Consider the following 286,604-nt stretch of genomic DNA (forward strand, 5'->3'; position numbering starts at 1 on the left):
AAGAATACTGACACAATTTTCTTGGCAGGGAGACACATGTTGTGATCAAGCTCTTTCTTCCATTGATTATGTCTATTTTAAAATGTCAAGTACCCCTAGGGGTCCTCATGACCCTATTTGAGAGCCACTCTCCAATCCAATACTTGCCATGGCGACACCCCCGACTTGAAGTGAAACTGCAGGACATTTTCAAAACAATGTGTGTGGCTTGCAGAGGAGTATTAAGGATAACTGCAGTGACATCCGTGCGGTCAGTTCTCATCCGAGTATAAAGATGCCTTAAGGCCCCAGCTGAAGAGAAACAGCCCCCAGGCATGATGCTGCCACCACCATGTTTCACTTTAGGCATGGTGTTCTTTAGGTGATGAATATATCTTTTAGAATTAGGGATACAAAATTAAACCACATTTTCATCGCACTATAAAAGATAAAATCGCACATTTGGAAGATTTCATGTGTTCCTTTGCAAAATTGGTTTGGATGTTTTTCCTTTTTAAAATGATGCGTACATCCTGCCACTAAAACAGCTAGTACTTGTGAGAAATTCCTGCAGTTCCTATTGACCCTTTGGCCAGCCGATGTGACCAGTTTTCTTCTCATCTTTTCATACATTTCTGGGATATTTAATGCCTTGAAAATGCCTTTGAACAGTGACTTCCCTTTGATTCTGATATTGTGGAGGGATGGACAATAGCTTGTGCTGTATCATTCATTCATTCATTCATTCATTCATTCATTCATTTTCCTAACCGCTTGATCCTCACTAGGGTCGCGGGGGGTGCTGGAGCCTATCCCAGCTGTCACCGGGCAGTAGGCGGGGGACACCGTGAATCGGTTGCCAGCCAATCGCAGGGCACACAGAGACGAACAACCATTCGCACTCACACTCACACCTAGGGACAATTTAGAGTGTTCAATCAGCCTGCCATGCAAATTTTTGGAATGTGGGAGGAAACCGGAGCTCTGCACTGTGAAGCCGACGTGCTAACCACTGGACTACCGTGCTGTATCATGTAACAACAAAAATGCCACAAAAAGCAAACAGAGCAGCGTAACTTTATTTGGAGTTAATCAGCCACTTTAAATGGGAGCAGGTATGCACTGAATCCCATTTAACATGAGATTGAATGTGATTGGTTTATTATGAAAACCCTTCCCCAATTATGAGGATTAGCACCTGTTTGCAGCCTAAATATGTCTCACTTATTTTTAAAAAATAATTATAATAATTACCCCAATTTAATTGTAGTTTGTGGGCTTCTTTGGTGGTTTAAATGATTTACATTGGGTCCATTTCTTATGTCACAAAAATCTGTAATTTGAGCATTTGAACAATTTCTATAAAGCTGTATTTTGTACATTTTAATTGCTCAAGTTGCTTTAATCCTCTCTTGATTTGCTGTATTGTTAGTTGAAAACAGAAAACATGTTGTGTAGTACAGGAATCTCAGTCAAATAATTCAAATTTTCTTTGTAAAGCTCTGAATTATATTCATTTTTATTGACAGCAACTATCATATTGGCACGGAAAAATTCCGCCATCAAGGCTTCCTTCTTGACCACTTTGGAAACTGTGCACAGGAATAAATCATAAGGCAACCGTTTAGCCCCATCTAGTGACTTTTAACCGCCATTGCAATTAATTACAATCTTTTTCTCTCTCGCTCGCTTTTTTTTTAACCAATCCATCTACCCATCCGGCGGCCTGGTAGTCCAGTCTTCGCGCAGTAGGCAGGGGACACCCCGAATTGGCTGCCAGCACGTCGACTTCACAATGCAGAGATACACCGGGTTCAATTCCAGCTCCGGCCTCCCTGTGTGGAGTTTGCATGTTCTCCCCGGGGCTGCCTGGGTTTTCTCCGGGTGCTCTGGTTTCCTCCCACGTTCCAAAAACGTGCATGGCAGGCTGATTGAAAACACTGAATTGTCCCTAGGTGTGAGTGTGAGGGCACATGGTTGTTCGTCTCTGTGTGCCCTGCGATTGGCTGGCAACCGGTTCAGGGTGTCCCACGCCTACTGCCTAAAGACGGCTGGGATAGGCTCCAGCACCCCCGCAACCTTCGTGAGGATTAGGCGGTTCGGAAAATGGATGGAAAAAAAAATCTAACCATGCATCCATTTTCTGATCCGTTTATCTTCACAAGGGTCGTGGTGTGTACTGTAACCTATCCCACCCGTCTTCGGGCAGCGGCGGGGGACACCCTAAACTGGTTGCCAGCCAATCGCAGGGCACACATAGACAAACAACCACATGCTCACACTCACATCAATAGGGGCAATTTAGACTTTAGAGCAGGCGTGCCCAAACTTTTTTGACCTAAGATCTACTTTTCGATCAACCAACCTCCCGCGATCGACCCGTTACTGCGCACACGCACATACGCACGCTCTTACACACGCATGCCATGATAACGGCCCTTAAGATGAACGAAACAGAAAAATAAAGTAGACACAAGTGTTTATGAGTACGTTACAAGAAAATCACTGCCTACCTTAGTGGGAGACCGGATGCAGAGGCACGCAACGCACTTTTGCAGTCTGTTAAGTATCGTAGCTCACGCGTACAGTTTTAAAATGCTTCTCTCGACCCTGCAGATTGCCATTGTTGAACCTATTGCCCGAAGATAGGTCGATAGGCTCCATCACTACTGCGACATTCGCGAGGATAAGCGGCTTGACATCTATTTGCGCAGAACTATAAGTTTGGAAATGCCTGTCGTAAAATTCATTGAAAAACAAAACAAACAAATAAGCAGTAGATTAAAATGCACAACATAGTGGGACAGCAGGAAATATGATCTGCAATAAAGCTGCGGTTCGCTGCACTTTTCACTTTCTTGTTTAGCTTTCACAAAAAAAAAAATGCTAATGTTGACTTTCATTCATGCATTCATCTTCCAAACCGCATTATTCTCACGGGGGGTGGGGCTGGAGCCTATACCAGCTGGCTTCGTGCAGTAGGCAGGGGACACCCCAAATTGGTTGCCAGCCAATCGCAGGGTACACAGAGACGAACAACCATGCACACCCACACCCACATCTAGGGACAATTTAGAGTGACCAATCAGCCTACCATGTATGTTTTTGGAATGTGGGAGGAAACCGGAGTCCCCGAAGGAAACACACGCAGACCCAGGGAGAACCTGCAAACTCCACACATGGAGGCCGGAGCTGGAATTGAACCCGGTACCTCTTCACTGTGAAGTCGACGTGCTAACCGCTGGACTAGCAGGCCGCCCCAACTGTTGACTTACAAATAAATAAACTGAAATTTACAGTGAATCATGTTGCATGGCACCAAACTACAGTATTGTCAGTAGGAAATGTGTGACTTATAGTGTCTTTGAATTAATATACAGTAACATGAAAACAACCCCCAATCGCAGGTGGGCAACAACAACAATATCAGGCCGGCGTCTGAGTTTTAAATGGAGATGCATGCATGTGGCCCGGAGACGCGCCGCTGATGTGCCAAGGTCACCATCAGTTCAATAAGGAATCCAGAGGAGGTCACTGTTGCGTGACAGATTTCCAGGCGCCAAGGATCAGTTTTGTGTGTTCATGTGTCGCGCAACCAGGCGACTCGAAGGGTGTGGGGGCGTAGAAGGGGCGGTGCTTGGTTGTGAAAGACACGCCCCTTCATGATGATTTCATATTCAATGAAGTCGGAACAGAGGAGGGCAGACATCAGCTAAGTAACAACACGGACATCGTTCACGTAAACACACCGGCCGTCATGCTTTATGGATGCGTCGGTACGTCCTCTGTCACCCGGACAAGAGAGTTGGCCCACTTTCTGCCGCCCTCATGTGAACTTTCCAAGGCAACGTCAGCACGCAGCCGCTATGGACGGATACCGGTGCCCCGGTGCGGCATGCAAATACGTACTCTGACGTCGGCGATCATGTGGCTTTTGGCGTAGATCCTCCTAGTGATCGCCAATTTTTCTCTCTTGTCGCCTCTTGTCTGCCTAGCTACAGGCGCTTCGGTGTTTTCAACAGCTTTCGCGCATTCTGTTGCTTTGGGATTGTAACGCACGCCCTGCGAGCATCGCGACAGAACTGTGGACAGGTAAGAAATAATTACAGTTTTCATTTAGCTCCAAAGTACCGCAAGTCAAACGTGAACGGAAGCGCATTTGTCTGTGGAACCAATCTCTCCGTTCATCTTTTGCTGTTCAACATCTGTGTCTAAATATTTAACTTGTCTCACTGCGTGAACTTTGCTTGCCTGCTGGCATATCACCACCTGCGCGCTAAATGTCTCCATTAAGTTTTGGGCCATTTTTGGTGCCCCTCCTATGTCGAGTTCTACTCTGAAACGCTGTCGCCGTGTCGACAGCGGGAAGGAAGCCAGTCAGAGAGCCGGGGAACGTGAAACGTCGGGTCGACTTTTCCTCCTCCTCCTCCGTGTGTCGACATAACCAGCTAAACATGGCCGTCCTCTGCCGACATGTTGTTACGTCGCTGGCGAGAAGGAGGGGAACGTTTGGGGAGCGGAGAGCGGTTTCCCCGCGCCGCTAGGTCACGCCTCCGACGGGAGGAGAGCGTTCGGCATGGCTCCTCCGCCGCTGCATCCGAACAGAGGTCTGAGTGCAACTTTAGGAGTCCCGTGTTGTTTATCTACTTGGATTTGTGATGCAGGCGGCGGAACGCGGCCAGTCGGTGACGCCTCCTCCCTCCCGGGCGCAGGCTGAGACTGAGGCTGCGTACAGTCTCGCTGACTGGGGTTCACTTTCACTGCAGTGGTGTGTGGGCCCCTGCAAGATGCCAGGCGCGGTTCTTTCTGTTCCCAATGTCAACTTTGGAACAGGACGATTACGTCCCGCTTTAGACGACACATTGTAGCACACTGTGATTCTTTGGTGGTGGCTTGGTGGCTCTTTGCATCCCAACTCTGAGTAAAATCACTGACAGAAACGGGGCAAGCACGTTGCACAACAACAACCGTAATTCGTTTTTTTTTTCGTTTGATAAAAGTCTTGTTCAGTCTGTCATCATGGGAACAAAACATCTTCATCAAGCAGCTTCATCAAGTCCCTGAAATAAATGAAATAAAGTGAACCGAATTTAAAAAAATCTGCTTTACAAGGTTATTAGACTTAGAGTAGTTTCATCAGAGATAGTGTCGTTTCACAGAATGTTTGGAGAGTATTTTGTTTCTTGTGTAGATGTGAGAAAAGGCAGAATATCAAAACTCCCTTTAGTATGGGGCACGGCACCACTGCAAAACCACAACCACAATAATGAACATTTCATTGTTACATTTTCACTAAAGTTACGTTTATTTATGTATATAGCTATTAATCACAAAAGAGTCTCAGAGGACTTCACAAGCCCACAGTTCACCAAGACGGATACAATCTCTGGGTTTCAACCTTGTCTGGGAAAGGGAAACTATCAGAAAACCCATAAAGTGTAAATTAACCCTTGAGAAAGGGTCACAGATGGCGGGGTCCCCCTCCAGGATGATGACTGTGTTGTAATTATGACGAATTTAAGTAATTCATACATCAAGTGGTGTTTTTGTTTTTTCCTCCTTTAGTCTTGTATTGTATTGTCTCACTGGGGTTTGCGCCACATGATCACTAGTGTGATTTAACAATTTATTTTCATGTTGCTGTTCTTGGAAAAAAATAGTGGCATTTACCAGTAAGTGCCATTCAAAAGCACACTTGCAGAGATGTGAATCTGGAAATGACAAAAAAAAAAGCAATCAAGCTAGTGCAGACAATAACGATGATATTGATTTACCTACTCTTTGTTGGTCAATGTATATTCAATGCATGCTTAATTCAAATCTTTTTGATGTATATTTTCCTTTTTTATTACCGCATAGGTGTATTCACTGGGTATTTGTAGGTTTGTTTTTTTTAGATTATTCAGTTCTATACACTGCGGTAATTATCATCATGTAATTATGCAGAATGCCGTGTGCAATACATTTCACTAAATGTACACACTCTTCAGGAGGTTTGTGCAGTTGCATGGATTGATATCTGAAACGAAATACTTCCCTTTTGAAGAAGTATGGTGTTCATGTGACAATACCCCGCTAACACTGGGATGACCGAACATTCCCCTTTTTCGAGCACACACTATTCTGCTGCAGCACCCAGTCAGCCCGAGATCTAAGTGCGTTTGATCACAGCGCAGTTAACCCCCCTGTCATACTTTCTTGTACCTGCAATTCCTCAGGGTATAAACTTGTCGCCTCACACTCTTGCTCTTTACATGTGAGGATCTATCTATTTGGCTTATGTTTGTTGGCATGTTCCCTGCGTGTGATGTGCCTAATCCGAGATAAAGTGTAATTTAGAGCGACAGCGGGCTCAATTCTCTTGTTGCGATAACAAATCAAAGGTTTCATGCTGATCAAAGTAAATCACAATTTTTCTGTCCATTCTTTGGATGCATTCAGCCTGAATAGAGACCAATTTAGCACCTTTTAATGTAGCTGCATCAGTTGTAAGTACAATAAATAATTCATTTGAAGATGATGATGGTGATGACAGATGTGTGTTGGGGGGGTGGAATGATGACAAAAATATTTCATGGATTACTCACAAGCGTACAGATGTCGCCTCGTCATTGCTACTTGGTTGATGGTAGCGGATCACACAGCTGGTTTTGTGTATCTGGGAGTTAACAAATTGTCATTGAAATGCATCGTTCTCGATCAAGTGCTGTGTACCTCGCCTCTCAGCCCAAGTCAACCAGGATAGGTTGCTCATATGAAACGGGATGAAGTCATATATAAATGGATGGGTGGACACAGACATGAGTCGTTGCTAATTTTGTTTATGAAGTTTGAGCAGTGAACTAAGAAAACCGTGGTTTCTCTGTGTGCTGCAACCTATAAGGATGTCATGGCCACACATCCAGCTGCGAGGTGATCCACTCCGTTGCCTTTTGGAGGAGTTTCTCTCTCTACTCTAGTCAGACAAGGGAAAAGTGAACAACACTCAGTCTTTCGGATTTTGTGGGATAGAAAATCTCTATGCATGAAGAGCCAATGTCAAGTTTTAACGCAGAAACAGAATCAAAACGCAAAGATCCTTTAGCTCAATTACATTCGAATTTTACAACTTCAGTGTCAAATCTACAGTTTTGGGTTAACGTACATTCAGTCGAATGAGGTCAACACATTTTGTTTGTTGGTTATCTTCTGCAGCAGCATCAAAATGATTTGTTCGAATAAATCTCTTTGTTTTTAGAAGCGTAATCGTAAGTACATGTACCGTATCTATGATGTTGTATATGACTACAACTAGGCTGTAATCCAACCCACATTGCACTGGATCAGGGCAAATCTTGATTTTTATTCAGTTTTTTTTTTCAATGTGTTTATTTGTTTTACTGTGTGCTTGGAGAATTTTGGTGTGGAAAAACTCATTCCTCATAGAGAGCCATTGGCCCTAGCTCCATCATACACCACTGAAGTGCACTTATACAAAAATAGTGAGCCAACATAAGCGAGCGCCGTCCATGTTCAAATGTTCATAAAGTGTTTGGACAAAAACTCACAGACTTACGCCTGCATCCTGTTGAAAGTATTCCCCAAAGCGATTGTACCTGCAAGGGGGGGAGAGCAACTCCATGTCGTCTTCCATTTTGAGTTCCCGGAAATGTTATTACCAAGTGTCCCAATATTTATGTACCGGTACATTTCATAAATATAATATGGAAGAGCATAATTAAATGAGCCTGAAGACATCAGTAGCTCGTTTTGTATGTGTGATGATATAACTGATAATTTAAAAGCTTTTTGACTTTTTACATTTGTCGTCCAGCGCACCAGTCACTTGACACTGAATCATTCCTGGTGTTGCCTTTGTTCTCTGTGTGGTAATGCTTATTTATTCCATGGCATAAAGCCCATTACATCTATTTTAGTCTTTTTGGCTGACTTGCAGCATTTTTTTCACCGACATCAATAGCTTCCGGCATCTGCCGTCTCCATCCCCATCAAGCATTCAAATCAAGTTTCAAGCCACTCTTTGTCTTTTAGAAACACAATATAAGTCAGAGCACAATTGAAGGATGAATGTTCTCATCTCGGCACTGTGATGACATCACCAACAGTAATGCGATGTTTTTGTTTCAGGTTTTCAGACGTGTGGTTTTGTGACTAATGCTACCGGAGGAGTTAGGTCATCATCTGTTTTAAGAGGAGTGTGAACAGTTGGAGGCAGAAGAAGTTGCTAAGAACCAGATGGAGAGTTTCTCGTAGGGCTGAAGGATTGATTGCATTTACAATGTCATCGGGATATGATAAAATATGATTTGATAATTCCAAAGGCTGTGATTTGACAGGGTTCAAAGAACACAGAGAAATCAATAATAATAAGAATAAGAAAACCTTTAATCGTTTCACAATGGAGAAATTCCCAATTTACAGCAGCAAAGTTATGAAAGTAAAAGAGTAGAAGAAGAACAAAAAGTAGAGGAGCTGCTGTAAAGGCAGCCACTCTTGCGGCGCCATCTTGAAGTCAGAATAACATATCATCAAAATCATACAACACAACACATAAGACGCAGACACTCATTCAATCTTAACCACTCTTCTGCATACTCGTTGTTGTTTGAAGCAGATATAGATGAAAAAGGAGAGGATCAAAGTGCCCTTTCACCAGTGGATCAGGGACGCCATGCTGAAAATGTGCACAAAATCTGCTACAAGCTAAGTTTTGAAAGTAAACAAGAAGCTAGCGTCCATTGATGAAAAAACAGATTGGCTATCATCTCCTGTCCCATGTAAATCCCCTTCCAAGCCGCGACTCCCAGTTCCACATACGCATCGGTGCTCTGCGCTGACGCGCCTTTCTTCTCATCGTTGGCTCCCCAAGCCATCCATCCAGCTGCAGACTGTCCAACAGCACCGACATTTCCGCTGAAAAAGCGGGGCTATGAAAAATGCCCATTTCAGGCACAAAAAAACCACAAGTGCCCCGGGGCTGTCCAGCAACGACAGTCAAATGGCACCGACATTCCTCCCAATGAAAATCAGTGCTGGTATACGTGTGCTGCCAAGAAAGCGCAACCACCAAGCACATATTCTTCTCCTCTGATGAACTTCGTGGCCAAAAAATCATTGAAATTTGTCGTTCTACGCATGCATGATTTTAAGTGAGTTTTCCATCTCATGAGACTTTGAGGCAAATGAGCATGTAGTTTTAAGTTGTAATATCACCATTCACCACAAGATGGGAGACATGGCGTATGAGTAGTTACACCTACCCCTGGGGCCTCTTGGGAAAGTCCAACCTCCTAAACTTTAAGCCATCTTTCTTTCACCTTTGTTGGATTGCGTTGTAGGGTCAAGGAGAGAGAAAATGCTTGTTCCTTTTGAACACAGCAAAGGACAGCACTGGTTTCAATGAATTTGACTCCACTTTTCCTATCTCATCGTGGAACAGCGAGTCATGCCGCCTCTCGTTTGTGGACTTAACATGCAAAATATTAGCCGAATAATGAAATGAAAAAGATACGGATACAAACTTGTTTTTGTGAAGGATCACTGATGATGTTTTTCATTAGTAGAACCAATATATTTTGGCCTCATTGACAATCCTTTTGTGGGCCAATAAAATTCCCATATTTTTTTCATCAGTGTTTAAAAAAAAATTTAAGTCTTGAGTGTGACACTCCAGCATCTACGTGCAGTCTTTCAACTCTGTTAGTCCGCTCTTCCTTTAAACATTTCTGTCGTAAAGAATTGTGGGTAACCTTTGGCTCAATTTGCATCCAGGCCCCCTTTCTTAAGCATTGGTAGAATTCAAACGATCCTGTCCTCAAATTACTTTTGGGTCATCTCATTCAGATAGGATAGTACAGAAAATATCCTAGCCCAATATTTATCGAGGTGATAATTATCGTGTATCCCTGATGATAAGTTGTGTTTAAGAGATGTTTCATGAAGCATCAAATGTTGGCTATGTTGATGTGGTAAAGACACAAAATTTTTATTTTTTTTTAATTTTTTTTTGCATTACTGATCTAATCTACACTTAAGTTTGTGTGATTTCTGACTGATTGTACAGTAATGTTGTGTCTTATCTAGCTGTCACATCTATGGTGGATTTATGTTGCACGTTTTAAAACAAATATATTTTGTTTTGTTGTTTTAAAAACAAACAAACAGTGACTTTAGGTTGTGTCTAAATTAGTGACATCCCGGCCATTTCCTCCACGAGAATTTCAGTGCTCACGAGCGCTGCTTTTAAAAGGCAAAACTCAGGAGTTAAAATATATTTTGACGCACCCATTGAATGACTGTATAAAACTGATACGCTGTCATACATAATGAAGGGAAGTTATGAGTTTTCAGTGCAGTGAATTATGAGATCAGCATATTCTGAGTACAGCATTGTAAATGGTTTAGTGTACAGTGAAACTCCTCTAAAACGAAATCATGTTTGCAACAAGACATTTTTCACAACAGGTGACTTTTGACTATAGGAAATTTTGTCTCAGATGTAAACACACACACCGTATATGTGTACTCTTAGTTTTTATTCCAATAGTGCATAAGTATGAGCATACACTTATTTAACACTTCATATAGCCAGTGTAATAAGAAAGAACAGGAAAATTTTTCGAAATTTGCGATAAGCATTCACTTTCACTGACATGAATTTCTTACATAATGTCTTTTACTTTGCTTCCTCCATCTTTCATTTTTATTGCTTTTATCCTGTCTTGAAGTGTGTTTTGAAACACTTCTGATACTCAATTTGAATGAATATCAAGTTTTATAAAGGATCGTCGGAGATAGGCACTCAGAAATAACGACAAGACACTTCTGGCCACCAACAATAGGCACTTTATTGGTCCCACACAGAAATGATAACACAGTTCAAACAAGTTGTATGAAGCTAAAGAACTCTTACCATGTGCCAGTAGGGTGGAGAGCCAACACCCTCAGCAGAGTGAGCTTCAATACGAGCTTGGCGTTTGTACGGCAACCCAGAGCGGACTCTGCTGAGGAGCATCGCTCCCCTCCTTTTATAATCAAGTGGCATTGATCTCAATCAAGTTTTGACAATTCAAACAAAGCAGACTATGAAGTCGTCAAGGCAGGCTAAATAGTTTATCTCTGAAGTCGTCAAAGCAGGCTCCAGAGTCCATCTCTGAAATTGCTTAGGCAAGCAAGTCACCAAGTCATGCAATCATCTCAAAGCAGTTTTTCACTGAGAAGATATACATTGATTAAAGAAAACATCACAAAATATCTTAATATACCAAAGTGTTAAAGCTTTTCTTAACTCCTTGTCATGCAAAGGTCCGTTTGGTAGCCATTTTAGCAATGCAACGTTCATTCCGCATCTGAAACAAATACTTTGTGTACTACTGTACATGTGTAAACCAGTGTGGTGATTGCTGTTGCCATTTCGGAGCAAAGCAGTAGGAGTCGCTGTGGCAGGCTGAGGTCAGATTAGACTTTTGCGGAAGGCTTGGTTTCATTGTAGTGAACCTCGTTGCGAGGCAAGGGCAGAGAATAATGTTTCCTATTACGCAACAGGGGGACTTTTCGTTGTATGGGGAGCAGAAAAGTGGGAATGGCTTTCACGCATGAACATTTCTTTCACTTTAGGGGGTGTTTTTTGCCCATGTAGGTTGTAGAGGAGTTTCACTGTACATGAAGGGGAAAACGGTCAGCCAACATCGGCCATTTTGCCAATGATTTTTACCGATGTTTGAAGGTATATCGTTGGTCTGGCCCCATTTCAAAGCGGTGTTGTTTCAAAATACAGTCATGTAAAAGAAATATTAGAGCACCCTATTCAATTTCAGGTTAATTTTAATATCTATTGTCACCAAGGGACTGTCATGTAACTGACAGACAGACAATAGAAAACATGGAATGCATATAATGACTATTTTGGCATGACACTTGCACAGCTATTAATGAAAGAACTTGTGATGTTGGTTATCATCAAGAAAACCATGAGAAAGGGCTAACTCCTGAATTCAACTTTGATGAGCTATTTTGACTGTCATCCTTATATTTGTGCAAACAAATCTATGTTTTGTCAGATTTAAAATAAACAATAACCTGAAGAAACAGCTGTTGTTTTTTTTTTCCCGTGACTGTATGCATAGCAAGCCATATTTTCAGCTACAGATGGCATTAATTTATGGCCACCGCAGTCTTTCTCAACACTGAAGATTGCCTCCCATCCTCCAGATTTCAAATTTGGAAGAAGGCAAGGAGAGGCAGTGAGTGTTCACTGACAAGTTCACTGCACTGCCTCACGTCAGCCACGGGCAGTGCAATGCCACCCCAACCCCCACCTCTATTGGTAGCGTGCGTGTGGAGGAGACAATTCACGTAAGGAAGGCACAGAGTGACAGGTGCAGAGATTTGACCACACAGTAATGAATACTCATACTTTCACAGTTTTCCTCATTGAGCAGTGGTATATGAGATTTTTCTCTTGGTATATCCATAAACATTAGAGATCATTTTAACTGATGAAGAAAGACGACAATGTTGTCATGATGACCTAATTTGAAAGCTGCGAGATTTAAAATGAGCAACCCCCTTCCACCTTCCTATTTAATTAAAAAAAATCTGTATTATTCACGAAAGGTACAAAAAAAGTTCATCTCTTGTGGTAGTTTTGTTTCATCTGACTGAGTCAAAAATACACAAAAGCTGTCTTGTATGGTACGGAGAAGAGTACAAGTTTCTGCTAGGGTTGACATGATCAGGATATTAGGGGTCAAGCAGAAATCAGCGATTTTGGAGATATATACTGTACACCAGGGGTGCCCATTACGTCGATCCTGATCTACCGGTAGATCTAAGACGGGTCCCAAGTAGATCCGAAGAGTGTCGAGGAGAAAAAAAACAAACAACCATTTGTGTGTCTTTGTATGTTAATAACATATTTTTTGTGGTCATGTACGCTGCACCCTAATAATCTTATCAGTCTCATTTTCACCAAAAAAATATTTAAAAAATAAAATGAAGCAGGTAAATCTGAATTTACGTTGGCTTTTGATTGTCACCGGAAGTTGTTGGCGCTCAGCAGTCTGCAATTGCAGCTTGTGTGTTGCGCTCTATCTTTTATCGTCATTATTCTCATTCTGAGTTTGCTTTGTGTACAATTCACCGAGGGCACGGGCAAAGAATTGGAATATAGGAGGGTCCAGGGAAGCACTTTAAAATGGTACGTGTCTACCATGGTACGCGTGCGCGCTGGTAAGGGTAGATCCTGGGAGGTTAGTTGATCGAAAAGTAGATCTTCGATACAAAAAGTTTGGGCACCCCTGCTGTATACAGTATATATATATATACGGTATATATAAAATTCAATCACCGATTCGATCAGAGGATGGAGCAATATATCCATTTAAACAAGTTGTGTATTTATTCTTCAGTCGACCCCTGCCATAATTCGGAAAATAATAATTTAAATCCCCCAATTCGTCATAAACGGATGATAAACATTAAATAGAACACGTCATCTTTACATCATCTCGTTCTTTGATGTTAATGGGGGAAAAAGAAAGTATGAACATCGTCATTCATTCAGGTGGCGGGTGTTTTTTGGTAAAACTGTTGCTATCTTGTTTTAACAGCTGTAAACACTTATCCAGCGACGAAGTAAGCACATTTTCCAATGGGGCTGAAACAGGTCCTCAAATTTGCCTTTTAACGTGTATACTGTCAGAAAGAAGCAGCAAAGTTAACCGCAGAAACAATTGTTCATGCTAAGCATGAGGGTTACACACCACCAACGCGGTAATAAGGCGAACTTAAAATAAACCTTGCTTTATAAAATAATATATGGACGTCAGTGCCATCAAACCATTCATCCATTTTCCACTGCTTATCTGGGGTCAGGAATGGGTCAGGCCTGTACCTGTCAGCTGCCTCCAGAGTCCTACAGGCTAAAAAGGCCTCATAGGACTCGCTCTTCGGCATTACGGCATCCCTTACCCACCGGAGTCCACTAGCTAGTTCGGGGATTGCCACCACGACAGGCACTGTCCTCCTGAAGGTCACAGGTCTGATCGACCACCTCAACAATGGAAGCATGAAACATGGTCCAATTGGATTTAATGGCCCCTGCCTCCCCCGGCGAGCTGGGCAAAGTTCTGCTGGAAATGGAAGTTTAAACTCTTTGACCAGACGTTCCCACCTAACCCTCATAATACCTTTGGGTCTGCCAGATCGGACCGGCATCTTCTTCCACCATCAAAACCAACACACCACCAAGATCGATCACCTGACAGCTTCGCCCCTCTCTTCACCCGAGTATCCAGATCATGCGGCTGCAAATCTGAAGACGTGATTACAAAGACTATTATCGAACTGTGTCCTATGGCGGCATGAATCTTCCACAGAAGAAACGGTGCATTATCATAATTTATCCATCTGACAGTGTTTTCAACCTCACCACGTCAATGTGGAGACTTGATAAGACTCTTATGCACCATAAATGTGTGACTTCATTGGGGTTGCTGCCTCCTGCTTTTATTTTTGCCATTAATGTAAAATGTGGTGTGACTTCCAGTAGGTTCATATCTTTATGCCTTCCGGCTCTATGTCCACGTTCATAGTTTGTTCGTTTAACATGTTAGTCCTAGTGAAAGCCTGCTCTGTTGCTGTGCAGAACATAGCATGTCGCTTGAGAACTCAGTGCAGCACTTTGCTTTGCCCTAGAGGAGCCACGTGATGAGGTTTGAATTAATTCTGTGGCGGTCCAAAATGCTGCCTCATACTCTCCTGCTAGAACGCAGCTTGGAAGTGGTAGCCTTTCCTCACTCACACACATGCATCCCCCCTTGCTCTGCATTGTTCAAGAAGTTGACCAAGTAGCATGGAGTGGAAAATTGCAAACGCACAAGTAGCAATTATTGATGGGGATTTAAGTTGCTTTAAAGTCATTTGGTCTTGTCATTTTATTGTTGATTTTGGAGCCCCGGTTTAAATGGCAGATGTTTTATATTGAGTGTGGTTTCAAGTTCATAAAATGTAGCCACTCCAGTAACAACTGCATGCTGAAAAACTCACTGTGATTGGCTGACTCTACCATCTTTTTTATCTGGAGCAAACAACCTTGGGGAAATTCTGCAAGTTGCTCAGCTCACTCTGTGGTCGGTATTTCTCCCTTGCACATCTGATTAATCTGGCTATCTCTTCCCATTTGACATCAATCGTATTTGAAGGGCGTTCATGTCCTTCCGTAACAAGTCTTCAACATGACTGTAACTTCTTGCGCCTTCTCACTGAACGTAGAGTTGTTATCTTGTAACCTTCAAACATGAAGATGCTGCATCAGGGTTTGTCAGCTGCCATACTCTGGGTTTGGCATTCACATATTTAAAAAAATGCGGGGAAACTTTATTTTCTGAAAATCTTGCCAATTTGGTGTTTTGGGCCCCAGCCAAAGCAAAAAATGTATTACTTTGGCACCGTCTTGTGGAAACTTGGTATTGTGGTTTGATTAATTGACATTTCCTGGCTCTTGAATCTACCCTGTGCACAGTCAGTAGTGCCACTGAAAGGAAAATTTTGTTCTCATGTACAGCACTTTACTTAGTTTTGGTTTGTGAATTGCTCTGTAAATAAAGTGGGGTTGAGTTCTCCCCTGCGCAGCTGTTTCAGTGTTGTTGTGTGTAAATGTCAAAAAGTGAGTTTATTTACTTGAAGAGGGCTTTGGAAGTTTTCAAACTACTAGCAAGATTTGAATGTAGCCTCTTCCCCGTATCTCTGACCAAAGCCACATCCGTTATTAATGCCTACATGCATGAGACGTGCATTGTATGAAAATGAGCCATAGCTGCTACGTTGCTAGCATGACTTATTCATGATGGAGTCTTGCAAAACACTTAAATGTTCATGTATTTTTGGGACTGTACAATCCATTACAAATCTAAAAGGTGATAATTCTACCTGTCAAGGAGAAACATTGCTTATTCCGCCTCGGTCCTGAATCCTCTTTGTGGCTTCTCTACTTCTGAAAAGAAGCTTTTATGTCTAACCGAGGCGTGCTAAAAGTGCTGGGTGAATTGTGATTCTCACTCCTTGCACTGCACTAGCAGCTGGCTGTTAGTGCACTTGACTGTCAACTAGTGGGGACAGTGTAGGTTTATGTTGTAAGCCCAGTGGAGGCTGCGACTGGGCTGCGTAGGACACCACCGATGCATACAGGATGTCTACCCTTGTTTAGTCTTGAGCTGTCCATTTCCGTCTTTTTAATGTATGTTGCTAACCCGAGATAATGTGACCTTTAATCGTCATACAATTTCCATAAGACAGGCATCTGTGTCAATACCATTTGCTTAGAGGATATGTAGGGCTGTCCCGGCCAAAGAGTTTTAATATTGATTATTGTATTGATTATTCTACCAATAAATCAAATAACCAGATACATTCTTATTTTGCATGAACACTTTCATGGACCAATAATTCTAGCCTGTATCCTGATAACTTGATAGGCTGTCCACTGTAGTAACCGCTGTCCCCAAAAGGGTTAAAGTGTATTATAAAAGCATTTCTTCTGCCTGCTGACTGTTTATTAACCAATTATTGTTGTTTAGTGATTGAAAAACTAGACAACTTGGCAATAACACACGAGAGGTGTTGTTGCACTGGCCAACCTTTTTGAAACTGATTTAGTTACTGGTTCGGTCATTGTTTTTCACTAAAGCAGATAGATATTTGCAACTGTCTTTGATTCAACGCAAAAGATACTCAGTTTGCTTTCCCGAAGTACAACAGAATTCAGAGAATAATTATGCTTGAGAGCCTGAAAACAGAAGGTTAACAATGGCCCTAAAAGATTAAAATAGATGTTGATTAATATGATAATTAATTCATTGTTGATTTAACTGATTAATTTTGCCAACAAAGTATCTGTGTTGCTAGGGATGCTCTGATTTTGGGCATCCTTTGGGTAATTCAATGAACACCTTTAAATGTATATGACATGAATGCGTTTATCGTGTCTTGTATTTTTTTCAGCAGTGATAGCAATTGTTACTCATTACACAGGTTTGATATGCACTACACCGGCAAAGTTATGCAAAACACTCCAGACAAGAGGTCACCAACATGGTGCCCATGGCTACCACATAGCCCCTAGCGCCACTTGAGTAGCCTACTGGTCTGTTCTTAAAATAGCTCACCAGTGATGGAACAATTTTATTGTAATGTTGTAGAAGTCATCTTTTGAAAATGGGAACGCTGGCAGATATATATATATATATATATATATATATATATATATATATATATATATATATATATAATATAACTAGTGCGGCATTGCATGTGGCTATTTATCTGTTTCGGAATTATTGTGAGAATTCACTAATGTACTCGATGTCTTCGCATAAATGAGCATCATTAGTGACTGATAGAAATGCATGGCAATATCATTATTAAAGGTAATTTGAGCGAATCTGTTATCGGACGCATGTCTAAAACTGGTACATTGATCAGTACCCAAGATGTAGCTCTCGTTTTCAAAAAGGTTGGTGATCTTTTCTCCAGAGACACACCATGTCTTTGGTTTTACATGTCATGACCCTGGCTTACACTAGTCACGTTTTTCTGAGGCATCTGTGATTGTTTTTCCTTTTTTTTTACCCTTCCACGAATCTCTTCACTGAGTGGGACGTGTTGCTGTGACTCACCCACACAGTGCATTTATCATCTTGATGCTCCTCTACCAGTTATACTCCAAATCGAGTCGTTTTCTGTGGAGTCATTATTTAGGATTTCAAACATGAGACAATATCTCTGGCGATTTCCCCTGTAATTTTTTCTCTCCGTACATGCTGTGATGCTAGCCAGTGTACGTCAGTGCATTGCTGCCATCTTCTGACTCCCTCAAAAGGACAGCTCCACTCGTATAAGGCCCCATTCTCACATACAGCTGCATTAAAGGCAAAGAAGAAAAAGTCCGGCAAGGGACTGCCAGGCTGAGTAGTCATACAAATTTTATTGAGCATCCAGACTGTCGGGAGTTGGGTGTACAGCACAGAGCTCCCTCTGCACACATAAACCAACTGGAGGACCAAGGTTAGACACACCAAACAGTTGGTGGCCATGCTTTTCTTAAAATCTGCAAAATGTTTACACTTAAGTTCCTTTGTTACATTTTTTTAATATCATGAATAACAAATAGAAATCTTGGACAACTGACATATCATTGCTTGTAAGAAACCAACAAGGCAGCGGATCAGCTCCTCCCTCTGCAGCTAAAAATGGTAGAGCGGAGTGGAAGAGGATGTTTGTGCGTCCAGAGGCTTTTCTGTTTTTGTTTGAGACGGCTAGTGTTTCCTTCTTTTTGTTTTAGAAAGCTAGTGTTTTTTACTTTTTCTTTGAGATGGCCAGTTTTTTTTATGCCTCTATATGATAGGTACGTTATATTCTGTCTCTGTCAAAAAACGACCACGACACACAGTCCTCAAAAAGAATGAGTGGGTTCTTGGATAATATGCTGTATCTGACATTAACCAGCGATTCATTAGTCAGCTAACACTGAATATCAAAATCTGTAGCAGTTGTGATCACAGCTTACTAATATGGATATGGCATAAATTCAATTTCCTCATCTGATCTCTAAATGTGTGGGCTCAGCACACAGGCGGGAGGAGTGCTGTATGTTCAGCTCCAGCCTAATGCAGCTTTTTCTTTTCTTCCAACACATGATTCATTCATAATTGATTGGTTAAAAAGTTTAAAAAGACTTGCCCCTGGCATCAGGCGGGGAAACCTTCCATCTCCAAAACCATCACTTGTCAGGAAAACAAAAACATGTTTGCTGAGCCAATAACTGTGCGTCATCAAAGAGAGCAAGTCATTTTCAACAATTTAGATAAGTCAATCCTTTGTTAAAAAAAATAGATAACATACCCACGTGGGGATTGAATAATATGGAATTGACCAAATTTGGACACGAGGTTTTGGCCCTACGGCAGCAAAATATTGAATGTGATTTGAGATTTTGTAGGTTTGTTTTAATATGACAGTAATGTTTTTTCCGTCTCCCTACCCAGCGTTTTTCCTTTCTGAATTCTGATTATAAATTCCCCATTGCGGGACAAATAAAGGATATCTTAATGTAAGAATACATTATTTCAGAATGAGGTGACACCCTGCAATTAATTATGGTTTAACTAGTTTGTGGCCCTAACATAGATAGTTTTGAAATCTATCCAAGTATGAAGGAAGCAATTCAGGGTGGACCCCGCCTACTGCCCGAAGACAGCTGGGATAGGCTCCAGCAAGTCCGCAATCCTTGCTCAGATAAGCAGATCAGATAATGGATAGATGTTTATATTTTTGAGAGATGATGAATGATTCTCCAATTCCTTAGCTGTCTTTTACATCTTGCTTCAAAAACCGTAAGGAACGGAACATCCTGAAATTCTGGAAGAAACATACTTTCTGCTCAAAGCAGATGGCAAAGCTGACCTTTTCTTGAGATTTTTCATCTTGTTTTGTCTACGTCACTTTTAATATACAATGCGGTCAGGTTATCACTGTGACTATACAGTCATTGCAGCTTCGAGACTACTTACCGTGCTATGCCCTCTGTTGCTATAGCAACATCATTGTAATGAGTCTGCATTTTAATGACTTCTCGGTCGGTCGTTCGAGGAGTTACTTTATTTGGGGAACTTCTATTCATGAGGTTCTGTCACAGAAGTTACATCAACTTTATGACCCGTCTTAATTTCCTCACTCGTAAAGAATTGCAGAGACCCAAGTAAGGTGGTTGGCACATTTTCAGAGGGTGTTCCGGTATCTCCTGTTTGCTTTGTACTTGTTAATATGAGAATGACGCGTCAGTGTGGCGACCCTAGAATATCAATTGATGTTTTCGTGTCTGACTAGCTTTTTTTTATACTGTAATGTTACCCTGGGAAACTTTGCTGCTCACTTTTCTCATTCTTGCTTTCGAATGTTGTCCCAAAATAAGAAAACGAAGCTGACCACTGCTTCTGCTTTGTTTCTTTCTCTCTTTACTTGAAGCATTGTCCATTGCATACAGTCATTATTCTCTTCACGAGTCGGGTACAATTAGCATGTTGTGCAGTGCAGCGATGTCATTCATGACAATGATCAGACAGAAGTTGCTCGAGTTACTGCCAAATTTAAAATATATTTCGTGACAATGAGGCACCAAATTTCACATGATCTAATGAATCTTTATCACATACAGTATTGGGGATGGGCAATTACCAATACCAGGTATCAATATTTATTTCAAGGTATTGGTACTCACGAGGTCAGCCAATATCAGTATGTCCCACACATTGGTGGACGTTATGCAATCAGAAACTGTATTCTATATTTTGATTGGGACTTTCCGGTCACTGGATTTATTTTTCACATGATTTTGTGATTTATGATTTTTTAAAAAATGTTATTATGTGTTTTATACAAAATATGTATTTTATGAAGTGTAAGTGCGGATGATTGTTCGTCTACATGTGCCCTGCGATTGGCTGGCAACCAGTTCAGGGTGTCCCCCTCATACTGTCCAAAGACAGCTGGGATAGGCTCCAGCACACCCTGCGACCCTCGTGTGGATAAGCGAATCAGATAATGGATGGATGGAAAGTAAGTAGTGTCAGTACAGTATTGTATCGGTGACGACTGAAGAGTTGAGTCCTCGTACTGATATTGGTCTAAAAAAAAGTTGTCTCTATGCAGTATCTTGCTGAAACTACACATTTCAAGTTTTGGCAACAGTAGTCAACATGGGACTCCCATCTGGTGCGTGTTAATAGACGTGTGTGTGTGTGTGTGTGTGTGTGTGTGTGTGTGTGTGTACAAGGTTTTTTTAATCCCGTCTGTCTTCATTTTTAATTAAAATTTTAGTTGCTCTGCTTTCTATGCAGTGCTGGTTATTCTATGGCTCTGTGTTCACATTGAGCATGGTACTGTACTATAATGATGTTCATGAAAAAAGTAATAGGAGAAGGATCTAGAAATGTCTGAATAAAAGTGTTTGATCCATTTTTGATCATTATGAAAACCAGTGGATGAGCCTTAATCCCCGATTTTATTGAGCAATAAAGGTTTTCAGCAACCTAAAATTTGCCACTTTTTCTTTCCAGTACAAGCCACAGTGATATGTTACTTAATTTGTCAATGGCTGACAAGTCCTTTTCTCAAACGAGTCGCATGCCAAGATAAAATGATGCCAAATGCTTCATTGCTCACCTTTGTAAACTGAGTCCTGTTCTTTCATTAATTAATGTCATGCACTAAGCTTGTAGATGTCACATCTTTTGTGACACGAATTCAGCCATCGTCACACCGTCCATGCGCACTGAAAGAAATGCTAGTCAGGTCAGGGATTTTCATTCCAAAACCGTAACATTGTGAGATGAACAGAACTGTCTGGCTTGATTATAACGTGGCTTTCTATTGATGGGAACTTTGCTTTGTGCTATGTCAAACCAAACTGAATAAAGCTATCAGGCACATTTATAAATACATCAGTCTCTCTTGACTTGTGTCAGGGAGCAGTTAATTTGGTGATATGATTTCCTTGTGAAGGTAAAAGCTGATATTTATTTTATTTGTCCAGGTGCTGTCCTGTCATGCATTTTCACGAGGTCATACTGCTGCGGAGCTGACACTGGCAGTGGTACAAGCCCGGAACTTCACCCTCGATTGCTCCGTTCTCTGCTACGCATTGTGCCCCAGAAGGCGGCGGCAGCACTCCTGTTCTCAAAAACGGACCTGTCCCAGTACAAGTCAGGGAACATCCTCTGGGCTGTCGTCCAGCATCTCTGATTTCCCAGTCGTAGTTTATTTTACAGCATATCCAGCCAAGCAAAAGTGTAGTGAGCCATCCCTCATTATTCATCATTATGTCGAGCCGGCGGAAGGCTTCCACTCCCTGTATGATCCGACCACAGGAGACCATGGTGGCACTGGATGAGGAGGAGGAGGTACCCTATTATTGTCTGGGCTCTATAATTCCTTGCTACGAGAAACTTTGACACCTTTTTTGTGATGTTTTGTAGACATTATTTCTTTCAATCTCAATATTCTACCTGTACAAGTAGAGAGAATTTTTTTTTTTGTCTTTGCTTTAGACAAAAAAAATATATATACTGTGTGTGTGTATGTATATGTATATATATATATAATAATATAATATAAACATATAAATTAATTGGTTCTGGAAGAAATTTCTTAACTGAAAAATTATGTAAGTAAAGTTGCGTTTTTCATGTAAATACTGCCCTTATTCATTCCGTGTGTGTGTGTGTGTGTGTGTGTGTGTGTGTGTGTGTGTGTGTGTGTGTGTGTGTGTGTGTCCACGCGCGCGTGTGAGAGAGAATACATTTTGCATTAACTAATCGCAGGGGTGCCAATTACGTCGATCCTGATCTACCGATAGATCTAAGACAGGTCCCAAGTAGATCCGAAGCGTGTCGAGGAGAAAAAAAAAAACCTACCATTTGTGTGTCTTTGTACATGTTAGTAACATATTTTTTTGTGTTCATGTACGCGGCACCCTAATCATCTTATCAGTCTTATTTTGACCCCAAAATATTAAAAAAATAAAATAAAGCAAGTAAATATTGAATTTACGGTGGCTTGCGATTACGTCACCGGAAGTTGTTAGCGTTCAGCAGTCTGCAATTGCAGCATGTGATCAGAGCTGTTGCGCTCTGTCTTCTATCGTCATTATTCTCATTCAGAGTTTGCTTCGTGTACAATTCACCGAGGGCACGGGCAAAGAATAGGAATCTAGGGGTCCAGGGAAGCACTTTAAAACGGTACGTGTGAGCTACGATAGTTAACGGGCTGCAAAAGTGCATCGCATGTCTCAGTTTCAGGCTGTTTCTCATCATGGCGTGTGTGTGTGCGCGCGCGCGCGTACGTGCCGCTAAGGGTAGATCCCGGGAGGTTAGTTTGGGCACCCCTGAACGAATGCATTTATTTTCCACGATACACTAATTTCGCAATATTTTGCCATGTTATTTGTAATTGGGAAACGGGTTTTTGTCTTCCAGACAACAGAGAACCACACTGAGGAAGATGCTATGGAGACAGATCCATCAGGTGACCAAGACTTGATCGGGAAGACCTCTGACTCCCCAGCAGCACCTGACATCCCAGTGTCTGAGTCGTCAGACAGTTCCAAGTCTACACGGAAACAGCAAAGGGGCTATGAGTGCAAGTACTGCACCTTCTCCACTCAGAACCTGAACACATTCAAGGAACACGTGGATGCCAACCACCCCAATGTCATCCTCAACCCACTGTACGTGTGCGCTGTATGTAACTTCAACACGAAAAAGTTTGACTCTCTGACAGAACACAACGATAGGAATCATCCCGGGGAGAACAACTTCAAGTTCAAACGCATCAAAATGAACAATCAGACAGTTTTGGAACAGACAATAGAGGGCTGCAGCAGCAATGCAGTCATTTACAATAGTTCCAGTGTCATATCTGGTAAAGCAGAGGGGCAGAGCACTGTTTCCCTCAGCAAAACCACTGCAGCCAAGTTGGGGAAACAAAAAGTCCCGTCCTCAGATAATAAACGGACGGAGCCTCAGTTATGTAAACTGAACCCCGACTTGAAGAAAGCAATCACGGCACTCAATGTCAACGGGACAGTCATCATCCCAGACTCAACTCTTCTCAAAGCAGACGGCCTTTCGCACATCATGCCTTCCCTGCAGCGGCCTGTAAACTACACCCAGGTAGGATGCACCAGAACCAGGGTCGAAAATTCAAATTTTAGGGCTGTGGCAACCTTTAATACTCAAAGAGCCATTTGGTGTTTATGAAGTATAAAACATTGATTTCAAAAGTCGATATTTGACTGTACTGCAATTAGCAGGATGACTTGTGTTGTTATGATTCCAGGTGCCGAAGATTGCGATTCCCCTCAACACAAGCAAATACAATCCATCGCTGGACGACAACCTGACCCTCATCTCTTCTTTCAACAAGTTCCCGTACCCAACACAAGCTGAGCTCTCTTGGCTTACCGCGGTCTCCAAACATCCGGAGGAGCAAATTAAAGTCTGGTTTACAACTCAGCGGCTCAAACAGGGCATTAGCTGGTCACCGGAAGAGGTACAAACGGTCAAATTATTCTTGATATGTACTTTTTCCTCCCCACACACATTTCTTTTTCAGCCACCCGAGACAGTCGGAGTCAAAGACGCTCTGATGGGAGGTAAATGTAATGGATGTATTTATGAATGCAACATTTTTCCCGTACCAGGTAGAGGAAGCAAGAAAGAAGATGTTCAATGGAACAATCTCATCTGTACCTCAGACTTTCACCGTTGTAACCCCTCATCTTACCACTCAGTCATCCGCCAACACACCACCAGTAACGAGCGCAGTTTCGAAATGCGTGCAGCCTGCGGCTTCAGTCCTCCAATCCGTCCCTTGTCAGCTGCTTGGACAGACCAGTCTGGTGCTGACTCCCGTTGCCAACGGCTCGACTGTTACCTGTGCACCACTGGCACTCACGTTGGCAAACCAGGTGCGCAGAAAAGATCTATATTGGACAATTCAAAATAAATAATCCAAAAAATGTATAGCATCTGAGGTCTTGGCCTCCATTTCTTTTCCCTCCCACAGGTTGCTCAGTCGCTCAAACGACCCTTGCCCTCACCCTCAACTGCCTCCGAGAGTAAACGGCCCTCCATCATTCAAGCCATATCGACGCCTATTGCCACATCCAAGCTCGCCTTGCCCAAAGTGTTAAATTTCACTGCAGACCCCAACAAAACAGCTGAGCAGCTATCAGTGCTGCGGTCCAGTTACATGCAGTGTCCTTTCCCAGAGGAAGAAGAGGTTGGAATAATGGAATAACCACTGTGAACTGCTATGAATATAGACTGTGATAATCACGTGCATCTTGTCATGTGACAGATCTACAGGCTGATAGAGACCACCGGGCTGTCCAGAGGCGAGATTAAGAAGTGGTTCAGTGAACAAAGGCTCCTTAATCTCAAAGGTATTTGGTTTCCCTCGTCTGAAGTTATGAATTACCGAGGCCAGCAGGTTTTCATCTAACCCAAAAGCAGGGGTCATCAACCTTTTTGAAAAAGAGAGCTATTTCTTGGGTACTGATGAATGCAAAAGGCTACAGGTTTGATCTACACATCTGAAATATTCTCAAATGATCTTGAATCATATGTTTTGATAGTAATTATTCAGAATTCTGAGATTTATTTGAAGATACTGATCATGTTCTGCCACTAATTATAGAAAACAGATAAATATCAATTTGCAAAATTATATTTCTATCGATCCTGCCAGTGTTTACACTCTCAAAGGATCACTTCAACACCATTCCTTGGAAATCACAATGCCCCATTGCTGGTTACTTGTTTTTTTTTTTTTTTTTAGAAAGGCATGTGATCAGGGGGTGGGGGGGGTGCGTGACCAACTGCTCAAACGCTAGTTTGAAACAACAATGTGCAGTCCTGAAAGAACAGCTTCATAATAATTTTGATCCACTCGTTTGGGACAAGGAGAATATTGTCTCTGTTGTTGCCGTGGAAACACCAACGACTTTAAAGGACTATAATATTGGTGGGCCAGCCTGGACACGGAGTTCAGGGAAGGATTTGCTGATGCAATCTAAACAGTATGAGATCCTGGATAAGTGGAAGAAGATGGATGGATGGATATAATATATCGACAATCTCAAAACTGTGTGATGTAAATTTCACAGACCATACATGAATTTCTCTTCAAGGTCCCGTGTCATCAAAATTCATTTATTTTCTTCTGTTTTATGCATAACATAGGTTAAAAATGAATCTGTGACATAGTTTAAGTCTCTTCAGTTTGTCGTTGCCGTGCAGTAACATTTGAAAGATAAAGGCCTGCAAAATGAGCGCATCTCTGTTAGGCGGTGGCGTGACGTAGATTTGACTATTAGTATTTAAGTACTCAACCACTAGATTTAAAGTCATGTGACACTGCCTCGTGACAATCCATCATTGGCGAGAAAAAATATGCTGCGCCTCTCACAACACTCAACAACAGTAACGGAGAAATGATCGTTGCTGTTTATGGTTCAGAAACGTTTTGTAAAGGTCTGCTACCGATACCGGGAGAGCACCCAAAAACGAGCCAGCTTGGAGAATGATGAGCGAGGATATTGGCGTACCTGGTAAATACTACTTGTTAACAGCGGTTGGTTGGAGCCAATTTTAATTTGAACCACGCAAGCAATATCATTAGTCCCACATTTATACACATTCACTCAGTCTCGCGTTCAATCACTCACGAGGTCTTTATTAAGAAATTATAGTATCTATCTGTGGTCCCACTTGCTCTCCGGTACATGTGGCACAACACAAGCTAATGCGTTTTTAGTGCGTACATAACTTGTGCAGCCATTAAGCATTGAAAATTCTGGCTGCGGAGAAGGCGGGCACGGGTGTGTGCTCACGGAGCCACTACCTCCATCTCCAGGCGACTCTTGCCAATGAGGCAGCGGGGGCTCTGTGGGAGGAAGGCTTGGGAGGACAGCTTATTTATAGTTTGAATATTCATGATAAATTGTTTTTTGACCCTATTCTTGAAAAAGGGCAGCCTGGTCATTTCCAGCCGAAATTGTCTTGCAAACCTGATGAAAGGACATCAAACAATTAAAAAAACAAAAAGTGCCATGTGAACTCCAAGATGTCTCATATATGCTACATGGCTGTTAAACTGTTATGAGCAGTAAATGCATCGCACAATAATTTCTCTTGCCTCAAAATTCACAAATGTTCCAATGTGGATTTGGCATTTTGAAAAACTGCAGTTTGTGAGCACTCCTTTGAATTTAACAGTCAAAAAACATGTTATTTAAGAACTTGATGTCAATTTAAATATGCATTTTTCCTTTCTTAACTGAATGTTACTCAAAACTAATTGCATTTGTAATCAAATCTGCATACATGCGAACATGTTTGGCGAACGCAGGTCATGATTTATACAAAAAAAAAAAGGAAACCTTGATGAACCTTTTACAACTTCAGCGCGACTTCTACTTGTGTTTGCGCTTCATGTGGAATTTCAGCATGATAAAGAGTGGGATACATTGAGGTCATCTCTGATCTATATTTCTACTGTTGTTCTCCATTTCAATTTCTGGGTAACATAAATACATTTTTCTCTCTGTCTCATTGAAGGTGTTCATCCACCCCCAGTGTTGGTGAAAGCTGAGGTGACTCCAGTACCTAAAGATGGACCCGTTAGGAGAGCGGTCCCGAGCCACTTCCCCCTGCTGGAGCGAGTGAAAGGGAAGTCCTCAGAGCAACTGAAGGCACTTGAGGAGAGTTTCCAGAGAAGCGTCGCTCCAACGGACGCTGAGATTGGTACAAATTTGCTGTCAGACTTTTCGCGTGGGGCTGGGGAAGAGAGTAAATGATTGAATAAACATGATGACTTAGCTAAGGAATAAAAACTCTGGTGAGGGGTTGAAAATAAAAATGCAAAGTTTAGATTTTAAAATGCCAAGACTTTTGCCAAACAAACATGACTTTAGAGCAGGGGTGGCCAACCAGTCAGAAACTAAGGGCCACAGGCCAGTCATTTTCAACAATGAATATTGTGTGCACTGTCTCACTTACACAAACTCAGTTCAACCAAGTCCACAAACGAAGATATAATAAAAATTTTCTCTTACTCAGCATGTCGTTTAGCGGCTTCGTGGAGGGACTTCTGGCATTTCTGTTCTTGAACAATCCTCTTCAAATCTGGCTTCTATTCCGTTGTTACCACTCAAAACAGGCACTGTCTGCATGCGAGCTGCAGTGGTTACTTATTACTTGGATCAGCTTGCTACATATTTCACCGAAGATCGACTTTCAAAGCGACGAACCTCCCGTGATTGTCGTGATCGCGCATGTGCAAGCATATACACACGCACGCACGCGGACGCCCAACCACGCACACGTGCGCAGATGCACGCACGCACGCCAAAACAGCCGGAACGTCACCAAACATGAATGAAATTGAAACACACAGAGTCTTTCTCCCCCCTCCCCCATTTCTTCCTCCCAACCCTCGCGGGTCGACTTGGGATCAGTCCGCTGGCTCCCGGTGGATCGCAATTGACGTATTGGGCACTTCTGTCTTAAAATCAGACGTAATTAGCTGACTAGCCTAGCGCTTAGTACCGTTGTTTGCGCATGAGCGGTGATTCAATTGTCATCTGACTGGTTGGCTTGTATGTCAATCAAGTAACGGGATTGATGATAGGCTGACATTGTAAATTCTGCTGTTCACAGCGCCGTTTTTTGAATAGCAGCGCCACCGCGGAGGCGTTTTCAACGCTTGTGATGTGAAAGCCCGGGCGCCGCATTGAACCAGCCAAAGAGCTGCATGCGGCTCGCGAACCGCGGGTTGGTCACCCTGCTTTAGAGGATAAATCAGATTTTTTTCCCCAGGGAATCGGGGGCGGGCCGACCATCGTGAATTTGGGGAACATAGTTTCGTACTTTTCCCGAACGACCGGTGTATTTCCAGGCGGGCTCTGGCTAATGTAGCTGAACCCCCGATCCACCCCCTCCCCTCCTCCCAAGGCATTCCAAGTTTGTAAGAAACTTGTATTTACACACCTCAGACAGCAAAATTATCTTATACGAAAATCTTATTAGACATAAGATAGTATGACGTTTGACATCATTGATTGTAAAAGGACAAAATCAGGACAAAAATAGCCAGATTTTCTTTGTGTGTACTGGGCCTTAGTTACCTGTTCTTTCAGATTCACAGTTCAGATTTTCACGACTCTGGCTCGCCGACGATCCAGAACAAACTGCACCCACCACAAATCTGGGTTGTATTCCGTTGTTACCACTCAAAACAGGCACTGTCTACATGCGAGCTGCAGTGGTTACCTATTACTTGGATCGGCTTGGATCACCCAATTCTTGATCTCGTGGGGGCGACCTGGCGCTTTGCCATGAGTGCCCCTAACTGGCGGGCCTGTTTGCGCTGGTGTCGGCAACACGTGTGTTGGAACCTGAATATATGGAGGAATGCTGTGTTTAGAGCAGGAGTATGGAACTCCGGTTTCTGGAGAGCCAGATCCTGCCTGTTTTAGATCCCTCCCTATTCCAGCACATCTGATTCATGAACACACATGAACAGCTCATCAGCAAGCTCTATCGAGGCCTGAAACCATCATGAGCAATTGAATCAGGTGTGCTGGAGTAGAGAGGGTTCGAAAATAGGCAGGATATGGCTCTCCAGAAACCGGAATTCCATACCCCTGAGTTATGTTCAGATTCTGCCTATGGCAGTTGGATCGCCGGGCCTAATTGTGCGCTGAGAATGCTATGTTAATTGTTGCACCGACATAGTAACGTCTTTCGGTGGATGGAATGGCCTGACCTCTATTGAAAACTTGAAGGATCAGCTTGGGTGTGCTGTTCACAACACAACTCTTTGGGTGACTTAAGACAAAAGCTGGCTGAAGAATGAACTGTGTGTGACCAGTATTAGGAGCAGGTGCTAAGATGCTGTGGATATGTATGATTACTGAGGCTTCTGGTCTTAAACAAAATCAATTCTCAAATGTATAATCCTCAAACATCCAGTCCACTGAATGCCAAACATAGACAACAGCAAAATAAGCTGTTTGGCATTGGCAGACAAGATAAAACATTTTTGGATACAACCCAAATTCTCTGCTCTGCGTTTCCCACAAATAGATGTTCCTTCCAAATATGGTCCCTTTTAAAAAGGACATAAACAGGCTTTCCAATGGGAAAAGATAGATTGCTAAAACATTGTTCGAACAACGAAATAAGCTGCCAAACAGAGTATTTCCTTATTTTTTGTGCTGTTTATTTGACTTACCAATTTAAGATGAAATTCTATCCAGGATTGTTGTGGATTTCTGCAAACTGCTGTCACAGAGATGAAATGCCAAAGAGAGACTTTCATGAAAGACTTATGCACCGGTTATAGTACTGGATCACATTACAGCGATCATCAGATCGCATAGGAATGACGTCACTGGCACGTCATTACTGTGTCTATGAATGTTCATTCGATATAATGGCATTTTGTGGATATTTAAGAACAGACGGGTGTGAGCATTCATGCTTTTTCCTCACAGTGACTCTCTTGACTCCCAACACACGGAAGAGGTCGTTGAGACAATAGTGCTGGTTTTTAGTGGTAGCAGCTCACCTGACTCTTCGAACTCCGTTCTGCTCTAGACCAACTGGCCCAGGAGACCAGGCTGTCCAAGACTGAAGTGGACTGCTGGTTTTCTGAGCGCAGGGCGCTGAGGGACAACATGGAGAAGGCCTTGCTCAGCGTGACGTCCAAGACAACAGATGACAAAGGCGACAGGCCAGGAGTGTTGCTCAATGGTTCCTCACATTGCGAGCAGGATGGAAAACTGCTCCAATCATCAGCACTCCCACCATTCCTCTCTTCTTCATCCTCTTCAAGCTCCCCTCCTGTGCTCGCAGCCTCCTCCCCTCATCCCCCAACCTTGTCTGCCTCTGCATCACCTCCCATCCTAAATTCATCCTCCTCTTCTTCTCCACATCCTCCCATCCTCTCTCTGTCGACAAGCCCCGCTCCCATTCCAAGTGGCTCACTCACCCTTCTGCGAGAGGTAATAATTGATACGCTGACTTTGTCGAAACGTCACGCCTTGAGCTGTCACAAAGTGATAACATTTCCTTTTTAGATTAACTGCTAATCATAACTGAGTTTTGTCAAGAAATACTTACTAACAAATACTAATAAGAATCATCTTTATTGGCCAAGTATGTAGACCACACAAGGAATTTGTCTCCGGTATAACACGCTGCATTAGTATTATCATAAACAAGGACATGACAAATAAGTATGGAAAAATTAAGTATGGAAGGACATTTCGTAATGTAAGTGAACCGTAGTGCGGTGGTACCACCCAGTGACAACTGCATACAGGTAGATTATTTGTCAGGTTTTCTTTTTGTTTTGTTTTTTTACAGGTTATGGTGTGACTAATTAGATTTAATTGTAATAATTGTTGGCATTATGTGATGGCATTTGGGCAACAGATTCCAATAATATAACAACAACTGCATTATCAAGAGTGACAAAGTTGTGTTGTGAAAATCTTTGTGTCCCGCATAATTATATGCAATAACGCATAACACATGCTCAGGTCAGCAATTAAACAATGGTTGCGGTAGATACACTCACACATTCACTAAGAGGAGGTTCTTGTTCTTGTCTCACTTGAAGTAATGGGTAGAGTGTCTCATGCGGGTTCTTTCTAGAGCCTGTCTGATATTAACATTTAAAGGGGAAGCCAACCCAAAAATGTTCTTTACGAAATGTTCCATGCACCCCCACGAATCTAAACAAGGCATTCTGACTAAAATCGCGAACTATAGAATATGAGTTAAGCAGCAAAATCCACCTGTTTTTACACATCTCACGGGCGGCCATTTTGCCACTTGCTGTCGACTGAAAATGACATCATAGTTGCTCAGGTAATGACCAATCACCAGCCACCTGTTTTCTGAGGCGTAGCCAGGATTGTTGATTGCCTGAGGCCTGCGCAACTGTGATGTCATTTTCAGTCAACGGCATAATGGCCGCCCCCTGATACGGATAAAAACGGGTCCATTGGTGTCGCACCTTCACTATGTCACAGTGTAACATTCCTCTTGTCCCAGAGCTTGGGACACTGAGACACTGCATTATTAACCTTGTCCTTCTTGTTCTCTCTGCTGTTTTCGTTATGCAGTACATCTTTGGCAATATCGGCCAAAATCGCTCCCCAAACATCTCTCCTATTGGATGTGCCAAGTTGTTGTCACAGTGTCCTGTGGCCCAAATTGAACATTTTTTCAATTAAAGTATCAACACCAGCAGGCACTGACCCCTAAGTGCAATGTGAAAAACTGGTTGCTATAATTTCACTTTTAAGTCACATTGTCCTGGTGGTAGATTTAATTCTGCCACCTACTGGTTATTTGCATGTACAAGAGTGCAGTTTTGTGAGAGCGCAGCATAGATTTATTCTGGATATCGTTGAGGAGTAAATCAAATTAAATAGCTGTCTTATATGTAATATTTTGCTTTTGCTCCTCTGACCTGTCTTGGCAGATGTTCTGTCGGACCCAGTGGCCAACACCTGAGGAGTACAGTCAGCTGGAAGCGCAAACAAGCATGGGCCGCACTGACATTGTCCGCTGGTTTAAGGAACATCGCTCGGCATTGAAGAATGGTGAGATCCTGGCCTGGTTGGAAGCTTACCAGAGCCAAAAAGATCAGCAGAAATCTGGACAAGAGCTGAACGGAGAAAGTTTTGACAAACAACACCATGGTGTATCACTGGAAGCAAAAGGTATGTTACTGTGATAATTCTGTCCCGCTTTGTTGAGTTTTCACGTTTAATCCCACACATTTTGGTGTAGTTGAGGACGTTGGCGAGAAGAAAACAGCGGCAGCATCTTTGGAGAACTCCAAGCTGCCTAATTCAGACACAGTACAGTGGTTGACTGAAAAACTAACTCACAATGTGTCGGACCTGAGCCAGGCTAGGCTGGACCAGACCAGCTCTAGCATTGCTGAAAAGGGGAGGTGGGTGTCTTATGTTTGAAAAAAAAAATCCTGAATGCCTGAAGAAGTCTCTAAATTCACACGATTCAAATGATCTCCACTTGCAAATATCAATACAGTATTTCTTCCTGTTTAAATAATACTACTGTTAGTTGGCACTGTTTGTATCTAAAGTTCTGTCTATGGATGTACGAGTCATACAGTATTTATGATTGAATAACTTAGTTTCATGCATACTAAATATTCCAGAATTTAAAAAGCATCATGCGTCTGGCTGTGTTAAAAATGGTGTCTTATGTTTTTGGTAGGTGGATTCAAGTGACTGTTGCTGTGGACAAAGAGAGTGAGGGAGGATTACAAAGACAGCGACTGGCAGCAGATACTGATGTTTTGACCATGGAGCAACCAGGGAGGGTCACTGGCTGAAGGTCAGTAAATTGGCATTATTACGTTTCTAAATTGACTTGAAATACCAAATGAAGTTTGGGAAATTTGTGTTAGGTTGATTATTTTTTTGTTTTCCACAATATTTTTTCCAATAAATGCCAAGTTTGGTTCCTTTTCATGGGCAAAAAACATACATTTTTTTGTTGAACACCATTACAGAGTATTAGCGTTGTTTCCTAACAGCTTCTTTTGCTCCACTGATGGGACATTAAGATTAAGATATCCTTTATTTGTCCCGCAATGGGGAAATTACAATCAGAATTCAGAAAGGAAAAACGCTGGGTAGCGAGAGGGGAAAAAAAAACACGCTCAAACTATCCTCTTCGGAGGAAAATTTAAGTCCAGGATAAAAAAAGATCTTAGCACATGAATAAGCATATGGCAGTTACAACAAGTCACAAGACATAATATGTATAAGGGGGAGGATGAATGGGAAGGGGGGGTTTAACCGCGACGCGGCCGAACAATGACCAGCTGCTCGGTCCGCCGTTGCGCTCCGCATTATCGAACCATGTCACGGGGGGAAAAAGAATTGGTGCGATGAAGACGATGATAAGGATGTGTATGCGCGTGTGCTTGTCCAGTCGTGTATGTGTATGCGTGTACAGGTCATAGCTGCTTCGTCGAGGTCTGCTCGTCATGAAGACAGTCCCGGCTTATCAGTCCATGGCCGAGAAGGAGAGGGGGGGTGGTGGTGGGGGCCCTAGAGTCCATGCGTATTTCCATCCAGGGGAAAGGCCAAATAGCGTTGTTTGTTTTGGAAAGACGGCCGCCAACAATTCCAGACATCCTTGAGTCCTTGGTCTGTATCTCTCACTGGCGCCAATCATTCAGATCCGAAAAAATCTTTCGCAGCGTGAATTCCAACGTCTCGATGGTATTTCCAATCACGCGGAGTCGCTCCAAAAACCGCAAAGTCGCAACAATATTGCGGTTGAGCTCAGTCACCGCTTGAATCTGAGTGTTGGACGTTCGCGACAAGCCATCCAGAGAATGGCTTGAGGAAATAAAGTAATCCCTCGCTATAACGCGGTTCACCTTTGCTGTCTCACGGATTTTTTTAAATGCTTTTCTTAAACAGTGAATTGTGTTCTGCATCCTGATTGGCTAAGGGACTGACCAACGTGAACAGTCTCCGGACCTCGTCTCTGTACAGCTTGCCAAATTTGCCTTTGCAAATTTTTGGTCTTTGTTTTCATTGTATCCTTGTCAGATGCTGGTCTGTCAAGGAGGGGAAGCTCAATTTCGGCCTACATCATAAAATGTGTCTGTTTATTTAGGCGTGGATTCTACTCTCCGTTCCTTTTCAAAAAAATGAAAAGGATGCCTTAACCATAAGATCGGTGATTGGCTCATTTCGCTGTCTATCAAAAAGAGATTCAGCCTCAGACAGATCATCCAATCATCATGCAGAAAGCCGAGTTTCCGGGCCAGCCTATAAACCCCCGCTGTCCAATAGACTCTCAGAGACGCTGAGCGTCCAATGGGCGGGACAAAACCAGCATTTATTCAATGACTCGTCTCGTTTCAATGAATTGGGACAACCTATATTGAACTCTCTCAACGTACAGCGCGGTCGACGCTCAGCGTCCACACAGTTTAAAGCACAGTGAAGCTGCGGGAATTAATGAGAAGAGAGTCGCATCGTAACCAGTAATAAGAAGCTGATTCAAAACAAAAGTTGAGCGCGTTGTAGCGCATATTTTGTCAATGACATGTCCACACAATTGTACGTACAGTACACCCATATACTGTATTTGATCACTTACTTTTTGATATTTTAGGGGAAGCTGAGCTTCCCTTGCAGTCTTAGAGCAATCACCTCTGCATTGGAGACATAGTTCAGTATTGTATAATAACTGTAAAAAATAAAGCTGACTATCAAGTACCAAGTACAACTTTGTCAAATGTGCTGTATGTGCAACATACAGCACATCGAAATTTCTTCCCTCTCACATTTTTTTGCTTTTTTAAAAATAAATCGCACTTCACGGATTTCACTTATCACATGTTCTTTTTGGAACGTAACGCCCGCGATAAACAAGGGATTACTGTATGACATATTGGCATTTTTTACAAAATGAAAATAAACAGCCGTTCCAATATCATACACATACATGTACTTAATTGTTAGTACCCCTCTGTTAATGAAAGCAAAAAAAACCCTCAAAAAAACCTCAGTGGTCACAGAAATAAAGTAATTAATAAAGATGCAATGAAAATTAACAAGTGAAAAATCAGACAGTGATTTTGAATTGCAGTTGAAAAGTATATTTTAAAAAAACTCATAAAATGGGAATTCAAAAGCAATGCCTGCATTGTGGGTTTATCTTTCACTGATAGAGGAGTACCCACAATTATGCCCCTGTGTATAACGTAACGAAGAAGCATTTATTGCAGTACTATTACCTCCCCTACAAAAATGTGTTTTCCGTTTATGCACATGCATTTGTTGTAGTAAATACAATGGAGAGAAGAACCACAGATACTCTCCAACAATTTCCCAAAAGATCTTGGCCAGATTCTGCATGGTTAGAATTGCCTTATTCCGATAATATTCATTTTGGGCCAAGTTCCCAAAGAAGCTAAAACAAAGCAGTTTTGAGTCTACTGATTTAATATGTAACCTCATGTATCCTATTTTATGACTGCTGATCTTGGAATTTGTTAGCACCAATAGCATATCTGGAGACATACAGCACAGTACCTTACTAACTATAATCGCCATAAATGCACTGTAATTATGATGCAATCATGATGATGTATGATGTCAACTACCCCCCCCCCCCAAAAAAAACACAAAACAAAAAAAAAAACACTTTCTTCCCAGTTACAAGTTTAGCCGTCTTTATTGTGTATGTGGTTTGTGACGAGAGGATAACGCTTGAATTACATTTGCGGTGCGTACCTAGCAGTCCTCGCGACAGATCACCTTTTATTTGTAAATGTTATTTCAGATGAATCGGCCCTTTAGTGAGTATGTTCCAAACAGTGCACACCTGTTCCTGATTTCTTCCATGTTGCCTGCTTTCGAACTGGCCGCGTTTGGAAGACGCATCACACATCACATAATTTTCCCCCGCCTTCGGTTTGCTGGCAATGGCTAAATGAGTGGAGTCAGGCAACCTATGTGAGCTAAACCAATTGTGGTAATTTAGCCATTTGTTGGGCTCGGGCCTCAAATAAATGACCGGGCCAATGGCATAACTTTGCAGTAGAGAAATAATCACCAATTTTAATGCATGTATGTGTAATCTGATTGTGTCTTTTTTTTCTGTTACTGTAACGGAATACAGTTACCGTATTGTCTGCAACATAAAGCGCACCTAAAAGCATTCAAATTTCTCAAAAACTGACAGTGTGCCTTCATAATCTGATGCGCCTTATATATGGATCAATATCCTGATTTATTGGACGTAGTATTTTAAATGTTCTATAAAGTGCTTTGTTACAGTTGAAGCAATTGTGAAAGCTCTAAATCAGGGGTGTCCAAACTTTTTGCCAAGGGGGCCAGATTTTATGTGGTAAAATGTCGGGGGGCCGACCTTGGCTGACATTCTTTACATTGAACAACAATATTGTTCAGCAAATTTTAGTAAGCCAGTCCGTTTCACATTTCCATTTTTATTTTAATTTCAACAATCTTAAGAATTTCTTTTGGTTCATTTCAAACAGGTATATCACATGCAACTGCTTATTCACTTGACTTTTTCTTAAACAGAAGTCTCCTGAGTGCAAATTGATTGATTTGAAACATAAGATGTATCACCATGACTTTTCAATAGTCACAAAACCTTTGACTCGAACAACAGGGAAATGAACAAGCAATACACATATCCACAACTGCAAGGATCATTTGAAATATGACGTATCAGTCAATATAAACACGGAGTGATGTCTTGTTAACTCGTGAGTGATGCCCTCTAGTGTCTAAATGCTATTACTCATTTAGTGAATGCTATTACTCATTTAGCCACTAGAGGGAAGCAGTACTCTATGAAACATCACTCACCAGTCTACGAGACCTCAGTCAATGCAACACGTGTTCCATTGCGCCCAACCTGCGGGCCAGACGGCACTGATTTTATGACAGGGGCCGAGGGCCGGATGAAATTCGACCGCGGGCCGGATTTGGCCCCCGGGCCGGACTTTGGACATGCCTGCTCTAAATAAAGCTGTATTGTATTCCCTTTAGCTAGCTCCATCTAGTGGATGCATAACACAACCGCAGCCACTAGTGTAGCTTCTGTTTCATGTACCTTATAATGCGGTGTGCGCCCTACATATGAAAAGACTCAAAATGTTTGAGTAACCGTGGGGGGGGGGGGGGGGGGGTCAAGTTCCTAAACGTCACCTAATTCTTGTTGAAGAAGTACACAACTGCATGCACTATGTTATGCTGCTTCACGTGTTTTTAAACAAGAAGTGACTGCTGCCATCTTGGCTGCAGCGTTTTCCTACTTTTCACCAGATTTCACACAGAGAGGACTTCATCCTTGGACGGCCAGCAACAGAAATAACTGTTTGTGATTGGCTGTGGCCCTGAATGGTGGACTGGGTCTTTAAAATGCCGCAGCTGCACCCTCATCCACCGAGGAACTTATTTGTGTAAAATTAACTGCAATTGGTCCTTTGAATGGACAGTTTGATGCCATAGCGTGATGTGAGTAGCATGATGCCATCATTAGCACGTGCGTGCACATAACACACACAGCAAACACACACACACACACACACACCATACAATTATTGGAGCGAGGCAGCACTGCCATTTCAGTTAATGATGAGATGTTGCCTATGGTGTCAGTGTTTCAGTGACAATCACCGTCGAAGAGGATATTTGTTCTACTGCTACATGTTTTTCTGGCAATTCACTGTTCAACCTGCTACATTTGGTTCTTTGACTTCATGCCTCAAATGTTATTTGTGGGAAAATCTCAACGTGGCCGATTGTTGACTGTAGATCATGATATCAAGAAAACAGTAGCTGTAATTGCTATTAGTGGGACCTGGGAAGTGACTTGATTAATTGTGAATTTATGATGAATAATGGATCCAAATTACTGTACAGCGATTCTTTTGAGGGTGATTAAATACACACATTTCCTTGTTGGCATACAGGCTCACTTCCTTTTTTGTCTCATTTCTGTTCTAGATTATGTGAATCCACACTCAAGTGTCACAAAGAAGGTCACGTACAAGATGCCAAAAGTGGAAGCAAGGTTGTATCGCCGTGCCGATGGTGGTCACGAAGCAGATTGGATGTCCGCATGCATGTCACCCGACATGTGGTGCAGATGCTCATGTTGATGAGTGCCAAAGCTGGACTATTTTTTTTTTTTAGATGTATCCTTGTAAATATTTTTCTGTATTGCTTAAAAAAAGTTTGTACAGTTTTCTTGGAAGGGCATGTTTTACTTTTTTTTTTAGATTTCTGCCCAGGACATAGAATGTTTGTGTTCTCTAAAGCTCAACATGTAAAATAGGTGTTTATTTGCTGAAAATCAATCCTATTTTGGAGGGAAAATGAACCTGCTTTCTGCTCAGTATGATTTTTTTTTTTAATGGAACTTGCATTACTATAAAGCTTTCTTGTGCTCGGACACTTCATCTCCAGCTCATAATTTTCTTTTGCTGCGTCTGCATCCTGCATCTAAAAGGAGTCACAGACAATGTTCTTGAAGAGAAGTGAGAGGGAAGGGATTGCAGGAGTGCAATTTTGGCCTCGCTGCTGGTGACGAAGCTACACGCTTGCCACAAAGAGCCACATGTGCAGACCAAGACAAAACTGCATTAGGCCAATGAATGATAGAATGCACTAACTTGTATCTTTTTGAATCAGCTGGTGTGCTCCTGCATCAGTACCCGAGGCAATAACAGTGCAGAATGTTCTTTCTGTCCTATTAATGTTGAAACATATAGTCTGTCTGATCACACCATACTGCCTTTTCAGGTCATTCCACATCAACCGATGGTTCATTATGACGGAAATACAAAACTTGGGATTATTTTTGACTGAACGTACGTTGGGGAGATACATGAATAGCGATTAAACGACTAAAGCCGTTTCAAGTGTGAATCTTGTTCAGCTGTGAATTATGAACATGTTTCGCCCGCTTTCGCCTTTCCCCATTTTGTCTTCTCAACTTACACTGTGTGGGGGAGGGAGGGCTTAGTTAATTCCGGTTGTTCGTGTAAAATCGGTTCCAACAAGTTCAAATGGCAATTTATTTTAAATGTAAGATCAAATCTGCATTGACTGCCTTAGAATCAATTTTTTTTACTTGTACTCAAGTTTTAAAGGGATGATTATTTTGTCTTATTGCATCCTCACGCTTCAATTCTGCAAGCATTGCTAGAGATTCAACTGTCACTTCTGTATGATAACGCTGGTTTGAAAAGCAGAATGAACATGTTTTCCGCTGCTTAAGTTTCATGTTCAAGCGTCTGAGCGTATTCTGGCTTGTTGTTGGCTTCAAAGAAATACTGCCTGCATTTTCATTTTCTACTTTAAATCTGCTCTAACTGAATCAATACGCAATAGTGGTCTTGATCTTAATGCATTAAAACTTGAGAGATTGATTTCCATGTCTGGTTACGCAACAACAATTTTATGAGACATGACTGTGAGATTGCTTGTACGGTACTGGTCCTGGTTATGAATCTGAGCTTGGGCCCTGTGTACGATTTCTCCAGGTATTCCGGCTTCCACCCCCCACATTCAAATTTTTGCTTGTTTGGTTCATTGAAGACTATAGTTGTGAGTGGTTATTTATCTCGATAACTCACAATGCATTGGGAATATTTGGCTTCCGGGTGATATTCTAGTATGAACTCAAAATATGCCATGTACTTTACACGTAAACTGAATTTCACCTGGCCCTGCGATTGGCTGGCAACTGATTCAGGGTATCCCCAGCCTACTGCCCGAAGACGGCTGGAATAGGCTCCAGCACCACCCCCCCCCCCCCCCCCCCCCCCCCCCCCCCCCCCCCCGCGGCCCTAGTGAGGATCATGCGGTTCGGAAAATGGATGGATGGATGAATTTCAGCTGCCCTATTATTTTGATCTTCACTACTGTTACAACTTCCAATTCTGAAAGATAATTCTTAAACCCTTTTAGAGGTACCAAAACCTTCATGAGTGAAAAGTTTTTTTTTTTTTTTACAAATTCAAGATATAAAAAAAACCCACATTTATTAAAAACAGAAAAAAGTAATTGGAATTTCAAGAGATAAGTGTTTTGTTTTTTTATTGTTCGATGTACTATCACAACAGTCACAGGAGACTACAAAGCGAACTAAATTTTCCACTGCACTGATTGGACAAGCAATGTCATGTGATCATCTGCAGCCAGTGATGGCCAAGCGGCTGTGTCATAACTAATTAAAATGTTGAGTTGCGTGTGTCTTACACTCCATGACAGAGGCTCCGTCGAACCCTTGAGACTGATTCACCGAACCCCTGGGGTTCGAACGAACCCAGATTAAGAGCCACTACTCTCGAACAGTGGCGCCCTTTACGTCGATCGTGATTGACCGGTAGCTCGGGAACTGGTCCCAAGTCGATCGCAAAGGGTGCAGAGAAAAAAAAAGAATAACCATTTGTGTGTCTGTGCATGTTAGTAATATACTGTATGTTTTTTTTTGTTAATGTACATTGCACCCTAACCATCTTCTCAGTCTAATTTTCACAAAAAGCATTTAAAAAATAAAGCAGGTAAATCTTTAACCTACGGTGGTGCGTGACCTGCGCCACCGAAGTTGTTAGGGAGCTGTTGCGCTGGATCTTTTATCGTTATTATTCTCATTAAGAGATTGTTTCGTGTACAATTCACCGAGGGCACGGGCAAAGAATAGGAATCTGGAGGGCAGAGGGGAGCATTTTGAAACGGTACACGTGAGCTATGATAGTTAACAGGCTGCCAAAGTCAAGTCAAGTCAACAGTATTTATAGAGCACTTTCAAACAGCCATCGCTGCATACAAAGTGCTGTACATGGAGCGATTTAACATACACAATAAACAGTAAGACGAATCGGTAATAAAGGCGGTAGAAAGTGCCTCGCATGCCTCTGCGTCAGGCTGTTCCTCATCATGGCGTGTGCGGTAACGGGTCAATCGCGTGAGGTTGGTTGATTGAAAAGTAGATATTCAGTCAAAAAAAAGTCTGGGCACCCCTGCTCTAGAACTACACTAGGAGCTTTAATGCCGCAATTCTTGGAGACCTTTATTCCATGAGTCGACCGATATTTGATGGTTTCATTAGAATTTGTACACAGTTGTCTTTATCAGGCCATTCACATTTTGACATACTGTAATGACCAAGACACCCCAACATTTGATGGACAGCATCTAGCTATTGTAAGTCTATAAATGGGATTTTCTCAGAGGGCAGTAGCCCCTCTGTTTAAAGCATGGGTTTCGAACTCCATTTGTGTGGAGGTCATTGGAGATAGTCTGCATGTGTCTGGGCTGTATCAACTATTCAACAAAAGAGGTTAATGCATTCCAAAAAAAATCAGTCTTTGCAATCTTCATTTATAATGGCTCTTCAGGCCCTGAACAAGATTGGGTATCTAATCTCCCTAATATTTCACATACTTCTCAGGATCAGTAGTTGAGAAATATCTGATTTCTTCAGCAAGCAACTTTCTCTGTGCATTCAAGACATGTTGGGGTTCCCGTGTTCAACAACAACAAAAAAAAATCAGTCTCCAGTTCTTCTTGCAATTGTCAGTTCTCATTGCCAACCATTCACTTTACAGCATATGTTTTTAAAAGACGCAAGTTGGAATTAGAATTACATTTTGCGAAAGCTGTCATGCGCCTGAGGTATGGTAGCCCGCCCATAAGTGATAAATAGTAATGAATGGCAAATAACACACTCAGACTAGATTCTTTTTTCGGGAAACTGTTGTATTTACAAAAACAAAAATGAGTTGTGATAAGAAGTATGTACTACCGATTTCCACAACAATACTTGTGGTTGGCCACAAGCCTTCACCCACCAGTTTTTGACAATTTCAAAGTCCGATGATATGCTCACTGAGAGGCTGGAGAAGATCATTAAAAACCTAAATCAGATAACTATGAGATGTTTCGCATCTCTCAACCCGACCATCTGCTGTCAAAGGGTGAAATAAGGCAGTAAAAAACACAGTAAAAGAGGGGACTTCGATAATCACATACAAAGATTTTTTTTCCATCTTTAAAAGTCATCAAAACAGCAACCGCACTTACGGCTTTAAAATACTTGCCAATTTTACTTTTCACTCATCAGACTTAATTTAACTAATTTGGAGTTCCTCAAACAGAAGAAAGTGAAGAAGCAAATATTTAGACCCAAGTGCAGAAGCTGAAAGTGGACAATGGGTTGCGCTTGTCATCACCCATTAATCCCCCAAACGGAAGCCTTGGCCCCAGTTGTGACGTCCGCCGCCACCACCACCGCCTCCTCCTGCCTGCTCCTGAGGCGCTGGTCTCCTCGCGGGAGGGGCGCCGAAGCCTGACACGCCTCCTCTCCTGGTCGGGAGGAGCTGATACCTGTTTAGCACGATTACAATTATTAAAAACCATAAGATTTGGGCTACTTGCAAAATATAAACAAGTCCAATACAGGAGCAGAATCAAATCTTTCTTTCCAAGGATAATCTTCTGTTAAGAGTGACATTGTCAGAAGCAAATGAATCTCATTTGTAAATGATTTTGGTTGCAGTTGTGTTGAACTGTAAATGTTAATCTGAGAGCTGACTCTGAGATTAATATATATATATATATATATATATATATATATATACATATATATATTAGAGCTGTCAAACGAACAATATTTAATCAAATTAAAAATGCAACTGTCATAATTAACTCAAATGAACTAAAAAATTAATCGTGATTACTCACACATTTTTTATCGTTTCTGAATTTCCTTTTACATTTTTTGTCCTATTTTTCCCCCATTTTAATGCTCTCATCAACTTGGAATCATGAATCAGTTTTCTATGTGCTAAATGCAAACATTTACTGAAATAACAATTTCAATTTTCAATTTTACATGAACATTTTTCACTTGGAGTAGTTGTTCACACATAATCTCTAACACAATATTACTGTCCATCAACAACGGTGAAAAAAAAACATTTTGTCACACAACAGCTGCTTTAACAGCTTTTTTAATGAAATCAAAACAGAGCAATATAACATAAATTGATCATCTAAGGTAAACTAGTACTCATCCTATAGTGGATTTAAACCATGGTTGCATACTTCGTTTTTCTCAAGTTTGCTGTGAACACAGCAGTCTGTTTCTGTATTTTGTTGGAGAATAACGAGACCCCAGACACCAGTGTTCGTTATGTGCCGCTGTATTCAAAACTGCCGGCCGTACAAACAAACGAAAGCACTTCCCCCGTGCTGCTGGGGCAAACCATTCTGAAAGAGGGGGTTTCACTCCCCCTAACACAGTCAGGCTATGTTGATTATGTTGGTCCTTCTTGCACGGAAGTCTCTCTACGGTTTTTGTATCTACCTCATTTCGGATGACTACACTTGGTTTGATCACAACACTGGAGACGTTTAATTTTCGCTAGGTCGCCACAACAGCAGCGCACTGTCACTGTCAGACGAACACAGACAAGCTCCATCCGCTTTATTTATATGGACACGGAACGCTGTAACCTTCCACACAAAATAGTTCCAAACACGTAACAATCGCGTCAGTGGCATACATCGTATACGTGTATGGTATATTAAGATATTTTGTGATGTTTTCTTTAACCAATGTACATCTTCTCAGAGGTAAACTCTTGAACCTGCTTTGGAATGATTGCAAGTGAGATAAACCCTTTGGAATGCTTTTAAATGATTACAAGTGAGATAAACTCTTGAACCTGCTTTGGAATAATTGCAAGTAAATGATTACAAGTCCGTGCCACTTGGTTACACAACAAACAGTGTGGCGTAGGGAGGGATGAGAATGGCCACTCACCCCTTCCGATGCACACACTTAGAGGATAAAAGGAGGGGAGCGATGCTACTTCAGCAGTCTGCTATGGGTTACCGTACGAACGCCTAGCTCGTATTGAAGCTCACTCTGCTGAGGGTGTTGGCTCTCCACCCTACTGGCACACGGTAAGAGTTCTTTAGCTTCATACAACTTGTTTGAACTGTGTTATCATTTCTGTGTGGGACCAATAAAGTGCCTATTGTTGGTATCCAGAAGTGTCTTGTCGTTATTTCTGAGTGCCTATCTCCGACGATCCTTTATAAAACTTGATATTCATTCAAATTGAGTATCAGAAGTGTTTCAAAACAGTGTATGATACACAGAGAGAGAAGAACAGGTAACTTTGGTCTTTTCAGTGGAGCAATCTGGCAACTTTTTAAAAGTAAACTTTCCATTCATAAACTCTTTAAGTATCCGTTTTCGGTGTCTCGCGCTGCCCTTGCTGGCAAAACAGACATGGGCGTGGACTCCTGCAGCTCGCTTGTTGTTTTGTTTCTGGTGTATTTGTAGAACACCGTAACATCCGCTTGTGACGTGTGCCGCGTTAATCTTGCGAGAAAAAATTTAATCCCATTAAAATTAATTTAAATTAAGGCCAATAAAAACGCGCTAAACTGACAGCTCTAATATATATATACACACACACATGCATACACACACACACACACGCATATAATGTGGCTCTCATTGAAACACATTTCCAAATATTTTGCTTTTGTGGCTCTCTTAGTCAAAAAGGTTCCCAATCCCTGCATTATGCAATGCATATTGACTTGTGCATACTCCGTGGCATTAGATTATTTTTGTTTTAGCTTGTGGAAGTCAATTCAGAGTGGCAATATGGGGAACCACACTTGTAAATGCATTCAAAGATATTTGCCGTTAATTTTTTTTTTATTCCAACACTGGCAGTGCCGCGCTTCCAATGTTGTTCTACTAATAACAGCACTCACAAGAACTGTGGCGTAGAAAGGAAGGAGCGTCCTCCGAGGTCCATGGGATATTTGAACATGAGAAAGAAGTAGAGGTGACCCACCAGGTTCCCAATGAGCTCATTCACAAACCTGCGCCCAAATGAGCAGAGGCATGTCAGTGTGTGTTGCAGAAAGAACGAATAACGGGAAGGACAGAAATAAAGATGCGGTGAACAAAGAAATTACTCACGAGCCTCCAATGATGAAGTTGAAGATCAAGATGACCCAAGGCAGATAATGTGCCTAGACAGAGCATACACTGACAATGAATACCTTGGATATAAAAATGCTGAATGCCATGAACAAGGCTGTTCATAAATAAATACACTGATGTGGTGTTGGTGTTACATGTTACCTTGAATCTTGTTCCAAACCAGAAAGACACAATCATGTCTTTATTGAACTGAGCCCAGATGTACAGTACAGACATGATCAACGGGATCATCAGTAGCTGTAAACAAAAACACTCTGTAAGCATCCGGGCAAACAACATTGACATTATTTTCTGCAAACACTGAGCACCATGAGTTTATTCCACGCGTTGCCTGGCAACTACATAGCTAGCTGTCGTGTCAAACTAAATTGGGTGTTAAACAATAAGAATACAAAATTAAAGTCAATGCACGCTTGCTTAAATCTCACGCTTTTGTGATTTAAAAAAAAAAAAAAAAAGACCAACCACAAATCGTTTCATAGCGTCACACACAGGCGCCGCACAAGCCGACACGAAGCCGAATAAAGAAAACAGCAGACACATGCGTACAGCGTGGCGATTGGTGAAATAAAAACAATATGGGACACATCACTCAGGTATGTGGGAATGAAAGGTTTCCAACACTGCTGTATTTTTTTTCTGTATTTGGCTGTGTGTCACGTGTGCAGCACCTGTGTGTGACACAATATGAGTCAAACAGTTCGACACTATTTGGCTATCGCCGACGACTCAAACGGACTGGGCCGGCCTGAAACACTGATAGCAGCTCATTGACTATGTTCACTCTCTGGTAAGTCATAAGTGGTACTAGTGTACTAGGGGAATTACGGTCGCGATAACAGACACGCCCAGTTATGACTTACCTGAGGGTGAACATAGTCAGTGAGCATCAGTGTTTCAGGCCGGCCCAGTCCGTTTGCGTTTATATGCATTGTGTGGCATGAATGCGTTTTCCTCCAAATATTTGATTAATTTATAACATTTCAAGGTTATGAACAGCACACTATAGTGAAACTCCTGTACAACAATGAAACCTACATGGGCGAAAATACACCCTAGTGTGAAAAAAATCTTCATGCATTAACACCATTCCCACTCTCCTGCCCCCCCATACAATTAAAAAAAACCCTGTTGCGTCGTAATTGCATTGAGGGATAAGAAATCATGACCCTTACCTCCCCCTACAAATATTTTTAATGGCTTAAGTACAACACTCGCGTAGGATCGTGACGCGCCGCTTTCTGACATAAGTACAAATTTAGGTTAAATAGTCAGACTTTTAAAATGCTTACCTGCATGTCCATAAGCAGCCCAGTTATCTACAACCAGAGTCAAGGACAACAACCACAAGGCTCGCTTTGGTCACAGCTGGAGACGTGTGGGAAGGGTGGCGAAGTTACTTGCAAACCCATCATAACAGCTCACTTTCACATGCGTCTATTCCCCTACTTCTCATTTGGCAGAGTAGCTGAATCCTACATTATCTCTTGGAAACGGTCAACACACATGGAATGCTTTTAGAGTTAAAAAAAAACACTAGTGTGACTGCATCGAGTTTTGAAGAATTTTCACTACACGTGAAGTTAACAAAAGACTTAAAGAGTGAAGGAAAGGATACAACAATGCAGATCCAGTTGAAAAGGAGCATAAAAACGTAGTCAGCCGGTCGCCCATCGAACGCTCCTTAAAAACCCAACAAAACAAGATGCATGAGACACAAAAACTGTATCTGTGTGCGAGTGGAGGTAAGCCATCTCACCTGTCTCTAACCGAGTCGAGTAATTGTAGAGGAAATATAAGTTGACGAGGAACAGGAAGCCGGTGTTGGGGTACACTGGGAAATACAGGGTGGCTGTGACTGGTCTCCACAGCTAAAAACAGAGCAGGTGAATCTAATAGAAACATAGTCCGTCTACAAATAAACTGCTTCGTACACAATCTCAAACAAACAAACAAAGTACTCCCCACATTATCATATCCTCTGGATAAGTGCTACTGCAAAAACGGCCAGCTATAGCCAGCAGTAATAAAGACTATACACTTGAAAGATTATTTAGTCTAAAATTAGCCACAAAGGTTGCATTCATTGCAAAATAACACTGCATATTAAGACCTTAAGGCCAGTTAAAAGAAACAACACAATATGGTTAACATTTGTTGAACTAAACACGTTTAAAATTCATCTGCTGGGATAATACAGCATGGCATGGTACATTGGTGGGCCTCACATCATCATATGCGCTGCAGGAAATTGTCCATCTTGACTTAATTGGTTCAAACTAGTTATGTGCTTCATGAAATGTGTTGTTCAGCTGTCAATATTAGCAAGGTAGGGTAACATGAGCAATAAAATCGCAATTGGCCTGTGAATCCACTTTCATTGACGTTTTTGATTAATGGTCTAACTGTTATTTATCCGCTTGGAGACTATTACTGAGCTCCAATCGGTCTGAGAAATACTATACTTCATTTTGATCCGTTTTTGTTGTTCTTATCTGTTGAAATAAATCAAGCATGATTTTCAGTACAAGGCTGTTTTGACTCTAAACGAAATACCCGTTTTGTGTTTTTGTACACACAATGCATCTGTAGAAATAACTTGCATTTTCAAATTTTATATTAAGTTTCTATGCCTTTTTCTTTCTTTCAGTGAACACGGAAGTCTTAAATTAGCTCCACGTTTCAAGCGACGATTGGCTGGCTTTCGGTTCGGCCTGTTGAGTCAGCCAAGAGCCACCTGCTAATAACGCCCCAACAATTTTCGTAAACACAAACATTCGCATGGATCGCTCGATACAACCCAAACAAGCACTTACGTGAAATCTCTTTAAGAACAAATCTGGCCTCAGTACAAGGTTCCTGGGATCAATCAATCCTAGTTTCCCTATGAGGGGAACAGCAACCGAGGCAGCAAACCAGCCCCTGGTAATGAGGGGAATGCTTTTGAACCAGTCCCCGATGTCTGACATCTTTCATATAATTATTTCAGCGTGCTAAGCATGAAATTCAAAGCCCGATTAGAAGTTTAATAAATTATCAAGACTGCGCCAGCACCCACAAGTCTTTGGTGAGTATCACTTCAAAAGTTTACATGACGTGGCTAATCACAAGCGGCTAGCTCTGCTTGTCGGTAACTGTGTGATCAGTCATGGCATCCTTATCCGGTCAGGTTTTTCAAAATACATTGAGAATAGTTTGACGTCAACCAATTTAATGTAAAAACAAGACCAACTTATTTAAATCGTCCATCGACTATATATATATATATATATATATATATATATAGAGAGAGAGAGAGAGAGAGAGAGAGAGAGAGAGAGAGAGAGAGAGAGAGAGAGAGAGAGAGAGAGAGAGAGAGAGAGAGAGAGAGAGAGAGAGAGAGAGAGAGAGAGAGAGAGAGAGAGAGAGAGAGAGAGAGAGAGAGAGAGAGAAAATCCTCATCTCACCCCTCGGGTCGTGGTTCAGCTCGGGTCCTCTACCAGAGGCCAGGAAGCTTGAGGGTTCTGCACAGTATCCTTGCTGTTCCCAGCACTGCACATTTCTGGACTGAGATGTCCGATGTTGTTCCCGCGATCTGTTGCAACCACTCATCTAGTTTGGGGGTCACTGCCCGAGTGCTCCGACCACCACAGGCACGACTGTCACCTTTACCTTCCAGGCTCTCTCCAGCTCCTCTCTGAGCCCTTGGTATTTCTTGAGTTTCTCATGTTCCTTCTTCCTGATGTTTCCATCACTTGGGACCGCTACATCCACTACAACGGCTTTCCTCTGCCCTTTATCTATGATCACGATATCTGGTTGGTTCGCCATTACCATCTTGTCAGTCTGGATCTGGAAGTCCCACAGGATCTTCGCTCTGTCATTCTCCACCACCTTCGGAGGTGTTTCCCATTTTGACCTTGGGGTTCCCAGTCCATACTCCGCACAGATGTTTCGGTAGACTATGCCAGCCACCTGGTTATGGCGTTCCATGTCGGCTTTCCCTGCCAGCATCTTACACCCTGCAGTTATGTGTTGGATCGTCTCAGGTGCCTCTTTGCACAACCTACACCTTGGGTCTTGTCTGGTGTGGTATATCTGGGCCTCGATGGCTCTGGTGCTCAAGGCCTGCTCCTGAGCAGCCAGGATGAGTGCCTCTGTGCTGTCCTTCAGGCCAGCCCTCTCTAGCCACTGATAGGACTTCTTGAGATCAGCCACTTCAGTTATGGTCCGGTGGTACATCCCGTGTAGGGGCTTGCCCTCCAATGATGGTCCCTCTTCCAGCGCCTCATCTTCTGTTCCCCATTGTCTGAGACATTCTCTGAGTATGTCATCCGTTGGAGCCTTCTCCTTGATGTATTCATGGAGCTTGGATGTTTCATCCTGCACAGTGGCTCTCACACTCACTAGTCCCCGGCCTCCTTCCTTTCGGCTTGCGTACAGTCTCAGGGTGCTGGATTTGGGATTTGGATATATATATATATATATATCCCCCGCCTACTGCCCGAAGACAGCTGGGATAGGCTCCAGCACCCCCGCGACCCTAGTGAGGATGAAGCGGTTAGGAAGATGAATGAATGAATAAATACAAAAATTAACAACAACACACAACAACAGCAGCAGTAGTGGTAGTATGAAACTGAGGCTTATATTGCACTATGCACTATATTGCAATATAACAGCAATACACAAATTAAAATAAAATGACAATGGAATTTATGCATGCCCATGTGTTTTAGATGTACTGTATACACTGTATTTGTTATGGAATATGAAATGAACCACCTGCACCGTCCGCTTGCTTGTAAATGCTTTTATTTTGAAGATATGCTAAAGAGCAAAAGCTAGTGCATTTGGTTTTTAATAATAGTTTTTCAGCCAACAATATATTCACATGTCCGATTTGGATTGTAAAGAAACAAAAAACATTGTGCTCAAATAATTATTTTGAAATATTTAATAAAATAATTGTCATGTCTGTCATGACGATCACGGAAATGCTGGGTGATGGGTTGGCCTATAAAACGACTTCTCCCATGGTGCATCTCTCTGTTTATGTATTACGTTGTCTCTCAGCGACACCGATTAATTCCCAATCACTACGGAAACAGAAATTAGGGGTAAATTAGTTTATTTACGATTTAAAACGCGGGAGAAGGCCTTTTAAAATTGGCTAAATATCAGAGCTTTTACTGAAATTTGTTGGGACTTGTTTGTTTATTCATAATCAAAAGAGTTGGTTTTCTGTCCAAACATTTCCCGCTGCCCGCCCCGCTCGCAGAGATTAGATCAACTGTTGGACGTTGCAGTTTGTCATGTTGCTCCAAATAGAACTTCCTTTATAATTCAACTTTTCACAGACCATATTCATTAAAATGGATGTGACAGACATCGGAAACAGAGAAGAGGGGAAGCTCAAGCATCGAAAAACGGCTTCTGGAAAAGGGTAATTGGCTCTGGCTCTTTGCACGTTCATTGTAGGTGTCTAAGATGGAAACAGTTCCAATGGTGAATTATATTAAGATTAGGATTTTGTAAACGTTTACTGTATTTTCCATAAAGCCTACTGTGCAATGTGGTTAACGGAAGTCAGCAATGACTAACCAGTCATCAATTATCGTTCAAATTAAGTCAGTAATGAACGGTACGACAAATTGTTTATTGCTTGAGCTCAAGCTGCTAACTACTAAAAGAGTATCAATTTTTTTAGAATGCTGTTTACTGATTAGACATAGCATGATTATTTATTTTAGATGCATAAATGAATAAATTTTTTTGGTTCGTGTTTCTAATTCAAGTTTATGATGTAACTTACGAATATTCTTTCATATAGCATGACCATTATAGAAGATTTAGATTTGAAGCCAATTTAAACCTTATTATACTGTATTCGGTATACACATGGATCTGCTAGGAGAAAATATTAATGTTTTTTTTTTTGGTTGACAAGCCACAAAGTTTTTGAGAAAACTTCCGATGGGCAGGCCAGCCAAAACGGGAACTTTTTGGCAAGGCACATCAACTTTATATTGACAGATACAAAAATTAAGCATGCCAAGAAGAGAACACTTTCTCTACTCCAATACCTGAGTCTCTGTTGTATTCTTGGGATGCTTAGCTTCATCTGGCACAGGGTGTCTTAAATCTGTGCAGGGTACAATGAAATGTCAAGTCTATCAAGTTGTTCTAGAGCAGAGGTGCTCATTAGGTAGATCGTGATCCACCGGTAGATCTAAGACAGGTCCCAAGTAGATCCGAGGAGTGTCGAGGAGAAAAAAAACAAACAACCATTTGTGTGTCTTTGTACATGTTAATAATATATATTGTGTTAATGTACACTGCACCCCTATCAGTCTCATTTTTACCCAAAAAATATTAAAAAATAAAATAAAGCAGGTCAATCTTGAATTTATAGTGGCGCGTGATTACGTCACCGGAAGTTGTTAGCTCTCAGCAGTCTGCAATTGCAGCCTGTGATCAGAACTGTTGCGCTTTATCTTTTATCGTCATTATTCTCATTCAGAGTTTGCTTCGTGTACAATTCACCAAGGGCACGAGCAAAGAATAGGAATCTAGGAGGGCCCAGGGGAAGCACTTTAAAGCGGTACGTGTGAGCTACGATAGTTAACAGGCTGCAAAAGTGTGTCGCATGCCTCAGTTTCAGGCTTCGATCCAAAAAGTTTGAGCACCCCTGTTCTATAGGATCAGATCCGGCCCGCTCCATCATTTTATGTGGCCCATGAAAGCAAATCATGCCTGTCAACTTCCATGACCTTGCTAAAATCTGTATTGAAATGTCAAATTGTCATGTGTAATGCATAACGTTGAAATCTTTTCACATATTTGAACAAACTATATAGTTGACTTCAGCGATTTCAAAACTAGTAAGCCATCAATTTTTATTGTATAGAAGTAATGATACGATGAGACAATGAAACATTTATTTGGTTTCATTGTTGTAACGGCCCTCCGAGGGAAGACTTCACTTCAAAGTGGCATGAGACAAAATGAGTTTGACACCCTTGTTCTTGAGAGAAAAGTCCTGCCCAGTGTCATAAAGTGTGGTCTCAGTCACAAGTCATTCAGCATTCCCACGGGGTCTTAAAAGGACTGAATGTATGAATTTAGAAATAACATATGAAAAAGCTACGTGGCAATTTTTTCAATGCAGGAGGGCTTTGGAAGGTAATCACTGAAGTACAGATTTACCTTAAATATTTACAGAGATTTGCACTGTCAAGAGTCCTGCCGTGTCCTGCTCGTGTTGGATGAGATGAAGGAGAGGTTATTTGGGTGTGAAGCTATTGCTGCAAATGTTGCATTCATGAGCTTAATTTGTCCTCTTTTTCAATTTCACGTCATTACAACAATAACTTGGGTATCGAGCAAGCAAATCTAAATAAAGTTTCGATTGATCGATCGATTTTTGTTATTTGTTGGCCGGCCCGATCCGTGCCAACACAGAATAGCAGAGGTCTGCTGCGACTGTCTAAATTGGATTAATTGAATATCATGGCAATTGTAGTATGTTACAAACAACAACTCTGTGTTCAAAAAGGCCGAAAACAGCATGTCAGATTTTGACAGTTTACATCAGGGGTGCCCATTAGGTAGATCCTGATCTACCGGTAGATCTAAGACATGTCCCAAGTAGATCCGAGGAGTGTCTAGAAGAAAAAAAACAAACAACCATTTGTGTGTCTTTGTACATGTTAGTAATATATTTTTTGTGTTAATATACACTGCACACTAATCAGTCTCATTTTCACTAAAAAAATATTTTTTATTGTTTTCTTTATGAGTTTGATGTTTGTCTTTCCACAGTGTGTTGTTGACGGTGGTACGTACTGCTCAGCACGTAAAAGTGCGTTTCCTCCATGCAGCATTTAACACCACAGGAGAATCCTTCCTGGCTGGTGATCACCATGGCAACATCTATGCCTTTGATATAAGTAGAAACAGGTGAGTCAATTCTTTGTTCAGAATCCCAGTGTATTCCAAAACGCATTATTACACTTGCCCCATGTCTGATACATACTTGATGTATGTACATGACATGTATGCTGCATACTCTGGCAACACAGTTTTTCTTTGAGAATCTTCCTTGAAGGAAGTGACGTTTTTCACTAAATTTGTTTTTTTCCTCATCTTTGGACAGATTTCGTCTCGTGCAGAAGACGGGACAGGCCTGCACTGCTCTGGCGTTAAGCTTACATCGGAGCACAGAGTTCTTGGTGGCTCTTGTTGACTATACCATTAAGTGTTTTGACCAAGGTTTGACAGAAACATACACAAATAGCAACATCATTGAGTCCATTTGTATCTTTGATGCCTGCTTTCTGCTTTATCAAGAAGCTACTTCATCTGTCATTCATTGATGTCGTTTTGTGAATCTCTCTGCTCTCCAGAAATGTATACTTTTTTCTTTAAAAAAATGATTTTTTTTTGCACAGACACAAAGCAGATGATCAGCTGGATGCGGGGTCATGAAGGTACCGTTTCGTCCATCTCCATCCACAGCTCAGGCCGTTACGCCCTCACCACATCCTCAGACACCGCTCAGCTGTGGGACCTGGACACATTCCAGAGGAAGAGGAAGCTTAACGTCCATCAGTCAGTTGGCATACGGAAGGTAAAGAACATTTTCCCACACAATGGATTCAACTACTCACTCAGTACGTTTACATTTGCGGATGTACGAAAATAAAGTGTCTGTATCAAAGGGCAAGCAACCATATTTGCTTTCTTAGACTTCAATCTAATTGATGTCACTTGCCCGTGTTATTCATCTTGAGTTTCATAATAAATGTAATGGTTGTTCTCGTTCCAGGTTTTCTTCCTCCCTTTCAGCAACACCATTCTCAGCTGTTTCAGTGACAACTCCATCTTTGCTTGGGAGAGCAACACGCTGGTGTGCAAATACCAGCTTCCGGTACCAGACCGTGGACTCCATTTCTTCTACAAGACCTTTGCCGTAACGCAGTGAGTTTCTTTCCTCTCAGCCAGGCCGGCCAATGAGTGTGCGCCACTGTAGCATGTTTTGTAAGGCTTCACCAAAACCCAACATACAATACCGTGGATATAGAAAAAGAAGAATAAGAGAAAGACGAGAGACTGTGGTAAGGCTGGAAAAATGTTTTGGAAAAATAAAGAAAATATTTGCCGCAAAGTACAAGTATAATTTAGCACCCTATGATATTTGGAACAAATAAAGGCTGCCATTGTAAGGGAAGAGTGGGCCACATCCAGATGGACTCTGAACTCATGAGTTATACCCTCAAAAAATGAAATGTGTTATTCAAGCAAAATAACATATTAGTTTCCAAAGAAACTTGTATAATTATTTTTTTCCGTAATAGTTGTTACAGCTCATGTTTTTGTTGTTTTGTAGTTTAAAAATGATTTGTCATCACTGTCTACATCCACGGCGATGCAAATGTCTGGTGTTGACGGTGATGCAAATGTCTGGTGTTGACAGAGATGGTAAGAGCCTGGCAGCTGGGGGCCGGTCCAATCTGTTGCACCTGTGGTGTTTGGACAGCAAAAAGCTGGTCAAGGTGATGCAGATGCCCACTCAGGTTCGAACTGTCAGACAGCTGGAATTCCTTCCTGACAGCTTCGATGGAGGATCCAGTCAGGTACGCTTGCCGTGCTGGATTGCTGTGGTCCTTTGGCAATTATTTCCCTTTCACTGACCAAAACTGGTGATTGGGAGTCTCGGGATGCATCTGGGCATAAATTGTGTTTTCACACTTCTCTCTTCCTGCTCTCTTCACAGACATTGGGTGTGTTGGGCCAAGATGGAATTATGCATTTTATCAACATTCACACCTCCAGGGTGCTCTTCCATCTCGGATCCCACAGTAATGCCATCAACACAGTCACCTTCAGCCCCACTGGTCGTCATGTGGTAGCCATCTTGGATGACGGAAGCATCAGCGTCTATAGTGTTCCGAGTCTCACGGACGATTTAAACAAAGTAACATGCATCTGAGAAACATCTGGCTTGAAATGAGCATGCTCTGTGGGATTGTAGTTTATAACCTACTGTTCTCCACAGCCTCCTCTTCCACAAGTTGCAATAGTCTCTGATGATGCATCAAATCAGGCACCATCAAACTCAAAGATCAAATCTGATACAATACAGAGACCAGCCGATCACGCAGTTGGACCCAAACGGGTGAAGAGCCCTGCCCCTGCAATAGAGGATAAAGAGGTAGGAATACAGACAATGACAATCTTTTTAAGTTGTGGGCTATACTGTATGGGGGGGTTCAGTTAAAGCAGGGGTGTCAAACTCATTTTTGTCGTGGGCCACATTGTAGTTGCCATTTCCCTTTGGAGGGCCATTACAACTGTGAACCGTTATAAAGAAGTCAAGAATAATCACTTCTATTACTATTCAAGTGACTGTAATGAGGGCTTTGGTAACAAGAAAATGCTGACAACAGCTTTCATTTATTACCGGTACATCCGATCATTTTAAAATTTGGTACAGATTTTAGGAAGCATTATGCAAGTTGACATGCTTGATTGACTTTCGCGGGGCACATACAATGATATGGCCGGCCATATTTGGCCCCCGGGCCGTGCGTTTGACACCAGGTGAGTTAAATTATTGGTAAATCGGCTCCTAACTGATTTAGAATTTTCGTTGAGTTTTTTTTGGGGGGGGGGGTTAATTTAATGCCATGCACAACATGCTGACATACTATATACAATATGACAGTTGAACAAAATAAATGAATCAACCCATCCCATGCTCTCCTTATGCCTCCACTTCTCCAACACAAAAGACAACAGTCAGACAAAGTATAGATGGTGTTGAAGAAAGAACAGTAAATGAACCAAATCAAATAGATTAAAAAGTGACTTTGTTGTCTATACAATCATAAGCTCAGTTTGCTATAGATGTAAATTGCGAGCCGTTACATGATAATATTTTTGTTGTAATAAAGGTCATTCTTAATATCTTAACAGAATCAACTCCCCGGTGGTCTGAACAAGACAAGACTGGTGGGACTTCTGAAAACATTTGGCGAATACCCTGCAAAATACAGGTACGCCGATTCTCCCTTCAGTTTGGAGCTCGTGAATGTAGCAGAATATTGTGCGATGTTTTAGGACATTTGTGTGGCGGTCCTTGCTATGCTTGCCTGAGAACTACACAGCATTCAGCAGTCTGACTGAAAAAGGCCTCCACTCAGCCTATCTCACGCTCCAGGAGAAGTATCCCATCAAAAGTCAAAAGCTTGAGAGAGGGCTGCAAAGGTACACATCATTTGATTTGACATTTTCAATTGTCAAACCTTCAGAAGGTTCTTCCAACATTTTGTGTCCGAAACCACTTTCTCCACTCACAGGGTTTTATCTGCACTGTCTCATTGGGCTTCTATCTTTGGAGAGGCAGAGTATCTTCCGCTGTTAGCCTTTCCATTTGTCAAACTCTTTCAGAACAATTCTCTGCTGTGTTTTGAAATGGTGGCCACTGTCTTGGGTAAGCTTCTTGCGCATGACACAAATTTTGTGGCTCGCTGGCTATGATTTGAGTTGATTTGGTTGTGCTGTGTCACAGTGAACTGGTGTCAACACTGGTTTGAGTACTTCCCTAACCCGCCTTTGAACATCCTGAACATGGCAGAGAACATTGTGGCACATCATGACAAAGAGCTGCTGCAACACCTGGTGGACTGTGGGATCACCTCCCAGGTAATTCCACATGACTACACACAACATGGAAAAGGCGTATGCCCGAGTCCGCCAATTAATATACAGGTGACCCCATGTTTTCTTTTTTATTAATGAACTGCGTGTGTTTATGGTAGCTCTACGTGTGGCCCCTTTTGGAGTCTTTATTCTCTGAGGTTTTGACTCGTGACGAATGGCTCAGACTCTTCGACAATGTCTTCTCCAACCACCCGTCCTTCCTGCTGATGGCCTGCGTGGCCTACCTGACACGCTGCCGGGAGCCCCTTTTGCTCTGCTCTCAGAAACAGGACTTTGAGGTATTGTCTCTCTCACTCTCGCTTTTCCTCTACTGCTCACTCTCTCATATTGTATAAAGTATGTCTACTCTTAAATACAACAACAACACACATTGAACCTGAAAAATGAATTGACACAAATACTGAATGAACCGGAGAAAGTGCACACCTGTACAGGTTCATTGCAATCTTTTATCATGGCTGTAGTAGAAATATTTTGCACTTGTGAATGACTGGCGGCGGTGCTATGAATAAATAAAAATAGATATCTATCTTACCCTGTTTTTATCTATTTTAACAACAAAACAAAGAAAAAAATTAAGGGTGTCTTCACACCTAGGTGGTTTGGTCCGCTTAAATTGACCAGATTTCGTTTACCGCACAGCCACGCTGGTCCGGACCTTTTCTGCAGGTATGAATACACACTAACAAGTCCTGTTGTAATCAACAACAGGTCTCATTCCAAACCACTGCCGATCTGCACCGACTGCAGCAGAGATCCCCAACCTTTTTTGCCCCATGGACCGGTTTTATGTCAGACAATATTTTTGGGGACCGGCCTTTAAGGCCGGAATAGATACAACAATACAGTATGATATGACCTGCATGAACAGTGTGGTATTTTCGAAACATAATAATAAACACGAATCATGACACGAGGAACATCCTATCTGGCCGTAACATTCTCTGGTCGCTATGGCAATGGTTAAACTTGCCTTCAAAATAAGTGCATGAAAAATATTATGCAGAGGAGGCTTGGTGGTGCGTGAGAATCTCCCATTGAGATAAAGCTGGATTTGAAATAGGACTCCTGATACTGTCTATTACAGGGGTGCCCAAATGTTTTTGACCGAAGATCTACTTTTTGATCAACCAACCTCCCGCATTCGACCCGTTGCCGCGCACGCGTACACACGCATGCACGTACACACACACGCATGCCATGATGAGCAACAGCCTTGACGCTGAGGCACACGATGCACTTTTGCAGCCTGTTGGCGATCGTAGCTCACGTGTACCATTGGTTCCTGCGTGAAATAAAATGAACGTGCCCTGTTTTCCCACCTGCTAGTATTTTTTCCACCATCGGAACAACTTGGACATGGAAGCCTTGATCAAAGATTCCTACCGGCTGATGACTACCACGCCGGCTGACATTCATCCGAGGAGGATGCTCTCTGACTTCACGCCGCTGACTAAAGGCCAGTACCCTGTGTTTAACCACTACCCTGAGTTCATCGTGGAATATCAGAACCGGGAGAGGGAAAAGATACGACAGCAAGAGATGGTGTACCTCCAGGAGAGGTGATATTGCACTTGACAAAGATCATTTTTCATTGAGAAAGAAAAGCTGTAAAAGGTTTACATACTTGGTCTCATAAGGCAGGAGATAATGTCGCGGCGTAAAGATTTGGTGCGGCGCCAAGCGGAAGAGGATGCCTATTATGTACAGCAGGTAGAGCTTCAAAGAGCAATCACATGTCGGGAAGAAACAAAATGCACTTTTGAAAAGGTTCTGACTCAACTCCTTTGACTTTGACAGGAGCTGTTGCGGAAGGCTGAAGAGCAGCGCAGAAATATCTTAGCACAAGAGGAAGAGAAACTCACACAGCAAAGGAAAACGTAAACGTTGGGCGTTTACTGGATGTGCATGTTTGCATTGACAAGTTGGGAAAACGGTTTTCAATTGTCGCGGCCTTTTCACAGTTTGGCAGCCATGAAGAGAGAGATGAAAGTGAAGGAGTTACAGCTGCTAGATGCAAATCAAAGCCGTCTTCTCAAACACCAGCAGGACCTCCATGTCTCGCAAATACACAGACTGGACAGGGAGATCATGAAGAAGGTGAGGAGGACGTTGCCAATTTTATTCCATTCAGGTCCTCAATTGGACTTGATGATGGAAGCCCAATTATAGAAGCATTTGAAAGTTTCCTTGCAACTTCTGGCATTATTTCAGCATTCTAATGAATAATTCATTGACCAGAAAAATAGATGAATGTCAAAAGGGGATGAATAATTTTGCATGTGGAACGTCCCCCGCCCCAAAAATAAAAATGTATTGTATCAAAACTAAACTGTTATCTGTCGTAAAACTAACTACAGAGTCCGGGGGGTCGACAACACAAGGCTCCAGAGCCGCATGCGGCTCTTTAGCGCCATCTAGTGGATTCCTGGAGCTTTATAAAAATGTTTGAAAATGGAAAAAGATGTGGGAGGCAATTTTTTTTTGTTTGTTTTAAATATGGTTTCTATAGGAGTAAAAACATGACACAAACATTCCTAACATTTCCCAATGCTGTAAAAAATGTGTAGAATAAATATTACATTTCAATGTTTCTGTCAACGAAGATTTGCATTATAGCCTGCGACACGTTTCTATTAGCAGGGCAAGATGGAAGGCTGTTGCAAAAAAAAAAGGCATTTCATGAACAATTACGGAGGGTGCTTGCAAAGAGAACCTGTAGGGCCGTGAAAAGCATTTTTAAAACGGTACACGTGAGCTACGAGAGTCAAAAACTAACTATCGTTGTCAAAGATGACTAGCATTAGAGCTCGTTAGTGTGTCGGTGTAGCTAAAGTTGCATCCAGTCACTTAATATTTCCCATGTTGGTGGTGTTCATCACCCTTTGGCCAATGAGAACCGACTGTAACTGTTTGGCTGCAGATGGAACTCCGTGAGCAGGAAACAACTGAGGCCTTCCAAGATCTGGACCTCAGGCAGATGGAACTGGAGGTGCAGCGGAAGCAGCTTGAACAGGTGACACCTTTCTGTCATCTTCCATCCTCTTTTACGCTCATTTGTGTCCTCTCCTGCTCCCCTCTCTTCAATGTGAGAGCGGTATAGCATAGCATCTGTATTTGTGTCCATATTTACTCTCAATTTAGTGAGTCCTTCCTCAGCATTAATGGGAATCGGTGATACAGTTTTGTGGAATATTGCCAAATGACAATGATGAACTAATTTCTTTTCATTTTTTTGAAACATAAAAGCTGTTGGTTTTAAATGCCGCTGGCAGGCATTTCACCACCCTCTTCTTTGACGCCTTCTTTTTTTTTTCAGCAACTATGCAAGGAGCAGCTTCGCGTCGAACGACAGGTTGCCGACATGAGGATGAAAAACGCAGAAAGAGAGAAAACAAACATGCAGGTGAGGTCTGAAATGAACAACACCTGTTGTGTCTGAAGTGATTGGAATGATGTGCTGTTCCATAAGCCAACTAAGCACCTAGTTAGCAACCACTCGGGAGAGCAATTGAGTCAACACAGCCGTGAGTTTTATTTTTTGGGCGAGGTTTTGAGGAAAAACAGACATGAAAAAATACATTTGGGTATTAATTTTGAATTCTTTTGCACATTTTCACAGAGCTTTAAGCCAATTTACACTTTACATTAGCTCTTATATATTTTTATGACTATTTTTCAGGTGAAAAAGGCCCGGTAGTCCAGTGGTTAGCACGTTGGCTTCACAGTGCAGAGGTACCGGGTTCGATTCCAGCTCCGGCCTCCCTGTGTGGAGTTTGCATGTTCTCCCCGGGCCTGCGTGGGTTTTCTCCTGGTGCTCCGGTTTCCTCCCACATTCCAAAAACATGCATGGCAGGCTGATTAGACGCTCTAAATTTTCCCTAGGTGTGAGTGTGGGCGTGGATGGTTGTTCGTCTCTGTGTACCCTGCGATTGGCTGGCAACTGATTCAGGGTGTCCCCCGCCTACTGGCCGAAGATGGCTGGGATAGGCTCCAGCACCCCCCGCGACCCTAGTGAGGATCAAGCGGTTCTGAAAATGGATGGATGATGGATATTTTCCAGGTTACAACCACACACTTTTTTTTGTATACTTGAAGGTATCTGGGTTTCTGATCAAAAGATGTATTGGATACAAAGGTTCAGAAGTCCAGCTTTTATTTCAGGATATTTACATCTCCATGTGTTAAGCAACTCAGGACGTTGCATCTTTTGTTTGAAGCCAGCCACTTTTCACATGAGCAAAATTCACGCCAGTTTGGTCCTCTATTTAGTCACAATGAAAGCAATCTGGTTCAATGTGCAAAATCCATGCATCCGTTATCTGAAGCGCTTATCCTCACGTGGGTGTTGGGCATGCTGGCGCCTCTCCCAGTCGTCTTTGAGCAGTAGGCGGGGGACACTCCGAACCGGTTGCCAGCCAATCGCAGGGCACACATGGACAAAAAAAAAAACATTTATACTCACAATCACACCAAATTAGAATATTGGGTACAATTGTAGAAAGGAATACGTTTTAAAATTTTGGGGGAGGAATTCATTCGTAAAAGTTGTGATAACTTGCTCATGCTGGTTTTGCCATGTGTAAAGTCAAACTTCTTGTAAAATGAATGAGTGTTTATCTGTTTTTCTACGATGGTAGCAATATGGTTCTGTAGTTTGTCAATTGAATGTTGTCCAACTCAAATATTGATGAGGCCGCGGGATGACATATGTTACCAACATAATATTTCTCAACAAGAAAGCTATCGAAGTCGCATTCCTGCTCCGCTTTCGCTTCAGCGTCTCCTTTGGCATTTGGCGCTCACTTTCACATCATTTCGGCGCACTCACACAGGAGGGCTTCCCGGCGGAGGCGCGCCAGCCGGGCTCCAATCGCAACGGGCAATGGGAAGTCGCTGCCGAGCGCCACCAGCAGATGGAGGGTGAGCTGGAGAAGAGAAGGCGAACGCTGGCGGAAGGCGACCGGCTTACGTACAGCCCGAAAGATGTGGCGGGAAAGGAGGTGAGAACAAGGAAAAAATAGCTCAGATTTTTTTGGTTAAATTCAAAATGATCTCCTGAAAAATGGGTGGGTGCTCTGTGTGCCTTGCAGTGGGATGAACTGATGAGTCAGAGAGGGCACTACATGGAGCGACAGCAGTCCAAGCCTGCAGCGGACACAAGTAATACACACATGCAGTCACACTCTCATTATGCCTTACCTTGGTGGCTTCAAACTCCTTGACCACTGATGAAATTGGCAAGGGAAATTTCAAGGTCTTACTACACAAGTTGACTCCACTGAAGGTTGGAGTGGCTTCCAACCATCTCCGTAAAAACTTGCTAAACAGCCTTTACATTCCTTCCACTCGAGACACGAGAAAGTCATCGAGCAGGAAGGGCCATCGCAGCCCATTGTCGAAACTGCTGACAACAGATTTGAGTACACCCATACACGATAATGTCCAAATTGTGCCCAAATTGCCATTATTTTGTGGAGCCATTATTTTCCAGCACTAGTTGAACCCCCTTTGGCACGGAGTTCACCAGAGCATCACAGCTGGCCTTTGGAATCCCTCCATAATGACATAATTGAGGTGGTAGATGGGGAAAAAAACATTTAGGTGGAATATGTAAAATAAAAAGCATAGTTATCAATATTGCTGGTTGTGAAATACCGTATTGGCCCGAATATAAGACGGCCCTGATTATAAGACGACCCCCTCTTTTTCAAGACTCAAGTTTGAAAAAAGACTTTTTGAACACCAAATTAATTTGATACAGAAAATAATTACAGTATATCTGAAACAAACGATTGCAACAATATATTTGAGAGAAAAGGCATGTTATTTTGCCTCATTCAAATCTAAAGTGCAATCACATTCGTAAATGAATGGCTTCTGGTTTTTGAAATGTAAATTACATCATAATTTCTCTTCAGCTGCCGGTTTTTTTTGTTGTTCTACTTCTTCCTTTCATAACTTTGCTGCTGTGAATCTGGAATTTCTCCATTGCGAGACTAATAAAGGTTTTCTTAATCTTAATCTTAACCTGGCCTATCTTCTACCCACTTTTCTCCAGATTATCACTATATTCTGTTGTCTCTTCTATTATTTTCTTCTCTTTTCTTTCTTACCACTATTTGTTTATTTTTCTTCGTGCTACCGCTATTTTTCTTTTTATTCTTTGTGACGGGTTCACTTTGGCCTAGGGAGTCATGTTCAGCATTCGCATCAAGGATATCTGGCGCCATCTAGCGTCGTGAATGGGTATAATGTCTAGGCCCCGAATATAAGACGACCCCCACTTTTTCAGTCTTATTTCAATGCAAAAAAACACCGTCTTATATTCGAGCCAATATGGTAAATTGATCCGTAATAAGTAACAAGTCACAGTTACATATCGTACTTTGCATTTGGAGATTTTTAGCTACAGTCGACGCACTTCTATGATTACCTCAATTTCACCTGTGAGGCCAAAAACTAAAGCTATATTCACACCGCAGGGCATGTATAATGAAGAGCGTGCATACAAAACACAATGTCGAGTTCATGTTCCTTGTTGTGAGCAGTGGAAATTGAAGCCCTCCAGTTCAGTTAGAATAGGTCAGTCCAGCCTCAATTTAAAGTCAACAATTGCTTCCGAGAGAGCCAGCTTCGAAAATAAAATGTATGCCCAGAGTGTTATAGACGTTGTACTGCATGGAATAAATTGACATATATTCATATAAATACGGTATATCTACGGTATTGGCCCGAATATAAGACGGCCCTGATTATAAGACGACCCCCTCTTTTCCTATAAATCTAAATTGCAATCACATTCATAAATGAATGGATTCTGGTTCTTGAAATGTAAATGACATCATAACTTCTCCTCAGCTGTGCTGGTTAACCTGGCCGATGTTCGACTCACTTTAATGTCTAGACCCCGAATATAAGACGACCCACACTTTTTCAGTCTTATTTCAATGCAAAAAACACAGTCTTATATTCGGGCCAATACGGTACTTAAAATGTGATCTGCTCGATTGCTCAGCCCAATTTTATGACCACATAGTGTCATGCTGAACAAGTCAACATCTTAACCTGACTTATTTTGTTCTTGAATTTATTTTGAACGAAGACAAACTCATTCAAGGCAGCACAGTGGTCGACTGGTTAGCCTGTTGGCCTCGCAGTGCAGAGGTGCAAGGTTCAATTCTGGCCTTCCTTTGTGGAATTTGCTTTTTTCCCCTGTGGGTTTTCTCCAGGTACTCGTTTCGTCCCACATTCCAAAAACATGCATGGCAGGTTAATGGAACACTCAAAATTGTCCCTGGGAGTGAGTATGAGCGCGGATGGTTGTTCATCTTCTGTGATTGACTGGCAACCAGTTCAGGGTGTACCCCGTTTCCTGCCTGAAGACAGCTGGGATAGGCACCAGCATGTCCGCGACCCTCGTGAGGATAAGCAAATTCAAAAATGATGGAAACATTCATTGTGTCTGGGGATTAGATGAAACCTTGTCTTGGTACATAAAAAGGAAAAGGCACTTTTTACATGTAGAGGGCCAATTTGGACCCGAACACAAGACAAAGTTTAATTGAAATTTTCTGTAACAAAATACTCGTATTGGCCGTGAGGTTGGGGACCACTGCACAATAGCCTCACATTTGACTTCAAACTTGTAATCAGTAAGCCTGTTACAGAATGACAAGCGATCACTCTCCTGTTTGGTGACATTGTGTACCACACTAAACATGGATCAGAGAAAGCAAAGGAGACTTTTCTCAGAAAGGGCTATCATATCATCTCCAAGCAGCCTGATCCTCCTGTGACAATTGCACACATTCAGAAATTTAAGGTCCATGGAGTCTCCCTTTAACTATCCCTGAGCATAGCTGCAGGAGAGGGGTATTAGCAATTTGTCCTCGTGTGCATACCGAGTCATCCGTGATATGTTCCATTGTCACGTGTGACTCTGAGGGCGAAGGAATAAATAAATTAATGGATTGATTTTTTTTTGCTCACAGCCAGGTGCACATACCTGTAACACATTCTCAATCACATGTTCCCAGGATATTCGGGATTTGACACCACAAATGTCAACATGGCCTCCACCAAACCAGCCACACTTAAGGAGGCGGAAAGCAACACCATGGCGTGCTTGAACAGCTGCTCCCCTGCAGAGAGCACTGCCACCAACTGTGAGTCAACACAGTTAACATCGTGAGCAGTTAACAGAGCATTCAAATGGGTAATTTCATGGATAAACACGCACTCCCACTCTTCTTCTACTTGCCAGTCTCACTGGACAGAGGCCGGGCACATTTGGACAGCAAGGAGAGGCAACTCATGAAGCAAATTCGATGTCTGAGAGAGAGGCTTGTCGCAAGAGCCAAAGAGGACAGCATTGCCTCCTCACAGTCTCTCTACACACCCTATACTGCCTCCCACTGACCACCAGCTATGACGAAACTATTAAACCTGTAATTGTACTGTATTTTTTTAGCTCATTGTCATTCATGTACTGCTCATAATTTATGTAAACTTGTTTCAATTGAATCATGTTGATTGGACATATTTTAAAGGCTGTTTTACAGTTTTATTTGCATATCTTCACTCATGAACTTTGCAAATGTTCAATACCTGGCCACTTTCAATAAAGAATCTTTGTAATATCTCTTCTTCGTTAATTGAAAAATTGCTGTGGAAGTCATCTCTGAATATTACTTGAACTTTTTTTGCTCTGCCATGCACGTGAAACAGAAGGGAAGACACATTGGCCATTTTATTTATTGCTGCTGATGACCAGGAGTCAAATAAATACATTTTTAATATACCGCTACATTTAAGTACAGACAGCACGTTTATGTTATAAAAAAAGCACAAGAAAAATCTGTTTATTGATGACATTTCAAATAAAGGCACACATTTTGGCAATGGCCTATACAATTACAAAAAAATAAAACTGCAGCTTTTCCACTCCTGTCTTCCTTTGGTAACGGGCTGGCAAAAAGTTTGACAAAAGTCTCTGTCAAGTTATATTTTTTTGTCCACCACTCTTTTTGGTGCACATCACAACTTGGTGTCACTCAGGTGAGGTGGTGACATCCATCGGCTTCCAGAACTCCACTCAGTAGGACCTTTTTCCACCAGCGCTCCTCGAAGCTCTGCACACAAACACTAGACAGACTTTTGCCATTCTGGTTTTCGTCCCTCATCTTCTCTGGGTTCAGGTCTTCTGAAATTAACTGGCAATAAAAAGACGCGTGTTAATAAGTCACAGACGTTAAACTTGGGGCCGCATGAAAACTTGGCTTTTTTTTTTCTAGACCTCTGCTCATAAATACTCAGCTATCATAAAAAATGATGGCAATCAAAGCAGTGTCACTGTAACATGATACACAAGTTGACCATTTAACTCCGTGATTAGTTCCCATCCTGCACTATGTTGAGAATCACTGACCTATCCCAACTTCCAACGTGTCATTACTGACCTCAGTGAGGGTGAGAAGAGTCGTTTCTTTGGGATCAAGATGCGCTAGTGCTTCCTCCGCTGATTGGACGGCAGATTGGTTGTGTCGCAGCACAAACGATGACTGCTGTTGCTGCAGAATTCTTAAGAGGAGTCTGAAAGCAGAGGCCTGGTGAAAACCGCCGCCGATGACCAGCAGGCGAGCGTTTTGGGCGTGACTTTACCTCGTCCTGAGGAAGCACACGCAGGCCTTCAGCCAGAGCCTCTCTTCAGAGAGTTCTTTATGTTGCTCTTCAGCTTCTTTGCCTTCCTCCTCTGCAGAGTCAGAAAGCAAATTGCCGCGCAAGATTACAGGATGAAAGGGCAAGTCAAGTCAAACACTTTCTTTACAATAATATGAGCATAGTATTTTGATTATTTCATGTTGTTGTGGAATATGAAGACCGTAATTTGTAAAGCCAAGAATTTTAAAAGAGCCACGTCAACATAAAAGTCAACTCCAGAAGGTCCTGGATTTATGACGTTACCAGTATATGATGTTTCGAGGTTACAAAATGAACATCCAAAGTAGAACCGAGAGATGAAGAGGCAGAGAAGATCCTACAACTAAACTAATAACAATAATAATAATTTCATTACATATCATACATCTCATTTTCTTTTGACCGTTGCTTTTTAAATTCAGGTCATTTTAATTCATTTTTAGAACAAGTTCAATTGTATTCCTGTTTTTATTTGAGCTTTTACTTGTTTAATTAAGTATTAATTTTTTTCCCATAGAGTAATTGTCAAGTGAAAGATTTTTTTTTCCTCAACAAGTATTGTGTAACTATCTAATGTTGGAACTTGTTCTGGACAGCTGTACTGTGATACCACCAAACTACAAAAATAAAAATAAGAAACCATTTCAAATAAACTGCAAAAGGTCACGCATGAAATTGACAAAGATGAAAATAATGAGTTTTCACAACATTAAAATGGAGATTCAGTTGTTATTTCATTAATTTTTAAACACTCATGAATGTTTTTTCACTTTTAGCTTCAGGTCATTTTTGTTAACTAAACAAAACCTTGCTTGGTGTCGGTCATTTATATAAATACATTTGCATGACATCGCCATTGTCGGAGCAGAACTCCGCTATAAACAAACCCAGGACCCCCCTCCAAAATGAACAGAATTTTACTCAAGTTTGCGGAGTCTTCCAATAGCTGCAGACACATTTTCCCCAGGTTGTACCAATTCCACGGGTTAAAAGGCAGCAGGCTACACAGTTCTTGCAAAGATGACATCTTGGGTCCGACATCTCCAAAATGTTGGTAGACGGTGATCTGCAGAGCAAAGCAGATGACGTGACCTTCAATGCAGCCACGGATGAGGCTTGTTGAGCCACTGGCGCTGTGGATGGACAGAGCGTTGAGGTTTACCTTGAGTAGCAGCAGGCTGGTTAGGTGACATGTGTTTGAGGCTTCTTTGCTCTGGACAAAAAGACACACGTCGAATGCAAATGGTCAGGATGCAGCGAGCACTCCGGATGAATTGGTTGGTGAAAATCCACAGTATCTACTGGCCATATAAAATATTTTTCATAGGTTTACCCATCCCACACATGAAAAATTTATTTCAACTATTTCTGCACTATAGGGTGCTTCAGCTTAAAGACGCACCGTCAATGAATGGCCTATTTTATAACTTTTTTCATGCGTTTGCGCTATGCCCCCACTAGAGGGTGCTAGGCGATAGGAAGACAATACAATACAATACAACCAGCTGAAGACCTAAACCTTCACAACCGCTGCAGCTGTAACAAACCCATTGGAGCCGCTCACAAACAATAATACAAATGGAATTACAAAACAATAGATGAAAGACAAACGTTATGAAGACACTTGATTCAACAAAAAGGCACACAAACGTTGTAAGCTCACATCCACAAGGGGCTAAACATCCTTGGAAGACTTGCTTGTGTCCTTCTTCCTTTGTTTGGTCAGTACAGTAGTTAACTACGCTTGTGATATTATCTTCATTTCATAATGGCTGCACAGAGCTCACAAAGTAGTTGTCCGTTTGTTTGAGTGTATGTTGGCCAATGCACATGTCAATTAGTGTCGGCCAGGAGCCTTTTAGGTTACAAATGGTCCCAAACATGACTATAGTTTTAAGTAGTAACATCACTAATCACCATTAGATGGCAGATATGTCTTTGTTGCACTTACACTGGGTGTTATCCTGCCCTATTTTACATCAGTAGCCCTCATCTTTTGTTATGGATTTTCAAAGATATGCAGAACAAACATAGTACCTCAACAATATCACACTTTTGAAATAGTTTATTCAATAAATAAATAATGTGCAAAATTCATTTAATGTGAGTTTCTCATTCAGGAGTTTGGTGCCATCCCTGAATTATTATGCATAAATCTAGGAGAATTTACTTGTGAAGTAAATACAGTATTCACATTTCCACTACCACAGAAGCTAGTCAGCAAAAACAAAATTCAAGAAAAATAAATGAATAAATTAACAAATGTATTTGGCACACGTGCGAGAATATGAAACATTTTGTTACATTGACTAAAATTTCAAGGGCAAAAATGCAGTGATTAAAGGACTGTCTGGAGCCCTGAATATAGCTCCGCGGTGGCTCCTGCCTACCACACAAAGACCGCTGCAAAAGGCACCTGCACACTTGCGACCCTCGTGAGGAAAAGCGGTTCAGTAAATGTATGGACACCGAGATGTCAAGAGAAAATACATACTTTTATATCTCACGGGGTTTTAGCCTGAGCATAAAAATAGGGAATAGGCTACGAATACTGGAAGACAGGTTCTCCAACAACAACAAAAAGTGGCTTTGAAGATGTCGGCGAACATTGTACTGTACAATAACGTATTCATGGTTTGGAAAGAGCTGCGAAGAAAACATGAGCAGTGTGTATTATTCCAAAGACATACCAGAAGATCCAGAAGGTCAATTGCTTTTTTTCTCTGGCCCAGCCTGGTGTAACATCGAGCCATTCCCTCTAAAACATCCCTTTTGATTGACATGTTGTTGTCAGAGATCCACTCCAGGCAACTGCTGTAAGCATTCAGGGCTGCCTATCACACATTACACATGGAGAGGAACATTTTGTTACACATGACAAGAAACTCAAATCGAGTGACGTGACATGACCGCTGTAAGCCTGATTACGCTTATTATTATTGTTGCTATTTGAGAAAAGTGCTGATTGTTATTAGATGGACTGAATAAATACCTGGTAATCGCCCCGCCTCGTTGCCAGGTCCCCTCGAAACTTGTAAACTTTCTGCTTCTCCAAAGAATCTTCTGTGTCCAGAGCAGCACTTTCACAAAACCACTACAAGATAACACCGCACAGGAAAATCGTTTACGCCAATGCATCCTTCTACTATAAATAACAAACGCAGCAGGGAGGTAAGGCTCCGTTGTGTCATTCATTGAGAGCATTTCTTGAATATGAATGTAGTGACTTACAAGTAAGTATATATTTTTGAATTTTAATCACAGCAGGTCTTGGGTTCTTTTGGTAGACTATTTCCAAGTCGGTACACCTGCCGAAGGAGTACACACATTCAAATCAACATCAAATCGCTCACCTCCGGCTCGCAGCTTTTCGCGTTATAAGAAAGCAAACACACGGAGCCACGGTCTTTCGCCTCTGAAAATACTGAGTCATCGAAGTTGCTTCCAAATAACTCCATCTTGAGAAATTGAAACATTAATACCGTACTATCGCTGAACTAGTTCCAAGATACTGTACATATTTTAGAGGGAATCAGGCACATATCCGCTTTTCAACTAAGTCCGCACGAACACACTAGCCAGCGATATAGGTTCCGGGCAGTAACGTTCCGATGAAATTCCTCATTTACAAAAAAAAAAAAAAACCCGAAAGATGCAAAGACCGCTGTTTCTAAAATACATTGCAGGCATAGAGCTGATCTTATTCTGGCCAGTGTACCCATGAATCCATAATTCCATGTTTGTTCTAAACATTTCGATGAAGTTTTAACACTTCGAAATAAAAACAACAAAAAAACACGCGACGTACTATTTATTTACAGACATCTTCATTTTCACTTTTTGCATTTTAGTTTGGTTCTATTCAAGCAACAGATAGAAAACATGTACTCAGTATCACCCGATTGATCCTATGGTATTATATTACACCCTAGTTTAAAGTCAATGTCTCAGTCAGTGCTGTTTTAGTTAAAGTAAATCGAGCTGTCAACAACTTGGGGTCATTAAGTTAGTGGGACTTGGTTTTATTTATGCTTGTCTTTGCACAGTCAGGTGGTGAAATGTTTGAATTGTGTAGGGATTGTAGTTGGTTAATGATGGCCACTTTGTCATGATGTTGTTTTATTTGCCTGGACTTATTCTACCACATCTAGAACATACAGTAAAATTATCTATTGCATTCCGGAATTGACAGGCACTCGGTATAGTTACTTTGAGTCCAATTTTACCGAGAAGCCAGTCCATCATTCTGTCCCTGGAAAAAAAAAAATCGCAGTTCAACAGATGAAATTTGTAATTTGATTGAAATGATAAATGGAGTGGGCCCGGTGGTCCAGTGGTTAGCGTGTCGATCTCACAGTGCAGAGGTCGCGGGTTCGATCCTGGCCGCAACCTTCCTGTGTTCTCCCCGGGCCTGTGTGAGTTTTCTCCGGGTACTCCGTTTTCCTCCCACATTCCAAAAACATGCATGGCAGGCTGATTGAACACTCTAAATTGTCCCTATCTGGGAGTGTGAGCCCAGATGGTTGTTTGTCTATGTGTGCCCTGCGATTGGCTGGCAACCGGTTCAGGGTGTCCCCCACCTTGTGCCCAAAGATGGTTGGGAAAGGCTCAAGCACATCCTATGACCATTGTGAGGATTGCTCAAATCTAGCATCCCACATCAATGCAAAGCACACAGTCGCGAGTGCAGCCACAGCTAATGTTAGCACTGAAAAAATTAGCAATATAGCAAGCGAGCCATATATAGCAAAGCTCTTCGGCAAACTAAACTCGAGGACACCCCACATACGGGGCATAGTTGATGTGTCCTCTGTAGACTGCTAGAAGGGATTGATATTTATTTCAGCACTTTTAGTTTGCCACGATCAACAGTGTTATTTCTGAAGTGCTAACTTACAGCACTGTGATTTAAGGGGCTGTTTTATTTATTGTTTATTATCTGAAGCAAGTTCAGTGTTGAGTATTTGTATTGCTCAAAAAAATGTTCTTACTGATTTTGATATGTTAACCTCAGCACTTTTTAAGGACCTGATGCTCTAGTTTATTTGTATTTTGTAATTCTTTGGAGATTTACAAAAACAAACAAAACAGTGATATTCCCCCTTGTGGTCGAAACTAAAGTTTGCAGGTAGGGCTTTGACTAATCTCAAATACAGCAGAAAGTAAATAGCTAGGACTGCATCTGTCCAAGTCTGCCTCAATAATGTAAGGAATTTAAAATTAAAATAGGGGTTTTTATGCGGTAACCTGTCACGTGACTGAGAAGCGCGGATTCACCTGCTTCAAGAGTGACATACCGTACACTGATAAACGGGAGAATTCGGTAATATTTCAAATTAAAATTATCTTTCAAATTCCGAAATAAATAAAACGAAAGGAATTTAAGTTATTTATTCTTTCTGCGTGGCTCGGCACCAAATGACCCGTGGACTGGTACCGGTTGGGCACCCCTTGGGTACACCCAGCCAAATGGACACAAAAAAAGTACAAGGACAAAAGGAAAAGGTGGTGGCAGAATACCATTCACACTCAAATTAACACCAACAGAGTCGTCAATGAATCTAACCTAACATGCTGTTTTTGTCATGGAGAGAACGAACTCCACATAGAACAGCCTGGGCAGAGATTTTGAATTTGTACATACCCATTTAAACAGCATAGGTACAAATATCCCTGTACTCCAAGTTTCCTCACCTTGTTTCTTAAATCATGTACAAGATCGACAATTTCCTTTTCATGGTGCAAAAAGTCAAATTCATATCCAGCTTATTTTCAAGAGCTTTTTTTTTCGTTTTAAATAACTGACTGTTGAGTCAATACTCGGGAAGTCATCGCTGAAAGCCAGCGATGTCAATACAAATAATGAAGCAAATATTTCTACTTCCTTTGCTAACCCCACTTTCTAATGAAACATCTATTACGAGTTGATCCATCGCTGCAAAGTGAAACATCAGATTACGTGACTGAACCGAAACACGCAAGTGTTCAATTTTTCAAGATGAAATGAGCTTGGAATATAGAACAAAACAGATTATTGTGACAAATTGTATTTCATTGAAAAAGCTGCGGTGAAATTATTTGCAAAACATTCAAAGAGCACAGGTATAAACAAAGAGGATGATAGAGTGCAGTGATGGATTTTCATAATACGACAGCAGCTAAACTACTCACAATACTAGCGCTACTGCAAGTCGGATATATGATACATGATATGAAATCAAAACCCACTGACAAGAGACAGCACTTTATCACCATACCCACAGAGCAGGTCCAAAAAGAGATACATGATGCAAACACGGTTCTTTGTGCATATCATTTACTCAGGCCTTATTGTAACAGGAGAGCAGGTGTAAATGACATTGTCTCACTCCTATTGTTTTCAGTATTACTTTCAATAAAGTGCTCATCTTTTCAAGTGAGTTGTGATTTTATATTCCTTGTAACCAAAGTACCCAAAAGAAACTCCAGCAAAACCCTCAAAATGAATTCGACTTCATTTTGATTTTCGAACACATTTTCGTGTGCGTAGTAAACAAACCTATTTGGTTGTAAAGACACTTGTCATTGATAAAAACATAGAAAAGATGTCCAAGCAGGCCAGTAAAATACTTTGGGGAAGGCTTAAATCTCGTCTGTGGACTAAAATAAGCAGCGGAACGCGCAACAGAAAGACACCCCCCCCCCCCCCTCGCACACACCCCAAAACAAATGCTTGTAGTGTAATGACAACGTGGTGAGAAAAGGACTCAGGGTCCCTAATGAAAGGTTTCTTCGCGGACAGACACGACTCTTTATACTGTTAATGATTTGGGAAATACAGTTAGACTTTGAAATCATACCACTTGCTGAGCTTGAGATTAGCAAACCACTGTGCCAACAATACCAATCTAAACAAACCAACACACGTATGTACAAAATGAGCAGTTGTTCCAACATACTTATTGCATGCAGTAATTGAGAAAACGGTATAAACGCTCGGTATACATGGGAATAAGGTACAGCATCTTGCTCTTTTTCATGCCCAGGCACTTACTATTCACATTACGACAAATAATGTGTCAAAGATTTCTGCTCATTCAGTTGCAATCAGCGAGCTAGCTTCGTGAGTTTCATACCCGGCAGGCTGAAAATGCTTTTGAGATAGCTAAAAGGTGCTAGCATGTAACATAGATTACGAGTACAAGGTGACAAAATACCAGAAAGTAAATCAAAAGCCCAAAGGTGAACCAAGGTCACGGACAGAAGTGTACAATGTTTAACCTCAGACAGGCATTTGTCGTATCGGTTGAAAACACATCTTGCTCATGCATCCCCATTTGTTTTGAGAAAGGCTACCGTTAAGTGCTTAGTGACGACATAGAGAGATCCTCTTGCAACAAGTCCACAGTAGGCACATGTAGGTATGGTATGTCTGTATAAGTTAACAACAGTCAACATGGTGCGGGGGGGATTGTCCTTGCTGTGGCTGTGGCAATGGCAGCTGGTAGTCGTTCATTTCGACAGTTCTTTCTGTGAAGCAAGGGGCTACGAACACACATTATTGAACATGTATAGTGTCATCTGGTATCTGTTCGTTTGCTGTGAGAAGACAACCCTAAAGACGCTGCTAACATGTCCTCCAAAAATCCATGAAAAAGTGAAGTGACACGTGATTTGAAACAATACACAATGGTATCCCAAGCATTGTTTTCCCCCAAAAGTATTCAAAATGTGGCTCAAGGTGTGCAATAAAGCAAAAGAAAGTGGCAGCTGATTCTATGAAGCCATATCAACATCCAACACCATTTACATATTATTAGAAAAGTGGATAAACGGGTAAGATTCCGCCTCAGGGAAAATGAACAATACGACTAATTAGAAAAAAACAAAAAGGGCAAAATACTGTTTTAGTCATAAAACAAATACGGACTCTCAGAGCTTTTGCATGATACAATAAGGTGCCAAATTCTAATTTCATCCACCATGTGTCAAAAAAGTGCATTTGAAACAAGTTTAGTTCAGGTGCTTTCACAATTTAAAATGTCTGAAATACTGTTTCGAGAACAATATGTCAGGCCAGTAGTTCCGTTTAAGTCATGACTGTTTACGTGAATTAGGTTTGACTAATGATTCAGGCGCAGTGGGTGCATTTTATTTCCGCCACCAACTGCGGTTAAACACTGGCTGGTTGGTTGGTTGGTTTTGGAGGTTGAAAAACAACCCATTCCAATTTGGCAAAGTTTCAGAACGAATATATAATAGCTCACAACAGCACAGTGCTTGTTGTGTCAAAAGGTGCACACAAAGAAAAAAAAAATCAATCGAAGTGCATATTAAACATACAGTTCTTTCACCATGAATCATTTTCCTTGTTAAAAAGTCAACTAGTAACCACAATCAAAGGAAGACTTGAAAAAACATCCTTCAACAAATATGCTGGCATTCACTCACTGCTCATGTACTTTGGCTCATGTTGCTTGAGGCCTTTATCCGCCACGAACGTTCATGATCAATTAACATTATCTTATCTTATCTTATCATCAAGTCATTCATTCTCGACTATCGCTTTAAACGCTGTAATACAGACAATATAAAAGAAAACATACACCGTGTGTGCCCAAAGTGTTCTGATTAGGGGCTATCTTGTAAACACATTAGGAAAGTCACATTTTACTGTAGGGAAGGGGAGTGAACATTCGATTCAAATTGAAGTTTGGCCTTGTGCAAGGGAAAATGCAGCAATGCATTTCAAGAGGGACTTAACAGTCGACGTAAAATATCAATCCCTCCTCAATCCCACTTTTCACGTATGGCATATGCATATCTCAGTTTTTATCAATTCCAATTGATGATTTTTTTGGGGGGGGGGTTGTTTTAATAATTTCATTCAGGTGAGGGTTGAGAAAGGGGAAACAGCTAATAATAATAATAATAATAATAATAATAATGTCGACACATTTGCAAATACTTGGAACTTATTCAATGTTTCCATTGAGCTTTGTGCACAGATTTAGTCTTCAGATACAGACAAGGATTTCCTCACGCTGCGTGATGGCTCCCAAACCTCACTGTCATCTGTATCCTCTTCATCATGCTCTTCATCGTCCTCATTCTCCTCTTCGTCTCCCATTCCGTCGCCTCTTGTTGTCTTGCTGGCGTGTGATGTTGATCCCCTTATTTCATTGGCTTCCTCTCCTCCGTCCGCTATGCCCAAACCCGGCTCCTGGAAGGGGTCTGCACCCACGTCCAGGCGTCTTTGGACCTCAGCAAACCATTGTCGCACCTTAATGGAACGAAAGAGAGAGAGGAATACTTACATGGATGTTGTCATCGGAACTGTCACACTACCTCGAAAGTCATGTGGCCTATCTTAGGCCAACATGTACCCACCTTTACCGTTTTACATTTAGTGAACACAAGAGACATCCTGCATGCCTACAGGTAAGTAAGCAAATATTTAACAATATTTAGCTTTTTACAGGGTCCAAACTTATTCTTCTCTGTTTCATCAATCAGTGCATTTTCATGGCATTCATCTTGCAATGACATGGAATTTAAGATTATATAGTTGCATTGGCAGTTATCTGGTATCTATCCATTTCAGATCATATTTACACAGCCTGTCCCAAGCCAAATCCCAATTTTAACCATCATCCCTAAAATTGTATTTTATGAGGTCCATCGATCGATCCTAACATGGATTCATCCATCCAGCCAGCCATTTCCTTCAGCTTACTCGGGGTCTGGTCGCAGGGACACCAGCTTTAGCAGGGAAGCCCAGACTTCAATCTCCTCAGCCACTTCGCCCAGATCTTCCAGGTGAATCCCAAGAAGTACCCAGGCCACCCGGGAGACAAAGTCTCCCTAGCGTGTCCAGGTTCATCCCTGGGGCCTCCTCCTAGTGGGACGTGCCTGGAACACCTCACCAGGGAGATGTCCAGCAGGCATCCTAATCAGATGCCCAAGCCCAACCATTGTGGCTCATCTCAAATGGAGGAGCAGTGGCTTTACTCTGAGCCCCACTCGGATGACCAAGCCCTATCTCGACACCCTGAGGAGGAAAATCATTTCAGCCAGTTGTGTCCGAAAGCTTGTTCTTTCAGTCACGACCCACAGCTCGTGACCATAGGTGAGGGAAGGAACATAGATCGACCGGTAAATCAAGAGCTTCGCCTTTCATCTCAGCTCCTTCATCACAACAGATCAATATAATCGTCTGCATCACAGCAGAAGCTGCACTGATCGACCTGCTCTCCATTCTGCATTCCCCCTTGAACAAAACCCTAAGCTACGTGAACTCCTCCACTTGGGGCAGGATCTGATCTCATCCCCAATCTGGACAGGGTTGGGGGATGAGAAGCTTTCTAACAACCGCAATGATGCCCCAAAGATAGAAGACCCCCACCTCAAAAGTGTCCCGACTATGCTTCTTCAAAGGAAGGTGTGTCAGTGGGATTGAGATCTTCAAAGTATTCTCTCCACCTACTCAAAAACATCCTGAGCAGAGGTCAGCAGCAACGCATCTCCACTACACAATTTGTTCATGCTGCACTGCTTCCGCTTCTTGAGATGCCAAATTGAGGACCAGAATTTCTTAGTTGAGGCCATGGAAAGCAACTTCCAGACAGCTTGGAACTCTTCCTATGCCCATGTTTTTGCCTCAGTGGTTGCTGAAGATGCGTTCCGCTTGGCTAGCTGTTCAGCTGCCTCCGGAGTGCGGCAGACCAAAAAGGCCCGAAAAGACTTATTCAGTCCACTTGGATTCAATGTCTCCTGCCTCACCCGAGCTGTGGGTAAAGTTCTGTCATAGGTGTGAGTGGAAACTCCAAACAGAAGACTGTTCGTCGTTCTCAGCAGACCCCCACAATACATTTGGGGTCGGACCGGCATCTTCCCCCAGCATTCGAGCCAAGTGATGATCGGTGGACAGCTCTGCCTCCGGCTGCAAGTCCAATGACGCAACCACAAAGTTGATCATTGAAATGCCTGCCAGGGTGTCCTGGTGCCAGGGGCATATATGGACACCCTTACGTTTGAACATGGTGTTTGGTTTGGACAACCCGTGACATGACGTGCAAAGAAATCTGCCTCACACACCAGCTCGGGCTCCTTTGCTGCTACAGAGGTGACATTCTATGTCCCTTAGAGACACCTTCTGGGGATCGGACAAGTACCCTGCCTTTGGCTGTCAGCCAGCTCTCAGTGTATCCAACCTTTTTGGTCCCTCCCACAGCTAGTGAGCCCATGAGAAGGGAGACCCACGTTCCCTTTTCGGGTTGTGCCCAGCTGGATCCCATGGGTATGGGCCCTGCCACCAGGCACTCGCCATCGAGCCTCATCTCCAGGCCTGGCTCCAAAGAGGGCCCCGTGTCTGAACAAATGAATGCCAATACAGTATTAGCACTTATTATAAGGGGTCTGTGAGTCATGCTTTGTGTGGTCCTTTACCTAGGACATATTTTCCATGGGTGACTCTCCTAAGGGCAGACAACTTATGCCCTAGGACATAGGTCTCAAACTCAGGTCCTGGAGGGCCGCTATCCTGCATGTTATCCAAGTCTCCCTGTTGGAGCACACCTGATTCAAATGAACAGGTTCAATGTCAGAGATTCTGCAGAGCTTGCTGATGCTTGCTTGCTGGCCTTAGCCAGCTGCCAAAGATGAAAAAAGCTGGATTTAACAACAGCAACAATTTGCTGGTCCAGTTTTTAAAAAATTAAAATCCAGACCATACACCATAACGTCTGTTTTCTTTTCACTGAAATTCAAGAAATTCAGTGCCATCCATTTCTTCCAGACAGGACAAAAGTGGCCTCAATGGGAAAGTGTCTTTTTTGCTCAGCGGGCTATAGATCTGACAGTCATCAGCATAGCAATGGAAGCTATGTTTCCTTAAGATCGAACCCTGAAGGGGGCAATAACAGTGAAAATAGCAGAGGATCCAGAATTGAATCCTGTGGAACAGCATACGACAGTGGGGCATTGCTGGACTCAGAGCAACCAAGGTGAACACAAAAAGTTCACGGTCGCTGCCATTAATGCCTACCTGGTGCTGCAAAAGAGCCAACAGATTACTGTGATCAAGCATATCAAATGCAGTTAAATCCAACAAAACAAGACACACATAGTCTCGAGTGTGGTTTGACATGAGGATGTCATTAAAATCTCGTAACATGGCTGGTTCTGTGCTAGGCATCATATTAAATTCTGACTGGAGGGCCTGCATCTTGATCAAGGAAGGCCATGTTTCTTAAGCAATGGTTGCATCAGAGCAAGCTAAAATTTTGGGGGAACTACACCAGAAGACAGACTACTGTTGATCATGGGTTAGTCTGGCAATCCAAATACTCAAAAAACACCAAGGAAACAGCTTCAAAATAATTTAACACCACTGAACACGTGATGAATGGGTGGTCAAACGTGGTGTTTGAAACAAGAAGCCCAGCTCTCGAAAATGTATCAATAAAAATCTGCAGGAATCTATTGCACATGTTGTGAAAGTGCAATATAAATAAAAATAGATTGAATTGTATTGCATTCCAGAGGAAGAATCTGAGTAAATCGGCTGAAGGGATTTTAGAATAAAATCAATCGTTTTCAACAGAATAATTCTCTTTTGGCCTCATTAACTGTGATCTGGTATTTACGCTCGCAGTCTTTCCAGATTGAAGAGACCCAGCTTTTTCCCACTTCAGTTTGGCTTTGTGGCACTTCTGTTTGGTTGTGCAATTTCTGTCATTTAACCAAGGCTCAGGTCTCGCTTTTGACTGCAGTTTTTAAGAGAGACACCCAATCCAGTATCCTACAGCAGGAAAACTGGAAATAAGAGGTGAGTTCCTCCGTGTTTGAAACCCTCCCTCGAACTTCACTAAGGCTCTCCTAGAGACCATGATGCATGCAAGAAGCATGATGCTGCCAGCACTGAGCTTCATTGTGCATAAGGCGGTTTTTTTTTTATGATGAGCAGCCAAACAGACCTGCTGCGCCTTTTGCAATTATGGTAATAAGGTTCCATGTTGTTTCAGCGGACGATAATACATTTTTCCACATGTTGAGGACATTTTGTCATATTATTAATATTGTACAGCATATGCCATGATGATGATTATTATTATGAGTAATAGTTTGTTAGTTACCTGTAAGAACACATCTTTATAACACAAATAATAATATTTGTAATATGAGAATGGTAATCATCATCAATCATCAATCAATGAATCATCAATTTCATGCGTTTATTCCAGGAAATAATTTCACATTTTGGCATATAATTATCTGGCTGTAGTGGACTTTTACATGCAAGTCATTTTGGTAGTACGCAGAAATTCCTATTTCAACTGAGCAGTGTATTTTGAGTTGGTTCAGTGTAATGTGCAACTTTCAATTGTCAAAGGTGTACCAAAATAACTTGATTATGATTATCACTTTTTCAGAACCTTGCGATGGGGTACCACTGGTGGTGTAATACTTAAAGGTGCGAGTGACCCCTGTCGATTAATCACAAAAAGAAAAAACACAAAATGCTGGGTCCTCTCTCCATTGTTATTCTTCGCTGTGCTGATTTTCCCTCTTTGTTGACTTCATTAACATGCCAGATTGTTTCACACTAGCATGATGACACATACCATGCATGTTAAATTGCTCCATGTACAGCACTTTGTATGCAGCGATGGCTGTTTGAAAGTGCTCTATAAATACTGTTGACTTGACTTGACTATTTACAAAGATGACTCACACAACTTGCAGTGGAAACTCAAGCTGGATAAGAATTTATGGTTCCAAACCATACCTTGTTCAGCTTAAATAAACATTTGTTTGGTGGAAACGTGGCACAATCTTTGATAAATACTTCGAACCATCCATCCATTTTACCACCCACTTAACCTCACTAGGGTTGTGGGTGTCTTCGGGCGGGAAGCTGGTCGCCACCCAATCGCAGGGCACACCAACAACCATTCACACCCAGTCACGACGGACAATTTAGTGTTCAAATACTTATTTGTTACAATAGGCCAGAGGTCAGCAACCCATGGCTCAAGAGCCTCATGCGGCTCTTTAGCACCGCCCTAGTGGCTCCCTGGAGCTTTTTTCAAAAATGTATGAAAAAAATGGGGGAGAGAAATACATTTTTTGTTTGAATATCGTTTCTGTCGGAGGACAAACATGACACCGACATTCTTAATGTTTTCCAATGCTGTAAAAATGTGTAGAATAAAAAAATTACATTTCAACATTTCTGTCAAAGAGGATTTACGTCATAGCCTGCTGTTGCTATTAGGAGGGCGGGATGTCAGTCACGTGCCTGTTGTAAAGAATGGGAAGCATTTTTGAATAGTAAACGTGAGCTACGATAGTTAACAAGCTGCAAAAGTGCGTCCCATGCCTCATTCATCTTAGCGGCCATTATGGCTTTTGCTCATTGTTGCTTCCATGTGTAAGTGTATGCGTATGCGCGTCTGTGTGGGAACAGGTCGATTGCCGGAGGTTGGTTGATCGACAAGGATCTTTGGTCAAAAAAGGTTGGGCACCCCTGCTCTCCAGATGCACCGCAGGGAATAAAAAATTTAATCATGAGGTCTCATTGTATATTTGTAGCCAACGTATTCATTTTGACAGTTGGCTAATATAGCTAATACAGATACACAAGGTATATGTTACCTTCATTATAAGGCTTATGTAAGGCTTTTATTTTTTTGCGGCTCCAGACATATTAGGTTTTTATTTTTTTTGGTTCGATGTGGCTCTTTCACCATTTCAGGTTGCCGACCCCAGCGATAGGCCAACGGGCTTTCAAGAGAGGCCTTAAAAACTACATGCAAGTAAAAAGCATTTGCGTTACCCGTTCATAGCTCATGTTGGTCTTGGTGACAAGCTCATCCAGGTCTTGCTCATTGAGGAAGCGGTGTTTCAGGTAATACTCCTTCAAGATGTCCCTCCCACTCTTGAATTTCTTTGGTGGGGGGCATCTCTCCGAGTCTGAACCAAAGGATGCTAACCGCCTTGAATGCTTTCGAGTTCGGGATCTTCCCCAACCGCGATTTCGGACACGTCTTTTTCGACTGCCACCACCTCCCATTTTGTGACTTCCACCACCATTCGGGCCTTCCACGTTGCCACTTTGATACTGAAAGAACCATTTCAGGTTACCGTTCTTCCAGGAGTACCGTGAGTCCCCGAACCAGCTGACAATGTAGGGTCGGGGTAGGCCGCTCTCCTCGACTAGCTGGTCATATTCTTCAGTTGTGGGCCACTGGGTTCGCACAAAGGCACTTTTCAAAATGTGGAGTTGCTCTGGAGTCTTTTTGGTCTTATCTTTGATGTCTCTGCTGCTGCTGCTGCTGCTGCTACTGCTGTTGTTGTTGCAGCTGCTGGTTGGCATCTGCTTAATCCGTCCTCCAGGACGAGAGGAGGAAGCGGCGCGAGAAGCAGCAGTGATTTCTCCAGCTTTCCCTCCACCAGCATCTATACGTCCTGCCTCAGAAGACTCTGGAGAGGCAGTGCAAATTATCGGCATTTTCCGTCTTTCTGTGAACCAGGCATCAATCTCCCTCCGTGTCAATTTAGTCTCTGTTCTCAGGCGACTCAGCTCTTCATCAGACGGTGTGCTGCTCTTCTCAAAGCTCTCCTCCAACACCACCAACTGCTCAGGTGTCTTCTCTTTAAATTTCTGCAGAGTGAAGTCTGGGAAAGGATTCCATGTCTTGGGCCGTGTCTCCTTCTCCTTCACAGGGAGCGTGCATGGAGGATGGGGGGATGCAGGGGTTTCATCGCTTGAGTCAATGACAATGGTGGTGTTCCCGCCGCTGCTACAGCCACCGCCTCCTCTGCCGCCTCCGTCATGGAAAACAATTACATTGCTGTTCTTGGAGTTGCGCTGGTTGTATCTCGTGTCACTAAACCATTTTTTAATCTCTCCCTTGGTTAGATTGGTGATCTTCATCAAACGGGCAATTTCTGCATCACTGACAAAGTGGTTTTTAAGATAGCTGGCTTTCAACTCTGCCAGCTGCTCTTTGGACTTCTTTGGCCGCAGACTGAACGTGTCCGCACTCAGGGCAGAGTTCTCCTTCCAAAGAGAAAGGTGCAGTTACATGTTAAACAATTTTATGGTTTGATAGTGCAAAGTGCATGAATATATCAGCAATTGCGCTGACAGCACAGTATCACTGACTTTGAGGTAAGAGTCAGAAAGACAGCTATACCTGTGGGGAAAGTGAGGGGGGCTGGACAGTGGTAGCCCGTTTAAGCTCACTATTTGTTGGGGTCGACTGGCAGGAAACTCTGCTGGAGCTCTGGGACTGGCTTGGTAGTCCTGCCACTGTCAGGGTGATAGGATTGGTCACTGGAAGATTCCCTCCCGGTGCAACCTAGGAAACACATAATTGGAGACCAAATACTCCTTTACTGCGACTACTCACAGAGAAGTGTTGAAAGAAAATCTAGACTAAAATAAGTGTCATGGTTTTTTTTTTGTTAGTTAATTTAAATTTTTTATGTTCAGTTTTCATTGACATTGTCAGAGATGAACTGTCAAAAGTTGGAACTTTTCCTCATGAGAATTAATGAGAAGATTCTACCGGGTTACCCACAAAGAAGCTACTCTGTGATATGTACGAATTAAATAAGTAGCTGCTTTATTAGTGGTGGAAAAAAATGCTTTTTATGCTGTTGTTTCTGTGTAATAATCCATGGCATGGCACATTAGAAGGCAATGTTTTTTTTTTGTTTGTTTGTTTGGGGGGGGGGGTGTCAAGTCATCAGTATTCAAAAATGAACTACTAAATGTCCACGTCTTCACCATTATACATATCTCACTAATTTATACGGAACACAATTGAGTAGAAAGCATAGTAGAAAATGATATCCGCGAGGATAGACAACATGTCTACTACATTTTTATGTACCGGTACCAGAAAACTTCAGCGCAGGTGTCATAAAAGGAATTATTAATCCAAACTACCTAAATTTTTCACTTTTGGAGTAATCCCCTTGTGCTCTGGCGCAATTTCGTTGCCATGTTTTCAAACACAATGTTGTTTGAGCCTTCCAAACAAGAATGTCCAATGAATGAACAAAGGAGGCATGCTACACGTGTTGTATTTTTGATACAGGGGTTATGTTATGTTTTTGTTTAGATTACATTTGGTTATGTTCCCTCTTGGCCTTTTTGTCTTCACCTGTTCTCGTCATCCAGGTCCCTTGTGTTAACCAGTCAGCTCCCTCAACCCTTGGTGTCCTGTCCAGGTGTTTCTCGCGGTCTCATCACCGTGCTTGTATTTAGTTCAGTCTTTGTTGGATCATTGTGTGTGTCTGTATGCTCCTGACATGTTTTGTTTCTGTCATAGTTTTTTTTGTTACTTTCCTGTGGTTTTCGGGACTTTGTTAACATACTTCAGTTAGGTTTTTTTTTTTTTGCAGTGGACTCCTGTTTGTATTTTTGTTACATACATTTTGCTCAGTCCACCCTATTCCTCCTGCCACCCTGCCTTTTGGGGTCCTCCACCCACCATCATGAACAATTTGACAGGTTATCACAAACACAATCACAACTACATTGTCACAACATTACAGAAGATTCAATAAGACCTAAATCAGGAAGAAATAGGTAAACCATTTGTAACTTATTTACCGGTATGTATGCTTTTTTTAATCAAGCAATGTGCTGAAGTGACACACTGGATCCATGGCTTGATGACATAGAAGGGAAATACAGTAATCCCTCGTTTATCGCGGTTAATGGGGACCAAAACCACCCGCAATAAATGAAAAACCAATTAACATATATATATTAGAGCTGTCAGTTTAGCGCGTTTTTATTGGCCTTAATTTAAAAGAATTTTAACGGGATTAATTTTTTTCGCGAGATTAACGCAGCACACGTCACAAGCGGATGTTACGGTGCTCTGTAAATACACCAGAAACAAAACAACAAGCGCACTGCAGAAGTCCACGCCCATGTCTGTTTTGCCAGCTTGGCAGCGCGAGACACCGAAAACGGATACTGAAAGAGTTTATGAATGGAAAGTTTACTTTTAAAACGTTGCCAGATTGCTCCACTGACAAGACCAAAGTTACCCATTCTTCTCTCTCTGTGTATCATACAGGTATACGATGTATGCCACTGACGCGATTGTTACTTGTTTGGAACTATTTTGTGTGGAAGGTTACAGCGTTCCGTGTCCATATAAATAGAGCGGGTGGAGCTTCTCTGTGTTCGTCTGACAGTGACGGTGCGCAGAGGCGGTGACATGACAACGAAAGTTCAGCGGTGCAGTGGTAGCGACCTAGCGAAAATAAAACGTCTCCAGTGTTGTCATCGAACCAAGTGTAGTCATCCGAAATGAGGTAGACACAAAAACGGTAGAAAGACTTCCGCGCAAGAAGGACCAACATAATCAACATAGCCTGACTTTGTTAGGGTGAGTGAAACCCCCCTCTTTCAGAATGGTTTGCCCCAGCAGCACGGGGGAAGTGCTTGCGCTTGTTTGTACGGCCGGCAGTTTTGAATACAATGGCACATAACGAACACTGGTGTCCGGGTTCTCGTTATTCTCCGACAAACATACAGAAACAGACTGCTGTGTTAAAGAAAACTTGAGAAAAACGAAGTATGCAACCATGGTTTAAATCCACTATAGGCTGAGTACTAGTTTACCTTAAATGTGCACTTTATAATGTTGTATTGCTCTGTTTTGATTTCATTTAAAAAGCTGATAAAGCAGCTGTTGTGTGACAAAATATTTTTTTTCACTGTTGTTGATGGACAGTAATATTGTGTGAGAGATTATGTGTGAACAACTGCTCCAAGTGAAAAATGTTCATGTAAAATTGAAATTGTTATTTCAGTAAATATTTGCATTTGGTACATAGAAAACTGATTCATTATTCCAAGTTGATGAGAGCATTAAAATGGGGAAAAATAGGACAAAAATGTAAAAGGAAATTCAGAAAAGATAAAAAATGTGAGTAATCACCATTAATTTTTTAGGTCATTTGAGTTATTTATGACAGTTGCATTTTTAATTAGATTAAATATTTTAATCGTTTGACAGCTCTAATTACTATATTTTCAAGTTTTGTGCCTTTGTACAAACAATGGGATCAGTTGCAATGCATATAAGTGAATGACAAAAGTAAATTATACATTTGTCTAAGGAAATCGACGGTGCTTCATGAAATGTTTTGAAAAAGATATGTTCATTAAATTTCAACGTTTTCCGAATGTTCTTGTGCTTCTTTAGACCAAAACAAAGGAAAGACATATTATTTTGGTTATTTATAGCAGACATCTATCGAGGCCGTATGTAACCCACAATGTGAAATGAGTTTGGCACCCCTGATTTAGAGTGTTCCATCCCCCTGCCATGCATGTATTTGGAATGTGGGAGGAAACCGGAGTACCCGGAGAAAACCCACACACGCAGAGGGAGAACATGCAAACTCCACACAGGTGGGCCGTAGCCAAACTCGAACCCTGCACTGAGATGGATGGGCTCGCGAGTCGATCACCTAAGACAAATGTTTTTAAATTTGGAAGGAAGCATGGTATGCCCAAAAAGGCAAGAGCCGATATTTGAGCACCAAACCTCAGGACTGTGAGGCAGATATGAACCACTATTTCACTGTATTACCTCTGTTTGAATGCACCCACCAAGAATAAACACATAATTACACCACATCTTGCAGGATGTCATGTCGTGTCAAAGATAGTTTGCTTTTATACATATTATCAACCGTGACACTAATTTACTTATGTAAGCCTGATTATTAAGAATGCTCATTCATATTTGTTCTCTAGAGTTGACTTTATTAGCCCAATCACGCAACACCGAGGGTAGGTCAGGTCACTGCCGACTGCACATACAAGTATTCTTCATCCACATACCTGGGTTAACACCAAGCCAGGCTGGCCCACAATCTGGCAGGTCTGCAGAATGGACTGTAGGCCATTGGCAGCAGAGAGCTGGTGAGCAGGTATGACAGTAATGGTTTGAGGAACCGTGTGCACAGTGCCATTAAACTGTTTCCTCCTGGCCTCCTCGACTTCTTCTGGGGTCCAGCTGACACCGTGCTTCAGCCGCTGGGCTGAGAACCACACCTGGACATAGAAGGGAATCCAGTCATTTTGTGGATTAACCTTGACCTTTTTAAGGGTAATCTTTCCCAGCAAAGAATTCACCAATAGCCTTTTAATAGGGATGTCCCAACCACGCTTTTTTTTAATCACCCGAGAAAGAGTCTTTGGTTTTAAATATCTGCCGATACCGAGTCCCGATCAAATACTTAGGCAAAGCATTAAGGAAAACAGAGCGAGCATCAGATTTTTCTCAAATTAATATTGCAACATATGTAAGGGTATCAGTGATCAGATACCCTGCAGGAATAATAAGGTGGCCAAAGGAAGAGATTCAGACCACGGACGTTAAGACCCGAAAGCTCCTAACCATGCATGGAGGGCTCCATCCCAAATCCAGCACCCCGAGACTGTACGCAAGCCGAAAGGAAGGAGGCCGGGGACTGGTGAGTGTGAGAGCCACTGTCCAGGATGAAACATCCAAGCTCCATGTATACATCAAGGAGAAGGCTCCAACGGATGACATACTCAGAGAATGTCTCAGACAATGGGGAACAGAAGATGAGGCGCTGGAAGAGGGACCATCATGGGAGGACAAGCCCCTACACGGGATGTACCACCGGACCATAAATGAAGTGGCCGATCTCAAGAAGTCCTATCAGTGGCTAGAGAGGGCTGGCCTGAAGGACAGCACAGAGGCACTCATCCTTGCTGCTCAGGAGCAGGGCCTGAGCAAAAGAGCCATTGAGGCCCAGATATACCACACCAGACAAGACCCAAGGTGTAGGTTGTGCAAAGAGGATCCAACGATCCAACACATAACTGCAGGGTGTAAGATGCTGGCAGGGAAAGCCTACGTGGAACGCCATAACCAGGTGGCTGGCATAGTCTACCGAAACATCTGTGCGGAGTATGGACTGGAAACCCCATGGTCAAAATGGGAAACACCTCCGAAGGTGGAGGAGAATGACAGAGCGAAGATCCTGTGGGACTTCCAGATCCAGACTGACAAGATGGTAATGGCGAACCAACGGGATATTGTAAGCATAGATAAAGGGCAGAGGAAAGCCGTTGTAGTGGATGTAGCGGTCCCAAGTGATGGAAACATCAGGAAGGAGGAACACGAGAAACTCGAGAAATACCAAGGGCTCAGAGAGGAGCTGGAGAGAGCCTGGAAGGTAAAGGTGACAGTCGTGCTTGTGGTGGTCGGCGCACTCGGGGCAGTGACCCCCAAACTGGATGAGGGGTTGCAACAGATCCCAGGAACAACATCGGACATCTCAGTCCAGAAATGTGCAGTGCTGGGAACAGCAAGGATACTGCACAGAACCCTCAAGCTTCCTGGCCTCTGGTAGAGGACCCAAGCTGAATGAGGGACGGACACCACCCGTGGGGGGTGAGACGAGGATTTTTTTTTTATATATACAATAGCAATTTGTATGCTGTACTATATGTCATTATATGTTTCTATTATATGGACCAATCGACCAAATCAGTACCAATTACTTTTTTGAAACACTCTCAAAACAAACTTAAACTTCTATATATGCTTTATTTTATCTTTTTAAGCACTCAATTTGATGATACACATTTTGAACAACTCAAAATGTATATTGGTCCATCTACAACTTTTTTTTCTATGTCATTGTTTTTGTACTGAAACGCTTTGTGGTTTAAAATGATCAAATCCAGGAAATATAGCCATGATGGATACGCTAACTGAATGTCAACTTTAAACCTAATACTGTATATAAATACATATCAATATGGAGGACGCTTTACGAAAATGTATTTTCTTGTAACTCTCCCCCCCCCCCCCCCCCCAATACCGGATCTGTTGAAAATCTCGTGATTGGCCCCGATTTCTGATTACGTGATGGGATTGGGACATCCCTACCTTTTAACTACCTTAATTTGCTCTTCTGTGAACTGGGTCTGCCCTGCCAGACTGCTGATCTCAGCCATGGAGGGATAGGGAAACCTCTTGTAGGTGCTACCCAGCAGAGGGTTGATGTCCATAGCTGCACTATAAGAAGGAATGCTGCTGAGAGGAATCAGCAATTGGGGTTGAACTGATGTAGTCTGTTGGGCCTGGAAAGCAGAAAGTACCTGAACAGAATAAGGAGGGGGAGTTTCAGTGGCACAAAAAAGGAATATCAATTCCTTTTTTTTAGGCAATGCAAGAATATTTAAGTGTTACGACGACGTAGTAAAAAACTCTTGTGTTTTGACGTTTTTCTTACTGCGGACTATAAAACATTTAGTATCTATAAATAAAACATTCTTAGACTCTACCTGCGCCAGACCAGGAGGAATAACAGTGGGATTTAATATTGATGACTTCCTTGGCTGCTCCAAGGATTGGCTGACGAATAGGTTTCCTGCTCCAAGCTTCATGGAGTCATACAGGAGCATCTCTACAGACGCTGTTGGTCCCAGAGGAGCTTCAATTGGATGCTGCACACCTTCCAACTCGCCCTCGCCGCCTCCTTCAAAATACTCCGTGGCTTCATCTGAAGTTTTAAGGGACACGGCGATCCTCTTGGGTTCAGATTTGGTCTTCATCCTCATGATTGGCGTCTTGCTTAGTGAGATAGCGCCAGCACTTGTGGCATCGACTCCAACTTCCTCGAGTGCGTCACAATGCTGATCCTTGTTCAGCTGGTCATCACCCTGACTCTCAGGTGGGGTAGCAGAGCTACAGTTTATTGATGGACCAAGCACCTCTTTGTCCTCCAGGCTATTGGACTCGCCTACAAAGACAACAAAACATGAGTTAAAACAATGAAGTCACGGTTTTGGGATGACGAAACAGGGCAGAATGGGCCGAAACACATTTACCGGTATCTGGTGGTGTGGGGACAACCACTACAGTTTGATCCATCTCCACTGCTGTTTGAACCTCATCTACCGTCCCCTCCACCACCTCCGCCTCTACTTCTGTTGTCCTTCCAGCTGTCGCTTCCAACTCGTCAGAGGGTAGCACCATGCAAGGTGTGGTCGACTTCCGGCGGCTCGACATTGTAAAAATGGGCAACCTTCTACTCAGGAAAAAGACAGTCTGAGACAGAATTGTCTGGGCTCACATGTCTCAAGTTGATGTGCTCACATAGCAAGACGCCTTCAATTTCTGGTGGAAGAAATGTGTCAGAAAAGGTTTGTTAGTCCTACTTGGACAATTTAATTTTACTCTTCATATAGTTTTACATCCATCCATCCATTTTCTAATCCGCCGATTTTAACAAGGGTGGCGGGTGAGCTGGAGCCTCTCCCATGTGTCTTCAGGCAGGAGAAGGGGAACACCCTGAACCAGTTGCCAGCCAATAGCAGGGCACACAGACATACATTCATACTCACAATCACACCTGGGGACAATTTTGAGTATAGATGTCAAACTCCGGTCCTGGAGGGCCGCCATTGTGCATTCTTTCCATCTCTCCCTGTTGCAACACACCTGATTCAAATGATCAGCTCATCAACAAGCTCTGCAAAAGCCTTGATATTGATCCTGTTCATTTGAATCAGGAGTGATGCAACAGGGAGGGATAGAAAACATGAAGGACAAGCAGCCATCCAGGACTGGAGTTGGACACCTATGATTCTGAGTGGAGTGTTCAATTTACCGAATGTGCATGTTTTTGGAATGTGGGAGGAAACCGGTGTACCCAAAGAAAACCCACGCAGGGATGGGAAGAACATGCAAACACCACACAGGGATCGAACCCTGCACCTCTGCACTGTGAGGCTGACATGCTAACCAGTCGACTACCGTGGAGTTTTACATTGCTTTAGAATTTTACCTGACTCAGATTTTAGAAGGTTATATCAATACTATATACTGAATATATTTTAGTATATGCAGTATTTAGTACCGTAATCTAAAAAAAATCAAGGGAACACTTCAACAACACAATGTAACTCCAAGTGTTCCACTTAAGCAGCGCATATCCCTGTTTGAGTTTCTTTTCGTCCTTTTACTTTATTTATTTCTTCTTAAGTGTTTGTTTGTTTTTTCTTCTTTCTACCCACATTCTTGCTGCTGGAGGCTGTAAATTTCCCCAGTGTGGGACAAATAAAGGATATCTTAACTTATTTTATTGAGCTGCTATATATGTAAGAAAGAGATAGATTTAACACACACACACACACACACACATTTCAGCATGGCAACCTAGTGGTTGGCAAATTTGTTTCCTACAGTTCAGAGGTTCAGGCTCAATTCTGTGGCTTCCTCCGACATTTCAAAAAATGCACATTAGGTTAACTGAAGAATCTAAATTATCCACAGATGTGAATTTGAGTGAATGGTTGTCTATATATGTGGTTGGTGATTGGCAAGTGACCAATCCAGGGTGTAGACAGACTCAAGCTCCAACTCACCTACTACCCACATGAAAATTGGTTCATCTACTCCCGAAACCCTGAGAGCAGGAATAAGTGATTTAGAACCAAGCTTTTGAAATTCAAACAGCAAATATCTGGTTGCTTGTTACAGTCTGTCAAATACATTTTGGGTACCTCAATTAGTTAAATGAGTGCATGACAGAACAGCTTGGAAGGATTAATGTGTGAAACATACACAACTGCAAACTACAATAAATACGTAATGTGATTAAGATGTAGCAACATGTAATTGCTCCTTAACTTGATGAAATGTTCACATCTGAACTCATGGTAACCATGACCCAATGAGATAAACGTTAGTGGTGTCCAAATAATTGTGTGCTTCAACTCCAGTACAGTGTGAGATGTATAAATCACCTGAATACTGTTTAGTAAATATCTAATTACTTGATGCTTTATGTGTCAATTACCTGAGAATTTGAATTTTCTCATCATCAGCTATTTCTAACAGCACTCGTGTTTGATGCGGTACAGTTCTACAGAATTGGAACTATAACAATAAACGAATGTTAACTCACAATAGCAAGCAAAACTGAGGTACACGTTTGTATAGCTCATTACTGGCATTACATATTCCGCAAGTGGAAATGATCTGCCTGTTGTGTAAGTGTACTAACGTGATGGCTACAGTAGTGCATTTAGTGTAAAACAGGTGTGCACGTTGTGCTAACTTTTCGTCGAACCAAGTGGAGTATGTTAACAATAACCCTGGCGGAGACTATTTGTATTTAAATTGTGCATCTCGGACAATCGGAATCGCGCTAACGATGTTAACACATTGTTTTGAAAAGGTACTAACGGGATTATTTAGTGTCTATTTTCGCAATGTGATATGTAGCATGTGTATGAGGGCCAACTAGCCAGCGCTAGCCGTCATGAAATGCTCTACATGTCTGCCGGCTAACTTACAACTACACGAGCGTGTGCGAGCGCCGTGTTACTGCCAGGCTGTCAAGGCGAGGATGAATTTCCTGGAACTCCCCAGAGAAGCTTTCGGCCTCTGTCTGTCTCTCTCTTGTCGAGTGCCCACCCAGTGGCTAACCATTCGACCCAAGTCGGGCCGAGAGGGCGCGGACGTCCACCGGGCTCCTCTGTCGGTTATCCCGAAGCCGACGGGCTGGAGGTATCAGCACAAACGGACCGGTAGAGCGGCTACGACGCCCGTCTACAGATGCTGGGAACACCGGCCATCTCACCCTCTTCCGAGCAGGTTGTGTCCTGGCAAGCGTCGTGTAACGCTTCATTAATTAAAACCAAGGTTACAAACAGGGTCTTCACTGGTGCTTTTTGGTTCGCTGACCTAATTCTGAAATTTTGACGTTTTTTTAAACAATGATCAGCGTCATTATTCAATGTGATGTGACGTCATTCCTCGGCGACTTTCGGCGTTCTTAAAATGTAATAAATATATCACTACTCGAGGTAGATATATCAGTGGATGATATTTTGGAGAATATTGACATATGGTTCGTTTTTTTAAGTTAATGAATAAACGTGTTCATTTTTTTTCAAGTGCAAATGAGGCTGCATTACGTCTCGGTTGCAGTGCCAGTGTCCTTACGTGACCTATCAGGGCAGTACGAAAAGCAACTTGAGGCCAGATCTGACGCTGCCCTTTTTTTAAAATAAGCCCAGCCTTAACATTTCTTAACATTTTCAGCTGTTCGTTGGGCATAGTTACCACTCATACTGGGCTGGCTACCGAATAAATGAAGTTATATATACGACTTTTTGAAATTGTATGATTACCGTGAGTAAACCATGTATTCACTTGTAGTGAGTAAATGGAATCTTAACATCTAAATTTGTATCTACATGTTTCTCAACCACTAAAATAAAATAACTACATGTTTCCACAGACACAATCAATTGGAATAGTTCAATTGTGCCAAGTTGTATGTGAAAAAAGATACATTTTATTAATAAAGAGGAAGCAATTTATTTAAATATAATCGAGATAATACAAAGATTCATTTTACGACACAAAAGTATAAGGACAAAACCACTGATTGTAATTTTCGCAGCTGAGGGTGCTAACCATGCTCCTTTAAGCATTATTTGCATTATGTTAAAACCTAAAAATGTCAAATCATTCCTTTAGCGCTGTCAACAGAAATCATTGACCTCTTGCTCCAACTCCTATTGAAAGAAAATATCAAAAGAGGAATTAGTAATAATCACAACACAATTACTGAACACTGAAAACATTCATGGTTCTAGATGTAATTACTTTTATCCTTGACTATTGTCATCAATCATATGCATTACTAAATGCGATACCAACCCTGATTAATGCATCTTTATGATGGGCTCTTCTGTGTCTGTAGACGCTTTGGCAGAGGAGAGCGTAGAGTTTCTCCAACTTGTGCACCTCATAGCCATCAGTCTTTGTCACAATTTTGTCCAATAGCTCCTTGATAAAAAATAAAATCAACACGATAGCGGCAGCATTGCAAGTTTACCAACTGTGGGACTAATAAAGGTTATACTCGTTCATCTCTTAACTCATGGCATAGCACACAAGTGTCATGAGCAGTAATCAGCACCCCACCTTTAATTTGTTCCTGTCCACTACCAGTGAAGGTTGTTCCTTGTCACTAATTTCGAGAGGTTTTTCCATATCAAACTCCTGCTGGTGAACAGTGTTCGTTGAGGGCCGGGTCATGCGCCTTACGCTTTTCTCTATGACACAAAACACAGAACCACATGGAAAAACATGAATTTAGCTTGGAGTGAAGGGACACAATGAGGCAATGAAGTCACCCTATTTTCTGAGAACCACAGCGCCAAACCCAAACCTGAGTCCTTATCTCCTCGGAGGTTTCCTGAGTGTGCTGTGCTGGCATTGTCTATGATAACCACTTCCATTGGTTCTGGCTCCTGTGCTGCCGTCTTGTTGTTTTCCTGTGTTACATTTTGGTTGCGTGTTTGACCACAACCTGTGTCCCGCTCTCCCTGGTTATGTTCTCCAATGCTCGTTGAGATGTGCCCCGCTGGGTTCTGTGCTGTAACTTCTAAAGCTGACTGATCTTTGTTTGCGATTTTGTTTTGTGTCTGGTCCTCAGCACTCCTTTTTTCTCTTTCACACTCAATACCATCCTTCAAAGTAGCTTTAACCACCACTTGAACCTCTTTGACATCTTCATCATCGAGCTCCGTGAAGATTCCTTTCTCTATATCAGTTTCTTCGTCTGCATCGTCATTGTCATTATCCGTGGCTAAGTGCATATCCTCTTTGGAGATGTGAGAAGACGATGACACCTTCTTTGAAAATATGCCAGAGGACCATCGACTCTTCCGACGTTTCTTCCTCTGCACTGGAGGATGAAAACAGGTATTTGTTAGGGACTAATTGTTGCAATTTAATGTTCTTAATTTTCTAAAATACCTACCTGTGCTTTTAGGTGTAAGATATGTAGAGGAAGATGTACTCGGAGTGAGTACAGTTGGGGCTTTGACCAGCTCTCTTTGTGGAGTCTTCTCAGCCATCTTATTAGGCTCAGTCAGAATTTTGGCCTGTTTGGGGACGACATGGTAAAAGGAGGGCGCGTATTGTGCAGTGCAGCAACCTGTGGACAAACACAAGTTTAAGGTGAAAACAAATTAGAAAACACCTTCATTTGCTAATGAATATCCTACATCACTAAATAATGTCACTCCTTAAACTGGGATAAACAAATTTGGGTCAATCTAGTTGCTTGGAACAAGGTATCTCTCACTCACACATGCGCGCACACACCTCTGTTGATGCGTGAATCTTTGATTTCATCACACAGCTTCTCAAAATTTTCATCCAATTCATGTCGAATGATGGCATGCACAGTGTCTTTAAGTGCACAGGCCCTATGACGAATCTGGCGGTCTGGAAGATTAAAAGTTAGTAAACAAAAGGAATTTGTGCCATCTAATCAGAGTACCATCTAATTAGTCTAACTCCACAATGTGTACCTGAGGGGTCCCTGTCTGGGTTGTATTCAAGTGCATTCTGCCAAATGAGATCTACATCTTGAAGAAAGTCTTTGACCGTTACATACTGATGAAGGTCAATATTTGAAAGCACGGTTGACAGATCCATAGGCTTCTGGATTACAGCAGCATAATCTGGAACCTAGGTACAGTGAGGGGGGAGTACAAACAGAGCAAACCCTAATAATTCGATACCGTTAAACGCTTGCTTCGGCGCCCCCCAGTGGGGAAACCAAAGGAACACTGAAATTGAAACCTTTCAACATGTTAATGTCAAATAATTTGGGTGTTTGGCATTCACGCAGGTTAACACTTGATGAATAACAGAGGAATTACCACCTCTTCCAAATCCACAGGCTTTGTAAAAGCCTTGAAGCGTTTATCCTGGGACAGACGGTTTGTGACATCCCGCAAGAAGAGGCGGAGCTCTCTGAGGGTGTCTTCCTCTTGTACCGCCAGTTTCCGGGCCTCCTGCTCGGCCAGCTGACGTGGCGGTGGAGGAGGAGCAATAGGAAGCACCTCCAAGGAGTGGGATGCTTTTAGGGAAAGTCAAGAGTTTGCTTTCAATGTAAAATTCAACAATGTTCTCCACAAAAAAAAATGCACCAAGTTTGCCTCACTGGATTTCTTTTTAGAGGCAGGAGCTTTGGCAGCCTGATTTAGTATGAGGTCCTCAAAGAAATTTCTCCTCTCTCGGCTGCTGGGAGCTTGGACATGGTAAACCTCCCCGTAGCCCATCTTAAACAACTCCTGAACCTGCAGAAAAAACAGTGTGAGGTGAAGAAACTTTCTTCAAGACAAAACAGTTATTTTCTCTTCATTTTTGGAAATAGACCACTTGAAGATCTCCGAGTCATGCGGGTACATTTTGTGTGAGGGACCTCTCCCTGGCTACCAACTTCTTCTTTAGAAATATTGTGAAGCAATGTACAAAGCTGTATTTGTTTTATATTATTCGATTCTCCTAACACAGACCACCACCTACTGGGAAATGACAGTAATTTTATTGATATTTTGGTACATGTGTACAACGCTTGTACATAAGGATGATGCCGTTCGGACATTTGTGGTTATTTGCTCAGCACAACACTGCCAGCAAAACACAAATATGCTGAACAAATTTTTTGTTTTCCTCACATGTGAAGTGATCTGAGGGTGCGTTAACACTCAGCGAATCATCAGCAATGTGCCAATGCCACAATCTTGAAACGTGAATCGTTTCTCAATTTCAAATGTGACAGTGACAAGAAAGTTTATTTCCATCAGGCTGATCGCATAGTTTGCGTACCGCCTGTGTGGTCCCTGTTGGTTTCAAGATATTGACAAAATGAATGCAGCTTTTTTTTTAATTAACAATTTTAGTCCATCTTTTTTGCCCATCTGGGTCTTTTTCCTGTGCTGAAATTGTGACGACTTGATACTTTGCAATAGTGTTTTTACACCGATGCCTCTAAATTCCATGAGAACAGTTAAACATAGCACATGGTACACCTGTCGTTTAGTGACAGGAGGCTGTTTGGTAGCCTTTTTTGTCAATTCTCACGCATGCGCAGAGGAGCTCTCCAAGTGGCTTATTTTTGGTGACCTGCCTAAACAAGGTTTCACTTTCTTCATACCTCAAAACTGAGTTCAGAGTACTGTACACTGCAGGTAGCCAGTAGCAGGATAGGGGCGAAGGCAGGGAGGGAGCCAAGTAGGCTCAGAAAAGTGGCTTTTAATGCAGTACCTACTGTCTCCCACCACTGTCCAATGTGGGGGATGTATAGGACACTGGGAGAGGTGCGCTTGGCCTCAACAAAAATCTGCAGAGCATAAGATACTGTGGCATGAACATGTGTGTAACAAATATTTCAATCAATACATCACAAATATAAAACCAGTCACAAAATTGTTCTGAAGATTGGCTATCCCTATTCTATTTACCGCTAATATTGTGACAGAAACCTAATGTGACTCAGATTTCCAGAGAACATTTTCAAATAGGGGATGGTAATTCAATGATTAATCCAAAAGTTCTTTTAACACACCTATACCTACTTACAAGCAATGTTCACAAAAAAATGGTGAAGCTGCATAGGGTCTTGCTTTTAACAGAGGATTTCAAAGTACGCTGGCACATCAAGTTACATATGTAACCGTGTGCCTGTTTGTAACATGAAACATTCATAAATTGAGGTAATATTGTCCATCAAAATGAATGGAAATGTAATGTCTGTTCCAGCCCCTAAATTTATAATCACTGTTTTCAACCAGTGTTTAAAATAAACATAATGCAATACAGAAACATGTGAAAACACACTATTGTGAAAGAATAAACTAAATGCTTATTAACTTTTAAGACTACTTCCAAAATAACATTGGGATTTTTTTTAATATGTCTTTTGTAATTTGTTACCGGCCACTTGATGTGCATGCGTGGAAAGCCCAGTGACACCAAAACTGCAGAGTACCGTATTTTCCACATTACAGGGCACACCAAAAAGTCTTACATTTTCTTAAAAGCTCACTGAGCGCATTAAAATCTGGTGCGTCTTTTGTATGGTCATTACGATAATACATCGACTCGAAGACGGCTCCTTCCTCGAGACATGCTTCCAATGTTATAACTTGTTGTTGGTTCAGTGAACTGTGTTGCTGCTTTATTAAATAAATTTGTGCTGCAGCTCCAAAAAAAGGAGAGCTGTGATGTTAATTTTTTTAAAACCGTCTCAACAAATACAGGTATCTTTGTCTGTCTACTGCCTTCTTCCGTAAAACTCGAGAGGCGTTCAAGACCGCCTCCGAAAAACTAAACTAACGATTACTTCAATGAAACTACAAAAATTTAACATAATACATTAAAACTGAAAAGCAAGCGAGGATATCACAAAATAAATTCTATGGCCACCCCTACAGAATTTATATTGTGATTTCATCATTTGTGAATACACAACAGAGGAATAACTACTACTGACATCTGATCGTAGGAGTCGTGGCGCTATGATCAAGGAAATGCCATCGCGTTTTTTGGAGGCGGTCATGAACGCCTCTCGAGTAGAACGGAATAAGAGAAGGCACGGAGACGAACAAAGACTCACCTGTATTTGTTGACAAAAGGAGAGCTGTGGTTTTATTTTTTTTTAAAGACAGACTTTATTAACGGTTTTCACAGTCTCAACACATACAGGTACTGTACGTCTTTGTCCGTCTCCGTGCCTTCTCTTCCGTTCCACTTTTTGGTATATTCCAATTTATTCAGGTGGAATTTTTTTCTACTACGTTTTTCAGAGGCGGTCTTGAACGCCTCTCAAGTTGAACGGAAGCCTCTCGAGTTGAATGGAAGGAGCGTAGCACCATCTAGTGGAGGCATTGTAGATTGCGCCTTATAATGCAAAAACTTACAAATCTGAACAAAGTATTTTGTTTGTCTCCGTTTAATTGTAGTTGTAAATTATATCCATCCATCTATCCATTTTCCAATCCACTGTATCATAACAAGGGTCACGGGGGTTGCTGGAGCCTATCCCAGCTGTCTCTGGGCAGTACGCGAGGGACACCCTGATCCAGTTGCCAGCCAATCGCAGGACGAACAACCATCCACGCTCACACTCTCACCTAGGGACAATTTGGAGCGTTCCATTAACCTGCCAGGCATGTTTTTGGAATGTGGGAGGAAACCGAAGTCCCCGGAGAAAACCCACGCAGTCACTGGGAAAACAAGCAGACTCCACACAGGAAGGCCGGAGCCAGAATCAGACCCTGGTCCTCTGCACTTATTAGCAGGAACAAATTGTCATGTAAACGCCCGACACTGATTGACATGTGCATTCGCAACAACTTACTCAACTACTTTGTGAGCTGTGCGCAGCCATTATGAAACAAAGATAATACCCAAAAGAATAGTAAACTACAGTGGTACTACTTATGAAATTAATGTTCTTAAAGAAATTTCTTAACTAGAAAATGTTAGAAGTAGAGACGCGTTTTCCATGTAAATGCCCTAATCAGTTCCAAGCCCACCAAAATTCTGACATGTTTTATAAAGCATATAAATAAATCAAAATCTAACAAATACCGGTACGTATTACAATTAGATTATTGCACAATAAATGAGAGTTGTGCATAAAGAATAGACTGAAGAATAAATATGGTCATTTAATTTTTAACTGCATCCCCATCGCTTTTTGCCCTCTTTAGTTCATGTTCTCTCAGAAGTGGTTTTTGCCTGCGTTTTATCAAGAACTCCAGTCCGACTGGTGAACACTTTTCTGGATTATTCACATGTACATAAAACTACTGGAACACCTCATGGCCCGAGGGGTGGTGAGGACGTTGCTTGGACAGATCTCTCCATCTACACACGGTAGAGGTCTCTTTTAGCGCTCTCTCTCTAGCTCATTATATATATATATATATATATATATATATATATATATATATATATATATATATATATATATATATATATATATATATATATATATAAAAGATAAGAAAAACCTTTATTAGTCTCACAATGGAGAAATTCCCAATATATATATATATATATATATATATATTGTGTGCGTTCAGGAAACTCGGAGCACGAGTTTACTGTATTTTTTAAAATACAGTTTACTGTAAAATACAGTCCATACTGTATTTTTACCTTTTGTATCTTGAAATTTCTTTTTTAACAAGAGGCATTATTTTCCTGTTGAGAGACATTTCGTAACTTGAAACTTTCATATGAAGAGACACCACTGTACTGCTAAATGATGGAAGGGCACAAGCAAGACCCCCTAAGGATATTTAGCCTCTTGTGGAAGTGAGCCCACAAGGTTTGTGTGCCGTATTGTTGAATCAATTGTCTTCATAACATTTGTCTTTCATTTATTGTTTCGTAATGCCATTTGTATTTGTATGGCTCATGTCCGTGACCAGTTCTCATGGCTTGCCAATGATTAAACTCTGTATTTTTATGGACTTCGTGTCGTGCTTCATGCTACATCCTGAGGGACCTACATATGGATCAATATTCAGATTTCTTGGACACAGTATTTTAAAAGCTCTTGAAGCACTTTGTTACAGCTGCAGTGGTTGTGAAGGCGCTCTATAAAGCTGTATAGCACAAGATACGGTACATATAAAAAACGGCATAGGTTGGCAGTCCACACCAAACATCAACAGAACAAAAGCATTAAAGTGTGAACATACTTTTTAAAAAAAATAAAAACAGTGAAACAACTATTGTATATGTCCTACATGACCGTCCAAGTATGTTAACAACATACATGTGTGACAACACAAGCAACAAGTGCAACAATATATTGCCCAAAAACTGTAACAGACAGTACAGGTATACAAAAAAAATCTACAAAATATTACAAAGTTATGACTATTTGCTACAAAATGAGACTAGTAAGAGACCTGGTGGCTTTTCTTTCCTCTCACTCACTGTCTCTAACTTTACCTCGTCTCGATCACCACACATGACAGCATTGCTCAGCTGATGTCGCACAACGAACTTTTGAAGCCAGACTCGGGACGCTTCGAAGTCTTCGATGCTCATAGTTAGCGCTATGGAACTCACCTCCTCTCTTATTAGCGGTCCAGTTTGCAGAAAGTTTTTAACATGATAACAATCAAACCATTCTAAGAAATGTTCATTTACTCGAGCCACAAGCAATTAACTCTGAACATGGAAATTGCCAGAATCGGACTGAGTAAGAATTGCTTCCTTGTTTTTCCAAAGTCTCGTAGATTTGAGTCTTTACGACTCCAGGCGTCTCCTGAATGTTTCGTACTTTGTTAAATCAGATACATATCACTTTCCCTTCCGCGGTCATTACTCTCTCCCTCTTTCTTCGTCTTCCCCTCCCTCCCTGTGCTCTGCAACTTGAAGTAACTGCGCCACCTGGTATTGAAATGCCTGTCATTACAAGTCCAAACGAAGTGAATGCAATCAACCATAATTGTGCACCAATTTTGGGTGGGCCGGATTAAAAAGACCAATTGGCCATAGTTTGCCCACCTCTGAACGAGTGCATGCATAGCGTAACCTCAGCCAGGGCTCGATAGAAAGCTGTATTGTGTTCCCTTAGGGTAGCTCCATCTAGTCGATGCATAGCACACCACAGCTACTATTTCAGAGGAAAACCCTTCCCTCTTTTGAAATCACCAGAAAGCTGCTGTTTTGGAAACTGACCGTAATGACTCTTACGTCCTCTCTGATGACCATTGCCATGTTTTTAATACACATGACTCCAGGTAGAGCCACTTACAGTACTATACTGGCCATGTGACACAGTGCCTATTGTCTGCACTCCACACACAAAATTTACAAATACCCTGTATCAGGGGCGTCAAACTCATTTTTGTCGCAAGCCACATTGTAGTTACGGTTGCCCTTAGAGGCTCGTTATGAATTTTGAAAAACCATATAAATGTTTAATCCCCTCCACATTTTATATACACAGCACACAATAAATTGATGAATAACTAGTTTTAAAATCAGAAGTCAAGAATTTATGACTGTTGTTGCAAATTATATATGACAATTTCAAATTTTGGTTCAGACTTTAGCAGCATGGAACTTGACATGTTTGATTTGCTTTCGCGGGCCACATAAAATGATGTGGTGGGCCAGATCTGGCCCCCGGGCCTTGACTTTGACACCTGTGCCCTGTATTATGCTAGTGGGACTATAGTGTACTTGTCACAATGGTAACAAGCCAAAAATTACTTGTTAGAATTCACATAAACCTAGTAATGTTATTTTGGTACAGTACATTAACGTTAATCTCACTGATTTGTTGTTAATTTTACCCTGTCTTGGATCCTACCTCGGTCTTCAGCGAAGAGCAAGGTCCGTGTTACAACAATTGCATGTCACGGGGGTGTTAACCTTGTGTTTTCAGTCGGAAATGCTCCCACACTTTCTCCATATTCTGCCTTTATCCCCCACCGCTCCCCACCCCCACACCCATATTCTTTTTCGTTCTTCACTTTGGCCTCTTCTATCCCACGCATTGTGCCACAAAAATGCCTATTCCATTTTGCTTTTTAATGTGTTCGTTTGAGGTGCAAAATGTGCATTTTAGCTAGCCAACTTGCAATTCAAATTCACTTATTTCGATCTTTGCACCATGATGTGGTTGAAGGAATGCAAGAAATTAACCAAATCATAATTATTGACATCTGTATTTTATATTATTATCATGTATTAATCATTCATGAACTCACAATGAGTGAGTGACTATTAACAGTGATATCGGACCTACCTGTGCACAAGTCTCCTCTGGTGCAGTTGCACTGGCTCCAAACAGTACTGCCATGTCTAGTGTGTACACTGTGAATTTCTCAAGAGAGTGGAGAACAGCAGGAGCAAGATGGGAACTTTGACCTGAGCCGGGTCGACCCTCCAAAAGGAGCCTGGGACGGTAAGAGGTTGGCTGGCTCAACGCACTTCTGTGCAAAGATTGACAAAGGAAAACATGGGATCAGCCCTTTAAGAGTTGATCAAATCACATTTAGATGTGTTTATTAAACCTTTCAATGCTGAGAATTTCCCTTGAGACAGTCTTCTTTTGAGGGGTCTGTCCAATGGATCGCTCCTCATCGTCACTCAACAAGAGTTCATCCTCAGACACGCAAGACTGATCTGGAAACACAGACACACAGTTCTGAAGACTGACAGAGTAAAGAGATTTGTCTTTTTAAAATGTACCATACCTTGTGTCCTCTTCCTTTTCAAGCCCTGCTCAGCATGTGGGAACACTTTGCTGACAGTGTGGAGGATCTCCTGCAGGGCGGTGCTCAGTAATGGACAAATTGCAGGCATCAGAGCCCTGGCTGGTGATACTACAGCCCTAATGATTACATTCAGCATCGGAATTACATTCATACATACTGTGTCTCTTTCTTCTTTCTATAAATGTGCTTAATAATTCTAGTTTTATGCTCATATTTACTCGATGTTCTATACACAAACATTTATCAATCGGCTTCACACAATCAGCATTTTTGGTGTCGATCGTTGATCAGTGAGTTAACGATCACCAATCTGATCAAAAGATGTCAATTTAAGTAACTTATTTATGTTTTTAGTCGCAAATATTTCTTTATTTAAAGATGTTAAGTGTCTATAGGGGTGTTCACACGGCACACATTTGCTCCGGTGCTGCACCAACGTATTTTGTTCCGATATATTTTGCACCGCATCAAATTGTGTGGAGCGTTCACACGTACAAAGCCGCTGAGCGTGCCAGCACCGGCACAACGTCGGTGCAGCCCCACTTGTGTGCACACGGCAGTTTCTACAGCGGAGCAAAACAACAGAAAACAAACGAGCTGTCGTGTTGGTTCTTTTTAAAACGTCTGCACAACTCAAGCAACTACTGGACAGGCACGTCCTCCTTCTCAGTCTCCGTGCCTTCTGCTCGAGAGTGACCGACCCGAAAATGTAAATCAACGATAACTTCAATGACACTCAGAAAAGCAAACACGTAATGCGGCAAACAGAAAATCAAGAGAGGAAATCCTAAAATAAATTATATGGGGCGCGGGGGTTGTGAACACACAACAAAGGAACAAACTACACAAACAACTGAGACAGTCCAGTCTCCTACAAAAGGAAAGATCTTACCAGCCAGGTCTTGTGGCGTTATTAAACAAATACATGACGGAAGTCCGACAGACCGCGAAAGCAACACATTCTCGCCGTACGTACTCTTCACAAGCATTTACTCTGGAGCAAATTTAACCCAGTTGCGTTCATACGTGCAAATTTACATCGGTGCTGCTTCGCAAACGAGCAAATTTTTAAACCACCTCCCTGAGGTGGATCACATTTGGTCCGGTGTAAGCCGTTTTCCTGGGCTGCGCCGGAGCTAATTTGCACGTGTGAACGCTCTACTGGGGCAGCCCCAGTGCAGCACCGGACCAAATCTTGCCGTGTGAACACCCCTTATGTTTGTAAAATGTTGTACATTTGAGCATTGTGTAATCTGTGTCAAAATTTTACATACAAACCAAGAAACAAAACTGGTTTCATTAGTGGCCATACCTTTGTGCAGCAGGCACCATCTTGGACATGGCGGACATGAAGTCTTTTGCTGTGATTGCGATAGAATCAACATCAAGCAACAGTTTCTGTGATGAGGAGTAAATCTGTGGATAGCGGCGCCGTAGTGCACACAGTGTCGCCTCCGAACACACCGCCTTAATGTCCGCTCCGCAATAACCTAAAAGTGAAAGACAATTGTTTTACATTGACCACAAGAGACAATTATCAAACAAAACATTCAATATTTGCTCTCAAACAAATGCTACTCCTACAGCAGGGATTTACGAAGTACAGCAAACGGGCCAATTCCAGGAATGTGACTTATTGTTTTAGCAGGCCGTGGCATATACTGCCTAGAGGTAAGATTGGGCCGCCCGAGCCCGAGCACAACCCGACCCGAAATTCGGGTCGGGTCCTAAAATGTCAATCATTGCTTCGGGTTCGGGTCAGGCTTCTCTCTCGCTGACTTTTTTTAAAAAAATATATGTTTTTAAAAATGTATGCTAAAACGATGTGCGGATCCTAAACTAAGGAATACTTGTTTTAAAACAATTTGGATAAAACAGAGAAGGCGCTGTTATTTAATTGCTACTTAACTACTAAACAGGAGCGCAGACGGCCAGACGCTGAGCACGCACTGTGCACGTGTCACACCAAATTACAGATGTTAAATTTAGTTTAAACAAAACTATAGACATAATTTCATATATCTTTACAAATTTATTTGATTTGAATTATTCTCTTTAAAGCCTAGTGGGCTGCAGGATTTCTCTGCATAATTACGAAAATGCGCATCAAGATCTCCCTTTGTCTGGCCTCTTATTCTGTGCTTCAGCGTTATGTCATTGTGAAAATGCATTTCTCATGTCCATAAAAATATGTAGATTATTTTAATCTTAATAAATCTTGCGGGGTTTTTTTCTGCCCAAAATGCTCACAAATAAAATATGACATTTCGGGTTTGCTTTGGACTCGGGCCTGCAAATCAAGTTCATTGGTCAGGCTCGGGCCGGGTCGGGCTAGATTTTCTTTAGGACAGATCTTACCTCTAATACTGCCCCAAAAGTAACATCTAACGTAGAGTATGTGTGGTACTTCTTAGTTTCTACACTACCTGCTGCAATTTAATGGGCATGGTATAATGTCACTGTGAAATGTATTGTACGTTTGAAAGTGCTCTATAAATACTGTTGACTTGACTTGACGTTCCAACCCTCATCTATGGTCACGAGCTATGGGTCGTGACCTAAAGAACGAGATCCCGGATACTAGCGGCCGAAATGAGTTTTCCGCAGGGTGTCCGGGCTCTCCCTTAGAGATAAGGTGAGAAGCTCGGTCATCCGGGAGGGGCTCAGAGTCGAGACGATTCTCCTCCACATCGAGAGGAGCCAGATGAGGTGGCTTGGGCATCTGATTCGGATCTGAACGGTGTTCCGGGCATGTCCCACCGGGAGGAGATCCCGAGGAAGACCCAGGACACGCTGGAGAGACTATGTCACCGAGCTGGCCTGGGAACGCCTCGGGATCCCCCGGGGAGAGCTAGAAGAAGTAGCTAGGGAGAGGGAAGTCTGGGCTTCCCTGCTAAAGCTGTTGCCCCCATGACCCGGCCCCGGATAAGCGGTAGAAGATGGATGGATGGATGGATGGACAGCACACAGCAAATGAGACTTCCACAGACACATTGGTTTTAGCGAGTATAGTAAACTAAAGTTCAGTGATATTTTTCAACAACGTCAGCACTTGCAAACATACCAACACACTTATCAGCCAACTCCTCGACGAAACTGTTCGAGAGAGGAGGTGTCCAGAGTCTGGTGTGGATCTTCAAAATGTCCCTTCTAGCCTGCCAGACAAAATGATACAATAGCATTGGTACTTGAGTATATTTTCCAGGACTTTGGACTTTACTCAGTATTTAGCGGACTATTATGCGTTCCATTTAAACACCAAGATCTCTACTTTTCACTTTGATGCATGACAATGATTTAAGTATAGTATTAGGCCTGGAAGAAAACACTGACATAAAACGCGCAAGTGACAAATAAAACCCAGAAGTAGGATTGGGTGATATCTCGTAAAATGGTATGGTCTGTTAAGTTTGGACATTTTAATATGTTGAGCAAAAAGAGGCATGGCAGCCTCCTTTGAACACTTTCTCCCTTCCATCTCAGAAATGACTAGGTCAATCTTCACAAAACAGATACTATTGAAAAGGGAATTAAAAAATTATTCAAAATCCACAGTAAATTCTATATAACCACCGTGTCGGCACAACGTCAGACAGTCAAGTGGACACACACAAGGCCACTCCGCATTATTAGATGCCCCATCCATTTTGGAGTAAATGTAAGACTTTTATGTGCTTCTTATGGCCGTTAAAATACAGTAAGTACAGAATGACAGTACTTTTCCCATCTTTGTACAAGACCAAAAAATGTTGTCTGGCAAGTGCCCAAAAGAATGAGCATGGTTCAATTACCATATTGGCCTGGATATAAGACAACGTTTTTTGCATTGAAATAAGACTGAAAAAGTGGGGGTCGTCTTATGTTCGGGGTCTAAACATTATACCCATTCACGAAGCTAAATGGCGCCAGATATCATTGAAGCGAATGTTGAACTTGACTCCGCAGGCCAAAGCAAACCCCTGTCACGAAGAAGAAAAATCAAAATAGAAGTAGCACGAAGAAAAACAAAAATATAGAATAGTGGTAAGAAAGAAAAGAAAATCATATAAAAGATAACAGAAAATGGAGAAACGTAGCGACAATCTGGAGAAAAGTGGGTCGAAGATCAGCCAGGTTAACCAGCGGCTGAGGAGAAGTTATGGCGTAAACTTCAAAATGCTTTTTCTCTCAAATGTATTGTTGTAATCATTTGTTTCAGATGTACTGTAATTATTTTCTGGATAAAAATTAATTTGGTGTTCAAAAAGTCTTTTTTCAAACTTGAGTCTTGAAAAAGACGGGTTGCTTTATAATCAAGGTCGTCTTCTATTCGGGCCAATACGGTATATTTACTAAATTCTTTGGGCGACGAATGTTTTCAATGGCAAGTTGATATCTCTTAAGAATGTCAGTACCTCTCTGTCGGGAAGGCCAAAGAGGAACTCTCTGTCGAAGCGGCCCGGGCGTCTGAGAGCTGGATCAATGGAGTCCAGTCTGTTGGTGGCACCTATCACCACAATCTCTCCTCTGCCATCTAATCCATCCATGAGAGCCAGAAGAGTCGACACAATGGAACTATAGACACAAAAGTGAGAAGATTTTATAGTAATTTGATAGTAATTTTTTTCCCCACGATTGTGCCCTAGTAGGCAGCCGTTGGCAAGTGCTTTTTAGTTGTTATTTTTGTTTTTGTCTTTTGTTTTGTCACATGGTGTTGTTACTACATGTGGATTCTATGTGGATTGTTTTCAGGCCACGATATTCGTCAAAGGAGAAGAATCTGTGCTAGGTAGTTGCGCCTTCTCGGCAGCACGCGTGTACCAGCACCTAATTTTGATTGGGAGGAATGTGGAGGAATGTCATCGACATTTGACTGTCGGTGCTGGACAGCCCCGAGGCGCTTATGTTTTTTGCGCCTTTAATGGGCATTTTTCACAGCACCGGTTTGTTCAGCGGACATGACGGCGCTGTTGGACAGTCTGCGTTGGTGCAGCTGGATGGGTGTCTTGCGTAGCCGAGGATGAGAGAGGAGCATCTGTGCAGAGCGCGGATGCATATTTGGAACTGAGTCGCCGCTTGGAATTGAAATGGATTTACATGGGACAGGAGAAGTGATTCAATCTCTTCTTTTCATCACAGGACGTTTTTATGGTATGTGTTGTGTTTGCTTTATGTTGACTGTTTTGTAAAGTGCTTTGTTCCAGATGCAGCTGTTGTGAAATCGCTATACAAATCAGGATGTATTGTATTGTCTTGAAGTAATCTACTGTTAGGTAAATACAGCTTAGCTTGTAGCAGACGTGTGCGCATTGCAGCATGACGTCTGATCGACTGGTGAAAAGAACACTTTGATTCGCTCCTCTTTCATCTATAACTGCTTCAGACAACTAAGTGTATGCAGGAAAGTGGTTAAGATTTAATTACTGTCTGTGTCTCGTGTTGTTTTGTATTATTTTGTCATCTTTTCTTTTGCTAGCGGCGCGGACACCCGCAGCGGCTCGCAGTTTTATGTTGAGAGGGAAGAAATTTCATCTGTGCTGTATGTTACACATACAGTACATTTGACAATAACGTTTATCCAGTCCAATCCAACATCAGCTAATTCAAAGAAATAGTTGACTGCTTGTTGTATCCCCAAATCAAGAACTATGGTAAGCGTGTCTTGAAGCATAGTGTGATGAAGATAATGTATACTGTTCCATGAGATATTGTGGACATGCAACAGCCTAAATGACAAATACATGGTCAACACAGAGTGAGATACACCCTGTTGACAAAAGTCTTGAGAAACCTCATTTGACCAATTAAGGTGCTTTGGCTCTGAGCCTGACTTTTTTTCCATTAACACTTTACAACCTGAGTCTTTACATCTGAACACGTCGGCGGCGACACTTTTCGCGCCGACACGTGTCGCCGCTATGTGTCGCCGCCGACGTGTCATTGCAAAAAGTGTCGGCGCCGACACGTTCTGAATAAATTGTTAACATAGATAATTTGGAATATTTTACACTTCCAACTTAGTGGGGACAATTTGGAAGGTCCTTTTCGTACCCGACTGTGGCCCAGCACAAAAGGTAAGTTCAGTAAATTTATGTTCTAATGATTTTGAGGTGGAGAAAACCTGACCTGAACCCATCAAACCCCTCAGATGAACTAGAACAATGATGTTCGGCATCACCAAATTAAATTCTCAGATGCACTCGTCATATCAAGGAGAAATACTCACCTGTGAATCTGGTCCTGTCGACTGGACCTGACCGGAGCCAAACCATCAATTTCATCAATGAAAATGATCGATGGCCGCATTTGGTATGCCTAGATGATGTAGAAAAAAATGTACAGCTGTATGTGAGAATGAAAGCTTATTTAAGTGGAAAATGGTGAATGAAAATCAATCTGATGTGAAACAAAATAAAACAGGAGTGAGATTTTAATTGTAATGAGCAAAGCTTAAGAAAACATGAAATGTCTGAAAGAAAATGTGTTGATGCTCTTTATTCACCTGGTCAAACAGAAGGCGCAGCTGTCTCTCAGACTCTCCAACCCACTTACTGAGGCAATCAGCACCTTTCCTCATGAAGAACGACACCTTTCTTTCTCCCATACTGCATTCGTTGGCCAATGCTCTAGCTACCAGCGTTTTCCCAGTGCCCGGGGGACCGTAAAATAGGCAACCCCTGCGGGCCAACAAAAAAACATGATGAGCAGAGGTTTATGAATGATCAAGCTCATGGTTTGAGGGCTCGCGGACTGGTCCCATCTTCGATCGTGAGGGGTGTAGAGGGAAAATAACCCAAAACTAAAACATTTGTGTGTCTGTGCATGTTATGAATATGATATATTTTTGTGTTAGTGAATGTTGCCCCCTTAGCATACGTTCAGTCTCACTTTCACACAAAGTATTGAAAAAATTTAATACAATAAAAAAACTGGTCGCCTTTAACCCACGGTGGTGCGTGACCTGCATCAGCGGAAGTTGTTAGCGGTCAGAAGTCTGCGATCAGAGCTGTTGCGCAATATCTTTTGCTGCTGAGCAGCGATGGCTGTTTGAAAGTGCTCTATAAATACTGTTGACTTGACTTGACTTGCTGTTATTACTCTCATTTAGAGTTTGTTTCATGGCACTGGCAATGAATGGGAATCCGGAGAGCCGAGAGAAGCGTGTTAAAACGGTACACGTGAGCTACGATAGTTAACACGCTGCAAAATTGCATTCTATCCTCCCGCGTCAGGTCTCGATGAAGCTAGAGAGTGATTTTCACAAACTCTTGCGTCTATTTTATTTATCTGTTCCGTTCAACTTAGGGGCCATTATGGCTGTCGCTCATCATGGCATGCGTGCATAAGTGCATGCGTATATAAGTGCATGCATATTGCGTACGCGCGCGCCTGCGGTTGATTACAGGTTGGTTGATCGAAAAGTAGATCTTCGCTCAAAAAGGTTGGGCACTGGTGCAGTCAATTTAGGGCATGTTAAAAATCTATTTCAGGGTATAGTTATATCCTCAGTGCTCTGAGATATAAGCGTTAAGATGTGAATACTGCTTACCTGGGTGGCTGTATGTGGAACCTCTCAAAGACTTCTGGGTAAAGTAGAGGAAACACCACCATCTCCTTCAGGGATGCGATGTGTTTGCTCAGACCACCAATACTGTCAAAGCGCACCTGCGTAACAGAAAGCAGAATGCCTGTCATGATTAGCACAATTTTCAAGACGATACACAATAAACAACATTATTGTTTTGTTTTCCGCTGATATGGTGATGATCTTAGAGCAAAAATTATTCAAGTGCCTGCTTTTAAACGATGTAAAAAAAATAAATAAAAAGGCAATAAAATGACTCAGTAGACTTTGCACTGATCTGATCACCTGGATCGGATTGGACGATATTTTGCATTGGGATCTCCTGCCATTCATAATTTACTGATTGATCAATGACATCATTGCTCGCGTCAACAAAATAACAAACACAATCTTCCACTGCAGGGATGCTCAAAGTTGAAATTGTGTGAGCGAATTTATTTTTACCCTTGCCACGTGTCGTGTGAGCAGAAAGCCTTTGCGCAGGCAGGCGGAAGTTCCACTAATGCATCCTCAACCATCCAATCACAAAGTACGAGTGGTAAGTCAAAAAAATTATCCGCACTTTATGCTACAATGCACGCTTGTGTTTAAGTTTGACGCAGTTTTAACGGCACACAGGAATTTGTGTCATGTGATCGTGATCAGTTGACGTATTTGTTTGATCGATTGTTACCCGTGTTTCAGTCGGTAAAAATGGCCGCTCCACTAGCAGAATGTACCAGTGAAGAACTGCACAGTGATCCAATTTTTATGGTCAGAAGGTGTGTCTGCGGCTGAAATTCACCAAAGGTTCTTAACACAATATGGAAACAGCGCACTCAAAAAGAAGTGTGTACAACTGGATTGAAAAGTTTAAAAGTGGCCGGACAAGTGTGGACCGCACAGAAGGAGCAGGATGTACATCAATCTCGACCATTAGCGAAAACAACAAACAAACTCAGTCCACTTTATAGTGATTTAAACATTTACCGGTACATTGCTGCTCTATTTGCTCACCGTTTTGTCTATGTGCATGGGGTCAACATCGGCGAGACTCGCTCCAGTTTTCATGCGATCTTTGTGAATTCCCAGCAAGTCCTCTTTCACAATGTTCATAGGCAGACATCTGTGGAGAAAAAAAGGCAGATTAAATTTTTTCAAACATTAACAAACATTACTCTCAAATAAGGGATATTTGGCTTTGAGGTGAAATTTCAGGACGAGTCTAAAATGCATTCAAATCTTTACAAGAGAACTTCACATGGCCTTCTCTTAGCTTTTGAATGCACATGTCCAACTGTTAAATGTTTCAGTACTTTTTGCATGGTGCAAGTTTCTATTCTCTAAAAAGGAGCTTAACGGCAAAATTCATAATGAGAGTTTGATCCTTGAATTTACCAATTATTGTCTTGCAGGGCACGGGTGTACCTCAAATGGAATGGCCTGCACTTTCTCCAAACCTGAATCTGATTGGGAACATTTGGGTTAAACTGAGTCGCCGTGTAGAGGCTCGAAACTCCGCAACCTAGAACAGCGGAACTGGTCTGTGGGTCATTTGGTACCTGGCCGCAAGGAAAGAATAATCTTCCGTTTTATTCATTTCAGAATCTGAATTATGTTTTATTTTGAAAAATTCTGTTCCATCCGTCTACAGCAGTGGTGTACGAACTACGGCCCGCGGGCCAAATCCGGCCCATTGGTCTTTTTAATCCGGCCCGCCGAAGGTTGGTACACAATTAAGGTTTGATGTCAATGACTGCATTCATTTCATTTGGACTTGTAATGACAGGCATTTCAACGCCAGGTGGCACAGTTACTTGAAGTTGCAGAGCATAAGTATAAATAAAAAATACTGCTTTTTAAATAAAGACATCCAATTAATATTATGTCGAATTTAGTTCACCCTTTTGATCCGGCCCTCCATAATATTTTCTGGTTCTCATGTAGCCCTTTGCAAAAAAAGAATTGCCCACCCTTGGTCTACAGCAATTACATCGATCGTGATCGACCGGTAGCTCATGGACTGGTCCCAAGTCGATCGCAATGGTTCTAAGAGTAATAAAAAACAAACAAACAAACATTTGTATGTCTCTGTGCAGGTTAGTCACACATTTTTTTGTGATAAAGCACACTGCACCCTAATCATCCCATTAGACTCACTTTCAAAAAAAGTTTCCTCACCAAGGTAGGCATTGATTTCCTCTTAACAAATTCATAAACTCTTGTGTCTACTTTATTTTTCTATTTCATCCAACTTAGAGGCCGTTATGGCTTTTGCTCATCATGGCATGAGTGTGTTAAGTGTATGCAAGCACGGTAAGTCAATCGCGGGAGTGTGGTAGATCGAAAAGTAGACCTTTGGTCCAAAACATTTGGGCACCCCTGGTCTACAGTATGTCACTCTTGACACAGGTCAAAGCGCGCTTCTCGGTCACGTGATAGGTTCCCGCTAAAATTAAACTCAGGAGCTATCAAAATGAGTAAAAAACAAATGTCTTTGGAAAGTTTCTTTGGGAAGGGAAAAAGGCCAAGCCAGGAGACAGAAGAGGAGCCTACGACTTTCAAGAAAAAGGCTACTTTTAATACAGTATCAGGAGTACGACTTAAAATAAGGATTACTCAAGGGGAGAATCCCACGCACCGAGCCCACTCTGTATAATATGCGTTGATGTTGAGTCAAATTTTTCATGCACTTTGTATTTGTGGTGTATCTTATTTTGAAGGCACATTTAAATGTTACCATAGCGACCAGAGAGTGTTGCGGCCAGATAAAACGTTCCTTGTCATGATTCGCATTATTATGTTTAGAAAATACCACAATTTTCATGCAGGTCACATCATATTATTTTGTTGTATTTATCCATCACACCTTAAAGGCCGGTCCGTGGGGCAAAAAAGTTTGTGGACCGCTGCCCTAGAACCTCAATGACTTGAGGCCTGCCCTTTGAGAAGAGTGGGATGCCATGCCTCAGCAGATAAGTCAACTTGTGAACAGCATGCGATGTCATTGTCAAGCTGTAATCGATGCTCAAGGGCACATGACGCGTTATTGATACGTTGACATGTACCCACCATTGTTAAATTTTGTTTCAATAAATTGGTTGAGATGAGGTAATCACCAGTGCATCCTTTTATTTTCTACACCCTGTCCTACTTCCATGATATAATACCAATGTAGTGTGATATTTTTTCATTTTCAATTAATTGCACCTCAAAGCCAAACAACCCTTACTTTTTGTTCCTAGTGCAACAGATTCTGATTGCAATCACAACATGCTTTGCTAATCAAAGAACAGGAAGAGCAAACACTTAAAGCTGAGTAAAACAATATGACTCTTGTGGGGGTAAAAAATGTCCATTGAGCATTTGCGTTTGTGCTGAGCCCCAGCTCTCACCTGGTGACTGACCTGCTCCTGCTCTTACTTTTGCTTTTACGCCTCCTCGTTTGAAAAGTCTCATCTTCCGAAGTGGATGTGGAGTCACTACTGTGGAGGGCATGTCTCCTCCTGTCAGTAGACATGAGGAAAAACAGGACGTCAAATCAACCCTACAGTGATTACCATTATGATGAACTACTTAAGTGATACAATATTTTATGCAGTACATGGATTTTTGAAAGTCATAAAATCAGTCAGATTAAAAGGATGCAGGCATACAGCTTTCGTGATTTTGAAATATAAATGATCATTAAAGTTTTCAACATATACTAGCATGTTTTACTGTGGCAGTGTATTTTGTTAACCAACAGACAAGCGGGAGTAATCTTACCTCTCAGTATTATTGCTGACGGTGGAAGAGAATTGGAGAAGAAAAAGAATTGTGGGAATTTAACATGCATTGCTGAGACTAGTAGAGAGAGCAGTATTAGAAATTTGGTGAAGCAAAAGATTGACATGTTGACAGGACAAGAGGACAGTAGCAGTCAAACACCTAGTGTTGACACAATAGTTCTTAACAGAATGAACATTAATGAGAATTAAGACCTTGTCTGGCATCCTTATTTGTGTGAGCTCTTGTCCTACTGACCTGGTGGTTCTGTTGTAGGGATTCTGAGGGGTTGTGGAGTCAAAGGTGAATCTGCGTCTGGTGGAGGATGAATGGTCCTTGAAGTACATGCTGCGTTTCCTGGACACTCTGGTCTCTCTTGTTTCTCTGGGCTCTGGCATATTGACAAAATAAAGAAAACATTTTGAACCTTTAACATGTTGGTTCACAAAGCTTAATTATATCAAACGGTCATGTAAAAAAGAAGTTACCATCTTGTGGTGCCTGGTAGAGAACTACACTTTTTCGCTGTCTAAATTCGTAACGCTTCTGGGTGTCTTCATCAACAGCATCCTCATCATCTTCAATGTCATCCTCAATGTCCTCCTCATCATCATCTTCATCGTCGTCATCCTCATCGTCATCTTCATCCTCTTCATCGTGATCATCTTCATCCCCGATGTGAAAATAACCAAACAAGGTTTAGGGATGGTTATTTCAGATGTTCTTAGAAATAAAATGAACACTGTTGTGTTTCCCAATCATAAATTTACCAGTAGCGGGCCTTCAAAATTAATTTTAGCCCCAACCATTTTTGTGCGGCCTGTCAATAAGTTACTGTTGTATTAAGTTTGACTGCTGCACGGAAAGCCGCTGTTTCTTGTGTGGGTCTTGTGTGAATCTGTGAATCGATGCCAGTATAGAGTTCCTGAATTGGTGAAGTAACCAGCGTATTCGTGTTAAGTCTGGGAATCGATATTGGTATCAGCTCAAATATCATTTATTAACACCAATATTGAATAAAATAGTTTTAAGTACGGTATGTTTTACCATGTACCACTCAGACTTGGACACCCTGTAGTATCGCTGGTGTTGGGCGGAATCCTTGTACCGCTAAAACTTGCGTGACTCTTTAACCCAGGGGTGTCAAACCCATTTTTGTCGTGGGCCTGATTTTAGTTACAATTTCCATTGGATTCTCCATTATGACTGCAACCATGTAAAGAAGTCAAGAATAATGGTTTATTCACTTACTGTTTAAGTTAGTGTAATGAGGGCTTTGGACACAAGAAAAAGCTTTCGGTATCACTCGTATTTATTACAAATGAGAATTTGAAATGTTGGTAGAGATTTTACCAAGCAAAAGTCGACATCTTTCATTTGCTTTAGCGGGTCACATAAAATGATGTGGTGGGCCAGATATGGCCCCGGGCCTTGGGTTTGACACCTGTGCTTTAACCATTAACATTTAATTTTCAAAGAGACCAAACTATTTTCCAACACTTAAGATTGTTAAATATTAATAAATAAATGAATAACACCGACGCATCTTCACCAATAGTATAGACTTGTGAAAATACATTAAATTGACCAAATTGTGATATAGGAGGACCAAGTCCACCAGTACAGTGTAAGACTACAATACAAGGCCAGCAACACACTTCATTCTGCCAGGAAGGAGTTGCAACTCATAAATCCAGAATAATTGTATTTTTTTCCACTGCATGTTTTGAGAGTAGCTACAATGTTCCTAAAAATCAAGGAGCCATTCATTTGTTGACAAATAAATGTTTTATATTCAAATTACATTCCTTGTTTTCCTCCCCTCATCAATAAGATGCATTGCACACACAATCCTACTATCAACACTTTTCATTGGTTCTCCCACAGCCAGTCCTCTCCCTGTGACTCCCAGGTATGCTGCAGATCCGCTCGCCTTGGAAAAGCAGATAGCTGCTCGTTAGTGTGTTTGGCTCGCAGCTTCCCAACTCCCTGCCCCTCATCCCCCTTCTCTTCCTCATGTGTTTCCTTTTTGTCATCTAATAAACACAGGCACTAATTAGTGACCCACTAGGTTTCCTGCTCTTGTCTCCCCGTCGGTTACTGTAATTTTGCATGTTTCTTGGAAAGGTTGTTATGGTGAAGACAAATTCCTTGTATTTTCCCTTACTTGATCAAGAAAGAATTCTGAATAGCATGACATCAGAAACAACACCTCCATTCTGCAAATGAAACAATATTTCCTGGTCCAATGGGGGGAAAAAAACAAACCACCTCCCAGACAATTTGGCCTATGACTTGGCAAACTTGACATAATGTGGTCCTCAGTGAAAACTAATTGGGTGGAAACAATCCTGTTCTTGACATTGGGTTTGAGGAATTGTCCTGAACTAAAACGCCTTATTTCGATTGAGGAGGCCTGATGTAAGGTCACATTGTCCAAATCTATTTCAGTACATTAAATGTCCCAAATCAAAATTGTTTTAATAGTAAACGGGCAAATTTTCCATACAATTTGTTGATTTTGGGCCCAGCAAATATATAATCCCATTAACACTTCAAAACAATTGCAGCCCAAATGCCTAAATACATAATTTATCAAAAGGAAATATAAGCAATACAATAGGCACTCACCTGGGTTTTCCTTGGTGTCCTTCATGTCCACATTGGTCTTCAGAGATCGCCTTACTCTGCCTCTGGTATAAACACCCAGCTGCTCATGGAAAACGGTTTTGCATCAACTGACTGGAACATTTACACAAATTAAAGCATCAATTCATTGGAATGAGTACACTAATTGTGGCAAACTATAGCTCAGCCCTCCCACTTTGACCTCGTTCAGGAAATATAAACACTGGGGGTAGCACAGTACAAGGTTAAAGCCATGTCATTAGGTATCATTACCTGTTGTTCATTGTTCAATCTGCGTCGTAGCTTCTTCATGTCGTCCATCTTTTGCAGAACAGCCTCAGCCGTACTAATGTGAGCACACGGAAGAAATTTGGTGAGCCACTGTTTGATGACAGAGCAGCTTCAAATCAAATCACCTGATTTCAGTCAGTTGTGAATTGAGCGTACCGTATTATATTTGTTAAGTTTTTAATATCATCACACGTCACAAAAAAATAGGAAACTCACTTGGTGATGAGGCGGTCATAGAGGACAGACTGATTCCGGGAATTAAATTTGTGCTGGATGATTCTGGAACTACGTCGTAAAGAGTGTTCCTCCTCGTCTTCGGGGCTCCTTAAGTTAACGCGGCTTCTTTTCGGAGTGGAAGTCCCTTCTACCTCATCTGGAATATCTTGAACATTAACAGAAACCAGGTTGTTGGCCTGGGAGAACATACCGTCCAAAAAAACACATGCTTGATAAACATGATGTGGAAAATTGAGAATTACAGTGACATGTCAAGACTGCTTGCCAAAACGTACCCCCTTGTAGTTTATCGCAGGATGATTTGCCTTCCTTCTGTAGCCTGGAGGATTTCCTAAATGCACAAAATAGATATATGGATGCATAGGTAATTGATCATCCCTTCAATTAATGTGGAGGGTTACACTTTTTGCTTTGATAGTATATTTGATAGCCACCTAAAAACACAGGTCTTCATCCACTAAAACAATAGTAATTAAAATTACTACACAGGGAGTGTGGACAGTTCGCCCTGTTGCTCAACTTCACTGTGGTCACGGCTAGTGGCGGTCTACCTGTTAGCTGGGAGATTCTTGAGTCGTCTTCAACCCCAATCCCAAGCATGCTGTGAAACTATCAGCCCATACGGACAGACGCTTAGTCTCTCACCTTGTGGCGTAGCCTCCAGCTTTTGGTTGCATGTCACGGAAGGAGACCTCTAGTTTTACTCGGCCTCTGGTCCTTGGAAAGTCGTGGAGACACCTTCCCGACTGCTGCTCACCATCTCCCTACCGGTCACAAAATGAATTTAGCAATGGTACTGTAGCAATGGTGAAGCTGCACAATTCCCAACACCCTTTGACATACTCTTGCAGTTATTGTAAACAAAGCTAAACCTGGGTTTTTTTTTGCATGTGTCTATTACATTGATATGAGTGTGGTTGGAATGAAGGAGTTGTAGCCGATTGCAGCTCTTGAATCGGTGTGCGTTCTTACACCGCTCATGGTAATAAAGCAGCTGAAGAGCATCAGCAAATTTGTTATCCTTTAATCTCTAATTCCACAAAACACATGAAGACTGTTTGGGCAAACTCCCATGCACCCTCGAGGTCTCTGCCAAGAGCTGGTCCACTGAGCACCAGAAAGGAACCCTTCTTCAGCTTGATGGCATCCCTTACCGCCGTTGTCCACCATGAGTTCGGGGGTTGCCGCCACGAAAGGCACCGACCACCTTACAGTCACAACTCAGATCGGCCACCTCAACAAAAAAGGCGCTGAACATGGTTCACTCGGACTCAATGGCCCTGGCCTCCAAGTCTGTGTACCCAGCTCACAAAGCACCCGACCGACCCATTTGGCTCCTCCCACAGGTGGTGATCCTACGGGAAGTGGGACCCACATTCCTCTTTAGGCTGAACCCGGCTGGGCCCCATGTGGGGGGGTGAACGGCATCTGGGCAAGGAAAACGCAATCCAAATATTTTGTGAATCATAAGGATCTTTTGAGCTTTACTTTTTCTGGTGCCTCACCTAGGGCCATGGGTGACCCTACCAGGGCCATAAAGCCCCAGACAACTTCCTCGGATCTTTGGGACAGACATGCCCCTCCACGGTGGTACGGTGACAGCTTACGGAGGGGCCAAAGGTTTTGTTTTATTTTTTTTTTTTAATTTTGAATTACAGATGAATGACTATTCTTGTTTGTTTAAGATGTCCGTCCATTATCCAAAAAGCTTTTCCTCAAGAGGGTCACAGGGGTTTTGGAGCCTATCCCAGCTATCTTAAGGTGAGGGTTTTTTATCTTTACATGTTATTTAGAATTTAAATCTTTTAGATTGAAAGTTAAACATCTTGGACACAAAAAACTGTCTGGTTGCCTTGACTCAAATTTGGCGGAATACATCTCAAAATGTTCTCCACAAGGATGCATGACCGAGCATCTGGTGCTGAGACACATACAAAAAAAATAAATACTTGATGCAGCTCAAGAATAGATTTTTCTCAAATTCAGTATTCAACAATTTGTATGCAATGTTAAATCGTTTGCAGGACATGCATGTACTAAATGGACGGCATGTGGTCCACTGATTACAGAGACTGTTACACCCGCGCTGTAAGAAGGAGAGATACCGACGCTCGTTCCTACCGACTGCTGTCAGGCTGCTGAATAAAAATAACAACAATAATAATAATAATTATTATTATTAAATGATGAGATGTGTGTGATGTGAAAAACAATTGTAAATAGCACTGCAATTTATCCATTTTGTATTTATATTGCACTTAATTGAACGGTGTTTGGGGTTTTTTCATCTTTCTTCTTTCTACCCAAATTCTTGTTGCTGGAGGCTGTAGATTTCCCCAGTATGGGACAAAGAAAGGATATCTTAATCTTAATTATAAAGTACCAAGTACCAGGTTATTGTCAAATGTGCTCAATGTGGAACATACAGCACACATGACATTTCTTCCCTCTCAACCAGACAACAAGACAAGAGGAGCCGCTGCGGGTGCCCGCGCCGCCATCAAAAGTACAGTTAACATAAAATAACAAAATAATACAACATAATACATAAGACACAGTTGTGCAATCTTAACCACTTTTCCTGCATACACTTTGTTGTTTGACAGTTACAGATGAAAGAGGAGCGAATCAAAGTATCCTTTTCACCAGTGGATCAAAGACGTCATGATGAAAATGTTCACACCTCTGCTACAAGCTAAAATTGAAAGCAACAAGAAGCTGTAGCGTCCATCAACGAAAAAGAGATTTGTCTCTCATCTCCTGTCCCATGTAAATCCGCCGTAATTCCAAGCCGCGACTCCCAGTTCCATATACGCATCGGCGCATGTCTGCCTCACAGTGCAGAGGTCATGGGTTCAATTCTGGCCCTGGCTTGCCTGTTTGGAGTTTGCATGTTCTCACTGTGCCTGTGTGGGTTTTCTATGGTTACTTCAGTTTCCCCCCTCCAGAGAGTTGTCACCTTACCGTGGCGGAGGGGTTTGTGTGTCCCAATGATCCTAGAAGCTAAGTTGTCTGGGGCTTTATGCCCCTGGCAGGGTCACCCATGGCAAACAGGTTCTAGGTGAGGGGCCAGACAAAGCACGGCTCAAAAACCCCTATGATGAATGAAATAAATGGATCATGGTTTCCCTTGCCCGGACGCGGGACACCGGGGCCCCCCTCTCGAGCCAGGCCTGGAGGTGGGGCTCGTTGGCAAGCGCCTGGTGGCCGGGCCTACACCCATGGGGCCCGGTCGGGCACAGCCCGAAGAGGCAACGTGGGTCCCCCTTCCCATGGGCTCACCACCCATGAGAGGGGCCAAAGGGGTCGGGTGCTATGTGAGCTGGGCGGCAGCCAAAGGCGGGGACCCTGGCGGTCCGATCCTCGGCTGCAGAAGCTAGCTCTTGGGACATGGAATGTCACCTCTCTGGCAGGGAAGGAGCCCGAGCTGGTGTGTGAGGCAGAGAATTTCCGACTGGATATAGTCGGACTTGCCTCCACACACAGCCTGGGTTCTGGTACCAGTTCTCTCGAGAGGGGTTGGACTCTCTTCCACTCTGGAGTTGCTCACGGTGAGAGGCGCAGAGCAGGTGTGGGCGTGATTGGGAGGAACGGCCCCCCCGATCTGAACCCGAGTGGTGTTTTGTTATTGGACTTCTGTGCTCGTCACGGATTGTCCATAACGAACACCTTGTTCAAACATAAGGGTGTCCATATGTGCACTTGGCACCAGGACACCCTAGGTCGCAGTTCGATGATCGACTTTGTTGTTGTATCATCGGATTTGCGGCCGCATGTTCTGGACACTCGGGTGAAGAGAGGGGCGGAGCTGTCAACTGATCACCATCTGGTGGTGAGTAGGCTCCGATGGTGGGGGAAGATGCCGGTCCGTCCTGGCAGACCCAAACGTATAGTGAGGGTTTGTTGGGAGCGTCTGGCGGAATCTCCTGTCAGAAGGAGTTTCAACTCCCACCTCCGACAGAGCTTTTCCCATGTTCCGGGGGAGGCGAGGGACATTGAGCCCGAGTGGACCATGTTCCGTGCCTCTATTGTTGAGGCGGCCAATCTGAGTTGTGGCCGTAAGGTGGTTGGTGCCTGTCGTGGCGGCAACCCCCGTACTCGCTGGTGGACACCAGCAGTAAGGGATGCCGTCAAGCTGAAGAAGGAGTCCTATCGAGCCTTTATGGCCTGTGGGACCCCAGAGGCAGCTGACGGGTATCGACTGGCCAAGCGGACCGCGGCTTCGGTGGTCGCCGAGGCAAAAACCCGAGCGTGGGAAGAGTTCGGTGAGGCCATGGAAGCCGACTTCCGGACGGCTTCGAGGAAATTCTGGTCCACCATCCGACGTCTCAGGAGGGGGAAGCAGTGCACCACTAACACTGTGTACAGTGGGGATGGGGCGCTGCTGACTTCGACTCGGGACGTTGTGAACCGGTGGGAAGAGTACTTCGAAGACCTCCTCAACTCCACCAACACGCCTTCCTTGGAGGAAGCAGAGCCTGGGGACTCTGAGGTGGGCTCTCCTATCTCTGTGGTTGAAGTCACCGATGTGGTTAAAAAGCTCCTCGGTGGCAAGGCCGCAGGGGTGGATGAGATCCGCCCGGAGTTCCTCAAGGCTCTGGATGTTGTGGGGCTGTCCTGGTTGACACGCCTCTGCAACATCGCGTGGTCAACAGGGAGAGTGCCTCTGGATTGGCAGACCGGGGTGGTAGTCCCTCTTTTTAAAAAGGGGGACCGGAGGGTGTGTTCCAACTACAGAGGGATCACACTCCTCAGCCTCCCTGGTAAGGTCTATTCAGGGGTGCTGGAGAGGAGGGTCCGTCGGGAAGTCGAGCCTCAGATTGAGGAGGAGCAGTGTGGTTTTCGTCCCGGCCGTGGAACAGTGGACCAGCTCTACACCCTTAGCAGGGTTCTCGAGGGTATGTGGGAATTCGCCCAACCAGTCTACATGTGTTTTGTGGACTTGGAGAAGGCGTTTGACCGTGTCCCTCGGGGAGTTCTGTGGGTGCTTCGTGGGTATGGGGTACCGAACCCCCTGATACGGGCTGTTCGGTCACTATACCACCGATGTCAGAGTTTGGTTCGCATTGCCGGCAGTAAGTCGGAATCGTTTCCAGTGGGGGTAGGACTCCGCCAAGGCTGCCCTTTGTCGCCGATTCTGTTCATAACCTTTATGGACAGAATTTCTAGGCGCAGCCGAAGCGTTGAGGGGGTCAGTTTTGGGGGCCGCAGTATTGCATCCCTGCTTTTTGCAGATGATGTGGTGCTGTTGGCTCCTTCAAACGGGGCTCTCCAACTGTCACTGGAGCGTTTCACAGCCGAGTGTGAAGCGGTCGGGATGAAAATCAGCACCTCCAAATCTGAAACCATGGTCCTCAGTCGGAAAAGGGTGGAGTGCCCCCTCCGGGTCGGGGAGGAGATCTTGCCCCAAGTGGAGGAGTTCAAGTATCTTGGGGTCTTGTTCACGAGTGGGGGTAGGAGGGAGCGGGAGATCGACAGGCGGATCGGTGCAGCGTCTGCTGTGATGCGGACGTTGTATCGGTCTGTCGTGGTGAAGAAGGAGCTGAGCCAAAGGGCGAAGCTCTCAATTTACCGGTCGATCTACGTCCCAACCCTCATCTATCGTCACGAGCTATGGGTCGTGACCGAAAGAACGAGATTGCGGATACAAGCGGCTGAAATGAGTTTTCTCCGCAGGGTGTCCGGGCTCTCCCTTAGAGATAAGGTGAGAAGCTCAGTCATCCGGGAGGGGCTCAGAGTCGAGCCGCTTCTCCTCCACATCGAGAGGAGCCAGATGAGGTGGCTTGGGCATCTGATTCGGATGCCTCCTGAGCGCCTCCCTGGTGAGGTGTTCCGGTCATGTCCCACTGGGAGGAGACCCCGAGGAAGACCCAGGACACGCTGGAGAGACTATGTCACCCAGCTTGCCTGGGAACGACTCGGGATCCCCCGGGGAGAACTGGAAGAAGTAGCTAGGGAGAGGGAAGTCTGGGCTTCCCTGCTAAAGCTGTTGCCCCCGCGACCCGGCCCCGGATAAGCGGTAGATGATGGATGGATGGATGGACTTCAGTTTCCTCCCGCCATCCAAGAATGTGCATCGTAGATTAACTGATGGCTCTCAATTATTCGTTAGTGTGGTTGTGAGTGCAAATGTTGGTTTGTCTATGTGTATGCCAGTTCAAGGTGTACCCTGCCTATTGCCCAGTTAGGTGATATAGGCTCCAGCACTGCCGGGACATTTATGAGGATTAAGCAGTTGCAGATCTTTTTTTTTTCGTCAATGGACGCTACAGCTTCTTGTTTGCTTTCAAACTTAGCTTGTATCAGACGTGCACATTTTCGGCAGGACATCTTTGATCCACTGGTGAAAAGGACACTTTCTCTCCTCTTTCACCTATAACTGCTTCAAACAACAAAGTGTATGCAGAAAGTGATTAAGATTGCGTGACTGTCTGTGTCTTATGTGTTGTGTTGTATTAGTTTGACATTTTGTTAACTGTTCTGTTGATGGCGGCAGTACCCGCAGTGGCTCCTTTCTCTCCTGTGGCTGAGAGGAAAGAAATTTAAATCTGTGCTGTATGTTGCACATCGAGCACATTTGACAATAAAGTTGACTTGAGTTGATAATGGATGGATGGATGGATGGATGGATGGATGGATGGATGGATGGATGGATGGATGGATGGCTGTGGATAATCAAACCTGTGTTTGCTCTGGGTCCATAAACTAAATACCCCCTGTATATAAACAGTTTCAAACGTTATTTTGATGTTTTGCTTAACGCTCACCACGTGAACAAAATATAATAACTAAGCCGTTTTTGACAACTTGCTATTGGAAAGCGTGCGTCTTCTTGGTTGCGCCACTATGGAGAAGTTCGTATTTGTGATTGGTTGACGCTCGCTCTTTCCGCCTGTGTAATCCAATCAGCTACGGCGTCAAGGGACGTCTTATCATTGCGCTCTTCATTTCGTTCAGTACTCTTAAACTTTTACAGTTCTAATATGTGGTTGTGCTTCTACATGCATTTATTGCTACTGACCACGTGTACGGAATTTGAAAACTAAGCCATTTTTGAGCCCTCCACATCCATGTCTGGAAGGGGGCATCACGTTCTTAGAACGGGGCGTTCCATCACCAAGCTTCGGATGAATACTTCTGGAGCGGAGAGGATTTCTGTTGAGGGCAGTAGACACATGTCCTTTGCATTCAAAACGTCAAAGAAATGACCTATTCAGGAACCGTTGACCGGTGAAAATCCTCACAATTCAACCCAATCTACTGTGATCTCATGTTGAGTTCAGCTGTGTTGAAATCAGCCCTCGCATGAATTGAATTCAAAATGACTGCCACGGAAGACAAGATGAATGACTCCATATTTACATAAAAAATCATTGACGCGCTCGCGAATACACTGAAGTGATGTTGATCTGGTTTAAAAACTTGTTCAAGGGGTCGACTGCCACTTTTTTTTTTACCAGTATCCAAAGTTGACAAGACTCACGATTTCAATACAACAAACTGGGATGCGAGTTTGGATTAGACCGCGAGGCGTTATTTGACTGTCAGTTTGACAGTATAGCACAGTACAGCAAGAGACAGCACAGCAGCAATTGCCGTGAACAAATCATACAGTCCAGCCGACATGCAAGAGCTCACACTCACTCGGTTGTGTTCGGGGCTGCCCAGGCTATCATCCAGAGCGCGACAGGTTCGTGTTGAACGTGGTGATTTTCTCTGCAAAACGGGGACAAGAGACAGAAACTCCGAGCTTGTGTCCAACTCCATCGACCTCCTGTTTGGAGTTGCTGTCAGCGGTTGAACAACACCACCACTGCCGTTGCTGCGTAGCATTACCATGTCGACTCCAGCCCCAAGTTATAAACGCACTAATGACGGGCGCTCGGTCACTACAGCACTCCAATGCATCTAAAGTTTGACGTCACCTGCATTGAAAAGATACACGCAAATTCGCGCCCGTGACCCACGTCGTAACGCTCATCTCAACCCTTGATTTCTGGCGCCATAAACGTCATCATAGCGGCAGTAGGGTAAGAAAGGAGCTGCCGCGAGGAAATATAGACCCGAGGTCTAAATTGGTAATGGATTTGGAAACTAAAACCACCAATTCGACAACATTTCCTTACGTAATCAATACTTACACTTTTGATGACCACCAGCGTTGATGTAATATACAAAAAATAGCCGCTAATATTACAACTAGGCGGAAGAATACGTTGCATGGTTTGCCAACGCACCACTACCGGCAGACAGTTGTTGAGGAGAGCGCTCTTACGAAGAGACCGCGAATGTGTTGTTAAAAGCTTGTTTTATCACTGTTTGGCTGTTCTAAGGCTTTAAGATGACGATGACAAAGATTTTAACACACCCACACAAAATGTATTTTATTTCAATGAGTAACTGATCAATACAAACTGTATCCTTTCTAGACATAAAAGAGGACAATATCTAGAACTGTTCCACAGGCCAACTTATTGTTAAAGAGGGGTCATGTCAAGCACCTCACTGATCACGCTGACTTCAGTTGACTTACTCGTGTGTTCAGAAGAACTCGAGTGCTGACAAAAAAAAAAATGCAGCGAATCACTTTCCTCAATTGTGTCTTGGGATGTCAGTGGAAGACTTGAGGCTTCACACAGAGCCCACATTACTAGGTGTGTGTCGTAGCCAACTATACAACATTTTAAATGTACTGTATTCTGTGCCAAAGAAAAATACTAATTAGTGTAATAAAACGCATTTTTATTTTGTTGAGATTGGGTTAACAATTTGCTATGACACCGAAACTGTCCCAATTTAGTACTTGCACACAGGTGGTCGCGTTTAAGTCATCCTGTCAATCGTCTTGGGAATGATATAAAAAGTCACGTTGTAGAGAAGAAATGTTTTATTCCGTTCTTGGCTACTACCCTATCATGTCTACATGTTGACATGTAGCCAGTGAACACCATCACAATACACTGGGATCTCATGCAATGGCTGACAGGTAGTCTTTCACTTCTGCTGGGGTGAGTCTCTTGAAGCCGGCCTCGTTGCAGATGCCAACCTCTATGTTCTCCTCGGTCATCTGACCTTCAAAACTCTCCTGTAACCATACAGTAAATGGTGTGTATGTGAAGGACTGACATACTTTGTGAAAATGTATGCCCTGGACATTGTACCTTCAAAGTCAGGATGGCTGTGTGGATAGCATCTTCCAATTCCAAGTCATTGTTATACCTGGAGAATGAAACCGAATCAAAAAACAATCCTGTAGAGTGCACTATGGTAAACTTCAAGATGCAGAAGAAATTCCAGATCAATTTGCCAATAATGTAATAATAATAATGGTATGTAATAAAAGCTAGTAAGAGAGTAACAAACCTTTTTGGACCATCATGTTGTTGCCCTCAACAAAATATTTTCAACCACTCTGGTTGAAATTGAGGTACACTTACTGTATCCTTTGCCATGCGATACAACTGCTAACTTAATGCAATTTACTGTATATTGAGAGTGTGAAGCAAGCTACCTTTTTTCAAGGAATGTTTTTCCATTAACGTAGTTTTTCCCCATGGCGGTGGCTTTCCATGCAAAATATGCTCCCTGGGAAGGTACAGGTAGGATGGGGAGGACAATAATGGATTTTAAAACTTTTCTGTTATTGTATAGAAATAGATTGTGTGACTCATGTACACAACTATTCCATTCAGACACCACTGAAGAATTAAGTTTTAAAATCTTTAGTTATAAAAGGAATTTGGGAATCAGATTTTTCATCAACTCATGCAATCTCATACAGGGGTTAGTTAGATCTTAACTTTACAACTACTCTTAATGATACTGCTTATCGATTAGGTGCTTATTCTTATCAACACATTTTTGTTTACAAAAACACTAAAACAAAAACATTACAATTAACTGGTTAAATGGTTTGAACAAACCAATATTATTCGGAAGCGTGAAACTGCTAATGTGGAGTAAAAATGTTTGACTGGTAAATACGTGCAAACGTACTTGCAAATACATTCATTGTTTATTATTTAGAAACAAGATCAGAGGCAGAAGGTGCAAAATAACATTCCTATACGGCCTAAATAAAATGCAGATGTTAGTAAGTTCTCCAAGATCATCTACAGAAGCTTTAATGGTGGAGCTTAGCGATATTGCAGTTTACAAAAAAAGCTGTCCCAGTTCAGTCCTGAAGCTCAGTACCCATCTGTAGTGCAGTGTCATCTACCCATTGAAAATATACTAACAGCATGAAGGACACAGCGGAGTGGCTAAATCATGTCTTCAGAAAATGAAAAGTGAACTCACTGAGGGATCTGACTGGAACAAGTAGGGCTGGTCTTCATCCCATCCAGCTATCAACAACGACACCCCAAATGGACGCACTCCCCTGCAGAGGAAAAAATCAATTGAAATAAAAATTGCAGCGCCATTATGTCAAGTGAGGGAGAATGCGCCCAAAGATAGTTCATGGTCAATGATCACATTGCGCCCAAAACTAACTGAATTGTCACAAAGTGTACGGGATATGGGCACTAGTTTTAATGAGTGGCCAATGGTTCGCCACGAGTGATACTGTAATTCAAAACTTCTTTCACGATCACAGGGGCAGTAAAGAATGATGCGTGTTGCTACAAGAATAGGACGTGAGCGACAATCATGAGGAAAGTATGGATGGATATTGGAAACAGAAATTAAATGAAATTATAAATATGGTCACTCAATGCTGTAAAACACAAGATGTGTATACTGTATTTTATTAATACAAGCGGCTCTCTCACAACTCCCACTGGCCGGGAAAAGGATTTCTCACATGTGTGCTGTTGGTTGAGGCAGCGTGTGTGTGACATTCCCTCCCTCTGCAATAGGATTGTTTTGGGCTGGCTTGAGCTGTCACTCAACGCCAAAGTTGAAAGGAGATATGAGCTTGGTCTGCCTGGTCTTTATATGCAACACAAGCATTGTAAAGTCGTGGAAGGTGACTAATATTGTTCTAATTTCAATGTTAATACCTGAATGTTCTTCCGGATTTTGATACGATAACGATATATCGCCAAGCCCTACAACAAACAGTCTGCTTTACCAGCCGTGACTGAGGCAAAAATAAGGTTTGGTGAACAGGGAGCAGAGAAGTTGGCATATCTAGTGAATGGATTGACTTGTTTACAGCTCTTTTTTTTCCCTGTTGGAGGAGCTCTTCCTCCCCGCTTGAAGCAAACCCAATGTGGTCACCCTCGCGAACAAAAGCACAAAAGACGCAGGGCAATGCCGACATTTTGGGTTTGGTCTGATCAGAGCTCAAGTATCACCCACCGAAAACTACAGTCATTGGTCAATGTTAAGTGTAAGCATCACCCACCCAGACTGTGTGTACTCTTGCATTACAGATGCCACTCGCTGGACAAGCTGGCCTGTGGGGATTGGTTCTTGGTAAACAAGGAAGTACTGTTGTGCCAGCTTCCGGGCTCGTCTGACCAAAACCCTACAAAGTACAAAATGTATTAAACCTTTGTTTACACACTAAATAACAGGAATAACAGTTCACATTAAAAAACGTCTCAAATTGCAGTCGAATATGTTGAAAATCCCCACCTGTAGTCAGGCCCCATGCCGCTATACACCATGCCTATGTGCTTAGTGATGGCCTCTACTTTGTGAACACTCTGCTCATCATACAGAATAGATTTCTGTTTCTTTTCTGTTGCCAGGACGACCCCATTAGAAGCTGGAAAAAAGTTAGAAACCCATTAGCCCGCCCAACGCTTTCACAAATTGGAGTTTTTTTTACTTTTTAGAAATACCAAATCAACCAAAATAACTAATTTTAACATTCATGCACCTGGTGAAAACGGGAATGTCAATTCAATTCGCTATGAAAGATAACCTGGGAATCAGAAGGAACCACACTTCACTCATTAAAATAGCTTAAAAGATCCAAGTAGTTTTATAAAACGTGTTCCTGTAACACAAATTAATCGTACATACCACAACAATGAACATGAACATTGGGGAAACACTGGCAAATGGTTACCTTTAATGCCAACTGATGGGGCTCCAGCAGCTACCGCAGCCAGTGCATATTCAATCTGCACCAGTTTACCAGAAGGGCTGTGAAAAGACAAATTGACGGTGTATTAAAATTATCATGGAGGAGGAAGGTTAAACTTGGAGTCAAAGACTGATGCAAACCGCCAACACATTTGGCGACAGTCTACAAATGAAACAAAAATCAAAACGTTGCGTTGATCCAAAACAACCAGTCGCAATATAATCTTCTAGACTGGTAGGTAAAACTACCTCATTTAACCAGTCTGGATTGACCTGCATCACATTTAAAACGCATGTAAAATGGTTAGCAACGCGCTAATCATGTTTGTAGCTGATTCATTGCACTTCAGGGAATGACAGTGCAGAGACAACATCAGACACTAAAATGATACAAACTGTTAAGAGGGCAGGTATATTTTAACCTATCACGATTTAACGATTATTGAAAACCGCGTGTGTATCGGATACCTGTGATTCAACGGCAATTTTATAAAGTTTACCTAAATGTGGTCAAAGAGAAACTGTAGCCACGCTCCGCCATTTTCTTTTTCTGTTGAGTTTTGGCAAATACTAAATTGAGAACACTGCCCCCTAGACAAAATCACTGTAAATGACATACATTCATTCATTCATTCATTCATTCATTCATCTTCCAAACCGCTTGATCCTCACTAGGGTCGCGGGGGGATAATACAACAAATCATGCGTTGAATTTAAAACGGAAAATCAGAGCACTTGAGCATGTGTGTGTGTGTGTTTTAAATCATAAACCAAAAAATATCAAAAGACAAATGCCATGAAATGTTTTTAAACACAAAACTTTAGTGAAGAATCGACCGCTAGGCGGCAATAACCCTTGCCTTGTGTGGTCAGATGAAAAAGAAGAAGAAATAACTTGTCGCTCTTTGATGACGAGTGTATAAATGACCGTGACCGTTTGACATGTTTTAGGAATATAACGTGCGAGATACAATGACTCTGCCTGCATTGTTGAATAGTTTAAGATCTTCCTTGCTACACATCGAAAGCAGGCTTCTGTGGGCGGCCGGAATAGAAAGACGGTCGGGTGAGTTCATCCCGTTATACAGCAACTTGCCAAAATTAATCTGAATTGATGCCGTCAAATGGTTGAACCGTTGTGTTACAAATGTACGGACGGGAAATAATGCGATTGTCTCTGTGCAGTTCCAGCCCTGGTAGGTAATGGCTCCAGTCCGCTCTCTTTTATCGATGAGCAGCAACAGAAAGATGGGCAGTGGCTGGAACGACCTCCCGGCGTTCTTGACAGCATCTTGTGGATGGCAGCACCCAAGAAGAGACGCACCATTGAGGTCAACCGAACAAGAAGGAGGGCTGAGCCCAAACTTGTCAAAGTTAAGGTACACCAGAAGTAGCAGCCTATTTCTCATGGCGAATTCTGTGTCACTTTTAAAACAAACATTTGCGTTGGAAATGTCAGTAGTCATACAAGTTAAGTCACACATCACACTACAGTGCATTGGCAGCCACTGTTTTTCTGTTTGGCCCAAACTTGGCATGTTACTTTACTTTTACATGTTACTATCCACTTCATATACTGTACTGTACTGCCTGGCCTCATTAAGGTTGCAGATTGAGCTGGTCATACCCGACTAAGTGGGAGGCACACACTGGATTTGAAGGGCACGTTTACAGGCAACCATTCACACCCATAGACAGTTTAAAATGTTCAATTAAAGTAATTGTCACATTTTTTGAATTTGGGAGGAAGCACTGAGAGACCATGCAAACCCAAGCAAAGAAAGCCGCAGGCAAGACTAAAATACAGACGCAGAACTGAGGCTGACTTCGGAGCTTATCTAACAATAATGCATTTAAGTAAATATTAATTTCCCTATCTGATTCAAGGAGCAATTTTGCTAATCAATTATTTAATTTGAGCAGCAGTTTACTCATTTGTGTAGCAATTTTTGTCATTTCATCCTGAGGACTTGAAGCAAGGGTTTTATTAACCAATAAAAATATGACAATACTGTATAACAGGGAGGTTGATTGCAGCCAGAGGGGATTCTAGGATCAGAGTTTTCGGATGCTACGGAGAGGTCAATGGGTGCTCCAAAGACAAGAGGGTATGGGGTAATTTTATATGGAATGGTTCACGTCAAGGTGGAGCCGTTGAATGCTGTGAATAGTCCGTCAGGTGTTTGGGGGTTGCTTATCACTCCCAAAAAGATCTCTGGAGGTGCTAGGAATCTCTTTTGTGGTTCTTCAGCAACCTAAAAAAATGACCTGGACATGGCTATGTCTAAAGCTATCGAAAATTTCAGTATTTGTGTATCTTACTCTAAATGCTATAGAATAATCATGTGTTTGGATTAACTTTCTTCTTACTTCATCTTATTTTGTTGACTAGAAACATTTTAAGTGAGGTATTTCTTGTATCAAAACATCAAGCATTAAATATGAACAAGTTTTAACAGCCTTTGTGCATCTTCACTTAAGCACCTAGTATTTTAGCATCCAACATATAATACTGTAGGTGCACGCCTTTGTGTTTATGACCTGAGATGAGCTAACCATGAATTGGGCAAATATTGTTTATCCGTGTACTAACAGAAGTTTTTGAGGTGTTCAAGCTAAAATGAAGACACCTTGAGATAAAACGGTTAAGATGCTTCACAGACCTAAAGTGTGATTAGGGGCTTGTGCATTGATAAAGAAAGTAGCCATTCGCCACAAGAACTAATGTGAATTCCATGACACAAGGATGTGTGTAATGAGTTAGCGTTCAGTGATTTTCCGAACATTTGAGAGCTCCCAGTCGCAGTTTTGCATCTCAATGTTTTTCATTGAGGCATAAATGTGATTTTTGACTTGCAAACTCTGATGCAAAGCTGCTTATTTTAAGCCTTTTAGTGGTAATATGCCGTTGCCACTGTCAATGCAAACTTTTTAGTGTCATATTTGTAAATGCATCATTTTAGATGCAGGTCTTGTTTTCATTAGTTTGTTTGGGTGTCCAGTGTGAGTCTCCAGTAAATGTATCCCTGACATTTTTTTAAATTATTTATTTTTTTACCTCATTCACTTCTCCTTTAGCTGAACATCGAGCCATGTCCAGAGTGCGGCCACCTCAAGCAGAAACACATCCTGTGTGGCTTCTGTTATGCTAAAGTGTGCAAAGAGACTGCTCGGATTCGCAATCAAATTCAAGCGATGGAGGGTGGTCCTCTCGGGGCCCCGAGTGTGGAGACCATTGTTATGTATGCGGACGAGAAGCCTAGCGAGGCGGACCAAGGCAAGAGGATAGTGGAGATGCCCAGGAAGCGGCCCTCCTGGTTCGGCCACTAATGCTCGTGTAGTCCGGCTGCATGCAGTACACACCTTTGTGTTTTAATGCACACTGACTTTTGTGCTATCATCTGCTGTCTGTAATAATTGTGGCTTGATATCTTTCTGGAGGCACAGGCCAAGAGCAGCCTTTGATTATGTTTATGCTGGTGTGTATGTGCAAAGCAAAAACTGAAACTGAAAAATTTTTTGTTTGGTAATAAATCCATAACGTGGTGGGGGGAAAAAAGCTTGTCATTTTCAATAGTTTTTTATTATGGTCACAGGGGAGTTGGAGCATAACCTTGCTGACAGATACAACTTGGAGTGGTCGCAGGGGAAATATGCGAACAAAGTCACAGGTTTATGGACTATTTTATAGCTGCACTTTTACTGAACATGCGTGTTTTTGGAACGTGTGCGCCTACACAAGCAAAAGGAAAACATGCACACGTCATACGAGGGCCTGAGCCAAGATGAACCATTTTACATCTCACAGATTTCTTACAATGTGGAGCAAGTATACTGTAAGTCTTTTATTTTGACATTGTAATGCAGTGTTTGATTAACTGATCAAGTCATAACTTGAAAATGTGGGAGTGCTTACCTGCGGAGCAAACCCCCCTTGTTCCATACACCCTCATTGTGTGTGCAAGTGGACCAAAAAAAAATATATATATATACTGTATGTATGCAATATATATATATATATATATATATATATATATATATTGTAAATTTGTGCGTCATGATGCACACTATACCACACATGCCTCCATGCTCATGTACAGTGGTGTCAAAAAGTATTTGCCCCATTCCTGATTTCTTATTTTTTTACGTTTGTCCAACTGAAATGTATCAGATCATCAAACAAATTAAAATATGGTCAAAGAAAACACAAGTAAACACAAAATGCAGTTTTTTTCAAATGACTATTCAATTCATTAAGGCACAACCCCCCCCCCCTGCCCCCCAAACCTTTCTGACCCTCTGTGTAAAAGTAATTGCCCCCTGAACCTATTAACTGGTTGGTCCACCCTTAGCAGCAACAACTACAATTAAGCGTTTAACTTGCAATAAGTGTTTCACAGTGCCGTGGGGGAATTTTGGCCCACTCATCTTTGCAGAATTGTTGTAATTTAGCCACACTAGAGGGCTTTCGAGCATGAACCACCTTTTTAAGGTCATGCCACAGCATCTAAATAAGATTTAGATCAGGACTCCAAAGTCTTCATTTTGTTTTTCTTCAGTCATTCTGAGGTGGACTTGCTGGTGTGTTTTGGATGATTTGTCCTGCAGAACCCAAGTTCACTTCAGCTTGAGGTCACAAACCGATGGCCTGACATTCTCCTTTCGGATTTTTTGGGTAAGAGTAGAATTCATGGTTCCATTTATCACAGCAAGTCTTCCAGGTCCTGAAGAAGCAAAACAGTCCCAGACCATCACACTCCCACCACCATAGTTTTTTGTGTGGTTTTTCTGAAATAAGGTGTTACCCTTACGCCAGATGTAACGGGACACACACACCTTCCGAAAAGTTCAACGTTTGTCTCGTCAATCCACAGAGTATTTTCCCAAATGTCTTGGGGATCATCAAGATGTTTTTTGTTTTTTGGGGCAAAAGCAAGATGAGCCTTAATGTCCTTTTTGCTCAGTAGTGGTTTTTGTCTTAGAACTCTGCCATGCAGGCCATTTTTGCCCAATGTCTTTCTTATGGTGGAGTCATAAGTGAGGCAATAGAGGTCTGCAGTTCTTTGGTTGTTGTGGGGTCTTTTGTGACCTCTTGGATGAGTCGTTGCTGTGCTCTTAGGGGCAATTTCGCTCGGTCGGCCACTCCTGGGAAGGTTCGCCAACTGTTGCATGTTTTCACCATTTGTGGGTAATGGCTCTCACTGTGGTTCGCTGGAGTTCCAAAGCTTTAGAATTGGCTTTGTAACCTTTACCAGACTGATATATCTCAATTACTTTCGTTCTCATTTGTTCCTGAATTTCTTTTGATTACAGCATGATGTCTAGCTTTTGAGGATCTTTTGATCTACTTCACGTTGTCAGGCGGGTCCTATTTAAGTGATTTCTTGATTGAAAACAGCGTGGCAGTAATCAAGCTTTGGTGTGGCTAGAAAATTTGAACTTAGGTATGATAAAGCACAGTTATGTTTTAACGGAAGGGGCAAAAACCTTTTCACACAGGGCCATGTAGGTTTGGATTTAGTTTTCCATTTAATAATAAAAACTTTCATTTTAAAACCGCATTTTGTGTTTACTTGTGTTATCTTTTACTAATATTTAAATTTGATGATCTGAAACATTTAAGTGTGACAAACATACCAAAAAAAAAAAAAAAAACAGGAAGGGGACAAACACTTGTTCACACCGTTCTATTACTCTCAGGCAAACCAGTAGCATGGGAGCTCCCCCTCAACTCTTGACAAGTTTTCATCCTTAATAGGAAGAACACAGAAAGTGCACCCAATTCCTGCACCAAGGCTTTATTGTGTGCAAATTGTAGATTGTTTACGGTCTATGCATCTAAACATAAAATTGAGCTCTTACTCTCAAGGATAACGTAAAAATTAAAACATGATTGTCATATTGACATAAGAAAATTCAAACATGACATTTTCTTTGTATGTAGGGTCAAAGACCTCTCGGTGCCCTCTTCTGATATTTGTTCAATTGCTTAAATAGAGCCGGGACCTTATGTGATGTGTCCTGAGTGCCATCTTATCAGGGATGAACTTGAAGACTTGGAGTTGGATAGGAACAAGTTTTTCAGAATTTCAAGATAAAATAACTTTCAATCAAGCAGCATGAAACTAAACGTTGACAATCAAGTGCATGTCTCATGACGATGAGGATAAAGATTTCGTAAATTAACGTTAGATTTCCCGGAAAGTTAAATGACACAAACCGTGAAAAAAAAACAAATCAAAAGAACATGTCTGTTTACATTCTAAGCTTTGACTGCGTATCCAATGTCGATATTATCTATGTATGTATCTGATTTAAATATGAGCACAGTCAGTCAAATATGAGCGGCTCAAGCTCATCTGTAAAAAAATGTAAAAGTCTTATTTGGATATCTTAAGTAAGAACTAATCTGCAGAATTTTTAAAATATGACAAGAGGTCACAACTTCGCGCATATTCCATTTCTGATCCACGAGTCAAACACAAACCATCGCCCCAGCTAGTCATCATTTTGTTTGAGGCTTAATATTTCTCGCTAAGATGGCCGCCTCAATTCTCTGGTGTTTCTGAACAGTGACCTTCAGCTGCCAGTACTTGAGATACACCCACATGAGACTTCCGTTCTTTCTCTTGTCCATGTTCGTCAGGTTTGCACAATGCTTATCCCTCTTAAAAATATCTTGAAGATCAGCCTCTAGATTAAGTTCATCCGTGACAGGCTCTTTGACTGCTTTCAGGAGCATGTTTCTCTCCATCTCTAGGCGCTTGTCTCGAGGCAGGATTAGGGAACAGTAGGCATTCTGGCGCTCCACAAGTTGAGCCTCAAGCTCGCGCAGTGTAGCGTTGGCTCTCTGAAACCACTCGTTCTGTTGCTCCATGGCTTGATGCAGCATAGCCCCTCCAGCTCCGGACTTGATATATCTTTGCTTCTCTTCCTCCAACCACTCACGCTCCTGGTGGAGAAGATGGCAGATTGTTTGGTGCATGAGAGAGACACACACACACGCATACGCACACAGGCACACACACGCTTAATGGTTTTGTGCCACTGAATTCAACAGGTCCGCTTTTGTCAGTGTTCATTCACGTAGTAGAGTATGAAAGTAACACAGGGTTCCCACTCTTTTACTTTTCAGCTACTACAGTAATTAGTCAAGTCACAACATACAGTACATATAAATTTCACCCCTAGCTTTGCAGAAGTGTTTTTTTTTTGTATTACAATTGTCCTTTCTATTTTGTACATATAACCAGATTGCTTCAATGTTAACACCATACCTAATTTGCTTAAAAAAAACAAACTAAACAACAACTCTCGCTCAGATATAAATCAATTCTCTTCATTCATCCTAAAAGAGCCAGTCATAAGAATGACTTTCTCATGAACGTCACAGATTGCTTCATTTATTTTTCGCCCTCTTCCTTGTACTCTCTCTACAAAATATTTTTAAGTTCAATAAATCACCAAAACAATTCCCTTTCATTAATCTGTTGACAGTTTACTTGTTAAATGGATATGCATTCTGAAAGTAAAAATCAAAGTTGCTGCAAAAACAAAACAAAACATAAATATCAAAATCAAATGACATTCCGCTGTGCAAAGAGGTCATAAAAACAAAGCAGTGGCATTTAAATTAAAATGTTCACCCCCAAAAATAATTTATAAATGCGAAGCACCTTACTGTGCAGAAAATACAAGATTCGGTACACGTTGCTATCTCAACGCCATTGTCATTATTGCTGCAGCCTTACTGAAACCAGAGAGGAATTTCATCTCAGAGCAAGCAGCCAAAAGTGACGGCACGCCCCTGAATACAACGCACTGTCACTCAACAGAGGAGACAGAGAGGAAGAAAAACCTCAAACACAATATACAGCGCAGCAATAACACTCTTGAACTAAAAGGAGGCGAAATTATGTTGCAGCACAACACACGCCTTTCCAGGAGAATTGACTTTTTTTCTTATGTGTTTTCCATGACTGCAAAATTGGTCAATCATTTCCAGGTTTTTCAGGTTTTCCACGATGATCGGGAACCCTGAAAAGTAGAGATTACCTGCTGTAAACGTTTTTGTTCTTCGACTATATGATGACTCTGGGAGATCATGGCCTGCTTGTAGCCTTTTACCCTCTGTCTCTCCTTCTCCAGCTCCAGTTCCAAGGCAGCCACGGCTCGGCGCCTCTCTGTTAACGTCTCCTCATACCGTGACTCCATCTCACTTTTCACCAGGAACACATCCTTGTTATACTTGGATTTGACCTTCTCGATTTCTCTCTGAGACTCTCGGGTCCAGATCCAACCTGACAAGACAACAGGTGTTTTAACATCTTGATTTTAAAGCATCTTTTCCCTCATTTTAAGATTAAGAACTGTTTCGGTGATGTAAATTGCTCAAACGACCTAAAATAGGACAGAGAAAATGTATTTTGTGCAGGGTTTTTTTCAACAAATAAATCAGAATATGAATCAGAATTATCTAGAATGGGTTTTCTCTGGCTACTGCTGCTTCCTCCTACATTCCAAAAACATGCAGAAGAAACAGGCAGTAAATACTATCATCAAAATACATGATCGCAAAACAAACAATTCGACTGAAACATGAATCAAAAGTAATGGAAAAGATTTCTTGAAACTGTTACAAATTTTCCACAATCAGACTGACAAAGGGACCATGTGTAAAACTTGATTTTTCACTGTACATTTTTTGAAAACTATTAATATCAATAATAGATTTTGGATATCAAATTCACTTTTTAAAAAAATATTTTAAAAATAATTATAGGTGAAGTAATCAACAATTATATTACATAGGGCTCGCCTCCCCATCAGGAGGCTGCCATGCTTCGCCGCCATCTTTCTGCCTCGGATACTCGAAGGAGACAAAGTAACGATTGTAGTCCCTCAAATGATGACTATAGCATGTGTTACAAAAGCCATGCATTTAATTGTCTACTTGAGGGAAGACGAGATGTTTGAGATAACATTTTGCTTTCATCCCTGCTGAGGAAATTGGTGGTAGGCTTACAAAGTACCGCATTGGCCTGAATATAAGACGGTGTTTTTTGCATTGAAATAAGACTGAAAAAGTGGGGGTCGTCTTATGTTCGAGGTTGTGACATTATACCCATTCACGACGCTAGATGGCGCCAGATATCATTGAAGCGAATGCTGAACTTTACTCCCCAGGCCATGAAGAATAAAAATAAAAATAGCGGTAGCACGAAGAAAAATAAAAAAATAGTGGTAAGAAAGAAAAGAGAAGAAAATAATAGAAGACATAACAGAAAATGGAGAAATGTAGCGACAATCTGGAGAAAAGTGGGTCGAAGATCGGCCAGGTTAACCGGCAGCTGAGGAGAAGTTATGATGTAATTTACATTTCAAAAACCAGAAGCCATTCATTTGCGAATGTCACTGTACTTTAGTTTACATATTTAAATGTTCAGATATTAATATTTGAATGGTTTTTATCTCAAATATATTGTTATAATAATTTGTTTCAGATGTACTGTAATTATGTTCTGTATAAAAATTGATTTGGTGGTCAAAAAGTCTTTTTTCAAACTTGAGTCTTGAAAAGGAGAGGGGCGTCTTATAATCAGGGCCGTCTTACATTCGGGCCAATATGGTAGTTTAAATATTTGTAGAAGAATTTTGTAATCCTAACCGCTTGATCCTCACTAGGGTCGCGGGGGGTACTGGAGCCTATCCCAGCTGTCTCCGGGCAGTAGGCGGGGGACACCCTGAATCGGTTGCCAGCCAATCACAGGGCACACAGAGACGAACAACCATCCAAGTGTCACGTCCCGTGTTTGCCAGCAGGGGGCAGGCTTTTCCTGCCTACCGCCGACACACCTGTCACCCATCAAGGACTGATTACACAGGCTTTATCTTTGTGCTCGGGCAGTTGACTTACTGCCGGAGTATTCAACGCCGTGCCAATTCTCTCGATTATTGCCCAAATCTATTCGTTGCCGTGTAGCCTTGTGACTGTGATTGCGCGTCGTTTAATCCACTATTGTCAATTCCTATTGTTACCAACTATATTCCTTGCCATTTTCTCGCAAGCGTTTTCTGTTACTTCCTTTTATTCCTGGTCCTGATTTTGACCAGCGTTTTCTGTTTGTTGCTCCCGGACGGGTATTTTGTGTTTGTATTAAAACTCATTTGTTCTCGGACCATCCTTTCTCTGTCTGCTATTTCGGGGATCCACCTCATTATCTTGTTGTGCACGAAGCGATCATTTTATCGCTTCGGGCACAACGTGACACCAAGCTCACAATTTAGAGTGTTCAATCAGCCTGCCATGCATGTTTTTGGAATGTGGGAGGAAACCGGAGCACCCGGAGAAAACCCACGCAGGCCCGGGGAGAACATGCAAACTCCACACAGGGAGGCCAGAGCTGGAATCGAACCCGGTACCTCTGCACTGTGAAGCCGACGTGCTAACCACTGGACTACCGGGCCGCCCTATTAGTTATTTATTCATTCATTCATTCATCTTCGTAACCGCTTGATCCTCACTAGGGTCGCGGGGGGTGCTGGAGCCTATCCCAGCTGTCTCCGGGCAGTAGGCGGGGGACACCCTCAATCGGTTGCCAGCCAATCACAGGGCACACAGAGACGAACAACCATCCAAGCTCACAATTTAGAGTGTTCAATCAGCCTGCCATGCATGTTTTTGGAATGTGGGAGGAAACCGGAGCACCCGGAGAAAACCCACGCAGGCCCGGGGAGAACATGCAAACTCCACACAGGGAGGCCAGAGCTGGAATCGAACCCGGTACCTCTGCACTGTGAAGCCGACGTGCTAACCACTGGACTACCGGGCCGCCCTATTAGTTATTTAGTTGGTTTTTATTTATTTATTTTATTTCAATAATGAAAATATGTTTCCCCTCATTTAGTTGTTATTTTGTTAGTTTTCGTTAACTATAATAACCGTGATACAGGTGTCATTTTTATAGTAGGGCAATTGAAAAACGATTCTCATTGTGAAACAGTGCTGAACATATTACACTTGTATGGCAGTTAAGAATCTGTCAGGCATTTCCATCCCAACAGTCTTTATCTGGCAGTCTAACATTAAACACTTAATGTAACTTACGAAATGCAGCCAGACCCAGCATAGGCACCAGCAGGGCATAGTTCCATTGGCTGCCATCTGCGCCTCCCTCCCCCCTTTCTCGTGGGTCTGGTTGAATGTTCCATCTTGGGGGGTCATTCAGGTTGTTCATGGAGCCTGCTGTCACACCACACAAACAAATCAAAACATACTATATAAACAATGTCAGTCAGTAAAGTCCGTCACTTCACCTGCAAAAACTCTACTACGCAAACCAAAAGGCATTTCTAAACAACACTCAGAAACGGCGCCGGCTTCTCTCAGTCCCAGTTCATCTAAGATGGGCTGATCGAAAAGTGTTCTGTGGTTTGACGAGTCCACATTTCAGTTTTTGAGGGGTAATTGTGGACGTCGTGTTCTCTAGGCCGCCAGACGATTCATCTAAACTCAAATTGTTATTTTGATTTTGGCTTATAATCAACGAAAAAAAGATTAATGTGCAGAATGGCATTACATTCAGGGAAATACCCTGAATGTACCATGTTGCGTGTGGAGCAAGTGTGTACGGGTGTCAAATGATCAGGATTTGAATCAGGTGTGTTGGAGCAGCGAAACATCTCAAACATGCAAGGTAACGGCCCCCCGAGGACGGGTTTGACACCGGTGGTAGGGTATACGATTCTGCCATCCTGAGGGTGCTTTAAGCTCTTATTGACGCCCTGGTTGGACTTACTAGTGTGTAAAACTGAACACACAACAAAAAGAATGACAAACATTGAATATATTTAAATGCAAAACATGTTTCGTTTTTAAAACATCTGTTAGCGCTAAAGCCAAAGTAAATATGGGATCCCTTTGAAAAGCTTTAACGGGAAAGGACATTTGCATCGAATTGACAAAGATAACAGGATAATGCTTTTTCAAGGCTTAGATAAATGGAAGTACTCAAGGCATCAAGGGTGTGAACGTAGCAGAATGAAAGTGCAAGATGCTTGACTTTGACATGATATTTACCAGGGCACTTTAGAAAAAGAATAGTAGTCCAGAATAAACAGTTCAACGTGCAGGGATGAATTGGGATGAGGCTATATTTGTAGTAGTTCAGTTTTAGTTGAATTAATACTTGTTTGAATACTCCTTACTTCAATCTCAATAAAAAATAATCGTTACAATTTGTATTCTCATAATCATCCAGCTATAACTACAAAGTCATTACACATTCGAAAACTACATTTGGTGATAAATCCAAATAACCGGTAAACAAATTTAAGACATTCAAATGTCGGAATACAGGGTCATATTGAGACAGAACGGCACAACATGTGTACCATGCTTGCAGGTTGACAGCCCAGCTAATCACAAACAAGGCTAAGTAAAAGCTAAAAAGCTAGCTAACATGTTATTGTACGCGCTTCATAAACGTTTGTGTATTTCATAAATGCATCCAATGGGGCTCTGTGAATCCAGCCACTCAGCGTTTGTCTGTTTTAAGGTACGGTACTGTGGTGTTGTGTCTCACCTTCAAAGAATGTCTAGGTCATTTAAAAACATTTGTTACTGCACCATCACCCAGGACCAGGTTATACAATTTGAACGCGTTAACCGTCTGTCTACGTCAACGGGGTGGAATAGATTAATGTTGTGAAACATTTTCTCTTCCGTGACATAATGAGCACATGTACAAAAGTGGTTCACTTAAATTGTGTCTTAACATAGTTATATAGTAAAATGAGCTGCTGAAAAAGCTTTAAAATGGTTGCAATAATATCTTAGATCTCATGTCGCCCCTGTTTTCCACACGGTGGAATATTCCAGTGCCACGCGATAAGCCAGTCTCCACCTTCGCTCTGAAGCGTCTGCAACGCTCCTCTGATTGAAAACATGGCTGGTGTTCAAGCTGCTTCTCGCCTCCTGTCAAAGAAGTTACTTTACTGCAGGAAGGCCGTGAGTACGACTACGTTTAGGATGTTTCGTTAACTTCTGTGCCAAGTAGCAAATTAATGTAGGCTGTTTTTTGCCACACGACGAATCACACAATGTCTGTAGCTGCATTGCTTTTGTAACCGGTAGACGTCTGACTTACATAACCTGCGTTATGTAGCTAAGGGCTGGTTCAATGTGACACTAGCTCTGCAGGGAAAGTAGGCTTTTGAAAGGCCAACAAAGCGTATGTTCTATTCCCGCTACTTTCAGACCATTCACATATGTTTTCACATTCACATTCACACATGTGTATTTCAATTATGTCTGACCAGGATTAGTTCTCCGAAATGACAAGAGCCTGTTTACTTCGTTGTCCTTGTGGGAAGGATTGTAGCTTTTGTTGTTAGCTTAGTTGTTTACTGAGCATCACTTGAAATTTTTAGGATCCACTACATACTAAAAACATTGTGTGGAGACCTATTATTATATTAGTTGAGAGGTGTATGTAGACACAACGTACATCATAATTCTGTAAACTGTGTCGTAGTTCTTCGAAATTTGACTGTGAGCGACTGTAGCACTCATCTAGATGCATTACAGCATGGGCCAGCAGCGTAGCCTTTTTTCCAAACATTGCATTAAGCCTCACCGTTTTGCTGGAAGGTTCACGATATGGTCAGTCTGTTTTCCCACACGTTTTTTTTAAAATCAAAAAGACATCTTCGAATATACATTAGTCTGTACTTCTTTCCCCGTTCATCCAATGTTTACATTTGTACAACTCCAAAACGCTGTTACTGCTGAAGCAATAGTCAGGCTTTGCTCAAAATAACAAAATTGTCTGAGTAATGATCTGTTCCTAACTTGGCAGTATTTGGCATATATTTCTTATTTAAAACATTTGAAATGCACGACGACCTGCTAACGATTATTCCTTCGCTAAAAATTCAAATCAAGTCAGGAACGTGTCAGCCTCATAGTGCAGAGGTGCAGGGTTCGATTCGACTCCAGCCTTCCTGTGTGGAGTTTGCATGTCCTCCCCGTGCCAGCGTGGGTTTTCTCCTGGTACTCAGGTTTCCTCCCACATTCCCAAATCATGCATGGTAGGTTAATTGACACCTCTAAATTGTCCCAAGAAGTTAGTGTGAGCGTGGATCGGTGTTGGTCTCTGTGTGCCCTGAAACTCGCTGGCAACCAGTTCAGAGTGTATCCCACCTACTGCCCCAAAAGAGAGCTGGGATGGGCTCCAGTACGCCCCACGGCCCTTGTGAGGGAAAGCGGATAAGAAAATGGATGGATGGATCGATAGAAGTCAGGAACACTTGACATACGACATATGAATGACATACTTAATTTAATGACTATGGTCATTAAGTATGTTCAAAGAGTTCCAAAAATGTGCCCTTCATTTCAATCCACAATCATTATCTTAATGTTTTTCATCAGAAGATTTATGTATGCTTGCCTTTTAATTGTACATTGGTCGCTGAAGTAGTGTCTCATTGGCCAGTCCCCCAATTATGAGTGTATTTCTTGTGATGTGATCACATTGACTACGTTTACATGCTGGTGATATTCGGGTTAAGTTCAAAATTCCGGTTTCTGAAATATTCGGAATAACCCGTTTTCATGTGTGAGCGGACAGAGTTACTCCCATATTTGAATATCCTAATTTAATGGTGTAATTCTGTAATCTTTGATTCCTGTGTAGTCTTGTAATTAATAAAGATTCTTCTTTTTTTGCTGCCAGGTCCCTGTGACAGGAGTTCAAGGTTCGAGGAATTTGCACTTCTCCATCTATGGCAAGAAAAATGCAAAAGTTTCTGATGATGTGAGTTAAAATAATCATCTACACAAACAAATACAACTGAATAGTTGGAATATATTGCTTCATTAACATCATGATGCTATTCTGGGTCACTGTAAACTGAAGGCAGTGTATATCTTAAGTTTTTTGTTTTTTTCTTGAAGATTGAAGTGCTTTTACTTGCTCTCTTCAGGTCTCCAATCAGTACCCAGTTGTAGATCACGAGTTTGATGCCGTGGTGGTTGGTGCTGGAGGAGCGGGACTCCGGGCAGCTTTTGGCCTGTCTGAGGCTGGCTTTAACACTGCCTGTGTCACAAAGCTTTTCCCCACTAGGTCTCACACTGTCGCGGCACAGGTAGAGTACTCATTTTAAATTGTTCCATCCAATATGGCTCTCTAGATTATATATATTAAGTAATTTAAATAAATCTAATAGTATTTGTGAAATAAATTGAATAATTTATATTTTTAGGGTGGAATCAATGCAGCTCTCGGCAACATGGAGAATGATGACTGGAGGTGGCATTTCTACGACACTGTGAAGGGTTCTGATTGGCTCGGGGACCAGGATGCCATCCACTACATGACAGAGCAGGCTCCCGCAGCTGTCGTGGAGGTAAAGACCGATACTCGTTTAAATTCAAATAACTGCAACAAATCTGTTATATTATTCAATAGTATCTCTCTGACATTGTCAATCAAAACTGAGCATTGTTATATGTTTGACACTGGTTCACAGACACAGATTAAAAAATAATAAAATTAAAAAAATTCTAAATTTATACTGTAGATTAAAAAAAAAAGAAACAAGTACTATGAATTTATTGAAATGTATTACTTACCCTAATTACATTAATGCATCAATATACAGTATCGGTTGATATATGAGAGAGAATTTTATTTTTCGTACCCCATTCCTGAAAGTATTTTTCATAAGCGTTTGTTTAATTTTCATGATTGTCTCGTTAAAATGCAAATTTTTGGTGACATTTTGTTGTTAATTGTATCACACCACAATGCATTTGATTTAAAGTACTGTATCCCTCGTTTTTTGCGGTTCATTGGTCCCAGACCTATGGAGTGTATCAACAATGGTCTTCTGGCCTATCGTCAAGTCTGCAGTCTTCTCCAAATTGGGTCAAACTGGAGCAATTTGATGACACGTGACACTCACTTTACAACATTCATGCCCCACAAAATTTGGTCTAATTTCTCCACAGTATTCAAATTTTTTTAAATACTGTTTTTGTGGGTTTTATCAACTGGAAACCCAGTATTTGTGAAACGAAAAAAAATTAAAATCATTTAAATTGTGGACCCTGAATCTATATTCTATGAAATCTTAACTTTTTGAATCAAATTATGGAAATAAATGTACTTCTCCATGATGTTAAAAAATATCTTGAAAGGGTCTGTATTGATCTTGGTCTAATTATTTTATATAACAAAATCCTTGTATCTGAAAAATGGTGTATAGACTTTTACAAAGCTTACGCTTTGTGCATTGAAATTCATGATATTCTCTCGAAGATTGGCCTAAAGCCATGCATTTGTAGTTTGTTGGATTCTGCCTTTGATCAGGTAACCCAAAAACAGGATGTTAAATCCCCATATCTCTCCCCTAGTTGGAGAACTTTGGCATGCCTTTTAGCCGCACAGAAGATGGTAAGATCTACCAAAGGGCATTTGGAGGTCAGAGTCTCAAATACGGCAAAGGAGGCCAAGCCCACCGCTGCTGCTGTGTTGCAGACAGGACTGGACATTCGCTGCTTCACACTCTTTATGGACGGGTATGGTACTCATTTTACTGTTATCACTTTGGAATAGAGAAGATCATTTGGACAAACCTTAATAAGAGCACCTTGACCATGGAGCCTTGTCTTCATTTTGTTTTATGTTCAGTCGCTGCGTTACGACACCAGCTACTTTGTAGAGTATTTTGCGCTGGACCTGCTGATGGAAAATGGCGAGTGCAAAGGCGTGATCGCGCTCTGCATGGAGGATGGATCTATCCATCGCTTCAGAGCTCAGAATACTGTCATTGCTACTGGGTAAACACACACAAAGAGCTGGGTACTTTTATGTTTTAATGTGTACAGTGCTGTGAAAAGTATTTGCCCTTCCTGTTTTCTGTGTTCTTTGCATATTTATCACACACAAAGGTTTCAGTTCTGTTTTGAAACACTTCTGACACTCAATCAGTGTGAGTGTCAATTTTAATAGGATCGTCTGAGATAGGCACTCAGAAATAACGACAAGACACTTCTGGCTACCAACAATAGGCACTTTATTGGTCCCACACAGAAGTGATAACACAGTTCAAACAAGTTGTATGAAGCTAAAGAACTCTTACCGTATGCCATTAGGGTGGAGAGCCAACACCCTCAGCAGAGTGAGCTTCAATACGAGCTGGGCGTCCGTACGCCCCACAGCAGACTCTGCTAAGGAGCATCGCTCCCCTCCTTTTATCCTCTAAAGTGTGTGCATTGGGAGGGGTGAGTGGCCATTCTCATCTCTCCCTACGCCACACTGTTTGTTGTGTAACCAAGTGGCATTCCACGAGAACATCTTGCCTTGTTCCCTCTTTTGCAAACAAGTTTCGACAATTCAGGAACATAGCAAAGCAAACTATGAAGACGCTTAGGCATACAAGTTATGCAGCTAGTTCAAGAGTTTCTCACTTGCAATCATCATTCCAAAGCGGGTGCAAGAGTTTGTCTCTGAGAAGATATACATTGATTAAAGAAAACATCACAAAATATCTTAATATACCAAGTTCAAACCCATTTTAGTATCCCACAGAAATTACCCAAGGAAATAAAAAGTGCAGTTGCGAAATACCGACTTAATTCAGTCACAGAAAAAAATCCCAAACTACATGCCCATATGTGAAAAAATAATTTCCTTGCCCCCCTTGTTAAATCACAAAGGAACTGTGACGAACGACACTGGGGAAAGCTGAGTTTAATAAAAAAAAGGTTATTTAAGTCTATGAGTATGGAAATAGTTAAAAATCCATTTCCAAGACTGTCGGGCTTCAGAAAACCATTGTCCGAGCCATTATCCACAAATGGAGAAAACTGAGAACAGTCTGAAGCATTCCTAGGAGTGGTTGACCAGCTAAAATTACTCCAGGAGTGCCACGATGACTAATTCAGGAAGTCGCAATAGAACCTAGAACAACACCCAAAGAACTCCAGGCCTCGCCGACCTCAGTTCAAGTCAGCGTTCACGACTCTACCATAAGAAAGACACTGACCAAAATTAGCATCCATGGGAGACTTCCCAGGCTAAAACTCCTACTGTCCAAAAAACACGAAGACTCATCTCACATTTGCCTAAAGACGCCTCGATGGTCCTCAGGACTTTTAGAATAACGTTCTGTGGACTGATGAGTCAGAAATTGAACTTTTTGGAAGATGTGCGCACCGTTACGTCTGGGGAAAAAATGACACAGCATTTGATTAAAAGAGCCTCATACCAAGAGTGAAGCATGGTGGTGGCAGTCTGATGTTCTGTGGCTGCTTTGCTAACTCAGGACCAGGACAATTTGATGATTGATGGGACAATGAATTCTGCTGTCTACCAGAAAATCCTAAAGGAGAACGTCTGACAATCAGTTTGCATCTTCAAACCCAAGCGCTCTTGGATCATCTAGCAGGACAATGATCCGGAACACACCAGCAAGCCCACCTCTGAATGTCTTTAAAAAAAAAAAAAAAAGTCAAAGTCCGGATTTGAATCCAATTGAGATGCAGTGGTGTGACCTTAAGCAGACAGTTCACGCATGAACACGCTCTAATATGGCAGAGTTGATGCAATACTGCGAAGAAAAGTGGGCCAACGTTTATCCAATTCGATGTGAAAGACTCTTCACCAATTTTCGCAAACGCTTGATTTCAGTTTTTCTGTCAAGGGTGGCACAACTCATTTATAGGTTCAGGTCGCAATTACATATTCACATTGGCACAGGTAAGTTTGGATTTGTTTTTTGTACCTTAATAAATTAAAGTGGGATTTAGTAAATGCTTTTTTTTCTCCTTGCATTGTCTCCGTATGATAATAATATCGGTGAGATGAACTGAAAACTTTTGTGTGTGATAAATATGCAAAGAACACGGAAATCAGGAAGGAGTCAAATACTTTGCATGTGATGTGTAAACTAAACAATTTCTGTATCCAGGGGTTACGGTCGAACCTATTTTAGCTGCACATCTGCTCACACAAGTACTGGCGATGGAAATGCCATGGTGACCAGAGCAGGACTGCCCTGCCAGGATTTGGAGTTTGTACAGTTCCATCCCACTGGTGAGAAGACAAGACACACATTGAACATACAACTCGGTGTCACGTTTTGTTTTTACACAAAGCAATTGCATGACTCCTCCTGTCTTATTTATGTAGACGGGTATCTTGTGCGTGTGTGTGTGTGTTTGTGTGTGTGTGTTGGCAAATGAAAAAAATCGCATAAAAATTCACATACGAGTTAAACACCAGCATCATGGATTTGTTGGTCATTCCAGTCATTTTGTAGACTAATTGTGTATAATAAAATTCTCTCCCCTTTTTAGAAGCAATTACTACCTTTAATGACCACATTCTTTGTGGTTGTCGTAATCACATTTCAGTTTGCTATTTATGTCTCACTGATATTCCATCTTGTGATTTTCATTCAAATACTCATTCTATACTTTGTTTACATGGAACTCCAGAAACAGACCTTCCTCACTTCAAGCCCCGCCTAATTTTGTTGCTGTTTCAGAGTTCTCCTTAAATTGTTCATCCTGAACAATTTAATACTAACCGTGCCTCAAATAGCAAGCAATTATTGGAGCAAATTTATAACAAAAAGCTTTGGAAAGAAACAAATTATGTAGAGAAGAGTGCACATGTAAGTAAAGTAAAATCATCTTCGATTGGTCAAATGAGCACAGTCTTTATAGTTAATTTGATTATGATTATGTGTGAATTATTTGATTTGCTAAATAATTGTTACCCGTGTAATCGCCTTAACGAGTGAAATTGTTAACAAAGCTTGTGTCGGTGTCAACGGATGCACTTTTCCGGGAATTCTACGCTATTTCGAAGGGTTACATTGATACATCTTATTTGCAGTTTAATTCACACCGTTATTGCTACATCTGCATTTCTCCAGGGATCTATGGAGCCGGTTGTCTGATCACCGAGGGCTGCCGTGGCGAGGGAGGCATCCTGATAAACAGTGAGGGCGAGCGCTTCATGGAGCGCTATGCACCCAACGCCAAGGACCTGGCATCGAGAGACGTGGTATCTCGCTCCATGACCATTGAGATCAGAGAGGGCAGGTAAGTGATCACCTTCTCGAAGCTTGCCACTCCTGAACGCTTTTGGCGCCATTTTTCCAATGAAATATTCAGTGTTTGTCACTTTTTCAAAAGTTAGTTGCTTGAAAATGGATCGCTATAAAGGCATCCTGTCGATGTTGCATGGTTTAATTTAGATTTTTTGGCGAAAGCCACAGCTCAGTTTATTGTGGGGAATAGATGATAATCTGTGATATTGAGAGAGCTTTATTTTTAAAGCTTCCCACAATCTTTAAACACATTTCATTAAAACACACTTTTTGAAGTATTCTTAGTGCCTTTTCTCGCTCTCTCGTTGGTACAGTTCTCCAAATAAAAAGCCATTGTGTGCTTGTGTCAAGCTTTTTGTCAGTCCCAGTTAGTTTACTGTAAAGCCGACACATAAAAGAAAAAAAGCTATTAAACATTGTACATTCAACAACAAAACATTTAACCAAACCATATAATGGCTCACAAAAGTCTGAGCTGAATGCAAACATAATGTGAAATGCAATAGAAGGGCAAACTGAAATGATGTTCTGATAAACCGTTAAACAGTTGCTGCTGTACACACGGAGCAGTAACACATACAGAGCATACCACAATACTCAGAGACATATTCTCTCTGCTCTGTGCGAACGATGACTATTACTGGAGCGAAGCTGGGGACCTTTTTTGGCCTCTTCTTGCCCTGAATGAGGCTGTGTCTACATTTAGTCGATGCAGATGGAGAAAATCACTGCAGTCGAGCATGTGGCGGAGCAATATCGTCCATACAACTCAAAATCAGGCTTGAAGAAGTATTAAAAACGTTCTTTTACGAGCGCAGAACTCTTTATATGTCGGACGTGTTGATAAAAAGTATTTTGTGTGTGTGTGTGTGCGTGTGTGTGTGTGTGTGTGTGTGTGTGTCCCTTCAGGGGTGTGGGTCCAGAGAAGGACCACGTATATTTGCAGCTACACCACCTGCCTCCTCAGCAGCTCGCCACGAGGCTGCCCGGCATCTCCGAGACGGCAATGATCTTTGCCGGAGTGGATGTCACTAAAGAACCTATCCCCGTCCTGCCCACCGTCCACTACAACATGGGAGGCATACCTACAAACTACAAGGGCCAGGTAAGTCAAATTTTCACACACCACTCTTCTGCAACTGTAAGCATTGTGGATCTTCTTCACCCATCAGGTGATCACTCATACTAACGGCGAGGATAAAGTGGTTCGCGGACTGTACGCCTGTGGAGAGGCTGCCTGTGCAAGTGTTCACGGTGCCAACCGACTGGGCGCTAACTCTCTTCTGGACCTGGTGGTCTTTGGCCGAGCCTGCGCGCTCACCATCGCTGAGGAGCACAAACCTGGTGAGGATGTGGGGGAGGAATCATGTGTTACATAAAATCATATATTACCATGCCCCCCCCCCCATTGTATTTATGCCCAAGAAATATTGTGAACCAATGTCTCATTCATTCTTTCCATTTTCAATTGGAATTTGAAATCCGAGAAAGTGGCGATTTTGTTTTTAAATCCAGAACAAAACACGCAAGATTTTTCATATTTCAATGTTATTTTTTTCTTGACCCACATGATATATACTCAAAACAATCCCACTGACTGTGAAAATATAAAGGGGTTATTAATTTTAGAGAGGGGAGGGCTTTTACTGTCATCGCTCCCTAACGACTGAACGCCCTCCCGGAGCACATTAGACAAGCCCCTTTGCTTTTCAATTTTAGAAACCTACTCTAAAACTAATTCAGCATTCAACATAGTATGACACTCAGAGCCCTTATTGAACACACATGCCGAGTTGGAAGGCATCCAACTCGTACGTGCTGACAGGAATGAAGGGAGTGCAAAGAGAATAGGTGGGGGACTGGCTGTTTTTGTGAACGACAAATGGTGCAATCCGGGGCATATCACGATCAAAGACAAACTCTGCAGCCGGGACATTGAGCTGCTAGCCATTAGCCTCAGGCCTCATTATCTCCCGAGGGAATTCTCACACGTCATAGCTGTGACAGTGTACGTCCCCCCGTCGGCTAATGGTGATGCAGCGTGTGGTGCCCTGATTGACTGTCGTGAACAGGCTGCAAACACAGTCCCCCAACGCCCTGCTGATCATCTCTGGGGACTTCAACCACATCTCTCTGTCGTCCTCCCTTTCAACCTTCACGCAATATGTAACCTGTGCCACTAGAGTCAATACAATTTTGGACTTGTTTTATGCCAATACCAAGGAGGCATATAAATCCCCCCCCCCCCCCCCTTCCCCACCGGAAAAACAGACCACAACTTTGGTATTTCTCAAGCCTGTGTACAAACCCCTCGTGCACAGGCAGCCAACCGTGACCAGAATAGTCAGGAAATGGTCAACGGAAGCTGAAGATGGTCTGCGGGACTGCTTCGAGACAACCAGGTGGGAACTCTACAGCGAGGTTCATGGGGAGGACATTGATTCACTCACTGACACCATCACGGACTACATAAACTTCTCTGAGGAGAACACCGTACCCACCAGAACTGTGCGGTGTTTTTCCAACAACAAACCATGGATTAATCCCGACATAAAGGCCCTCCTGAAGGAGAAGAAGAGAGCTTTTATGTAGAGAAACAGAGGAGCTGAAGGCCGTGCAGATTCGGCTGAGAAGAAAGATCAGGGAGGGGAAGAAAATATACAGGAAGAAGAAGATATAGAGGATGAAATTGACCAGTTACAGGCCAGCAATGTCACTGGTGTCTGGAGGGGCCTGAAAACCATCTCAGGCCATGACAGCCCCAAGACATTGACTGAGAAGGACAAGGACTGGGCAGATGGACTGAACCGTTTTTTAAACCGTTTCGACCAGTCGTCTGTTTCTTCCCCCTACCACCAACTGCAACCACTCTCACTGAGGACTTCGTCTCCTCCCCCTCCTCTCTCGACCAGCTCTCATCAACCCAGTCTGTCACCTGGTTCCTGCCTGTCCGTCACAACAGAGCAGGTGAGGAACCAACTGAGGAAGATGAATGTGAGGAAGGCAGCAGGTCCAGACAAGATCAGTTCCCGGCTCCTCAGGACCTGCTCTGACCAGCTTTGTGACATTGCCCAGCACATGTTCAACCTGAGCCTGAAGCTGGGCAGAGCTCCACAGCTGTGGAAAACTTTGTGCCTGGTCCCAGTGCCCAAGACCCTCCAACCTAAGGAGCTGAACAGCTACAGACCGGTGGCGCTGACGTCTCACTTGATGAAGACGCTGGAGAGACTTGTCCTCGCCCACCTTCGACCGCTGGTGAGCTGTAGTTTGCCTATCAGCCTGGCATCGGCGTGGAAGACGCCATTATCTACCTCCTCCACTCAGTGCTGTCACACTTGGAGAAGGCTGGGAGCACTGTGAGAATCATGTTCTTTGATTTCTCCAGTGCCTTCAACACCATCCAGCCCAAATTACTGGGAGGCAAACTGCAGAACGCCGGTGTGGACCACCATCTCACAGCATGTATCATAGACTACCTCACAAATCGGCCGCAGTACGTGAGGTTGCAGAGCTGTGAGTTGGACAGGCTTCTCTGCAGCGCAGTACAAGGGACTGACGAAGGACTTTGTGGACTGGTGCCAGCACATCTCCTCCAGATCAACCCTAGGAAAACTAAGGAGTTGGTTGTGGTTTCTGCAGGGAACATTCCTCACCAGCACCGATGAACATCCATGGTGTGGACATAGAGAGGGTGACCTCCTACAAATACCTAGGTTCTTCTGAACAACAAACTAGACAGGTCTACAAACACGGACACCCTGATTAGGAAAGAACAGACTCTTCCTACTCAGGAAACTGAGGTCTTTTGGGGTTCATGGGTCACTCCTTAAGACTTTCTATGACTCGGTGGTGGCCTCGGCCAACCATTATGGCATTGTCTGCTGGTCAGGCAGCATCTCAGCCCGGAACAGAAAGAGACTGGAGCGACTGGTCAGGAAGGCCAGTTCTGTCCTGGGTTGCTCCCTTGACACTCTGGAGGAGGTGGGCAACAGAAGGATGCTAACTAAGCTAAATGCTATGATGGACAGTCCATCCTACCCCCTCCAGCCCATCCTGACAGCACTTCGTAGCTCCTTCAGCCAGAGACTTACACCCGCGCCGCAAGGAGAGATACCGACGCTCGTTCCTACCGACTGCTGTCAGGCTGCTAAATAAAAAAAAAAAATAATAATAATAATACTTAAATGATGTGAAACAAATGTGAAAAACAATTGTAAATAGCACTGCGATTTATCCATTTTGTATTTATATTGCACTTAATTGAACGGTGTTTTTGTTTTTTCTTCTTTCTTCTTTCTACCCACATTCTTGCTGCTGAAGGCTCTACATTTCCCCAGTGTGGGACAAATAAAGGATATCTTATTTTAATTTATTGTATTGTCATACAGATTTTTTCATCAAAATTGTTGTATTGTCTTATACCATTTTTGTTTGATTTTTTTTTTTTTAATTCACGTACAGCTCTATGTTTTTGTTGTGGTTATTTTTTCCCAGTGTTTTACAACTAAAAGTTAATTGAGTTGTGTTTAACGTTGTGCTGACGTGGTGGTTTTGTTTTGTTTTTCCCCCACAAGGAGAGGCACTTTCCCCTCTTCAGTCCAGTGCAGGCGAAGAGTCTGTGGCCAACCTTGATAAGATGAGGTTTGCCAATGGAAGCATGAGAACCTCTGAAATAAGGCTCAACATGCAGAAGGTATGCACACAATGAATGCACACACACAAACACACACACACACACACACACACATTGAAAGACATGCCATGTCCAATTAATTCCTTTTTGTACTTCTACCCAGGCCATGCAAGCTCATGCTGCCGTGTTCCGTACCGGTTCTGTTCTGAAGGAGGGATGTGACAAATTGGATACAATTTACCAGACATTGGAAGATATCAAGACATTTGACAGAGGTAGATTTCATGCAAAACAAGTTTTGGTGAATAATAATATTCAATATATTTTATGCACACTACCAATCAAATGTTTGGATTCACACAAAAATGCCCTTCATTCTTTTTTCAAAAAAGCACAAGTGTACATTGTCTTCCCTAATCATATTGCGCTTCACTTCTGCAGCTGTGTTGCTTTATTTTAATATGAAGCCATCACCTTACTGTGATGGCATGTTTGCGTGTCCCAGTGAGGAGTAGCTAAGTTGTCTGGAGCTTTATGCCCCTGGAAGGGTCACGTCATTGCAAACAGATCAGAAGTGAGGGACAAGACAAAGCACGGCTCATAGTCCCCTTTCTTTTCCCTTGCCCAGATATGGAGGCTTGGAGGTGGGGCTCACTGGCGAGTGCCTGGTGGCTGGGCCTGCACCCATGCGGCCCGGCTGGGCACAGCCTTAAAGGGTAATGTGAGTGAGTCTCTCTTCCCATGGGCTCACCACCTGTGGGAGGGGCCGAAGGGGTCGGGTGCTTTGTGAGCTGGGCGGCTGCAAAAGGCCTTGGTGGTCAAATCCCTGGCTACAGAAACTCGCTCTAGGGACATGAAATGTCACCTCTCTGGCAGGGAAGGAGCTCGAGTTGGGTGTGCAAGGCAGAGAAGTTCCGACTAGTTAGAGTCAGGTTCACCTCCACACACAGCTCGGGCTTCAGTACCAGTCCTCTGAAGAGGGTTTGGACGACACTCTTCCACTCTGGAGTTTTGCCCACGGTGAGAGGCGCTGAGCAAGTGTGGGCATACTTATTACTCCCTGTTTTGGTGAAGAGCGAGGCAGAGCTGTCAACTAACGTAGGGTGGCTCTGATAGTGGAGGAAGATACCGGTCCGCCCTGGCAGACCCAAACGTATTTTGAGGGTTTACTGGGAACGTCTGGCAGAATCCCTTGTTAGGAAGAGTTGCAACTTCCACCTGCAGCAGAACCTCTCCCACATGCCGCGAGAGGCAGAGGACATGGAGTCTGGGTGGACCATTTTCCATGCCTCCATTGTTGAGGTGCTTTGTAAAGGCTCTGGATTTTGTGGGGCTTCCCTGATTGGCAGGCCTCTACATCAAGGGGAAGGAACTCCGGTTCCTCGAGAGCCATTTCCTGCCTGTTTTAGAGCCCTCCCTACTCCCAACAGATCTTGATTCCATTGTTCATGATGTTTTCAAGTCTCGACATTTGGAATCGGGTTTGTTGGAATAGGGAGGGATCTAAAACAGGCAGGATCTGGCTCTCTAGGAACCGGAGTTCCCTACCCCTGCTCGACATCATCCTGCGGACATCCGGGGCAGTGTCTCTAAATTGGGAGATTGGAGTTGAATTCAACAGTTGTAAACAACTCAAATCCAGCCAGTCAAGAAAGCTTGCTATGTTGTGCGGGGGTTGACGCGGACTGGTGACATGTAAGAACAGAAGCGCTTGAATAGGATGAGGACGGAGGAAAATTATTATGTGAATATGGAGGGGAGGAAGGTGACAGAAGGGTGCCCAGGCCGCGGACGGAGGATGTATCAGCAAAATAGGGTAAAGTGCTCATCTCTGAAAATACTGGGCGGCTTTTGATGACTTACAGGTCGGATGTGTGCGTGTGACTGTCGATACTGCAGACTCATCGAATACACACACCTTTTTTTTCCCCACATACAAAGGTCACATTTGGAAACAAATCAGAATTGTACTGTTTCTAACTGCGTGGGAAAAAAATCTGATTTGTTTCACATATGGGCAAAATTTGCAGTTGAGCTGCAATGTGAATATAGCAGAAGGCAATGCAGCGTGGTGAGTGAGTCGGATCCTAAAAGAGAATTTGCGAGTGCCGAACCACAGGGGTCACTGAATAGCCATGTGTGTTGAAGATTGACTTTGGGTGACATGTAACTGAGCTTTTTCTAGTATGTGGTTGGAAAGTTAATAATCTTAGTGACATGTCAATTGCAATGCATTGTTCCATCTTCCTCCCTGCTTCTGTAGTTTGAACCTGAATGAAAGATTCCTGTTTCCAGTTTCTAATTTCCACTGCGACTGTCGTCCTCGTCAGGCATTGTGTGGAACACGGACCTGGTGGAAACACTGGAACTGCAGAATCTAATGCTGAATGCTGTCCAGACCATTCATTCGGCTGAACAGAGGAAGGAGAGTCGGGGAGCTCATGCCAGAGAGGACTTCAAGGTCTATGTTCTAGTAGAGGGCGGGGGGCGGCAGGCACGCTTCTTCCTCCTCCTCTGACATTCATTCTCTTTTTGATCACAGGATCGCATTGATGAGTACGATTACTCAAAGCCCTTGCAGGGTCAAAAGAAAAAGCCCTTCGACCAGCACTGGAGGAAACACACTATGTCCTATGTCGACCCCAAAACTGGCAAGGTACCGTGTAAATGTAGAGATGGAATTCGCAATGCAATTAATACCCTAATGACGAGACATCTCTTACTTTGCTCCATACGTTTCCGTAGCACTGCCAATTGCATCTAGAATGGCGCCTTTTGCAACAACCGCAATCAAGTATTATCATAGACAACATTTACATTACAGATACAAAGACGCTTTCTTGAGTACGTCGACGCCGCAGCCGTATTGGATGTGGCAAATTGTGAATATGCTCCCTCCTTGGATTCATACGGAATTATTTCTTTTGATTGGATGATGTTATCCTACCTCAGTTTTACGATATGATTTGCCAAATTTCTATCATATTAAATCCACATGAAATATGGCAGACGGGCTGACATATAGCTCTGACCCAGCAATGGTCTTCTTTAGAATTGAAAAGAAAATGATTTATTCCTTTTAGATTTCCAAAGAGTTTATGGCTCCCATAGAATCGTGTATTAAACTGTTCAAACGCCTCTTTAATTGCCGACGCTAACGTAATAGGTTCTTTCTCACGTGCCATACAGTGATGCAACATGACAGGCTAAACCCGTAATGTAGGAATTTAAACGCTGCCTAATGTGCCAAAACTGCGATCAATGATCACCAGAATTTATGTTGCCATCTTTAATTAATGCTCACATCAACCTCTGAATATATTAGAATGATGTGTATGTTGCTACGTACAGGTGTGTGTGTGTGTGTGTGTGTGTGTGTGTGTGTGTGTGTGTGTGTGTGTTTTTTGTGAGTAGTGTATCAAGCATATAATTTTGATTACTTCAACAACAATTTGCATAATGCTTTGCCCAATCACAGGTGACCTTAGAGTACCGTCCCGTCATCGACCACTCTCTGGACGAACAGGACTGCGCCCATGTCCCTCCCGCAATCCGCTCTTACTAAGAAAACTCCTCCAATCATGACGGTACTCACTAAATGTTCATTCACAAACTATTTATGGGGGGGGGGGGGGGGGGGGGAATCATGCCGTACACGGGATTTTGAGGGGAAACTCTCCCTTGGACTGTCTGTATGTATGTTCGTGTCCCCTCTTGAACATGTTTCATCACTCCAGCTTGGCTATTGTGATGGTGCTGTGCTCCCTCTTTTTTACATTTCAGATTAGCGGCAGCCTAAACAAGATTTTTTTGCTGTAAGGCCACAGGGAAGTTTTAAGCATGTAAATACAAAGCTACAATAAACACAATGGAATGGATTATACCATACGCACAAGTAAAATGTCATCTCGATTTATTCACTGTTGCCTTGGCTAACATACATTTGTGATCTGTTGGTGTGTTTGCAGTTACAAGTAATGGACCTTATTATATACTGGATATGTCTATCAATAACAAAAATTTACTCATGAAGAAATTCAGAGTTGTGAAGGATTTTATTGCTTTGCTTTCTCTTCAATACCTGACAGATGTTTAACTTCTCAAAGTTTTCGCCGGGTCTAAATTGGTGCCTATGGATGATGGTATGAATGTCAAAGAAAACCAGTGCCTAGGTTATCGATGCACTGTTGATTTGATGAAGAAAAATGGACTTAATATGTAATCGATCATGTTATCATCATACATCAAGGTTTCTAAGTGTAAATTAAGGTTGATTAGGTGTTGTCACTTGAGACACTGACATGAGTCTTTCAGAATCATTTGAAGTGGTGACTTAAGTTATTTGCCTGTTGTTTCTTGTTTGTTTTTTTCCTGACTTGTTTGGTTTCATATCAATAAATGGTAGCTTGTGTAGGAACAGACATACCCTTCATCTTCTTATATATATATATATTGCGCGTCGTCCCGCACGCGGTCTGTCCTTCCGTCTGTCCCTTTTCAAAACGTACCTACTTCACCGCGCCGCCACTGCGCCGCTCAGGCAGTGGCTCATTACGATCGCGCGGGCATCTTAGCGATAAAATGTTGTCTACCCACAAGCATTGCAATAAAATTGTTAGTTATTTAGTAGAGCTAAACATCTCTTTATTTTCGCGATAAGCAATGAAGATGAACAAAAAGTTGAACCAAGCAACAACACTTTTGTGGGCCGAAGGCCCACCTTACCAGCCTACTGCAGGAACTAGCTGATGAGCCGCCCGGAGGGCAGCGAACCACCACCTTACCAGCATTCCGCAGGAACTAGCTGATGAGCCGCCCGGATGGCGGCGAACCACCACCTTACCAACATTCCGCAGGAACTAGCTGATGAGCCGCCCGGAGGGCGGCGAACCAGCTAGTATCCTATAAAACTGGACAACGGCACGTTAATCTAAATAGTGAAAATGGAGTGAAATACCTGAAGGGTGTGCTGTGTGCTTTTTTTTTTGTCTCATGTTCTCCCGGGGAGAACATGCAAACTCCACACATGGAGGCCGGAGCTGGACTTTTATTTATTTAATTTTACGTGGACAAACACACAACTGTGTTTGTCCATGTAAAAATCTGACTTTCGACACACACTTGACTTCTGACGATACCCGAGATCAATGTCTTCGTGTGTCAGTATTTATGAAAAGTAGCCCCCCTCAAAAAACAAAATCTCCTCCAAATACGGAAGTAGCTCCTGTCGTAGTAACGTTTGACCTTATTTCCAGGATGCCACTAGGTGGCAGCAAAATTTAGTTGAACAGGGGGAGCTGCTTCAGGTTCGTAATTTTCTCTCTCCTGGGGTGAAAAGCGGGTTTTATATAGGGGGGTGTGAACGTTGTTGGCCACATAAGTATAATTGCCTAAGTCATTTTTGGCCAAATTGTAACTTTACACTCCTTCCACTACAGCATCAACCTGCCTTTCTTCCTATGTCCTTGGCCAATCACAACACTACATTTTCAGAATTCAGAAGCACTATCTGCCCAAGTCATCCCTTGACAAAGGTCTTTGTCAGTTTTGATGCTCCAAACAAAATGTCAGAAAGCATTTATCTTTGATTCGTTTTCATCTTGTAAGAGTTCACGATTCTTGAATTTTCCAGACAATCAAAGTGACAAGCAAATGTAATACTGCATGAACCGATGTGTATTGAAACTATAAACCATAATTTTTTCCGAGCAGAGATTAAAACACTGCTGCTGTTTGTTACAGGGGTCATCCAACCAGTATGGCTTTTTTTCTTTCAAAAACTCGATGTATTTTTTTTTTAATTAGGAAAATGATTTTTTTCAATTTTATCCATTTGTTTTGGCGAAATCAGCCAATATCTAAAAACCACTCAGATCGCCTCTTCCTGGTCAGCGATCTAGCCGCGCCTCCTACCATCTTCCCACGTCTTCGTGGTAGTCATGCGGGGGAACCAGATACAATTTGTCCATTCAAAATCATTACCGGTTAGTGTATGGCAAAAAATGGCGACCATACGAGACCGTAATTGATGTGGACATATCTACTCTCGACCCACCTCGGGAAATATCACAATGAACCTCTCTATGGCACACTTATAGGAGAATGGGGAAATGAGCAGCATGCACAGTGCCACACCGACGCTAGGGGGTGCTTATAGTGCCGTCAGAAATCTGTCTTGCCCCGATCTAGCCCGCCATTCAGTACCACATACAATGTACGGTACTGACTGAGCTACCCGGTTGGGAATGTTGTTTCTGTAATTGGTTTAAATGTTGAAACAAATGGCCGACCCCTGATGACTGTGCGACAGTGTTGGATTCATGCGATTGTGGTTTAATTGACAAAGGAGTGTTGTTTGACATTTACTTGACTGCATTCGGTCAGAGTTGATAATTTATTATTTTACCATCCCAATGAGAGAAGACGCTTGGTTGACAAATATTGACCCACTTTGACATTGGATACGTACGAACAGTGATTAATATGTCAAATAAATGCAACCACAAGGTGGAGGGAGTCTAAAGCAAAGTATGTATTTTTATTTTCAAAATATTTGGTAACGAAATTTGTTACAAAGTACAGGCTTGTTTTTTCAGCTTTGGATGAGAGCTGAACAAGATGTCAAACAGCAGGTAACAACCATTTCACAACAACCACCAGGCTGGATCGGCTATTGCCCACCTTCTGCTGAATTTGTCACTGAGGTACATTTTACTATTTGGCCAAACACAAACAATCACTTTCATATCACAGCACCTATTGAAGAAGTAGCGAATGACCTCAGATACATCTCTCCTCTCCACAGATTCTTTGGATAGGTGTGATGACATGATGGGAAAGCATCTGTTTCTGAAGGTTATTAATCAAAAACAGGTCACCCTCAAAAGCACGGTAGAAGGCAGATACAGTCATAATCATGTAAAAAGTATAAGTTTTACAACATAGCACGTGTGGTGGAACAATAAACTTTTTAGGCATCAAAGTGAAAATACAAAGCCGGAGTTTGTACAAGTCCTAAGTCATTAGAAACGAAGAGGAAGTCATTTTAGACAGTGATTTTACAAGCAATCCCTTTTCAACCCCCACCAATACCAGCCTGCAGAAACAAAACTTTGCAACGGATTTCAAGAAACAGATTTTTTTTTCCATCTTCTTTAACATCTCTCAAGGGGAAATCCAAATTCCACCCGAAAGCATGTCGTGAGTTCTTCCTTGTGCTGTGTCATAGCCAAGCTTATTTGGACTCCAGAACCTGAGGGGATGATGGTACCATAGCTTAGCCCAAAATAATGGCAGCTACTGACGATATGAGGAATGGTGTCTCTTGAGGTACAGGGGAAGCATTTTTCTCATCGAAAAGAAGAGGAAGAACAGCACATGTTCATGCAAAGGTTTAATTTCCCTCTGGCCCGTGATGGATTGAAAAGACAGTCCTGCATGTCCAATCTATTATTGCCTTCAACGTTTATTTTGAAAGTGCCTGCTCTGTTGACATCTGTAAAATTAGCTTGAAATAAAAATCTGGTGTTTTTACACATGGACTAAAATGCCAGTGAAGCTGGTCGGAAAAGAGCTGATGTTCCACCCGGCTCAAATGCGAGTCTAAATATTTGGATAATAAACAAGGCACATCAGATCAAATTGTCCGACAGAAGTAATACGCCGTACATTTTTCCTTTAACAAACAGACAATCAAGTGACTTCAATATAACAACCACAGTGATGTGATTTGGTTAGAAAATGGTGATCAGGATATGAGACATTATCAAAACAAGTTAACCATTTACACCACGCTAAATATAACCACAAAGTAGACAACCAGGAGGAGGAAAGCCCCTATGCCGAGTCCCAGGGCCACGTGGTTCAGGGTTCTGGCAGTCCGGCTGCACCGCTCGGCCGTCAGCTGATCCCCACTGTGGTTTGCTTCCCGGGTCTAATGTTTAAAAAAATAAAGTAAAAGTCACAAATAGTGATTAAAAAAAAGCAGGCAAAACGCAAATTGTCTGAAGTGCAAACAGTCTTGAAGTTTGTGGCATTTGTTGTTGGTTGCGGATGTGAAAATGCACACCAACTTTGTTATGAAGTCTCTTTCATTCTTTTGTGTGTGTGTGTGTGTGGTTTTATTTTTGCTTTTAAATATTATACTTTTAATTATGTAAAGTAGATTGAGTTACCTTGTTGATAAAACAAAGGGATATAGCTGTCTTAAAGCTGTCTTCGGGCAGTAGGCTGAGGACACCCTGAACTGGTTGCCAGCCAATCGCAGGGCACACAGAGACGAACAACAGCCATTCACACACACAATAACATCAAGGGACAATTTAGAGCTGTCAATTAACCTACCATGCGTGATTTTGGAATGGGGGAGAAAACTGGAGTACTCAAAGAAAACCCACGCAGGTACGGGGAGAACATGCAAACCCCACACAGGAAGGTCGGGAGACTGCAATCGAATCCTGGGAGGCAGACATGCTCAGCAGATAATCACTGTGCCGCCAGGGTCACACTTAATAAACCCAAAATGAAAATGTCTCAAAAACTTGATGTGCTAGAAAAAAAGTGAAAATAGTTTTGAAATCTGCATCAAAAATACGTTATGGTACAGAAAACTATTCCATTCTCTCACCAACCCCGGCTTGGGGCGGTGGGACAAGAACGGTGATTGACAACCTCCTCGGAGGCGCTGCGTTGACCAAGTGGCATCTTCCTGTCGCACTTCATCTGAATGACTGGACTTTCGCAACATATCAACTAATGTTGTGTAGCATCATCATATGTGTAAAACCTTGACAGCTCGGCATCCATTGCACCCTTGTTATCCTGGAAGGGGGAGTCCCCCATCTGCGGCCCCTTCTCAAGGTTTCTCACTTTTCCCCCAGATGTTTGTTTTTCCTTGGCCTCATGGGGGTTAAGAATCATGGGGTGTCAATATTTGTCAACTGTGGGCATGTAAAGGCCTTTGAGACTTTTATTTGGTGATTAAAGGCTATCTAAACACATTTGACTCAAGTTCTGTTGGCCAGTGTTCTTTATCCGCGACATCTTATATATATATTGCGCGTCGTCCCGCACGCGGTCTGTCCTTCCGTCTGTCCCTTTTCAAAACGTACCTACTTCACCGCGCCGCTGCGCGCCGCCACTGCGTGCCGCCACTGCGCCGCTCAGGCAGTGGCTCACTACGATCGCGCGGGCATCTTAGCGAGAAAATGTTGTCTACCCACAAGCATTGCAATAAAATTGTTCGTTATTTAGTAGAGCTAAACATCTCTTTATTTTCACGATAAGCAATGAAGATGAACAAAAAGTTGAATCAAGCAACAACACTTTTGTGGGTCGAAGGCCCACCTTACCAGCCTTCCGCAGGAACTAGCTGATGAGCCGCCCTCCGGGCGGCGAACCAGCTAGTACAGTATATGCACCATGTCCCGTGGATGGCCCCCTCCCCCGCAGCCCTCCACGTCCAGTGCTATTAAGAAAACCTGTGAGGTGTCAACATCGCCTTCTGAGCTCTCACTGGTTAGGTAAGCCCTCCTTCGTCTCAGCTGCCTGAACTGTGCAGGGAAGAGACGAAAGAGCTGGAGCCACAAAGCACGGTAAAGGGAGGCCATGCCATTTAAAGTCACAACACATAAATGTACTCCCGTGCGTGTTCGTGCATGTTACTGACCTTGGGTTTAATTACACTTAATCAAATCAAATCAACATTTCTTTGAAATTTTAAAATGTCCTGAAAACACCTGGACATTGAACCCAGTTTAGGTCTGCGTGTGTTATTTTGACTGCGCCACTTAATACAATACAGTACTTTGGTGGCAGCTAAAGGGCCCTTCCTGAGGACAGGAAATGCTACTCATATTTTCAGCCATGAAGCTGAGAGGACAAACAGTGGCTGAGGTTGTCCGTGGTCCTTGCTAAAACTGTGAGAGCAAGCTGATGATTTGGGGAACAAAGAAGCGTTTGATGATACAGTCACAGGACCCGCCTTGTACGGATGATCGACAGGATGCTGCGTTCAGAATTTCCTTAGCAATTCTCAGCATTAACCCCGAACAATCTCAAAATCCTTCCGACTGAGAGCGAAAATAATTATTCCGCTGCTCTAAAATGACTTGACATTAAACAGACACTCATCAATTCGGAGAAGGCCCAAAACACAATGATTTTTGTTTGTTTTTTTGTTTTATTTGTAACACTTTCTGCATTGTTGATGTGTTATGTCTCGTCTCTTTTTTGATGGTGTGGTTTTGAGTGAACTGTTTTCAGTCTTGCTGTGAGAGGATAACAGTAAACACACTTAATTTCACAGTGAGAACTACAGTCGGTTATCATCGCCACTGCCAAATACAAGAAGACAACAGTAAGGCGATTGTCTTCATTGTTGATTTTGTTTTGTTAAGAATTTAGCAGAATCACACAAATACTTAGTTCATGAGTTTCGGATTGTTTTTCATGTGTTAAAGATTTGTCTTGCATCAGGACTGCGTGTATGACAGAAGGTGTGTGCACACTGCAACTTTTACTCCGGTGTAGCACCGTAGCTGCCCCCCGTATAGCGTTCACACGTTCAAAGTTATACCGGTGTAGCCACTGAAAACAGCTTAAACCATAGCAAATTCAACCCTGCTCAGGAGGTGCTTTAAAAATTTACTCCAAAGTAAATGCTAGTTTGCGGCGCAGCGCCAATATAAAATTGGACGTGTGAACGCTACAGGGTAGACTCGTTACGCATAAGAAGAGTTGATTACATACGGGAATTGAATGCATTGCTTTCGTGCTCTGTTGTACTTCCACCATCTCTCTCTCAACCTTTTATGGTGTCTTGATATACCACAGCGTTGATTTGTAGAGGAGGTGACTGATCGTAGCGCCATTTCTGAGGCGGTATCCATAGCCTGTCTGACGAGTACTTAGGCTAGGCTTAGGGTGGTTCAATCCTAAGCAGAACACCAGTGGGGAGAGTGCATCGCCTTGGTATATGCCACATGTGATGGACACTTGGGTAAGTGGCTTGCCATTGGCTTCAAGTGTGGTTTTCCACATCCTCATCGAGTTTGCAACGAAGGCTCTTAGGGTCCTGTTCACCTTATACATTTTCACAACATTTTTCACAACCCCGTTTTGTTCAGTGGCTATGTCGGCGCTGTTGTACAGTCGGCGTTGGTGCGGCTGGATGGATGGCTGCTGAAGTTGAGGACGAGGAGAGAGGAGCGTTGGTGCAGAGCGCCGATGCGTATTTGGAACCGTGAGTCGCCGCTTGCAATTGAAATGGATTTCCATGGGACAGGAGAAGTGAACCAATGTCTTTTTTCGTCAATGGATGCTACAGCTTCTTGTTGACTTTGAAACTTAGCTTGTAGCCGACATGTGCACATTTTGAGCATGACGTCTCTGATCCAGTGGTTAAAGGACACTTTGATTCTCTCCTCTTTTATCTCAAACCGCTTCAAACAACAAAGCGAGTGACGGAAAAGTGGTTAGGACTGCACGACTGTCCGTGTTTTATGTTATGTGTTGTGTTTATTATTTTACTTTATGTTAACTGTTTTGTAAAGCGCTTTGTTACAGCTGCCGCTGTTGTGAAAGCGCTATATAAATCAGCATGTATTGTATTGTATTGTATTGTATTATACAACTCCAAGCATTCAGTGATCCATGTATGTGGCATCGAGTCATAGGCTTTCTTGTAATCAATCCAGGCTGTGTACAGGTTGGTACGTCGGGACCTGTAGTCTTGTACGACTGTTCTGTCAACCAGGAGCTGATATTTGGCTCCTCTAGTATCTCTACCAATGCCCTTCTGTGCTTCGCTCATGTATTGATCCATGTGTCCACTTATCTTAGCCGCAACGATACCTGACATGAGCTTACATGTTGTGGAGAGACAGGTTATTGTGCCGATAGTTGGATGGGACCGCACCCTTCGAGGGATCCTTCATGATCAGGATCGTTCGCCCTTCGGTTAGCCATTCTGGATGAGTCCCATCGCTCAGCAGCTGGTTCATTTGTACTGCTTAGGCGCTCATGGAGTGCTGTGAGTTTCTTTAGCTAATAGGTGTGGTGTCTGGGCCTGGTGCGGTCCAGCTTTTCATATCTGAGACTCTTTCCTGTATGTCTACCACTGTTATGGTAACTGGGGTCTGTTCAGGGAGATTGCTGTGCTCTTCTCTCAGAGTCAGTAGCCATTGTACACTGGTGTTATGTGCGACCTCCTTGTCCCATATGCCTTTCCAGTACCTTTCAGTTTCCAGTCTTGGTGGATGTAGTGGTATCTCTCTCTCTCTCTCTCTCTCTCTCTCTCTCTCTCTCTCTCTCTCTCTCTCTCTCTCTCTCTCTCTCAGTGTTCGACTGAGTACCAGTGTAATTTAATAATAGGTGGCTCAAAATTATTTAAGGTGTGCCACCCTCATTGGATTATAAAACCCTTGCTGGGCATTTGCAATGGTTGTACAAGTATCAAATTGAGAATGTCAGTTAGGGAATAGCCCAGCAGCTCGACTCATATCACCGCAGCACCCATCTATTCTTGTCTATTTTTCCTCTCTTTCACTCATTTCCTGACTTGGGTTCTTTCAGAAATCTGGTATTGCAGCTTGCAAAGATACAGATGCAGTTCAATGTCCTGCATTTATTTCCCTCTGCTGCTGGAAGTGTATTACTCTTGCAATCTCAAACAAGTTTCCTTCCCTCCCCTTTCTTGATTGTGGAAGATAGACTGCATCCTTTTATTACTTATCTCTGTCTACCCCCACATCACAAGACCTTAAAGGTCCCCTCCAGTTGACAAATTAAATTAATCGTATGAAAACCGGTGACCTTCGCTGATCGTCGTTCAAACACAAACACAAATTCAGCAAACATTCAAACAGCTTCTTCCCTCTACCCAACCCCTCCCAAATAGACAAAAACGTTCCAAAATTTTTTAGGGCTTGTAAGATGGCGGTTGTGGGGCCTGAGTAAATACCGTCACTTGATAATATAGTATATTTCTTTGTTCACTCTGGCTTCACAAAGAATTTGGTGTTCCAGTTCTGCGTCACACTAAGGCTATGTTCACAATGGCACTCAACTCAAGATTATTATTATTATTATTACTGTATTTTATTTTTTTGTGGCTCATAGATAGATTATTTGTTTTATGTGTATTAGCCCATATTTCCACACAATAAATCAGGTATGGCAGTAATCACGAACAGTAAATGTGTAAGGACTTTTTTAGGAGAGTCTTGATTTGATCAAGAATACCTTTAATTTTGAATATTTTTACTTGTAACATTTTCGATGTTACATTTCCAGCATAATGTTGCATAAATTACAATGCCAAGAAATAAAAGTAATAGTAAAAAAGTAATTTAATTTCCTCTTTCTATTTCAATAGAGTTGTCGATCATTTTGACTTGGTGTTTCATTTGTGTGGTGCCAAAGCTGATAGATTTTGTTTGATTTAAATTCAAAGACAATTTATTTGGATCAAACTAGTTCTTTCATACATTTCATTATTTTTCCACAATCGTCAGAGGGTGCTCGCGATTTTCTCCAGAACAATAATAATTTTCTGCACTATAAGGCGCTTCAGATTATAAGGTGCACCTTCAATGAATGGCCTATTTAACACTGGTTTCATACTGTATATCTCCACTAGATAGTGCTATACTAAAGGGAATACAATACAATATAATACAGTTTCATTTATATAGAGCCTTCACAACACACAGGTGTAACGATGAGAACTGGTCACAAACGTGGACAAAACAATAAATGAAAGACAAAAGTTATGAAGGCAATTGATTCAATAAAGGCACACCAACCTTGTGGGCTCACATCCACAAGGGGCTAAATACAGTATATGGTCTTGCTTGTCTCCTTCTTCCTTCGATTAGTCAGTCGTTAACAATGCTTGTGGTATTATCTTTGTTTCATCATGGTTGCGCAGAGCTCATAAAGTAGTTGTCTGTTTGAGTGTGTGTGTTGGAAAATGCACCTGTCATTTAGAAACACTGTCCACATGTTTTGGGATTGAGCTATTCATAGTCAATAATATCGCCAGCAGTCGGTCATGTGCGTACAATGAAAGTTGGTATTTACTTTATAGCACTGCCGAGACCGTTTTGGACAACATCATTTATAACTGTAATTTCAGCAGTTTATTTGTCGACTTTGCACATGTGCGGCAACGGAAAAATTCTCAGATGTTGGAAAATGTTGACGCAAGTCTGTTTCAATTGAGCGAAAACACCGTTGCAGACCAAATTCTAAGTGGGTTGGTTGACTCCAAATCAGCCTTGAAAATGGGTTGCTTTTGTACAGTGCTGGTGTAGGATTAGATGAGACAACTTAATTGCTTTGCGCTGTGCACTTTGTCTCCTATTTCAACATCCATCGAAGCATTATTTCCATCAACCATGTGATTGCCGACAGTCATTCTAGTTATAGATTCATCCTTGACACTGCAATGATCCCACTGAGACCGGATGATATTTGATCCTTCCGACACTGAAGTACAGTACTCCTTATTCTCAATAGTTTGAATAGGACACAGAGCAAAGTCCTGACTCCACTGGTTGTATAAATACACACCCAGTGATTGTGTGCGTGTGTGTGTGTGTGTGTGTCTTTTACTGCATGTTTGTTGTCCCTCATTCAGCCCTTTCTGTTCCATTAGTATTTTCTAAATGTTGACCCTGACAGAGTCCTTTTGCGTCAAATGTCTGTGTCTCTTCTCCTTTTTTTATATTCTTCTCAGCTTCTGACAATTGCAATTTCAGGAAACAAAAGCTAAAGACTGCAAGACACATCCTAAAATGGTTCCCTCAAGCTGACTTAAAATGAAGATCAAGTCAAGTACAAGTTTATTGTCAAATGCGCTGTATGTGCAACATACAGCACAGATGAAATTCCTTCCATCTCAACTCGACAACAAGAGGAGCCGCTGCGGGTGCCCGCGCCGCCTTCAAAAGAACAGTTAACATCCATCCATCACTAGGGTCACGGGGGGTGCTGGAGCCTATCCCAGCTGACTTCAGGCAGTGGGCGGGGGATACCCTGAATCGATTGCCAGCCAATCGTAGGGCACACAGAGATAAACAACCATGCGCGCACACACTCACACCTAGGGACAATTCAGTGTGTTAAATCAGCCTGCCATGCATGTTTTTGGAATGTGGGAGGAAACCGGAGTACCCGGAGAAAACCCACGCAGGCCCGGTTGAACATGCAAACTCCACACAGGGAGGCCAGAGCTGGAATTGAACCCGGTACCCGGTACACTGTGAAGTCGACGTGCTAACCACTGGACTACCGGGCCGCCCAACAGTTAACATAAAATGACAAAATAATAGAACACATTTTTTTCCAAGATGGCGCCCGAGTAGGCAGATGTCGGCAAGTGCTCTTCAAGAGCCTTGTGGGTTTTTGTTTTTTTTTTGTCTTTTGTTTTGTGTTGTTGTTCCGTCGTGTGGACCTGATGTGGATTGTTTTCAGCATTTTTGGCCACGGCATTCGTCAAAGAAGAAGAATCTCTGCTTGGTGTTTTGGGCTTCTCGGCAGCACACGCGTACCAGCACTGGTTTTGATTGGGAGGAATGTCGGCACCATTTGACTGTCGTTGCTGGACAGCCCCGGTCAATTGTGTTTTGCGCCTGTAATGGGCAGCATTTTCACAGCCCCGCTTTGTTCAGCGGAAAGGTCGGTGCTGTTGTACAGTCTGCGGCTGGATGGATGCGTGGCTTAAGGAGCCGACGATGAGAAGAAGGCGCAGAGCTCCGATGCGTATGTGGACTGGGAGACGCGGTTTGGAATTGAAGCCGATTTATTTGGGACAGGAGATGAGAGCCAATCTCTTTTCATTAATGGACGCTACAGCTTCTTGTTGCTTACAAACATAGCTTGTAGCAGACATGTGTTGTGTTGTATTATTTGATCATTTTATGTTAACTGTCCTTTTCGGCGCAGGCACCCGCAGCAGCTCCTCTTGTTGTCTTGTTTGGTTGAGGGAAGACATTTCATCTGTGCTGTATGTTGCACATACAGCGTATTTGACAACAAAGTTGGACTTGACTTGACTTGACAACACATAAGACAGACAGTCGTGCAATCCTAACCACTTTTCCTGCATACACTTTGTTGTTTGAAACAGTTATAGATGAAAGAGGAGCGAATCAAAGGAGCCTGTCCCAGCTGTTTTTAGGGCAATACACGGGGTACACCTTGAACCGGACTCCAGCCAATCGCAGGGCACACATAGTTGAACAACCATGCGCGCTCACACTCACACCTAGGAACAATTTGGAGTATTCAATCAGTCTGCCATGCAAGTTTTTGGAATGTGGGAGGAAAACCGGAGAAAACCCACACAGGTACGAGGAGAACATACAAACGCCACATAGGAAGGCTGGAGCCCGGAATTGAACCCCGACCTCTGCACTGTGAGCTCGGCCCACCCTATGACAAAAGTTCATATTTGTAAATGCCATATTTTTAACCGTGTGGTTCCTTTTTTTTCTCCAGACACAAAAGGCAAACCTGCCCATCTTCATCCGAACCGCAAATACAGAATAAATTACGTGTGATTATTTATGTTTTATCTTTTGTGATAATTTTGTGTTCTGCTTCTGTTTCCAGGTAACATAATTAACACTTCATTACGCGATATCTCCGAACACAACCTCACAGTACCAGCTGCACACTGACTGTAACATTAGATACGGATGACAGTCGTAAATTTCTCTACCGCACACATTTTACATATGCACAGATTGTTCCCCATACGCATAATAACATTCCTTTGTTGGCTAAGCACGCCTATGTGGACTTTACGTGTTCTTCATGTGCTTCTCTTCTCCATTTTGCTATATGTGCCCTGCAATTGAGCGCTGAGCAGGTAAAGTTTTACTGTGCCGTTTGCTCCAAACCGGCTTTGATAGATTCTAACTTTCTAGTGACTGACAATAATGAGGACAAGAGCTAAATAAAGGGATGGAAGTTTCTATCTTAGGGCGTATATCTTGTTATTTGTTAGTTTTTTTTTTTAACCAAAAATGTGGTTGAACGCCATTCTGTCTGCTTTGTCCGTTCAATACAAAGTTAATGCTGTGCTTTTTTTTCCATTTGTATATTGGTGTTTGCGAGATTTTATTTGCATATTTTCTGTTACACTCATTTCCTTTAGAAAGTACAACTGTTTGGGGTGGGGGAAATTCTGTGCTCTTGTGGTTTTCTTCACACTTCACTGTGAGTGGGCTTAATGTGAATCGCGAGACTCTGTTTCTTGTTTTTTTTTTCTTAACCATACATACAGGAAATGGTTGACAAATTATATGATGTCCTTAATCTTAACTGCTAAACTGGAAACTCCAAAGATAAACAATAACTGGCAGTGATGGTCATCATCTATGAGTGTGCTTACATGATGGAAAATTGGAGTCTTTTATAGTTACAGTCAGTACACAATGGTATCATTCTATCAATAGGAAGACATCCTTCATTATTAGGTTTTTATCAAACACGCCTCATTGCAAATTGAATTTACTGTCTGTCGCCTGGTGGCCCATATCCTGCAACAGCAACACAAAAGTATCACGCGAGGCCAACTGCAATGTGTGTCAGAAACCTTCTAGGACTGGTATTCCTCAACTCAACAGTATTTATAGAGCACTTTCAAACAGCCATCGCTGCATACAAGTGCTATACATGGACCAACTAACATACACACAACAATAAAGCCACAAATTGGTAACGAAGATGGTAGAAGGCACCAAACTTCCAAAAGATATATCTCAAATCCAAGCAACGAACTACAAATGTTCCTCCTTCAAACCAAAATGTATAATTACAAAATGGTGACACATGTTAATTAGCAAACAAGCACTGTAGCAATCTCCATAACTTTTGGTCGCTGATTTCGATTGTACATTGTCTGAGTTTATATTGTTGCACATTTCATGCACGTAACGTAACTTTGTACAGAAAGCAACGTGAAGTTTCATGCTTCTAAATGAGTAGTCAATGTGCAGCAATTGATTAGACAAAAAGAATATTAAACCGAATCAAAAATATAAACTATAAATAAATAATGAATAACATATTCATTTGATTTTCTTCTGTCTGTATTGTTTGGATAGTTTATAATGGCTTCAAGGAAACTACCGTATTTTCCGGACTATAAATCGCATTTTTTTCATAAGTTTGGCTAGGGATGCGATTTATACTCTGAAATGATTAACACGTTGCATCATTTCACCGGTTATTTTCACATTGAATCGCAAGAGGGCACTCTAGGCATGTGTTAATACTTTCCACGGTAGCTGGAAGGAAAAAACAACAACTGACGATAACTCTGACGGAAGCGAAGTAGAAGAGGACGCTGAATCTTCTACCTCTGAAGTTCACAGGAGTCTTTAAAGTGACACAGAGGATGAAGGTTTCATTGGATTTCATGATTTGAAGTGACACTATTGGTTTGATAAACTTTTAGCATGTTTTTGATGCTATAGTCATCCGAATAACTCTTAATTGTTACGTGCACACGTTTCTCAGTTCGTTGTTTATGTGTCATGTAACTAACGTTAGCATATGTACACTTATTCAGCCTGTTGTTCTCGATTCTTTTTTTTAAATTTGTCTTTCAAGATGACCTGTCTGTTCTTGGTGTTGGATTTTATCAAATGAATTTCCCCCCAAAAATGCAACTAATACTCCAGTGCAACTTAGACATGTTTTTTTTCTTCTTCTTCTTTATTATGCATTTTATGGCTCGTGCGACTTATATTCAGGAGCGATTTATAGTCCGGAAAATACAGTATACTCAATAACTTAGGATTATTGAGTATATTTGTTTGAAATCTACGTATCCCGATTTACCTGCCTTCATTTTAGGACTGACATGAATCATGGCTCCAACACAAGAGAATGTCAATTGAAACAAAGGAAAGTACCGGTAGTATCAAACTTCTTAATCCTTCGTTATCCATGGCTTACTTGGGTCTTTATACTTTTTGGAGACTTCAGTTAATGGAAAGTATAAAGACCCAAGTAAGCCATGGATAACAAAAGGCATATAAAACGCATGTAGAAAGAAAAACAATTTATATAAATTGTTTTTAAAATTGAGAACTGAAGAAGCAGAAAAAAATATAAGACCTATAAAAATAAACTAGTAAACATTATAAGAACCAGTAAAAGTAAAAAACCATTATCTTGCACTATTAGAGCAGAATAAAAGTAACACACAAGAAATATGGAAAATACTTAATCAAGTAATCAGAAATAGTCCTAAAAATGGATTATTCAGAGTATTTTATCAAGCCAAAAATACTATTCTGGAAAGAAAATGCAGAAATAGCGACTGAATTTAATGAGTATTTTGTCAACATCGACAGTAACCTAGCAAAACAAATTCCTGATCCAACAAACTTGTTTGAAATAGATAGCTACGTCGAAAAAAAACTCCTCCACGATGTTCCTTACTGCTGTAAAACAAGAAATATCAAATATTGTAAAAAACTATTAAAAATCAAAAGTCAACTGATTGGTTTCATATTGATTTGACAATAATAAAGCTGATTATAGATTATGTAGTGCGACCTTTCACGCACATATGCAACCTGTCATTCAAAGCTGGTATCTTTCCATCAAAAATGAAAATTGCTAAAGTTATTCCAATCTATAAAAGTGGAGAAAGACATCTGTTTACAAATTATAGACCAATATCACTACGACCACAATTCTCAAAAATACTAGAAAAACTATTTTCTCACAGACTTGATAGCTTTATACAAAAACATGTGCTGTTAAGTGAGAATCAATATGGCTTCAGGGAAAAACGGACCACCTCAATGGCAGTTATGGAGTTTGTGGAAGCCATAGTCACTAATATAGACAACAAAGAATTTACTGTTGGGGTTTTCCTAGATCTAAAAAAAGCTCAGTGTCAGGTCATTGTTTGCTTGCAACTGCCATGTTTGTTTCTGTAATGGTTCTGTTCCTGTTATTTTTTTTGCCACAGTCATGGTTTTGTTTTGGTACTTTGGATTCGTTGTGTTCTTGGAACTTTGTTTAGGATTTAGTTATCTGTGTTTAAATACAATTGGTCAAGTACACCCTGCTCCTCCTTCCTGCCTGCTTTTTGGGGTCCTCCACCACCACGCTTCATGACATTTTTGGGGGGAAATGTGTCTTATGAGGAAACCATGAAACAGTAGGGTCGATTAATGATTTGTTTCCATGCACCACAAACATGCTCTTTTCCTTATTTGGGCATCTGCTTGTTTTCCAGACTCTGGACTAAACAAGCAGGCAGCTGCTGTGGACACTCACTGTCGCGCAAAGTGGATGAGGTGACGAGAAATAGTCAGCAACATTGGACCCTTGAGTTCCAACTCACTGGTTGTCTTCCTGCGACCCAGTGGGAAAGTAGTGAGTGCGTCGACCTCACAGTGCAGAGGTACCGGGTTCAATTCCAGCTCCGGCCTTCCTATGTGGTATTTGCATGTTCTCCCCGGGCCTGCGTGGGTTTTCTCCGGGTACTCCGGTTTCCTCCCACATTCCAAAAACATGCATGGCAGGCTGATTGAACACTCTAAATTGTCCCTTGGTGTGAGTGTGAGCGTGGATAGTTGTTCGTCTCTGTGTGCCCTGCAATTGGCTGGCAACCGGTTCAGGGTGTCCCTTGCCTACTGTCCGAACACAGCTGGGATAAGCTTCAGCACCCCACGCGACCCTTGTGAGGATAATCGGATCGGAAAATGGATGGATGGATGGTTGTCTTCCAAATGAAAGCTGGGCTTCCCATGCAAGCAGAAATATGAGGGTGGGATGAGGGCTGGAGCAGAGCAATGAAACTACCCCTAAAATGAACCAATGTCAACATGGCAAGAAATAATGGGGGGGGGGGCTTGTTTTTAATTTTTGATGTTTGGGGAATTTGTAGCCGAATCAACCCACAGATACATTATTAAGACATTTGGAAACAGTTTTAACCTGTGAAACAAACATACTATAATATGTCTCCTCCAGTACCAACATCTCTAGCTGCCAGAATGCTCAACTGGTAGAAAGGTATGCGAAATATTATTTTTACAGCAAAATTTTCAATTATTCTGATTTACCAATGTGATGGATTTGGATTTTTTTTCTTTTTTTTTTGTTTCATGGTCTATGAGTGAATTCCCATAAGAGGAAATAGTTCTGCATAATCAACAACCACTCGAGTATATTTTTACTTTCACATCCAAAAAGGTTCTCGAGAGCAGCTGTTGCATCAGCGTTCCAGGAAGTTGGAATAGGTGTGGCTGAAAAAGTCATGCCAAACTGGGCGTCAGTTTCATGAGTATGAGATTGCATGAATCTGATCAAAAAATTTCTATTCAACCAGCACACACACCGTGATACAATTAGTCAAACAGACAACAACGAAAATGGCTCATCCGCACAGCATGCTTGAAAGTATTTAGCTTACGCCCACTGCCAGGTGAATTAAAGTGTGCCCAAATGAGTGAATTAATCGTGTGATTAACGATACACTTAATCAGAGCTTTTTCCATGCAGTGACACATTTGCGGTGGCGCACTGCATTATCAGTCACTCGGACTTCATAATTGCTCTCACGAGATCATTTTTCCTTAAATAATCTATATATATATTGCGCGTCGTCCCGCACGCGGTCTGTCCTTCCGTCTGTCCCTTTTCAAAACGTACCTACTTCACCGCGCCGCCACTGCGCCGCTCAGGCACTGGCTCACTACGATCGCGCGGGCATCTTAGCGAAAAAATGTTGTCTACCCACAAGCATTGCAATGAAATTGTTAGTTATTTAGTAGAGCTAAACATCTCTTTATTTTCGCGATAAGCAATGAAGATGAACAAAAAGTTGAACCAAGCAACAACACTTTTGTGGGCCGAAGGCCCACCTTACCAGCCTTCCGCAGGAACTAGCAGATGAGCCGCCCGGAGGGCGGCGAACCACCACCTTACCAGCCTTCCGCAGGAACTAGATGACGAGCCGCCCGCAGGGCGGCGAACCAGCTAGTTAATTATAAATAAATTATTTTGATAGAAAAGCTGAGTCAACAACTCACATAACAGAAATAAGACTAAGAACCCAACGCTCTATCGATGCTTTTAAGCAAGACCTAGAAAAACAAAACTGGACCGAGGTCTACTCAAACGAAGACCCAAATATAGCGTTTGAAGTATTTCAGTCTACCATAATCTCCTTATATGATAAACATTTTCCATTAACTAAAGTCTCCAAAAAGTATAAAGACCCAAGTAAGGCACGGATAATGAAAGGCATAGAAAACGCATGTAAAAAGAAAAACAATTTATATAAATTGTTTTTAAAAGTGAGAACTGAAGAAGCAGAAAAAAATATAAGACCTATAAAAATAAACTAGTAAATATTATAAGAATCAGTAAAAGAGATCATTATCATGCACTATTAGAGCCCAATAAAAGTAACACACAGGATTTTTTTTTTAATTTTGTCCCAAGATGGCGCCCGAGTAGGCAGCCTTCGGCACGTGCTCTTCAAGAGCCTTGCTTTTTTGTTTTTTTTTTGTTGTTTTTGCCTTTTGTTTTGTCACATGTTGTTTGTTGTTTCATCGCGTTGGACCTGATATGGACTGTTTTCAGCGTTTTTGGCCACGATATTCGTCAAAGGAGAAGTATCTGTGCTTGGTGATTGCGCCTTCTCGGCAGCAAGCCTGTACCAGCACAGATTTTGAATGGGAGAAATGTCGGCGCCATTGACTGTCGGTGCTGGACAGACCTGGGGCGCTTGTGTTTTTTGCGCCTGTAATGGGCAGCATTTTTCACAACCCCGTTTTGTTCAGCGGAGATGTCGGCGTTTGTGTGGCTGGACGGATGGCTGCTGAAGTTGAGGATGAGGAGAGAGGAGCGTTGGCGCAGAGCGCCGATGCGTATTTGGAACCGAGAGTCGCCGCTTGGAATTGAAATGGATTTCCATAGGACAGGAGAATGAACCAATCTCTCAATCAATGGATGCTACAGCTTCTTGTTGACTTTGAAACTTAGCTTGTAGCCGACGTGTGCACATTTTGAGCATGATGTCTCAGTGTTTCTGTCCACTGGTGAAAGGACACTTTGATTCTCTCCTCTTTCATCTTAAACTGCTTCAAACAACAAAGCGTGTGACGGAAAAGTGGTTAGGACTGCACGACTGTCCGTGTTTTATGTTATGTGTTGTGTTTATTTATTTTAATTTATGTTAACTGTTTTGTTAAGCGCTTTGTTGCAGCTGCCGCTGTTGTGAAAGCGCTATATAAATCAGCATTGTATTGCATTGAAATATGGAAAATACCTAATCAAGTAATCAGAAATAGTCCTAAAAAAGTGTTTTATCCAGAGTATTTTATCAAAGGCAAAAATACTATTCTGGAAAAAAACTTTTGACACAATAGATCACAGTATATTATTGAAAAAAATAGAAAGATATGGAATTAGAGGTGTAGCTTAGAAATTGATAAAAAGTTATTTAGAAAACAGATGTGCAGCTCAACACATAAACAAACATAAACACAACAAAATAAAAAAACGAATCAACTGAAAATCACTCATGGAGTTCCTCAGGGGTCAGTGCTTGGTCCACAACTATTCATCTTATATAAAGATGAATGATATCTGCAAGGTCTCAAAACAATTTAAATGTGTCCTATTTGCTGATGATACAACTTTCTACTGTTCTGGAATAAATCTGAAACAGCTCCCGACAACCGTAGAAAACGAATTAAACAAATTAAAAACTGGTTCAACAGAAATAAATTGTCACTTAAACTGAAAAAATCGAAGTTCATTGCTTTTGGCACAAGACCAATCAAACACCAAAGTAAAATTATGGTAAACTCAATTGAGATAGAAAGAGCGTATGAAACCAAGTTTCTCGGATTAGTAATAGACTCAAAACTATATTGGAAGCCACATATCGATAACGTAAAAAAGAAAAATAGCCAAAACCGTAGGGATCCTCTACACAACCAAGGAAGTGCTAAATAAGAGATCTTTGTACACATTATACTCTTCATTATGGCGGCCCGGTAGTCCAGAGGTTAGCACGTCGGCGTCACAGTGCAGAGGTACCGGGTTCGATTCCAGCTGCGGCCTTCCTGTGTGGAGTTTGTATGTTCTCCCCGTGCCTGCGTGGGTTTTCTCCGGGTCCTCCGGCTTCCTCCCACATTCCAAAAACGTGTGGCAGGTCAATGGAAGACTCTAAATTGCCCCTAGGTGTGAGTGTGAGTACGAATGGTTGTTCGTTTCTGTGTGCCCTGCGATCGGCTGGCAACCGATTCAGGGTGTCCCCCACCCACTGCCCGAAGACAGCTGGGATAGGCTCCAGCAGCCCCCGTGACCCTAGTGAGGATCAAGCGGCTCGGAAGATGAATGAATACTCTTCATTATTATTACCATATATGACCTTCTGTGTGGAAATAATGCCTGCAAAACAAACACACTCCCGATTCTAAAACTACCAAAAAAAGCAATTCGAATTATTAATAGATCAAAATATACGGAACCCACAAATCCACTATTTATCAAATTAAATACAATGAAATGTTATGACCTGGTTGACTTTAAAATCGCCCAATTACCTGCAAATGAGTGAATCGCTTGCTGAGTTAAAAAACTAATAAAAAAAAAAACAACCTCCATCAATCAGAGTTAAAATGATAAATTCTAAACATTAAATATATTGATTAAATCAGAACTAAGTTGATAAATAGAGAAAGGTATTGAAATATCCATTATGAATACAAGAGAAAATTGATACAAGAGTGCCAGGGTGTGTATGTATTAAATCCCGATACAAACCAAAAGTTGTAAAAATATCACGGTTAAGGGTAAAGTATGAGCCTTAATGGAGACTTCTTTCTTCTTACTTTCTTTCTTTTCTGATTGATGTAAAAATGATTTACTAGATATAACCACATAACATGGGGTAGGACTAGATAAGTTCTTTACTTCTTCCTACTCCCTTGAGTCAAATTATTACTGTATACGTTTTATGTTCAATAAACAAAACAACCCAAATAAACAGGAACAGAACTTCAGAGGCCATTCCTGTAACCTTATGCACTGAGTTTTGGCTCTTGAAAACAGCATATGCATATAAAAATGCATTGTAATGTATTGCTGTATGAAAGCAGAAGAGAAGAAGACAAATAAATGTTTCATTCCAATGAAAGCAAATTTGGCACACATCCAGTTTGCATTCTCTCTCGAAAAGTTACTTTTGTGTACAGATGTCAAAATTCATTGTTTAAGCGACAACGACTTTATTATTGTTGACATTAAAATTGTCCGAATTCTCTGATCTCAGCTTCTCGGTAGGAATTCTCCTTTGATTTCTGTCGTCTTTCATGAAAGCTGATTAATGTTCACGTTTCATCAAAAGAAGACATTTGCAAACATCCGCTTTTACTTTGGAAAAACCCAGAAACGGTTTCAAAAAGGTTGATGAATATCACTCAACATCAACATCACTCCCTCTCGTGTAATATTGCTTCATTTTTGGGTTTGTTTTGTTTTGAACCCTTTTAGGGACAGCGGTTACTACAGTGGACAGTGTTTCATGTTATCAGGTTATCATCAAAGGGTTAATCATGAAAGAATACCTGTTCACATTGACGTAAAAGCACTGAGCACAGTATGTTCAAGTGGTTTAGTCGACACACGAGAAGTTTGGTCTTAATTATCTGAGGAAAACAGAACTCCAAAGGCGTTTTTGTCCTCAATTACTAAAGCTGAACGTATGGAAGCAATTAACTTCCATACGTATTCTTCCTTGATACTATTGCAGTGACTCACTTGTCTACAATGCCGTTTTTAACCCTGTGAGTGATCTGAACAACCAACAAGAAGGAACCTTGATGAAAAATTTGCCTTCCCATCTTCAGTGAGAGTCAATTATAAACAAAGTTGCCATGATATGAATGAAGTAAAGGTTATCATTCCACCGATTACAAGAAGTGAAAGTTGATGTTGTTTATAACAAGTTTGATAAATAATCCAAGGTGACACGTAAACGCCAATCTTGACAAAAAAATTGATTCAATTGAAGAAACGTACACGAAATACAACAACAACAAATAAAGATGTTTCGCAGGCCTGAGGTTTAGAAATCTGAAGTGCTTGCCTGTGTTTTTGGAATCAGATGCAGAGGGAAGGCATGCAGGGAGCACAAGCACTTACGAGAAGCACTTAGGAAAGGGTGATGTTTAACAGGGACAGTATCTCATAAAGCTGTAAAGGGCACAGAATCTGACTCTCTACATTTTATCCTCCTAGCGACGTCTGTGTGCGACCTTTCAATCCTTTATGTGCCCAGTAACACATACAATAGAATCCAAGTCGGCCGTTGACACACTTCGGAGACTGAACCTGAGCAAGAGTTACACCCTGCAGTCCGATGCTACGTGTACAGTAATTTACCAAGAGATTTACGAAGAGTGCTGAGTTGTAAGATAAGATAAGATAAGATAAGATAAGATATCATTTATTTGTCCCACACTGGGGAAGTTTACAGCCTCCAGCGGTACAGTACAGTTCACATTCAACTTTTTGATCGGTTTGAATTTAATGTCATGTCTCTCAACCACAACAAAGTCAGCTGGACCAGGCTCCGGTCTTCCCATGTCCCTGAACAAGTGATCTGATTGGATGAAATATACAGAGTGTCCAAAAAGTCTGCGTGCGAAGTTGATTGGCGTGGTCTCTTTGATTATTAGACTTTTCTCCCCTTGACTTCTTTTGCAGGGCTATGCTAAAAGAGAAAGCGTACTCGAAGAAAAATCGACGGCAATGGCTATTCCATCGGGTTTGCAAAGCGCATCAAATTATGCATTGAAAATTGTGTAAATCGTGTTCACGATTATTTATCAACATTACAGTCTTTTAAGGAGTATGTGATTTTTTTTTACCATCTACCCAGACTTTATGGACACCCTCTACTTGGATCGTTTGAGAAATGCTCAGACCGCATCTAAATGTCACCGCAGCGTAGGCAATAGGTGTAACGCAACGCAAATTCAAAATTAAAGACTTGGTTCAAACTGAAACACTTTTCAGGCATCGATTTAGTACAAAAGGACAGTGTATAAAAACGACACAATGAAAGTACTGGTAGGTTGAACCTGATTATAATGAGAACACGGAAGAAATATCAGGATACACAAAGAGGTGCAGGGTAGCTTAATTGAACTACTTCCACAAGACCTGATTTCAGTTTCGTAGGGACTAATCAAAATATTTCTGTTAGCAATGGTCAACAGTTAAAGACGCGCTAAGTTCTTCAAAGAAAATTGCTTCACTAAATTTGATGACAAACGTGGACTCCAAGCATACAGTCATGCTGACTTGGCATCTGATGCTCTTGACAGAACAGGGGACAGTTTTAGCTGAAACAAAAACGGTCCCATTGTCTCATGGAAGACTCAGAAACAATCAAGCGATTGTTTTTGAGGACAATCAAGGCACCACAGCCCTGGTCAAAACCCCCAGTAAAAAGGCAAAGGTGAAAACATACAGTATCAATTTAGTAGGTCAATTGTTATTCATGGCAATAAAGTTTGGAGTACCGCCCAACAGACCAGATGGTGGCAGATATTCTAACTAAATCCGCAACAAGAGATAAGTTGAATACATTTTGACAAGTTCAAGTTGGAAAATGATGTGGGTGTCCATGTGCGTGTAGTCTGAAAGAAAGGTTTTTCCAAATGTGTTTTGTGCGGTCAAAAAAACAATGTGAGAGCAAGTGGGGCTCTTAAGATATGTTCTCTCAGGTCATCCTGAAGAAAAAGGGAAACCCAAATCTGTGATCATATTTAAGTAAATCATGAAAAGAAGAGGGGTTGTTATCGAAAATCATTTTCTAGGCACTTAATTCTTTACTTTTTCTAATTAATCAATCAAATAATTTAGGGGGCTTTAGGACCTTTTAAGTGGGCTTCAGCCCCCGGGCTTAAAATAGGCCTCACAATGCTATTGAACTAATACTAAACAGAGACTCTACTCATTTGAATTTACTTTATATTCCCAATTTTTGGCCTTTTAGACATATCCTATTAAAAAAAAAAGAATCGAGATTTGATCGAACTTCAAACTTTGTGTTTCACACATAAAAATTATTTTGTGTTCGGTCAAGGCTTTCTACAGACCCGGCTACATTATTATTATTATTATTATTATTATTATTATTATTATTATTATTATTATTATTATTATTATCATTATTAACCACAAAACAATGGATGGCGATAAAGACTGGTAATGAATTTAACTCACATTAATTGAGTAGATGAGGGCGGCAATTCCAAGAGGCAGGCAGCAGCACAGCAAGGTGAAGATGGAGTAGCCCAGGTAGTCATTGTAAGGGTTCTCCAGCGGACCTCGTGTCACGAACACCGCGGGCTGGACGGTGACTGTGGTTTGCTGAGGTGGGTACTGTTGACCTGCCGTGTACTGCTGCTGTCCGTACGGAGCAGCGCCATAATTTGGCGGATATGCAGACCCCTGTAAGAGCCACGCAAGATTCAATTCGACTCAAAAGTGTCCATCTTAAAAGGAAATAGACTGACGTGAGTGACTGGCACGAATTGTCACCGATGTGAACTGTATTTCATAATTACAGATCATAAAACCACATGTCCTGAATTGTATATAAATTATGTAGATAAGGCAGAATCTAGGCAAATTAAAGTGTTTTATATTGGTATGGCCTTCTCTGCTGACCTAAACATTCATACAATAACAAATTTAATTCATGTTATTTTATTTTCATAAACATGTAAACAAAATGATTCTCTGTATTCTTTACGTCATATTATTTCCACTTAGTTGAGTGGCTTTCAATGTTATTTTTAATTAACATTGAAAGACACTCGATAAATAATGTATTTATTATGGTAGATATTTTAACCAATCATATTTCAGCTAGCTTGTGTTGCCAGGTAAATTAAACTTGGTCGGGGCCTTCAGATTAAACAGAGCAGGCCCCTGTGCGCTGTAAATGAATGGGCACAGTCAGGTTGCTATAGCCAATCAGATCACGAGTCTGCGCACCGGGGCCAGCTAGAAGGTCTTACGTCGAGACTGGACGTGGGCGTTCGGTGATTGGATTAGCGCCTGCTAGAGGGAGCTATCACTGCATTTTAACCCAAAATGACCGAAGAAGACGTTTCTCTGGTTGCAGAACTACTTTCCACACCATTTTCAAGACAGACCTTTCACGAAAAGCTGGATATTGTGCAAAAATGTCGCCCAACTCTTGCGCTAGCTAGCCTGTCCCAGCAAGGAAAAGGGTTTGTCCGTCATTTTCAGACGAGTAATTATGAACGGTACCCGTGGCTCACAGCCACGCTGCAAAGTGTACTGCTGGGAATGACGATTGCTTGCAACGGACCGATTTGGTGTTTGGAGCCACACTGGATTTACCCATTTAAATTGTTTTACCAAGGCAACAAGGAAACGTCAGAGCACGGCTGTGCACTTACAAACTATGGTGCGTTTAAAAACATTTGGGGACACTCGCGTAGATGTGCAGCTCAGTGAACAGGTAATACATTGGTGAGTAAATGAATTTTATTTTACATTTCTTCTTGTCATTTTATTTCGTTCGTATTAAATTAATGGTCATGGAATAAAATGTATCAAATATAAAATGTATCAAATAAATCAGCTCACCTGCAATTTATAATGGCACATTGTAGTCACCTTCGTACACAGAAGTTCGTTCCATCTCAGCTGCTCAACATTTTCAGTTATTTGTTGTTGTATAGCCAATAGTTTGTTTTGTTCTTGTTTGGTGTCTTATATGAAACTGCGACATTGCACAATTTATTGGACAGACTTGTTTAAGATCACACAGCGTAATTTGGGTGGCATTTTATTTAGTATTTTTAAATCATCTTTTTATTTTTGACAATATCTATAAATTTAGTTTCCTGCTTTTAGTTGTGAATGCATACTTGATGGTTTTAAATGCTCCTGAAATTAAGTGCTACTTGACGAGCCTATACTGTATTGTGTTAATGTATGTGACGTCATTGAAGGCCTAAGGTTGAAATGCACGGCCCGCCACTGCATTTTTACAAGGTGAAATCTTGCTTACTTTCGTGACCGCACTAGTTTGAGATAAACGTTACTCGCGTTTAATTACCAGCAAAATAAAGAAAGACCGTGCAGCAATTTGTTTGATTATTCTCCAAAAGGAAAAAAAAGACGGCACGTTAAAAAAATAAAAATAAATAAAAACAGCGTTTGATGAACAGGTTTACAGGTGCAGCGGAAAGGTTACCTGCGGATGAGGAGGGTAACCGCCGGGTCCAGGCTGGGGGTACCCTGGCCCAGGTTGAGGGTATCCCGGGTACGAATTGTCCTGGTAGGGCGGAGGGGGCGCCTGGCCCATGGAAGACTTCTCATTCGGAGGGGCATTGGGGTCCATAACGGTCTGCTTTCTTAATGCAGAGCCCGGAAAATAAGCACTAAACTACTACAACGAGGGCACTATCTTTTTAATATATTTTTTTGTAATTTTGGCAACACCTCCCAAGATTTGACAGAACGAAGGGGAGGTGACTGCGGTCAAGACAGCCTCCACTCGTAAAATCGAAGTCAAGTGAACTCACAATGCAATTGTCAATACTGTGCATTACGGTAATCTGTCGCCAGCGAGCGGCATTGGCCACCTTCAAAATAAAAGAACCACCACTCATGCATTAACGTCTTTTGTTCGGGTTAAAATAAATTAATAAAAATATAAAATACGTAATTTCTTGGCTGTCGGGTAAATATTCAACGAGGAAGAACAAGAACTCTCAGAACAGCACCAATAAGCGTTCTCAAGTGGAGATAAAAAATAAAGTCAATGGTAATTCTACATCAATTTCACCTGATATTTAAAAAATATATATTAAAGTAACTAATCTGGGTGATCACGCAACCACACCAGGTTGTCGACACACTAGGGCACGCCAGGTATACAACCACAGTACTGGCATTCAGATCGAATGTTCCATTACCAAATAAAATGCCTCTCAAACATGACATTTTGAGCTCCTCTGCTTACTTCAAAAGATTCTAGAAAATGAATTTCAGTTATCCCTCAATCAAACCAGACCTGCAGGTATCCAACAAGACCATTCGGATCTGATGCCGGGCTCTGAAAAGTGACAAGATGGCCTGCGTTCTGACATGACCTGCATTCTAACATGTTGATCTTTTCGCCCATTTATAGAACACGCTAAAAGAAGGAATCCAGCCCCCCTGCTCTCCACCCAGACCACCCTCGTTACGGATCAGATGTTGCATTTTGAAATAAAAGGCCTCTGAAAACTGGCATGTTGACCTGATTTCTGACAAGTTGATCTGAACGCCTAACATGTTGACATTTTCGACCGTTTTGAAAAAAATTCCTAAAAATTGAGTTTTCGTTATCCCGTGAGGGCCGTATGTTTGGGGATAACTCCAGCACTCCAGCTATCCAACGCGACCACTCCCGTCCGAATCTGATTATGCATTTGGGAATAAGAGGCCTCTGAAATGTGGCAAGATGAACTGGGTCCCGACAAGTTGATATGAACATGTTGACATTTTCGACCGTTTTGAAAAAAATCTTCAAAATTGAATCCTAATTGTCCCTCAACCGGACCCGGTGTGTGTATCATCTGTAAAAAGGAATGTGGTTATTGTGGAGATGGATAAACAAGTTGCTTTTTTTAATCTAGACTTTAAATTATTACAATACGATACAAAAAAGCCTTTCAACCAGAGGTGATTGCTCTCAGACTGCAAAGGGAGCTCAGCTTCGCTTAAAATGTCGAAAAATAAGTGATCAAATATGTGTGTACATACTATTGTGTGTCCATGTCATTGACTTAATACACGCTACAACGCACTCAACTTTTGTTCCGAATCAGCTTATAACTGGTTACGATGCGAATGTCTTCTCATTCATTCCTGCAGCTTCACTGTGATTTAAAACGTGTTGATGCTGAGCGTCGACCGCGCTGACACATGGCGTCGGGAAAGTTCACTTAGGTTGTCCCAATGCATTGAAACGAGACAAGTCATTGGATAAATAAATGCTGGTTTTGTCCTGCTCATTGGACGCTTAGTGTCTCTGGGAGTCTATGGACCGTGGGTGTTTATCGGACGCTCAGCTTTTCTGATGATCTGTCTGAGGCTGAATCTCTTTTTGATTGACAGCGAAATGAGCCAATCACCGATCTTTTGATGTCGGCATCAGTGGGAGCATTTTTCAATTCTCATTCTGTTCTGAGTTGAACTGGAGACTTTCTTCTCCTCATCCTAGCGACACCCTCTTTGTTGAAAACGACTAGCGACAAATTAACCTTTTATTTCTGGTGGGTTTTATTGTAGTTAGCATGTTATGCGTTCAGGTCAACTTGTCGGGACCCAGTTCATCTTGCCACATTTCAGAGGCCTCTTATTCCCAAATGCAACATCGGATTCGAACGAAAGTGGTCGGGTTGAATAGCCAAAGTGCTGTAGTTATCCCCAGACCTACAGCCTTCACGGGATAACAAACTTTACATTTTTAGGATTTTTTTTTTTTTTAAACGGTCGAAAATGTCAAAATGTTAGGCGCTCAGATCAACTTGTCGGGACCCAGGTCATCTTGCCACATTTCAAAGGCCTCTTATTCCCAAATGCATAATCAGATTCAGACGGGAAATGTCACATTAGAAAGCCGGAGTGCTGTAGTTATCCCCAGACCTACAGCCCTCACAGGATAACAAATTTCAATTTTTAGGATTTTTTAAAAAACGGTCGAAAATGTCAACACGTTCAGATCATCTTGTCAGAAATCAGGTCAACATGCCAGTTTTCAGAGGCCTTTTATTTCAAAATGCAACATCTGATCCGGACGAGGGTGGTCTGGGTGGAGAGCCGGAGTGCTGGATTACCGGTACTTCTTTTAGGATGTTCTATCAACGGGTGAAAAGATCAACATGTTAGAATGCAGGTCATGTCAATGCCTGTACTGAGGTTGGATACCTGGGGTGCCCGAGTGTGTCGACAACCTGGTGTGGTTGCGCGATCACCCAGACTGATTTTTAAAATTATTATTGTTGGATTGATTATTTTTAGTCATCATACATTCGCTGGTTAGCACGTGGGCTTCACAGTGCAGAGGTACCGGGTTCGATTCCAGCCCCGGCCTCCCTGTGTGGAGTTTGCATGTTCTCCCCGGGCCTGCGTGGGTTTTCTCCGGGTGCTCCGGTTTCCTCCCACATTCCAAAAACGTGCGTGGCAGGCTGATTGAACACTCTAAAATTGTCCCTAGGTGTGAGTGTGAGTGCGAATGGTTGTTCGTTTCTGTGTGCCCTGCGATTGGCTGGCAACCGATTCAGGGTGTCCCCCGCCTACTGCCCGAAGACAGCTGGGATAGGCTCCAGCACCCCCCGCGACCCTAGTGAGGATCAAGCGGCTCGGAAGATGAATGAATGAATGACAATACATACACACACTCACATGTACGCACAAAAAGAATATAACAAGAAAGAAAACAGAGAATTATTATTTTATACACACATATTAGTACAGCAAAAAAACTATTTAAAAAACTTGAAACTTGAACTTGAAACTAAAAAAATTTAGGTTTGGGTGCAGTCCTTTATCAAAAACAAGCGGGTCAGAAGAAGGTGATAGCTTTTGCAAGTCGTAGACTTAGGGGTGCTGAGAAGAATGATCAGAACTATAGCAGCATGAAGCTTGAACTCCTTGCACTAAAGTGGGCAGTGACTGAAAAGTTTAGGAGTTATCTGCTCGGGTCCAAGCTTACAGTCCTCACAGATAATAACCCTCTGTGTCACCTTCAGACTGCTGACTTAGGAGCAACTCAACAGCGCTGGGTGGCTCAGTTAGCAATATTTGATTTTGATGTAAAGTATCGTCCTGGCAGATATAATACTGTAGCTGATGCCCTTTCTCATCGACCGGTGAATGTTGAGCCAGAACCGACCAGTGAAGATGCAGCGTTTGATGGTAGTGTAGCAATTTGTAGCTCCCTGAGGACAGGGACGGTTTTAGAACCAGAGTTGGTTTTGGCAGGAGTTGAGACCCATATGATCAGACAGCTGCAAGCGTCAGAGGCCAATGAGACAGTAAATGATGAAACTGTTCAAGGTAATACCCCCACACTGCCGAGATATTCCAAGGAGGTACTTCAAGGATTTCAAGCTGCCGACCCGACTCTCAAAGTGGTGCGAGACTTTTGGAACCATCAGAGAAAACCATCTTATCAAGAAAGAAGGGGCCTTTCAAAGCCAGTGCGCGCTCTGCTAAAACAGTGGCCCCGTCTCAGAGAGAGAGATGGACTCTTGTACCGAGTGATTAACGATGTTCACCTGGGAGAATGCTACCAGTTGTTACTACCTGCCTGTCTCAAAGATAAAGTTCTCAGGAGCGTCCATGACCAGATGGGACATCAGGGTATAGAGCGAACATTAGGTCTGCTGCGGCAAAGGTGTTTCTGGGGAGGCATGCATGAAGAATTTGAGCAGTGGATAAAGAAGTGCCAGAGATGTGTTTTGACCAAAATGCCACAACCAAAGATTCGGGCCCCCCAAACTCCATTTTTGGCGACTCGGCCACTTGAGGTCGTTGCTGTGGATTTCACGACACTGGAACGTGCAACAGATGGGCGTGAAAGTGTTCTCGTGATAACGGATGTATTCACGAAGTTCAGTCAGGCAATTGCTGTTCGATCAAAAGGCAGAGACTACTGCAAAAGTCATCTTGAGAGAGTGGTTTCTCAAGTATGGTGTGCCAGAACGCCTGCACTCAGACCAAGGCCGGAATTTTGAAAGTGCTGTCGTGTTTGAGTTGTGCAAGCTCTATGGAGTTAAGAAGACCCGAACCACACCCTATCACCCCCAAGGCAACCCACAGAGTGAAAGGTTCAACCGAACCCTACATGATCTTCTGCGTACGCTTCCCCCTGAAAAGAAACGCCGCTGGCCGGAACACCTGTCCGAATTAGTCTATGCATACAATGTGACTCCACACTCAACAACGGGACATTCACCCCATTACTTGTTGTTTGGCGTCCATCCTCATCTTCTAGTGGATGCCTTACTGGGCCAAGAGCAACAAGTCAAAGATGATACAGTCGACTGGCTTGCCATACACCAGGAACGACTCAGAGATGCACATGCCCGGGCAAGAGAGATGACTGAGAGCAAAGCGGCTGAGAGAATGGCCCAGCAACAGGAGAAAGTCTACTGTCCACCTGTTGATGTGGGTGAACTCGTGTACCTACGTTTCAGGCCTCTCAGAAGAAATAAGATACAGGATGCATAGGCCTCGTCCATGTACAAGGTTGTGGATGTACAAGGAACCACCTACACAGTAGAGACCCTGGATGGAGGACTGACAAAGAGGGTGCATAGGTCCAACCTCCCTCCATGTGTGGGACCAGCGCCAGAACAGAGAAGTCTTCGCCAAGCGCCTGAAAAACAACCTATTCCAGCTCCACCATCAAGAGACGAGGCGGATGATATCGAGTTCGTATTGGTTGAAGAATTCAATGAACCACTTGCGAAAGAGGAAGTTTCCCAAGAGCTAGATGATAATGATAATGTTTCTGACACTGGTTCTGAGGAGGAGGAAAATTTGGAAACGGACTCGCGGCAAAACCTTGAGGCCACGTCAGATGTTAGCATAGCCGAGGAGAGCCCAAGACCTGGGCCTGCACAGAGGGGAGAAAGAAAAGTGACTGTTAGTGTAGGTGTACCCAGTTCTGCCATACGCAAGAGTCAGAGGAAAACTGCAGGGAAACACAAGAATCCGTTCAATCTCCCTGTGTCAGCATGCAACGCCATTTCATTAAGTCCGGATGTATTCTCTCAGATTTTAGCAGGGGTGGTTCGCTACACTTCCACCTTCTCCAGAGAGGTAATCTTCGAGTGATAAGTCACCGAGGACGTTGACTTGTAGCAGGGGAGAATGCCACCTGTTGGTCCCTAAACCGAATCATGACAGCCGGGACCTGTACAGTATTTTAGTTTACTGAAGTAGCAGTCACAAAGAGCAATGATTGTTGGCAATATTCAGCACGTTTTCGCTGAAAAAAACTCAAGCAGCTTATCAGCGTTATTGGGCTGTAATGTCTTTAAGTGACGCCTTACTTTATTTGGCTTCATGCTGTCCGCTACCAAAATTTTTAGACACAGTAAGCTCATCGATCTTTCCTCGTCTGCCACCGCAGTCACATTGAAGCCAAGCGCTACATATGCCTCCTCATATTTCCTCCCTGAGAATGCTCCTTGTGCAAACTCTGCCAATGACAGCGCCACTGCCCCCTAATGTAGTGGAGGTGCAACTGCACGTTATTTTAGGACAGTAAAAACATTTAAAAGCATGTTCCCCGAGGTCAAACGCGCCCCCCCTTGACGGAGCCTCGCGCCCCCTGGAGGGACGCGCCCCACTATTTGAGAAACACTGCACCAGACTAAATATGAGCAGAAGTCACCCTTGATTATACACCTACGCATCGGTGAGGCTAGATGTCCTCAAAGACACTAAACTCAACACTGTATATGTACTGAGTAGATCGATTGCATTTTTCTTTTCCATCAGTCTTTGTCATGTTCTGTGTTTTTGTCTTTGGTAATGTGTTCTCTCCGTCCACAGTCTATCCTGGTCAAGTAGTGGGCGGAGTCACAAAGATGCAGCAATTGAAATCAGTCAGCGCCACCAGTCCCTAATCATTTTTTAAGTGTCTTTGCTCCAAAGCGATTTTTCCTCTTGAACACTAGTTCCCCTGCCTTAGAAAGTTTTTGTTCACCAGGAAAAGATGAATATGAAGATGTTGTGCATAAATAAATAAGTGCCAGTAGATAAAGGTGGGTATAATCTCCATCTAACTCATTCATTCATTCATCTTCCGAACCGCTTGATCCTCACTAGGGTCACGGGGGGTGCTGGAGCCTATCCCACCTGTCTCTGGGCAGTAGGCGGGGGACACCCCGAATTGGTTGCCAGCCAATCACATGGCACACAGAGACGAACAACCATCCACACTCACACTCACACCTAGGGACAATTTAGAGTGTTCAATCAGCCTGCCACGCATGTTTTTGGAATGTGGGAGGAAACCGGAGCACCCGGGGAAAACCCACACAGGCCCGGGGAGAACATGCAAACTCCACACAGGGAGGCCGGAGCTGGAATCGAACCCGGTACCTCTGCACTGTGAAGCCGACGTGCTAAACACTGGACAACCAGGCCGCTCCATCTAACTTTCAGAGAAAAAAAAAATCCAACTTCTTACTAGAAGAGTGCACGAGAGGAAAAGATTTACCTTTTTTGCTTTTTTGGTGTCAGAAGATTTTATATTACCGAGCTTGTAAACATTTTCTAGAACGGTCCATGAAGAAGCAAAGGAAAACTCCCAACACGGGTACAGGTATCGTCTCCATTCAACACAACACGTCATAGAGTTTGTTTCCTTGTAAGCACAATTTGGCGCAGTACATCCAAACGAAAAACCTCCTGTATTTGTCAGATTATATGTATATATACAGTATATTTTTTATGAAAGCGATGCATGCACCAAGATCGGGTTTCACGCTTGCAGACTCGGCACAATGCTGATGCACCAGTGTTTTTCATCCCACCACTGCTGAGTCGTCGTCGTTCCATTAGAACTTAATGTTCTGTGGTTCCAGTAGAATTTAAGGTTTGTGTCATTATGTTCTGTGATTTTCTGTTTTTTTTTGTAAACGGCTTTTTACTCTCTAATGATGGGTGGATAAGACCTCAAGAAGCGCAATGACAAATTAAACAACGGCTGTTGACACGGTATTGATACTGTGCTGGTCATTCAATAGTGACCTCTGCTGTATATGTAAAATCATTGCAGGTAAACAAAATGTAAAAAAGGAAAAACTTGCAGACCGTAAACCCCAAAGTAGTTCGAGAAATAAACTAAATTTCTATTTTTTTAACTTAAAATATGTTTATATATTTGTATCATTTCATTTGCTGCATTTGTTAACTGAGCCGAGTTGTTTATGAGAAGGGTTCAAAATTTGCTTCCATCCATCCATCCATCCATCCATCCATCCATCCATCATCTACCGCTTATCCGGGGCCGGGTCGCGGGGGCAACAGCTTTAGCAGGGAAGCCCAGACTTCCCTCTCCCTAGCTACTTCTTCCAGCTCTCCCCGGGGGATCCCGAGTCGTTCCCAGGCAAGCTGGGTGACATAGTCTCTCCAGCGTGTCCTGGGTCTTCCTCGGGGTCTCCTCCCGGTGGGACATGACCGGAACACCTCACCGGGGAGGCGCTCAGGAGGCATCCGAATCAGATGCCCAAGCCACCTCATCTGGCTCCTCTCGATGTGGAGGAGAAGCGGCTCGACTCTGAGCCTCTCCCGGATGACTGAGCTTCTCACCTTATCTCTAAGGGAGAGCCCGGACACCCTGCGGAGAAAACTCATTTCAGCCGCTTGTATCCGGGATCTCGTTCTTTCGGTCACGACCCATAGCTCGTGACCATAGGTGAGGGTTGGGACGTAGATCGACCGGTAAATTGAGAGCTTCGCCCTTTGGCTCAGCTCCTTCTTCACCACGACAGACCGATACAACGTCCGCATCACAGCAGACGCTGCACCGATCCGCCTGTCGATCTCCCGCTCCCTCCTACCCCCACTCGTGAACAAGACCCCAAGATACTTGAACTCCTCCACTTGGGGTAAGATCTCCTCCCCGACCCGGAGGGGGCACTCCACCCTTTTCCGACTGAGGACCATGGTTTCAGATTTGGAGGTGCTGATTTTCATCCCAACCGCTTCACACTCGGCTGCGAAACGCTCCAGTGAGAGTTGGAGAGCCCCGTTTGAAGGAGCCAACAGCACCACATCATCTGCAAAAAGCAGGGATGTAATACTGAGGCCCCCAAAACGGACCCCCTCAACGCTTCGGCTGCGCCTAGAAATTCTGTCCATAAAGGTTATGAACAGAATCGGCGACAAAGGGCAGCCTTGGCGGAGTCCTACCCTCACTGGAAACGATTCCGACTTACTGCCGGCAATGCGAACCAAACTCTGACATCGGTGGTATAGTGACCGAACAGCCCGTATCAGGGGGTTCGGTACCCCATACCCACGAAGCACCCCCCACAGAACTCCCCGAGGGACACGGTCAAACGCCTTCTCCAAGTCCACAAAACACATGTAGACTGGTTGGGCGAATTCCCACATACCCTCAAGGACCCTGCTAAGGGTGTAGAGCTGGTCCACTGTTCCACGGCCGGGACGAAAACCACACTGCTCCTCCTCAATCTGAGGCTCGACTTCCTGACGGACCCTCCTCTCCAGCACCCCTGAATAGACCTTGCCAGGGAGGCTGAGGAGTGTGATCCCCTCAAAATTTGCTTCTTTGTGTCAAAAGAGATAGAATGAAAAATATAGTAAATTTGTCTGTGATAATATTCATAGCTGGAACGTTCACCTAAAGCATGAGTTTTTGTGGACCAAAGTGCTTCAGTCATATGAAAAAAAAACACACAAAAATGATTCATTCATGCAGTTTTATTCAGGTACAAAAGGTTTTTAAGAAGAAGAAGAAGAAAACCTTTATTAGTCTCACAATGGAGAAATTCCAGATTCACAGCAGCAAAGTTATGAAAGGAAGAAGTAGAACAACAAAAAAATAGGAGCTGCTGGAAAGGCAGCCACTCTCGCGGCGCCATTTTGAAGTCAAAATAACAAAAATAACAACACAACACATAGGACAGAGACAGTCGTGCAATCTTCACCACTTTCCTGCATACACTTTGTTGTCTGAAGCAGTTATAGATGAAAGAGGAGAGGATCAAGAGTACCGGTATCTTTGCTGAAAGGCGGTTGAGAAAACATTTGTGCACAGGGAACAGATGAAGATGGTGTGCATCAATATTTAAATGGCAGTTGATAAAGCTCTCTAATGCCTCCGCATTGAAATGCTCTTATTGACTTAAGACAGTTCTGTGGAGCAGAGCTGACACTTCACCTATCATAAAATAAAAAAGTTAATTCATCTAGAAAAAAAAGTCAAACCTCTCACTCGAAAAGAGTAGAAACATTTGATTAAAAACTCATAGGAAACAATTCCCAAAGGAGGAAAAGATTGACCTTATTTGGCAAAGGTCAAAATATTTCCAGACTTGTGAACATCTTCTCAAACGATCCATGTAGAAGCAAAGGAAACTTTTAACACAGGCACAGGTATAATCTCCATCCAACAAACCCCAAAATTGTCGATACAGTTTGTTTCCTTAATAAACACAATTTGGTGCGGCTATCTATCGGGGATTTATTCATGTGTGCCGTCCTGACAAAACCTTGCCTAAGGATTCTTTCAGGCTTATTTATTCTTTGAATTTCTTGCACTGCGTGTCCGGCCCCATTCACAAACAAGGACCTTGTCCTTGCTTTTCGAACTAGGCCAACAGGTCCTTGCTTTTCGAACTAGGCCAACACTTCAAGTCCTGTCAGCCAAACAGGATCGAAACCACTGGAGGGCGCTACCACTAATGCACACCTTGTGCTGTAAATGAGTCAGCAGAATACATTGATCACTGGATTGAAAGCTGCAGTTCGTATCATTTGCCAGAAGAATATCAAAACCTGACTGGAAAACTGCCATATTACATTTACCGAAGGAACATTTCAACAGCATGTGCATCACTCTTTCCAGAATTTTAGAAATAAAAGGCAGTTTGGAAATGGGTCTAAAATCAGACAGCACACCTTGATCCGGGCCAGATTTCTTAAGCAGGGTTTGCACAACAACATGTTTAAAATGTGGGGTAGGATGTGGCGTTTGAAGTGAGAGCTCAAACTGTTCTTCTTCGGACTATTTTTGTTCAGTCTAGAAGAAATCAAAGCCTCGGTTGGTACTGAATTTCTTCAACATCAATGAAAAGAAAACTGAAGTGAAAGTGTTTGGTCACAGTAACCCTTGTACATCTCACCTTGTTGACCGGGGCCCCCTGGCGTCTTATTTTAAGCCTACAGTTTCAAACTTGGAATTTATATTGGACAGTAATTTTGAAATGGACTAGCAAATCATTGTGCTATATCAGTTATATCCTGCTTCTTTCGTCATAGGCAGCTGGTTAAAGTAAAGCCTCTCTTTTCTCAACAGCATTTAGAAAGAGTAATCCTGGGGTCTTCGGGCCTGTTCCTGGAGGACGATGAACAAATTATCAGGATAGGTATCCAGCTTCTGCAGACCATGCTGATGATCGGATCATGTGAATCAGATGTGTCTGTGACACATCTGATTCACATGACACATCTGATTCAGGGGAAGATGGAAAACAGGCAGGACAGTGGCACTTGAGGAACAGGATTGAAAATCCCTGCAGTAATTCATTTCTTCATGACATCTCAGATGGATGCACTTTATTAATGCACTTTATTATGGAGCCATCCAGTATCCCTGAAGCGTCTCCAGTTGGTCCAAAATGCTGGTGCTCCCCTTCTAATGGGAGTTACATCACCTAAATTCTGGCCTCCCTTCACTGGCTCCCTGTACATTAGTAAATTTTATTTTAAGATAATTAATTAATAGTAATTAATTAATTACAAATTAATAACAAATATTTTTGTTGATTTGTTTTAATTTAGTGTTTGTTATTGTATGGCAGATTTTTTTTTTTTTAGTCCATGTACAGTACTTTGTATACAGCTATATAAAGTTGAGTTGAGTTAAAATCAGTCCACATGCGATTGGCTGGAGTCCGAACAGGAGATCGGCATGCACAAACTAAGTTCATAAGGAATTGCAAGAACATCTCCATTTGAAGATGGCACGGGGTGCTTTTAAAAATAGATACAAGATAATAATAATATATTTAATGAATTGATTTCTGCAATTCTTCAGAGTGTTCGGTGCATGCCAATGTCATATTTGAATGAAATCCGATGACATCCAGCACACTAATCAAAGAAGCACATATCTCTGTCTGGCTGCGCCCTGGATCAAATCCACCAAAATCGCACTAAGCGACCTGTGCCATAACTTGGTAACTGGTTGATAACTAGGACCTGGTTTCATCTGGTCTAAAATCTGGTGTACTTTCTGTCACTGAATTATCAGGTGTGGCGTGGGCGTGGAATAGAAGGCGTGGTCCACCAAACAAGCTCCAACTTGTCTCGGATCGAAAATCCCAGCGCGCATGTCTACGAAAAACGGTTTCCTTTGGACGACAAGTTAATTCGATCTTTGATATGCAAGTCTCGACCAGCCCATCCTTCTGATGTCAGAGATGTCAAGTGTTGTCATTGGAGCAATTATTGACTTTCTTGAGCAAATTTGGTCCATGGCGTGACTGATGGTAACGCAATCACACATCAATTTTGCATATGAGCCAAAGCTTCCCCTCGTGCAAAAATGTGGCACCCGAGGGAGGGGCAGCCCTTGATGAACATATACCACACCAGTTTCTACTCTGACACAGTCGCACCCTTTAAATAGACAAATAGACAAAAGAAACAGGTTTTCATTGTTATTATTTCAACGATCCTTTAATTGAAATATGGCAGACTGCGTTTCTGAACGGTGACGTCCACGGCATTGCTCAAAGAAGCTGAGTAGGAAAATGTAAAGATTATCATCAATTAACAACTTCTTTAACATATTGTCACTCATGGATAATTATTACGATGTACATTTTATGTATGTGACAGGGATACATGAAACATGCGTTAGGGTGCTTACAGTAAGTCGCTAATGCCTAGCTCTACATTTTTCTTAAACACGCAATACTGAGTAGTGAGATACCGGTACATTGACACAACTTATATAAGGAACTGTAATTGGTTTGTGTAACAGGTCACTTTGACAAAGGTGAATTCAAGCTTTTAACCCAAATTGATGAATAATTATGACAAAGTAAAAAAATTGAATTGAATAATATGACACGAAAGCCTTAACAAGTGTGTGTGTGTGTGTGTGCCTGGAATAGCAGTCCACAGAGCAGTTGTCAGTCACAAATGAGTCGCAACAAGCCCACATCTTTCAAACTCAGGTTGGTTTCCTTAAAAATGAAAATCCCTTCCACTTGGGTCTCAAATGCTGCTGCCTCTGCAGTATCCCACATCATCGTGTTCTCGTCAACTTCTAGCAATCACAGGCACGACCTGCAGACAAACAGTATGATATTTGGCAGTCATAACACAAAGTAATCGTTAAATTTGCTTTCATGCAGATGCAATTTCTGCCATCAATTTTCTAAGGGTCTGCTTTCACCTTTCAACTACATAACTGGTTGCCTCACACCACCACCTGTTGAACAGTGTGGTCCAAGTCATTGATGGACAACTTTAAGCTACCGGTACTCTCTACATCAGGAGTGCCCAACCACTCGAAAATAGTGTCTCTGCATGTGTGCTGTCATTATTTTTGTCATTATGTTTTGGCGGCCCAGTGGTTAGCGCGTCAACCTCACAGTGCAGAGGTCATGGGTTCGATCCCGGCTCCGGCCTCCCTGTGTGGAGTTTACACATTCTCCCCGGGCCTGCGTGGGTTTTCTCTGGGTACTCCGGTTTCCTCCCACATTCCAAAAACATGCATGGCAGGCTAATTGAACACACAACGATTGTCCCTAGGTGTGTGTGTGAGCCCGGATGGTTGTTCGTCTCTGTGCGCCCTGTGATTGGCTGGCAAATGGTTCAAGGTTTCCCCTGCCTACTGCCCGAACACAGCTGGGATAGGCTCCAGCACCCCCACGACCCATGTGAAGATAAAGCGGATTGGAAAATTGATGGATGGATTATGTGTTTTGAGCATACTGAACTACAATTATCACACCCAACAATTTTTTTATTGATTGATTTCTTTTTAAAGTAGGTCTCTTCTGCCCTAACCATGTGTTTGACATGAGAGTATGGTGTAAACAGCGAGCTAAACAATCCTCCAATAAAAACACAAAGATGAGAATCCACCGTTTTGGTATTTCTAAGGCTAAGACTTTCTTGTAAAACTGTATACAAACAGAAACACAACACGAATGTTTGTGTAGCATCCAATTATACATATGAAATAACACTCGACACTCATGTAACAGCCCTTTTCTCTAGTTTATTCAACAATCCTATAGTAAATATCTACGGAGATTAACTGGTGAAATATTGACATGTGCCGATTAATAATTAATAATAATAATTAATTTCCTGTTCATCCTCTACACCTCGGACTTCAGACACGTCACTCCAAACTGCCACCTTCAGAAGTTCTCCGATGACTCTGCGATTGTTGGCCTCATTACAGAAGGGGACGATCGGGAGTACAGGCGACTGACAAAGGACTTTGTGGACTGGTGCCAGCAGAATCTCCTCCAGATCCACCCTAGGAAAACTAAGGAGTTGGTTGTGGATTTCTGCAGGAAAAAGTCCTCACCAGCACCGATGAACATCCAGGGTATGGACATAGAGAGGGTGACCTCCTACAAGTACCTTGGTGTTCTTCTGAACGACAAACTGGACTGGTCTACAAACACGGACACCCTGATCAGGAAAGGACAGAGCCGACTCTTCCTACTCAGGAAACTGAGGTATTTTGGGGTTCAGGGGTCACTCCTTAAGACGTTCTATAACTCGGTGGTGGCCTCGGCCATCCATTATGGCATTGTCTGCTGGTCAGGCAGCATCTCAGCCCGGGACAGAAAGAGACTGGAGCGACTGGTCAGGAAGGCCAGTTCTGTCCTGGGTTGCTCCCTTGACACTCTGGAGGAGGTGGGCAACAGAAGGATGCTAACTAAGCTAAAAGCTATGATGGCCAGTCCCTCCCACACCCTCCAGCCCGCCCTGACAGCACTTGGTAGCTCCTTCAGCCAGAGACTGTTACACCCGCGCTGCAAGGAGAGATACCGACGCTCGTTCCTACCGACTGCTGTCAGGCTAATGAATAAAAAATAACAATCATAATAATAATAATAATTAAATGATGTGAAGGAAAATTGTAAATAGTACTGTCATTTATCCATTTTGTGTTCATATTGCATTTAATTGAAAGATGTTTGTTGTTTTTTTTTTCTCTTTCTTCTTTCTTCTTTCTACATACATTCTTGCTGCTGGAGGCTGTAAATTTCCCCAGTGTGGGACGAATAAAGGATATCTTATCTTATCTTAATAACTTGCACAACAAACAGTAACATGTACAACTGTGTAAATGTACTTACAGATTGTGCCCGAACTTGTCAAAAGAAAGTATGAAAAGGTGTGATCACACCTCTCCACTGTTGTGAATCAAAATGTTTACCCCACTGACTTTTTGGGTGGTTTTAACTACTTCCGCCACTAGGGGCACTTTACTGTACTGTAATGTAATTTTGGGTGATTTTAACAACTTCCACCGCTAGGGGCACTGCACTGAACTGTAATACAATCACTTGGGGCAGAATAAAGATTAAGGTCACTTTCAGTACAGTATTTGGCAAGTTATTTTAAGAAAATAATTTGTTACAAACGATTTCCAGAAAGTATTTGCATTACAACTCAGTCACTGCCTTGTAAAAGTAATTAGTTACTCAGCTAAGTAATTATATATATTTTTTCCTTTGTTCGATTTAGAGTGTCAATATGTTTATAATATCTAAATGAATAATACAAACTTTTACAATATTTTGCATTTATTTGAACTCAGTAAGGGTGGCCCAGTGGTCCAGTGGTTAGCGTGTTGACCTCACAGTGCAGAGATACCGGATTCAATTCCAGCTCCAGTCTCCCTGTGTGGAGTTTGCATGTTCTTATATGTGTGCGGTCAATATTGGGAGGTTGGCTGCTTGAAAAGTCGATCTTGTGTCAAAAAAGGTTGGGCGCCCCTGCTCTACATTATATCAGCTCGTGTGACGTGAGTCCATTCACAGACAGATGGACAGAGTAAATATAACTTTAGACTTTGGCAGGATGGCGGGTGATACAATTGTCAATATTGCAACAGGAAAGGAGAGTTCAATCTTACTACATATAGGTAAGGTACCATATGCCGCAGTAAGCTGTCGGGGACCAGCAGGATTTTCTCTGCTGGCTTTAACACTGAAGCACTGACCTAAATGTACCACCCAAACATATTTGTTCAGTGAAATTGTAATAATTTACTCCCAAAAGTGAATTCTCTTGATTTGCAAGGATTTCACTTGCTTCCAAGAGTGAATTTGAGTGCTCCATTGTTTTAGCGTGCTACCGTGTCAATCGAACCTGTCCAGGACCTTCAGACTCATTAGTGAGGTTGATCAAAGTTAAACTACATTTGCAAGTCCTATCAGTAGATAAATATTTATTCTGAAATGGTCGAGAGAAACATTTGTGCCTTTGTATAGCAGACCTGGGCAACCTGCGGCTCTTGAAACCCTCTACATATTGAACTTTACAGGGTGCAGCTCGCTGTTGTGACCTCCAGCCATTGTGTGCGTAATGAGGGGCGGAGTCCACGGACCACAGTCTCATTTGTTATGAAGAGAAGTGAAACATGAGTAAAATCTAAGGCTCTCCTAGAAATTAAAACATTGTGTATTATCCGTATGTTACTACTTACGCTTATTTACAGGAATGCAATTTCTCTTTTTTAATAGATATCGTTTTTTTCAAAGCCTGAAATCAAATTTCACCCTTTCATGCACCCCGTGACCTGATAACCGCTGTCCCTGAAAGAGTTAAACGTCAATGCACTCAATGCACCTCATTGCCAGTGACTAATGTGAGGAATGAATGCTCGCAGAATTGATGAAGCACGAATGTCATCTTGCTTGGAAGGCAGCATGGGCAATGAAGGGGAATTTATCCTAACATGCAAAAAGTACCAAATACTTAGTCCAACCTAGGTAGAGGTGCAGTTATATAGAATTTTTTATGGCAGAATTTGCCATGTCTGCTTGCTGAGTATACATTACCTTTGTCGGTGAGCATTGCCTGAGTGTTGCTTCCTGCCCTCCTTCTGCAGAGCGATGGGCACGGTGAGACAAGGCAAAAGCACTTTTTTTCACGCTATGCTGTCAACTGCAATTGTATGAGTATCACCTTTTGTCCTGCTTGAACTTGCACCTGCAGTGGCCGCCTGTGCAAAGAGAAAGGTGTAGTCTTGACATGATTTTTCGGACCGTTCTAACGTACGCCAATGTATACAAGGAAGCGTATGGGCATATGAGTGTGTGTTGTGCATCTTACTGAACAGGATGGTAATGCCAATGAGGCAAAGGACAGCTGCAAGAATCAGACCTCCAACACGCAGTCTGTGGTAGTCTGTGTATAGCAGGATTTCCATAAGATGATACAAAAGCAAACACTCATAAATCGGACTTGCTAAACGTCACCCAGGTGTTAATTATGCATGAAAAATGATGAAGTTATCAAAGTCGGTATAGACAAAATATTAACTTTTTAGAGCTAAAAAAAATTATAAATATGTTTCGTATCCCTTTGATGTTTAGACATTCAGCCTAATAGAATGAAGGAAAATTGAACGTTCAGTGGTGTGTTGCTTTAGATACAACACTTAATGAGACTCAAAAGAAAAATGTACTGCACAAGACAAGAATTTATGTCTTCAGGACTTTATTGTATTTACATTACTGAAGGGGTTTCTTGATTTAAGATTTTGACAGTTATATTGTGTCCTCTGCTGGAAGAATTCTAAATAAAAAAATTGTTTAAAAAAGGACAGCAGTCTTTGGTTTTCTCAGACTTTTGGGTATTATTCAGCTCAGCACATCAATGCCGTCCATAGTGTGTGATCAAGTCTAAAAGTTTAGATTTTTTCCATGATCTACAACCCCTTTCATGGTCACTTCTCACATGTTCCAGTAAAGAGCTGCCAGATAAAGCTGAAAGTCTGACTATTTTACTAGGCTGGTGTCAAATCCATTCTCGCGGTGCACAGAGCCACACTTCACAACTAGCGATGGATCTTCTTGCACATGTCTCTGTCACAAAGTCTCAAGCCCAATGGTAGTGAGGCATTAGGTTAGCAATATTGATTTTGATTGATTTTTAAAGAAGCGGGTAGAACAAGAGGATTTACCAAAGGTAAATGGGTCATCTTCAGCTGTAAGACAGAAACAAAGTTGGTTTGAGCATCAGGTACAGGACATATTGGGGTGATGTCAGAAAGGACCCAGGAATGGTGGCGCAGGATCCAGAGTCTCATTCCAGAACTGCATCAAGGCATGCAGAGGAAGCTGGATAACTGTCTTAGACTCCAGTGGGATTACTTTGAAGGAGAAAACCTTTTGGCTTGTAATATCGATTTGAAATATATATGAAGTGAAAAACAATCCTGGAACTTTCTGACACACCTCTCACCATTCAAGCATCAAACGGAGCACAATGTGACCTAGTTTGATGCCCTCACTAATGATTCACCACCACTGTCAATATCCTGCTATGTGCATTGTATGCATACAAAGTCATTTTAATTTAACCATGAAGTCAGGGACATTTTTCAGGGGGTAAAAATGTGCGGTGTAGTCAGGTGTACTTACACTTCTGCTCTTCAGCAAACACCAGCGAGACAGCTGCAAAAGAGAGCACATTATAGCATTAGGAGATATATTCGGAAGTTTTTTTTCCTCATCACAGTGTGTTCAGCAAGAACAAACGCAACAGTCAGGAAAATATCACACCATTTCTAAAATGTGAAGTGTGGAAAATGCTTTTCAGGAAAAGGAAACAAGACTTTTCATCAAATCAGCAGCTAAACTTGACTTGATTTAGTTGAGCCCACAGTTCAAAGCAGACATGGTCTAGCGGCATATAGCCGGCCGGTATGCTTTAGAACAGTGATTCCCAACCTTTATTGAGCCAAGGCACATTTTCTAGGGTCGAAAAATTGCACGGCACACCATCAAACCAAATCTTTCTGTCACCATCAGTTGCTGACAAAGATGCATTATTTGTCAAATGTGATCATTTCCAGCAGCACACCGTTAAGAGATCTCACAGCACACCAATATACCCCGGCACACTGGTTTGGGAATCATTGGGCTAGAAAAATGGAAGAACCTGCCAACAGACGTCAGGTCAGCCAGTCAGTATACAGTAAAAGCAGTCAGTATACAGTAAATGCTTTTACTGTATACTGACTGTATACCCCCCCCCCCCCCCTCCCCGATACCTTTGATTAAGGTCGTTTCAACCCAATTTCACAGTATGATCTTTTTGTAATTTTAGAAACCTATTTTTCTTTCTTTACTCTACTTCTATTTAAAGTCTTCTGGTAAGGGTGTGTGCTTTTTGGTGCTTTTTCTTTGCTCGTGAAAAGCATATTGAGTTAACTCCTATATGAAATGTACCGTAGTGTATAAATAAAACTGCCTTGCCTTGACATCGCTTTCCGAACAAGACACTTTATCAAGCACCTGTCAATCATAATTTACATCATACTGCACACATAAAAACTGCGACTAATCCTCAAAATAAAAAATGACCCATGAGCATGTTATTTCATTTTTAAGCTGTGACTTCTTCGAGAGTATTCACGTAGCATTATTCAGACTCAATTGTTCTGGATAACACAAACTGTAATTAATTTGACTCACTTGCCATTAACGCCAAAGCACAGATCTTTGACATCTTTGCGCTTGTTAATGTATGGCCTGCAAAAGAAACACAAATATTGATATAAAACACAATTTTAGCAACAATGAATCATGCCGGGCGGCACGGTGCTATGAGGAGACAGATTGAGGTGAAGAAAAAAGAATGTCCCCTACGTCCCTACAGATGCTTTTATAATGGTATTATTTTGTCATTTTATGTTGACTGTTCTGTTGGTGGCAGCGCGGGTACCCGCAGCGGCTCCTCTCTCTCCTGTGGTTGCACTGTGGTTGAGAGGAAAGAAATTTAATCTGTACTTTATGTTGCACATAGAACATATTTGACAATAAAGTTGACTTGACTTGACTTGTATGTCCACGGGTGCCCCGCGATTGCCTGGCAAACAGTTCAGTGTCTGCCCCGCCTACTGCTCAAAGACAGCTGGAATAGGTTTCAGCATGCCCATGACCCTTGCGAGGATAAGCATGTTGGAAAATGGATGGATGGATGAATAATGCAGGGACAAGTGACTGTGAATTAATAGATCAATTAAAAAATGGATGCCTTCTTCGCGGATTGTTTGTTATTTAAGAGGCTCCTTCTGTATTTTTATGTTTGACTATTGCCTTTTATTGGTTTCTCTCATGTGCCATTCTCCAATGAGCACCCAGTTTGCTCTTACGTTCCCCATATCTGTGTCTAATCGCTTTGTTTGACACAACACTGTTTAGTGAAGCCGCGTGTTGTTGTTCTGAAGAGTGGATACTGTCGATTGTGAAAACTCTGGCCTAATAATTCCTCGTTCTCATGTGCAAATGTTCAATTCCCCTTCATCTCTTTGGTGCTACCCACTTCATTCTACTATGACAATGAAAACATTATTTGGAGTTGCTGCAACGTTTGCTAGTCACAAGAACAAGTGTCTGGTTGTGTTTTTCTGTGGAATATATTACCTCCAGGAACAATGGTACAAATAGCCACAATGTTTTTCAATATTTGTGCCAAGCCAAGAAGCTGATTAGATCGAATGAAAGTCTCTTATATAATCTCTTGAATACCAACAACTTGCAAATGACTGCCATTCTCTCTTTCAGGCAAGGCATTTGTACAACTTAAGAGGAGCACAATGTCACCTCTTGCTCTCTCCCACACTGAGAAAATGCAGAAATATGATCGGTTGTTGATGGAAGTAAACCACAGAGCACCGACGTTGTATGGGCGAAAAGGGTGGGGAGGCGGCACTCCCTCAATAAAAGGTTCTCAATCTCCCCTAAATGTTATTGTTGCATTTGTTTATTTTTAGTCTTATGAGAGAGAAAAACAAACACAAAGGATGGAAAAAAGAAAGTTTTTCAGGAAAAGTAACTCTTCAGGATTGCTTGAATTGACAGTTAGCTAGTTCCTGCCTAACAGCAGAAAGTCCCATGCCACTAGTAACAAGCATTTCAATTAATCTGAAATACATTTTGGAAGCTCCTGGCTGTTTACATGAAGATCAAGGGGGTTCGTGAGTGAACTGGGTGTATAAATTCACGCCGTGAAACAGGACCTGAGTTTATTCACTTATGATTGTCATCACTGGATAATAATAAAATAATAATAATAATAATAATAATAACCACAACAATAATAATCGATATTAATATGATCCTTCATCGATATTAAACTAGAGGCATCAGGACATGAGTTGAGAGCGCAACAGGAAAGTGACATCTACAAGTGCAAGAAACATGTGGTGAAAGCCTGAAACAGAAGAACCCATTTGTGATGCAAAGAGTCTAGGAATCATATCAAACTCAATATGGATTGGAAATGTGAGACATTTCAGGCAAGGTGCATCATAGAAGACTTATGTTTCATTAAAATGGATTTTGGAAAGTTCTGATTTGAAAGTGGAGAGCCAAAACATAAATATAAGCCAAATTCGCCTGTCCCAGATATTTTCAAGACTATACAATATCTTGCTGAACTTCAATAACAGTTAGCGATGTTCTTCTTTAACCATTTAGGCATATGTGCCAAAATGAAATCTGTAATTTTTGTTGTGAGCCAAAGTCATGTCATTATGATTTTCCATCCTTAAAAAGAGACAGCTTTTTTTGATCTTTTCACACACCAAATGGCTGGTGATTGCAGCTATGAATTTGATTTTGAGAATATGATTAACTCTTACCTGCACTGTTTTGTTTTAATTGAAAATGATGGGTTTGGTTTACTTTCTCACACCCAACTTTTTTTTTTTGTACGGCGAATGTATTTCTTGTGTTTGTGTAATGTATTAAAAAACTAACTGAAATAACAGTAGAATCTGATGTTGACATGAAACTTTTCGACAGTATTACAGTATTGGTCTTTGCTAGCTGCTGCCGCGCTGGACTTGCTCACAACCTGTGCAATCCCTGGGGACTAAGTGCCCCCACCCCCCCACAACCGTCCATAAAACCGAGTGACGCCCCAGCCTCAGAGTAATGCGTTACATCACAGCCATGTAAACACCTTCCATTTCCTTTTTTATTTTTTAAAGACAGGGTTTATTACATAACATATATTAATAATGCATGCCTCCAGAGAGATTTCGCGATCTGCTACCGCCAACCAAATGTTTCTTTTGACAACTTAGCTGAAAGAAAAATCCATGACAACTCTGTTAAACTGCACTTGCCCTTCAAACGCTATTCTTGTCTGTATTTCAATCCTATTTTCTAATGTGTTGGTTCAAAATGTATGTATGGACTTTGTTCTGGGGCCATTATAATTAGATCCCAAAGCATTTCTGAGTTGCTGCGTGTCAGTGTAACAATGACATCACAGAGGGAGGTAACACAAACATCTTCTGCATCACTGCAGTGATTTTCCACAACTGCACTTATCCCCTGATAGCTCACTAGAGAGCAAACACACTTGTGCTTGTTTCCTTTCAGCGCTTACGTATATACATACTTAAACTTCGCAGATGGCGCCTGGAAAGATTCTCTTGCTTTTAGTTCAGCCTGGAGTCTTCCTATTCAAGAAACCTCTCTGTAATCTGATGAAACAAATGTGAATGTGTGCTGTCGGTCACGATTTTGAACAAGTAATGTTTGTAATGACTGAGTATGGGATGGGATGGGATAAGCACATATGAAGCTCGAAGTGGAAATTAAGATCGAGGGAGGAAAAAGGCTCTAGTGCTGACATTTGAAGGCTGTCGGTAAAGAGAAAGAGAAGAGCAGGGCAAGTGCTTGTCTCTTGGTGCCTCTCCACAGCAACCCACAAAGAGGCAGCGGGAATGTGCAGCTTGGGAAACAAGCCAACACCCACAAGAGGACGGTTTACCTCAGGAGACAGAGTACTCACAAGGAGGAGGAGAAAGACTGAAACAGGAGAGAGAAGGGCAGGGAGAGAAGTTCTCCAGTTGTCCAGGGGGCAAACTCAAGGTGAGTGAGCGAAAAGTGTGAGACAGTGTGTGATACGAGGTACAAGGACAAGGGAACTGCATAGGGAGGGCGGGCCAGAAGTGACGGCGCCTTGTCCTCTTGTTTTAAGATCAAATTATATAATCAAATGAATGTTAGTTCAAGGTGGAGCCTGCAGGAAGCGAGAGAGAGAGAGAGCGAGTCGTACATCTGAATACAGTTGAACCTTAGAAGTCGAGCAAGCCTGATTTCAGGATGATGGTCAGTATTTTCAAATCAGATTTAATCTGATTTGAAAATACATGATCACATTAGAAATCAACTGCAACATGTTCAAATTGTCACATGAAAAAGTTTTTTTTCCCTTAACTTTCCAGAAAAAAATATGAGGAGCAAAATTTTCCTGTGCAAGAATAAGTAACCGCTTGTCACGTTGCAAGGTGGTGGTGGACCCCAAAAAAGCAGGCAGGAGAGAGGAGCAGGTTGTATTTGAAGAATTGTATTTAAAACAAGAAAACTAAATCCTAAACGAAGTCCAAAGTAACAAACAAAAACCATGGCAGAAACTAAAAACTCTCAATAACAAAAACATGACCAAAACAGGACTGAAGCTAAAACATAACAATGAACTAAACATGACTGAAACAAACATGAAAGTAGCAACAATGACCCTACACTGAGTGTTCAGGCTGGGAGTCCTTTTAAAAGCCTGATTACCTATGACCAACAGGTGTGCAGCTGCCAGGGGAGCCCTACAGTGCCACCCGTTGGTCCCTAAACAAAATCATGACACCGCTGATTCTATACAGGGTCACAGGGGTGCTGGAGCTAATGCAAGTAGACATCAGGGAAAAGGCAAATTCCAGCTTCAACTGGTCGCTAGTCAGTCGCAGGGCACACATAGAGATAAACAAGCATTTACAACCACAATCACACTGTCACTAAGTTGGAACCGATCCCACGTTGCCCGCACGCACCATCAGCGAGTTGAAATAACGAAATACTTTTTAAAAAAAACTTAAATAACAAGGACAAAATTCCGAACTATGCCATTAGAGGCATTCAGATGGAGTGCTCCCTCTGTTATTGGTGGCTGTATGGCTAACATATTGGTAATTGGATGAAAAATGTGTGGTTATTGCCTTAACTGTGTTGTAGAAAAACAAAAAAAACTGTAATCTGGAAAATGGAAAAAAAATCTGACATGAATGAATTTTTTTTAATAATAATAATTTTTAAAAATAAAAATAAATAATTTATATATATATATATATATATATATATATATATATATATATATATATATATATATATATATAAATAATCCTCATCTCACCACTTGGGTGGTGTCCGTCCCTCATTCAGTTCGGGTCCTCTACCACAGACCACAGGCCAGGAAGCTTGAGGGTTCTGCGCAGTATCCTTGCTGTTCCCATCACTGCACATTTCCGGACTGAGATGTCCGATGTTGTTCCCGGGATCTGTTGCAACCACTCATCTAGTTTGGGGGTCACTGCCCCGAGTGCTCCGACCACCACAGGCACGACTGTCACCTTTACCTTCCAGGCTCTCCAGCTCCTCTCTGAGCCCTTGGTATTTCTCGAGTTTCTCGTGTTCCTTCTTTCTGATGTTTCCCTCACTTGGGACCGCTACATCCACTACCACGGCTTTCCTCTGCCCTTTATCTATGATCACGATATCTGGTTGATTCGCCATTACCATCTTGTCAGTCTGGATCTGGAAGTCCCACAGGATCTTCGCTCTGTCATTCTCCACCACCTTCGGAGGTGTTTCCCATTTTGACCTTGGGGTTTCCAGTCCATACTCCGCACAGATGTTTCGGTAGACTATGCCAGCCAACTGGTTATGGCGTTCCATGTAGGCTTTACCTGCCAGCATCTTACACCCTGCAGTTATGTGTTGGATCGTCTCAGGTGCTTCTTTGCACAACCTACACCTTGGGTCTTGTCTGGTGTGGTATATCTGGGCCTCAATGGCTCTGGTGCTCAGGGCCTGCTCCTGAGCATCCAGGATGAATGCCTCTGTGCTGTCCTTCAGGCCAGCCCTCTCTAGCCACTGATAGGACTTCTTGAGATCGGCCACTTCCGTTATGGTCCGGTGGTACTTCCCGTCTAGGGGCTTGTCCTCCCATGATGGTCCCTCTTCCAGCTCCTCATCCTCTGTTCCCCATTGTCTGAGACATTCTCTGAGTACGTCATCCGTTGGAGCCTTCTCCTTGATGTAATCATGGAGCTTGGATGTTTCATCCTGGACAGTGGCTCTCACACTTACTAGTCCCCGGCCTCCTTCATTTCGGCTTGCGTACAGTCTCAGGGTGCTGGATTTGGGATGGAACCCTCCATGCATGGTTAGGAGATTTCGGGTCTTAACGTCCGTGGTCTGAATCTCTTCCTTTGGCCACCTTATTATTCCTGCAGGGTATCTGATCACTGGCAGGGCATAGCTGTTTATTACCCAGGTCTTATTCTTGCCATTGAGCTGGCTTCTGAGGACTTGCCTCACTCGCTGGAGGTATTTGGCCGTAGCCGCTTTCCCTGTTGCCAGTTCGAGGTTGCCATTGGCTTGTGGTATACCGAGGTACTTGTAGCTGTCCTCAATGTCTGCTATTGTTCCTTCAGGGTGTGAGACCCCTTCAGTGCGGACTACCTTTCCTCTCTTAGTCACCATCCGACTACATTTCTCAAGCCCGAATGACATCCCAATGTCGCTGCTGTAGATCCTGGTTGTGTGGATCAGGGAATCTATGTCCCCTTCGCTCTTAGCATACAGCTTTATGTCATCCATGTAGAGGAGGTGACTGATTGTAGCTCCATTTCTGAGGCGGTATCCGTAGCATGTCTTGGTGATTACTTGGCTTAGGGGGTTCAGTCCTATGCAGAACAGCAGTGGGGAGAGTGCATCACCTTGGTATATGCCACATTTGATGGACACTTGGGTAAGTGGCTTGCCATTGGCTTCAAGTGTGGTTTTCCACATCCTCATCGAGTTCGCAACGAAAGACTCTTAGGGTCCTGTTCACCTTATACAACTCCAAGCATTCAGTGATCCATGTCATAGGCTGTCTTGTAATCAATCCAGGCTGTGCACAGGTTGGTACGTCGGGACCTACAGTCTTGTGCAACTGTTCTGTCAACCAGGAGCTGATGTTTAGCTCCTCTGGTATCTCTACCAATGCCCTTCTGTGCTTCGTTCATGTATTGATCCATGTGTCCACTTATCTTAGCCGCAATGATGCCTGACATGAGCTTCCATGTTGTGGAGAGACAGGTTATTGGCCGATAGTCGGATGGGACCGCACCCTTCGAGGGATCCTTCATGATCAGGATCGTTCGCCCTTCGATTAGCCATTCTGGGTGAGTCCCATCCCTCAGCAGCTGGTTCATTTGTACCGCTAGGCGCTCATGAAGTGCTGTGAGTTTCTTTAGCCAGTAGGTGTGGACCATGTCCGGGCCTGGTGCTGTCCAGTTCTTCATATCTGAGACCCTTTCCTGTATGTCTGCCACTGTTATGGTAACTGGGTTCTGTTCAGGGAGGTTGCTGTGCTCCTCTCTCAGGGTCACCAGCCATTGTGCACTGCTGTTATGTGCAACCTCCTTCTCCCATATGCCTTTCCAGTACCTTTCAGTTTCTAGTCTTGGTGGGTCAGCTCTGTTGTTAGGACCCAGCCACTGAGCGTACACTTTCACAGGTTGTGTTGCGAACAGCCTGTTTGTTCGTCTGGCCTCATTCTCTTTCATGTACCGCTTTAGGCGACTGGACAAGGCTTGGAGCCTTTGTTTGGTAGTTTCGAGTGCTTCAGGTATGGTCATCTGGATGTATCTCTCGGGCATCGGCCTTTTCATCACACCTCTCTGGGCCTCCGTCAATTGACTCACATCTTTCCGGGCCGCCTTGATCTTAGCCTCCAACCGTCTTTTCCATGGTGGGTAACGTATCTCATGGCTTCTGTTGCTTCCATGGTTGCTCTTATAGACCAGAGTCTCCAGGATCACTGATGCTGAAGCGTATATCAGCTCATTGGTTTCTGTGATCGTTATGGTAGGGATCGCCCTCAGTGCTGCATTCACACTTTCCATGAGACTTTCAGGTGGTACTTCACATAGCCGTTGTAATCGGTTTCTAGGTTGCCCAGCTTTCATTCTCGCCATGATCTTAGCTTTCAGGTCAGTTGCTGCCTCGCTCAGCATTTCATTCATTGGGGCTTGCCTCCCAATCTCTGGTATGACCTCCTCCTCTGATCTGGCAGCCTGGGGCCCTTCACCATGGAACCTGCGTTGTACCTCATCAATCTCAAGCTGTGACAGCAGTTGCCGTTTGTGGATGTTGGAACACTGAGCTACTGGTTGTTTTGTTGTCAACCGTGACTGTGGGTTTCGAAGTAACCATTTAGCCCACATTCTCTGCATGTAACCCCTCTGAGTAGGGTTGCTTGATTAGTAGCATTCCAACAGAGTCATGTTATCACATCTCGCCCATCTCCGCTTTGTTCCAGTAGCCCATTTTTCATCAAGGTGCTCTGGTTCCCCAGCACCTGACGCAGACCTTGTTTGGCCGGGCGACGTCTGAGCCGGCATGTCATTCGTTTTATTGTCTCTCATCATTGTATGAGGTAGGCATTAGCGTGAAGGATCTTGCCCAAGGACCCACACTGGATGGTGTTATGTGCTCATTTTTGCCCCAAGCGGGATTCGAACCACCGTCTCCCGTATGCCAAACCGATGCCTTACAACTGAGCTATCCATCCGCATTGGCATCCTTGGGTGGGCTATATATATATATATATATATATATATATATATATATATATATATATATATATATATATATATATATGCACACACATACACACACATATACATACTCCATACACACACACACACGCACACAAACACACAATCCGCTTTATCCTCACAAGGGTCGCGGGGGGTGCTGGAGCCTATCCCAGCTGTCTTTGGGAAGGAGGCGGGGGACACACTGAACCGGATGCTAGCCAATCGCAAGGCACACAGAAATGAACAACCATTCACGCTCACATCCACACCCAGGGACAATTTAGAGTGTTCAATCAGCCTGCCATACATGTTTTTGGAATGTGGGAGGAAACCAAAGTACCCGCAGAAAACCCACACAGGCCCGGGGAGAGCTTGCAAACGCCACACACGGAGCACAAGGAAGGAAATGGAAAATGCATGGATAGATGGACACGCACGCACATGGACACGCACACGCACACACACACATCGTAGAATGCAGTATATATTTGTCGGGGGCCACATTGTAGTTTTGATTTATTTCGGAGGGCCATCATGACTTTGAAACCAAATAAAATATAAGATGGCAAAACTGGGAAATAAGTACCGTATTTTCACGACTATTCGACGCACCGTACGGTTGGGCGCAGTCTCATTAATCGGTGACATTTCTGTATTTTACACATACACAGGACGCACTGTACTAATGGGCGCAGTTTTACAGTGGTAAAACATACGCTTAAACATACGGCATGCATGCACGCTAACACGTTCGCTAACACGTTAGCTTGAAGCATACACTGAAGCTCAACGCTAAAACACGTTTTTAAAAAGGCAACAAAAGCAGAACTGAGTTCAGGTGTATTTTATTTACAAGGTACTCACGTTTTTTGCTCAATCATCGCTCAGAAAGCCATCAAAGTCGTCATCTTCTGTGTCCGAATTGAACAATTGTGCAAGTATCGGTAATCCATCCAAACCGCCGGGTTCACTCTCGTTGTCAGAGTCACGCTCGTCGTCATGCCGGCATCATAGAAATGATGCCGGCTTTGCCAAAAGCTCGAACAACTGTACTAGCAGATACGTTCGTCCAAGAAGCCACAATCCATTCACAGATTGTGGCGTAACTAGCCCGGCGCTGCCTCCCACTCTTCATGAAGCTGTGTTTGCCATCGATCATGCATTTTTCCCATGCCGCTCGCAACTTCACTTTGAACGCCCGGTTGATGCCGATGTCCAGCGGTTGGAATTCATTTTCGGGGGTTCTTGGAAACCAAAACCGAAGTTGTTTTGCAATAATGCACATACTCACATTTTATACAGGTGCTGGTACCTGCTAGAGGTGTGCCTTTAGCGTCCACTTACACGCCCACCCTTCACTCATTGCCGGACCCACCCCGGGCGTGCCTGTCCTCACTCACGTCCACCTCTCTTCATATATTTACATATATGTGCACGGACGCGCTTCACTGATTGGCGACCTCTTCTCCGCATGCGTGCGTGTCATCACTCACGTACACATTTTCTCTCTCTCCATAATTTACATAAAAGTGCATGGACGCGCTTCTCTGATTGGCCGACCTCTTCTCCGCACTTCACTGATTGGCCGACCTCTTCTCCGCATGCGTGCGTGTCGTCACTCACGTACACATTTTCTCTCTCTCCATAATCTATATATATATTGCGCGTCGTCCCGCACGCGGTCTGTCCTTCCGTCTGTCCCTTTTCAAAACGTACCTACTTCACCGCGCCGCTGCGCGCCGCCACTGCGCCACTCAGGCAGTGGCTCACTACGATCGCGCGGGCATCTTAGCGAAAAAATGTTGTCTACCCACAAGCATTGCAATGAAATTGTTAGTTATTTAGTAGAGCTAAACATCTCTTTATTTTCGCGATAAGCAATGAAGATGAACAAAAAGTTGAACCAAGCAACAACACTTTTGTGGGCTGAAGGCCCATCTTACCAGCCTTCCGCAGGAACTAGCTGATGAGCCGCCCGGAGGGCGGCGAACCACCACCTTACCAGCCTTCCGCAGGAAGTAGCTGATGAGCCGGCCGGAGGGCGGCGAACCAGCTAGTTTACATATAAGTGCACGGACGCGCTTCACCGATTGGCCGACCTCTTCTCCGCATGCGTGCGTGTCGTCACTCACGTACACATTTTCTCTCTATCCATATATTTACATATAAGTGCACGGACACGCTTCACTGATTGGTCGACCTCACTTCCGCCTTTTCTCTATATAAACAGCGTGTCGGGTCTCAGCCAGATTTTGGAACTCAGCTCATATAAAAGACGCTCCGCATTATAAGGCGTACTGTCCATTTTGGAGAAAATTTTAGACTTTTAATGGCGCCTTATAGTCGTGAAAATACGGTAGTTTTGAATTCAGGCATCGGTAAAAACAGTTGAAATAGTGTATTTCACTTCTTTTAAAGGGGGCTTGGGAATAAGGACTGCTTGAAATATCTCACATTTTTAAAAGTGAAGACAATTTGCTGTGTTGGTATTTTAGCAAGAAACATGAAGTCGATTCACAAATTTAGCTATGTGGCGGATCAGAGCTGGCCCCCGGATTTTGACACTGGTGCTATAGTGTCTTAAAACAGTTTGAGAAGAGCCATTGTGAGGTTACAATGTTGTCCTGTTGTCCCCCTGCAGGGGACCACAATTCTAAGGAGACATTTCTCCTACTCCTTCTCTTAATAAAGACCTTTCTGTTCAACCCTTCCCATGGTTCCCTGTCTGTCACAAAACAGCACTTTACTCTATCCCTCAAACTTAAGCTAAGCTTGCCTTCTTTTGTCATAACCGGGTACATAACCAAAGAATAAGACAAAGGGAAGAAGCAGAAAGTTGGATGTCAACTATTGTTGTTTGTTTACTGTTCTTGAGTAAATTCAATGGGAAGTTACACGGTCAGGCTGAAATTAGGTAGCTAGTGAATCTACGGAGCCCCTAAGGGGACATGGAAGGAAAAAAAAAACTTTGCGAGATCTCGCAAAGTAATGCGAGATCTCACAAAGAAAGATTGCGAGATGTCGCAATACTTTATTTATTCATTTATTTTTAATGGTCGTTGACGTGCTTCCGGGTCATCGTACGTGCTTCCGGGTCATCGTACGTGTAAGCGCAGACAACAGTTATGGAGCGTGTTCAACTTCGGAGGAGGAGATAATCACGTGCGCGGCTCATTTGAGAGACAACGCTACCTCGGGGGAGGAGAGAATCATGGAGGAGGACTTGGAACACTTCTTGCGATCAAGAAATGTCGCTCAGGTGGACGTTACGCGCATGAAAAGCGACAAGGTGGGCATACAGCCACACACTAACGTAATAAGCGTAACAAGAGAAAAATGGACACTGGCTCCGACACGCTTACTTTCCCTACTGTTAGTTTTCTGTTTTGTAAATACGGTACTGTAGTGCAAACCGTTTGATTCTTTTGAGAAGTAAGAAAAGCATTACATTAATTCTATTATTATTATTATTATTATTGTTATTATTAATCGTAGTAGTAATTGGTCATGCAGACTTCCAAAAACAGTGAGAAACTAACTTGGCGGGGAAAGTGAAGCTAGCATTTCTATCCACTCTACCTGTACTGTTGATGTTCTTAGTTCTTACAATAATGACTTTATGCAACACAATTTAAAAAATACATCACAGTTAGTAAATGTGCTGCTGCTTCCTGATGTATTATTATTATATTATGTAATATTGAATACAAATAATGATGACTGCTCTGTACCATCACTCATGTTACATTTGTTAAAAGTTATTATTAATTAAATCAAAACGTCAAGTATTCATTCTCACTATTTATCTTTGCAGGTTGACATGGCAGTAATCATGCATCTGGCATAGTTAACCACGTGAAGGGCAGTCTCCAGCAGCATGAATGTAGGTAGAAAGAAGAAAAAAAAAGACAACAAACACCATTCAATTAAGTGCAATATAAACACAAAATGGATAAATCGCAGTGCTATTTACAATTGTCTTTCACATCATTTAATTATTATTATTGTTGTTATTTTTATTCAGCAGCCTGACAGCCTGGTAGGAACGAGCGTCTGTATCTCTCCTAAATGTTACTAATGGAAATGTAATGTAAATGTTACTACTCATACCAGTTGATGAGCCGTAATATAGTTTGGTCTAAACACCAAGCAAAACATAGATGGCTGTCATTTATAAAGTGTATGCAGAAAATTGGTGAAGATTGCACGGCTGTCTGTCCTATGTGTTGTGTTATTTTGACTTCAAAATGGCGCCGCGAGAGTGGCTGCCTTTCCAGCAGCTCCTATATTTTGTCTATTTTATATTCTTCCTCTCATAAATTTGCTGCTGTGAATTGGGAATTTCTCCATTGCGAGACTAATGAAGGTTTTCTTATCTTATCTTAAAGAGTAGTGGTGAGGGCCTCTGAGGTGTAAATACAGGTTCACAGCCTGAAAAGGCTCTTTTGGTGGCATTAGATCGGACTGGGCCATTAAAAAAGCACACAATGCAAATACATCTGGATCACAAGGCATGGTCAAACGAAAGACACACTGGCTTTTGGACAGTTGAACTGGAGAGGAAGTCCCTTGTACCATAAAGTTCAGGTAACGTATACATCACGTTGGGCCGACCACTGGTGACATTCATGTTCTTTGAGGCCCTGATGAGATGGCTGTTCCAAACTAGGGCTGTGTCATCCAACTCATCCTGTTGAAAATAATATACAGACAGGTTAAATAAGAGTTGCACAGTCATATTAGTTTTTATGAGCCAGAAATTTTAGCATGAAGCTGCTTTTTTTGTCTCACTCCTCCCCTCTCATTTGTACCACATCTCACCACTTTTCCTTCACCTTCAACCCGTGATAACACACCATTATCTTCTTTCCTTTCGTGTTTCTGTCCACTTTCCCATCAACTCACTCTCACATACAAAAATACCCATTTAATTAATGAGTCTATCAGAATGTATGAACTCACCTGAATAAGTCCCATGCAACAAAATTGTAGGATGTTTTTGTCCAGAAATCCACCATCAAAGAAGCCATTGTCTCTGAGGTCTGTGAAGAGGGATAACCAGAACTCCATGCACTGGCTGCGAAGAAACTGCCACCAATACATGTATTCAATTCTTTGATTGGGGGTGCTGGCTCCATCCAAGTAACTGTCAAGAGTGCTGCCTGGCGGTATTGGCACCTGGAAACGCTGGAAGCCTTTAACGTGACCATTTTCAGTCCCAAGATCAACTCGAACGATTCGAGGACAACCCCCCCAAACGGTGCACAACGTCGATGTAGTAACCTCCAATCAACTTCGGGTCACTACTTGTTACAGTATGTAGGCATTGAGCCACATTATTTTCCTTGAAAAACCATCAATAGCCCCATTGATACAAATTCCAAATGATTACTTTGCGAGATCTCGCAAAGTTTTTTTTTTCCTTCCATGTCCCCTTCGGGGCTCCGTATGAATCTATCCTACAGTGGAAACAAACAACAACAAAAAAACTGACTAGAGTTGACCATTTCAAGTATGCTGTATCATGCTGGACTGAAATGTGCCAGCTAACACAAATGATGATGTATCCATTGGTAGTCGACTCCTATGACTGCAAACATAAAGATCGTAGAACATAAAGAATCGTAGGTTTTGATGAAGGTGGTGATGGTTTCAGCATTGGTTCAGTGGTCATGCCTGGAGAGTGAGGTGCAGAGATAACGTGCCTAAGTGGAGATTGCGATGTTACTTTCTGCTGGTCACTTGTAAGTTGCCATCAATACACAGTTTGGGATGTGTGCATGGGTGATGGGTGATGTGAGCTTCTCTTAAGGCTGTTGAGGAGTGACGATTGACTCACATACTTTGAAACAGTGCAAGCTGGTTCTCGGTAATACCAATGCCCTAAAACATCACTCAACAATCTGGATAATGGCGGTGTTCATTTGGTCCTGCCTGAGGTTCAAATGCACCCGACCACCTTTCCCAGGGTTGGGAATCGTGAGCTACCTATCAGGCAAAAAACCTGGGCTGCGAACCCATCAACTCTTCACTATTCAGGCTCTCAAAGAGTTAAAAGTCTCTTGCACAGCACGAGCTGGCATTTATTACATATGCAATAGGAATTTGCAGTGTTTGCGTGACAAGAGTGGCTTCAAATGCATTACACCGTGGATGCTACACTAACAATGTATGAACAATGAACGACATCCGTCACTGTATTGCAATATATAAAGTAAACAATGTACATTCTTTGAATAGGCCTCCCGACAGAATTTTTGAATGGAAGTTTTCCACCGGACACTTGTGTTTTAATTAATATATACAGTATATATATTGGATATACACACATACAGTCCAACCTCTGTATTTGAACGTCTCTGTTATCGACCAAATCGGATTTTGACCAGAAAATGCGACATTTTCACGACTTGGATTATGACCAAAAACCAGTTTTTGACCAAACTGAGCATACCCGAATACGCCATTCGACTCCTCTCGGCTTCCTTACACGAGGAAGTGACGCTTCCTCGTTTAACGTTCATTGTGAGCAAATGTGTTTGTTGTGATTTCCGCAAATCTGACTGTTTTTTGTTTGTTTGTTATTTCTGTATAGTGTAATAGCCCCTAATCGTGGGCTAATTAAATTGATTCGGATTTCGAACAAATTGCTTTTCGAACAGCCTTCTGGAACGGATTATGGTTGAAAACCGAGGTATGACCGTGTACACACACACACACACATATATATTATATATATATATATATGTATGTATGTATGTATGACAGCTGGGATAGGCTCCAGCACCCCCCGCGAACCTAATGAGGATCAAGCGGCTCGGAAGATGAATGAATGAATGAATATATATATATATATAAATGTATCACTTAGTATAAAATGTCTCGTACAAAAAAAGGAAAAAAACCTAAGAGAAAAACACCGTCAATTTCATTTAGTTTTCAGCAAACATGTTCTGAGTTCTTATTGAGGTATAAAATTACCTAAATCCGGATCTCATTTTTATCAATATTGCACAGCACTATTGTTAATTGTACCAAAAAAATTGCTGTAAGTCAGTTCGTATCCATAAATCTTGCGAAAAGGCCTTCAGTTCAACATGGGACAAGTATTCACGCCAATCTAAATACATATCATACACGTGCAGTACATTAATATATAATAAAACAAACAATAAGTATAGTATTAGAAATACATTTCACACCAGATAACTGACACATCTGTTTGAAATGATTTATGATTCCTGTAATCTATGTGGGCAGGATGTGGTGGTGATTTGTAGAATGTGTTGTGCACAATGTCGGAGTCACATTGTTGTTTCTATTTTTCATCATTACGCCCACCCACTTGAATATTGGATGGGAATGTGAGAGTGTTTGTGTGTGTGTGTGTGTGTGTGTGTGTGTGTGTGTGTGTGTGTGTGTGTTCCTGTGGTGCACTCCAAAGACAGCTGTCGTTTTGTGGCTTGTTTTACTTCGAAATTAGCAGCACTAGACTCCATCTTTTGACACAAACCTGCGAGACACAGATGGACTTAAACTAGAACACATCACATATACAGTGAAATAGCAAAGACCAATTGAATAAGCGAAACATGCAATCCTGAGGGCATTATTGAGTGAGGCAGGGAGAAAAGGGAGGGACCGGTTGGGAAAGGAAGGAGGGACGGTGGCATCGGAAAGAGGGAAAAAGGGAGTGGAGCATACTGAGGCAGTGAGTCACACTCAGTTGTGAGAGCACCGAGACCTGATGCTCACTACTGCACTACAACAGCCATCACGACTTCTCTCCATAAAATGTCTTTCCAAAAAGGTCTGAGGAAAAACATTCCTAGAGTAAAGTAATAGTACAAATGCAAAATCAACCGGTGAATGTCACCCTAAATGTAGCCACTGTGATCTTCTAGATACCGACCTGAAAATCAATTGAATTATCTTTGAATAGAGAGCATTTAAAAAAAACACATAGAAGACGACTTTTCAGTCGAGTTCTTTATCTGAAAACATACAAATGTTGAGACAACCAGTCTGTTATGGTAATGATAGTGTTGATGTGAGGTTTTCATTGTTGGTTGAGATTTTACAAAAGTGCATGGATTAATGCATTTATGGTCAAGGTCTTGGACGCTTCCCTCAAAACGAATTAAGATATTCTGAGATGTAACATTTATGCCAAGTAAAATAGGGGATGTTGGGTGGGAGCAGTGATTCGAAGCAAATGCACCTCCCCGCGAGGATGTCCTTTCTTGACCGCTCTTTCAGAGCCAATACTTTTCTTTCTGTCTGTCTGTAGTCATGCAAGGACAGAAGAAGGGAGAGTCTGTCTTATTTGGGAAAGGAAAGATAAAGCTGCCTGTCACTCCTTTCTCCCCTCTCAATCTCCCTCTTCTGTGGTCACTTGAAAGGAGATGTGGTGCGCTGAAATTTGAGTAACTCAAACGATTCTCCACTTTTAGATGTGTGAGAATCAGATGTTTAGCTGTTTCTTCTTGAATTTGTACGTGAGTGAGGTGTGAAGAGATTACCACATGCTGGATTAAAACATTATCTGAGTAAACTTTTTTTTTTCCCGTGTCAATAATGACAGGTAAGTAAGCATTTGTCAAGTCAAGTCAAGTCAACTGTATTTATAGAGAACTTTCAAACAGCCATCGCTGCATACAAAGTGCTGTACATGAAGCAATTTAACATGCACAATAAACAGTAAGACAAATCAGGAATCCATTTTCTACCGCCTGCAGGGTCAGAGCTGACCTGGAGCTACTCCAGATTACTTTGGGCGAGAGGCAGGGTGTACCCTCAAGTGGCCACCAGTCAATCATCACAAGGTACTGTACATATATGCAAAAAACAAAAAACAACAACAACAACCCCCCACAACTATGGTCAATTGAGAGTGTTTAATTAACCTAAAATGCTTATGATGTTTAAGGAGGACGGAGTACCAGGAGAAAACCCAAGCAAGAAAGGGGAGAACATGCAACCTGTCAGATTTATTTTTTTTTGCCCAATGTATAGCACTTTATATGCAGTGGTGGTTGTTTGAAACTTCTCCATAAATACAGTTGAGTTGAGTTGAAAGGGTACATATTTTCATTTTTTTATCTAAGTCCTTATATGCCACATAGTAGCAAAATGTTATCAGCAGGGCTTTTATCATCTGGCGTTTTTCACACACGCGCACGCACTGGGGCGCGCACAAAATAAAATGTTACAGCTAACGTGCACACTAAGTTTGTCGAGTCCCCCAAAAATAATACAGCTAATGCTAATAAAGGCACTGACAGTGTCACTCATTTGTTAATTCAATGTGAACTTGGTCGACGCTACATTACCTTGTTATGTATTGTATCTATGGTTGCATTATGTGAGACGTTTTTTAATTTTTATTTTTTCAGAAATTGTTAAAAATGTAAAACGTTCCTGACCAGTTTAGTGAGCGTTTAGCATCATGAAACAGTTAAACTGCCAAACACGTTTGCTACCATCTGAGTTTTAAAGATGCTCCCAAGATGGAGATTGATCAGCTCATTTCCTGAAGTCCGGTCAAGGAGGAGACAAGCTCGCTTAAAACATAAACTCGTGTGTTTTTAACTCACCCTCGACAGGCTGGACTCCCCCTCAAAAAACGAAGAGGTTTGAGTGACGAATAATATCGGAGATCATGCGACGAATAGTGCTGTGGATTCTTGTCCGCTCGGTGTGTCAACACCCTTCTCGACTGAAAAAGCTCCACAGGTTGGCAGGCGTTCGGGAAAGGGAAGTTAAAAGAGCGTCAAAACGGTGGATTCGTCCCTGATCCCAGCTCGGTTTCTTGTGTTGCAACAAGCAAGCTGAGAGTACGTACTGGCGAACCAGGACTGATCCTGGCTCAGGGTTACGAGTCCGGAGGGGGAGTGTCGCTTTAACGTTTGCTTAACATGAGCAAACATGTCGAAAATTCTCTGCCCGAGTTGATTCACTCCACTATGGGATATAATACGGATATCCACCCACATTAGTGACAAAGATTTCATGTTGTAAGCCGTATGCTAATGCCACACGTATCAAACTTAAGAAGTGTCTATCAGATCCATTTTTAAAAGCACATTTTATTTAATTTCACTGGATACATACTTTCTCTTCTTGAAATGTTTGACCACAGCGAACAGGCTCTTAAAAAATTCCAATTCATGCAATATGTACTGTACATGTGAGCAACTGTCATTACGGATCTTATTGCATTTTGCAGTACTCGGAACTTCTGTAAGCACCTTAGACAAACAATACAAGGTAAGACTTCTTTACCAAATATATATATCTATATATTTTTTTTTCACCCAGAAATGTGCAGATCAACCTAAAATAGTCTTCTCCAATCTCCACCCCTCTCCTGTTTGTTCTTCTTTCTCCCACGTGGAAACCGGTTTATCTTGTTCCATATCAGATTTCACTGCTGTCATCTTCCACTTTCCTGCAACGGGAGGTCAAAAAGGAGGTTGAGCAGCAGTTAGCACGCTGGTTCAGGAAGAAAACGGACAAGTGGCTTGCGGGGTTGCACATTCACTGACTAGTGGGGGGTAAAAATGAAAGGAGTCATCTTACTTGGAGCGCCCGGAGCACTTGTTATCTGTGAAGGAAAACCACAGATTATTGTGTGAATACTGAGACACATCTGCAGAGTGAAACTTTCACACAAATGCAATTGTCTTTATAAAAGCTCACAACTTTAAATAAAATAATACAATTAAAGGTGAGAGTATCACCAAAAGTTCCAAATGGATGCTTTTGAGATTTTGTCAACATGCCGGAATGAAATCAATTCAGGTGATATTAAAATATAGGCACGTGTCAAGAATGCAACTTTTGTTATCTGTTAGAAGTTTTGGTCATTCACTTTAAGAATGCTTCATCCTTTCAACATATTACAGTGGTTAAATGATAGTTTGACCGTGTGGCACTTACATAGCAAAACACCGATTCCTCCGATGAATAAAAGGCCTGAACAGATCAGACCTGCGATTCGAAGCCTTTCATAGTCTGTCAAAAAAGAACAATTTTCCAGGTTTAAAGGATTCATATCAGTTCCATTTTGCTGTATTTAAAAAAAAAGCAAAAACATGTTCACTCATCACATGTAGTTCAATAAACATAGGTATATTTGCTTTTACTGATGATATGTACAACACCATGGACATCTTTTTCCAAAATTGACAAACAATAGAAACAATACTTTATATGAGGCCTTTTAATAGATGGAATTGAGGATGCATACTTACTATAAACAAATGCACCTAGAAAGCAAACAGAAGAAGAGGAGAGAAAGAAAACAGTCACTTACAAAATTATACTGAATTAAACTTTTTTTCCACACAAAGGCTCGAGAGTGTTAGCAAAAGAAAAGAAACAATCACATAAATGAGTAATTCACTTTTCATCTCATTGTCATTGACCCACAAAAACTTTTAACCTTCCTGTTATCTTTGTTTCTTTGGAACATGAAACAAGTCCCCCCCCCCCAAAAAAAAAAAAAATCTGAAGATTTAAAAACTTCAAAATGGGTCAACTTCAGCACAATTCAGGTTTACAGCAGCGTTAAGTTTCTCCACAAACTAGTTTGTCCACAGAAACAGCTTGAGAAACGAACCGAAACAGACAGGGAGTTTTTGCCTTACTTGCTTCAGTTTCAGTGAAGAGAGTGAAGAGCACTAGAAGAGGAGAAAACAGAGGAAATACTTATTGGGGAATGACTTCGCTAGCCTACAGCTAACGAGCTCTGCAGCTTTCAAAATTATTATCATTATTAAAAAATATTTCTTGTAAGAGCTAGAAAGATACGCTTTAATAATCCCGTGAGAGAAAATTAAATGAGATGGTATAGATCATAGAGATACTTTAAGATGTATTTTACATTATACCTGCTATCACAGCCACGAGTGTGAGATGTCCCATTTTCAACACTGTTAAGACAGACATGAACGAGGAGAAAGATAATATAACTGTGAAACTGAGAAGGACACACAATTTTGGTCTCACGACTTTGCCCCTGGTTTGTACATGTGCATGCACAAACGCGGACACACACACACACACACACACACACACACGCACACGCACACACTGACTCTTCTCCCTCTCCTCAGGAGGCATGTCCTTGCCGTGTGAGAGGTCAGAATCCCCTCAGCAGGGATGAATTTCATGTGTTTGGTTAACAAACAGCAAAGTTTCCACTCAACTTTCATTCCACCTCTCAAAGTAAAAAGAAACACAAAACACAGGGCCTAACATCATCATGAGTCTTCCTTTTACACCCACCCAAAAAAATAAATAATAATAATTCTGAGAAAAAAACCCAAATAGTTTGGGCTGTTATTTCCCATTCCTATTGTAGAGTAAGCATTTAGAACCTTTTTGAAGTGTGAGAGAAATGTGTTTATTTTGAAGCTCACCTTCGATTGACCTTGTAAATTACGTATATGGTCCTTAAGTACATTAGTTCAAGAAGTAGAAGCAAGATAAACTTAAAAATAAAAAAAGCAAGGAGGATCGTAGAGTTAGCCAAAGCATTTTTCTGTTCTGTTCTGCAACCTGCACTACTTGTTGATCTCCAAGATTTCAAGGAATGGTCGTAGAATCAAAATACAGCACAAAGACCGCTTGTTTTGCATCTTTTCTTCGTCATCTTCCATCATGACCTCTGTCCAGAGGTCACCGTGACTATCAGGTAGCATGACATTGGGGAAGGCCACACAGATATCCGACTTTCAAGTCTCATGAAAGTGATCAACGCCAACTCCTATTCTTAATTTAAAACATTTGTTTATGTTAACATTCATTTAAAGGTTCATCATCATCTATTGATTTTTCTTTTCAGTCCAAACAATGCGCTAACAATAAACCTTGAAACAAAATTGAAATTAGGATTTTTACCATATACTTGACCCAGACCCCGATCATACCGATCTCGTCCGTACCTTGGCTTACCTGAACAGATGAGGACCGAGACGCAAAAGAGTGTGTGAATGTTGCACACCTCAGCCTAGACAAAAGTCTCTATTTTCAGTTTCATCTGATTTGTTGCGCCGGCTCCTCCTCTATGTTTAGAGTATAAACTATTGTGTATGTGCATTTGTATCTGTGTGACTCGTTTGTACCTGAAGGCCATTGGTCGTGTTTTCCCATAAACATCAGCGCATCACATTGTGTAATAACTGTTGAAGCACGTGATGTTAAACACTAATATTCAATACTCACAGCTGAACAGATCCCGCAAGTGGATTTAATACATTGCGGTGTTTGCATTTGTTTGATTTGCATATTACAATTGCCACGAAGGAAAAAAAAAACTGGTTTAATGTGAATAAGTGGGAGATGAGGTTAAAAAAATGTGAATAAGCAGTGGGTTTCTGCGATTAAAGGGAGATGGGTTACATAAAGAAATAAATTGGCGAAGCGGTAAATTTATGAATGACATATCATGAATATGTGGCTCCCATTGTACGAAAATAACAATTGTGTTGCTGGTTTTCGTTTTCCCGACATTTTCTTAACCCTAAAACTGCAATCTACAATTGCAGATATAAATTGAGAGAAGTTGAGAAATATTTGCAAAATTTCATATCACATTTTTAGAAAGGCTTGGAGTGGAGTATGAACATCTACAGGAATGTTATCACTGCTGTTATCACCAAATTGCCTTATTGTTCTGAGCAAGCGAGTCTGCCCCTGATAAAAAATTACAAAAACGAATATAATAAATAGTTAGGTTCCTGACAGTGGCACTGACATCTCACTTTCCATAGCATTCTCATTGACATTGACTTGAGGCATTATGAGTGACTTATTATTCGTCTGGGCAGCACGGCGGTCGACTGGTTAGCACGTACGCCTCACAACAATGACTTTCAATTACAACTACAACATTTAATAATAAAACCTCTGCGTCATTTTTGATAAACACTTCAGCCTACTAGATTATGGTATTTTAACGCTGGATTTTATTACGGTAAATGGAGAGGAAAGTATTGTTATTGATGTGGTACTCGATTTAAAATTTTTGAGAGCCACTCCTGTATTAAAAATTCACTTATGTTATTACTAAATAAGATAAGATATCCTTTATTCGTCCCACACTGGGGAAATTTACAGCCTCCAGCAGCAAGAATGTATGTAGAAAGAAAAAAAAACAACAAACATCTTTCAATTAAATACAATATATATATATATATATACAATATATATATACAATATATGAAATAATGTGTATCAATCAAGATAATTTATCATAACTACCTTTGTTCCTTAAAAACAATGGATTTCACAGGTGTAACTAATGAACTCCCTGGTGAGTTGTACTGCCATCTGGTTGGACTTGTCATGTTTCCTCTGTTTTTTAAGATAATGACACAGGCTTGCCCCCCCCAACACCCCAACACACACACACACACACACACACACACAGTCACAGAAGTTGCACTGTTATGGTGGTATTTCGTGTGTTTGTCTCTAAACAGTGGAACTCGAGGGCTTAGAACAAATTAACTAATGTGTGAAACCCAGTCGATCAACAGTTGAAAATTCTTTGTAATATAGAGATCAACTCTTATTCGTGTAGATACATGAAACAAAGACATTTTAAGGAAGCAGCTGAACCAACACATTGCTGCACGCTACCTCTGCTGTATAAACTAAAAGCTGAGAGAGAATTCTCTCCTGCTGATGTGCATTTGTATATCTGACACAGGTGTCACAACACGAATGATGGATTAAAAAAGTTTTAAAAATCTAATAAGAGTGACTGCATTTTTCTTCATTGTCCATTTCTTAGTGTAGGAGACTGGACTGTCTCAGAACTGTTTGTTATTTATTACTTTGTTGTCTGTTCATAACCCCCCCCCCCCTCCCCCATAGAATTTATTTTGTGATTTCCTCACCTGATTTTCTGTTTTGGTGCATTATTTTTGCTTTTTCTTGTGTCAGTGAAGTTAGTTAATTCACGTTTTTCGGGGGCGGTCTTTGAACGCCTCTCGAGTCGAACAGCTGAAGAGCAGGCACAGAGACGCACCTGTATTTGTTGAGCCTGCTATAAGCATGAATAAAGTCTACGTTTAAAAAACAACAACACTACAGCGCTTCTTTTTTCTGAGCTGCAACATTAGAACTGCTAATTTCAAATCAACCGGTGTGATTATATATTACCCTTAAAACAGTTGTCTTAACCTGGGTTCGATCGAGTCCTAGCAGTTCGGTGAATCGGTCTCAGGGGTTCGACGGAGGCTCTGCCATGGCCATCACTAGCTGCATATGATCACATTACATTGCTTGTCCAATCAGTGCTGTGGGAAATTTAGTTCGCTTAGTAGTCACAGTGTGACTGTATGTTATACGATAAAAAAAAACTATACATATGCCATGAAATATTAATAAATGTGTTATTGCAAAAAAAAAATCTTGTTTGCAAGACCACATCAAAGTTCAGAGCTCATGGGTTCACAAGAGGTCTTCCTGTGTGGAGTTTGCATGTTCTTCATGTGTTTACGTGGCTTTTTTTCTGGGTACGCCAACCTCCACACACATTCCAAAACATGCATGGTAGGTTAATTGAAGACTATAAATTATCCTTACGTGTGATGTGAGTGCAAAAATAATAGTTTGTCTTTGTGCATGGCACACCCTGTGATAGGCTGGCATGCAGTCCAGTGTGTCTTGGATGAAGCCTGCTGGGATAGGCTCCAGCAGGCGGCCACACTGCATACTGCAAATTATTACCTTTTAGCCTGGCACCTTTTTCTTGATTCTTGATTGCTTTCTGTTTTGGTTCCTTCTGGTCACATTTTGCCAATTCACACACATTGTGAATTGAGCCACTGAAAGCTAGAGTGTGTCATTTTAGTGTGAAGAGCGAAAATGCACACAAAAAAGGCACACATTAAGTTCTTTTGATTTTGACATCAAGGGGGCAGTCCATTATTGCACTGAGCACTTTTAGTTGCTTTTCTTTCTCTCTATCTCTCTCTTTTTAATATAAGTGAATTTTATTTCATTAAACTTTTAATGGCTTAACAAAAAGTGTGTTGAAAGATGCCTCCAATCAGTGCTCCTCTGTGTTTAGATTTTTATTGATTGAATTGGACACCCCCAAAGAAAACAACAACAACTAAAAAAAAGCAACAAAGCATGAAGTTTGATCACCACTAGGGGAAACACTAATCCAACACAATACTCAGCTATTACATTTACATTGAGCTCTTCACGTCTGAGCTGTACAAACAACTTTCAGTCTGTTAATTACAGTCAGTACCACACGCACGCAGTATGCACTTATAAGTTATCTCAATCTGTTTTTAGTGGCCTAAATTTGACAAGCCCATAAAAGAATGCTTTTCGAAAACAATTCATTAATAAAAGAAAAAAAAAAACAAATTAACTTACCGGTAATCGGGAACCGCTGAGATTGACCAAAACAATGTAAATAAAATTGTGCCCAACATGGATGAAACTTAGGTTTTAAATATATATTTTGGATTTCATTACAAAATGGAAAGACTTCACATTGCAATTCAAGGTTTAAATAAACACTCAAAATTTGATATTTTAGTTCATTGTTTATTTTAAACAAAACATTTTTCTACGAGGGATTAGGAAACACTGCAAATTTTCACCTTCAAGGAATGCCTCACATATAAACGCAACCCTTCAGTGCTTCATGTTCAAAACCTCAATGTTCCATGAATTTGAACTGATGATTACATTAGTATGTGGTTTTAATCACTGTCATTGAAGCCCCTGAAGAAAAATGTTGACCATTATTTTTTTTCTGTTGTTGTTGCTATCATAGATATTTTTTTAAGCCTTTTTTATTTGTAGGTCACATTGGCACCTGAGCAGATTCTTGATTTTAATTTTGATTTGATTCATCATTTGTTATTGGGGAAAAACATGACATTAATTCTTCTGCTTTGCAAAATCCTTGGATATAATTGCGAATGTATCATCTTCATCTTCCTTGGGCCCTGCGGGGATAAAAAAAAACATCCCAACTTCAATAACTTCTAATCAAGGAGTCTAAGCTACTTGTTCAGCATAGTTCCTGATAAAGAGAACGTGTCGGAGCATATTTGGATTTGAGCCTCTACTTACGGAAACATTTCTGGCAGGCCTCGGATCTCTTCAGTAATGTGTAAGACAAAGCAAATACGAGGATGATGCCAAAGAAGCCCCCAATAGCGCAGCCAATGAGGATGGCCATGTAACTGCCATTATCTAAGAGTGAAGATATCAGACATTAGTGGGGAACAGTTGAAGGAATAAAATGGAAGATTTCTTGTAAAGTATGACCTACTTCATCTATCATCGAAATGCCCTTCTTTTCCAACAATTGCATAATTTAGTCTTCAAGATTTAGCTTTTGTGAATGGTTAAAATGTGATATGATGCGTCACCATGAGCACTTAGCTCATGGTGGCATGATATGGTTAGCTGCCTAATATTTCTGAGGTTGGGTGATTGAATTCAGGCATTCCATGGAGGTGTTTGCAGGTGCTCTCTGTGCTTGCGTGAGTTTGTTTTCTGGGACCCACTTTGCCTTCTTTTCTTAGATAAACGGAACACTCTAAATTGCCAGTAGGGGTGAACGTGAGTGTGAATGGTTGTTTTTCTATATCTGCTCAGTGAGTGGCTGGCAACCAGTAGAAGGTCTACTTCGCCTGGTGCCCAAAGCCAACTGGGAATGAATGGATGAATGGATGGATGGATGACATGGTTGTCCTCACCATAGATACGTAGAGTGGCAGTGGAAGAGTCAAAACCATTTGGTAACTGACAAACAACTCTTGTGTTATTGTCTGATTTCGAAGTTCCTTTGAAGGTCCACGCAGCCACTGACTGTCCTTTTTTTATCTGACAACTTCCATAAAGAGCCTAAGGACACAGATGAGGGCATAACATTACTGAACATCACATTATTGAAATTCTTAATTTTGAAGGTTGAAGTTGAATTATGACAGCCATACACAAAATTAGATCCGTTGCTTTTGTTGCAAAGGTGAACCTTGATTGTCCTTTAATGAAGATCCCATTAGCTGCAATAGGATCTTCATTGGATTAATGGTTTGCCTTTTGATTGGCACCTGATGGAGAAGGCCACAATTTTTTAGCAGTGCTGCTGGAGGGTCCGCACACTTCCTAACCAGCAAAAACAATTAAAAAAATAATGTGGCTAAAAATGTTGTTATTGGATGTATACCATCGCATGCTATGGGTGTTGCTGACAAGGTGGGGATCTTGAGCATCCACCTGAGAGGGAGCAACACCCCTCTGACAATCGTCACTGATGGGGAATCAAACAGTATCAAAATCTGTGAAGAAGCAAGATCCATCTGTGATTGATGTGTGATTACATTTTAAAAACCACCCCTGCCTTCAACTGAAAATATTTAGAAGCATCAGAATCGGCACAACCACTGATCATTGGCCATGTAAGACACTAACATTTTTGCTTTTTTGCATTTTAGGCTACATGAAACGAAATGTGAAAACACAAAAGATTATTAGTGCTTCTTAACGGCGAAACAAGGTTTCTAGTTGCTATCTGACCTGGGGGATATCTTCCACATGTCCACCAGGGCAGGTGAGGCTGTAACTGCCATGACCACCGAACAAGGTGAAGGTGACAACAGGAGATGTTTCAGGCACAGCACAGGTAAACACGGCGGGGTCCCCCACAAACACAGAGACATCCACTGGCCGTGTCAAGATCTCTGTTGTTGTATTTGTAGATACCGCGGTTGTGTTTTGTGCTGCAAGATGTGGAAGAAATACATATACCGAATCTCAGCTAATGCACATTGTACGTAAAAATTTAAAGTGATGCTTTGTCATGAAATGACATGGTATATTGACAAATGAAAAATGTAATTAAATATGTACAGTCATGAAAAAGTATGCAATCCCTTTGACAAACCCAACTCCAATGTAGTTGGGACGTTGTTTTAAACCGAAACCAAAACAGAGTACAGTGATTTGCCAATCATGTTGAACCTGTTTTTGATTTAATACACTAGAAAGACAATTTTTAAAATTTGTTTTGAGCAAATAATCATGAACATTTTATGGCTGCAATATGTTCCAATAAAGCTGGGACAGGTGGCAAAAAAGACTGAGGTTGAGAAGTGCTCATCAAACAACTGTTTGGAACATCCCACACGTGAACAGGCTAACTCAGAACCCTTGGCTGCCTTTATTGGCTATATATGGAGCTCTCCTGAACTTTTCAGTCATTTACCAGGAAGATGTGTTCACCTCTTTATGGGCAACTGCATGAGGACATAGTCGAGCAGTTTAAGAGCAATTTTCACCAATGTACAATTGCAAGGAATATGGGGATTCCCTCATTTATGGTCCACAATATCATCAAAGGGTTCAGAGAATCTGGAGAAAATACTGCAGGTGAGCAGAAAAGCAAAAAAATGCCCTGATCCAAGGAAATTCAGGAACAGAAGAGAAATAAAGTAACCAATATCATCACATCTTGAAAATGTTACAAAGAAATCACTAAAGCTTTAGGACTGCGGTGAATCACAGTGAGAGCCATAGTCCACAAATTGAGAAACCTTGAAACAGTCGTGAACCTTTCCAGGAGTGGCCAGCCAACAGAAATTAGCCTGACACAGCTAACGACTCAGCCAAGTCATAAAAGAATCCATGACAACTAAAGAACCGTAGGCCTCCCTCGCCTCAGGTGAGTGTTCATGACTCAACAATGAGGAGGAGACTGTGCAAAAATGTCATCCAAGGCTTAGTTCCAAGGCGAAAACCAGGGCTGATCAATTGAACATTAATGGCAGCCTTAGTTTTGCAAAACAAGTATGAATTATAAGATGTGGAAGAGAATATTCTATGGAGTGACAAAATGAAAGTTGAGCTTTTTGGAAGGTCTGCATCTCATTAAGTCTGGTGTAAACGTAACACAGCATTTGAGAAAAAGAAAATCAGATCAACAGTCAAACATGGTGGTGGTAGTGTGGTGGTCTGAGGCTGCTTGCCAATTCAGGACCTGGATGACTTGCTGTCTTGCAATTCCGGAATGAAGAGTGTCCCAAATTATCTCCACACAGATGGGAAAGATTCAATGGCAGTGATTAAAAAAAAAAAAACAACCAAAAAAGTTTTTAAGTTTTGGTGGCAATCATTTTTTCACAGAGGGCCATTTGGCTTGTTTTTTTTTTCAACCTTGAAAATTTTATATATATATATATATATATAAAATTTAAAAATACTTATAATTAGAAATCCTATTTGTGTTCGATTTTTGTTTTTTTTTTCTTTGACAAATATTTAAATTAGTTCGAGGATGGGAAATATTTAAGTGTGACAAACATGCAAAGCCATAAGAAATCAGAAAGAGGCAAATGCCTTTTCATAACACTGTAAAAACTGGAGCGTTAGGGTTAAAAAAACAAGTAAAAATAAACCCATACCCGATGAGGGTGTGAAGATGTGGATCAAGATCAGTAGCAACACGTTCATGTTCTTCCTCATCCTTTGTGTATTTTTCTTTTAATCTGTTCAAACAGACATGGTAACTTCAGGTTATAATGTCAACAACAGACAGTATTATTTTGTCATGTCATGCAATAATTAAGAAACATCATCTTCAACAACGTAATTATGAAAAAATGCAAAAGTGAAACTAAATGTGTTACCACAATGGTCTATTAGACTGTATTGTTCACCCACGCAGCCATCCATTTTCAATATTACCCGTACTCATTCTGTTTAGGGTCGCGGGGTGCTGGAGCCTATCCAGGCGGACTTTGGGCGAAAGGCAGACTACACTCTGGACTACCCTTTACTGTATTTCATCTATTTTGCTAACTTTTACTCAAGGCAGCCAAGAACAGATTTTCATTTGCATTATCATCTTGGTAGCAGACAGCAAAATAAAACACAGCCTACTGATATGAGATTTATTTATTTATTTTTGCTTTCTGGACTCACTCCTGGGTGTTTCAACAACAGTGTGTTATGGCCGGTAGAACCCTGAAAACTCATTGTTGACCACTTCTTTCCCCGCTGCTTATAGAACTGGTCTTATTGATGCATTTCCCCTTTTACTAAAATTGGTTTCTGGTCTTCAAGAGGAACTATACACATACACAAAAATGTTTATTTCTAACTGAAGTGAATTCCATTGATATTTTCAAAGACGAGCTTTCCAGCCTAATTTCATACAAAACTGTTCAAGATTAGGAAGAAAAGGTAGAAAAAAAATAACTAACCTTCAATTAAAGCTTTCCAGTAGGACACCTATTGACTGATGATAACTACACTGCTTCAGAAATGAATCCAAAATTCTTTCTAAAGCTGGTACTATAATGAATAGCTTGAAACAATAAATTGCTGTATGTCAAACAAATTCATCATCTTCTGACTGTGAGAAAGTCAAGTCTCCGATTTAAAAGAAACAATTCTGCAGTGGAGAAAAAAAAAACAGGTTGAGCTGGCTTAAAGTGGCTGCTTACTGGTAGTTATTTTCATTATTTTCCGTTTCAGAAACGCTGCACACACCGACAAGAACAAATCTTGTCTATTTCGTTCACGGAAATCCGGTTTTTTTCTTTGTAGTTGGACAGCATTTCTTATAGTTACCCAAATTAATTTAAACGTTTTCTCACTCTGCTATCACTGCAAAACGTCAAATTCATAGAGTGCAACGATATGTCACGTTCAAAAAGCTATGCTGCCCCCTTGAGTTGGATGAACACATGTACATTCTCGTGAATAATATCTGTCGTACTACTTCTACTCATACCTGTCAACTCATACGGTTTTGCCATAGTTCATACGGATTTTGTGATGAATCTGACGTATATGGCCGTATCGCACAAATCAGACGGATTCTGAAAATTTCCGGTTTTTGTCTCCCCCCTAACAACAGGTACTGAAGTTCCGTTTGCGTTTGCCCAGAATGGTGCTTGTCTACTCGAATGCTTTTATTTTCGGAATACAACTCTGAACACAGTAATGCCACTAAGTAGAAGGATGATTAGACATTAGCCAGACATTGCATTATGGAGATCTACAATAAATATCATTGATAAATTTCGTGGGTTTTTTTTCAGTGCCGTTATTTTGACATATAAAATGCTTTGGTATGTTATAATGATTTTTTGCTCTTTATAAGGATTTTTTTTGGTAGTTTATACAAGTTGGCGCCCCGAAAGGTTGACAGGTACTACTATTCACATTATTATATGTATTTTGTTCATAGGCACCTTTTTGGGGCACTCGATGATTTGCATGGACTGTACATTTAGAGATTTAATGAAACCCAGGGCGAATTTCCGAAACATTTGGGTCGGGTGGCCAGGGTAACTCAAGGACTCATCGACGGTGGAGCGATAACATGACGTGTGCGCAGACTAGACGTGAGCGCTCATACCTCGCTTGGCGTGCTTCACGATGAATATGGACGAGAGAGAAGTCATCTTGTATCATTTCATTCACAATCAGGGTTTCATGAAATAAAATGCACATGTATCCATCCCTGCCCAATGCTCTCAGGATACAAGCAAGACCAAATCTAAGAAAAAAAGCAACGTTTAGCTGATCAGAATTGAAACGATTAGGCCCTTTAATTTATTGTTTCTTTGTTTTTGTAATTTCTATTTCTCTTGGATTGTCTGGCAACCAGTTGAGGGTGTCCACTGCCTTCTGCCCAAAGACAGTGGGGATAGGATAGGGATAGACACTCAATGCTCAATTTAAGGATTCTTGGATACCATTTAATAGGATAGGATAGGATAGGATACAACTTTATTGTCAAATGTATTGGATGTGTAACATACAGCACAGATGAAATTTCTTCCCTCTCAAGTATTTGAATCTATATTCTGTATGCAGCTCAGTTGTCTGAACACATGTTTAGAAGGATGACCAAATTGAATACACTATTTTTGCTGGTGATCAGGATGACTTCCATTGGGACTGGGCAAGCTGCCACTTACCTGGGGAAGGCTCCTCTTTCCCGGACACACTTTTACACTTGCTGGCCTGTTCATGCTGGAGCTCAGAGTTACTTCCAGAGGGCCGGGGCGTTCTGCCACTTACCCATGCAGGGAAGGTGCCTTTTCATTGCATGTATGTGCTACAGTGTAATGCAGGGGTGTCCAAAGTCGGTCCTCAAGGGCCGCTGTCCTGCCTGTTTTCCAGCTCTCCAAGGAGCAACGCACCTGATTCAAATAATCAGGGTCGTTCTAATGCGGCTTCAGAGCTGGCTGATGATCTCATCATCTGAATCAGGTGTGTTGCAGCCGGGAGAGGTGGAAAACAGGCAGGACAGTGGCCCTCCAGGCCCGGTGCTGGACATGGCTGGTGTAATGTGACAGTGTGGATATGGAAACACAGCAGAGTTAGTTCTCAAAACCACAAAATCCATCCATCCATCGTCACGAGTGTCGCGGCTTGCTGGAGCCTATCACAGTTGACTTTGGGCAGCAGGCGGCGTACACCCTGAACTGATTGCCAGCCAGTCGCAGGGCACACATAGACGAACAACCATCCGTGCTCACACTCACACCTGGAGACAATTTAGAGGATTCCTGTAACTTGCCATCCATGTTTTTATAATGTAGGAGGAAACCAGGATACACGGAGAAAATCCATACAGGCACAGGGAGAACATGCAAACACCACACAGGAAGGCCGAAGGTAGTGATGGGTCCATGAGGCCTCATGAGGCGTGTCGACACACTGACACACTGTGTTGATACTGTGCTGATACTGTGTCACTGACCACTGCCACCTGCTGGACCTACAAGATCCCTGCAGCCAACCCACTGAACAGACTGAACTGACTAATTGTTTTGTATATTGAACATATAAAATATACAATTCGGTAATAAATTGGCAAAAGGTGAAGGTAAGATATAAAAAAAGGAAAAGAAAATAGTAATCATCACAAATATGTGTTCAAAGGAGTAGAAAGAAGCAAAAAACCTACCCCGAGTCCTACCCCTTCTTATATATGAATTGATCATTGTTCTAAATAGGAAAGAAAGTCTAAATATCAACAAATGCTTTTACCATTATGTATGCTGTACTAATACATTTTTACAACATTAGGTTTGTATATACAGTACATACTCTTTAGAGCACATGTATATGTCGATTTTCTCATATTCATAATGGATGCTACATTTCATTAAGATATTAAATAATCTCATCAATGTATTTCTGATGTATTGCTATATTTCATGAGTGTATCGAATTTATCAGCTTAATTCTGATTTGTGTAGTTGTCTTGTACTACTCTCGAATTCATTTTTAATCTCAGCAAGAGAGTTCCTCATTTTACTGGTCCGTTTCAGAATCATTCCACAGATTTACACCTATTACACATACACTCCTTTGTGTGATGTTCGTTCGTGTTTTGGATTTTTTTGTATAGATTAGTACCCCCTAAATTATGACAACTTTCTCGAATTTTAAAAAGCTTCTGGATCTTTTGGCAAAGGTTATTGTGTGCTTTGTACATTAATTGGGCGATTTTGAAGTCATTCAGGTCATGAGATTTCATTGTTTAATTTGATAAACAGTGGATTTGTGGGTTCCGTCCATTTGGAGCCAGTGATTGTTCCGATTGCTTTGTATTGTAGTTTTAAAACGGTGTTTTACTGGCATTTCCCCATATTCCCACACAATAGGTCAAATATGGAAGTAATAAAAGTATAAGGATCTCTTATTCAGCAAATCCTTAGTTTTTGGGAGGATCCCCATGGTTTGGGATATTTTTCTTTTATTATCTATTATGTAGCTGCCAGCACAGTTTTGCATCTACAACTGTTCCAAAACATTTTCATAAGGTCATTCATCGATTTGATGATGAAGTGTATACAATATCATTCACATCCATGCATTCATTTTGCAACATTCAATGTGTTCAAATAATGTGAAGATCATTTGAATGAGGATGCTTGTGGGCTTTTATTTCACAAATTTTTATTGAGAAAAATAAGATGCTCCAATGTTTTAAACTTCAGCCTGTTGCGTCTTTTACAAGCGATTTCTCCTGCTGTGGAGAACACACGCTCACAAGGGACGGATGAGGCTGGCGTACAAAAGGAACTCCTTTGCGAGGTGGGAGAGGTTTGGGAAAGAAGTGTGTTGGTCCTTCCAGTACAGCCGCTTCCTGGAACCTTGATTGTCAAACATGGAGGGGAGAGTCAACCAATAATAATTACTGATCGTCAATTAAATCATCAACATAGCAACCGTGAAAAGATGAGTGAACGTTTGTATACCTGGCGTAATACTGGGTGTATCGCGAACTTCATTCTCATGCTTGGCCCGATAATGCCTCAGCATGGTGGAGGTGCTTCTGTTGGTGTATGACAATTCGACTTGGCAAATTCGACATTTCACCTGTAATGAAATGTGAATAAGAAGTAACTAAGAGTTACCTTGAAATGTATTCGGATTAGAATAGTACAACACATGTCAATAATCTGAGAGGCACTCGGCGAGTGCCTCTCGCCGAGAGGCTCTCGGCCACAGAAGGCGATTTGAATAAATAAATAAATAATACCTTATTCTCCAGGACATCAAAATGGTCCCACACGGCGGATGATTTGCGTCTCTGCTCCATAATCGGCAAGGCACGAACACGAAGTCTGTACTGACACGAACTTCGACAAGCGAGCGTGAGTAAGGTCTGGCTTGTTTCGGCAGGTGGCTTTGTGTCGCCAAACGACTTCCTTATAAACACTGTGGGGCGGGCTTTTGCTGCGTCAACGCCCTCTGCACTGAGTCGACGCCCCCTGGACTAAGTGGCGCAGCCTGTACTGTGCCAAGCAGCCGATGCGGTCTAAACTGCACCGGTGCAGTCAATTAGCAGCCTGGACTGTGTCAACGCAGCCGATGTGTCAATTAGCAGCCTGGACTGTGTCAACACAGTCGATGTGTCAATTAGCAGCCTGGACTGTGTCAACGCAGCCGGTGTGTCAATTAGAAGCCTGGACTGTGTCAACGCAGTTCACGTGTCAATCACGTGACGTAATGAGCCAGCACATGCATCGACACGTGGTTTGCTCTGTGAGCCCGGCGCATGTGTCAATGCATCGGTGTCGCTGGACCCATCACTAGCCGAAGGTAGTATCGAACCCTGCAGCTCTGCACTGTGAGGTGGGCGTGCTAACCAGTCGCTGTCATGATTCGGTTTGGGACCAACAGGTGGCACTTTAGGGCTCCCCCTGCAGCTGCACACCTGTTGGTCATTAGGTAATTAGTGCTTTAAAAGGACTCCCAGCCCAACCACTCATTGTTAGGTCATTTTTGCTGTTTGCTCTTGGCTACTGTCATGTTTGTTTGTTGCTGTTTGTTCCTCAGAATCAGAATCAGAATCATCTTTATTGGCCAAGCATGTAGAACACACAAGGAATTTGTCTCCGGTATAACACGCTGCACTAGTATCATCGTAAACAACAAAATCATTGAACCATTTTAGAGTATACCAGTAGTTTTGTAGTACCATTTTGTGGTGCAAGAAGAGTGACTATGTCAGTGACTGTTTAAGGAGTTAATGGCTAGAGGGAAGAAGCTGTTTAAGTGTCTACTGGATTTGGTGCGCATGGATCTGTAGCGTCTGCCTGAGGGGAGTGGCTGAAAAAGGTGGTGGGCAGGGTGCGGGGGATCCAGGAGGATTTTCCGTGCCCTTGTCTTGATTCTTGCAGTGTGCAAGTCCTCAAGAGTGGGTAGGGCGGTGCCAACGATTTTTTCCGCCGTCCTAACTGTCCGTTGAAGTCGGATTTTGTCCTTTTTTGTGGCGGCCCCAAACCAAACCGTGATGGAAGAACACAGGATTGATTCGATGACTGCCGTGTAGAACTGTCGTAGCACCTCCTGTGGCAGGCCATGCTTCCTCAGCAGCCTCAGGAAGTACATCCGCTGCCGGGCCCTTTTCAGGATAGAGATGGTGTTGACTTCCCACTTCATGTCCTGGGAGACTGTGATTCCCAGGAACTTGAAGGTCTCGACGGTTGACACAGGGCAGTTGGATAGTGTGAGGGGCAACTGAGGAGAAGAATGTTTCCTGAAGTCCAAGATCATCTCTACAGTCTTGAGCGTGTTCAGCCCGAGGTTGTGTCGGCCGCACCAGAGCTCCAGCTGCTCCACTTGTTGGCGGTACGCAGACTCGTCGCCGTCTTTGATGAGACCGATGACCGTGGTGTCGTCTGCGAACTTTATGAGTTTGACAGCTGGATCTGTTGAGGTGCAATCGTTTGTGTAGAGAGAGAAGAGCAGTGGCGAGAGGAAGCATCCCTGTGGGGCTCCAGTGCTGGTGGTGCGTATTGATGATGTTGTTGCTCCCAGTCTCACCTGTTGTGTCCGTCCCGTCAGGAAGCTGAGGATCCACTGGCAGATCGCAGGGGACACACCGAGGTTCAGTAGTTTGGGGGTGAGGAGTTCCGGGATGATGGTGTTGAACGCAGAGCTGAAATCCACAAACAGAATCCTTGCGTAGGTCCCTGTGCTGTCGAGGTGCTTGAGGATGTAGTGCAGACCTATGTTGACTGCGTCTTCCACAGACCTGTTTGCCCGGTAGGCAAACTGGAGAGGGTCCAGTAGGGGTCCAGTGACGTTCTTTAGGTGGTTCAGCACAAGGCGTTCAAAGGACTTCATGACCACAGACGTCAGGGCGACAGGCCTATAGTCGTTCAGTTCCGATGTTGCCGATTTCTTGGGAACTGGGATGATGGTAGACTGTTTGAAGCAGGATGGGACCTCACACAGGTCCAGGGATCTGTGTGAAGACCGGAGCCAGCTGGTCAGCGCAGACTTTCAGGCAGGAGGGGGACACTTTGTCGGGCCCCGGAGCTTTCTTGATCTTTTGCTGCTTGAAGAGCCGTCTCACGTCCTGTTCGTGGATCTGTAGTGGAGAAAAAGAGGGTGGGGGGGGGTAGGTAGAGTGGTTTCTGGTAGAGGTGGGTGTGAGTGGGAAATGGGCGTGTCCTTTTCAAATCGGCAGAAAAACATGTTTAGTTCATTAGCAAGACCCGTATTGTTCACTGTTTGGGGGGGGTGGCATTCTATAGTTAGTGATTGCTTTCAGGCCCTTCCATACAGATGCAGAGTCGTTAGCAGAGAACTGTTTTTTCAGCCTCTCTGCATAGCTTCTCTTTGCGATGTTAATTTCCTTTGTCAATTGGTTTCGGGCATGTTTGTACAGTGCCCGATCTCCACTTCTAAATGCGGCCTCTTTCTCTTTCCTGAGTTGCCTGAGTTTGGGAGTAAACCATGGCTTGTTATTGTTGAAAGAGCGGAAGGACTTCGTTGGTACACACATGTCCTCACAGAAACTGATGTATGATGTTACAGTGTCTGTGTATTCATCCAGTGTGCCCGTTGAAGTTTCAAAGACGCCCCAATCAGTGCAGTCTAAGCATTCTTGTAGAGCTAGCTTTGCTTCATCTGTCCATTTTTTCAAAGTCTTAACAACCGGTTTAACACATTTGAGTTTCTGTCTGTATGTAGGTATTAAGTGGATTAAATTGTGGTCAGAAAGACCCAATGCTGCACGGGCGACCGATCGGTATGCATTTTTGATTGTTGTATAGCAGTGGTCTAGAGTGTTGCCTTCTCTGGTGAAACAGTCGATGTGCTGCTTATATCTGGGAAGTTCACGGTTAAGACGTGCTCTATTAAAATCGCCCAAAATGATCAGGGGTGACTCTGGGTATTTTAGTTCGAGTTTGTTTACTTGTTCGGCTAGCGTTTGTATCGCCGTGTTAGCGTTAGCTTGTGGCGCAATGTAAACACCGACTAGTAAAAAGGAGGTGAACTCACGTGGCGAGTAGAATGGCTTGCAGTTTAAAGACAGCGACTCCAGGTCCGGGCTGCAGTGTGCGTCGAGCTTCGTGACATCAGTGCACCATTCTTCGTTGATATAGAAGCAAATCCCACCACCTTTCGATTTCCCTGATAGCTCCGTGTCGCGGTCGGCTCGGAGAAGGCGGAAGCCGGGTAGATGTAGCGCGGGATCTGGATGGTGGTCACTGAGCCAGGTTTCAGTGAAGCAGAGCGCAGCAGAACGTGCAAATGTTTTGTTGGTCTTTGTGAGGAGAAGAAGTTCATCCATCTTGTTTGGCAGAGATCGTAGATTAGCAAGATGGATCGATGGGAGCGGGGTTCGAAATCCACGCTGCCGGAGCTTGACGAGCACGCCGGCTCGCTTCCCCCTCCTCCGGCGGCGTTTCCATGCTCCGTACAGCGCAGCCGCTCCGCTCGCGATTAGCTCCGAAAAACCTTGTGGATTTTCGTGTGCTGGTGAAAAAAGACCGAGCGTAGACTCCCCAATGCGCAGCAACTTTTCCCTCGTGTAAGTAAGCCGCTCAGGGTCGCCAAAAACAAACGAAAATGACAAAAACAGGGATAATACTAGGGAGCGTGTGACCGAGGCTGCCATCGCTGTCGGCGCCTGATCAGCAAACCTGTCAGGTTTGTTTCGGTCATGTTTCTGTATTATTGAGGTTTTAGCTAGTGATGGGTCCATGAGGCCTCATGAGGCGTGTTGACACAATGACACACTGTGTTGATACTGTGCTGATACTGTGTCTCTGACCACTGCCACCTGCTGGACCTTTAAAATCCCTGCAGCCAACCCACTTGACAGACTGAACAGACTGATTTGGGACCAACAGGTGGCACTGTAGGGCTCCCCGGCAGCTGCACACCTGTTGGTCATTAGAGTGCTTGAAAAGGACTCCCATTTATCAAATGTTCCCTGGAGACATGAAGGGTGGCCGGAGAGTATCCAATGGTGGCCCTGGCCACCAAGGAGTTCTGCCCCTGATTGAACCCAACATTTTAAAATATATATATTTTGTTGTAAGTAATGTTTATTTTCATATAATTATATTGTGCAATACAGTGTTATGTCCTCTGCAAAACTGTGCTGCAAAATAGAAAGTGTAAAGAGTATTTCATGAAATCAGAAACTTGCTTCCATCTGCAAAGTGAATAAAAATCGAAATCTCGAATAATGTTCAGATTAATGTTTTGATCAGTGGTACTTGTATATGGCTACTTCCTTAACAAACCTCATGTGTCACGAAACTGTTCAATCCATTTTCTCTCTTAAAATATAATACAGAGTGAAAAGCTGCATTCTTCTACAATAACTGTAAGCATCCGCCCTTAAACAGGAGGTAAAATAAAAAGGAATGTTGAATACTGAGAATGCTGAGAATGAAGTCTTGATGTCCAAAACCATCTTGTAAACAAGTATCCTCTTGTTGGGAGTCACTGTCCTTCTGGTTTTCATCCTCACTCCTGCTCCGTATCTGTTGGTTAGGCCTTATCACAATTTGGGAACTTGAGAATTAACATCAACAAGACCCTGTTCTCTCACTGCTTGTTTAATTGGCTCTTTCCGGACATAATGCCCTGACTGTGACATTAATACATAATACAGGGACACAGGACTTTAAATTTAACAGCTAATCATCAGTTCCTGTTACTCCTTTCTTATTTTAGTTTGCTGAGTGTCTCTTCTGTTTGGGGCTGTTATTTCGTCGAAGCATCCACCTGTTTCTAAGGTTTGCAGTAAAGTCTTTTTATTTTCTTCATGTGACCAAATGCATTTTAGAAAACAGCAGCCTAATTCATCCAAACCTTTTTTTGTCTCTTTATTAATCAAAACCAAGCACTTATTCATAAAAACATAAAATTTAGCACAAACTCAAAATATACCAAACTGTGCATGACAAGAACATTAACTTGAAACTAAATACATTCAAATTAAGACTAATGACAAATAATTATCACGAAACCAATGAATAAAATAAAAAAGAGGTCTAATCAGAACATTTAAATCTTCTTATCATATACCATTGAGGCTTGGTTTGTTTTAATCCTCCTCAATGTCCTTCTGAAACTTTAGATTTCCTTCCAATAACCCCAAAACAGTGGTTGACATTCTGTAAACTTACACCTATGAATAAATAGTTTTTCCATTATCATCTAAGTATTGATCGTTTCCTTTTGCTGTTTTGCAGTACCGTCCCATATTTATTGTTCTTAAATTCCAGTGTGGGTGATTCATGGTCATCTGTCTGACCTTTTTTTTTCCACCTCAGCCTGTCTACTCATAGCAGAGAGGCTAGCATTATTTGTTATATGTATTGTTGGCTGTATTTGACACGTTCTGTGGTCACTTGGGCCGCACGGTGGTCGACTGGTTAGGATGACTTGTCAACATTTCCAAGTTGATTTTAATTTAACAGTTTATGAAAAGCCTCTCGGATTTCATTGCTTTTGTGTATCTCGGTCACTCGTGAAAGAAAATAGACAGACATGAAAGAAATGGCATCTAAGCTGCAAGTAGTCTGCAGATTTGCGATCGTTTTTGTGACATTTTCAGAGGTTGAAGTGGGCCGAAGTAAAATTGTCCACATACATTATGGAGCAGATTTATCACAGTTTATTTATTCACACTGTTACCCTTTACAATTATTTTGTATAGACAAATAGTCTCCAGGTCCTGTTGTGGCTCACACCAAGATATGAAGGGAGATGGGGGGGGGGGGGGGGCGTGGCCATATGCACATTTCCACTAGACGGTTTCAAAGCCTTAATTGTATTGTTTTTTATAGACTTCTCCAAATTAAATTGACAACATTGAAAATGCAAGCTGATATTATTTTCCTGATAAAACACATTCATAAATTGAGCTTATTAGTGAAAAATGGGCCATCACGCCTGATGATCCCTTTAAGGTTTGGGAAAAAAAAGGCAGTGAAGTAGAGGCCTCCCAAGTCATCAAGTGGTACTAATGTTACATTCGAGGTAGGTGGTAAGTTGGACTTTTCTGACCTCTGACCAGGAAAAGTACACTGTTGTGTTCCAGCAAGTTATTAGGTGAAATGAATGAAATGCTTTGAACACAAGATATTACTTTATTATTATTATTATCCATCCATCCATCTTCCGATCCGCTCAACCTACCGCAGGACACAGCAAATCATTTTATTCTTTCACCATTTAAATGACTATTGAGCCTCTCACATGATGCATTTAACAGACTGAGAGGAGCCGCTTTGATTGGCGGCAAATTAAGTGAGCTGTGTTCACACCACTATGGCGCAAAATACAGTCTCTGTAAATGCGCCATGGTTTGCCTGCTTGCCAGGATCTGCTCGACTACCAAAACTTGGTCATTTGCAAATCAAATCATTTGCCCCCTTTCCTAATGTTTTGTTCTAAAATGTGACAGCGTATGACAAATTATAGTTGGTAAATGACATGTAATGCATATTATAATATGATGTAATAATTGATTCATTCATCCTAACCAGTGTCGCAGGGGTTGCTGGAGCCCATCACAGCCGTGTTCGGGCAGTAGGCGGGGGACACCCTGAACCGGTTGCAGCCCATCACAGGGCACACACAGACAAACAACCATCCGCGCTCACACCCACACGGAGGGACAATTTGGAGTGTTCAATCAGCCTGCCGTGCATGTTTTTGGAATGTGGGAGGAAACCGGAGTACCCGGAAAAAAACCCATGCAGGCCCGGGGAGAACATGCAAACCACACAGGGAGGCCGGAGCTGAAATTGAACCCGGTACCTCTGCACAGTGAAGCCGACGTGCTAACCATTGGCGGCCGACCTTATTATTATTATTATTTTATAAATAAAGGATATGATGAAGGAATGATTGAGGCTCCAGTGCGCCCACGGCCCATGGGAGGGTAAGCAGATTAGACAATGGGTGGACAGATGGATGTTTCTTAGACGTCAAAATGTGTTGTGATGAACCAGAACAACAAACAATTTATCGGAATCAGTCGTCTTTGTTGTTTTGCCTGGAATGCTTTGCAGTCGTAACTGTGACAGTCCAAGTGGGATAAACCCGTGCCTTTCACGGTGACTCAGTTGGGAGAGGCCGATGCTTTGAGCCCCCACACTTTGAACTGACTACACCACCGAATTATTGGGGAAACACATTTGCTTTTCTGTCATTTATGGCCACCCTATGTGATGTCTTACAGTTTTTCTCATTGGTTTGTCTTGTTTCTTGAAACTGAAATGACATTCTTAAAACTAAATCGTCATTCGGCCAAACAGTTTTACAGGTCTGCTTGACAGTACAACTAATTGGTAAAAGCTCATGTTGCTCCCAAAACTGTTAACACATGCTTCAAACTAGATCCCTTTCAAATATACTGTGAGTCGTCAGTACCACCAAAATTGCAAAGGGTCTTCTCAACTGCTTTGGCATATTTGCATTCACTCTGTGCTTTTGCCCCCTCAAAAACCTGGATGGTTTGGTACAACATCACTGATTATCTGCAAAAGCTTATATCTATGTCAAAGCATTCCCCCATGTGTCAAAACCAAATTCCTTTCTCACATATATTAGTACCCGCAAAATGCATCATCCCTTTGGCATTGTGTAATTCAGTGCAAGTCAAAATGCTTAGATGTTTCATCACTAACTAACAGAATGCAATAATGTATAAAACTGTGTGCATGCGTGTGTATGTGTGCGGCGGGGGTAATTATCTGATTTAAAAAAAGAAGTAGCTCCATTCCATCAACCTTTATCCAATGTTCCTAGAAATTCATAGATGATGTTCATGGTGTAAAGTTCTTGACTAATTTTAACAACTGTGCATATGATGACTTACACAATGAAATCATGCACATATGTTTTAGAGAGCACAACCATTGAACTGAGAATAAATTCATTCATTTAGATCAGAAATTTATATTTATTTTGAAAATGTGCTGTCGGTGTGCTCATTGTGCTAATTGCAGGCTACTCGTACATTTGCAGTTCGATCAAATCAATGAGAAATTAGATTCTGTTGTGAACACTTGGAAGGCGGCGTGGAGATTTGTACATTTTATATAGACATTGTCATTTCTGTTTAAAGAAATGAGCCAAACCAACAGAGGAAAAAATGTAGTAATTAATGTAACTCTGGAGTTTTGTGTGCTGGTAGAACCATATTTTTGGGGCAAAAAATCTTACAGAAATTTCACATTGTATAATATTACTTACACAAAGACCTAATCTACGAATGAACTGGCCCATAAAACTCAGGTCCCCATAGTTGAAGTGAATTCACTTGACAAATAGTCGCGAATGCAAAAAGAACGCAAGTCCGATCAGTACGTCACGCACGCCCCTCCTCCTCTCCCCCTAACAGGACGACTACTTAGCTCGAAAAAACTTCCAGTAAAGTCACCCAGATCCCTTTTCGTTGTATCTAGTCTTTCAGATGGTGGCGCACTTTATATTGATAGCTGAGGCGGGTGGTTTCGGTTGATAGAAAGTGTAAAAAAAGAAAAAGAAAGAAAAAGAAACAACAGCAAAAACCCGACGTACAAAACTTTTTAAAGGGCTTAGTTGGGGTCAGTAACCTGTGAGGGAACTCCAAGGCATTAACAGGGGAGAAACTTTGCATACTGGGATTTATCTTGTTGACAGCACTCAAACGTTTTGGGTCATTTTTCCCCCCACTAGTGGACTAAAGCAAATTCCTGTTAAATTCTGAAGGAAACTACCAGCACACCTGCTTTCAGAGACGATAAGGTGAGCCTCTTTAAAATTTAGTTTTAATTTAGAGAGCTGAGCCGTTTGTGGAGAAACAATTACTAAGCGCTAATGTTTGTTGAAGTTTTAGTCATTTGCCATTTAGCCAAAACGTAAATGTGTGTAAATATTGTCACTTAAAATATGTTTCTATAGTCCAAAATGGAATGAAGAAAAGCAATTACAAATAGAATAGGAATAGGTCTATTTTGTGTCTACCTAAAATACAACAATAATAACAATAACAGAATTCTATCTATCTATCTATCTATCTATCTATCTATCTATCTATCTATCTGTTCATCTGTCTGTCTGTCCATCCAGCCACACATATGTATGTATGAGTTACACAGCTTGGTTTGCTATTTATGGTTACGGTAAGTTCAAACTTGCCACTTTTTTGATTCTTTGCCACTTTCCATCTTTTCAGTGGAGTTGGTGACACAAGAAATCAAGGGAGGAAAGAAGGAATACAGGAGGAGGAGAACTTCAACAGTTGTTTTCTCCCTCCGACTCTGCAAAGATGTATGCTGAAAAAATTGTAAAAGAGGGGAAGATGGGTAAATGACACACACACACACACACACACGCACGAGCGCGTGTGTGCGGACGCACGCATGTTCAAATTAAAATGTGTTGATGGTCAAGTTGTATGTTGTTTTGCATTTGGACAGGGAGCAGACATCAGTCCATTTGACAATTGTTAACTATTAACAGATTTGTTCCAAGCTGACTGCTTATCCTCTATTTGTCAATTCAACATCCCAGACAAGATAAATGATCTATTCCTATCTGTTTGGTCAATCCTCAAAGAATGACAGCAAATGATCTTATGTGGTCCTTCCTTGCCTTGCTGAGGAGATGCTCAAAGTGAGTGCCACAGTTGCTTATGAAGTATTTGCACTTGCAGCTTTGGGCAGTTCCCTATCTAGCTGTGTGCACAATCTGGGCCTTGCTGTGTGTGAGAAGTTGTGACTGAAACTGTGTTTTTATGCAATGGGACCTCTGACATCGACTGAGGTCTCCTGCTGATTATTATTTTTTAAACCACTATCTTTGCTGTGAGGAAGCAAGCTGTTTTTGTTGGGGAGACATTATGGCCTCGTTTCCTATTTAAATTGGCGTGAAGTTATGTTGAATTTTGCTGAGCATCGTTTTTGAAAATAACTAAACCAAAAGAAAACAGATGAATTAAAAAAAAATCTGGATTTCTAGTTTGTTTTAGAATGTGTTTCCCAAAGTCCAAATGTCAGGAACAGGTCAAAAGGATATTCACTGCTGTAATGATTTCTCATGAAACTGAATAAACAGAAAACCACCCTAAACTTGATTACATTTTCAGGGTTACAAATGAAACTGATCATTCCTCACGACTAATTGAGAAGACTTTCCGCTACTGTTGCCAAGCTTAGACTCTTGACAAAAGCACGATGCTGGATTTAGATATTTATCTGGTCTCTTCCGCCTCTGCCCCTTGCTTATGACCTTACCACAAGGTTTTGTGGAAGCCATTAAAACTGGGCTAGGGAATTCTGGTACCTCAAGAGCCATTTTCTGCCTGTTTTAGATCCCATCCCGTGTCCAACACACCTGATTCAACTGTTCATAATTGTTTCAGGCCTCGACAGAGCTTGCTGATGAGCTGATCATTTGAATCAGGTGTGTTGGAGTAGGGCGGGATCTAAAACAGGCAGGATCTGGATCTCCAGGAACCGGAGTTCCCTACCCCTGCATTAAAGGAATTTTTTCTGTTAAAAATACGGAAAAGGGATTTTGATGGGTTTGTTTCTGAATGCATGTAATTTGTTTGAAGAAAACATGCACTGTCTGAAAACAATTTAGGACTGAATTGTTGAGCTATATCGTGAAACTCTTTTTCATTATTCCAGCTGTCTGGATTTTTTAGGCGGGGTTAAAACGGGGCCCAAGTTCACATTCGGGCTTATTGGCATAAGTGAGCCTTAATTGCACCAGTTTATATTAAGGAATTTCACTCCATCAGTGGCTGTCCTGCGCAATTGCAAGTTACTTTTCAATAAATAACAAATTTCCAATACTATAGCGCAGTTGTGGTGAGTATCTTACCACAGCTGTTATGCAATTTGTGTTATTTGAGCTGCTGTGCCTCTGTTGTATGGGGAGCAAGGCACTGCCTAATTGGACGGCCCTGCTGGTCCGTGAACCGGCACTGGCGAGGTCTAAGGAATGGATCGGCGACGGGTTCATCCATTACTTACACTGAAAAAAAAAATTAAATATCTTGCTTGGTTTCCTCTCCACATTTGCTGTAAATGCGTCAAACACGCACAACTCGCAGCATTGTGAATTTGAAGTGAGCATGAATTTACATGTGAATAATATTACCACGATCTTTGTGGCTCTATTGTTGATAAAAATAGTGGTAAAGATGAAGTGCGATGAAATGAAAAGGGAGATGCTGTCTGCGGTCACCAACTGGCGAAAGTGGTCTATAATTTCAGCCAACTTACTTTGTCAAACATTCAGCAGTGTTTGCACTTTTTCAGTTTAAAAACTCCATGTCTCTTGACCCGGAGGCATCGGCTTGCCTCTGTGGCAACGCTTGGACTGTGCATGCAGGGCAGTTATGACACGATATCCTTAAGCATGTTCTTGCGTGGACATTAGACTTGATACCAGTGGTAGACAACCGTATGGGGCTCTTTCATCCTCCTGCTGTGCCTCTTTGTGATTTTGGGAACTAAATGCTGATTGTTTAATTTCACTTATACATTGGAGGATTGTGGTGAATGTGACCTTTTAACAACAAAGTAGAACGTTTTATTTTTTTTAATCACTCAAAATATGCATTACAACCGCCAATGTGCGACACCTGGCACCGAGACATATTGAGATATTTAATTTATAGATTGTAAAGTGAAATTGTTCTTTTGAAATTGAAGTGGACAGCTACACGCTCCATGTGCAACGAAATGATGACAGAACACGGAAGCAGATGGTGTTTTTGGTTTGGGGCTGGTGGAAAATTTTTAAGTTGGCTTTAATTTTATAAAGACGAGGAAGTCTCAAATATACATTGATTATTTTATTTGAAAACCAAGCACTTTTTCCAGAAATAAAATAAAATGTTTTCGAAGTCAAGTGATAAATGACCCATAAGTGACCCATAAATCGGGTTGTGTGTGTGTGTGAGAGTGTGTGTGTGTGCGCGCGTGTGTTTGTTTCTGTGGGAGATGGGCCAAATGGCTCTGGGTGTTTAAACTTACTGACCCTTGCTTTAGACTATTGATCACGAGTCATTTCTTCTCGCCATGTGCCAAACCATAGCTTGGAGTCCCTTCCAAGTCCTCAGAATTTATTTCTGTTTACACTAAAACTTGCTCGTTGGTGTCGACATGACTCCATTATTCTCAATTGTTATGATTGCTCGTGTTGTTAGTTTAATTTGCATCTCTGCTGTTGAGTCTTCCACTTATTCTTGTGTGTATGCAGTGAACAGGGGGATCTCGCTCACCTGTGTGTTAACCCCTTGCCGCCTGATGGGTGTGTGTGTGATGCTCATGACCTTGGGAGCCATTGGAGCAGCAATCTGGGTCATAGGTCAGATACATACTCCAACACAAGCAGTAGAAAAGATACACATCATTGTATGACATGTTGCACTTCTTCAATGAATGTGCGTTTTTTTTCTTGTCTCCTTTTTAGTCACATATTGCACTGTGGAGGAAGATACAGGACACTACAATGGTAATTGTTGTTCAAAACACACTGGTTTGTTTCCTGTGACCACTTACAAGCTGTTGACCACTTTCATAATACATGACATGATACAAGAGCTGTATCAAATACCGCAGGTAATGCTCAGTTTTGATTGGCAGCTGGGGCTGTTTGTTTCGCGATCCTATAATATTATTGCTATTGTAGACTTGGTGCATTCCGGTTCTACCCCACTTGAAACAACAGCTACAATAATGCACATATTGTCCAGTTAATACTGGTACTACAAAGTCTAAACTGAGCATCATGATGTTTGGGAAGACCCGATTTTTGGTCCAACTCTCGTACTAAAGAGTGTTGTGGCTGGGTGCAGATGTTCATCATCACACACGAAAAAAAAAAAAAAACCTTCAGACTAAACTTTGCGTACCACTGCCAAATCCCACTAACATGTTGATTTGATCCCAAACAGTTCAAGTAAATTCTGCCGACCAACATCTCAGAATCTTCGATTCCACTCAGAAGAGGTGGCGTCAAGTGTGCTCCTCCTCAGCCAATGAGCTTCTGGCTCGGGTCAGCTGTGAGGAAGTGGGCTTTGTCAGGTGAGACGATGTCGAAAGGTCCATCGTATGACCAACGCAAAACCAATGTGGGGTTTTTTTTCAGCGTGGTGAATTACTCGATCACGTCCGTGCAAGATGTTGGCAGTGATGGAGGCTTCTTCTGTGTCAGAACCGAAGAGCTGAGTTTTGGCAAGAAAATCAAAGATGCTTTGTTCCTATGGTAACTACACTAACATTTCAGTTCAATCATACTAGATGTATAGAAACAGTCAAAACGCTCACCTCGTTCCATTGATTCATAATAGCCATGGAAACACTCTTGCTGGTTGTCCATTTTAAATCATTTTCTCTTGACTTACTCTAGATTCCACTGTACTTTAAATTCTAATGAGGTAGGTTGCTCTTCTCTTATCAAGTGTCATTTCTGTTCCAGCGACTGTGAGAGCAAGCAAGTCCTCACATTGTTATGCCAAGGTAAGATGTCAACCTGTATCTTTCTCATTCCACCATTGTTTCACCTTTGTTTTCCTTTTCGCCCATCCCATCAGTCCCGTGACCCATTCCGATCACGTTGTGCACGAAGCGATAGGATAATTGCTTCGCGCACAACAAAAAATAAGGAAGTGGATCCCCGAAACGCAGACACTAAACAAGGTCTCCGTAGCAAAAGGGTTTAATATACAAAAATTCGCACCGACAAAGTAGTAACATAAAGTGCTGGTCAAAACAAGGACCAGAGGCACAAAAACGAATAACAAAAAGCGCTTGCACAAAAGGCAAGGGGGGAAAATAAGAATCGTGAAGGCAAACAAAAAACAACGTAACCACCACACGCAAGCGAGAGCCAAATCACAAACTAAGAACCATACTTACAAAATACTGAGCACCGAGAGTTCAAAAAGCGAAACACGACGAGGTCTGTAGCAATAGCAGTCAATGAGCAAAGAAGTAGCAAGGCGAAATTCAATACTCCAGCGATATGTGCATGTCAGAGGGCTCCTTAAATACAGACTGAGACTAATCATAGATTGGCAGCAGGTGTGCACAAAAGTCCGCTGATGCCACCTGCTGGCCAGACTGACACAGAACCGTAACAATTCCGTTCACATTTACCCCAGAATTCAATTCCTTCTCCCTCACCAGACTGTGGCAGGCGTAGTTTTGCAGCAGACCGCATCGTCGGTGGCATGGAAGCGAGGCAAGGCATGTGGCCGTGGCAGGTCAGCTTGCAGTACAATGGAGTTCATCAGTGTGGCGGATCGATCATCTCCGACCGCTGGATTGTCTCTGCAGCTCACTGCTTCCCCAAGTAAGAGGCGGAGCTTGATCTCACGCATGAAATTTAGATCATCGCTTATTTGCACTGCAGGCAAAAGTACTCACATTCTCTTTTTAAGAAATTGCCTCCATATACTAAAAAAGACTCAAGAGCTTCACTTAAGTTAGTTAAAAAAGTAAAGACTCTGAAATGTACTCTAGTGCAAAAGTAAAATGTCAAGATAATTTTACGTGTGACTTATGTACACTACCCATTTTGATAACTTGGCAGAGTGAAAAAACCCAAATAAAAAAATAAAACTGGACACAAAATAATTTCCCTGTAGATGGCGCTAATGCTGTAAAATCAATGAAGAGGAAGTAAAAGTAAAAATGTGTCCGAAAAATAAATACTCATGCAAAGCACAGCTACTTGAAAATTCTACCGAAGTAACAATTCGGGTCTTTATAGCATAAGACCCAAACTCTTGCAAGGCATGCATTTTTATTTTGTTTTTATTTTCTCTTTGATATTTAGGCTAATTGGGACCTGATGAGTGTAAAAACAAAGAATTATCTTTTTAATTCATGTAACGTCGTCGTAAGTGGACGCCAGGCCCTTATAGTCCAAAATGTAACATTATAGTCTTGAAAACCAAAGACGTCTGTTCACACATTTACAATGATTGTGCCAAGGGATATCTTATCATATCTTATTCTGAAAACAATCACAGTTCACAATACTATGTTCATTTTATAGCATATGAGTGATATGCATAAGCATAAACATTAATTGGACTTTTCAGTGCATTAGATCACTCACAACACCACTACAAACTGCAATCATAATACAAATATTTTTTTAAAAAGTCTCAGCTCGGGAGGCAGAATTCTGCAACAATTACAATGTATGTTGGATCCCAAAGGTTGTCTAAGTGTACCATTAAATACAAGAAATGTTTTATGAATAATATAATACTAATGTGCAATGTCTTTATTTTTTTTGCCCCTTTGTTTTTACTAGGCGTAATGGCTTTATTAGTCACTGGCGTGTATTGATGGGCTCCATCTACAACAAACCAGCCAATGCCAACGTGGCGGAAGTGAAAACTATCGTTTACCACGGCAACTACCTACCCTTTGTGGTCAATAGCATTGATGATCACAGCAGTGACATTGCTGTACTGGCCCTTGCTAAGCCCATCACCTTCAATGGTAAGACATAGTGAGGAAGAGAGGAATCATGCAAGCATCTTCTTCCACATACGCATGTCTGTTTTGTATGACCAGAGCGATAAAGGCAAACACAATTAACCCATTCATGCACCCCGTAACCTGATAAGCTGCATGTCCACTGTAGTAACAGCTGTCCCTGAAAGGGTTAATATTCATCACTTACAATTGAAGCATTTTGTTCAGAGAGTTATCCTGGTCCCTTAAATAGAGCTTTTCATCAGAACTCATTAAAAGTCTAAATCAAAACAGATTTATCTCTGTGGCACCGGTGAGTGTTTTACGTGGAAGTTTATTTTTTTTCTTGTTCAGCAGTGAAGCGTTTGCATGCTTTCAAAACCGCACTTCAGCTTGTTTGTTTGTCCCATCTAGTGTTTGCCTTTTATAACACTATTTTGATATGAAGGTTAAAATAAAGGGTTAGCAACACTGACTGGTGAATGCTCACAAACTGAATCTGCTTTATTACATATTGCCATTGTGTGGCATGCATAATAACAAACACTATACATGTGATTTTTTTCTATAAATGTTTTTTTTCTGCTGTTTGTAGAATATATCCAACCCATTTGCCTGCCAGCGTATGGCCAAAGAATAAGAGACGGACAGATAGGCACAGTAATAGGCTGGGGGAGCTTAGGAGACTCTGGTGAGTGGGGTTTTTTTGGGGTCACGGTATAGATGCTGATGTGAAAAAGTACTGTTATTGTTATGTCACTTCTAATAAGACTCATTGCTTACTGTACAACAAGGCGACGAAACGGACGTTCTGCATGAAGTGAACGTCCCCGTCATCAGTGACGCTATGTGCAATGCGCCTGATTACTACTACAACCAGATCACCGGCAGCATGTTCTGTGCTGGCTTTGAGAAGGGAGGTGTGGATGCTTGCCAGGTCAGTGTGTCTTCTAATGTCTGTGCTGATGTGGCTGTAACATCCCGCTGCCATTTGGGCCTCACAGAAAAACATCATAGATTCTTACACTCACCAAGAAAAAAACCCTCCAAAAACTCTCACCAATAAAACGAACGCACACCCAAAATCTCCCTCTCTCTCTCTCTCTCTCTCTCTCTCTCTCTCACACACACACACACACACACGCAAAAACCCTTCTAAGCCTCTTCAAAATACCTCCCTTACACATCAAAAAACCTCTCAGGCTACAAAAGAAATTCTCAAGCTCACAGAAAATCTCTCAAGATCACAGACACCTCTCACTTTGACTGAAAAGCATCTAACACATCAACTAAACCTCTCTCAGCTTGAAAAACCTCTCACACTCACCAGGAGTACTCACACGTATGACAAATGTTACTCACCAAAACCTCTTATGTGCACCCCCAAAAAATTGCTCTCAAAAGCACGGGCACACACCCCCAACACACACACACACACACACCAATAAACCTCTCACACTACCCAAAAAGAACTCACACACAAACTCATGCTCATAAAATATTGCCACGTGAACCAAAATAATCCAACTCACACTACAAAATTGTCTAACACGCTCCGTGTCACCCCCCCAGAAAAAAGAACTCTTACACAAACTGTCCTCGTAACATTCACCCCAAAAACGTTTATACACACAAATAAACGTCTCTCAAGGGAAATCATCACACACACAAAAACACTCGCTCCCTGGCAGGTGCACCAAAAAACCTCTCGCTCACAAAAATGCTCACAAAACAAAACTCTCACCTTCAAACCTGTCACACACATCACAAAACCTATCTCACTAACCGAAAACATCTCACACAACTTCATAAACCACTCACACCAAAAACTCGCATCTCACCAAAAAACACACACCCACGAGCAAACATCTCTCTCTCACTTACCAAAAATACTTGTGACAAAAAATTCCAGCCTCACCAAAAAAAGCAACTCTCACATGCACCAGAAAGCCCCTGAACCAGACCAAGACAATTCACTTAAAAAAAATTCTCATGCACCAAAAAAATTCTTACTCTAGCACACGGGTGGCCAACCCGCGGCTCCCTGCCGCATGCGGCTCTTTGGCTGGTACAATGCAGCTCCCGGGCTTTTACACGAAAATTGTCAAACGCCTCGGCGATGGCGCTGCCATTAAAACAACGGTGCTAAATACACAGAATGTACTACGTCAGCCTATTACCAATACCGTTACTTGATTGACGTAGAAAGCAACCAATCCGATGACTGAATCACCGGTCGTGTGCAGACAACGGCACTAACTGCTAAGTGCTAAGCTAGTCAGCAAATTACCACAGTTTTTAAGGCAGAGGTTCCCAATATGTCCATCACAATCGATCAAGAGCCAGCAGACTGGTCCCAAGTCGAACGCGAGCAGTGGGAGAAGGAAATGTGTGTGTGGGGGGGGGGGGGGGGGATTTGTATGTTTGTGTCTTAAGGTTTCATTTATGTTCGGGCGCTCAGGCTGTTGCTCGTCGTGGCGTGCATGCATATGTGCGCGAGTGCATGGTCGTGTGTGTGTGTGGCTCTTTGCAGTAACACAGTAAAAAAATAGTCTGACTGGTTGGCCACCCCTGCTGGAGCAAAAAAAACCCAACCCCCCCCCCCCCCCCCCCACCACCATTTTGTTTGTCCAACTAAGTAAATTTTGGAGCTTTTTGGTGAAAAAGAGAACTTTCTTTGATGGGTGTTTTTTTTTTGAGGGGGCAAGTGAGAGGTTTTTGTCATATATTCCATTGCATCGTCTTTCTTGTCAGATATGCTACATGCTATTTATTCATGTCAATCTCTCAATTGTCTCTTATTTGGTGGTGTCAGGGAGATAGTGGAGGCCCCTTTATGGCAGACGACCGCTTGTCCAAAACCAGCAGATACCGTTTGCTGGGGGTGGTGAGCTGGGGAATAGAATGTGCAACGGCAAAGAAGCCTGGCGTTTACACCACGGTTTCCCGATTTCTGCCATGGATATCGACTGCCATGAGGGTAAGACGTTTGCTACCTTATACGTGTCTCGTTTATGTAACTATTTTGCACATGATGTTCATATCTTGTTTTGTTTTGTTTGGGCTTGCAGAACTATAACAACTCACCAGGGATTCACAAAATGGCACGGGCATGACTTTTGCACCCATGTTTCCATGCTTGGATCTCTCACTAAAGAGTATTAGTGTATGTTTTCAACGTCGTCAGCTTTGGGTTCCTGATTTTTTTTTTTTAATCCTTCTGCACATCTTGCTTTTTGTGTTCCCTTTTTCTGAATTTGTTTAGCGCAACAGCCAAAAGGTCAAAGGCAACCTGACAGCATGGTATCCCCTGCTGCCATTGTCCAAATGCACCTCAATTACTATGTTGATGACAATTTTCACTTTTAATGACAGATGGCCATCAAATTGCATCTTTTTGTGATGAAAAGTGCTGCGAATGGGTCATCGCTCTGAATGGATTGGCTATAATTGCATATTTTCTTGGCCCCTTTGGCGAGCTCAGTCTTGGAGATCCTGGTTGCAGAGCTTATGACTTTTCATTTTTCTTATGTTCTGTGGAGGACACTTTAGATTGGTATGATTTTCTTTGCTTCTTTTCCTCAGGCACTATGAAACCAGGATTGTTGATTGCTCGTGATAATCCCACAAAGACACTTTTATGAGACACCGCAGTAGCAAATAGTAAAGAGGAAAAACAAATTAATACACAAAGGCTCACATTCACTCTAAAAAAAAAAGGTTCGTCGTTTGACACCAAAGGACTTCACTTTTGGGACAAGTATCACTCGTTCTCAGTTGGTTCCATAAAGAACCAAGCATGATTCAGGAGTTCTATACTGCATGGCACCAAATGAGAACCATATCATTCTTGGATATGAAACCAAATGGTCCTTCGGTTAGAGTTCTAAAGAACTCCAGGGCGCCTTATAGATTCAAGCATGCTATATAGAACGGTCACCTTTCTACAGGACCAGTAATGATGAAGACCTAAATAAATAAATAATAGTGGTGTGCAATGGTGCTATAATATAAAACCTCTGAAATACCTACAATTATGGAAATTACAGTATGCTCTTACCTCCTTTCTGAACTCTCTGATGAAATGTCCGAAGATTGAGGATAGACCGCTCATATTGGAATCAATATATTGTGGTCTTGTAAATAATAGCTGATGTTCTGTGTATGTAACATGTTTTATTATCCATCGTTTGTTGGATTTCCCAATAATCTGCGTCTCTTTTTTATGCCCACAGCATAAAGAATCATGTGCTCAGAAGTTATATTTAGTTCTACGTCTAGATAAGTATGTACTGCATAATCACTACTCAAGCATAGTATTATATATTAGAGGTGCTCAAAACTCCTCGACAGATGAGAAATTTGGAGCTCATTTATCCAGATTTTTTTTCCCCCCATGTCCTTTTGTGACCATCCAAAAATGTAACTGTAATAGAAAGAAAAGCTAGTCGAACGAGTCAATAGTTATTTGGAAAGAAAAATCACGCTGAATTTGCAAAATCAAAACTCGACGATGATTGTCACTCTTCGCGTAGCTGCACTGTATGAAAATTGTTTATTTTAATGTAATAAAAATAAATACCTTAATCGAAAGGTGATTGAAGTTGAATCACTGGATCCATGAAAATGTCTTTGAAATGCTGCTCATGTTCATTTAACATCGAGTATTTTCTTCTTGTGTTAAATGTGGCTATAATTTGGAGCTACTGCACATGAATCGAGTTACATGACTGCTTGCTTTTAAAGTGAACTTACAATGGTGTATGACAACCTGACACTGGTCAGACTGACCTGATTCGGGGTGTTTTGTAATTTCAACCACAGGGGAAAAAAAAAAACGTTTTGCTCTAATCTCCATTTCATTGTTGGGTTTGCTCATTGTTGTGCTGATTTAACATAAGTACCCTGTAAGTTTCCCTACCTAGGAAAAATTATACAGTACACATTTTTTTACTGGTGTTTTGAGAACACATTTCAATATGATTTTGTGGGCCACCTTTGTAGTGTTTTTGAATTTGTGGTTTTGGCAAGATGAAGCTCCATTGTGGTATTCATGTGTGTCAATGGTCAAATCAGCACTTTCCAGATGCTTGGATTGGTCAGTGTGGTCTTGCGTTATGGCCTCCCACATCCCCAGATCTCACCTCACTTAACTTTCATCTTTTGGAACGGACCATTGTATATGCGGAAAAAAACCCAACAAAATCATATCAAGGAATATGACAACAATGCCATGACAGCGGTGTTAAGACATGGTCTTGAGCTGCATTCTTGAAGTGTGTTTTCAAAACGAGAGTCAAAAAAGCCTATTATATCGGCAAAAATGGGTTTCATTAAAAAAAAGTGTATGTATGAAAATGTTCTAATGAGAGTCTGAATTTGTCATTTTAAGATTAGAGCACCAGAAAACTTTGCTTCAATCACATAGTTATGATTGCTTCTGGACAACACTGAAAAAAGCAGCTGTATTGCTCACATACATTTTATTTGCAAGTGTAAACACAGTATGTGATACAAACATGGAGAGAGAGAGAGGGAGAGAGAGAGAGAGAGAGAGAGAGAGAGAGAGAGGGAGAGAGGGAGAGAGAGAGAGAGAGAGAGAGAGAGAGAGAGAGAGAGAGAGAGAGAGAGAGAGAGAGAGAGAGAGAGAGAGAGAGAGAGAGAGAGAGAGAGAGAGAGAGAGAGAGAGAGAGAGAGAGAGAGAGAGAGAGAGAGAGAGAGAGAGAGAGAGGGAGAGTTTTCTATTGTATGTACATGCATTGTGTATGTAAGTGCATCGGTACAGCGGTAGCAAAACAAAGGACAAATTGCTTCGATTACGTAGACTATACGAGTAAATGTAGCATCATTCATAATAAAGCATCCAGTCGTTATGTGCATATTGAAGTGTTCCACTCAAATGCAGCAGCAGGCTTAATTTGCATCGTGCAAAGTTCTTGTTTTCCGACTATAGATAATTTAGGATGACTTGTTTTGTGTTGCGGCAACCGAGTGCTTAGTGCATCGACCTCACAGTGCAGAGGTACCGGGTTCGATTCCAGCTCTGGCCTTCCTGTGTGGAGTTTGCATGTTCTCCCATTGGCCTGCCTTGGTTTTCTCTGGGTCCTCCGTTTTCCTCCCACATTTCAGAAACATGCTTGGCAGGTTGATCGAACACTCAAAATTGTCCCTCGGTGTGAGTGTGAGTGCAGATGCGATTGGCTGGCAACCAGTTCATTGTGTCCCCCGCCTACGGCCCAAAGATGGCTAGGATAGGCTCCAGCACGCCCCGTGGCCCTTGTGAGGATGAAGCGATTCAGAAAATGGATGGATGTTTTATGTTGCATCGATAAGAACATGAACTCAGTTTGTTAGCAGCAGAACCACAAATAAGTGTTTGGTTTAAAACGACAGTGACAAACAAACATATGATGCATCAGCATGTGTGATCATGTTCAGAACTCACACATTGGGGCCATGTTTTGGTAGCCTGGCGCCCGTGCGCTCAATGGAAAAAATAAAAAATGTTGTGTTTAGTGTCCAGTTTACCGTGTTTGGGGCTATGTGGGTATTCTGGCGCACTAAGTTGCCTCAGACAATATGGTAACAGAAAGAAACCTCGCTCAGTGTAGAAATGGGTGCATCATCAACTTTTTTTATGCCGGGGCAATGGTATAGTTCAGCGTGGTTGTGAATTTAGGAATTGGATAATTTTGGACGCAACGCCTCACTGACCGTTCCTGCCGTGCTTGCCGGCATTTGTGAAAATTTGGTTCCAAAAACTAGACAACATTTTAGACTCGCAAAAAGCAAGTCTAACTCAAAGGCGCAGGTGGTTTCATGTGATTTTGGTGTATTTGATCAAGCTGCAGCCAGAAAGATTGGGCGCTGCGTGGATGTGTGTGGTGTATGTCATGGATTTCTCGCATATAATGACAACATCGTGTGACAATCCCATAGAATCATTCTACAAATCAATCAATTGAATGGATTATAATCATTATGATCGTAAAGATATGTTAACAGCACCCCCTGTCAGCCCTCACGGGGTGGTGTCACACACAAACCGCGCGATTGGGGGTCTAAGGTTAAAGTGTGGAGTCTGCCTATTGACGCCCGCGGATTTGTACTCCGGGTGGAAAAATAAGGTTGTTGATTAATTTGAGAGTTGTTTTTTTTTTAACCCAAAGATGAGCATTTTGGGGGTTTTGTATGTGTTAACATGGCCTTTCAAAACCCAAATATTGCCAATACTTTTTGAAATGGTTACTCACGATATGTAAACATAGTCATAGATCGCTTCTTGTACAACTCTTTGAAACCAGTGGGCTTCCCTTTCCGGAATGTGGATAATTGTCCTCAAAGGAACGTCTGTCTTTATAAGATGCAAATGACCTGCTGGCTCTGGACCCGAAATATCTGCTGTTGAGCCATGTGTTTGTGTAGGCGGTTGCTTGTTTCCTCCAAAGTAGAGGTCATTTCACCCCTCACTAAATTCCAGCGCAAGAGTTTGCTTCTCAGAAATGTCTCCTTTGAGTTGAACTAGCATAGGTAACAAACCCAAGAACACCTTCTGCTTACAACTATGTCATTTCATTGTGTCATTCTAAGAGGGTAGCCTGTAGGGAAGAGTGGATACGAATGAGCTGTTTTGTCATCAAGCCGGTGAACGATCCTGCATGTCACCCGGTGGTTCACCAGCCAGACCTGGCAGCAGCATCAGCAACAATAACAACAACCCTATTGTGAGCACCCCAGGGACACCCACCCACCAGTGACATCCTGTAAATGGACTCCACATTTAGACAATTAGAATTTAACAAGACTTTTGGATGAAAGGCAAAGGTCTTCAACAAACAAACTGAATCCAGTTGCCTCAATTTAAGGCGGTTTCGTTGACACTCACAGCCACAACATTAGGTTCACCGACACATGTCATTAGCTCACAGATGAGTATCAGATTGACAAAGACACATGCAGGCTAATGTCGGTCATTATCGTGGTAACATCATCGTTGTAAGGGCATTCATTTTCTTTGTCTTTTTACTTTATTGATTCTAGTTAACATGTCTGCTTTAGAGTTTGGAGGTTTGAGTTGGCTTCTCAGCGCAGGCCTTCCTGTGTCAGGTTTGCATGTTCTACCCGTGCTTCCGTGGGCTTTTCTCCAGGCACTCCGACTTGCTCCCACATTCAAATCCCAAAATATGCATGTTCGGTTCACTCAAATTGTTCACATTGTTGGTGTGAATGTGAGTATGAATGTTTGTCTGTATTTGTATTTGATTAGATTCACAGGTCGTGGTAATCGACAAAGGTTAACCTCTATGCTAACCTCTATGCACTTACGTTCACTCAAAAATGGACGTCAGACCTCAACTGACTTCTCCTGTCAGTGGTGAGAAGCGCGGGGACGCAGACTGTAAACAACTTAAGCGGACTCCTTTGGTGTCTTGTCGCCCCCAAGCGGCAGGTTTTGGAACCGGACCTGCTCGCCCCTGAATCAACATCAGCAGCAAAAAAAAAAACAGCAAAAAAAACATATGAGCTCACGAGCACATCTGAATCGCATCATCATTACGGCAGACTGCACTTTTGCCTTTCAACAACAGAAGAATAAAGAAAGCACAGTGCACAGAAGGCACAATGAGAGGATGCCGTTGTTATATAAATGTGTCTACAGTTCTGCTGTCAATACTTTGGGTGGGAGTCATGGTTGACTAATGAATGAGCAAGGAAGACAGCAAAAAAAAAAAAAGAAATTGAGAAGATGTGAGGAGCATATCATAGAAAGCTCGTTGAGCTAATACCTCGACAGTCTGGAGTAATGTACTGTAATGTATTTGGAGGCAGGGCTGTACGTTTCCCATGTCCCAAGAGCTAGCTTCTGCAGCCGAGGATCGGACCGCCAGGGTCCCCGCCTTTGGCTGCCGCCCAGCTCACTTGGCACCCGACCCCTTTGGCCCCTCTCATGGGTGGTGAGCCCATGGGAAAGGGGGACCCACGTTGCCTCTTCGGGCTGTGCCCGGCCGGGCCCCATGGGTGTAGGCCCGGCCACCAGGCGCTTGCCAACGAGCCCCACCTCCAGGCCTGGCTCCAGAGGGGGGCCCCGGTGACCCGCGTCCGGGCAAGGGAAACCTAGATCCATTTATTGCCATCATCATTGGGGTCGAATGTTGGGGTTTCAATGTCACCTCTCTGGCAGGGAAGGAGCCCGAGCTGGTGTGTGAGGCAGAGAATTTCCGACTGGATATAGTCGACTTGCCTGCACACAAAGCCTGGGTTCTGGTACCAGTTCTCTCGAGAGGGGTCGGACTCTCTTCCACTCTGGAGTTGCTCACGGTGAGAGGCGCAGAGCAGGTATGGGCATACTCATTGCCCCCCGGCTCAGTGCCTGTACATTGGGATTCACGCCGGTAGACGAGAGGGTTGCCTCCCTCCGCCTTCGGGTGGGTGGACGGGTTCTGACTGTTGTTTGTGCATATGCACCAAACGGCAGCTCAGCATACCCACCCTTTTTGGAGTCCTTGGAGGATGTGCTGGAGAGTACTCCTGCTGGGGACTCCCTTGTTCTGCTGGGGGACTTCAATGCTCACGTGGGCAATGACAGTGAGACCTGGAGGGGCGTGATTGGGAGGAACGCCCCCCCCCCCCCCGATCAGAACCCGAGTGGTGTTTTGTTATTGGACTTCTGTGCTCGTCACGGATTGTCCATAACGAACACCTTGTTCAAACATAAGGGTGTCCATATGTGCACTTGGCACCAGGACACCCTAGGCTGCAGTTCGATGATCGACTTTGTAGTTGTATCATCGGATTTGCGGCCGCATGTTCTGGACACTCGGGTGAAGAGAGGGGCGGAGCTGTCAACTGATCACCACCTGGTGGTGAGTAGGCTCCGATGGTGGGGGAAGATGCCGGTCCGTCCTGGCAGACCCAAACGTATAGTGAGGGTTTGTTGGGAGCGTCTGGAGGAATCCCCTGTCAAACGGAGTTTCAACTCCCACCTCCGACAGAGCTTTTCCCATGTTCCGGGAGAGGCGGGGGACATTGAGCCCGAGTGGACCATGTTCCGTGCCTCTATTGTTGAGGCGGCCAATCTGAGTTGTGGCCGTAAGGTGGTTGGTGCCTGTCGTGGCGGCAACCCCCGTACTCGCTGGTGGACACCAGCAGTAAGGGATGCCGTCAAGCTGAAGAAGGAGTCCTATCGAGCCTTTATGGCCTATGGGACCCCAGAGGCAGCTGACGGGTGTCGACTGGCCAAGCGGACCGTGGTTTCGGTGGTCGCCGAGGCAAAAACCCGAGCGTGGGAAGAGTTCGGTGAGGCCATGGAAGCTGACTTCCAGACGGTTTCGAGGAAATTCTGGTCCACCATCCGATGTCTCAGGAGGGGGAAGCAGTGCACCACTAACACTGTGTACAGTGGGGATGGGGCGCTGCTGACTTCGACTCGGGACGTTGTGAAACGGTGGGCAGAGTACTTCGAAGACCTCCTCAACTCCACCAACACGCCTTCCTTGGAGGAAGCAGAGCCTGGGGACTCTGAGGTGGGCTCTCCTATCTCTGTGGTTGAAGTCACCGATGTGGTTAAAAAGCTCCTCGGTGGCAAGGCCCCAGGGGTGGATAAGATCCGCCCGGAGTTCCTCAAGGCTCTGGATGTTGTGGGGCTGTCCTGGTTGACACGCCTCTGCAACATCGTGTGGTCAACAGGGAGAGTGCCTCTGGATTGGCAGACCGGGGTGGTAGTCCCTCTTTTTAAAAAGGGGGACCGGAGGGTGTGTTCCAACTACAGAGGGATCACACTCCTCAGCCTCCCTGGTAAGGTCTATTCAGGGGTGCTGGAGAGGAGGGTCCGTCAGGAAGTCGAGCCTCAGATCGAGGAGGAGCAGTGTGGTTTTCGTCCCGACGTGGAACAGTGGACCAGCTCTACACCCTTAGCAGGGTCCTTGAGGGTATGTGGGAATTTGCCCAACCAGTCTACATGTGTTTTGTGGACTTGGAGAAGGCGTTTGACCGTGTCCCTCGGGGAGTTCTGTGGGGGGTGCTTCGTGGGTATGGGGTACCGAACCCCCTGATACGGGCGGTTCGGTCACTATACCACCGATGTCAGAGTTTGGTTCGCATTGCCGGCAGTAAGTCGGAATCGTTTCCAGTGGGGGTAGGACTACGCCAAGGCTGCCCTTTGTCGCCGATTCTGTTCATAACCTTTATGGACAGAATTTCTAGGCGCAGCCGAAGCGTTGAGGGGGTCCGTTTTGGGGGCCGCAGTATTGCATCCCTGCTTTTTGCAGATGATGTGGTGCTGTTGGCTCCTTCAAACGGGGCTCTCCAACTCTCACTGGAGCGTTTCGCAGCCGAGTGTGAAGCGGTTGGGATGAAAATCAGCACCTCCAAGTCTGAAACCATGGTCCTCAGTCGGAAAAGGGTGGAGTGCCCCCTCCGGGTCGGGGAGGAGATCTTACCCCAAGTGGAGGAGTTCAAGTATCTTGGGGTCTTGTTCACGAGTGGGGGTAGGAGGGAACGGGAGATCGACAGGCGGATCGGTGCAGCGTCTGCTGTGATGCGGACGTTGTATCGGTCTGTCGTGGTGAAGAAGGAGCTGAGCCAAAGGGCGAAGCTCTCAATTTACCGGTCGATCTACGTCCCAACCCTCACCTATGGTCACGAGCTATGAGTCGTGACCGAAAGAACGAGATCCCGGATACAAGCGGCTGAAATGAGTTTTCTCCGCAGGGTGTCCGGGTTCTCCCTTAGAGATAAGGTGAGAAGCTCAGTCATCCGGGAGGGGCTCAGAGTCGAGCCGCTTCTCCTCCACATCGAGAGGAGCCAGATGAGGTGGCTTGGGCATCTGATTCGGATGCCTCCTGAGCGCCTCCCCGGTGAGGTGTTCCGGTCATGTCCCACCGGGAGGAGACCCCGAGGAAGACCCAGGACACGCTGGAGAGACTATGTCACCCAGCTTGCCTGGGAATGACTCGGAATCCCCCGGGGAGAGCTGGAAGAAGTGGCTAGGGAGAGGGAAGTCTGGGCTTCCCTGCTAAAGCTGTTGCCCCCGCGACCCGGCCCCGGATAAGCGGTAGATGATGGATGGATGGATGGATGGATGGATGGGCTGTACATTTCAGCTCCTGTCGTTGGAGGAGCATCCTTCAGAGGAACAATTGATGGATGGGAGCTGTCACTCAAGTCTTCAGGTTCCTCCTGCACAAAAGAGTGTATGTGTGTGTGTTAATGCCCCTTCTATGCTGCCAAGATTTTAGGATATTTAGTTCAGCCTACTGGTATGTCAGCCATGAAGGTCTCTCTCACTGGCATCGTCGGTTGGGTCGCCTCATAGAAAATGGTGTCAGTTGTTACTGAGGGCCGCTGAAACACACCAAAGCTGGTATATGAATGATCAAAACTCCACAAATGTAATTATGATATAAAAAGGTTTTTGAGTGTACGATTTATCTGTAATTGTATCCAAAAGGCCAGACCTTGGTTGCTGCTCCGACTGACTCCATGTCAACTGTGTGCATGTTCTTACTGTGGACAAGAAACAAAAGATGACGAAATCACACGCCCCCCCACCCATGAAGATACCGATACAGTACCTATGATACCAATATTTGAGTCGATAACAGATTGAAGGTCGTCCTCTTTCAAAATGTAAACAGTTTATGTTTTGAAATGATTATTTTCAAAAATAATTCCACAGTATCGTTCGAGACTCAACAGTATCTTCAAATTGAAGGCTTGAATCTTGACTCATCATTTGCCCAATGGCACCGCAGTTCATTATAAATCTATGTGTGAAGAGAAAACGACAAAAAGGTAGGTTGTGTATGGTGTTGTTAATCACCATTGTTAATCAACATTGAATTTGGTCTTTTAACAGAGATGGCAAAAGTGCTCACTCTATAGTTTAGTAGCGGTACAAATACGTGTGTAAATAAGGCTTTGTTAAAACTAGCAGTGCTGAACTGGGTCAAAACTGTGCTAAAGTAATAATTACAGACTCTGAAATGTACTGTAGTTTAGGCCCAAATCAGGCTCTCAACCGGGATTTACTAGCACTCTCCCTCTCTCTCTTTCCATTCCATCGTTTTTTGTTTTTTTTTTACATTGTGTCATCATCCACTGAGGTTGAAAAAAGTAACAAAACTAGTTTTACAAAAATTAGGAAGATAAAAAAAAAAAATGTCCGCAGTCGGGAGCGAAAGTAAAAAGTCATTAAAAAATGTAGAGTGCAGACACCAGGAAGAATAAATCTAACAACTTCCAACAAAAGAACAAAAACTTCTCCATCACTGTCTTTTAACTCCAAATTTGCAACTAACAACACATACTGAAATGTAAATGAACATATAACATTTTCAGGTAACTGTCCCTCCATTCTTTTTTCAGTGTATGTTTTAGTTTAGGTATCTTTGCTAATGTTCAGGGAAAAAATTGTCACACACTATCGTGAAATATATTTAAATAAAAGTACTTTTAGTCCAAGGTGTGCAATTTCACCTAATCATAATGGCCACTGTCAAAGTGATGAGCCCAGCAGACACGCCCACCGCCGATGCCAACGCAATCACCTTTAGTCGTCCTGGTGATGAAGATGGAGAGAAAAAGTATAAAATAATTGTGACAGAAATAGTTCGGCAGACATAAAAATAGAAAGAGAGAGTTGAGAGATATGGAAAAAGAGCTGTGCAGCATTTTGCCAACGTCTAGACTGAAGTCTCGTGTTTCCAGTTGTGATGATTTCCAAAGCCAGCTCCCCTTCTTCAGCTGTCTCGCCTCAAATAGTCATTTTCCACAGCACCTCATCTCCTCTTCCTCCTCCCTCAATAACTACGATGGCTTTACATGACTCACCATGACTCACAGAAATAGATGCCAACAGAGTCCAGAGAGGAATTGGAAGGTTTCCTTGCACTCTCCTCTCAAATGCAATGAAATGAATCCTTACATATTTGAATTATTGCTCTAGACTTACAGTGAAGATCAGAAAGCTTCTTGGCGACACTTTGTCATTTTATTTTGCATCTGAGAGTGTCGGTGGAATGTATCACAATGCAGAGATGAAGTACAATGGCTTCCAGACTGGAAGTGAAGATGACTCACACCTTCACTAAATTCAGCTGCAACAATTTGTCTCACAGTTTGTTGAAGTTAACAGCATGGAGCCTCCTTACTTTCCATGCTACTGTCAAAAACATGCATAACCTCTTCATAAATGTTTCTGCTGTCATGAGTTGCTTCAACACAAACACTTATACTGTAGCTGAATAAGCATTGTGTTAAATATATTCTAAAATCCCAAATACAGTCAAGTGCCACGTGAACTACTGAGCATTAACGTGTGTTTCATGGAGCAGAAGACATGATGAGTCCAGCAAGATACCTCAAGTATTTTAAGAGTGCAAAAAGTTCAACTTCAAAGGAATGTCATCACAAAACCTTTATTGGAAGGTACAGTGTGTGTGCATCCAAACTTGTGACGTGTCACGGTCACAGATTTAAGATAACAAAACTGGCCTGAAGTAAAGTGTTACTCAGCTCCAAATATTTTCGATATCAATAATGTAACTTCAAACAGCAATAACAGATACCAGATTTGGCTCAAGTCACATTTCAATGTCTCTCACACACACAACACACACAACATTGAATCACTGCCGAGTGCTAGCCAGCAAACCATAGCTTGCCTTGCTAAGTAGCCAGCCATAGCAAAGTAGTACATTTGCTATTACAGAAGCTAAGGCTATGATGTTACAAGGTATTAAACTATTCTTATAACATTTGACTGAGGTCGAATTAAGGCTCTCACCCTTGAGAGCCCTTCAGAATAAACTTTCAAATCAATATGCTTTTTCAAATTTGATGGTGAGTGTTGGAAAGCCTTTAGCTGGTACTGCTTTGGTTCATAAAAGAAGCGGGGGGCATTTGAAATGACAAGACACACTCCCAGGAAAAGGGCTGTATAGTCATCACATTCTGTACAAACCTATTCTTTCTGCTTTTTTTTTCACCTTATCATATGGAGAAAAGCATATATAGTTCTATTTGTATCTTATTTATTCATGTATTTGTCGCCCCTTTGCTTGTAATGCTGGCGTTGATTATATTTTAGTGTGATACAATATCATGGACATTTTGCCATTCACAACTGCATATATAGTAATTATTATTCAGATACAATTACTACACTACCGTCCTTTTTTCATCCATCCATCCATTTTGTAATCTGCGCGCTAGAGCCTATCGCAGCCGTTTTCGGGCAGTAGGCCCCCTGAACTGGTTGCCAGCCAATCAAAGGGCACACATGGTCCATCGCACTCGCAATCACACCTTTAGAGTGTTCCATTAGCCTATCATGAATGTTTTTGGAATGTGGGAGGAAACCGGAGTACCTGCAGAAAACCCACGCAGAGAACGTGCAAACTCCACACAGGAAGGCACCTCTGCATTGTAAGGCTGACACGCTGATCAGTCGACCGCCGGACTGCCCCCCTACTTTTTTCTTTTTTGTTGTAATGTATTGTTCATTTTAGTGCCTTGGAACTCCAACTTCACCGCTGCAGGACTAATGAAGGCTTATTCTATTGTGTATTATACATAAAAGGAACAGGTAACCCATTTGGCAGGGCCCTGAGTACAAAATGCTGCCATGTGTCCAGCCCAAATACTTGCGTACCTCTAACTCGAACTGTAAGCATAGGAGAGCTGTGGACTCCAATGCGGTTTCGAGCCTCACAGTAGTACTGGCCACTCTCTCCAGGCCCGACTTCTGAGAATGTGAACACAGGACCAGTGCGGCTGCCCCACGCTGCGTCAGCGAACGAACCAAAGGAGACAGAATGGGAAATAAACAAATAAATAACGCCCTTTCAAATATTCGGCGGGCTTGTACCTTAGTTTAACTTGAGTGGAAACACTTTGTTAGAACGCTACTAACATTGTACTGATGCTCCGTTGTGTGTTAAACGGTGCCAAGTGAAGTTGTCCACGGCTGGGTTGGCCTGACTGCTGCAGGTTAGAGTCAAAGGCCGGCCAGCATCCACCACGCTGGAAGGACGAGCCAGCACTGAAGTGTTCTTCGGAGGGTCTGAATGGAAGTAGAGATGACAGAATAATGTTTTGATGGGAAGTGAGAAAGGCTACTGAAAAATACAATGGAGCAAAGAGACTGCGATTGAGGAGAGACGGTAGATACACTAACTGACAGGTGACAGACACATCATACCCGCCTCGTCTCTGAATCATGTTGCCTCAGTTAACAAGGATGGTTCCAATCAAACACACATAAACACAACTTACACAGCACAGTGAGAGCGGTGCTATGAGAGGTTTGGTGTCCTAATCGGTTCCAGGCCATGCAGTAGTACTGACCAGCGTGGTGAGCACGCACTGCAGGGAACGTCAAGTTCTGGACGCTTCCTTTTGCTAGCACCTGGTCTCCTAGGATGCGATACCAAGCATGCCTAAAGAAAGATGGGGATGATCACGATAAAAGTGCTCCGTAGGACTGAGCGATGACGTTATGGCCAAGCCAGGGTTACTTTTCATTTTGAACCTCTTCCATTTGAAAAATGCCCAACCAAAATACAGTCCATTTTACTTAGCCCTAATTGAAGACAATATACAGACGAGACAACTACAACATGAAAATGAAATACAGGAAAAGACAAGACACGATGACAGCAATACAATGAGCATTTTGTGGATAGTGATAATGAAATACCACCTGCTGATAGGGGGATGGGCATGGCTCACACAGCTGAGGTTCACATTGGAGCCTTCTCGAATGTCACCAGGCGGTGTTATCAGCACATGGGTGTTTTTGGGTGAGACTGAAAAGAGACAAAGAATGCCTGTTGGACCTGGTCACCCCACTAACCGAGGCTCCCAATTGCTCAGATAAGATAGCCAGCCGGCTCAAAGGACCAGCCCCTGAACCTCTCCCATTTAATAATAATAATAATAATAATGATAATGATAATAACACATTTTATTTATAAGTGCCTTTCAAAACAACCAAGAGGCCACTGTGCTCAATTTTGAGCTTCAGGCTAAACGCTGAGAATTTTTGTGTATATGCAGTTTTGTAGGATTTTTTTTTTTTACACAAAAATATCTGCAAACTTTTTCCATTATGTCATTATATGGGGTTGTACGTTTGAAAAACACTTGAGTTCCCTATCAAAGTTTTGCATTCTCTCACAAAGACTGCGAGATAATGCAAACTTTTTTTGTTTTGTTTTTTGCAAGGGGGTGCTTTTTTTTTTTAATGCGTGTTTATTTGTGCTTCCGGGTCAGCTTGGCTAATGTAGATCTCATGTGCGGCTGATTTAGAGACGACGCTACTTTGGGGAAGGAGAAAATTATGGAGGAGGACTTGGAAATTGTTATTTAAGATCAACAACAGATTTAAGCAAATTTCAAAGTAAAATTCCATTCAACTCACCTTCCATGTTTGTTGTTTTCATTTACCCAGAAGATGACACGGGAATACATCAACGCACATTTTTTTTTTTTAAAAACGCATCCCCTTGCAAAAAAAAAAAGAAAAAAAAGAAAAAAAGAGGTTTGCATTAGCTAGCAATCATTGCGAGGGAATGCAAAACTTTGTGAGGGAACACAAAATTGTTTTTGTTCCCTTCGAGGTCTCCTTAAGAGCTCTGTAGGGTTGTGTGTAGAATTTGGAGGAAAAATACGAAAGCTCCAATAGCATCAAAATTCATTTCCCGCCCCCCACTGTTTGATGCAAAACAGGTCACAAGTCAAGGGTTAAAGGTCGACATCTATGATTTTATTCAATAGCGGTTTGAAATGCAAATGAACCAGTCAGATTTGTCGTGACATAGATGTACTATTTCTCATTATTCAAGTCAATGCTCACTTCGTGGTTGGTACACGTCACCCTCACTCCCCTGACTCAGCAAAAATGTAATCAACGGATAGTTTAAAAATAAATATAAATGGTTAGTTTTTGACCCTGTGCGGATTAGAGAAAATCCAGTATTTTCAATTCTTTTTTTTTTTTTTTTTAATCTTCTTATTGGAAATGTATGTTTATAATAAACATTTCCCTTTGGAAATAACAGCTCAAATAGATAATTAAAATTCCCAAATGAATTTAATACTCATTCTCACAACGAGTGTATGTAGAAACCCAAGTAGAAACCCAAGTAACTGAATTTTATTGGATTTTGGATTGAATTTACACTTTTTTTTTTATTAATTAGCAGTGTGAATGTATTGTAATAAAAACTCAGCAACTGATTTGTATCAACATACTCTCGCAATTTAGTCTAGTGAAGTAAACATGAATATGATATATGATCTTATTTCTTTAAGTTGTTTTAAAAACATTTAAACAATGACTGTTGAGCTCCCATTTCTGAGCAATGAATCAAGTGAGCACGTACATGTCACATTGAGAAGAAATGGTTGGGATCGTTCGGTTCCGAGGGAATTCCGCGCCACACAGAAGTACTCTCCTCCGTCTGTGTATTTGAGGTGAGTAAGGTGGAGTCGAGGCCCAAAACTATCTGGGATGCTGCCAGTCTCCATGTCTGTGGAGAGAACGCTCATGTGTATCAATCATCATGTTTTTCATCAGAAATACATATTTTGACGTTTTGATTGACATGGCAGGAGAGGCAATTAGAGGTCCTCTTTTTTTTTTAGTTGTCATCTTATCTTGCAGTGGAGTAGATAATTCAACAAAATTATTTTGAGTGGTCTTTTTAATATTATGGTTTCAGGACCAGCTGCCTCTGCGAAGCAGTGCGGTTCTCTACCATCGCCTCATTAAATTCTGTAATACCTTTGAACCAGGCAAAGCTCTCTACCGGTGGAGCTCCTTCGCTATTGCACGACAGAGTGACCGACCCGCCCTCTGACACCACTCCTAATGGAGAAACTTGGATGGAGGTAGAACGAGGGGCATCTGATGGAAAGAAAGAAAAGAAAGTGGTTAAATGATGAATAATGTTGCATTCTTCACTCATCACCCATCCATCCATTTTCTATAGCAGGTGTCCTCAATCGTGTTGCCTATTACAACTGATTGAAAGCGAGAGGTGGGGTACTCCCTGGACTGGTCACCAGCCACTTCACGCTCACGTTCAGACCTATGCACAATTTAGTTTTTGGTTAACCTTATGCATGCTGCTGAAATGTGGGAGACAATCCTCCCAGCGAAAACCTTTGCAAGCACATTAAGAACATACAAGTGTGAGAAGACAGAAGCTGACATTCGAACCCTGAACCTCAGAACTGTGAGGCTGACATGCAAACCAAGTTACAGTAATTCCCCGTTATTTGCGGTTAATGGGGACCAGAAGCCCCGCCCCCCTCTCCCCAAAAGGTGAAATCCGCAAGGGAGAATTTGCCCCTGCCTAGTAATTTTCGTGAATGTAGATAGCGGCATATTTAAAAAATCTTTTTCTCCTTTCGGCTTGTCCCTTTTCAGGAGTTGCCACAGCAAGTCATTAATTTTCATCTTTCCCTGTTCTCTGAATCCTCTACTCTGACTCCAATGACCTGCATGTCTTCCCTCAATGCATCCATGAATCTCCTCTTTGGCCTTCCACTCTGTCTCCTACCTGGTAGCTCCATCTCTAACAATCTCCTACCAATGTATCCACTGTCCCTCCTCTGTACATGTCCAAATCATCTCAGTCTGGCCTCCCTAACTTTTTCTCCAAACTTTCCTGTCTGAGTTGTCCATCTGACGACCTCATTTCTGTCCATCCTTGTCACTCTTTAACTCAACCACCTCGAACTCTGCCTCCTGTCTTGCTAGTGTCTCTAGACCGTACATCATGGCTGGTCTCACAACTGTACTGTAAGCTTTTCCCTTCACCTTAGCTGACACTCTTCTATCACTTCGTGGGTATGGGGTATCGAACCCCCTGATACGGGCTGTTCGGTCACTATACCACCAATGTCAGAGTTTGGTTCGCATTGCCGGGAGTAAGTCGGAATCGTTTCCAGTGAGGGTAGGACTCCGCCAAGGCTGCCCTTTGTCGCCGATTCTGTTCATAACCTTTATGGACAGAATTTCTAGGCGCAGCCAAAGCGTTGAGGGGGTCCGTTTTGGTGGCCTCAGTATTGCATCTCTGCTTTTTGCAGATTATGTGGTACTGTTGGCTCCTTCAAGCAGGGCTCTCCAACTCTCACTGGAGCGTTTCGCAGCCGAGTGTGAAGCGGTTGGGATGAAAATCAGCATCTCCAAATCTGAAACCATGGTCCTTAGTCGGAAAAGGATGGAGTGCCCCCTCCGGGTCGGGGAGGAGATCTCGCCCCAAGTGGAGGAGTTTAAGTATCCTGGGGTCTTTTTCACGAGTGAGGACAGGAGGGAGCGAGAGATTGACAGGCGGATCGGTGCAGCGTCTGCTGTGATGCGGACATTGTATCGGTCTGTTGTGGTGAAGAAGGAGCTGAGCCAAAGGGCGAAGCTCTCAATTTACCGGTCGATCTACGTTCCAACCCTCATCTATCGTCACGAGCTATGGGTCGTGACCGAAAGAGATCCCGCATACAAACGGCCGAAATGAGCTTTCTCCGCAGGGTGTCCGGGCTCTCCCTTAGAGATAAGGTGAGAAGCTCAGTCATCCGGGAGGGGCTCAGAGTCGAGCCGCTTCTCCTCCACATCGAGAGGAGCCAGATGAGGTGGCTTGGCCATCTGATTCGGATGCCTCCTGAATCCCTCCCTGGTGAGGTGTTCCTTGCATGTCCCACCGGGAGGAGACCTCGAGGACGACCCAGGACACGCTGGAGAGACTATGTCACCCAGCTGGGCTGGGAATGCCTCGGGATACCCCGAGGAGAGCTGGAAGAAGTCGCTAGGGAGAGGAAAGACTGGGCTTCCCTGCTAAAGCTGCTTCCCCCGTGACTTGGCCCCGGATAAGTGTTAGAAGATGGATGGATGGATTTGAACGGGACACGTATTTACGTAAATCTTTCATTATTACACCTGATACAGGAATTAACATTCATCAACAATGCCTTCTGAGAGAGGCGAAGAGGCTTGTGTTGGTAGTGTAGAACTTAACTTGTGGAATTTTGGTTCACAAAAGACTCCTGCTGACAGTGGAGCTGAAGTTTTTAAATGGGAGAAAAACATGATGGGTTGCACTATGACATTTTTCTTGTCTTCTTATGAGTTGAAATAGGTTTAAGGTTTGTTTGTTTGGTTGTTTTTTTTTAAATCAGACAATGGTCTTTTTTTGTGAAGAAAAAAACCCCTCTTACGTAGCTGACAGTTTCGGCTGTCACTTCAGCTTTCGCCTGAGCTGTCACTGCTTTCTCATGACATGTCTAAAAAACAGCTGACCGGGTCGTACCCCCACACCCACCAGGCCCCGCCTCTGCTGTTGAAGCAATGTGTCTCTGTTGATGGTGCCATCTCTGTCCTTAGGCTGTGGCAAGGGGTTGGAGCACAGTTTTAACTAATCCCAAAAAGTTTTTGCTTAAACATTTAAGGTTATCGCGAACACATAAGACACAATCAACAGTGTGACGAAATCCAAGGGATGGTGCTGTGGGCAGGGCTGCTAAGATGCGCAGCCAATCAGCTCACAGGATATATCCACTCGTGCTCTCACTGGTCGATATCGCGCCAGGAACCAATCACGTGCCTTGGATAAATACATGTGTACAGTACAGTACAGGCATGAACAAAGCCTCGGATTCATTCCGCATGCAGGGAAACCTTTTCTCTCGCGCATCAACATGAAAGAGCGGGTCTTTCCGCAAGATAGCTGCCGATATGGTTGTATTTTTTTCATTTTTACTTTTTTGATAGTTTTTTTTAATTGTTATAATTTAAAAAAAATGTATACATTCATTCATTCATTCATTTTCCGAACCGCTTGATCCTCACGAGGGTCGCGGGGGGTGCTGGAGCCTATCCCAGCTGTCTCCGGGCAGTAGGCGGGGGACACCCTGAATCGGTTGCCAGTCAATCACAGGGCACACAGAGACGAACAACCATCCACGCTCACACTCACACCTAGGGACAATTTAGAGTGTTCAATCAGCCTGCCACGCATGTTTTTTTGGAATGTGGGAGGAAACCGGCGCACCCGGAAAAAACCCACGCAGGCCCGGGGAGAACATGCAAACTCCACACAGGGAGGCCGGAGCTAACCCGGTACCTCTGCACTGTGAAGCTGACGTGCTAACCACTGGGTTACCGGGCCGCCCAAAATGAATACAGTATGGGAAAAAAACGCGAATCACTGAAGCCGGAAAACATGGAGGGCAAAGTAGAGGTGGATTACTGTAAGGCTAAAATCCGTACTGTATTTTCCGCACTATAAGATGCACCGAAAAGTCTTCTATTTTCTTAAAAGCTCACAGCGCGCCTTAAAATCCGTTGCGCCTTTTGTATGGTCATTACGGTAACATGTCAACCCCAAAATGGCTCCTTGCTGGAGATATGCTTACAATGTAATAACTTGCTGTTGGTTCAGTGAACTGTGTCGCTGCTTTATTTAATATTTTTGTTGCAGCTCTGAAAAAAGGAGAGCTGTGATGTTAATTTTTTAAAACAGTCTCAACAAATACAGGTACGTCTTTGTCCGTCTCCGTGCCTTCTCTTCTTCTGTTCGACTCGAGAGGCGGTCATGACCGCCTCCGAAAAACGTAAATTAACGATTCCTTCAATGAAACTATGAAAATTGAAAATAATGCATCAAAAGATGCATTATTTATTTTACAAAATAAATTTATTTTTACAAAATAAATTCTGTAGCCCCCCTACAGAATTTATTTTGTGATTTCCTCATTTGTGAATACAGAGCAAAGGAATAAATAACAAACACTTCAGAGACAGTCCTGTTACTGACATCTGTTCATTCTGTTGGTGCTTGTCACGTCCCGTGGTTGCCAGCAGAGGGCGGGCTTTCTGCCCGCCGTTTACACACCTGTCACCCATTAGGGAGTAATTGCGCAGCCTTTATTTGGACGCTCTGGCAGTCTACTCACTGCCGGAGAATTCCACGCCGTGCCAAAATTTCTCTAACCCAATTCCTACTTGCATTTATTCATTGCCTTTTAGCCTTGTGCTGTATTTACGCGTCGTTGTTTCCTCTTGCGAGTGAAACTTATATTCATTATTCTAATCTGACCCTCCATGCCATGTTTTTCCGCAAGCGTTTTCTGTTGTCCTTTTATTTTATCCCTGGTCCCTATTTTGACCAGCGCTTTTTGTTATTCTCCCTGTCGGGTTATTTTGTGTTCGTTATTAAAGACTCCTTTTGTTATCTGACAAGATCACTTTTTGTGTCTGCTATTTCAGGGATCCACTTCCTTATTTTGTTGTGCACGGAGCGATCATTCTATCGCTTCGGGCACAACGTGACAGTGCTCCGCTTAAGCAAATGCCAAGGAGGGCTATAGAATTTATTTTGTGATGTCCTCGCTTGATTTTCTGTTTTGATGCATTATTATCAATTCTCGTAGTTTCATTGAAGTAATGTTTATTTACATTTTTCGGAGGCGGCCATGAACGCCTCTCGAGTCGAACGGGAGGAGCGTAGCGACATCTAGGATGCATTGTAGATTGCACCTCATCATCCAATGCACCTTTTAGTGCGGAAAATACGGTATATGTGTTCATGATCAGGAAGCTATTTTTTCCCCTTTGCTGAGAACACTGTTTGTTGACGCCTATCCAATATGTCTGTAAATCTATCTATAGCATGCTCGTCTCGAAAGGCGATGGTCGGCGCGTAGGGGGGGATTAGGTCCTGTACTGGACGCATGAGCGCGAGTGGCTGAAGAGCCCTATTCTTGAGTGGCATTCCCGCTGGCATTTCACGCAGATGAATGTTGAGGATGGTGGGGTGGTGCATGGAGCAGCTGCGCGGCACTATCTCGCTGCCCGCTTCTGTGAGGCCCGGTCCTGCTCTTCCGCCGCAGCCTCGGTGACCCCTATGCGGATGGTGTTGCGCCAGGTGGCTCGGTCTGCTGCTGCACTCTCCCATCTGTTGGGATCCACCCGGACCGCCTTTAGGTCACGTTTGGCAGTATCCTTGTAGCGCAGCAGGGGCTGGCCCACACTCCGGCGTCCCTCAAGCAGCTCGCCATAGAGGATTTCCCGCGGCAGCCGGTGGGGGTCCATGCGGAAGGTATGGCCGATCCAGCGGAGCCTCCTCTTCATCAAGGTGCATTGGATGCTTAGGAGGCCGACTTGTTGGAGGACCGCGGTGTTTGGAATCCGGTCCTGCCACCTGATGCGCGGCAGCCGCCGGAGGGCACATAGGTGAAAGGTGTTAAGTCGCCGTTCCTGCCTAGCGTAGGTGGTCCATGACTCACTGCCGTAGAGTAAGGTGGAGAGGACGCCGGCCTCGTACACCATAACCTTGGTTTTTGCACTGAGAAGGCGGTTTTCCCAGACGCGTTTCGACAGCTTCGCCATCACACCGGCAGCCGTGGCGATCCTCGAGCTGATCTCGGCGGCGAGTGTTGCTGCACATGTGACGGTTGAGCCTAGATAGGTGAAGGAGTCGACATTTTGCAGCGGCGTGTCCTCGATGGTGATAGAGGGGGCGACGGTGGTTCCCTGGGCTAGTATATTTGTCTTCTTTAGGCTGATCGTGAGCCCAAAGTCCCTGCACGCACGCGAGAGTCTGTTCACCAAGTGCTGGAGTCCTGCCTCACTATGGGAAGTGAGGGCAGCATCGTCTGCAAACAGTAGTTCTCTTACCAGGATGTTGTAGGTTTTAGACTTGGCGCGCAGTCTTGCCATGTTAAAGAGGCTACCATCTTGCCGTGTGCGGAGGTATACCCCCTCTTCGCAGTCAGAGAAGGCATACTGGAGGAGGTGGAAAAGAAGATTCCAAATAAGGTTGGTGCAAGGACGCACCCCTGCTTCACTCCACTGCTGACTGGGAATGGCTGGGAGGTAGCGCCGTTGAAGCGGACTGTGCTTTGCATGTCTTGATGGAAGGAGCGGATAACGGTGAGAAGTTTTGGTGGACAGCCTATCTTCTCCAGTATTTGAAATAGCCCGCTCTGGCTGACCAGGTCGAATGCTTTGGTCAGGTCAACGAAGGCAATGAACAGAGGTCTTTGCTGCTCGCGGCACTTCTCTTGAAGCTGGCGGAGGGAGAATATCATGTCCACTGTGGATCTTTTAGCCCTGAAGCCACACTGCGATTCGGGGTAGACTCGTGAGGCGAGGCGCTGAAGCCGTTTGAGGGCGACGCGGGCGAACCCCTTCCCAACGATGCTGAGCAGAGAGATGCCCCGATAGTTGTTACAGTCGCTGCGGTCCCCCTTGTTCTTGTAGAGGGTGACAATGGAGGCGTCCCTCATGTCTTGGGGGATGTGGCCCTTTTCCCAGCAGACGCTCAGAAGCTGGTGCAGCGGTTGCAGGAGCGTGTGTTTCCCATGCCGCAGTACCTGAGGGGGGGGGTGCCATCCTGGCCTGGTGCTTTGCCATTGTTTAGAGCGTCGATTGCTTTCGCAAGCTCGTCAGGCGAGGGTGCGCTGTCCAGTTCCTCCATGAGGGGAAGGTCAGGCAGGGAGTCAAGGGCTGCTCCTGCGACGGTGTTTTGAGTTGCATATAGCTCTAGCTAGTGCTCGACCCACCTGTCCATTTGCCTGCTTTGGTCTTGGATCGTGTGACCGGTCTTGGACTTGAGAGGGGCGGTTTTGTTGCATGATGGACCCGTTGCCGTTTTGATCCCCCCATACATGCTCCTGGTCCTGCCCTGGTCAGCAGCTGACTGGATCTCCATGCAGAGGTCCTGCCAGTATTTGTTAGCACAACGGCGGGCTGACTGCTGGGCTTTACTCCTGGCAGCACGGAGGCTGTCTCGGGTGTTGGGGCAGGGGTTGTTGTTGTGCTCAAGCATTGCCTTTCTCTTGGCTCCTGTTGCAGGCTCCATTTCTAGCCAGTGCGCCTCGAACCAGTCTGCGTTTTTCCGCATTCTCTTCCCAAAGGCGAGCATTGCGGAGTCGTAGATGGCGTTTCTGAGCTGGTCCCAGAGACGGACAGGGTCTTCTGTGGTGTTGTCATATTTCTCTTTCAGCTTATCTCTGAATGTAGTGGAGAAGCAGTTCACCTTTTCGGCAGTGCCACAGGTGTTTATGCGCGGCTTACCCTTGGTCTTGGCGTGGTGGATTCTGCGAGGCTGCAGCCTCACCTTACTGGCGATTAGGGCGTGGTCGGTGTCGCAGTCTGCGCTGTGGTAGCTCCTCGTGTGGAGGATGGCGTTCAGGCTGGATCTTCTTGTAATTGCTAGGTCCAGCTGGTGCCAATGGTGGGATCTAGGGTGCCTCCAGGACACCTTGTGGCGGTCATTGCCTGCGAAGGTGTTGGTGATACAGAGGCTGTGGTGGCAGCACAGCTCGAGGAGGCGTTGGCCATTCTCCTTCAGTCGGCCAACTCCATGTGGGCCGAGGCAAGAGGGCCAAGCCTGCCAATTGGCCCCCACACGTGCGTTGAAGTCGCCGAGAATCAGGAGGAGTTCGGTCTTGGGGATACGTCTCACTTCATTTTCGAGAGTTTCGTAGAACTCATTCTTGGCTTCTGGGGAGGACGTCAGGGTGGGGGCGTAGGCTGAGATGATGTTGGCATATCCTGCTGTGGTCTTCATGCGCAGGGAGAGGAGACGGGACGTGCCGTTGGTCGGTGTTTCCACTGCGTGGAGCAGGGAGTTCCTCACTGCAAAGCCCACGCCATGCTGGCGCGGTTCCTTCTGCGGCCGACCCTGCCAGAAGAAGGTGTAGTTTTCTTCCCTGAGAGATCCGCTGTCTGGCAGGCATGTCTCCTGGAGGCAGGCCACATCGATGTTCAAGCGGGCCAGTTCCTTCCCAATGATGGCGGTCTTTCTTAGGTCAGTGATCTGAGTCGGGTCGGGGGACATTCCGGGGCACATAGTTCTGACGTTCCAGCTTGCTATGCGAAGTGCTGGGGACTTCTTTCTCTTGCGTGTTTTGCCTGGTGCATGGAGGCACTCGCTTTCCGGGTTTCCCCTGGTCTCTACGCACCCAGTAGAGCAGGCGAGTGTGACGGGCTAGCACCCTATTGACCGGGGGCTGCCCAGTTTGGGGCGGGCGGTAGCTTGCCAATGGAGTGCGATGACTCCTCCCACCGTCGGACGAGGCCCCTGGCGCTCCGGCTCCACGCCAATTGGCCGGAGCTCTAATGATCCGGTAACTGCCTCTTCCCGTGGTTGCTTTACGAAGTCTTGCGACTTCGGTGGAGACCACTCTCCAGTGCGCGTCGAAGGCTTGGGTGGGGGATATGGAGACACTGAGTTGCCCAGGCTGTAGTGTCCCCCTCTCTGCGTCACCGATCGGAGCCCAAGGGAGAGGATGAACCAATAGACTTGGGACCGGGTCTGCTGCAGGAGTTGCCAGGGTCGCTGACTGCGTGTCTGACCCTGCCTGTCGGGGCTCCACTCCGGTTACACTGGTAGGGTGTACCACCGTAGCCAATGCCTAAGAGGCAGACCCTGCGAGGCAGCAGGGGGATTTGGATTCAGAGTTGCCTTCTCCTAGCCTTTGTCTAAAGAGACCCAACCTACAAGGCAGCAGGTGGTTGGACTAGTGAGCGCCAGCGCGTCATCCACGCGCCGGTGGGCCTGCACACTGCACCTCTGGGGCTCCAACCTGCTCCAAGGATGCAGTTTAACGTCTTACCTAGGACGTGTCTGTAAATAAAGCTGAGTAATAAGCATAAGGTCACTGCGCTGCCACATTCGATCAAATGCGTACCAAAAAATTAGTCGTTGTGTTTGCAGCACTGAACATTTACATATTTAGTGATGCAAAAAAGAATTACAAGGTACACATAAGCAAACAGAATGAGAGTCGGTGTGGTTGGTCTGCAATTACTTACGGCCGAGAGCCAGAAAGAGGGGCGGGGACTGCACATTCTGTGGCGGGATTGGTCGACAGATATACGCTCCAACGTGTACTCGGTCGAAGCGTTTGATTATCATCCATTTATCATAGGAGCCCAGGTTTCGACCATCCCTGCTCAGGAAGCATATTGTGACATTGCTTTTGTTTTTCTGCTTTTGATAGTCACATTTGATGGGGAGGTTGCACACTCGCACACACTCACCTGTACAACGCGAGGCTCCTTCCTGGGGCAGCACATCCTGTGGCCTGGCAGCCGACAAACACAGTCTCTGCAAAGCCAAACATGTTGGCTGGCCTTCTTGGATGCAGCTGGACCTGGAGGTCTGACACATGCACACATTCACAGAAAAAAGCCAAAGTGATGTCTTGTGTGAATGTCTGGCAAGAAAAGCGCTGCTTGCGCAGACTTCTTGAATTTCATCCGTAGTATCCGTCACAACTGATTCAGCACTTTTAGTTGCCAAAAAAACAACCTGTTACGTCTAGAGTGATGGTGTCTGGCGAGGTCCATCGTCCCAGTGGTTGATCCGTCTTGAACCTGAAGTGGTACTGGCCTGCATCACTCAGCTTGACAGCTCGAATTTGGACCGAACAGCTCGAGTAGCTTCCGCCGATGTAACTGCAATGCAGAGTAATTGTGTTCGACATGCATACCGTAGATGCATGCATCCGTTTTCTTTTTTGTTTTTAAACTGTATAATACGTCAAGTCAAGTCAAGTCAAGTCAACAGTATTTATAGAGCACTTTCAAACAGCCATCACTGCATACAAAGTGCTGTACATGGAGCGATTTAACATATACAATAAACAGTAAGACGAATCAGTAATAAGTAATAAGTAATAAGGCGGTAGAAAGCACCAAGCAGTAAAACCAATAGCAATCTAAGTCATGCTGAGTCAAACGCCAAAGAATACAAGTGAGTTTTGAGGAGGGATTTAAAGATGGGCAGCGAGGAGGCTTGCCGAATGTTCAGTGGGAGGTCATTCCAGAGAGATGGACCAGCAACAGAAAAGGCTCGATCCCCTCTGAGCCTCAGTTTAGTTCTTGGCACGTCTAGCAAAGACTGGTCCACAGACCTGAGGCGTGGATAGAAGTGTTGGAACACTTGGTCAATGGACCCACAGGAATGAAGAAGATTGAGTAGCACGGAAGATTGGTGTTAAGCACATCTGCCTTCCAGGTTCAGGATTCGAATCTCAACTAGGGCCGTCTTGTGTCGAATTCACGTATTCTCGCTCCATTTTTCTGTCCTTCAAATGCTCTTACCGTGTACGTCCACGATAAGACAGGCTGATTTGGTTTAGGTCCGTGTGATGGGTGAACTCCCTTCGACCGTCTGCTGATACACGAAACCACATGATCTGCGTCACCGTGTGACCTATGAAGGTAAAGACAAAAAAAAGAAAGACCAAAAAAAAAGCTCCCCATCTTACTATCTTGCAAACTTACATCTTAACTTTAATGATTCTGTTGTTTGTTTCTCGAGAGAATTCCGTTTAACATAGCAACGCAAATGAGGTATCAAAAGATGCGTCTCGACCTGGCTCGGCTCAGAATTTTTAATGGACAGAATTCCATATTACCATGGTGATGCAATTGCTCGAAACCACGTAAAGAATTCCCATTGAAATGAGGGCGGAGCCGTATCATAATTGACAACATCTGTCACCTTTTTCCATCTTTGGAAAACGTTTTTTTTTCTTTTTTCGAAAAAATATACACTCGCCTTACCCTGTCTGTTTAAAGACAGTAAGTGAAGCAGCAAAAATAAATAAATAAATGAATAAATCTGGTTTAACGTTGGTGCGTATTGTATAGCCTAGAGTGGAGCTCATTAAGGCAGTGCGAGCTGTCATAAATTTATTTTTGATAATCTTTGTGGCCATAATATTTCTTCATTTGGGACATTAGGTACTCACACGCATCTTCTTTGAGAAAAAACACTTTTGTGTAGCAAAAACTTGATTTTGTACCTTTTGTTTTAGTTGTAATGAGCCAGTCACATTTCTTAGATTTATTTAATTTGAAACCTGCTCTACTTCTGTCATTTTTTTGGGGGGGGGGGATTAAAAAAAAATGGGAACATGATGGTGTTCCTCAAACTCTTGCCGTTTAAACAGACCTTTGTGGAATCAGTGTCTTTAACCATTAAGTTGTGAGAGGATTTCGTTCGAGATGTGCGCTCTTGCATAGATTTAATTTTAAAACCATCATGACAGACAGGTGCAGGAAAATAACAGCTGCCTTCAGAGGCGGTGCTAGACATTAATCCTTGGGGTGGTCTGACTGCCTTAGCAGTGAACACGCAATCTCAAAAGAGGGAAATTTTGGGCTTTTTCCATCTACTTTCCACATTTGTCAAACAATTCTAACCCTTGCAACTTTGAACTGATCCGCACATTCCCATTTTTTTAAAAATTCCAATTCCATCCATCCATCCATCCATCCATCCATCCATCCATCCATCTTTTACCGCTTATCCGGGGCCGGGTCGTGGGGGCAACAGCTTTAGCAGGGAAGCCCAGACTTCCCTCTCCCTAGCTACTTCTTCCAGCTCTCCCCGGGGGATCCCGAGACGTTCCCAGGCCAGCTGGGTGACATAGTCTCTCCAGCGTGTCCTGGGTCTTCCTCGGGGTCTCCTCCCGGTGGGACATGCCCGGAACACCTCACCAGGGAGGGATTCAGGAGGCATCCAAATCAGATGCCCAAGCCAAATCATCTGGCTCGATGTGGAGGAGAGACGGCTCGACTCTGAGCCCCTCCTGGATGACCGAGCTTCTTGCCTTATCTCAGCGGAGAAAGTTCATTTCGGCCGCTTGTATCCGGGATCTCGTTCTTTCGGTCACGACCAACAGCTCGTGACCATAGATGAGGGTTGGAACGTAGATCGACCGGTAAATTGAGAGCTTCGCCCTTTGGCTCAGCTCCTTCTTCACCACAACAGACCGATACAATGTCTGCATCACAGCAGACACTGCACCGATCCGCCTGTCAATCTCCCGCTCCCTCCTGCCCTCACTCGTGAAAAAGACCCCAAGATACTTAAACTCCTCCACTTGGGGCAAGATCTCCTCCCCGACCCGGAGGGGGTACTCCACCCTTTTCCGACTGAGGACCATGGTTTCAGATTTGGAGGTGCTGATCTTCACCCTTCCACCCAATCTGCGACAAAGGTCAGCCTTGGCGGAGTCCTACCGGAAACGATTCCGACTTACTGCCCGCAATGCGAACCAAACTCTGACATCGGTGGTATAGTGACCGAACCGCCCGTATCAGGGGGTTCGGTACACCATATCCATGAAGCACCCACTGCAGAGCTCCCCGAGGGACACAGTCAAACGCCTTCTCCAAGTCCACAAAGCACATGTAGACTGGTTGGGCGAATTCCCACATACCCTCGAGAACCTTGCTAAGGGTGTAGAGCTGGTCCACTGTTCCACGTCGGGACGAAAACCACACTGCTCCTCTTCAATCTGAGGCTCGACTTCCTGACGGACCCTCCTCTCCAGCACCCCTGAATAGACCTTACCAGGGAGGCTGAGGAGTGTGATCCCTAAAATTCAAATTGAAAGCTTAAAAAAAAAGAAGTGTGTCTAAGTGCCACATTTTTCGGAACAATTTCAAACCGTTCCAACAATAAACTGTTCAGTTTATGCCAAGCACTTTTTTTCTAAAAATGTCAAAGTAAAAGGCCCAATTTAAAAGGTTGGTGTTTTTGGCTGTAATTTCCACATTTTTGGTTCTGTACAAAACATTCCAACTTCAAACTGTTCCGCACATGCGGCTTTCCACCTTGCAAGCGTCAGCAGTCCCATACAAAATTTCTGTGGGAATTTTCTAGTTTTTTATAAATAGCTCTGTGACTGTGTCCGTCAGAATTTATATTATCTTTATCTGGATATCGTTAAATTGTGCAAATGGCCATAATGTTGTGGCTTGGTGGTGTGTATCAAAATTGTACATGGAACCTCAGTTAACTATGATAGGATAAAATCCAGGATATTGACGATATAAAATATTTTTTTTATATATATTATAGTTTTACAGTTTTAGGGTTTGAGCACACTTAAAACATGTTAAAACACACTTTTTAAAGTTTTCTTCGGCACCTGTACTCATTGTCACAGTCAAGATATTGCAAAATGTACATTGTTAGTTTTTCAAATAAAGAGCAAAACGTGCTTGCTTCAGGCTATTATTATTTTTTTTATAAAATCACTCCCAAATTAAGATTTCTATCAAACTGATACAGAAGACAAAAGATAATTAAGCATTTTGGTGGAACTGTTCACTAAATCCCCAGTTCGTTTCATATCTGGGTTTTGTGGTGAGTATTTTCAGTTTAGTTTGATACACTTGGACTTTAGTTCAGTAAAAATTGAAAGAATTAATATATAAAGAATTCTAACAGATTTATCATGCAACTTTTTTGTTTTTCTTGTATTGTTATTTACATATTTTTGAAGATTGAAAATGCATCTGTCACATATGTGCAGGTCGCAAGCAAATCTCAGGTTGTAGCCTTTTAGCTTGAAGCAAGTCCCAATTAAGTAACTGTGGGGGGGGGGGGGGGGGAATCAATAAAACAAGTCAAGTCGCATTACCAAAAAAAGCAAGTCAAGTCATTACTTTGTTCAAGCAAGTCAAAAGTCAAGTCAGAAAATCTTACTCAGCACAACATCCTGTTTGAGTGACGATCAAATGTTTTTGAACTGAACAAGACAAAAAAGTAGATTTCTCTATAAAAATTGAAGGAACACCTAAAGAACATATACATCTCTAAAAATTATATGAAATACACATGAGTATAAAATACATTTATTATTGAGAAGAATGCGTGTTGCTTTCCATTAACGTTTGCATGAGTGTTTACAGGCAACAATGTATAACACACTGCTACTACGATGATAAAAATTGACATGGTATGTTCAATATACCCTGTAACTAAGGGTTCAAGTTATATGGACATATTTCAAGTCAAGTCAAGTCAACAGTATTTGTATTACCAGAGCAAATTCCAGCTAGTTGTAATCTCACCAACGTAAGAGTTCTGATGCAAAAATACGAGCAGGAAGTCCATTTTATGCACGAAGAGCAACTCTTGCTCTCATCTGCCTAACACGAGGAACACGAGACGGGGATCAGGTGCCCTTCACCAGTCTCTCAGCGTTATGGCAGTGTACAGCAAATGTTTGACGCTGATATTGCGTAAACAAGCAAGGATATAGTGCAAAAAGAGCACCGCTGAGGAGGCCCAACAAACGGGAATCTCGGCGAGCACCAGCGCGACTCTACAATGCTGTTTATGATTGATAGCGGTGGACCTCTTCCTTTTTGTGAATCTGGATGGACTCCTCCACTTCTCCTCGCACTCTTTAATGAGTAAACTCAGACACAAAGCTTTCTGCCAGTAAAAAAAAAAGAAAAGAAAAAAGAGCTGCCTGTGTCAATATGTTCCGTTAGGTCATAATAGGAACCAAACCCAAGCCTGCCGGACCGATCCGTTTGGACGTTTCCACATTGATGAAACATTGGATATTCAAACACCAAAATATTCAACCAAACCACATAATTTCATTAACATCAGCAAGCTATATTGGGGGAGATTGTTGAAAAAAAAACCCTAATCAAAACTTATTTTGTCATATTTTAAAACGTGACACTATTGCATTCGTAAAATGATCTGTGGGGAAAAAAAACATTGAAAAAATAGAATCTTAAAAGTCCACGACATA

The 286,604-nt window shown here is 42.6% G+C and overlaps 16 protein-coding genes across 20 annotated transcripts in view; 5 read left to right on the plus strand and 11 right to left on the minus strand.

Annotated features, from left to right (window-relative positions):
• The first annotated feature begins 3,661 nt into the window (after positions 1-3,661).
• Positions 3,662-39,579, plus strand: LOC127600254 (zinc fingers and homeoboxes protein 2-like). The gene is made up of 14 exons (XM_052064679.1): positions 3,662-3,867; positions 3,975-4,071; positions 21,569-21,935; positions 23,010-23,705; positions 23,872-24,084; positions 24,236-24,502; positions 24,601-24,816; positions 24,895-24,979; positions 27,156-27,341; positions 30,198-30,604; positions 32,095-32,335; positions 32,406-32,571; positions 32,859-32,978; positions 38,153-39,579. The coding sequence occupies exons 3-13, from the start codon at positions 21,855-21,857 to the stop codon at positions 32,974-32,976; spliced, it is 2,676 nt and encodes an 891-aa protein (XP_051920639.1). The 5' UTR covers positions 3,662-3,867; positions 3,975-4,071; positions 21,569-21,854; the 3' UTR covers positions 32,977-32,978; positions 38,153-39,579.
• A 2,314-nt stretch (positions 39,580-41,893) lies between these two features.
• Positions 41,894-48,346, minus strand: derl1 (derlin 1). 3 transcript variants are annotated; one of them, XM_052064853.1, is made up of 8 exons: positions 48,005-48,346; positions 46,948-47,059; positions 46,807-46,871; positions 46,481-46,507; positions 45,330-45,425; positions 45,165-45,217; positions 44,954-45,064; positions 41,894-42,541 (listed from the first exon to the last, which is right to left on the minus strand). In XM_052064853.1, the coding sequence occupies exons 1-8, from the start codon at positions 48,155-48,157 to the stop codon at positions 42,391-42,393; spliced, it is 768 nt and encodes a 255-aa protein (XP_051920813.1). In that variant the 5' UTR covers positions 48,158-48,346; the 3' UTR covers positions 41,894-42,390. The 3 variants fall into 3 exon arrangements, with proteins under 3 accessions (XP_051920813.1, XP_051920815.1, XP_051920814.1); XM_052064855.1 differs by having other exon boundaries at positions 46,948-47,022; positions 48,005-48,162; XM_052064854.1 differs by having other exon boundaries at positions 46,948-47,080; positions 48,005-48,162.
• Positions 48,347-50,206: 1,860 nt separating this feature from the next.
• tbc1d31 (TBC1 domain family, member 31) lies at positions 50,207-65,536 on the plus strand. The gene is made up of 23 exons (XM_052064656.1): positions 50,207-50,613; positions 52,992-53,129; positions 53,326-53,441; positions 53,621-53,799; positions 53,998-54,149; positions 54,646-54,805; positions 54,946-55,146; positions 55,228-55,383; positions 56,148-56,227; positions 56,292-56,438; positions 56,531-56,664; positions 56,743-56,876; positions 56,993-57,172; positions 58,224-58,456; positions 58,535-58,607; positions 58,695-58,774; positions 58,859-58,994; positions 59,818-59,910; positions 60,214-60,300; positions 61,730-61,897; positions 61,988-62,057; positions 64,934-65,062; positions 65,161-65,536. Exons 1-23 carry the CDS (start codon positions 50,543-50,545, stop codon positions 65,313-65,315), a joined length of 3,072 nt encoding a protein of 1,023 aa, XP_051920616.1. The 5' UTR covers positions 50,207-50,542; the 3' UTR covers positions 65,316-65,536.
• Positions 65,537-65,735: 199 nt separating this feature from the next.
• Positions 65,736-70,154, minus strand: zgc:101716 (uncharacterized protein LOC492784 homolog). The gene is made up of 8 exons (XM_052064827.1): positions 69,950-70,154; positions 69,589-69,690; positions 69,287-69,430; positions 67,759-67,809; positions 67,518-67,662; positions 66,558-66,648; positions 66,356-66,488; positions 65,736-66,109 (listed from the first exon to the last, which is right to left on the minus strand). The coding sequence occupies exons 1-8, from the start codon at positions 70,070-70,072 to the stop codon at positions 65,951-65,953; spliced, it is 948 nt and encodes a 315-aa protein (XP_051920787.1). The 5' UTR covers positions 70,073-70,154; the 3' UTR covers positions 65,736-65,950.
• Positions 70,155-72,627: 2,473 nt separating this feature from the next.
• Positions 72,628-92,410, minus strand: LOC127600252 (zinc fingers and homeoboxes protein 1-like). Its single transcript, XM_052064672.1, has 8 exons — positions 91,963-92,410; positions 89,491-89,779; positions 88,945-89,402; positions 88,558-88,758; positions 86,461-86,673; positions 82,778-82,942; positions 81,415-82,641; positions 72,628-75,858 (listed from the first exon to the last, which is right to left on the minus strand). The coding sequence occupies exons 2-8, from the start codon at positions 89,669-89,671 to the stop codon at positions 75,586-75,588; spliced, it is 2,718 nt and encodes a 905-aa protein (XP_051920632.1). The 5' UTR covers positions 89,672-89,779; positions 91,963-92,410; the 3' UTR covers positions 72,628-75,585.
• A 536-nt stretch (positions 92,411-92,946) lies between these two features.
• LOC127600371 (ATPase family AAA domain-containing protein 2-like) lies at positions 92,947-125,367 on the minus strand. The gene is made up of 30 exons (XM_052064895.1): positions 124,844-125,367; positions 117,845-117,963; positions 117,475-117,530; positions 117,179-117,344; positions 116,945-117,017; positions 116,675-116,753; positions 114,532-114,708; positions 114,302-114,434; positions 114,044-114,058; positions 113,671-113,781; positions 111,293-111,401; positions 110,261-110,376; positions 109,214-109,388; positions 108,938-109,026; positions 107,127-107,286; positions 105,797-105,887; positions 104,045-104,222; positions 102,712-102,848; positions 102,529-102,640; positions 102,261-102,447; positions 96,636-96,821; positions 95,640-95,775; positions 95,359-95,555; positions 95,002-95,161; positions 94,793-94,915; positions 94,446-94,622; positions 93,852-94,370; positions 93,605-93,735; positions 93,338-93,466; positions 92,947-93,192 (listed from the first exon to the last, which is right to left on the minus strand). Exons 1-30 carry the CDS (start codon positions 125,036-125,038, stop codon positions 93,160-93,162), a joined length of 4,269 nt encoding a protein of 1,422 aa, XP_051920855.1. The 5' UTR covers positions 125,039-125,367; the 3' UTR covers positions 92,947-93,159.
• A 557-nt stretch (positions 125,368-125,924) lies between these two features.
• LOC127600346 (proteasome subunit alpha type-2) lies at positions 125,925-129,835 on the minus strand. The gene is made up of 8 exons (XM_052064858.1): positions 129,739-129,835; positions 129,222-129,298; positions 128,783-128,915; positions 128,550-128,672; positions 127,499-127,580; positions 126,711-126,784; positions 126,361-126,418; positions 125,925-126,284 (listed from the first exon to the last, which is right to left on the minus strand). The coding sequence occupies exons 1-8, from the start codon at positions 129,777-129,779 to the stop codon at positions 126,168-126,170; spliced, it is 705 nt and encodes a 234-aa protein (XP_051920818.1). The 5' UTR covers positions 129,780-129,835; the 3' UTR covers positions 125,925-126,167.
• Positions 129,836-130,134: 299 nt separating this feature from the next.
• mrpl32 (mitochondrial ribosomal protein L32) lies at positions 130,135-132,796 on the plus strand. Its single transcript, XM_052064872.1, has 3 exons — positions 130,135-130,304; positions 130,424-130,617; positions 132,317-132,796. Exons 1-3 carry the CDS (start codon positions 130,211-130,213, stop codon positions 132,566-132,568), a joined length of 540 nt encoding a protein of 179 aa, XP_051920832.1. The 5' UTR covers positions 130,135-130,210; the 3' UTR covers positions 132,569-132,796.
• Positions 132,797-133,781: 985 nt separating this feature from the next.
• ccdc127a (coiled-coil domain containing 127a) lies at positions 133,782-141,977 on the minus strand. 2 transcript variants are annotated; one of them, XM_052064851.1, is made up of 4 exons: positions 141,823-141,977; positions 140,346-140,483; positions 137,294-137,538; positions 133,782-136,190 (listed from the first exon to the last, which is right to left on the minus strand). In XM_052064851.1, the coding sequence occupies exons 2-4, from the start codon at positions 140,473-140,475 to the stop codon at positions 135,744-135,746; spliced, it is 822 nt and encodes a 273-aa protein (XP_051920811.1). In that variant the 5' UTR covers positions 140,476-140,483; positions 141,823-141,977; the 3' UTR covers positions 133,782-135,743. The 2 variants fall into 2 exon arrangements, with proteins under 2 accessions (XP_051920811.1, XP_051920812.1); XM_052064852.1 differs by having other exon boundaries at positions 140,346-140,480; positions 141,823-141,844.
• A 112-nt stretch (positions 141,978-142,089) lies between these two features.
• Positions 142,090-157,622, plus strand: sdha (succinate dehydrogenase complex, subunit A, flavoprotein (Fp)). The gene is made up of 15 exons (XM_052064705.1): positions 142,090-142,247; positions 143,977-144,057; positions 144,227-144,388; positions 144,506-144,649; positions 145,659-145,823; positions 145,936-146,084; positions 148,217-148,341; positions 149,189-149,357; positions 150,275-150,470; positions 150,538-150,709; positions 153,940-154,058; positions 154,162-154,273; positions 156,329-156,459; positions 156,541-156,654; positions 157,477-157,622. The coding sequence occupies exons 1-15, from the start codon at positions 142,185-142,187 to the stop codon at positions 157,561-157,563; spliced, it is 1,989 nt and encodes a 662-aa protein (XP_051920665.1). The 5' UTR covers positions 142,090-142,184; the 3' UTR covers positions 157,564-157,622.
• Positions 157,623-160,515: 2,893 nt separating this feature from the next.
• LOC127600360 (proline-rich transmembrane protein 1-like) lies at positions 160,516-184,577 on the minus strand. The gene is made up of 3 exons (XM_052064878.1): positions 184,300-184,577; positions 182,289-182,516; positions 160,516-161,931 (listed from the first exon to the last, which is right to left on the minus strand). Exons 1-3 carry the CDS (start codon positions 184,444-184,446, stop codon positions 161,782-161,784), a joined length of 525 nt encoding a protein of 174 aa, XP_051920838.1. The 5' UTR covers positions 184,447-184,577; the 3' UTR covers positions 160,516-161,781.
• An 11,939-nt stretch (positions 184,578-196,516) lies between these two features.
• fxyd3 (FXYD domain containing ion transport regulator 3) lies at positions 196,517-221,601 on the minus strand. Its single transcript, XM_052064892.1, has 8 exons — positions 221,334-221,601; positions 203,552-203,608; positions 202,496-202,528; positions 202,036-202,059; positions 201,183-201,257; positions 201,036-201,072; positions 200,909-200,952; positions 196,517-197,159 (listed from the first exon to the last, which is right to left on the minus strand). Exons 2-8 carry the CDS (start codon positions 203,583-203,585, stop codon positions 197,140-197,142), a joined length of 267 nt encoding a protein of 88 aa, XP_051920852.1. The 5' UTR covers positions 203,586-203,608; positions 221,334-221,601; the 3' UTR covers positions 196,517-197,139.
• A 204-nt stretch (positions 221,602-221,805) lies between these two features.
• On the minus strand, positions 221,806-224,825 carry fxyd11 (FXYD domain containing ion transport regulator 11). The gene is made up of 7 exons (XM_052064898.1): positions 224,698-224,825; positions 223,632-223,673; positions 223,389-223,421; positions 222,993-223,007; positions 222,679-222,753; positions 222,319-222,343; positions 221,806-222,187 (listed from the first exon to the last, which is right to left on the minus strand). The coding sequence occupies exons 2-7, from the start codon at positions 223,663-223,665 to the stop codon at positions 222,157-222,159; spliced, it is 213 nt and encodes a 70-aa protein (XP_051920858.1). The 5' UTR covers positions 223,666-223,673; positions 224,698-224,825; the 3' UTR covers positions 221,806-222,156.
• A 3,472-nt stretch (positions 224,826-228,297) lies between these two features.
• On the minus strand, positions 228,298-233,178 carry LOC127600356 (uncharacterized). The gene is made up of 6 exons (XM_052064869.1): positions 232,992-233,178; positions 232,191-232,274; positions 230,308-230,510; positions 229,485-229,632; positions 228,853-228,975; positions 228,298-228,725 (listed from the first exon to the last, which is right to left on the minus strand). Exons 2-6 carry the CDS (start codon positions 232,249-232,251, stop codon positions 228,658-228,660), a joined length of 603 nt encoding a protein of 200 aa, XP_051920829.1. The 5' UTR covers positions 232,252-232,274; positions 232,992-233,178; the 3' UTR covers positions 228,298-228,657.
• A 12,367-nt stretch (positions 233,179-245,545) lies between these two features.
• On the plus strand, positions 245,546-257,004 carry hpn (hepsin). Of its 2 annotated transcripts, none has more exons than XM_052064780.1 (13): positions 245,546-246,312; positions 246,743-246,872; positions 249,784-249,891; positions 249,997-250,038; positions 250,481-250,610; positions 250,675-250,791; positions 251,005-251,045; positions 251,715-251,880; positions 252,853-253,043; positions 253,615-253,710; positions 253,790-253,956; positions 255,835-255,999; positions 256,091-257,004. In XM_052064780.1, exons 2-13 carry the CDS (start codon positions 246,836-246,838, stop codon positions 256,133-256,135), a joined length of 1,305 nt encoding a protein of 434 aa, XP_051920740.1. In that variant the 5' UTR covers positions 245,546-246,312; positions 246,743-246,835; the 3' UTR covers positions 256,136-257,004. The 2 variants fall into 2 exon arrangements, with proteins under 2 accessions (XP_051920740.1, XP_051920741.1); XM_052064781.1 differs by having other exon boundaries at positions 245,551-246,312; positions 253,814-253,956.
• Positions 257,005-262,185: 5,181 nt separating this feature from the next.
• The window catches only part of LOC127601225 (B-cell receptor CD22-like), a 25,811-nt gene continuing 1,392 nt past the window's right edge, over positions 262,186-286,604 (minus strand). The window contains exons 4-18 of the mRNA XM_052066288.1: positions 282,136-282,247; positions 281,342-281,487; positions 281,071-281,191; positions 280,843-280,979; positions 271,807-271,929; positions 271,406-271,552; positions 269,722-269,827; positions 269,295-269,458; positions 268,933-269,082; positions 268,672-268,803; positions 266,496-266,577; positions 265,475-265,523; positions 265,275-265,361; positions 265,109-265,196; positions 262,186-262,193 (exon numbers count right to left, since the gene is read on the minus strand). Coding sequence (XP_051922248.1) covers positions 262,186-262,193; positions 265,109-265,196; positions 265,275-265,361; positions 265,475-265,523; positions 266,496-266,577; positions 268,672-268,803; positions 268,933-269,082; positions 269,295-269,458; positions 269,722-269,827; positions 271,406-271,552; positions 271,807-271,929; positions 280,843-280,979; positions 281,071-281,191; positions 281,342-281,487; positions 282,136-282,247 — 1,652 coding nt within the window. The remainder of the gene's footprint in view (positions 262,194-265,108; positions 265,197-265,274; positions 265,362-265,474; positions 265,524-266,495; positions 266,578-268,671; positions 268,804-268,932; positions 269,083-269,294; positions 269,459-269,721; positions 269,828-271,405; positions 271,553-271,806; positions 271,930-280,842; positions 280,980-281,070; positions 281,192-281,341; positions 281,488-282,135; positions 282,248-286,604) is intronic.

This window comes from Hippocampus zosterae, chromosome 5 (genome assembly GCF_025434085.1).
Source record: "Hippocampus zosterae strain Florida chromosome 5, ASM2543408v3, whole genome shotgun sequence".
Taxonomy (NCBI): domain Eukaryota; kingdom Metazoa; phylum Chordata; class Actinopteri; order Syngnathiformes; family Syngnathidae; genus Hippocampus; species Hippocampus zosterae.

Coding starts and splice junctions, on each gene's coding strand:
- LOC127600254 (XM_052064679.1), top strand. CDS start 21,855: ATGTCGAGCCGGCGGAAGGCTTCCACTCCCTGTATGATCCGACCACAG. Junction 32,336..32,405: donor TGTATCACTGGAAGCAAAAG/GTATGTTACTGT, acceptor ATTTTGGTGTAG/TTGAGGACGTTGGCGAGAAG. Junction 32,572..32,858: donor AGCATTGCTGAAAAGGGGAG/GTGGGTGTCTTA, acceptor TGTTTTTGGTAG/GTGGATTCAAGTGACTGTTG.
- derl1 (XM_052064853.1), bottom strand. CDS start 48,157: ATGTCAGACATCGGGGACTGGTTCAAAAGCATTCCCCTCATTACCAGG. Junction 46,872..46,947: donor CTCGACTCGGTTAGAGACAG/GTGAGATGGCTT, acceptor TGGGTTTTTAAG/GAGCGTTCGATGGGCGACCG. Junction 45,426..46,480: donor GGCTGCTTATGGACATGCAG/GTAAGCATTTTA, acceptor TTTTGTTTACAG/CTACTGATGATCCCGTTGAT.
- tbc1d31 (XM_052064656.1), top strand. CDS start 50,543: ATGGATGTGACAGACATCGGAAACAGAGAAGAGGGGAAGCTCAAGCAT. Junction 58,775..58,858: donor CTCACACAGCAAAGGAAAAC/GTAAACGTTGGG, acceptor GCCTTTTCACAG/TTTGGCAGCCATGAAGAGAG. Junction 61,898..61,987: donor AAGATGTGGCGGGAAAGGAG/GTGAGAACAAGG, acceptor TGTGCCTTGCAG/TGGGATGAACTGATGAGTCA.
- zgc:101716 (XM_052064827.1), bottom strand. CDS start 70,072: ATGTTTCAATTTCTCAAGATGGAGTTATTTGGAAGCAACTTCGATGAC. Junction 66,489..66,557: donor GTGTGCTTCCTCAGGACGAG/GTAAAGTCACGC, acceptor CTCTGCTTTCAG/ACTCCTCTTAAGAATTCTGC. Junction 66,110..66,355: donor CTCTTCTCACCCTCACTGAG/GTCAGTAATGAC, acceptor TTTTATTGCCAG/TTAATTTCAGAAGACCTGAA.
- LOC127600252 (XM_052064672.1), bottom strand. CDS start 89,671: ATGTCGAGCCGCCGGAAGTCGACCACACCTTGCATGGTGCTACCCTCT. Junction 89,403..89,490: donor CCCCACACCACCAGATACCG/GTAAATGTGTTT, acceptor TTGTCTTTGTAG/GCGAGTCCAATAGCCTGGAG. Junction 86,674..88,557: donor TCACAGAAGAGCAAATTAAG/GTAGTTAAAAGG, acceptor TTCTATGTCCAG/GTGTGGTTCTCAGCCCAGCG.
- LOC127600371 (XM_052064895.1), bottom strand. CDS start 125,038: ATGGTAATGCTACGCAGCAACGGCAGTGGTGGTGTTGTTCAACCGCTG. Junction 102,849..104,044: donor ATGGTGCCTGCTGCACAAAG/GTATGGCCACTA, acceptor TGTAATCATTAG/GGCTGTAGTATCACCAGCCA. Junction 93,193..93,337: donor ATAAAGATGCATTAATCAGG/GTTGGTATCGCA, acceptor TTCTTTCAATAG/GAGTTGGAGCAAGAGGTCAA.
- LOC127600346 (XM_052064858.1), bottom strand. CDS start 129,779: ATGGCGGAGCGTGGCTACAGTTTCTCTTTGACCACATTTAG. Junction 129,299..129,738: donor TTCTCTTTGACCACATTTAG/GTAAACTTTATA, acceptor GTCTTTTCACAG/CCCTTCTGGTAAACTGGTGC. Junction 127,581..128,549: donor CAAGAGTACACACAGTCTGG/GTGGGTGATGCT, acceptor TTTCCTCTGCAG/GGGAGTGCGTCCATTTGGGG.
- mrpl32 (XM_052064872.1), top strand. CDS start 130,211: ATGACTCTGCCTGCATTGTTGAATAGTTTAAGATCTTCCTTGCTACAC. Junction 130,305..130,423: donor CGGAATAGAAAGACGGTCGG/GTGAGTTCATCC, acceptor GTCTCTGTGCAG/TTCCAGCCCTGGTAGGTAAT. Junction 130,618..132,316: donor CCAAACTTGTCAAAGTTAAG/GTACACCAGAAG, acceptor CTTCTCCTTTAG/CTGAACATCGAGCCATGTCC.
- ccdc127a (XM_052064851.1), bottom strand. CDS start 140,475: ATGAACAACCTGAATGACCCCCCAAGATGGAACATTCAACCAGACCCA. Junction 137,539..140,345: donor GCTGGGTCTGGCTGCATTTC/GTAAGTTACATT, acceptor TTGTCTTGTCAG/GTTGGATCTGGACCCGAGAG. Junction 136,191..137,293: donor AACAAAAACGTTTACAGCAG/GTAATCTCTACT, acceptor CTTCTCCACCAG/GAGCGTGAGTGGTTGGAGGA.
- sdha (XM_052064705.1), top strand. CDS start 142,185: ATGGCTGGTGTTCAAGCTGCTTCTCGCCTCCTGTCAAAGAAGTTACTT. Junction 144,058..144,226: donor ATGCAAAAGTTTCTGATGAT/GTGAGTTAAAAT, acceptor TGCTCTCTTCAG/GTCTCCAATCAGTACCCAGT. Junction 144,389..144,505: donor CTCACACTGTCGCGGCACAG/GTAGAGTACTCA, acceptor TTATATTTTTAG/GGTGGAATCAATGCAGCTCT.
- LOC127600360 (XM_052064878.1), bottom strand. CDS start 184,446: ATGGACCCCAATGCCCCTCCGAATGAGAAGTCTTCCATGGGCCAGGCG. Junction 182,517..184,299: donor GTTACCCTCCTCATCCGCAG/GTAACCTTTCCG, acceptor TGGCTCTTACAG/GGGTCTGCATATCCGCCAAA. Junction 161,932..182,288: donor CCCTCATCTACTCAATTAAT/GTGAGTTAAATT, acceptor TTTAAACATTAG/ACCCGGGAAGCAAACCACAG.
- fxyd3 (XM_052064892.1), bottom strand. CDS start 203,585: ATGTCAAAGATCTGTGCTTTGGCGTTAATGGCAA. Junction 201,258..202,035: donor AGATGACCCATTTACCTTTG/GTAAATCCTCTT, acceptor TGCTATACACAG/ACTACCACAGACTGCGTGTT. Junction 201,073..201,182: donor TGGCATTACCATCCTGTTCA/GTAAGATGCACA, acceptor CTCTTTGCACAG/GCGGCCACTGCAGGTGCAAG.
- fxyd11 (XM_052064898.1), bottom strand. CDS start 223,665: ATGGGACATCTCACACTCGTGGCTGTGATAGCAG. Junction 223,422..223,631: donor ACTCGTGGCTGTGATAGCAG/GTATAATGTAAA, acceptor CTCCTCTTCTAG/TGCTCTTCACTCTCTTCACT. Junction 222,188..222,318: donor AAGTGCTCCGGGCGCTCCAA/GTAAGATGACTC, acceptor CTCCCGTTGCAG/GAAAGTGGAAGATGACAGCA.
- LOC127600356 (XM_052064869.1), bottom strand. CDS start 232,251: ATGAGGAAGAACATGAACGTGTTGCTACTGATCTTGATCCACATCTTC. Junction 229,633..230,307: donor ATGTGGAAGATATCCCCCAG/GTCAGATAGCAA, acceptor CTGTGTCCTTAG/GCTCTTTATGGAAGTTGTCA. Junction 228,726..228,852: donor GGCCTGCCAGAAATGTTTCC/GTAAGTAGAGGC, acceptor TTATCCCCGCAG/GGCCCAAGGAAGATGAAGAT.
- hpn (XM_052064780.1), top strand. CDS start 246,836: ATGTATGCTGAAAAAATTGTAAAAGAGGGGAAGATGG. Junction 249,892..249,996: donor AGCAGCAATCTGGGTCATAG/GTCAGATACATA, acceptor TCTCCTTTTTAG/TCACATATTGCACTGTGGAG. Junction 250,039..250,480: donor AGATACAGGACACTACAATG/GTAATTGTTGTT, acceptor GATCCCAAACAG/TTCAAGTAAATTCTGCCGAC.